This window comes from Lethenteron reissneri, chromosome 71, assembly GCF_015708825.2.
Source record: "Lethenteron reissneri isolate LAM-NWPU_2019-01 chromosome 71, ASM1570882v1, whole genome shotgun sequence".
NCBI classification, from domain to species: domain Eukaryota; kingdom Metazoa; phylum Chordata; class Hyperoartia; order Petromyzontiformes; family Petromyzontidae; genus Lethenteron; species Lethenteron reissneri.
This window is the reverse complement of record NC_083849.1, coordinates 3,535,824-3,777,978: the sequence shown is the minus strand read 5'-3', so window position 1 is coordinate 3,777,978 and position 242,155 is coordinate 3,535,824. Positions and strand designations below refer to the sequence as shown.

The following is a 242,155-nucleotide window of genomic DNA, read 5'->3' as shown; positions in this document are numbered from 1 at the left end:
GAAGTTATTTTCCCCCAATTACATTCCTTAAATAATTATCAAATAGAGCAAGGCAAGATCTATAAGTATCTTGGGGTAATTCTTGATTCAAAACTGAAATTTGAAGATCACATTGATTATATTGGTAAAAAGACAAAAAATTAAATTGGTTTTCTGTATCGACACAAGCACTGCTTCCCCCCATATGTTCCGTTTGGAATTGATAAAAGCTACCATACTGCCTCTACTTGATTACTGTGACATCGTGTATAAATCAGCCCCAAGTACTTTACTGAAGAAGCTTGACTCAATGTATCACTCGGCCTTAAGATTTGCATTGAACTGCCCATATAGGACTCACCACTGTGATCTCTACATTGGGTCAAACTTAACATCTCTCAATGTTCGACGGCTTGTGCATCAGATCTTATTTATACATGATGTACTTACAAAAAAATCCGCAATTACCTGCTGGATCTCCTCTCTGTTTCAAAGAACAAATTTGACCTAAGGTCTTCACTCATTTACCAGCTTCACATTCCCTATTGTCGTACAAATACTGGAGGAAGGGCCTTTGCTATTGATGCCCCCAGGGTCTGGAATGCTATTGCCAATAAACTGCAACTTAAATCACTACCTATGAGATCTTCACTCAAAACTGCTCTAGAGGAGTTGTACACCCCTAGCTGCCACTGCAATTTAGTGGCCTAAAATACAATGTTTTGCTCCGGATGATCGCTGCAAAGTATGAAAAGTATGCAAAGTATGATTTGTGTTTTGATTTAGTGTGCTGATCTTAAAGGTGCATTGAAAAATGTTGATACTCCGACTGATGCTCCTACTGTTGTGGAGTGACTCATGCAGCCAGCTATGGCTGTAGAGTTTGGTAGAACATGTTGTTTACGTCGTTTATTGTGAAAATTCGGTCACAGTTCCTATGACCACTGTTTCATTGCTTTTATGGATTTATTTTGGTGATTTTCGAAAAGTTTTTTGGTTTGGCCATGTTTGTTTGTTGTAGTACAGAGTTAAACTGATGGCTTTAATCTAGGTTGTCTTGTGGTTGTTGTTGTTTGACTTGCATCCCACTGGGATATTTGCACAAGGTTGTGTACGGTGATTTTTCTGCAATATTTTGCTGTATTTTCTTGGATTTTCTGTTTGTACATAGTCACTTTAAGATGTTTTCTTGTTCATGTTTTTGTTTTTTGTTCGTTGCGGTTACACCCGATTCAAGAGCCGAATGGCTTACAGGACTATACCTAATAAATGAACTTTGAACTTTGAACGCATACGCGTTTGTGTGAAAATGAGTGCGTGGGGAGTGGTTGTGTAGCGGTTAGCGCTACGCTAAGCTCTGAACCCGACAACCCGCGTTCGATTCCCGCTCACGACCAACACCAGTGACGATTAACTGCACCGGTCCTGAGCCTTCCTAGGTCGACTCAGCCTCAAATGAGTACCTGGTGCAGTGTGTGAACATCGCCACTTGGGAGATGAAGGTGGCCGGGCGTGGTGCTGGTCACCGACCCCCTTGTGTGCTGTGCCGCCGACCTTCATAGGTGCTCGCTCTAACAACACTGACCATAACAGCCTAAGGGGCTGTCCATAAATGACGTCACGCACCTAGGGGGGGGGTCAGACATTTGCGACGATGTATGACGAGGGGGGGGGGTTGATAAATGTGACGTCACATAAAAATGCGCAACTTTAAATAAATATAGACAATACGTTCCACTTAATGAAATATACTTTTTGATAAATGTTTTCTCCTACAACATAATAGTGCAGCAGCACATTAAATACGCACTACAATGACAATAGTTTAAAGCGATTTGAAGCATGTTTTTTTTGCGGGGGGGGGAGGGGGCAGAGCTTTGTGACGTCATATTTGAGGGGGGGATCTGACATTTTGTGACGACGTGTGACGAGTGGGGGGGGGGGGATTTATGGACGGCCCCCCAATGGGGAGACAAAGGCGTCTGGGCCTGGTGCTGGCCAGCCAGCCCCTCATCGGTGTTCGCTAACAGCACTTGCCCCAACAGTCTGTTAAGGCTATATGGGGATCTTTGTATGTGTGTGTGTCTGTGTATATGTGTTAGCTGATGAAAGTTGCAAGCGAGAATTTCATCATCGCTTTCAGCTGGGGTTGGCATCGTCCCCCACTCCTCCTAATGTCGAGGGTAAATGGGCGAGGTTTAGGACTGTGACTCATGCAGCGGCAATGGCTGCTTTGGGTACGCGGTCCAGACCTCCCCAGAAACCCTGGCTGACAGAGGAGGTGTTCAGGTTAGTTGAGAAAAGCGACAGGCCCACTCTCATCGGCTACAGCATCCCACGTCAGAGAATGAGGAGGTTTACCGCAGCCTTCGTTCGGAGGTTCGGAGAGCCGTAAGGCGCTGCAAGGATGGGTGGTGGTCGCGGGTTTCTGAGGAGATAGAGTCTACCTCAGTGGCCCGCGATCACAAATCACTATTTAATTCCATCAAAAAGTAACCTGCAGCGCCACACCTTTACCATCATTAGCGGAAAAAACGGTGATCAAATCTCCGACCCCCAGGAACAGGTTTGCAGATTTGCTGAGCATTTCCGTGAGGTCCTGGAGGAGGGGAAATCCCTCAGCCAGGAAAACATCATGGCACAAAGTGGGGATAACCCTGCTGAGGCTGCGGTGCCTCAAATATTGGAAGAGGTCACCCCCTGTGAGTGGCTGGCTGAGGTACCATCTGTTGAGGAAGTACTGAAGGCGATCCAGAGTCTGAGACTAGGAAAGGCACTGGGCAGAGATGATCTCCCAAGCGAAATGCTCAGGGAGGGTGGCGTTTGTGCACAGACTGCCGTACATGACATCATAACAACAGTCTGGACCACTGGACAGGTTCCGCAGGATTGGAAGGATGCTCTGGTGGTCCCCCTCTTTAAGAAGGGGGACCGCACAGACTGTAACAACTACAGGGGCAGGCATCTCACTCTTCAGTGTGGTGGGAAAGGTCCTGGCAAGGATTATTCAACATCGCCTTGCTAGGCACGCTGAGGAGGGGCTTGCGGAGCCCCAATGCGGTTTCAGGAAAGGACGGTCCTGCACAGATGCCATATTTTCTGTCCGTCTGCTACAGCAGAGATGTAGGGAATTCCAACAAGACCTACATCTCTGCTTTATTGACCTGGTCAAGGCCTATGATACCATCAGTAGGCCTGGGCTCTGGGTTGTTCTTCATGCTTTCGGAGTCCCTGACCCTCTGCTCACGATCATTAAGGACCTTCATGATGGTGAGCGGGCCCGGGTAAAACTACGTGGCCGGGAGTCAAAGCCTTTCCCTGTACACCTTGGGGTGCGGCAGGGATGTCCTCTGGCTCCCACATTATTTAACATCTATTTTGACCGCGTAGTTCGTGAAGCCTTCAATAGCTGTACCGGGAGAATTTCCATTTGGTACAGATATAATGGGAGGCTGATCGATGCCCGGGTGCGATCAAGGGATGGCTCCCTATTGGTCAACCACATTATGTATGCCGATGATTTGGTAATAGCTGCTCATTCAGAGGAGGAGTTGGAGACGCTGCTGCTGAGACTGGAGCGTGCCACTAAGAGGTGGGGCCTTACCATCAGCCCCACCAAAACTAAGCACCTGCCGGGGTATTTTGTACCATCGGACACGCCACCCCCACAACTCCCAAACAGTGATGGGGCAGTAGTGGAGAGAGTGGAGAGTTCCCATACCTGGGCAGTTTGTTTATGACTGGCTCCAGTTTAACAGCAGATGTCTCACTCCGAATCAGTCGAGCAGCAATATCTTTTCATCGGTTGCGTAACGCTGTGTGTAAGCTACCTGATCTGTCGCTCCGCACGAAGCTTCAGGTCTTCTCGGCAACAGTCATTCCATCCCTTCTCTACGCTTGCGAAACGTGGACCCCCCTAATGGAGCATCTTCGCCGGTTGGAAACATTTAGGCTGGCCTGCCTATGATCCATCCTGGGTTTAACCAGGCTGGATTGTGTGAGGAGCTCACAAATCATTGAAGGATCTGGGCAAAGTCCCATCCGTGAGCTCCTCTGGCAGGCAAGGCTGCGTTGGCTGGGTTATGTAGCCCGCATGCCCAGCCACCGCATGCCTAAACAGCTTTTGTTCGGCCGGATCGAGGGCGCTAAACGGGCGCGGCACGGGCTAGAGAAGAGATGGAGTGATGTGGTACAGGAGGACGTGGAGCTGAGTGGACTTGCCAATGACTGGCACCAGCGGTGTCAAGATCGGCCTCCGTGGAGGAGGCTCGTGAAGGACGCTACTGGGCAGTTGGAGGCAGTCACCCTCCAACAACAACGGAGGGCAGAGGAGCGACGCTCACAACAACGAGCGGAGCACCGGGTGGCTAAAGCACAGCAAGTTGGTACAGTAGGGGGCACAGGTGGTGCATCAGCCAGTCATCTTGGTCATCTCGGTCAGTCGACCCGTGGCACCTGGGTCTGCCCCGTGACCTACTACCAGCGGGCGTTAGACACTTCACGTGGCCTCAAGGTGCACTTGGCCTGGCACAAGCGTTGTGGTGACGTCACCGCCACTTGGTGGCGAATGGCGGTTGTTGTTGTGTGTGCGTCTGGGTTGGAGATTGGCTGAGTATTTCTGTGAAGTCCTGGGGGAGGACGAATCCCTCAGCCTGGAAAACATCATAGGACAAAGTGGGGATGACCCTGCCTCAAATATTGGAGGAGGAAGTCACCCCCTATGAGTGGCTGGCTAAGGTGCCATCCGTTGAGGAAGTACTGAAGGCGATCCAGAGTCTGAGACCAGGAAAGGCACCGGACAGAGATGATCTCCCAAGCGAAATGCTGAGAGAGGGTGGTGTTTGGTCATAGACTGCCCTAAATGACATCACTGGAAGGGTACCGCAGGATTTGAAGGATTCTCTGGTCGTCCCCATCTTAAAAAGGGAGATCCACACAGACTGTAACAGCTACATAGGCATCTCACTCTTCCATGTGCCGGGTAAGGTTTTGGCAAGGATTATTCAACATCGCCTTGCTAGGCATGCTGAGGAGAGGCTTGTGGAGCCCCAATGTGGTTTTAGGAAAGGGCGGTCCTGCACAGATGCCATATTTTCTTTAGATCTGCTAGAGCATTGGTGTAGGGAATTCCAACAAGACCGAGATCTCTGCTTTATTGACCTAGTCAAGGCCTATGATACCATCAGTAGGCCTGGGCTCTGGGTTTTTCTTCGTGCTTTTGGAGTCCCTGACTCTCTGCTCACAATCATTAAGGACCTTCATGATGGTGAGTGTGCCTAGGTAAAACGTGGCCAGGAGTCGGAGCCATTCCCTGTTCACCTTGGGGTGCAATAGGGATGGCCTCTGGCTCCTACTTTATTTAACATCTATTTCGACCACGTAGTTCGTCAAGCCTTTGATGGCTGTACCGGAGGAATTTCCATCTGGTACAGATACAATTGGAGGCTGATCGATGCCCAGGTGCAGTCAAGGGATGGCTCCCTTTTGGTTAACCATGTTATGTATGCCGATGATCTGGTAATTGCTGCTCACTCAGAGGAGGAGTCGGAGGTGCTGCTGCTGAACCTGGAGCTTGCCACTAAGAGGTGGGGCCTTACCATCAGCCCCACCAAAACTAAGCTCCTGCCTGGGTATTTTGTACCATCAGACACTCGACCCCCACAACTCCAAATTGGTGATGGGGCAGTTGTGGGGAGAGTGGAGAGTTTCCCATACCTGGACAGTGTGCTCATGACCAGCTCCGGTTTGACATCAAAGATCTCACTCCGAATCAGTCGAGCGGCATTATATTTTCATTGGTTGCGTAATGCTGTGTGGAAGCAACCTGGTCTGTCGCTCCATACGAAGCTTCAGGTCTTCTCAGCCACAGTCATGCCCTCCCTTCTCTTCGCTTGTAAAACGTGGACCCCGATAATGGAAGTGTGGTGCCACGACCGCGGAGCAGCTCCGCAAATGCTGCAATGGTCCACTATACTCTGCCCTGAACGCACACACATGCACACACACGTAAGGTCCCGGTGGGGGATCGCCTGACACCGTGGGTTTTTATCCGAAGGGCCCCTCGCGGGGATGTCCCACGGTTTCCCGGTGTCAGGAGATTGGACGACACCCCTAGGCCAAATTACATTGTGGCCCCCCTTAAATCGGCTTAAAATTATATGGGTGCACAGAAACTCAGCTCACAGCACGGGAGGAGGGGCCAGGGGGGAAATATCATGAAATAAAGATAGGAGCCCCGAGACGATTAGTTCAGTTGTCTTCAACCGCTGGGCCGTCAAGACCCACTCCCTGCTATCCTACCACTTCGCGCCACTCACAACATCAGTGGGATGCCAGTGAGTGCTGCTGCGAGACAGTGATAGGTCAAGTCTTATTCTTGTCTTTCTCCCTCCAACTCTCCCAGTGTCCGTGGGACGCCGTGAGTCCAGCTTCGAGGTACGTGGTAGGACGTTTGAGTAACTGGGTTCGTAGGCAGAGTTAGGCTAACCCCTTCTTGCGAAACATTCCCCTCCAGGTAGTGTGTATTTGCGCCATTAATACACTTTAGTCCAGAGTATCGGTGCAGTGTGATTTCTGTGTGTGTGGGTAGAACCTCGGCGCTGTGTTGGTAATTTGAGCGTGTGTGTGAGGCGCGCGTGTATTAAACATCCACAGCCGCCGACGCTCGCGCGTGTTTATGCGCGCGTGTGTGAAAAACGAGCGCCTGCAGTGTGCCGCGTGAGTAATTAGGGCAGAGGCGGGGTGCGATAAACTTGCTTGGCGGCACTCTCACGTGTTTACACAACCACAATAGCATCAACGGCGAGGCTCGCGCAAATTCGCGCAGCCCTTTAACGCGAGCCTTGGTGATCAGCGGATTAGGGCTTAACCACCGGGGGGACGCGCACATATTTCATACCGCCGCCGTTTATTTTTGTTTTGCACTAGCTTTTGTGTAAAGCAAGCGCTTGCAGAGGCGCACGTGGGGGAGGGGTAAAATTAAAACCGCTCGCGTGTGTGCGAAATAAGCGCCTGTAGGGGTACGCGTGGTTACGCGCGTGTGGGAAATATGCGCCTGCAGGGGCGCGTGCGTGCACGCCTCAGCGTTTGCTTTTGTGGTGGTGTACGTGGACGTGTGTAGGGATAATCCTGGGCGGTGGTGAGCCAGCCAATTAGCTATGTCCCTCAGAGAGGGCGCTGGCGCAGGGGGAGATCACCCGATCGGTGGGGGCCCGGCGAGGGGATGCCGACGAGGAGGAAGAAGGATTGGAGGGGGTGGACGTCGCGCCCCGCCCACTCACAGGGAGCGGGGAGGCGGACGTCGGTCCCCACAGAAGATCTTCGCTGGTTAGAAACATTTAGGCTGGCCTGCCTACGATCCATCCTGGGTTTAACCATGGGATTGTGTGAAGAGCTCACAAATCCTTGAAAGATCTGGACAAAGTCCCATCGGTGAGCTCCTCTGGCAAGCAAGGCTGCGTTGGCTGGGTCATGTAGCCCGCATGTCCAGCCACTACATGCTTAAACAGCTTTTGTTCGGCCGGATAGAGGGGACTAAATGGGTGCACCACAGGCTAGAGAAGAGATGGAGTGATGTGGTACAAGAGGACGTGGAGCTGAGTGGACTTGCCGTTGACTGGTACCAGCGGTGTCAAGATCGGTCTCTGTGGAGGATGTTCGTGGAGGATGCTACTGGGCAGTTGGAGTCAGTCGCCCTCCAACAACAACGAAGGGCAGATGAGCGACGCTCACAACAACGAGCGGAGTGCCGGGTGTCTAAAGCACAGCAAGTCGGCACAGTAGGGGGCACAGGTGGTGCATCAGCCAATCATCTCGGTCATCTCAGTCAGTTGACCCGTGGCACCTGGGTCTGCCCCGTGACCTCCTGCCAGCGGGCGTTTGACACTTCAAGTGGCCTCAAGGTGCACATGGCCTGGCACAAGCGTCGTGGTGACGTCACCGCCACTTAGTGTCGAATGGCGGTTGTTGTGTTGTGTGTCTGTGTGTGTGTCTGTGCGTGTGCAATTGTGGGGTCTTATTGTGCCCCATCGGACAAGCAATCCAGCATCGGCACTCAAGGTAAATAAAAATAAAACAGATTTTTCTTTCTATTTCTGTTACTTTATTTTATGTTCTATTAACTATACAATATTTATTACGGTATTACGTGCACACGTATAATATTTATTATTTATGAGTTTAAGATTGCTTCCCTTTTTTTGTCGAACCAAAACAATTTATAACACTAACCGTATATGCATTTAAATACAGTACATACTTGTATTCCGACTTACGAATGGACCCGGGAATGGAATCTGTTCGTAAGTCGAAGATTACTCGCACATAGAAACACACAAAAGCTGGCACGCAGGCGAGCACGTTCATGTGAAGGGGGATGCTGGTCAACAGGGGAGTGTGAACACCACCACCTCACCCTGTGTGAGGTGGTGGTGAGGTGGTGAGGTGCTGAGCATAACCCGTGCATGCAATCATGAGCTGGGCTGGCACTCCACAGCAGCCAGAGGGGTACCCCCATGGGGATCCTCCAATCGGGACTGGTATGGTTCAGGGTTACCCCTCCACCCCTAGCTGTCCACTGTGCCCCATGCCAGGGCTGATGGGGGTTGGGGGTTTATTAGCCAAGTCCTTAGGTAGTTAGGGTGAGTCAGAGGCGTAAGGAGGGTGAGTCAGAGGCGTAGGGATAGTGAGTCAGAGGGGGGCCTGACAACGGGGTGCCTCCCTCTCGTGTGAGTGGGAGCAGGTCGCCGTCCGTCCGGCCTCCAAGGCTGGAGACGATTCCGCACGCTTTGGCGGGAAAGGGATGCTTTCATTTCAGGAGAAGGAGACGTGGACGGGGATTCACAGGCGTGGACTGGCGACGACTGGGGTGGAGATGGAAGCTACCTCAGGCCAGTCCCCACCGCTCCGGCGAGACCCCGGCTGAACGATTTTCCTACCCTGCTCGCGTACGCTTTGCGTCGAATGGCACCACGGGCAGACCTTACTTGTGATTATGTCATAAAGGGAAGTCTGCACACAATCGCCACTCTCTCAGCAGTTTGTTTGAGAGGTCATCTCTCCCCGACACTTTACCTGGTTTCAAACTCCGGATCACCCCTTCAGTTGGCACATCAGCCATCCACTCACAAGGAGCAGCTACTTCCTTCAATATTTGAGGCACAGCAGCACCAGCAGGGCCAAACCCACCTTGCCCTATCATGTTATTTGGGCTGAGAAGTTTCGCCTCCACCAATACCGCACAGAAATGCTCAGCAGACCTGGGAACCTGTTCTTGGGGGTTGGAGATCGGATTACTGTGCTTTTCCGTTAGGATGGTGATAGATGTGGTGCTGCAAATTAGTTATTTGATGGTGTTAAAACGTTATTTGTTATCCCGTGCTACTGAGGCAGTTTCCATTTCCTCAACAATTTGTGACCACCACTCATTATTGCAGCGCCCCACGGCTATCCGAACTTCCGAGTGAACGCTGCAGTAAGCCTCCTCGTTCTTGGACGTGGGATGTTGTAGACTGTGGGAATGGGCCTGCCGCTTACTTTCAACTAGCCGCAACACGCCCTCCGTTAACCAGGGTTTCTGCGAAGATCTGAACTGAGTACCCGATGCAGCCATATCAGCTTAATTCGTTGCTGTCTTGAAACTCACCCATGTCTCCTTGGCGTCAGGAGAAGGGGAGGACGATGTCAACCCCAGTTGCAAGTGATGATGAATGTTCTGCTTGCAACCTTCATCAGCTAGACGAGACAGGCTATTGTGCAAACCCACACACACAAGTGGGGTCCTTGATGGATGATTGCCACCACAGTGAGAGGATGGTAGGTGCATCTTACGGATAACAAACCAATGGTCAGTAGGTAGGTCCTCTTGTGAAGGACATGGGCCCACATTCGCTGTTCTATAAATAACCCTTTCACTACACCAACCCCTACCCCTACCAATATCCATACCCCTACCACTACACCAACCCCTAACCCTATCACTACACCAACCCCTACCACTATCCATATCCTTACCACTATACCAAGCCCTAACCCTATCACTACTCCTACCACTACACCAACCCCTAACTCTATCACTACACCAACCCCTCACCCTATCACTACCCCTACCACTATCCATAGCCCCCATCACTACACCAACCCCAACCCCTACCACTACCCCAACCCCTCCTTAACCATTGTCACCTGTCCACTTAACTTAACTCTCACCATAATTACACCGCCACTTTTAATAATTATAATAATCCCACTCGTTATTTTAACCACCATCTATATATATAAAATCGTGAATGTCTGTCTGTCTGTGTGTGTGTGTGTGGATTTCGGCCCATACGCACTTTCATTGGACGACGGTTGCCCCTGGCAACGGCTAGCCACGCCTTCGCCGCTTTCATTGGACCTGGCAACGGCTAGCGACGCCTTCGCCAAGGGCTGCAGTTTCATTGGACGGCGGTTGCCCCTGCCAACGGCTAGCCACGCCTTCGCCACTTTCATAAGCTCCGTATTTAATTAAATAATAGCCATTACACAGTATTGTTGGAGCGCTGAGGGGGGGGGGGGGGGGGAAGGCACGCCACCCGTACCCTGCCTCTTCCAAGCCGACAATTTTAGGCGAGGCCGCAGGCTTTGCACGCTACTAGGCCTCGACACCCACCACGCCACTCTGAGGTAAATTCATCAAAGTTTTTCCTACTCTTCACTACACCCCCACCACAATGTGTGCTATTAATATTACTTTTAAACCCAACGCGCCAACAATCGATTACTTTAATGTTCACTGTACAAATACTCATTAAGCTGGGTGAGCGTACTGCCAGTCTATCATGTACACTGTAGCCTGCTTATTAAGCTCGGTGAGCGTACTGCCACTCTATCATGTACACTCTAGCCTGCTTATGAAGCTGAGTGCGTGTACTGGCAGTCTATAATGTGGACTCTTGCCTGGTTATTATAATCTATTCTTTATATGTTCTTTGTACAAACAGTCATTAAGCTGCTTGAGCGACCCCAGTTCGATTCCAACTCACGCCCACCACCGCTGACGATTATTTGAAACGGACCTGGCCCTCCCCTAGGTCCACTCAGCCTCAAACGCGTAACTGCTGTCGTGTGTGAACATCGTCACTGGGGAGACAAAGACGGCCGGGCATCGTGGATCCAAGTCCCGGGCGAAGCCGGGTCATGTGTATGTGTGTTTATGTGTATGTCTGTGTGTCTCTATGTATGCGTGTATGTATGTGTATGTATGTGTTTGTGTGTATGTGTGTGTGTATGTATGTGGGTTTTTTTGTATGTCTTTATGTGTATGTCTGCGTGTCTCTATGTATGTGTGTATGTACGTGTGTGCATGTGTTTGTGTGTATGTATGTGTGTGTGTATATGTGTGTATGTGTGTGTATGTGTTTGTGTGTATGTGTGTGTATGTATGTGTTTGTATGTGTTTGTGTGTTTATGCTCGCATTACACAAATGTGTTGCAGGTCTAAGGCGTTCCTCGCGCAGCATTGCCGCTTTATTATTGCAGTCGTTTACTGCCGTGCGCACCCTGAAAGTCGTGTGTGTCTGCAGCAAGCGCGTGTATGTGTTCCTATGGACGCGCGCGCGTGTGTTGTGTTGGGGGAACGGTAGTGTAGTGCTTAGCGTGCTGTCTGTGTCTGTGTGTGTGTGTCTGTGTGTGTGTCTGTGTGTGTGCGTGTGTGGTGTGTGGGGAGCGATAGTGTAGTGCTTAGCGTGCTGTCTGTGTGTCTGTGTGTGTCTGTCTGTGTCTGTCTGTGTGTGTCTGCGTGTGTCTGTGTGTGTGTCTGTGTGTGTGTCTGTGCGTGTGTGGTGTGTGAGGAGCGGTGGGTGTAGTGCTTAACGCTACGCTGCGCTACCAACCCGGCGAACCCAGTTCGATTCCCGCTCACGGCCACCACCGGTGACGATTATTTGAACCTCCCCTAGGTCGACTCTGCCTCAAACGAGTAACTGCTGTAGCGTATTAACATCGCCACTGGGGAGACAAAGGCGGCCGGCCGTGGTAGATACAAGTCCCGGGCGAAGCCGGGTAGTACAGCTAGTCTTATGTACAATTTTATCATTGCTGTAAAGCACCTTGGATAAAGACGATGTCCACATCTACCGGGACCGCTATTGTTGTTGTTTTTTCTGAGTTGCCCGAGTTTGCCTTTCTCTTTACTTGATACCACCTGAAGACAGAAGCTTGTGTTGCCTCCGAAATGTCATGATTTTTTTTATTTAACTTTTATTAATTTTAATTTTATTTTTTACCTACGTGACTTTACCGAAAGCTTGAAATCTAGAATTTGCCTTTATTGTTTAAAAATCGGCAGGAATATATTATATACTTTAGCAATTGCTATTTCTACATATTAGGGGCCGTTCATAAATGACGTCACGCGATTTTGGACGATTTTTGACCCCCCCCCCCTTCGTCACACAGCGTCACAAAAAGTCAGACCCCCCTCAAATATGACGTCACAAAGCTCTACCCCCCCCTCACCCAAAAAATAAAACATGCTTCAAATCGCTTAAAGCTATTGTTATTGTAGTGCGTATTTAATGTGACGCTGCACTCTGATGTTGTATAGGAGACAACATTTATTAAAAAGTTGATTTAATTAAGTAGAACGTGTTGTGTATATTTATTTATAGTTGCGCATTTTGATGTGATGTCACATTTCTCAAACCCCCCTCGTCATATTCTTGGTTCTTTCGGTAAAGTCACGTAGAAGGGAAACAATACAATAATAAAAATATAAAACAATAAAATTATCACGACGTTTCGACTGCAACACAAGCATCATCATCAGGTGTGAAAAAATTGTTAGTCACACATCGTCACAAATGTCTGACCCCCCCCCCCCCCCAGGTGCGTGACGTAATTTATGGACGGCCCATTATTTTTATTGCTTACCTTCCCTATACTTTGCACTCCAATGGTTTATATATATGTCGGTTGTGGTTTTAACTTTGTGACCCACCGCTACTGGACATCTGCTGACAAAGAGCTTCATAGCTCATCGGATTCCTGCAGTCAAAGATTCTAAATAAATTATGAACTCTACGACTCGGAAATCGATTCCATATCGATTCGTTCTTCTTCGCAATTCCCTGCGGGGAAACCCGAGGTCGCGCGAGTTGATTCAAACACAACCTTCCCGAGAGGTATCGATCCGCAGATGCGCGATGCCAGCCTCAACGCTTAGAGAATCGATTCGTTCCTTGTTAGGCGAATCCGCCTCCACCGAAACTGATTCTTGCGCGTGTGGTATACAGCTCGTTATTTTTCAATTTTTCGCGAATCTTAGCCCCCTTTTAACGTTGATTTTTGTTTGTAACCTAATCCGCAGGGTTTTTTGTCACGCCTTCGCACGCGCCACAGTAGCCCGCGGGTCGTGGCGCTGTCCGGGTTTCCCTCGCTCTCGTTATCGAGAGAGACCGAGGAGTGGAGGCCCAAGCCTCGGTGTTGTCTGAATTCTCCCCCGGGCAGGGGGCGCCTGAACCCGGCTGGGAGCGTGATTAGAATTCACAGTGCAGATAACACTGTAACCATTTTTTTGTTTCTGGGTAGTGTTATTTCCTAATTGCTTATGCCTCGAAAGTACAGAAAATGTATATTATTCCCCACAAACTTTGCTTTTGTGACCAGGACAGTGATATTTAGAAATTTATCTATTTTCCTGAACATTCAAGATAGATTCTGTGCTGAGTATACTTGGAGTAACTTCTAGAATATTCTAGAACTTTCCAGTAATATAAATAATATAAATGCAGGGGTCTTAAGCCCACCAGTTCAGTTTAGTTCCAGCTGCCTAAGTGGATACATATCTGCATTTTTCTGAGATGGCATCAAGAGGCTGCAAGCATCCGGCAGACGCATTTTGCTATGTCTGCGGCCAATTTATCAAGACAAGAGCGAGAAAGTACTCTGTGGAAGCATCTGCTAGGATGTGTGAGGCCTACAAGGCATATTTCGGCATGCCTGTCGGGGATCAAGACAAACCTTGGGCACCTCATTTCACCTGCGAACAATGCAAAAAAACTCTGGAAGGTAAGATGTACAATTGTTGCTAGGAATTTTACGTTATAAAATGTATTCTTGGTTCTTTCGGTAAAGTCACGTTGAAGGGAAACCATGAAATAATAAAAATATAAAACAATACAATTATCACGACGTTTCGATTGCAACACAAGCAATCATCATCAGGTGTGAAAACCACAGCAATATATTTTTTTATTGTGTCCCTTCTAACTGACTACCGAAAGAACCAAGAATATGAATCCCTGCAGTCACGAAAGCTTTAAATCAAAAGTTATAAAATGTGTTAAATTTTTTTAAATTGTCTTTTTTTTATGTTTTACAATTTTCAATGTTATTGAAAAATGTTGCGAGAATCTCTTACACATTAGTCATGGGGGAAATACATGTATTTTTGTAGGATGGTACAGAGGGGAAAAGAGAGCCATGAAGTTCGCTATCCCAAGAATTTGGCGGGAACCCACTGACCACTCAAGCAACTGCTACTTCTGCATGGTGGACCCTTCCAAACGTCGGACTGGCAAGAATGCACCTGCCATCACGTATCCGGACCTTCCTTCATCCATCGCCCCGGTGTCACACTGCCATGAGCTTCCTGTACCCACTCCTCCGGAGAGAGAGCGGCCGTCTTTAGAAGAGAGCAGCAAGTCAGAGAGCGAGGAAGACGTAGATCCAGATGACAATTTAAGAGGTGGAGCTGAGGAGAGAAACCCATACTACCCCAACCAAAAAGACCTCAACGACTTGATCAGAGATCTTGGTCTCAGTAAGTCCAATGCCGAGCTTTTGACATCTAGGCTCAAGCAATGGAACTTGTTGTATTAAAGGAAGCGTCACCAACCTTTTTGCAGCTTCTTCACCTGTCGAGATGGGCTCTGCTGCCACAATGTGACCAATCTGTTCGAGGCAATCGGAATCGCCTGTAACCAGAATGAGTGGTGCCTCTTCATTGACAGCTCATCCAGGAGCCTCAAAGCCGTGCTGCTCCATAATGGTAACAAGTACCCATTTCTTCCCCTGGCTCACTCGGTGCACCTCAAAGAGGATTACAACAGCATCAAGACCTTGCTGGATGCCTTAAAGTAGGATGAGTACGGCTGAGAGGTCATCAGAGATTTCAAAATGGTGGCATTCCTGATGGGTCTCAAAGGCGGTTTTACCAAGTTTCCCTGCTATCTTTGGCTTTGGGACAGCAGGGACACCAAGGCGCACTACCACAGGCGGGACTGGCCACAGCGGACCGAGTTCTTTGTGGGGAGGAACAACGTCAAGTGGGAGCCACTGGTGGACCCCCAGAAGGTGCTTGATGCCACCACTCACACATCAAATTGGGCGTTATGAAACAATTTGTCAGAGCTGTAGATAAGGAGTCGGCAGTCTTCAAGTTCCTTCAAGACTTCTTCCCTAAGCTGTCTGAGGCCAAGGTCAAAGCCGGTGTCTTTGTCGGACCATAGATGAAGATCCTGGAGTGCAATGAATTCCCCAAGAAGCTCACTAGTAAGGAGAAAGTGTTGTAACAGTTTTGTTGCAGTGGTTCGTGGCTTCCTGGGCAGTCATAAGGTCGAAAACTATGCAGAGCTGGTTGAGACTCTGGTGAAGAACTACAGCATAATGGGCTGTATGATGCCCCTCAAAGTCCATATCCTTGATGCTCATCTTGATAAATTTAAGGAGAACATGGGAGTGTACTCGGAGCAGCAAGGTGAGCACTTCCACCTGGATATACTGGACTTTGAACACCGCTACCAAGGACAGTAGAACGAGAACATGATGGGAGACTACATTTGGGGGCTGATTCGTGAAAGTGATTTACAGTACAGGGTGTTTCAAAAGATGGGCCCGATTTGAAATCGCGATATCTCTGCAACCATGAACCGCCCATGAATGAAACTACCACTTGAAAGGGCAGGGCATATAGTTTAAAATAATTACCCCTTGATGCCTCTCCCAGCGCACAAATAGCCCCTAGCCTCAGTCATTCGCAAGATGGTGACCCCGCAACACAAGGCGTTTTGTGTTCTGCAGTTCAGCAAGACTGAATCCGTAATTGCGGTGCAGCGTGCGTTTCAACGGTGTTTTGGCATTGATCCGCCAATGTCAAAGAGCATTCGTCGTTGGTACCGACAATTTGAGGAAACAGGCTGTTTATGTAAGGGGAAGAGCACAGGGTGACCACGCACCTCAGAGGAAAACGTGAGAAGAGAGGCGTTTGGGACGAATTCAACTATTGTCTCGATGTTGTCCGTACAGCAGGTGGAGGGCACATAGAGCATTTATAAAATGGTTAGTAAAACTTTATAACTCATTGAGCCGTTTGGTTTGCAACTTTTTGTGTTATTGTAACATGTTGCCATCGTGAAATATACTGCTTTGAAATTGGGTCCATCTTTTTTAAACACCCTGTATTATCGTAAATCTCGAAAAGCTACTCACTTCTAAATCTTTTGTTATTTATGTATTACTTTAGTATAAATACATGTTAATTTTGAATCATATCTTCTTGGTTCTTTCGGTAAAGTTACGTAGAAGGGAAATAAATAATAAAAATAAAACATTAAATTATTCTCACGACGTTTCGGCCACAACGCAAGCACCCATCCTCAGGTGAAGACCAGGTCTGTCGGGGAGTGAGTTTTACTTGTGATCACTTTTTCGCATTGAACAATTCAAAATACCGGTGGCATATTTGGCAAGTGGTCCTTCAAAGCGCAGCACACAACAAGACTTGGAGTAAGTGCTGTTAGCGAGCAGCACCTATGTAGGCCGGCACGGTACACGAGGGGGTGGGGTGGCCAGCACCACGCCTGACTGCCTTTGTCTCCCCAGTGGCAATGTTTTAAACACCACACCAGGTACTCATTTTAGATTGAGTCGACCTAGAGGAGGCCCAGGACAGAGAGGTGGTTTATTGAATATGCAGTATGCGTGTCGCTCCTTATGATATTACATTTACAAAACTTCAAATTAAGATTGATATTACATTTGTTCAGGATTACATTTTTGTTAAGTGCATTGTTTGCCACCGGACAATTGCCCATTATAGGCGGAATAATCAAACGAAACTAACAACGAGCAGAACACCGGTCAAAGTTGGCAGAGTGGGGAGCACAGGTGATGCATCTGTAGGGGTGTTACGGGAGGGCAAACAAACACACAAGGGGTGGTTACGTCCGCACGCGGAAGGGTGCTTACATCCACGTCCGCATCGGTTAGCCCTGGGGGGCTGTAACGGCGCTGTGATCCACCACGGCCCTACCCCTCGGGGGGGAGTTGCTATATAAGGCGGTGAGCCGGTGGGCTCGGGGTTCAGTATTCAGCTTAACCAGTGAAGAGTGAAGACCGGCTACATAGGCCCTGGGACTCCCCTGGCTCGCTGTCCTTCTAAGGACCGACCAGGGCAAGCCAGTGGTGTGGCCCCGAGAGCCCAGAGCCAATGCTCTTGTAAGAGCCGGTCTGGTTGGTGATCCTAGCTTGGCCAGAGCTGGATCAGCTAGCCTCCCCTAGATCTCGAGTGGAGGACCTGGGAGCAGGCTAGACAGGCTAGTGTTAGTGGGGTCTCCCTGTTAGACAGGTGAAGGGGCTGTTACCCCTTCAAGTGTTGTATACATTGGCCTGTGTTGAGTGTAAAGTATAATAAATAAGTGTGCCTCCGACTACGTCGTCTACGTCTCATCGAACTCACTACACATCTGCCAGTCGTCTCGGTCAACCCCATGGCACCTGGGGTCTGTCCCGTGCCCTGCCCTCGAGCCTTCGTCACTTCACGTGGCCCTCACTGTGCACCTTGCCTGGCACAAGCACTGTGCTGTTAATCGCACCTGTTGTTCAGCTCTTCTGGAGGTGAGGGTTGGTGGATCATCTATATATAGTAAAGGGAAATTTGTGAATGTGTGTTTGAAATGTTTAGCATAATTCCCAAAATGTAACAAACTTTAAATTTGGCATGTGGGTAGCTTCCAGACTGTACACAATGCAAAAAGTATAAAATAGGCTTGTATTTTGGGTATGTTTTGCACGGCAAGTGAGCGGGGACGTCACATCTGTGATGTCACCCGCATGCGGCAGCGTTACCAGCGTTACACAGTGTGCCTGCTGACGTCATGCACCCCCTCCCCCACCCTCCGCGTAGGCCGTGTATTAATCCAAGACAATAATCCAAGTCCCGGGCGAAGCCGGGTAGTAAAGCTACTACAAATATAAAACATAGATGTGAAACTCTCAACAGGATTTCCTGGAGAAGGCTGTGCAGGAAAGTGTGGACTTTGTTGCATCTGTATGGAATTGTAATGTAGCCCCCTCGCGTGTGTGTGGGATTTCTCCGTGTGCTCCGGATTCCTATCCCATGCATCAACATTAATTGTCTGTGAGAGGATCGCAGAGCTTTAGCAATTGGCTGGCTGGCCTGCCTTTCTGTTTGTGGTTTCCTGCGCCTTTGAATAATAGCAAAGAATCCGTGCACATTACAAATGTGTGTATTTTTTGTGGTGACATCGCCAATTTTCTGCTCTTATTGTAAGTGAGCGTTTGGTTAAAGAGTTTGTGATGTGTATGCATATCATCGTGCGATATTTCTTAAGGATCCCGCGCTCGGTCTCTGCAATGTTGACGCTTTTGTTGCTGTGCTCATGCACCATGGATCTCCCTTGTAAAATAGTGTGCGTTGTGTCTCTCTCCGTGGTCGTTTTTCTCCGGATCCTCCAGGTTTCCCTCCGTTTAGAATCGACATCACACGATTAGAGTATTTGGCTGCTATAGATTTCCACGTGATGATAAGCCACTTCGTTGAGTTATCATTTGTGGCCAGGTCACTTCTCAAAAAGAGCTGTACAGCTCAGTGGGCCTTACCTGGTGAAATAAAATAGTTCAGTTTCAATTTTTAAATAGCTGGGCAACTTTCTAAACGGGATCATCCATGCAACAAATCAAAATAACCTAAACTATTGTATGTGTGTGTAATTGAGATTGTGTAATGTTTGTGCTTTCTCAATATTGCGTGACTATGCTCTGAGTGAGATTGTAATGTGTAGACTTCGGTATTAGTGTACTTTGAGTATTAGTATAGTGCAGAACACTATCATTGTGGTGCCAGTTCTAATGTGTGCTCGACAGTATCAACACTTAAAGGTGGAGGTGACTTATTGGATGATCTTTTTATTTTGTGTTTGTGTGTGCATGCATGTATGCCATATGTAGAGTTGTTCAATAAGCAAACAGTACTCGGGCAACATGCTCATCCTAGTCCTTATGTTTATAATTCACCATGTGAGAAAACATAGTCGATGGAGTCTGATTAAATTTCTTAACCATACCAACCGTTTGGGATGATATGGTGATGTATGAATCTTACGTGTGCCATTATTGTGTGCAAACGGCTTTCAGTCATGTATATTAAAAATGAGCACCCTAGTCATTTAACAGTTTTTCTGGGTGGCCCTGATCTAAAACATAACCATTAAGAAATACGTCCACAATGGTCGTGGCATTTTTGGTATATTAGGGGCTATGCTACTGGCCACCTTGTAAGATATTTCATTGCTCCGAGTAAATACTGATTTCTGTTCTTGGTTTTAGGTAAGGGTCCCAATATGTCCGTTGTGATTACTTCATTTACTCTTGATACTGAAATAGATTTCAACGGAACCTGTCTGGGTTTTGGAGGTTGGTTTTTTGGCTACATTTATTACACAGTGCAGCCCATTCTACATCTTTCTACATACCAGGCCATGAATAATATCTATTTATGTGACCATATGTACGATGTACCCCATGATACTCTGCATAAATATGGTTGTGTCCATGATACAACACACATTTACGCAGTACCTCCGGTAGAACAATGTCTACCTTTTGTCAATGGATTGATATACATTGTCAGTCCCTGCCACTCCACGTATCTCATAAGTCGAAATTTGCTCTTAATTTTCCTATGTCTACATCTTGTTCTTGATAGTGAACCCAATTTATCTATGGTAGTCCTAAATCACATGGTAAGGTCGTCCCTTGCTGAATAGTCATTACCGTTGATGGCGGAGGTGAAGCAGATCGTACTCGTCCAGTCAAACATGCAAATGGAGCCAGATGGTCGTTGGTGTCTGCATGCGGTAGTTTAGATAAGGCATCAACGTTGGTACGTTGTATTCCTGCTCGATGAACTATCATAAAATTCCTGTAAATGCTCTACCCAACGAGTCATTTTACGAGAGTGCATACTCTAAACCAGTGGTTCTTAACCTTGTTGGAGGTACTGAACCCCACCAGTTTCATATGCGCATTCACTGAACCCTTCTTAATTGGAAAAATAAAATATGATTTTTTTCAAATTCAAAACATAGGTATATGTTTTACTGGTGCACAAAATGAACCGTGCATCAACATCACTGTTCAAAGAACAAAACCAGCAAAACATGATTTTCACACAAAAACAAAAACATAATAATGAATACTTACTGCAAATCAGTGTGACTTCTGCTGTTGCCTTTCAGAGACCAGTTCAGAAATGTGCGGCTTCACCTTGGCAAGTGCCACTCATGTCATTTTCGCAACAAAGTCTGTTCCTTTTCTTCGTTTTTAAGTGCCGCATCCTCGAAAAGGATTGCTCGCAAAGATATGTTGTAACAAACGGTATGAAAATCTCCAGGGCTTTCTTAGCAATAACAGGGTACGTTATCATTTGTTGACACCAAAAGTTGAGAGCGTTGTTGTTCTGAAGAGTTGCTGTTGAACCTGGCTCTGCTGAATTTCAATGATTTCGTCGAGGTATTCTTCATTGACATCTGCTGTCTCAACACTAAACGTGAACTGCTGTCTCACCCATGCTGGATATGACTCTCTTGTAGGGAAGTATCCGTCAAGAGACTTTGCAAGCTCATCTAAGTGCGTGGCAATTGCTTGCTTCAGTTCCGCGGGTACAGAAATGTCTCCGATTCCAGATACATCTTCGATCTTACTTACATAGTCGTCCAGCAGGGGAAAGTTTGCGAAGTTATCGTTCTCTGTTCGTCGTTTCCATAACGGTAGCTTTTTTTTAAAAGCCTTCAGGTTTTCTTCCGCTTCAATGATGTTGACTCCACCGTCCTCCATCTGCTGATTGAGATGATTGAGAGCTGCGAAGATATCAGCCATGTACGCTAAAATGAGAATGAACTCAGAATTTTTTAAGCAATCTGCATGACAATGTTGGTGCTCTTGCAAAAACAGGGCTAATTCCACACGCATGGCAAAAACATGATTCAGCACCTGTCCACGAAATAACCACCGAACGTTAGAATGGTACAGAAGTACCTCAAATTCAGAGCCCATTTCTTTACACACCTCACTAAAGATGCGGTGCCTCAGAGCACTATTTCGCACATAGTTCACGCATTCCACTACAATTTTTAATACTTTTGTCAGTTTTGGAGGCAAGGTTTTTGTTGCCAACGCATGCCTGTGCAGAATACAATGCGTAACAATGATGTGTGGTGCATCGTCACTAGCGCACCAAAACCAGACTTTCTTCCCAGCATGACTAGAGCTCTGTCCGAACAAACTGCAGAAACCATATCCCACGAAAGATTGTCGTCATTGAAGAAGTCATCCGCAAGTTTCTTCACATCGGCTGCCTTAGTTGTTGTTGCAAGCAGCTTACAAAATTAAACATCTTCTTTTATCACGTCGTCTTTCACATAGCGCTCGAATACAGCAAGCTGGCTTAGATTGGAAACGTCTGTGGTCTCGTCGAGTTGGAGGCTGAATTTTGCCGGGCTTGAAATCAGATCTGCAACTACTTGAGCCAAGATGTCTTTGCTCATGTCCTCTATTCTGTCGCTGATGGTGTCATTTGAAAGAGGAATTTGGGATAACTTAACTTCAGCCGCTTTTACCAGCATGATATTCGCCATCTTCAACACAACTGGATTTATGAGTGTTTCACCAATGGTGTGTGGTTTGCCCTACTTTGCGATCAGGTAAGCAACTTCGTACGATGCTGTGAGGATCGGTTTGTTGATGGGTACAAAGCCGAGAACAGGCAGAGTAGCCTTTTCATCGAATGTGGCTCTCTTCACCTTGAATTCAGCGAGCGGTGTGTTCTTGTATTCCCCATCTCCATGCAGCTTAAGGAAGTGTTCCCCTTAGTTTTGCCGGTGCTAGACTAGAATTGCTCAACTTGGCATTGCAAATCATGCAGTTAAAACGCTGACTCCCATCACGTTCCGTTATACATGTGAATCCATATTGTACATATTCGTCCGACCACTTTCTTTTTTTGCTCGACATAGTATGAAGGGATTAAAATATTAAGAAAGAAATCACACGACGTACCATCACGACAGTCACAAGTCGACTACCGAGCGCACCAAATTCCCTGCAGCACAGATAGACCAAGCGATGTAGCGTGATCACTTGCAGCCAATGATGGCCAAGCCGAACGTGTCATCACGAATCATATGAGTCGGGTGTGTGTCTTAACCTCTGCCGAACCCCTGAGACTGACTCACCGAACCCCTGGGGTTCGATCGAACCCAGGTTAAGAACCACTGCTCTAAACGAAGAGCATACTGTAATGCTGCGTGGTCTGTGCATACTAAGAATGGTCTACCATACAAATATCGTCTGAAAAGTCTAATAAAATCCACTAATGCTAATAATAGATTTCTGGTTAGGATCCGTAAATGTTCTGCTACCACAGGCCACTAATTACTTAATTACCTCCTTTTGAATTAGAAAACATTTATTTTGATTTCATTGTAGGTTCAACTCCCTCAAACTTTTAAAAAATGCCTGTTGTAATCGGATCAAATGTTCATACGATATGTGACTAAAATGATATCAAGACTCCAATAGAAGTCCAGTTAACACTCCTTTCATCAGCAGGAGCATTATGCAACCCCATAGGCATAGCTTTAAATTCATATAAGCCGACTAGAGTCACAATTTAAATAAGCAACAACCACATCGATTATTTTTTGATAATAGGGAGCAAAATATGAGGGATTTTAATACAGAAATAAAATGCTTTAAATGTGCTTGAAAAAAGGGGATTTGCCAGAATCAAAAGGGAACGATTTAGGGGCGCCCCGTCACTGCATTACATCATTGCTTGTGAACATGGCAGTTTAACTAAGACTTGAGTCAGGTATATATCACCTGCTTGGTGGATTGTTAGTCGCCTTCCCCACTCTCTAGTGTATGTACTGCAGGAATCAGGTTAGATTAAATGTAGTCGTTTATAGCTACTTAGTAGTTTATATAGTAGTATATAGTAGTGTAGTAGTTTATAGTAGTGTATTGTAGTGTATTGCAACATAGATGCGTAGAAGGCGGGTGATTCAGGCAAGAGGCAGGCTTTGCGACTTACGGGCCACTCAACTAGCCAGCAACTAGCCAGCCAGCAACTAGCCAGCCAGCAACTAGCCAGCCAGCAACTAGCCAGCCAGCAACTAGCCAGCCAGTAACTAGCCAGCCAGCAACTAGCCAGCCAGCAACTAGCCAGCCAGCAACTAGCCAGCCAGCAACTAGCCAGCCAGCAACTAGCCAGCCAGCAACTAGCCAGCCAGCAACTAGCCAGCCAGCAACTAGCCAGCCAGCAACTAGCCAGCCAGCAACTAGCCAGCCAGCAAGAGGCGTCGAGGTGGGCGAATCAGGCAAGAGGCAGGCTTCGCGAAATTAATGGGAAAGATCGGCGGGGCCTAGTAGAGAGTTGTGAAATTAGTTTATAAACACTCACTAAGATGAGTAGCTTAGAGAGTACACAGTAGTTTATATAGTACTTAGTTTATATGGTAGTGTAGTATTTTATAGTAGTGTATAGCACTACAACCTTCTATGACCGTCCTGATTAAGAAAGGGTTTCGCGACGCAAGGGCGAGAGAGAGCGGACCGGCCACCTCAGGGTGCTCCAAACCCCACAGGTGATCTAGGCAAGACCTTTTTTCCCCGTGAAGCGAGGTAGGCCGCTACGATAAATACAATACAATGATACAAAAAAAGTCGCTAAATTTAGAACGCCACCACTGTCATCCCCACCAGCATCATCATCGCCGGACTTTATTTTAAGAAAATTTTAAATCAGTAAATAAAATTACAAAACCCTTCAAGTTTCACCTCACCACGTATTTTTTTTTAACGACGCTATCATTAGAACGTCACAACCATGACAAGTATCAACGATCGGCGGACTTTTCTTGAACTCTTTTTTTACCTCAAAATTATAAAAGTCTTCAGGTTTAACCTCACCTCGTTAAAGATTCCAAAAACGACACGTTTTAGCGGGCCTGGAACACACTCAAGTCTATCTAGCTGCTCACATTTCTGAGTGGAACGCCTCGTAAACGCCGAGCAAATGAGTTGTCGAGACTGCTCCTTCTCCCCGGGGTTCCACGAGCGTAAGACGTTCTCCCTGACCTCGCTGGAGAGGAGACGAAGCAGGTGCTGGATCTGAGCATCCCTGAGTTCTGCCTTCCTAAGTTCAAGTAGCTGTTCGGCATCAGCCGGTGGCGACGGCTGTGATAGTGATCTCACCCCAGCTACCGAGACCGCTCCTTCTCCCTGGGGTTTCACGAGCGTGAGATGTTCTCTTTGACCTCGCTGGAGGTCGGCAGCTTAACCCAGCCCTCATACCTGCCCCTACGCCTGCGGCGTGTGCAGCAAGAAGTTCAACTGCACGTGGTCGCTCAAGTTCCATAAACTCAAGAACACGGGCGAGAAGCCATACTAGATTTGAAGCTTTCGTGACTGCAAGGATTCATATTCTTAGGTTTTTTCGGTAAAGTCACGTAGGTACATAACGTAGGTACTACATAACAAAGGCTCAGTCCTTTGTTATGTATACTAGCTGTAGTTTCAAGCCGCACCTTACCATAATAATAAAAAGGGGGCCTGTACTGGCTCATCCCCCCCTCAACCAGCATATATACGGGGTAGTATCTCTTGGAATTTCTCATTTACTTGATACAGCAAGCGTGCTGTGACGGTTCCACCTGAAGATGGAAGCTTGTGTTGCCTCCGAAACGTGATTTTTTAAAATTTTACTTTTATTAATTTTAATTTTTTACCTACGGGACATTACCGAAAAAACCTAAGAATATGAGAAGCCATACAAGTGCGACGAGTGCGGCAAGACGTTTCTCGCACTCGGCCTACCTGTACGTTTTCACTTGTGTGTTTAACTGTGTGGGCCTTTGTTATTTTAAAGATGGCAGTTCTACTGTGTATCCTACTGTTATCCCTCCCGGTCATATCTAGTGCCACACTCAACTCTACCTCTGGAAACCCTCGTTATTTCTCGTCCGTACATGATGCTCCATTTGCCACTACACCTGCTAGTGAAACAGCTTATAGCCACTTCTACACTCCATCATTGTATCCTTTTAAACCCTATCTCTGTCCCATTACTTCACCAGCACTCCTTACAAACTTCATTCTGCTCTTAGAAGTGTCGCCTGCGAGCTGCTGCTATTCGTCCAAGGTTCGCCGCTCTTCATCCTTTCACAGAAAATACCTGTGCAAATTATTAATTCTACTTTTCTTATTTCTGGGAGGTATTGAGCTTCACCCTGGCCCAAATGTAAAAACTCGTAATTATGTAGATTTTTCAGGCAGAAAAAGTGTTGGTGTTCTCCACGTCAACATCAGAGGGCTTGTGATTAAATTAAGTCAACTAAAACTATAAGTGGCAAATCTGGACCCAGACATTTTTTGCCTTACAGAAACATTTCTCACTCCGGCCGTCAATGACTTGCAGATTACGATTGAAAACTATAACCTTTTTCGGCTTGACTGAGGGTCTAAAGGAGGTGGAATTGCCATCTATGTTCGGAGTACTATTGTATGTTCACCAGCTCATTCCTTGGTAAAAAAAAAAATGTTGCTTTAAAGGTCTTAGGCCGCTGTCGGTAGCCTAAAAGAGGCCTAAAAATAGGGTTTTGTTCCACCAAGTGGGGTACTACCTACTTTTTTAATATTTAACATACAAAATATATAGAGATTCCTTAGGAAAAAGTTCTCCGCACACAACCTTGCAGTTTTTGAGAAAAATGATGCTAAAGGTGCCCATTTTGAAAAAAGGGAAACCATAGATAATTTTGCACTTTTAAACTTGTTTATCATATGAACCCAAAAATGCAGAATTACCACTTGAAGTACAAAATAAACCAGTTTGAAATGTGTGATATACCTGAAGTTGCTATCTATGCACAGTAAACATGATAAGATTATCAAGAAAACTTCTGCTGTAGCATTAACATCCCAATTACTTCTCATTATGTTGTTCCAATTGAAAGGTAATATTTGAGGTAAAATCTGAATAACAAATAGAATTAAGCCAAAATATAATATATAAAAAAGCACTTTTCAAAATAACACGTTTAATGGTGAATTGTCAATTCGCATACATTAGCAGCAACTGCACTACATGTACATATTCACAGCAATGATTATTGTAAACAAGATTGAATTTTGATTGATTTATATTAAATATATATGTCCTATATTAATTTTATTATCATATACACATCACTAAATATCAAGATCACTGTCCTCACTATCAGATTCACATGAAACAATATCCTCAGTTAATCTCACATTGTCACAATGAACACATTTACATAGGTCAGTGCAGACCAGGTCAGCCTTGTGGCATGAGCACCTTCCACCTGTACAAGTACGAGACTTACACCCACAGTGGAGTGACCCCAAAATCTGTTGAGAAGCTGGATCTTTAGTCATCCATGATATGATGAGATCACCATCCTTGACAATCCATCCAAAGCCGTCTGGACTGGGAGCATTTATTAAAGGATCCAATGCTCTCCTGTGGATTGCAGCTAGGTAGTTAGCACGCTTGAAGTGCTCTGTAAGTGCATCTTTTGTTGGAGGTAATGCCTGTTCGGAAGAGGCCTGGACACAGAACCTATTGTATCTGGCCAAATTAACATCTGATACCTTTTCTCCATACAGCTCACACACAAAACGTTCTATGGTCACAAATGTGGTGCTGTCCATTTCAAATTGCCTCCCAAGAGCAACAAATGCACGGATGTACTCTGCATTTCCAGACACTATATTTAGTGGTTTCTCTTTTCCTTTCCCATAAAAGGAACTAGTTGAGTCACAGCCAGTGAATGTGTGTAGTCCTATCAGTGCCTCTGTTAGTGAAGGACCCAAAGCAGAACCAATAGCCTGGAGATCTAACATTCTTTGCCTGTCTTTTGTTCCTGTCAGAAAGTACATCTTTGCTGAGGGAAGCTTAGCCATTATTTAAAGTGAAATGATAGCAACATTAGTGGCAGGACTCTGGATGATTATCTTATTATAAAGTTCACTCCAGGCATGTTTTGCATGAAGTAGGAGCCTCGTGTCAGCTTCTTCATGGTCACAAGTCAAAGATTCTACCTCTTTGACAGACATAATGCCATCTTTAAGAGTGAGTTGATGACATACATTTCTGTGTGCCACAAGATAGCTATGTCTTTTCCAGCTGCTTGTAAAGACACAGTTCTCCGTGTCTCAAAGAGAAAGTATGTCAAGACTTTTTTATTTTCACCACTGGCTAGAAACTTGGTCCACTGACTTGGAGTCTTCTGCTTGATGCTGTATATTTGCAGTAATTGTTGTCCAGCAACAGCACGTCTTGATCGTTCAGCATTTTTGATGCTCACTGCCGGGTAGCGATCAATGACAAAATCGACCCTTGGACAACTGAACTTTCTACCCATCTTAATCATAAGTTGAAGAAGATCATCAGCAAGCTCACCGAATGTGTTGAGACTCCTGATCAATGCCATGCCATCTATTAGTAGGGCACCATTATCACCAACAGTCTTGTTCACATGACAGTCCTTGTTCTTTGATTCTAAACAAGCTAGAAAAGCAGCCTTATTTGTTTTGGCTAATGAACCATCAGTGCTTGCTAGCGGGGATGAGATATTGCCAAGTGAATATGTCAGAATCTCTTTCAAGTTTACAGACAGGGATTGACTTATCACTAACAGTCGTGCAAAGAGTCTCCTGTCATTTTTTAGAATGACTTGATTTCCATCTTTTGTCTCGCGCGCGCCCCGCGCACGCTCCCTCTCGCGTGCAGCGCACGCTCTCTCTCTCTCGCATGCTACACACGCTCTCGCCCTCCGCACCCCGCTGGCCGACGGCGTGCTGAGGTCCTTCGGCCACGTGGCCGATGGCACGGCTCTTTCCTCACCACCCAACGTGGCTCAGCCTCTTAACTTCCCCGACTGCCCCGATCTCTTCCGGGCTCCCACTTATATCCATTCCCCCCACGTGACCCTGACTCCCGCCTCGTCAGATGCGGCCTTCCCATACTACCCCGCTGCGTCCGCCCCCATTCACCTCGCCTCCTATTGGAGCCGAGGTGAATGGTGGCCCCTCCCGCACGCCCGCAGACCAGGCTCCGCCCCCCAATGCCCCGGGCCGCGTGATTGGACCAGAGGCCAGCAACCCCATTTACGCTCGCATTACACTTGTGTAGTGCGCTAATTCACAGACACTAGTATGAGGTACTTTCTATTTTATTCCGGCCTAACTACATACCGGGTCGGGACAGCCAACATTCTGCCAGAGCCACATCTTGAAGAGGGCGAAGATCACGATGACGACGGCACGGCGAGTTCCATTCCAGATCGCAGCAGCCCTGACTGAGTCAGAGCTTGCCTTGCAAACTCTGCAAACCTACTGGCTACCTTCAGAGATTTGTTCATGAAGCCATCCAGATATACACGGACACAACTTCAACCGAGAGTATGGGTACAAACTGAGCAATCATTGGAAGGACGTTATTAACCAGGTAAAGTCTTAACTGACTGTGATGTTTCCATCCAACCTGCATATATCAGCTGTTATTTCGACTCTCTGTCTCTCTTTATGCCTCTCTCTTAGATCTCTCATGCTCACATGTCCGTTGCATTGCACTCTCATGCCTTCGGATTCCACTCTCATGCTCGCATGTCTTTTGGATTGCACTCTCATTACTCACAGGCCCTTCGGATTACACCCGTTGGGTTGCACTCCCTCGTCTAGGAGGCTGCTCTTTTTCTCCTTTTCTACAGTTACATGCTAATTTCTCACAGTAACATCATGCTAATACCTCACATTAACATAGCCACTTCCGTGTCCTCGTCTAGGAGGCCGCTCTCCTAGCTTACTTTTACATGCTAATTTCTCGCATTAACATCATGCTAATCCCTCGCATTAACATAGCCACTTCCGTGCCCTCGTCGAGGAGGCCGTTCTCCTATCTTACAGTTACATGCTAATTTCTCACATTACCATCACTAGTCCCGGCCACTTCTTTATAACCCTTGAGCTACACCCATTTCAAACCTTTTAAAACAGTCTGCCTCAGCAGCAGACCATGCTTTCCCACCTGATGATGGACGCTTGTGTTGCGCCCGAAACGTCATGATTTATTTTATTTTCTACCTACGTGACGATACTGAAATATTTAGATTTAAAGCTTTCGTGACTGCAGGGATTCATCTTCTTGGTTTTTTCGGTAAAGTCACGTAGAAGGGAAATAATAAAATAATAAAAAATAAAACATAAAATAATTATCACGACGTTTCGGCTACAACGCAAGCAGCCATCCACAGGTAAAGAATGAAACACCACCAAGCTTGGAGCGTATATTTAAGCTGGGTTGGAGGGAGAAGAGGAGCGCCTTGACAAAATAATTTGCATATCATTAGGAATTTAGCATATTTATGGGAAATGCGTAGGAGGTGGGTGGGGGGTTTCAAAGTCATATTATGCCCATGCATTATGCAGGATTAGCAGCATCAAAGGGAGGGGATAAGGGGTAGCATTAACAAAGGGAAGGAATGTTAATAGTATGTAGCTGCAGTTGCTGAACCACCGCGTAAAAAACGAAAGTATAAACTACATAGTATCATCAGTATACTAAATATACTCTCCAATAAGCTGAGCTACTAACAGTAAGTAATATATTACAATTCTATGTCGCAAAAAATATAATATGCTTCCAGCTAAACTTTTTTCCTTACATCACACGGGTCTACCCGTACTATATACTACCATAGACAACCCCAACATTAAATTATATACTGTATTACTATACATACTCTATACCTTTGACTATAATATTACCCTAAGGATTATTCTACCCACCCTACTGTATACCACACTGCTGTATATTCACTATACAATTACGATACTGTATATTACCTTATACATTGTATTAAACATTACAATTTTATACTGTTTATACAATCTGCTACACACTGTACCATTGACGGTCGCGTGAAAGATACTTAGAGGAAGCAATGAAATATGTCAATGGGAGAGTGGTTGTAGGAGACTTGCAGCGGAGCAAAGAATCCATTCCCTGTGGAGAAAACAAGATATATAGTCAATGCCAGTGAGTGGACTGCGGTCTGAAAGTCACCGTAAACGTGAACACAATCAGTTAAGATCCGAAATGTTTATTACGTCCTTCCAATGATTGCTGAGCCAGAATCCATCCTCTCGGTTGAAATTGTCTCTGTGTTTGTATCTGTGGATCGCCTCATGAACAAATCTCTCATGGTAGCTAGATGGCTTGCAGAGAACCTCTGTCTTGGAGAAGTCAATGTCATGTGAGCCCACTGAATTGTAACAGTGATCTGCAACGGCTGAGGTGTTTGTCCTACCGTGTTTCAGGTCTGCTTTATGTTCACGGATGCGGTCCGAGACATGTCGTTTGGTTTCTCCAATGTAACTGCTACCACAGTGGCGACTTAGTTTGTAGACGCCAGGGTACTGTATGTCTGGAACCACATCTTTTACAGACGGTACCAGATCACGGATTTTATGTACTGTGTTGAATCGGACCTGGATCTTGTGTTTAATCAGGGTTTTGGAGATATTTTTTGTGACCCCAGCAATGTCGGGTAAGGTGATGGTTTTTAAAGGCTCCTCAACAGGATCCTTCTTGATGGTTGAAGTGATGGCTTTGCGGATTGTGTAGTCGGAGTAACCATTGGCCTTATGAGCTTGGCGTACGTGTTTGAGTTCACTGGCAATGTGTTCCTGGTCGGAGATGCATTGGGCTCTATGGTATAGAGTCTTGATGAGGGAGTTCTTCTGGGATGGATGGTGGTGGGAATCTGGTTTTAGGTAAGTAGACAAAATGGCTCATTGAACCATCAGGTCTCCTTTTAATTAGTACATCCAAAAAGGGTATATTGCCATCTTTTTCAACTTCCATGGTGAATCTGATGGCTGGGTGTATGGAATTGATGTGGTCGAGGAATTGGTCTAGAGCAGGCCGGCCATGTGGCCAGATGACAAAAGTGTCATCTACGTACCTCTTCCATAAGGTCGGGCGTAGAGTGGCAGTCTGGATGATGTCAGTCTCAAATTTCTCCATGAAAACGTTGGCTACAACCGGAGATAGGGGGGAACCCATTGGGGTGCCCTCAGTTTGTTTGTAAAAAGTTCCATTCCAGGTGAAGTATGTATTGGTTAAGCAGTGTCTCACCAGGGGGGTACCCCAGATTTCAGTCCTTAATGAACCAAGTCTTCAATGATTGCGATGGTGTCAGGTACAGGAACTTTATTGAATAAGGAAACCACATCAAAACTGACAAGCAGGTTGTCTGGGGACAGGGAAATTCTCTTGATTGTCGATACCAGGTCAGTAGAGTTTAGTACCGCAGAGGAGGTTTTTCCAGTGAAAGGCCGCAGGATTTCAGACTAAAAAAACGAGCCAGTTTGTAGGTGGGGGAGTTGATAGTAGAGACAATGGGACGAAGAGGTGTATCTTATTTAAGTATTTTTGGCAGGCCATATAATCTTGGTGGCCTGGCTGCAGAAGGTTTCAACGAGAACTGTTTGGTTTGATCAATTAATGCGGTTGAATCAGAAATGATTTTGTTGGTTTTAATGACGAGGCTGTTGGTGGGGTCTCTTTTTATTTTTGTATTGCTGCCATCGTTGAGTAGTTCTTGAATTTTGTTGTTGTATTCTATTTTGTCCATGATGACAGTGGCATTGCCTTTTTCGGCTGAGAGGATGACAATGTCATCCCTCTTTTTTAATTGAGCTAATTAAAAACGCTCATCTTTGCTGATGTTACTAGCTGGTATCTTAGCGTTTTTGAGGGTAGCAGCGATTTCAGATCTTGCTACGTCTGCATCGATGTGACCCAGGCCCTTGAGAGCCACATCTGCTCGGGCAATGATATCATTAACTGGTATGTGTCTAGGTGTGACTGCAAAGTTTAGTCCTTTAGCTAAAACGGATTTCAGACCATCAGAAATAGAACTGTTACTGCGATTAATTACGACTTTGTTAACGTCTAGCTTTTCAGTGTGTGGGTCCGGTCTCTTATTTGAGAGGCGGTTGAATTTGGAAATCAAGTTGTCCTTACATTTGGTCGACATAGCGGCAGCTGAAGAGGCAGTCATATTGTCTACATGTTCCCAATCCGATGTGGACATTGTTGCAGTCAAAGATAAGTGTGATTTGTAGAGTGTCTTGTCTAACTGATCTAGTTCGGTGCGCGTAAGTCTGATTTTCTCTGAGATAAGATCTAAGCTAGTTCTAGACAGAATTCGTTTAGCATTAGAAGAAGTTACAGCAGCAGAGGTTAGTTGCGTTGTGTGCACCCTGGTGGTGTAGGCGAACAGAGCGTAGGGGAGGTGCTCGTCCCAATCCTGCTGATTGGCGGCCGCCATACGTTTGAGCTTCCCGGCTAAGGTTTGGTTCATGTATAATAAAGACCGTTGAGACAACGTCTGGAATTCAGTATTCTTTATTAAGTTTCTTCCACAGCTCTCACTATATCCGTTCCTCTACTCTATGGCTCCTTCACGCTGTTGGCAGACAGCGTGACAGGGAGAGAGAGAGAGGGAGAGAGAGACTGCCGCGGCCCGCCACGTGGCAGGCTCCGGACCACGGCACCAGCGTGGCTTCCACCTTCGTTCCTCCAAGCTCTGACCCCGTGCTGTCCGTCTCTGCCCCTTTTAATCCCTGGCTCACGTGATGCCCCGCAAGCCAATCCTCAGCCACATCCCTGGAACTTTCCAGAGCCCACTGTACGGCCCCAGGGCCACGCCCCTAACTCGACTCCCCGTTGGTTGCGGGCTGAAGCCAGCAGAGCCAATCATCATCCTCCAGGTGTAACCTTCGCATTACATCAGGGCCACGCCCCTGGCTCGACTCCCCATTGGTTGTGGGCTGAGGCCGGTAGAGTCCATCATTATCATCCAGGTGTAACCAATGAATCATCCAGGTGTAACCCATTTATCATCCAGGTGTAACCTCACATTACACATGCACTCCACCATACCATTTGCCTGGGGGTGGTATCCCGTGGTTCGGTCCTTCTGGATTCCGAACTCCCTGCACAGCGATAGCTCTGCCTCAAACTCACTACCCTAATCAGTAATGACTCATTCTGGGATCCCATGTTTAAGCACATAATGTTCCATAAATGCCCGGGCGGCCACAAGGGCCATCTTATCGGGGATGGCCACTGCCACTGGATAGCGCGTGAAATACTCTACCGCTATGAGAATATACTGGTTGACTCGGTGGGATCGCGAGAATGGCCCCTGTAGGTCGACCCCAACGAGCTGGTTCACCCAACTAAACTGGAATGGCCTCAAGGGCACCTAATACCGCGCCAGTTTCATGCCCACATTGTTGACAATCGCGGCAGCCCTGTACCCAGGTGGGCACATCTTGCGTCATTTTGGGCCAGAGATATTGGCGACGCAGGGTCTCCCGAGTGCGCCTTTCCCCATCATGGCCCCCGAGTGGGTGTTCATGCACCAGCCATAGCAGCTGGGGCCGCACCTGCGTGGGAACACAGATGCCCCCTGGCTGCCCGGCCTCGGTTAATTCCCACACCACCCCATTCTTTACACACAACCGGGCGTCCAAACCACTCCAGGGTCCCTGTATGGCGACCTTTTCCTCCCGCAGGGCCGCCTTCACTGCCACCAGGTCCAGGTCCTGCTGCTGGGCCTGTCGCAGCTGCTTGTCGTCCAGGCCTGGGAACGCACAGCCGATGTCCTCTTAGATCCGTCGGGCTCCTGGGAGCGGGCTCCGTGCCCACCTGGCGGCCCACCGGGCCCCCGGCTCCTTCCGCAGGGACCTTTGTGGCACAATTGGCACTCTCTCTCAATGGAGGGGGTTAGTCTCAGGGCATTCCAGGGGGGCCCTTGCCTGTTGGCAGCGTGCCCCCGTGAAATACGGGCAGTCCTCCTCCACCCGCGTCTCGCCACACACTGCTGGTCGCCTTGATAATGCGTCTTATTTGTGTGCGTCTGTCTGGCCCTGTACTCGATCTGCAGGTTATACTCCTGCAGCTGCATCAGCCACTGGGCCATCTGACTCCGCAGTTCCTTGAATGTGAGCAGAAACTGCAGAGCATAATGGTCAGTGCACACGCGACATTTCTTGCCGTACAGATACAGCCGGAACTGCGTACATGCAAAAATCATGACATACAGTTCCTAACGGGTCCGGCTAATGTATGTGATGATCCTCTCCATCCCATCCTGCACCTGTGACAACACAGTGCCCAGCCTACTGCTGCAGGCGTCGGTGTCCAGGATAAAATCTGTGGAGAAGTTAGGGAAAGCCAGGGTTGGGATATGGGTGAGGTGGTCCTTGAGGGTGGTGAAGGCCGTCTGGCGTGCAATTTCGCTGAATCTCTTCAAAAATCGATGATAGTAAGTGGCTAGCCCCAAAAATGACCTGATCTCGGTCAGATTCCTATGGTGAGTACCTTTTCCAGGTCGGTGCACACCCCTGCCTTGCTGATACGGTGTCCGTGGTACCCAACCTCGCGCTGCGCAATATGACACTTACGCAACTTGAACTTGAGATGGGCTGCTCGCAGTCGTTGGAACACCTCCCATAACCTGGACCAGTGCTCAGACAGGGACCTACTGAACACTATCATATCATCCAGATAAATTAGGCACTGTTCCCATTGCAAGCCCCGCATCACCAACTCCATCAACCGCTGGAACATCGCAGGCGCATTAGTGAGTCCGAACGGAAGTACTCGGAACTCGAACAGTCCCATCGGGGTGGTAAATGCGGTCTTTGGCCGATCCTCCTCCACCATTTCCACCTGCCAGTACCCAGATGCTAGATCGAGGGTGTAAAAATACCGCGCCCCCGCGAGGCTGTCAAAGGTGTCGTCGATGCGGGGGAAGGGGAAGGTGTCGCCGAGGGTAACCGCATTCAGCTTTCAATAATCGACACAAAACCGGGTCGACCCATCCTTTTTCGTCACCAGTACAACCGGGGCAGACCAGGGGCTCATTGAGGGCTGGATTAAGTTATCGCAGAGCATATCTGCGACCGCCTCTTTATTCTGGGCCCGTTCGGGTGTGCCCACTTGGTATGTGGGGAGTTTCATGGGACGGGTGGCACCTGTGTCAATGTGATGCTTAATGAGGTCTGTCCGGCCCACATCCGAATCATGCTCACTAAACACGTCAGCGTACTCCCGCAGTAACCCTCGCAGTTGATCAGCCTCCCCTTTGGGTAGATCTGTCCAGGGTACCTGTAGCGCAGGGGTCCTCAAACTACGGCCCGCGGGCCACATGCGGCCTGCCGAGGACATTTATCCGGCCCATGGTCACTAATTGGGCTGCGCTTGTGAGCACTAATTGGGCTGCGGTGGTGGGCACTAATTGGGCTGTGCTGGTGAGCACTAATTGGGCTGCGCTGGTGAGCACTCATTGGGCTGCGGTGGTGGGCACTGATTGGGCTGCGGTGGCGAGCACTGATTTGGCTGCGCTGGTGAGTACTGATTGAGCTGCGCTTGTGAGAACTGATTGGGCTGCAGTGGCGAGCACTGATTTGGCTGCGCTGGTGAGCACTAATTGGGCTGCGCTTGTGAGCACTAATTGGGCTGCGCTGGTGAGCACTAATTGGGCTGCGCTGGTGAGCACTCATTGGGCTGCGGTGGTGGGCACTGATTGGGCTGCGGTGGCGAGCACTGATTTGGCTGCGCTGGTGAGCACTGATTGAGCTGCGGCGGTGAGCACTCATTGGGCTGCGCTGGTGAATGGTTCAATGGGCCAATTGACTGGACTTGCCCCCCAGGCCTAAGGCTGCCAGCCCTCCCCTGGCTGCGCTTGACTGGCTCTCCCTCCCTCAGCTCCCTCACTTGCCCCTCGGCTCCACTCCCAGTGATATTCCTGTGTGCTGGGGATGTACTGCGATCTGTGAACAAAACTGCAGGTGTAATTAACTTTTTAATGGCACCCGCACCAGTGTGAGCCTGGGGTAAAAGCGGAGTTCGCCCAATCAGACTGCATTGATGGGCAGTGCAGTCTGTATGTCTCTGTGTGGGCAAAGTTATTGCTGGTATATTGTTTTTGTAGCGCTGTATATATATTGGTATTTTACTAATAGCAATTTTGACTCCCTAGGAAACAATGATGTCAAGAAAGAGAAAAATTGACTCGGAGTGTAGGATATTCAAAGAACAGTGGACTTATGATTACTTTTTCATGCAGTACAAGGAAAGAGCTGTGTGTCTGATATGCCAGAATATAGTGTCTGTGTTCAAAGAATACAATTTACGTCGACACTATGAAACTCAACATAAAGATAAATATGATTGTTTGGTCGGAGAAGTGAGAAAAGATAAAATAATAAAACTGAAAAATGCATTAACAACTCAGCAAAATACTTTTGTGAAGCAGAAGCAGCTAAATATTTCATCACTGCGAGCAAGTTTTCAAGTTGCCAAGCTAATAGCGTGCACTGGCAGACCATTTGTGGAGGGAGAATTTGTTAAAGAATGCCTTCTTTCTGTTGCCAAAGAGATGTGTCCAGAGAAGGCCGATTTATTTAGTACAGTGAGTCTTTCAGGAGGATTGAAGAAATGGGGAGACAATTTGCATCAGCATTTGCAAAACTCCACAAAAAAACTTTCCTATTTTTCCTTGGCACTCGACGAAAGCAATGATGTTCGTGATTCTGCACAACTTCTAATTTTTATTCGTCAGACGAATGACTATTTTGAAGTCACAGAAGAGCTTGCTGCACTGCAAAGCATCAAATGAACAACTACAGGAGAGGATATCTATGAAAAAGTTTGCCAAACTGTGAATGGTTTGGAGCTGAACTGGGCTAAACTAGCCAGTGTGACAACTGATGGTGCTCCTAGCATGGTGGGGTCTAAGAAAGGAGTAATTGCTCGCATTAACCAAGAGATGGGCAAACATAACCATTCTCATCCAATAGCCATACACTGCCTCATCCACCAACAAGCGTTGTGTAGTAAATCACTGAAGTGGGACTCTGTTATGAAAATTGTGGAATCTTGTGTTAACTTCATTAGAGCTCATGCACTAAACCACAGACAATTTCAGGAATTTCTGTCTGAACTAAATGTTGACTATGAAGATGTTCTGTACCACACAGAAGTCCGTTGGCTGAGTCGAGGGAGAGTTTTGAAACGTTTCTATGACTTCCACAGATTACAGCTTTTCTGCTTTCAAAAAACAAAGAAGTACCAGAGCTCAATGATGCAGAATGGAAATGGCACCTTGCCTTTCTGACAGATGTAACAGAGCTACTCAACAGTTTCAATGTGCAACTTCAAGGAAAGGGGAAGCTCATCTGTGATATGCAATCACATGTCAAAGCATTTGAAGTAAAATTAGGCCTCCTCATCAAACAAGTTAAGGAGGAAAACTTCTGCCATCTTCCCACAACTCAAAATCTGTTAGCGGAAAAACCATTGGTTGCAATTCCCAAACAAAACATGTGTGGATTCACTGGAAAAATTGCAAAAGGAGTTCCAATTTAGATTTAAAGAGCTTCATCTCCATGAACAGGACATACAGCTTTTCCGTAACCCATTTTCTATTGACATTGAAAATGTGGATACAATTTACCAAATGGAACTGGCTGAACTGCAGAATTGTGACTCTCTGAAAGACGCATTCAAGTCAAGCAGCCTTCATAATTTTTATGCATCTCTCCCCTCTGAGACATATCCTCATCTCAGGAACCATGCACTCAAAATGGCAACCATCTTTTTCCAGAATGAAACATTTGAAATCTCCAACCAGATCTAGACTAACGGATGCACATTTGCATCACTTGTTACGACTAGCAGTGACAAATATGGAACCGGACATTGACCATCTCATTAGCCAAAAGCAGGCCCATAGTTCCCATTGAAATACTGGCAAGTTTGCTGATTTAACTTTACTTGTTCTTCATTTTAAATATTGTATTTGTTCCCGTTTTGTTTTTTCACTTCAAAATAAGATATATGCAGTGTGCATAGGAATTTGTTCATAGTTTTTTTTAAACTATAGTCCGGCCCTCCAACGGTCTGAGGGACAGTGAACTGGCCCCCTGTTTAAAAAGTTTGAGGACCCCTGCTGTAGCACATCAAGCAGGGGGACGACCTCCACCCTGGGGGTCGGGCCGACCCACCACGCCAGGTCCTGGTTGTCATCGGGGGTCCTCAGCCCAAAGGGCCTGTAGGTGGCCCATGTCAACCCCAACCACGCTGCAGTGTGTTGCGCTCACGAGTGAGGCTACCGCCCCTATGTCCAGCACTTGCCCTTCTACCAGCGACGTGGCCTCCGTGATTCCTGCCACCAGCTCGCGCAGCCAGTCGCCCGAAGTCGCCGCGTTCTTGGGTGTTGTTGCCGGCATCTGCATGGGGGTCACTCGCTCGCCATTATCATTACAGTTTATTTGTGTTGGGACCACGTCGATTGCACCCCTCGGTGGTCCCCTCTCTAGAGAGGCATTGGTGTTTAACCCTGGCGCTTGTCTAGCGCGGGCGATCTGGGGGCAGTCTCTCACAAGATGCCCCCGTTGGTCGCATATATAACACGCATGGGGAAGGGCGGTGGCTCCATGAGAGGCCCCTTGCTCCCTTCCCCTCCCAGTACACATTTGTTCGAGTTCTGCCTCTAGTTAGGACACTCGCCCGGTTATCCCCCCTACCTCGGCCTAGACTGTCTCGACTATAGACCCCAGCTTGTCCATACTTTGGTTCGCCTCCCCGCGTACTTGGGTCACCTCTTCGTGCAAATGGGTCACATGGCCAGCGATATCCCCTATGCCAGTCTGTAGCCCTACCACCCATCCTGGGGCTGCCTCTCTGGGTCCCGGAGGTTCCCTTGCCCCCCCCCTCACCGTCCAGGCGAGCTCCTCCTCCTCTGGAAGAAGGCTCGCAATTTCGATTTAAAGTTTTCGTGACTGCAGGGATTCATCTTCTTGGTTCTTTTGGTAAAGTCGCAATGGTGCACTCCCATCCCAGCCCTCGAACTGAGAGCGCTCGTTAGCGAGTCCCTCGCATACACGTGCGCGCTCAACAAGGGCGTTAAATGGGAGGTGCGCTCAGCTCACATCTGGCTGCCACCACGAGGTGCCAGTCAGATATCGCTGGACCTTCTCGGCGGCGAGGTCCTCAATGATTTCCGCAGCATACCCCGGGTATGCGCTCTGGGTTAGCGAGCGCACGTCCTCGGCATAGTTGCGGAGGTCCTGGCCGGGCTGGCGGCAGCACACATTTAATGCTGCCTTTGCCTCCTCACGGTCATACGCACAGAAGCATTGGCCGAAGCGGTGCATTACCTCTCCTCAATGTACTTGTGGGTAACGTTTCCACAAAGTCGGCTGCCCACCCATCTAAATTAATATTTAGCTGCTGCAGGGCTTGCGCGTCCGTCCAGCCGTTAATATATTTGGCGTACGTGAGGTTGCAGGCAAACGACTTTCATGACGGAATCCATTGCCCGGTGAATACACATCTTACCTTCGCTTGGGGTGGGGCGCCTCTCTCCCTTGGAGGCGTGGGGGGTCGTACCACTTCTGACACCATTCTGTGAGGGCCGATGCCCGCCTCTCCGCTCCCTGTGAGCGGGCGGGGCACGACGTCCACCCCCTCCATTCCCCCCTTCTCCTCGTCACCCGCCTCTCGCCAGGCCCCCGCTGATCGGTTGATTGGCCCCCCCGTGCCAGCCCCCTCTCTGAGGGACATAGTTAAGTGGCTGGCTCACCACCGTCTGTGGTTATGTCGCACACGCCTCTGTACACTACCACTAATACGAAGTCAGCTGCATGCACGCACGCGCCCCTGAAGGCGCTGGTTTTACACAAAGGCTAGCGCAAAAAACGGCGGTATGAATATGCGCGCGCACCTCCGGGTGGTTAAGCCCTAATCCGCCTGCACACAAAGGCTAGCGCTAAAGGGCTGCGTGAATCTGCGCACGCACCTTGCCATCAATGCTATTGTTTCTAGTGTGAACACGCGCGAGCGTCGGCGAGCAGGTATAACGCACCCCGCCCCTGCTCTAATACTCGCGCGGCACAGCTGCTTGGACACGGGCACATCGGCGGCCATCTATGTTTTAATACACGCGCGCGCCTCACCCACACACTCAAATTACCAACACCACACCGACGCTGCAGCCCTGCGCTCGCTCTCTCGCGCACACCATCTCGTCGCGCAGTCGCACCACATACAAATAGAAGACACCACGCCGATGTTCTACCCACACACACATAAATCACACTGCACCAATACTCTATACTAAAGTTTATTAACGGCGCAAATTAACACTACCTGGAGGGGGAATATTTCGCAAGCTTAGCCTGACTGCCTACGAACCCAGTCACTCAAGCATCCTACCACGTACCTCGAAGCTGGGCTCACGGCCATTGCACGGACACTGTGAAAGTCGGAGGGAGAAGGACGGGAGAAAACTTTACCTATCACTGCCTCGTAGCAGCACTTGCTGGCATCACACGGATGGCTGCGAGCGGCTCGAGGAGACAGAACAGCAGGGAGTGGGTCTTGACGGCCCGGAGGTTGAAGACAACTGACTCAAATCGTCCTGGGCTACTCTTTTTATTTTCTTAACTTCAAAGGCCCGGGGTGCCATTGTACCGCGCGGCCAATCATGCGCTTACCTGCGGTTACCGCCCCCCGTTACCGTGTCCTCCCTCCAGTGCTGCGTGGCGGCTGCAGGCGACGGCGGCCACCCATGGTCACTTTGTCTGGAAGGGCTCTCGCGCTTTTGCCTGCTTAATATTCCGTGCTCTGTCCTCCCCCCAATGTTGTAATTCCTTGCGGTTGGCCCAGGGAACCTTTCCTTTCTGCGCCCATACACGTTTAAGCCAATTTTAGCGGCACCACAATATAATCTGTCCTGCAAGGGTCGGCTAATCTCTGGGCACCGGGAAACTGTGGGACTTCCCTTCTAGAGACCCTTCGGATTAAAACCCTCGCCAGCACACTACATGTGTGCACTGCGTGCGGGTGTGTGTTTAGTGCAGGGGCCGGGAGGGAATTGCGACGCTTGCTGAGTTGCTCCGCGGTCATGGCACCACAGGATGACTATCCCAAGGGGCCATTTTAGCTTGCACTTGAGACAGAGATTATTATAGAAGGCATCTTACTCATGGGCCTTGTCTGCATCTCTCCAGTGATGTTTGATTTCGGTGTGGGCATAAGCAACCAGCACCACCATTCCTCGTCCCTCTTGTTGATGGGGACGCGAGTCCACAGCAGCTTGGGACTCGCAGCTTCTTACACCTCGCATCCACGATCCCACACCCCTTTCATTATTTTGTTTAAATGCAATGCCACTCTCTGTTGTTTGGAAGTTTCCTACCCGAGTGGAGAACTGTCCACTCCTCATGATGACTGGAGCCAGAACCTGCCCACAAAACTCCCTGTTTTCCACGGAGGGCCATTCCTGACAGAGGAATGGCAGCCTGTCCCCTGCAACAAGAGTTTGAACATCACATCGTCTTCTATTCCTGGAGGAACCCCGAGAAAATGTGTGGGGGGAGATGGAGTTTGGCCAGAAGGTGTCACTAACGCCTGTCCCCTGCGGCCTCCAGTACGAGCTTATTTTGGTGTTTCCACCGTGGTGTTTGGAAAAAAGAAGTGCCAGGTGGAGGGGTTACCAGGCGCTCTCACACACTAATCACATACACTCCCCCCACTCATACACCATCACGGCCCACACACACATGTAGCCTGCACCACACACACACATTTTTCAGTTTCATTTATTAGGTACGAGGGGGTGGGTGACAGCACCACGCCCGGCCGCCTTTGTTTCCCCAGTGGCGATGTTCACACACCACACCAGTTACTCGTTTGAAGCTGAGTCGACCTAGGGGAGGCCCAGGACCAGTTCAAATAATCGTCACCGGTGGTGGCCGTGAGCGGGAATCGAACTCGGGTCGCCGGGTTCGTAGCGTGGCGCGCTAACCACTACACTAAAATGCGTTACGCTTCCACATGCCCAGGTCACATGACAGATTTGACGTCACAACTCACTTGCCGTGCAAAAAATATATGCATTATTGAGCCCCCCCCCCCCCCGCCAAAAAAACTAAAGTGTATTTTCATAATTTGTGCATGGTGTACAGTCTGGAAAGTACCCACATGGCAAATTTCAGTTTGTTGCATGTCGGGAAGTACGCTAAACATATTCTTGAATCCCTGCAGTCACGAAAGCTTTAAATACAAATTTACGCTAAACATTTTGAACAGACACACATTCACAACTTTGACTTTTATATATATGGAGATAACCCTATGAGCCATGCGGCTCTTGACTCGGGTACAACCGCAACAAAAACATGAACAAGAAACATCTTAAAGTGACTACACGCAACAGAAAAAAATCCTGGAAAAAACAGCAAAGTCTTCCAGAAAAAAAACATCGCATTTCAACGCTGTGTGCAAAAAATCCCAGTGGGATGCAAGTCAAGCCTGTACCACACACACACAGTATGCGCCTCACTATACACACTGTAGTATACCAAACACTATGCTATACAAGCTACAGTACACCAAACACTACAGTACACCACATGCTACAGTATACCACACACTACAATACACCACGCTATTGAACACTATATAGTAAGTCACACCACACTACTGCACACTCCTGCAGGGTCCAGTACAATACATAAAAGACATAAAAACGCACATGTAACCATACACAGGCACACACACACACATACAGATACACAAAACACACAGACACAAAGCCACGTAAAATACACAAACACATGTGTTAGCTCACATCCACAAAGACAGGGCATAAAGAACAACAACCGCCATTCGCCACTAAGTGGCGGTGACGTCACTACGACGCTTGTGCCAGGCCAGGGCATAAATAAATACACATATACATTGCTGTCGGGTGTATAGGAGGGCTCTCATCGGATCATAGGGTGACCAGAATAAACGGTTCTATAATACTGTATAGGATTAGTATGGAAAGGTGCACCGCGCACTCTAGTGGTGGTGCCATACTCTTTAATCCCGATGGCAGCCAGCCCAGCAGCACTAAAACATCGAGTGAGATATTCAGTCCTGGATGCAGTACATCTGTGTCTCGCTCTACATCACGGCGTGTCTCTCTCTCTCGCATTGTCTCTGTATATCTGTCTGCATAAAGCCTCCCACGCTGTTGCTGCCGCAGACAACTATCCAGCACCGGAGCATGGAGGAGCAGGAGGAGCATTGAACTCCCCCTTCCTTCTTTTGAATCGTGTGTGACGGCCAACTCCACACTGCCGCTCGTCCCCGACTCGTCACAGCCATGCCTCTCGTCCCGATCGAAATGGTAGAAATTATTTCTCAGGAAATCTCCGAAGGTAAATCCACATGCGGATACACACAGATACGCGCACAGATGAACACATGCAGTAACCACAGAGATACAGACAGCTGTACACACAGATGCACGCATCATGTCTCATCTCAATGCAATTCGAAGGGCATCCCCAATGGCAGCTGTGCCTGTGCGGCACAATGTGACTACCTGGCGCCTGTCTGGTAAGTTGACATTAATCTACCAGTATAAGACAATGATTGCTGCCATGTGTAATCCCAATTGAGTAATTTGCAGTGTCATTTTCAACTTCTGTTACATTTGAACCGTTGGGAATATAATACAATAAGCCATCATGTTGATCTTCGTCCAGAAAGAAGTGGCTACATCATGATGATGACGATGCATGCTTGTAATTTCGACAGATTGAGGAACACACGGATGAGAGAACACACGTGCATTAGTCTCGTGAGATCATCACTTTCAATGTTAAAATCATATGCTCTAAAGAAGGGCCAATGCTCAAAAGTTGACTATTGTATATTGTTCCTTTCCAGACCGCGCGCACACACACACAAATGGTGTTATCGATTAATGTTTTGAGTTTCGTGTTTTTTGTCCTTTTCTCACCATTTCCAACGTCAGCCGCCACAGCATCACCAAACGATTTGTTAAGAGAAGTGAGCAGGGCCTGGGCAGGACGAATCACAGCGAGAAGGGGCGAGGGCCGCCAGCTGCACGCAAAACCTGCGTCTCTTATCTCTGTATGTCCACGTCTCTCTCTCTGTCACAGGTGACGGCTCCATCAACACCTCGTCAACACCTCGTCAACACCTCGTCAACACCTCGTCAACACCTCGTCAACACCTCGTCAACACCTCGTCATCGCAGGCCAGGTCCTCGGGGGTGGACTCCATGGAAGCTTGGTCAACACAGGTGGACTTCAGGTCCTCACGGGTGAACCCCGGGTCATTACGGGTGGACTCTGGGTCGTCACAGGTGGACTCCGGGTCGTCACAGGTGGACTTTGGGTCCTCACTGGTGGACTTTGTGCAAGCCGGGTCCTGACGGGTGGACTCCGGTGTACTGAGCTGGTAACGCATTGGCATGTTTTATTTACGCGACGAACCTTACTAATTGTTTGTGTTTGGTAATGGTGGGGTCAACGACGCATTTATGTTAACGCGATCCAACTAAAAAAACCTCAATTATGAAGTTAAGGGGCTTCTCGTAAAATGTTGAGTTGGGATGATGTTGCGTTGTTAAAATTGTCAGAGATGGATTAGTTATTTTCTCTTCTCTATTTTGCTCTCTCTCTCTTCATCTTCCTCTTTTGTTGTGAAATACGGGCTTATCAGGGGAGGATGCACATGGCTTAGTGTCGCGTTGTGCGGTTTTATCCTCATCTTCATGTGCCTGGTATTTGTTTCCCTTGCGTTCGTGTTAGGTCAAAACAAAGTATACATTCGAGGGGCATTACACTCCATCAAACTAAAACTAAACTTTTTTTATCACCAGGTAAGCCCCAGTGAGCCTGTATCGCTGTTTTTGGCTGGATATCACAAATGATAGCTAAACAAAGTGGCTTATCACATGGAAATGTATAGCGGCCAAATACTTCAAACGCACGTTAATTTTAAAGGTGAAGGGAAGAACCGGAGGACCCGGGTAAAAAAAATCCACGCGACCACGGGGAGACACACAAACTACAAATATACAACAAGGGTCAGGATCGGGTCAAACCCACATCTCGCCATCGAGGCGCCCCTAACTCCCATGGGAGTTAGAGCAGCATAGACTGAGAAAGCTAGAGACGGCGTATGGAGGGAGGGGGTGATATAGGGTTGTGCGAGACACGCCAGGATTGAAGTAAAGTGTAAGGCAGTAGTTATTCTCAACCTTGTTTGGCTGCTACTGTACCCCCCCCCCCCCCCCACCGTGAATTTAGTTTCACCCGAGTACCCCCTTTGCCAACATGGTTCTGAGAAATAAACGTATGAGTAATGAACATCAATATGTTCATCTTCTCCAAATTGAACCTTATGGCGGGACCCTGAGGTCCCATAAGCCCCCGGCTCTTGCGTACAATGCGTTGCGACGTAATTTTATGTCTGTTGAAGGCAAACAATACGGAAATATATTCCTCTGTTTATGACTACGGCAAATTTGGCAACGACGGGTGCTCGGTGAAGAACGAGAGGATTGATTTCCGGTGGGTCGCGGCGTTTATGTGCGTGGTGGGACAGAGTCGCCAAAAATAAATATATTAATTACAATTTTTACTTCCGTTTATTCTTGACCCCGAGGTCCCACCATAAGGTTTCTTTGTCCATTTTTTGTGGTGTATCCTAACTCGTTTGTAACCGCAAGCAAATAACAAAAAATACAATGGACGCTCTGCACGTAATCTTGTAAACCACGTGGTTTACGATTATTGAGTTTCGAAAGGTCTTCTATATATTGTTCTAGGTTACCGTATGGATTTAAATGTTCTCGTAGTTATTTTATATTTGGCATATTCATACACTCGTGATTATTTACCCGATGACTCTCACGCATAATATTATTTAACACGTTTATATTGCCCACCTAGCGCCATGGTGTCCGCTTACCGCACCCTGACATCTGCTGCGGGACTATCAGGGCCCACGCCCAGAAGAAAAAAAAACCCATGACAGAAAGATGACTGAAAGAAAGGCGTGAAATGGGGCGGGGATACATGTTGCACAGGAAAGAAGTGTTATGAGGTCGGTCAGCTAAGAGCTCTCCAGAGCGACAACAGCAGATTAATGGTTCACCACCATCATCATCAAAGCATGTATTTAAAATAATAAAAAATAATATAAACAGACAAGACGGCAAGTTCAATAAAGGTGTGTAAAAACGTCGCGATAAAATCCGCTAAACCGCAGCATGGAGCCCAGCCAGCAACACGCAGAGCGCTCAGCCAGCCCCTGCCGCCCCATTCAGGGGGCAGGGGTCCCATTTTAAACTCCTCTGGATCTATTGTTAGTTTAACACAACCAATATACATAATATTCTTAGGTTTTTTTCGGTAAAGTCACGTAGGTAAAAAATTTAAATTAATAAAAGTAAAATAAAAATAAAATAACCAAACGTCCCTCTATAAAACCATCGGCGGCAAGACCTCCCAGACTCTATGGTCTTCCCAAGATCCATAAAGAAGGCACCCGGCTACGACCCATCGTGTCGACAATAAACTCTCCTACCTACAAACTAGCCCGGTTTCTATTAGATACTCTGCTTCCCTTCACAGGCAAGACCTCTTCGGCAGTACTCAACTCAACCCAATTAGTCTCTATGGTTAAGGACATGGTACTATCTCCTGATGACATCCTCGTCAGTTTTGATGTAGTATCTCTGTTTACCAAAGTCCCAGTACCGGACACCCTAACAATAATTGAGGACTTGGTCCAACATGGATTGAATTCTGATGTACCTGCGCTGGTTAGGCATTGCCTCACCAACACCTATTTTACCTGGAATGGCACCTTCTACAAACAGAATGAGGGTACCCCTATGGGCTCCCCCTTGTCACCAGTGATAGCCAACATGTTCATGGAAAAGTTTGAATCAGACGCCATCCAGACATCCACCCTGCGTCCTTCCCTGTGGAAGAGGTATGTGGATGACACTTTCGTCATTTGGCCACATGGCCTCCCAGCATTGAACCACTTATTGGACCACATCAATTCCAGACACCCATCCATCATATTCACCATGGAAATGGAGAAAGATGGTAAACTACCATTCTTAGATATTCTGTTTGAGAGGAGACCTGACGGATCCTTGGAACATTCTGTCTACAGGAAAGCCACCCACACAGATTCCTACTTGAATCCGGATTCCCACCACCACCCATCTCAAAATAATTCTCTCATCAAAACGCTATACCACAGAGCTCATGGCATTTCTGACCAACACCACCTGGCCGGTGAATTAAGACATGTACATCGTGCCCTCAGGATGAACGGATACTCTGACCGCACCATCCGCCAAGCTGTTTCTCCCACCATACAGAAACAGCCACATGAAACTCCGACCAAAACTATCACGTTACCATACATAGCAGGCGTGACCAAAAAGATCTCCAAAATTCTAAACAAACATAAGATCCAAGTCCGATTCAGTACAGTGCATAAAATCCGTGATCTGATTCCATCTGTGAAGGATGTCGTTCCTGACTTACAGTATCCGGGAGTCTACAAACTGAGTTACAGTTGCGGTGATTGCTACATTGGAGAAACGAAACGTCATGTCTCTGATCGTATCCGCGAGCACAAGTCAGATCTGAAACATGGCAGAACTGATTCTTCGGCAGTTGCCGATCATTGCTACAACTATGTGGGCTCTCATGAAATTGTCTTTTCCGAGACCAAGGTGCTCTGCAAACCTCCTGGCTACCATCAAAGGTTTGTACACGAAGCCCTACAAATATACAAACACAGACATAATTTCAACCGTGATGATGGTTACAAACTGAGTAATCATTGGAAAGATGTGATTAACCATGCAAAAAAGATTTAACTACACTTATTTGGACCATCTTATTTGACAGACAACTATTCTTGAGTTACTGTACAGGTTACTGATAGACAGCCAGTTTTGTTTTACCAGGTTTAGCTTCTTTTTTCACACTGGTTTCCTGCTATAAGTTTTACCCACCAAACAACATAGCAGGAGGCTGTTTCTTCCTGACCTGCTTTTGTGCTTTTACCATCTACATGGCAGAGGCTCGGTCTCATTTGCAGCATTTTGTTATGTAGGCTAGCCGTAGTCTCAAGCCGCACCTCTCCATAATAACGGCTCAGTCATTTGTTATGTAGTCTAGCCGTAGTCTCAAGCCACACCTTACCATAATGAGAAAAAGTGGGCCGTTCCTGGCCCTTCCCCCCCCTCAACCATTATATATACGGAGTGGTATCTTGTAATCTCAAATTTACTTGATACAGATGTCGTGCTGTGACGGTTCCACTTGAAGACGGAAGCTTGTGTTGCCTCCCAAACGTCGTGATTTTTATTTTATTTTTATTTTACTTTTATTAATTTTAATTTTTTAGCTACGTGACTTTACCGAAAAAACCTAAGAATATGAATCCTTGCAGTCACGAAAGCTTCAAATCTAGAATCAATATCCATAATATACATATATAAAAGACAAAAATTGTCTGTTTGTGGGTTTATTTGTGGGTTTGTGTCTGTTCGCGCGCTTGTGAACGATTTGCCTCTCCAACGGTGGGATTTAAGTAAAACAACAAATAGGTATCAAGCGTTATGCCCCGTGGTGAGCAAGCGCTGTTCCTTTTTCAAATTAAAATTGGTTTAATTAGCGATTTAGTGCGATTTTTGTGTGCTTAGCATTTACTTATTTATTTATGACGCATGAATGACCATACCAACTCATGCGACTTTGGTGGGGGGGATGGCCCATGCCAAGTCGCACGCCTTCGGTGGGAGTGAGGGGGACATTTTCTTTCGCGTTAAAAATGCTATAAAAATACACTAAACGCTGATGTTAATTCTTCACTGTGTGAGGTCCCCCCACCCCGATGCGTGCAGTTATTACTACTATACAGTCGCTAGATGCTACCACTATAGGCCGTAGATATTACTGTAGAGCGGCCGGGGAGATCGTGATGGTTGGGGAGGGGTCAGAGGTAGCAGCCCAGCCCCAGCCTGCCACGGTGCCACCTCGGCCGGCTGGACAACCTAGGCGAGGCCGGAGGCTTTGCATGGGACTAGGCCTCACCACGCCACTCTGTCAGGTGAGTACTTTGTGCTATAGAGTCGATAAATACTGCTATAGATTCAGCATGTATTACTGTAGTGATAGCAGGTACCACCACAGTCGGTATACACTGCTGTAATTATAGCAGGTACCACCACAGTATGCACTGCTGCAGTGAAAGCAGGTGCCACCACTGCTGTAATCATAGCTGGTACTACCACAGTCAGTATGCACTGCTGTAATCATAGCAGGCACTACCACAGTCAGTATGCACTGCTGTAATCATAGCAGGTACCACCGCAGTATGCACTGCTGCAGTGAAAGCAGGGACCACCACAGTATGCACTGCTGTAATCATAGCAGGTACCACAATAGTTTGCACTGCTGTAATCATAGCAGGTACCACCACAGTCAGTACGCACTGCTGTTAGATCTTCTAAGAGTAGTTTTAAAATATTTTGATAACCCGGGCTACGGCGGGTACTTCCCGCTCGTAAAATATACATAGAGTATGGATTCCTGCAGTCATGAAAGCTTCAAATCAAGATTAAATATAAATAGGTTAGATCGTATGAATATGAATTTGTCATTACACCTGCCACTACCCAACACAGCCAATTAGTACGGTTCGTCACGTAAAAGAATATGCCAATCTATTGTTATATGGATCTATTGTTTTATTAATTGAACAACCTCAGGTGGTTCTACTCCAATGGGAGCGGCACCCTGTGTGTTCCTCATTACCCGCTGCTATGTTCTATTGTTAGGGCCTGGGCTCAATGAGGCCGGTGGTCAATAGGCTAGGACCCTGAGGATCCCTCAACTCGACGTCCTTCTCAGGGCTGGGTCTGGATGGGCTAGGGTCCTGACTTGCACCTTGGCTGGGTCGAGTCAGCCTCCCCCAGTTCCCGCTAGCCGGAGGGCTACAGGAGCAGTTAGCCCCAGTGGCTCGGGTACGTTAGCCCAGAGGCTGTACCTCCCTAGGTTGTGTGTCTCTCTGCTTGTGTGTCTGCCTATGTATCTCCATGTCTGTGTTTTGTCTCTCTCTCAAATTTAGCAATCTTTGGAAGAACGTATTCAACCAGGTAGGGTGTTGACTGTTGTGCTCGACGACTCTCTGTGTTGTATTGCATTATATTTCTAAGTTTACCATGTTTGTTTTCTCATTAATTCTTACCTGATGATGGTTGCTTGTGTTGCAATCGAAACGTCGTATTCTATTATTATTTAATTTATTTTCTTTCTACGTGACTTTACCGAAAGAACCAAAGAGTAAAATAGCAGTTCTAAAGAAATTAGTTTTAAATTTAGCATCGTCGTGTCGTGTATCGTAGTAAAGAGTTCATAGTAGTGTAGAGAGTAGTATATAGTAATGTACAGTGTTGTATATAGTAGCGTTTAGAATAATGAGTGTATATTGTTTAATACAGTAGTGTATAAAGTAGTGTATAGTGTAGTATGTTACACTTCTTTGGCACTGTACATAGCCAACGGTGTTAATCGGAGGTGCGGGGCGAAGGACAAAATGAACAAACCAAAAAGCAGTTCTAAAGAAATTAGTTTTCAATCTCCATTGAAACGATTGTAAACCTCGACAATGGCCAGCGTCCGTGCCACGTGTCACTGCCGAGGCCGCTGGAGGATGACGGAGGGGGGGGGGAGTGACGCGGTAGAACGCGTGGATCTAATTGGCTGCCTGGAGGTGGCCCACTAGAAGGCGGTGACCCCCGAGCTGCTCCCGAGTTGCTGGAGAAAACTTCCCGATGTCACTTATGGCGTTGGCGGCGGGTGTCGGCGGGCGCCTGAGGCTGCGAGCGCAGAGGAGTCGGTCGCGGGGAGCGGGGTTCGTGTCCATGCGGCTGTCGGGTGGCGAGAGATGACGGCGTGTGGTGAGTTCATGGTGTCGTGGGGTGTGAGCGAGCGCCTAAGAAGGGAGGGCAATGGGTGATGTGGTCCGTGTAGCCTGCGGGAGTCCACACGGGCGATTTTTCATGTTGTGTACATAAATGTCTGTGTGTGGTGCAGTAATGATGCCCAGGGCGTATGGAAGTGGAGCAGTTGCGCGATACTTGGCGCGCTGCACTACAAACACATGGCCTAAAATCGGTGGCGAGCAATAAATAATTAAATCAACCAGTCTTGCCCCTCACAAACCCGCACTGGCCAGCGAGGTGGTTACTCAAAACCCCCCGATCAACTACCGATAAGGCATGGGAAGGCCTTTTAGCAGCAAGATTGTACATTATTATCACATCCAGGTCTGTTTTGTCGATTGGATTTATATAGTTGTCTCTTTGTTGAATCTTGCACGAGATGTTTTCTGCTTTAATCAGGCGCATTTACATATATGGCACGGTTGGATCCACACCTCGGATTAGCGCAGTTGGCTACGTACGGTGTGAAAGAAGTTAAACTTACATACACATAGTACATTTATTCTAACGTCCACTGGATTTGCTGTTTGCCATGCGAGTTTAATCTGACGCTATCTTGGTACAGCATACTTGGTATCTTTACTTCCCTTTATATCACTGTATTCTTATCAGAGGATGTTATGGTTGTTCACATTGGGATGATGCATTTATTTGGAATGCTAACGTACAGGCAATTGGAATTTACCAGGAAATTGTGCCTATCCAAAATTAACGCTTTTTGCGATTGAAAAATTAGCTACGTAGGCTCCTATACCTCCCTTTTCGCAGAGGTCGTCAACAGAGGCTGAGCTCTGATACTCACACCCCCAGTCAGTGAGGTGAGGGAGCGAGTGCCACCACTTCCCCCTTTGCACCGTGGTGAAGGAGGCGGTTCATTCCCACTCAGAAGTCTTCGTCAAGTGGAGTGGAACCTACCTCGCTTTAACTGTTTTTATTATTGTTTTAATTAAACTAAACTGTTTTTTTAACCAGATAAGGCCCACTGAGCTAGCTATACTGTATAGCTCTTTTTCAGAAACGAACCTGGCTATCACAAATTATAGCTCAACAAAGTGGCTTATCGCGTGGAAATGTATAGCAGCCACATACTCTAAACGCGTGATGTTGATTCTAAATGTGGAGGGAAAACTCGGAGGGCCCAGAGAAAAATCCATGCGACCACGGGGAGAGAGACACACAAACTACAAATATACAGCCGTCAGGGTCGAACCCACGACCTCCTGTATATGAGGTGAGGTAGTTAACATCTCACCACTGTAACACCCGAAAATTTAATATAAAGTGCCACTTCAGGGAGTGTGGTGCCATGTAACTGGGAGTATTTTTCATGATCCTCATTTCTACCTTTATGTTCGTTGGTAAAGCTGTGGTCTTGTTTATGATCCCTCCACTGACTCCCGATTAATTAGTGGATCAAGTACATGATCACCCTCGCTGTCTTTAAGATCCTCCATGGACTCGTTCCTGCCTTCAGCTCCCCTCTCGTTTCACTCCCCCTCCACCAACCCAGTACTCTCTTTGATCCCCCATCTCATCTCTCTACTCCCCTCCACTCGCTCAACGCCCAGCAATACGTCGAAAGTACAACAATACCCCAATTTACGTCTCTACCCCCCCCCCGCCTTTTGCGTCATTTCGAAAATACGTCGTCACTTTGTTCTTAACATCGCTACCCAATTTGCGTCGCCTCAAGCCCACACACTTAGGTCGCTGATGGCATCGTTCGTCCTTTCTTGTTATCTGTCGCCTCTCAGCCTTCACCTCCACCTGCTACTAACCCTGCATGCGAACTATTTAGCGTCGCGCGTAAATAAATGCACTCTGCTGTACAGAGTACAATATATTATTTATGTACTGCATTTTGTCATTTTTTTAAATATTGTACTGTATCTTATTGTACCCTGTATAATTTGTGTCAAAATGTCCTATTGTACACTCTTGTTGAGTACAGTATTTTTTGTAATTTAATGTGACGTTGTGGGTACGTGGAGATCTCTAGAATGAAGATGCACGCATAAATACACAGTGTCACTATACCCTCTGTTGTTTTTGTTTAGTTCTTATGAAAAAAAATGCTTTGATTTACATTCATTCGATATTCGTCATCGCGCCTTTCAGGAACGCATCCCTGACATCATAAACTGGGGAATTGCCCTACGTAAACAGAATAATTTTTGGGCAGAGTGTAACGTGGTAGATAACCTACTACTAGTGGTAGTACTACTAGAGATGCGATGGTGGATCGTAGCATGGTATAGAACCTGCTACTAGTAGTAGTACTACTAAAGATGGGATGGTGGATCGTAGCGTGATACATAACTTATTACTAGTAGTAGTACTACTAGAGATGGGATGGTGGATCGTAACGTGGTACAGCACCTACAACTAGTAGTAGTGTAGTGTCAATGAATCGGAGACGAGGTTTGTAAGAGGCACCTTTTTTATTTAGAACATTCACAGTCTCGCTTGCACACTCTCTACAGTTGCTTAGCCTAGCCTATACACAATGCTAGCCATCTAACGCTGACGGCGCTGACTGAGACAGCCAACAAATATCTGGCAGCGCAATATTGAGCGACGATTGCAGTGACGACGGCGACGAGACGACAGCGACGACGAGACGAATCAAATCCCAGAACCGGCGGCCTCGAGCTCCTGCTCTCAGCTCCTATCCTATTAGCGCGGCCTAACTCCGCCCTGGCCGCGCCTCCCTTCTCGATCCCACTAGCAGTTTCCTGGGGCTTCCAGACAGGGTCCTCCGTGACCCTTGCCCCAGTTTCTCCGCCCTGCCAACACACGGTGCACACGCTCACCGGCGTGTGCACTATCCGTCCACCATAGTTGCCGCTGTTGTCCACCAGCCTGTGCTATTACACTACACTAGTACGACTAGAGATTGGATGGTGGATCGTAACGTGGTACAGAACCTACTACTAGTAGTAGTACTACTAGAGATGGGATGGTGAATCCAAACATAGTACAGAACTTACTACTAGTAGTACTACTAGAGATGGGATGGTGGATCGTAACATGGTATAGAACCTACTACTAGTGTAGAGGTGTTACAGAGGGCTTAACAAACACACTGGGCGTGGTTATGCCCGTACGCCGAGAGGCGCTTACATTGACGTCCGCACCGTTCAGCCTGGGGGGCTAACGCGGAGCCGGGATCCCCCACGGCCCCACCCCTCAGTGGGGGAGTTGATATATAAGGCGGTGAGCCGGAGGGCTCGGGGTTCAGTGTTCAGCCTTAACCAGTGAAGCAAGAAGACCTGCTAGATAGGCCCTGGGACTCTCCTGGATCGCTGTCCTTCTCAGGACCGACTAGGGCAAGCCAGTGGCGTGGCCCCGAGAGCCCAGAGCCGATGCCTAAACAGCTTTTGTTCGGCCGGATCGAGGGGGCGAAATGGCCGCAGCACGGGCTCGAGAAGAGATGGAGTGATGTGGTACAGGAGGATGTGGAGCTGAGTGGACTTGCCAATGACTGGTACCAGCGGTGTCAAGATTGGCCTCTGTGGAGGAGGCTCGTGAAGGATGTTACTGGGCAGTTGGAGGCAGTCACCCTTCAACAACAACTGAGGGCGGAGGAGCGACACTCACAACAACGAGCAGAGCACCGGGTGGCTAAAGCACAGTAAGGGGCACAAGTGGTGCATCAGCCAGTCGTTTCAGTCATTCGACCCGTGGCATCTGGGTCTGCCCAGTGACCTCCTGCTAGCGGGCGTTCGACACTTCACATGGCCTCAAGGTGCACATAGCCCGGCACAAGCGTCGTGGTGACGTCACTGCCACTTAGTGGTGAATGGCGGTTGTTGTTGTTGTGTGCGTGCGCACACACGTGGGGAGCGGCAGCGCAATGGTTAGCACGCTGTGCTAATAAACCTGATGAGCCGAGTTCGATTCCCACTCACGACCAACACCAGTGACGATTATCTGGGTCCTGGGCCTCCCCTAGGTGAGGTAGTTAACATCTCCTAGCCACCGTAGGGCCCCTGCACCCGCTTGTCTGGCTGCTTCAGCACAAACTCGCCTCGCATGTACGTTGAACTTCTTTCACACCGTGCTAATTGTAGGTGCGACATAAGTTATTTACCAGTCCTCTTTGTTGAAGCCAGTGGGTAGACAGAAACGCTGTACACCTCGAGTGAATGTGGCTGTACCACATTCCATGTTCTGAAACAGACGGCGGGAGGGGTGGAGGGTGAGAAAGAGTGGCGACTGCGGGTGCAATAAACATTGCAAGAGAATCTAATCCATGCAGCTGCTGCTGCTATGAGTTCACAGAGATGTCTGGAGTTATAGAGTCACGAGTGGGTTTCACTCCCGTGTATGTGTTTTCTTTTTAGCTGGACCCTTCTCTGTCTCTGGATCCTGTGACTCTATGGGATCCTGAAGCTTTGGAGCATTGCCTCTGAAGTGGAGGAGCCGCTCGTAAAGCACTGAAGAAGTGACGGGGAGGGCACGGCTGAGTGTAGAGACGCTTCAGGTGAGCGGCGAGAACGCGGCTCAAGGTTTGGGAATTGCTTAGCTCTTATCAGTATCAGGGTGTTTTATCTTCATTTAGGTTGTGAAAACGAGTTTCATAGATCATCAGATTCCAAGAGCAAGAAAACACGTCGTACTCGGATTGTAAATGTTGTGGCTGGTCTCTCCAACACACTGGTTAGTGCTGTACTAGTGACGAATTGGCACGTTCTGTTTACGTGACAACTCTTATTTGTTGGCTGTGTCGGGTGGTTGTGGGTTTTAACGACACATTTATATATTTACGCGATCTAACCCAAAAAACCTCTTATGGATGATATTGGTCACGAAAGCCTGCTACGTGTTAAAAAGAAAAAGCAAATGACAGGAGAATCGACATCTGTTAGTAATGCCCACCACCATCAATAGACAAATACTGAACGCACGTGGCGTGACCAACTCGCAAAGAGCAGCAGACACGTTCACAGCAGGTTGGTCTCGATCAGTGGTTATTCTCAACCTTATTTGGCAACTGCTGTACCCCCCTGGTTGAATGGTGTTTCAATCGAGTACCCCCTTTGCCTGACCCAACATGGTTCTGAGAAATTAACGTGTAAATGAACCTTATGGCGGGATCCCGGGGTCCCATAAGCCTCCGGCTCTCGCATGAACTGCGTTGCGACGTCCTTTTATGTCTGTTGAAGGCGAACGATACGGCAATCTATTTCTCTTGACGTGCTCTACACGATGCGCTAATCAAAGTGCTTGCAGGCACCTGGCATTTATGTTGTTCGAAGGGTAGTAGATGATGTTCGTTTTGGACCATGCAGAACCGCCGGTTCAAATATCACTCGCCACTGGTGTTAATCGTGGCTGGGAATAGAACCAGGGTTGCTGGGTTCATAGCCACGATGCGGGGATGCCGAGATGATGTGCCACTTCCTGTACTCATTGTCTGCAATTAATTAGCGCCGCCACCCACCCCCTAACCACCCACCCACCCCTCCACATACACACTCTGAGTAGGAGATGCTACTTCCATTCCACGTTCACCTTAGGCAGGGATGTCTTCTGGCACCTACATTATGGAACATCTTTTTCGACCACGCAGTTCAAGATGCCTTCCATGAGAGTACCGGAGGAATCTCCATCTGGTAAAGATACAATGGGAGGCTGATCAATGCCTGGGTGCAGTCGAGGAATTGCTTTCTTTTGGTCAACCATGTTATGTATGCTGATGGTGATTGCTGTTCACTCAGAGAAGGAGTTGGAGGCACTGCTGCTGAACCTGGAGCAAAAACAAAGAACATACCTGGGTATTTTACATCATCGAATGCTCCCGTTCTTCCACACTCCATGAGTGATGAGGATGAGAGTGGAGACGTTTCCATACCTGGGTAGTGTGCTTATGACCAGCTCTGGTTCGGCAGTGGAGGTCTCACTTCGAATTAATCGAGCAGTATAATTTTTTCATTGACTGTGTAGTGCTGTGTGGAAGCTAACTGGTATATCGTTCCACACAAAGCTCCGGGTATTCTCGGCCACAGTTATGCTCTCCCTTCTCTATGCTTGTGAAATGTTGAGCCCCCTAAAAGGAACATCTTCGCTGGTTTGAAACATTCAGGCTGACCTGCCTACAAACAATCGTGGGTTTAATCAGACTGGATTGTGTGCGGAGCTTACATATCCTTAAAAAATCTGGACAGTCTCATCGGCGAGCTCCTTCAGCAGGTGATGCTGTGTTGGCGCCGCTGGCCCCCGAGGCCTCTCCCTTCTGGGCGCCGGCTGCAGGGGTCCCACCATCTCCCGATCCCTCGCTGGTGTGCGAACAGCTGCTGCCGCCGTTGGGCTCATCGCTCGCGGGATAAGGGCTGTCGCCCGATGGCTCCCCTCCTTGGGTCGCACCCCCACAAGTTCGCGAGAGGGGCATGGCTCGTCACCGGCTCACGGTCGCCTGTAAACACTTCGTTGCCTCTCCGCCAATCAAACTCGACGCCTCCCCTCATACAGCCCCGCGCAGCAATCACACGCTCTGAACGGGGGGTCAGGGGTCGGAGGGCGAATGACGTTGCTCGCGTCTGCATTGCCGATTGGGGTTTTCGTTACGGGGGGTTTAAAGGGCTGTGAGATGGGCGTTCGCAAGGGGGGTTAGTCCGTACGCGGTGCGGGGGTCCGCAGCGGCAAGAGGAAGCGCACACCCGTGGAGCACTGACTACACACGCTGTGAGCGTACGTACACACAGCACCTCGCGCTTTCACACGCTCGTCGAAACCACACGAGGCTGCGATTAGTTATTAATGATTTATTACCGGCTGACTGTGATTCGCTGTTGGGTCAGTAGGAATCGGCAAGGCAGGCCTACACCATCGCCCGAGGGTCTGTACCCGATTTTTCTAATTTGATGGGCTCTAAGCGGTTTTGGTTTCTCTAGACTCAATCCCAATACTCTCTTTCCTCTTACTCACAGTTCGATGCGTACAGCGCTCCGGTGGTCTCGTCCTCGCTGCACACTTCGACGCATCGCACGGACGTTCGAGTGGCCGAACTGGGGACCGTCCTGGGAGCAAGAGAGCTTCTACCTTTCTGCGCCCCCCTTTTATGGCTAACCCACATGAAAGAAAGCCGCCGCTGATCCGAGGGCCTTCTCGGCCAATCAGATCGCTGTGCTTGCTCAGCCGCACTCGTGCTCTGCATCGCCGTCCACCGCCCGGTTTCCATAACAAAGGGCCCGCCGCTGACTGCGGCGCCAGCGGCGGTCCACAAGCACATTTGCTATGCTAATCAGCCACCCACCCTGGTTTCCTCGCCGTTCGTGGCTGCGCCCCCCTACCTGCCTGCCGATCCGTGTGTGGGGGTGCGTTTTAACCGTGGTGGCTGGATAGCCCCCGCCGTGACCATGTAATATCAACCCAGGTCACAGCGCCGCGGTGTGAGTTAGCATCGGGGGAGATCTTCCAATTCCCTGGACGCAGGAAACCGTGAAAATTATCCCTATGAGAGGGCTTCCGTGTGAAAACCTGTCGGCCAGGTGACCTCCCCTCGGAGCTCTATGGGGGGAAATGTGTGTGTTTATGTGGGGGGCAGTGAGGGGGAAGCAGTGTCGGCCCCGTCGCTTGGTGGTGGCGAGGTTGTAGATGGGGCGCCCGCAGAGCGGCTTCGCGGCGGCGGCATCACAGCTGCCTTGGTTGGGTCATGTAGCCCGCATGCCCAGGCACCACATGCCCAACAGCATCTCTTGCTGGATAGAGGAGACTAAGCGGGAGTGGTATGGGCTACAAAAATGAACTGATGTGGTACAGAAGGATGTTGAGCTGATTGGTCTTGCCGATGACTGGTACCGGCATTGTCGAGAAGATTTGTGAAGGAAGCTTCTTGGCAGTTGGAGGCAGTCACCCTCCAGCAACATCGGAGTGTGGCGGAGCGACGCTCACAACAAAAAGTGCTCAGCGGCTAACATGCAGCAAGTTGGCATAGTGGGCAGCACAGGTGGTACATCTGCCAGTCATCACCGTCAACCCATGGCACCTGGGTCTCTTCCATGACTTGTCAGCGAGCCTTCAAAGTGCACCTCGCCTGGCACAAGCGCTGTGGCGACATCACTGCCACTTGTGACGAACCGCGGTTGTTTTTGTGTAAATGTTTTATAGCATCTGTGTGTTTGTTTATGTGTGTGCACATGTGCGTGTTCATCCACATGACACCTTTCTTTGGTTGTTTCAGGGCTAGGTAGGGTGTAGGACACACAATGTTAATGTAATCGCGCAATCGGATCACAAAAAAGATTGCGTCATCTATACAGAATCTAAACAAAAATTGTAATATTAATTGAGAATTTCTCAATGTGTTTTCATTTAGGAGATGCTCATCTGATTACCATGGCCTCAAATGAAGGTCCCATGTGGAAAATTATTCAAAAGCACCGAGTATATTTTGAAGACCACCTTTACCCATTCGCGGCAGATGTTCTTAGCCATTCAGATCAAGGCGACATAATTCGGCGCAGAGAATACACAAAACTCATGATAGAAAAGGATCCCATTAACCAAATCAGAAGCCTCATTGACCTGGTGCTCGACAAGGGGGAAGAAAGCTGCACCCAGTTCCTGCAGGAGGTGCTTCTGCCACTTGGGTCCAAGATCCCCCAACTGAGGGAGTGGGTCGCGTGCAATGAGGAGCTGCTGTGCAGACTGAGCCTGACGCTTGGCAGAGATGGCGACAAGGTCATCTACGAAGCGGCCTTCTGTGAGTGAACATGACTGAACGCGTGGCCTGTGCACATTGATCACACTTAGACAGATCACTTTTCGCAGATATGCTTGTACAGTATGGGATATGAAAACATGGTAAAATGTCACTAAATGTGATAATTGGTTTTCGATTTAAAGCTTTCGTGACTGCAGGGATTCATCTTCTTGGTTCTTTCGGTAAAGTAATGTAGAAGGAAAATAATAAAATAATAATAATAAAACATAATAAAATGATTCTCACGACGTTTCAGCCACAACGCAAGCAGCCGTCCTCAGGTGGATAACAGGTCTGTCAAGTCTGAATGGCATGCCCCAGGCTTGGAGCGACTATTTATGTTGGGATGGAGGGGCGAAGAGCGTCTTGACAAAATAATTTGCATATCAAGAGGAATTTAGCATATTTATGGCAAATGCAAATATGCGATTAGTACTACTTGTGAAATGCGTAGGAGGTTTGGCGAGGGGTTTAAAGTCATTATGCCCATGCATTATCAGTCCCTCCAGAAAAACGCGGAGTTTTTTGGTGATTGTTGCGGGCAAAAATCGTTGATTATGCGGCACGTTTTCTTAAAAATGCGATGGAATATGCGGGATATTTATGCAATTTTATGCGATTAAATTGCGGGAACTTGCAAAAATTGCGGGAACTTGCAAAAACTGCGGTTTGATGAAAAAGAGAAAAAAAAGTGATTCCCACAACACCCTATTCACTAGGCTACTACTTTAATGTAAAGAGTCATTTCTTATTACTTCCTATGATAAGCAAGCATACTACATCACAGAAAGTGCTGGGAATATTTAAGTTCTCATCTTGTTTTATTTCAGACCTTAACAAACAGATGGCTCAAACTTACAAAACATTGAGTCGAACAAGTTCTGTAGCTTTACAAAATGAATATGCTACAACTTCTGTAAAAATGAATAAATAAAATATTAAAAAATAAAATGTGTGCTTCCTGTTTTACAGAGGTAGCTATACAAAACAGACATCTTCTGTTAAAATAAGTGTTTTCAGTGCACAGTAACGTAAGCAATACAGTAACAGTACAGTCTTACAGTAATGTAAATTTACATACTACTAACAAAAAAGTGCAATCTTACAACTGTAAAGTTGCATAAACTCCTGAATAAAACTAACTACGTAGCCTCTAACACTTCATAACGTTCCCATGGCAACAGGGGAAATGGCTGCGCTTGTGTGAAGTAAACGCAACATTTTTCAACTTTCTGCTAAGATATATGTGACTTTTTGCAACGAAAATGCGGGGATTATGAAATCATGCAAGCCCGCATATTTTGCGCGCGGAAATCTGCAATTTATGCGGCGAAAGTGCGGCGTATTTGAAAAAACGCGCCCCCCGCATAAATATGCGGACTTTGGCTGATTTTGCGTGGAATCTTGCGATCGCATAATCGCGTTTTTCTGGAGGGACTGCATTATGCAGGATTAGCAGTATCAAAGGGAGGGAGTAAGGTTAAAATTAATAAAGGGAAGGAATGTTAATAATATGGCGCCGCAGCAACTAATATGCTTATAGACTATACATTGTAATATTACACTATGTTTTATTCTACCCACCCAACTGTATACCACACTGCTATATATTCACTATAAAATTACGATACTCTATATTACCTTATACATTGTATTAAACATTACACTTTAATACTATTTATTATTATACAATATGCTATACACTATACCATTGACCGTCGCGTGAAAGGTACTAAGAGGAAGCAACGAAATATGTCAATGGGAGAGTGGTGGTAGGAAGCTTGCAGCGGAGCAAAGAATCCATTCCCTGCGGAGTGCATATCAAGAGGAATTTAGCATATTTATGGGAAATGCAGATATGCGATTAGTACTACTTGTGAAATGCGTAGGAGGTTTGGCGAGGGGTTTAAAGTCATTATGCCCATGCATTATGCAGGATTAGCAGGATCAAAGGGAGGGAGTAAGGTTAGAATTAATAAAGGGAAGGAATGTTAATAATATGGCGCCGCAGCAACTAATAACAAAATCATTTCTGATTCAACCGCATTAATTGATCAGACCAAACAGTTCTCGTTGAAACCTTCTGCAGCCAGGCCACCAAGATTATACGGCTTGCTAAAGATACATAAAGAAGATACACCTCTTCGTCCCATTGTCTCTACTATCAACTCCCCCACCTACAAACTGGCTCGTTTTTTGTCTGAAATCCTACGGCCTTTCACTGGAAAAACCACCTCTGCGGTACTAAACTCTACTGACCTGGTATCGACAATCAAGGGGATTTCCCTGTCCCCAGACGACCTGCTTGTCAGTTTTGATGTGGTTTCCTTATTCCCCAAAGTTCCTGTACCTGACACCATCGCAATCATTGAAGACTTGGTTCATGAAGGACTGAATACTGGGGTACCCCCCCTGGTGAGACACTGCTTAACCAATACATACTTCACCTGGAATGGAACTTTCTACAAGCAAACTGAGGGCACCCCAATGGGCTCCCCCCTATCTCTGGTTGTAGCCAACGTTTTCATGGAGAAATTTGAGACTGACGCCATCCAGACTGCCACTCTACGCCCGACCTTATGGAAGAGGTACGTAGATGACACTTTTGTGTTCTGGCCACATGGCCGGCCTGCTCTAGACCAATTTCTCGACCACATCAATTACATACACCCAGCCATCAGATTCACCATGGAAGTCGAAAAAGATGGCAAGCTACCCTTTTTGGATGTCCTAATTAAAAGGAGACCTGATGGTTCTATGAGCCACTCTGTCTACAGGAAAGCCACCCATACGGATGCTTACCTAAAACCGGATTCCCACCACCATCTATCCCAGAAGAATTCCCTCATCAAGACTCTATACCATAGAGCCCAATGCATATCCGACCGGGAACACATTGCCAGTGAACTCAAACACGTACGCCAAGCTCTTAAGGCTAATGGTTACTCCGACTACACAATCCGCAAAGCCATCACTCCAACCATCAAGAAGGATCCTACATTGCTGGGGTCACAAAAAAGATCTCCAAAATCCTGATAAAACACAAGATCCAGGTCCGATTCAACACAGTACATAAAATCCGTGATCTGGTCCCGTCTGTAAAAGATGTGGTTCCAGACATACAGTACCCTGGCGTCTAAAAACTAAGTTGCCTCTGTGGTAGCAGTTACATTGGAGAAACCAAACGACATGTCTCGGACCGCATCCGTGAACATTAAGCAGACTTGAAACACGGTAGGACAAACACCTCAGCCGTGGCAGATCACTGTTGCAATTCAGTGGGCTCACATGATATTGACTTCTCCAAGACAGAGGTTCTCTGCAAGCCATCTGGCTACCATGAGAGATTCGTTCATGAGGCGATCCACATATACAAACAGAGACAATTTCAACCGAGAAGATGGATTCTGGCTTAGCAATCATTGGAAGGACGTAATAAACCATTTCGGATCTTAACTGATTGTGTTCACGTTTACGGTGACTTTCAGACCGCGTTCCACTCACTGGCATTGTATTCTCCGCAGGGAATGGATTCTTTGCTCCGCTGCAAGTTTCCCATCACTACTCTCCCATTGACATATTTCGTTGCTTCCTCTTAGTATCTTTCACACGACGGTCAATGGTACAGTGTATAATAACAAATAGTATAAAATTTATATGCTTAATTCAATGTACAAAGTAATATATAGTATCGTAATTGTATAGTGAATATACAGCAGTGTTATATACATTAGGGTGGGTAGAATAATACATAGTGTAATATTGCAATGTATAAGGTTTAGGGTGGTTTATAGCAATACAGTATATCATTTAATGTTGGGTTTGTCTATGGCAGTATATAGTACGGTGTAGCCTCGTGTGATGTAAGAGAATACAGTTTAGATGGAAGCATATTATATTTTTTACGATGTAGAATTGTAATGTATTACTTACTGTTAGTAACTCAGCTTATTGTAGAGTATATTTAGTATACTGATGATACTATGTAGTTTATACTTTAGTTGTTTACGTGGTGGTTTTAGTTACTGCAGCTACATACTATTAACACTCCTTCCCTTTATTAATGCTACCCCTATCCCCTCCCTTTGATGCTGCTAATCCTGCATAATGCACGGGCATAAGTAGTACTAATCACATACCTGCATTTCCCATATCCCCCTCCCTTTGATGCTGCTAATCCTGCATAATGCACGGGCATAAGTAGTACTAATCACATACCTGCATTTCCCATATCCCCTCCCTTTTGATGCTGCTAATCCTGCGTAATGCACGGGCATAAGTAGTTCTAATCAGATACCTGCATTTTCCATAAATATGCTAAATTTCTCTTGATATGCAAATTATTTTGTCAAGGCGCCCTTTCCCCCCCCCCCTTCCAACCGAGCTTAAATATATGCTCCAAGCATGGTGCTGTTTCATTCAGACGCTGTCGCCTCGACAGACCTGGTTTTCACCTGAGGACGGCTGCTTGCGTTGTGGCCGAAACGTCGTGAGAATTATTTTATTATGTTTTATTTTTATTATTTTATTACTTCCCTTCTACGTGACTTTACCAAAAGAACCAAGAAGAAAAATGGAGAGTGTTGTGTATAAATGCTTGACGGTTAAACCGTTTCAATGATAATTTTATAATGATTTCATAAGGTGTTATATATATTTTTTGTTTACTGAATGCCAAAGATATTGACGTGGTCACTGAGATCGATACCTAAGAATCCAACTTTTTAACATTTACTGGGTGAATTTGTTCATAGGATGTCAAGTAGGGACGAGCCACCTGAGTAATTTTATATAAACTGCACCCCTACGACACGGAACTGTTGACATTAGTGGCAGGGTATTGGAATCTGCAGGTGAAATTGTGAAGAGCACGGGAATCTGCCACCTCTACGCCCTACTCACTGTGGCCCCTATGTTGCATTGGTCTCGCCCCACGTGGTCCCTTTCACCTAATAGGGGAACCTACCTCTGATCAGCAATTTTGAGGTTTGTGCTGGTGGATCATGCAGATTTGTGAAGCTTACCAACATTAAATACTGGATCAAGACATTTCTGCATTAGTTTGTCCTATCACAAACCTACCTTGGAAAAGCCCTCGAAATATGAATCTTCTTCCACCACTTCACACACCTCTCCCACAATGGTCTCCACGACAATCTGGTTTCCACCAAGGCCAGTCTACCGAACTGACGTTCTGCAGCTGCATTAATGGTGACACCTGGCGTAAATGAGCTCATGCATACACGTGGTATAAAGAAATCTACGTTGCACATGCCGGCGTCTGAGTGCGAGTGGGCTCATGTATTTGTGTAGGATCAGTCGAATGCTTTAGTGGGTGGAAGTTTAACTACATTGGTTGAAGATGAAAGTGCTTGCTAAACATTAAGATATTAAGCAGGGCAATATACACACCGTTGTTGTTATTGTTGTTGTGCACAAACAAGTATCATGCACATGAATCAAGTTATAATGCCATGCCAGTGCTTAAATAATGCACAAATGGGAATTTGAAAATAACCTGTAGTTTGTTTAACACGTAGGATGTTTATTCCTCTTTAGATGACTCCAGGGCATTGGTGGTGATGGAAGCAAACGGTCCTGCATATCAGATAATTAAATCCAACAAAGTGAAACTACAAACATACCTCCAAGTGAAGTACTCAGACGCACTTGACCATTCACTTCAAGCAGACATAGTGGATGATCAAGAATACAGGTCCCTTAAAAGTGAGACTAACCCTGTTGAAAGAACACGGGGCCTGTTTGACCTGGTGCTCGTCAAGGGAAACAGAGTCTGCATGAAGTTCCTGCAGGCTGTGCTGGTGGTGATGAGAATCGTGATACCTCTTTTGGATCAGTGGATATCAGAGAATGAACAGCACATAAAGGAGATGGGCATCGATCTGAGCAGGGGCGGGGACACAGTCATCCCTGGAGCAACATCATCCCCCACTCCACACATTTCTGGAGCAGATTCCCGTGAGTGATGCCTCTTTTCAGCCCAACTGTTTCCATGTCTTACGTGTCTTTAGGCAATGGCTTTGAACTGGGATTCATTGGGATGTGATGTTTGCAAACTGCAACACTACCACACAGCAGTATTGACATCATTAAGCGGGTATTAACATGCCACCAGAACACATACCGGGGATCAGCAATTTGGAAAAAAGGTCTAGTGGGTCATGTATATTTGCGAAATTACCAGAAATCTACTCTTCCCCAGATATTTTTCTGTCAAATTCTTGCCTATGTTAGAGTCTAGACTCAATACTTTTTTTATTTGTCTATGACGGACTGCTTCTCTATATTAAATAAGATGCAGTGCACATAGTCACCATATAAATCCTGATTTTATTGCATTGTAAAATGAGAGGCTTGTGTAATGAGTCCAACTTAGTCGCAGACGTTATCTTAGGAGCAACACAACAGTACGTAACATAACACAATCGACACTCGGGTCTCGAATGACCATCTAACCACGCTACGGCAGAACTAGACACGGTTTGCTATCCCGGTCCGGACCACAAACAGGGTCCCAGACAGCGTGGCTAGAGGCTTCTTCTCCCCGACGTGGATCTTTGTAACACCAACATACGAAGAACCTCGAGCTTCTCACGGGGCCTTCGTTATATGCCCCCGGGCTGGGGCTGGCTCCGCCCTTCACCCCGCCCACCTTCCAGGTCTCTCGGGCTCCTTCTTGAAGGTTCCCGAGAGCTCCTTTGGACCACATGACTATTCACGGCCCCTGTCCACCGGTGGCCCCCCTCCAATATCATCCGTTCACGTGACAGCAGGTCAACCAGCGTATCATGCCCCAAGGTAACCCTGGCTGGCTGATGCTCCCTCTCGTTCCCTGATCAGGAGCCCGCTCCGTACACTGCTCACGGTGCCTCCGTGCTAACCAGTGCTTACCCAAGCCCCGCTCGGGCTGGTACTACATCCCGTAACCCGGGCTGCCCATAATGACAACACATTACCCACCGTGGCTTTGTAAGCCCTGACACCATACAGTGACAAGCACATTCACTACATCACCCCCTCCCCCCCCCCCCTTCGTAGGTTATAGGCATCCTGGCTGTCAACTCCCCCCCAAGTAAGCAACCAACGTATAGTCAACATAACATAACAACAAGTGTGCTCCAACAACATAACAAAGCAATAAATTACCCAACCCAACTTTACAATATATATACACAAATAAAAAAAAAACGAACGGTCAAACCAACAATCGCGGCGCACGAAATCCCCACAATCAACATCTCCCACCTACAACGTGTAACAACACCCGTGAGCTCGATGGCGAGCAGGATCAGCCAAATACTCACCACGACTCGCGCGAACGCGATAGCCCATGACGGTGTGGGAGTTACGCAAATCGAGTCTTTGAACAAGTCTGTGACGCCGGTCCTCCAGACGGGTTGGGCTCGACCACCTTGGTAGGGCAGGGGGGGCAATAAATCGACCCGATGAAGCCGGCTCCTCACGGAGAGCAGTAGGCCGGGTCGTCGGGTCCTCAGTGTTCTCAGTGTTCTGAGCACGCGAGGCCGACACGAGCGGCCACGTACAAGGCATCAGTCACGCGGGGGCGGAACAGAATCCCACGTTGGCAGACGCACGCCCCATCTCATCGGGCACACCCGACACTCGGCCCTTTCGATATGGAGATGAAACAAACTCACACGGCGTGATAAACGGTTTAAGGCGAGAGGGGTGTACAAACCAGCTCCGCTTACCAAACCGAACCTGGACACACTGTGGCCACACAAACCGAACCACATCAACTGGTCCTCTCCAAGGTTGCAGCAATTTAGGTGATGTGCCCACTGGCACCTGCGGACAATGCAACCAGGCCCTGTCCCCCGGCGACCAATCCCATTGACACCTTTGAGCCGCTCGTTGGCCAGCTGCCTGGCCCGAGAGTTAACACTGGCGGCTTTCCAAACCTCTTAAAGTTTCCCCATCATGAACCGAATTGTGTCAGAATTTTTTTTACACATTTGGGGCAGGCGCAGCCTGCAACTGAACATCGATGGGAGGATCATACTCTCTCCCATACATCAAAAAGAAGGGAGAGTAGCCGGTGGACGTGTGAGGGGTCATCCTATAAGGGGCAAGAACCGCAGGGATATGCAAATCCCAATTGACCTCTGACTCACTGACCAAGTGACTCAACATGAAGGTCGGAGTCCGGTGTAGGCGTTCGACCATGCCATCCGTTTGCAGGTGATTGTTGTATCTATGCCCCTTTTCTCAAAAAATAATATTAAGAATAATTAGGCCAAAATTTTTTTTTTTTATATATATATTTTTTTATTAAATAATGAAAACAGCCCCTATTCCTCACAAGCACACCAGGAATCTGTGAAACGGGGAGGGCCATTAAACGGTAAGACTTCGGAGCACAGAGAGGTCAGAGACATTCAGATGGAAAAAAGGTCGATGGCCTAACCTTCCCAAGACGTCTGGAGATGCACGGATAACGTGCAGAGCAGAGAAAAACAACTGTTGCAACTCGTGTTTTCTTTAACGTTTTCCTTAACGAAAAGTAGAAACTTAGCAAAAGAATCAACCAACGGTATAAGACTGCAGCCTACAATAGGGGCTTTTTTTACTAGTAATTCCCTTATTTTACTCGTATTCACCGCATATATATTATTTTGTATTGTATGTTTCTATCTACATGACCTTACCAAAAACTAAAGAATACGAATTCCAGCTGTCAAAAAAGCTTAAGTGGAAACTTAGTTACACTTAACCTCAGGACATTAAAATATAACTCGAGTAAAACAGTGCAATCCCTGAATACAGATAGACAACAAACGTCAAAATCTCCTCAGCCACCTTTGTCTCCAACGGTCCGGCACAAACAGATGGCACCATAAATACTTAGGGGATTAGAAAGGGTCGCGAGGAGGGGTCGGGAGGGTGTCTGTTTTTTTCGGTTCGTTGTTTCTCTCGCAAGAGATGCGCAGAGGGGAGTCACGTTTTTGAGTTTAAGCACAAACGCGCAGAAGTCTGTGTGCAGTCTGGTTCGAGTCGCGCTCAGTCTTGCAACTCGGCTTGCGACGCGGCATTGCGACGGGGCATCGCAAGGGAGCTGGGGCGAGTCGTGCCTCGAGAAGAGATGGAACGAGGAGGGGTCGTTCGAGTCGCAGAAGTCTGAGTTCAGCCTAGGTCGAGGCTGGGTTTCAGCTGTGCTCCGGCTGGCGGAGCGTCGTGAGGGAACAAACACCGATACCGATGGCCAGTGTCGCTTCTCGCAGCACAAAGTGGTGAGGTGTGGTTAAATGCGAGTGAAGCTTGCGAAATTCCAGCTATCATTCTCGTGAGAGAACCTGAACCAACAAAACCCCTGAAGTGAGGACGGGAGAGGCATCAGCGAGTACCCGCGTGAAACTGGTAGCTGCACGCCAAGGGAGAAAGAGTGTCAGCACGGACGACCTGCGGATGAGCTGTGAGCGCTATTGGGCACCGCCGAAGGCGAGCATCGTGCCGACTCAACAATCATCCAGCAGTGGAGAAGACTGGAGCTGCCACCAAGAGAGAGAGAGAGCGCCATCGAATGCGCCGTGTGTTTGATACACACACACACCGACCAACACCCAGTGAGAACAGACAAGACGTCCAGCAGCGACGACGGAATCATCGCGCACCACGACGGCGAGCGTCGTGCCGACTCGTCATCCAGCGGTGGAGGAGCTGCACGCTATCCGACGACGGAATCATCGCGCACCACGACGGTGAGCGTCGTGCCGACGCCACTCATCAAGCAGTGGAGAGAGAGAGTGCACGGGCAGCACACCCGGGCGTCACCGAGCGTCGTGCCGACTCGTCATCCAGCTGCGGAGGAACGGTGCTATCCGACGGCGAAGTCATCGCGCGCCACGACGGTGAGCGTCGTACCGACGCCGCTCAATCTAGCAGTGAAGAGAGAAAGCAGGACGGGCTCGCTGCGGCCACGCCCAAGCGAGAAGTAACCTCTGAAGAGCGGGTTGTATCCCCTCCCCCACCCCACAAGCTCTGACACAGCACCCTGCCTCTGCTTAAAATATTAATTTTACAAGGGGACAACGCACACACAACACGCACACGAATAAGACTTTCAAAAAGTTATCTTTGTGTTTCAAAAATGGTTGCCATTTCAAGGTGATGCGTTCAATATCAACTGATCGTGCAAAGCAGTTGCTGCCGTCGAGTTACATGAATAGGAAATGTTTGAGTAATTTATTTTCGTTATTTGCATAATCTTGCCGATGAATCTATTGACGTATACTTTTGCCTTTGCATACTAGAGTGTCATATGTTTGTTTAGAATTAAAATTGCTTAACACCAAGTGTTCGAGTGCTTATTTCCCAGTCCATGCAAAACTGTCTTATTCATAAGAACTGTAACCTGCGATGAGATATGAATTTGGAGACCTAACATAACATAAACACACTAAGATAATCAATAAATGTTTAATCAAAGATAATCGGTTATCCTGATTGATACAACTCTGGATAACGAAGATACGCCTAATTATCATAACTGCATACATTAACATAATCGCAAGCTTTTGCATACATTAATACGATTATATCAGTAATTGTCATAATGTATGCATATAATTACATACATTAACATAATTTATGCGAATTACGCATTTTTAAAAAAATTCATAATCCGGCATATACAACATAATGGGTGGCTCGCCGGGATCTCTCGCAGACAGTGTTTTGCATGTGTAATGCGGGCGTAAACGACCTCCCGGAGGTGACGTCATGAGGGGAGGAGTTAAGTCACGTGGGGGAGAAGGGTCAGGTCTATAGGGAGAGAAACCGGAAGAGGAGGGGGAGTGACGGGAGACTAGGAACGAGTGAGGCCACGTAGGGCGAGAGCGGGAGAGTGGCGAGATCGCCACGTACACGGGGAACGAGGTTCGGCACCGTAGGCCAACGGTGACCGACCCGGAGCAGCGAGGAGGCTGCAGGTGGCAGCGGGGGTCTGCATACGGAGTTGGCAGCGGGGGTCTGCATACGGAGTTGGCAGCGGGGGTCTGCACACGGAGTTGGCAGCGGGGGACTGCACACGGAGTTAGCAGCGAGTCTGCAAGGAGAGGAAGGAGGCTACAATAGTGATAGCAGCCTGGGGCTGCAAGCAGAGTGTCTCTAAGAGAGTGCCGTGAGGGAAAAGACAAGAACCCAAATAAAGGACACGGAGTCAGAGAGAAGCGTCCGAGTCTTTTATTACACATGGATAAAGAAACGAATCACTACGTGTTAACCAGAGTATTGTGATCCCACATTGCCGGCCATGGCCTCCACAACGTCGGAGGCCATGGCCGGCCAATAAAAATCCACTCCGAGGTACAACAGCTATCTATGCACAGCCCACACAACCCCGCCCCGCATGGCGGTAGGGACAACAATAGCGTAACGGCGCAATCCTCTGTCCCTATACATGAGCAATCCTCCCCACAGCATAAACGAATTAACATCCCGTGGAGCCATACCATCTGCGCAACTTAGGGAGGGACGCGTCCTCTGCCTGCCGGCGTCCCCGTACAACTTTGGGTCCAGACCCAAAGATGCATTTTTAGTAAATCTAAATTTGATATCGGTCGGACATCTCTGTTGAGCCACCTTTCGGCAAAATCCTTAACCCCTGAGTCCGGCCAAAAAGGATCACCAGCCCACAGGGGATTATTGTGTCTGTCCGTCCGTCCGTCGTGCATCCAAAAAGGGGAGGGGTGGGACTGGGTGGAGAAGGGAGGGTGGGGAGGGGCTGGGTGGGGAGGGGCTGGTCATAACCTACTCACGCCGGCTCACAGTTGGCCATATTTGCGGAATACACCACGCTGCCATTGACCCTGGCCATTGACCGAGCAACCCAACGTTCCTACCAGCTCCCTCCGCAGGAATGTGTTGAGGTTCTGCAGCTGCATTAATGGTGACACCTGGAGTGAGTGATCTCATGCATACACGTGGTATAATCAAGTCTACATGCCGGCTGCTGAGTGCGAGTGGGTTCATGTATTTCTGTAGTATCAGTCGAATGCTTTGGTGGGTGGTAGTTTAACTACATTGGTTAAAATATGAAAGTGCTTGCTAACCATTAAGATACGAAGCAGGGCAATATACACACTGTTGTTATTGTTGTTGTGCGCAGACAAGTATCATGCACATAAATCAAGTTATAATGCCATGCCAGTGCTTAAATAATACACAAAGGGGAAATTGAAAAGAACCTGTGGTTTGTTTAACAAGTAGGATTTGTATTCCTCTTTAGATGACTTCGGAGCATTGGTGGTGATGGAAGCAAACGGTCCTGCATATCAGATAATTAAATCCAACAAAGTGAAACTACAAACATACCTCCAAGCGAAGAACTCAGACGCACTTGACCATTCGCTTCAAGCAGATATAGTGGATGATCAAGAATACAGGTCCCTTAAAAGTGAGACTAACCCTGTTGAAAGAACACGGGGCCTGTTTGACCTGGTGCTCGGCAAGGGAAACGGAGTCTGCATGAAGTTTTTGCAGGCTGTGCTGGTGGTGATGAGAATCGTGATACCTCTTTTGGATCAGTGGATATCAGAGAATGAACAGCACATAAAGGAGATTGGCATCGACCTGAACAGGGGCGGGGACACAGCCATCCCTGGAGCAGCATCATCCCCACTCCACACATTTCTGGAGCAGATTTCCGTGAGTGATGCCTCTTTTCAGCCCAACTGTTTCCATGTCTTACGTGTCTTTCGGTAATGAACTGAGATTCATTGAGATGTGATATTTGCAAACTGCACCACTACCACACGTGAGTATCGACATCATTAAGTCGATATTAACATGCTACCAGGACACGTACATGGGCTCAGCAATTTGGACAAAAAGTCTGGTGGGTCGTGTAGATTTGCGAAATTACCAGAAATCCACTCTTCCCCAGATATTTTGCTGTCGAATTCCTGCCTATGATAGAGTCCAGGCTGAAGAAATTTATTACTTTGTCTATGACGGACTGCTTCTTTATATGAATTAAGATGCAGTTGCACATATTCACCATATAAACCGATATTGTATTGCATTGTAAGATGAGAGGCTTGCAAGAGATGGTAGTCTAAACCACACGACACATCTGGCCGGTTACTTGTTATTCTGTCATATGTGTGGCATTTCACAGAGCATTTGCATTTCCTTCCACTTGCAAATCTTATTTTCATGAAAGAACTGGTAAAAATTCCAGTCCAGGACCCTCATAAAAATAAATGTTTACTCAATTAAATGTCGCTAAAAATATGTCAATTATCTTGACAGTGTTGTGTAGTTGTATATGTGCATCTGTAACTAAATTACTGCAAACTATTGCACCTTTATTCACAAATGCCATATTTTCAGTAAGTGCCCTTTCGCACAACAGACTGATTGACTCATAGTTGGACATCAAAATTTACAATACGGGGCTTTGGAAAATCACCACATAATGTTTTCGGTTTTGAATTGACATTTGTGTAGCTTACTTCTGCTAGAGCCTGATGTCAAACAACGTCTTCAAAAATCAAAGTAAATGTACACTAATTAAAGTTAAAACTTAAATGGTCAAATTCCCCTGTGTCAAAGTGCAGTGGATATTGTTATTGTGAAATGTATGTGCACATGATGAAGCCTTATCTCAGTAGAGATCACTGCCATTATTAGTATTAAGTTCAAAAACACCAGTTTGGGAAGTTCGTAAAGGTTAAAATGTAAAAATAAATGCTTTCACAATGTCATCCAAGCTGGTCCTAGCAGTGTCCCCATGCCACGTGATGAAGGCTGGAGGAGAGGCTCCCGCACCCCTGCATCTGTGGAAACCCGAACAGAGCTCTTACAGCGCTGTGGTGCAACTCAAGCCATCCCTGAGGGAAGAAAGGGGGGAAATGCTGCAGAATAGCAGGGGTCAGGAGGTGTACAGGGAAAAACAGCCCCAACGCAAGTGAAAGATAACCAAGAAACAACATTCCGCAACATGCTAACCAACAAACAAAAATACATTGTAGGAGTAGTCGGCAGTACATTTTATGCGCACATGATGCCATGATAAATGATGACGGGCAAGCAGAAGAGGAGCATAGAGCAAGCGTATCCACAGGGTGGCTCGGACAGTCAACTCTGAAGGGTAAAAGTCAAGATGATCATGGGACTATTCCCACTCAGGGAATACGGAATACGTTTGTATAATGCATCGTAATGCTGCACGTGTTGACACTCTTTTTACAGGTACAACAAAGAATCCAAGTACTTGGAAGAAATTTGTCAAAAGAAAAAAAAAATCCGAAGGTACAGTGATTGTTACATTTGCATATACAGCAATCCCTCGCGGACTCGCCTACTGCGGATTCATGTATACACGGTTCACTATTTTTATACCAATGTAACAACCGTGGTCTGAAAATTTGAGTCTCCACGGGTAAGCACGGGTCCACAACACGCACTTACAAATTTGGTAGGGCAGCGATTCTCCTCTGTGCCCATTCCGATGATGTGTACACTTGCTCATTCATATGTCATTGGTGTCCCAGAAGACGAGGGGGGGGGCATGATCTTTTTAACCACCCATTCCCCCATCATCTCATTGTCATCATCATCGTTCATATTAAAGGTATGTAAAGTTAATGTAATGTTTATTTGTATTATGTTGTGTAATATACTACATTTTATTTGGTGTTTAGTTAATAGGCAACTTGGCTATGACGAGTCTGACCATGGCCGTGGTTCCCCGACCCCCTATTTCCCATTAACCCTGTACGTTACCAACCATGGATTTGCCTACTGCGGCCTTTTCCAGGTTTTCCAGGAACCTAACCTCTCTAGTTGGTGAGGGATTGCCGTACATATATATGTAGAAAACGACGGACACACTTCCTCACACAATAATCAGTGATGTACGTGGTCAACAAACTCAATGTGCTTATCATTTGTTTTTAGTTTAAACATAGTCTTCTGCTATAGGTATGTTTAATATTGTTACATGTGTTTTATTTCGATTAACCAGGTGATAACTACACAGAATCGTTATTGAAGCTGACGTCATTAACACGAGATTACAACGCACGACCTGGAGAAGCTGCAGTGTTTTTGCTGGAGAGGTTGGTGAAGCCGATTCTGGTTCTTTACTACCACGATTTAATGGCGAAAGGCAAAAGGCACGAGGAGATGATGGAGAGAGCTGAGAGAGAAGGGATGACTTACAAGAAGCTATTTGATCTCATTGGCCCAATGGGGAAGAAAACACACCCCCGATTGGTTGTTGTAGTTGGGACTCCAGGCAGCGGTAAAACCATGTTGAGCAAATTCATTGTGCACAGCCTGCTGTTAGGTCGGAGGGTGTTTGCATGACGATTCAAGCACATTGTCCTCATAGCATTCAGGCAGGTAAATAATCTTGGAGAGACATCACTTGCAGAGATGTTTTCTCTTCTGCACTCGTGCTTGGGAGAGAGGGCTGATGAGGTATTCGCAAACCAAGAGAGAGCCCTCTTCGTGATGGATGGGTTGGATGAGTTTGGAAAGCGCCTTGACTATGCCACGGCATGCACTGATCCACATGAGACCACAACCGTAGAAGCCATCATCGCTAGTCTAGTGAATGGAAACCTCTTGCCTAAAGCGTCTGTCTTGATGACGACCAGACCCATTACAATGGAGCAGCTGAGTGAAGCGAATGTTGATCGAGCTGTTGAAATCACCGGGTTTTCCCAAGAAGATAAAATAGAATTCTTCAACAAATTTTACAAAGACAAGAGTCTCACAGAAAGAGCACTCAAGCTATTGCAGCAAAGTGAAACGGTGAATATATTGTGCCATAACCCCTCATTCTGTCAGATAACAGCCATTACACTGATGGAACATTTACAAAAGCATCCAAACTCTGACATTAGTCTAAAATCAACGACTGATCTTTTCACACAGTACCTGTGTGGGCTCATAGAACACCATGGACGTAGCAGGAGTGACGCCAAGGAAGTCGTATCGGCTCTTGCTAACATGGCTTTGAAGGGGGTTCAACAAAACGTCCAGATGTTCAGCGAAAGAGATCTAGAAGAGTTTGGTGTTAGTTCTTCTGAACTAGGCAGTACATTCCTCAACAAAGTGTTCACATGTGAGGGAATTAGAAAAGGGAGTTGTTATTCGTTTTCACACTTGACAATACAGGAATTCTTCGCAGCCATAGCTATGCATCTGTCACATCCTACACGGTCAGTGAGTGACATCATAAAGGCGATTGAAGACAGCAAAGATGGGAGGTTTGATGTGTTTCAGAGGTTTCTTTGTGGGCTGGCATCAAATGCTCCCTGGAAGATCTTTGAGGGTATCCTGGATCCTCCATCTGGGAATTCTCCAAAAGAGATCGTTGAGTGGCTCAAGCACAGAGTGGATGCTCAGAATACAAACAAAGACAGGCTCATTAGTCTCCTGCACTCCCTGCACGAGCTGCAGGATCACAAGGCCGTGAGTGATATTACTCGACCCATGACCGAGATAGACCTGTCATACACAAAGCTGTCCCTGCAAGACTGCGCTGTCCTCTCCTGGATCCTGCAGCATCGAGAGGAACCTATTGAGAAACTCAACCTGCAGAGCTGCGGCATTGGCACTGAGGAAATGAAGAGACTCCAGCCTGCACTGCAGAAATGTAAAGAGCTATGGTAAGAGTCGCATACCTAAAGTTCACTACTTCACAATTGGTGCATGTGTAAGTGAGAGAGAGAAAACTGTATATAGCATAAGCTCTCTTATCTGGCACTTAACCATCTGTAATGCTCTATTAACCAGCATCTGTCATAGACAGCAATACAAATCTTCCTTCACATATCTGGAAAAATTCCAACAGCCATCAGGCATCTTGCCGTGTGCTTATCATATACTAGCAGAAGTACCCGGCGTTGCCCGGGTGAAAAATATATTTCATAATAACCTTACATATATACACAGATGGGCTGCTACCCCTGCCCCCCCCCCCCCCCCCAGCCACGATCTCCTCGGCCGCTGTGCAGTAATATGTACGGCCTATAGTGTGGTGGGGTGTCGAGGCCTAGTACCGTGCAGAGCCTCCGGCCTCGCCTACATTGCCCACCCGGCTGAGGCTGGGTACTGGGGCCGTTAACCCCCCCCCCCCCCCCCCCGCGCTACAATAATACTGTCTAATCGCTATAATTTTATTATCTACCGACCCTATAATAGTAATTGCACACATTGGGGTGGGGGGGGGGGGGAGTGAAGAGGACGTGAAACTTTGATGAATTTACCTCAGAGTCGCGTGTTAATGCGTGCGCATATTTTTTACGGGAATTAAAAATGGCGTCCACCCCGCAGCGAATGCGTCGCTACCCGTTGCCATGGGCAACCGCCGTGGAAAACCAAACGGACCAATCGCGTCTCGCAAATCCCTCACATTTCGTCCAATGAAACTGCATATGGTCCGGCGACACACAGACAAGCAGACACACACACAGACAGACAGACAGACAAACAGACAGACAGATTTGCGATTTTATATATATAGATGTTGTTTACCGAAGATTCAGGGCACTACCGATTGGTGGCGCTAGCCAGAGTCTGTACATACAGTACTGTATACTGTATTCTAAACGGATACACTACTCTACAATCAACTTAGAGTGCTCTACAATTGAGTAGTGAATACCTCTGTACAAGAGTTTATTATTTCTTATACCATAGTTAAAATGTAGGCTTAGTTTTTTCTTAGAAAGTTTATGTGCTTGGAAAATGTGTTGAACCATAAGTATGACTCTCAGGTAACCGCCGCGGTGGCAAAATGTCATCTCCCTCGCCTGGTATGTGGGAGGTCGTGGGTTTGATCCTGACCCTGATGCCTGTATATTTGGTGTGTGCATCTTCTGCCTGTGGCCCATTCCCCAACCTCTTCATCTTTCCCATTGGTTCCCATTTATCTATTATGTTACCCTCAGGTGCTCCATGCTATATGTCTCGAAATCCCGTTCTTTTCCCTTAAACTTATAACGAAGGTGCTCCATCGCAGCCACAGTAGATAATGATATACAGTGAGGGAAAAAAGTATTTGATCCCCTGCTGATTGTGTACGTTTGCCCACTGACAAAGAAATGATCAGTCTATAATTTTAATGGTAGGTTTATTTGAACAGTGAGAGACAGAATAATAACAAAAAAATCCAGAAAAACGAATGTCAAAAATGTAAAAAATTTATTGGCATTTTAATGAGGGAAATAAGTATTTGACCCCCCTGCATAACATGACTTAGTACTTGGTGGCAAAAACCTTTTTGGCAATCACAGAGGTCAGATGTTTCTTGTAGTTGGCCACCAGGTTTGCACACATCTCAGGAGGGATTTTGTCCCACTCCTCTTTGCAGATCTTCTCCAAGTCATTAAGGTTTCGAGGCTGACGTTTGGCAACTCGAAGCTTCAGCTCCCTCCACAGATTTTCTATGGGATTAAGGTCTGGAGACTGGCAAGGCCAATCCAGCACCTTAATGTGCTTCTTCTTGAGCCACTCTTTTGTTGCCTTGGCCGTGTGTTTTGGGTCATGCTGGAATACCCTTCCACAACCCATTTTCAATGCCCTGGCTGAGGGAAGGAGGTTCTCACCCAATATTGACGGTACATGGCCCCGTCCATCGTCCCTTTGATGCAGTGAAGTTGTCCTGTCCCCTTAGCAGAAAAACACCCCCAAAGCATAATGTTTCCACCTCCATGTTTGACGCTGGGGATGGTGTTCTTGGCGTCATAGGCGGCATTCCTCCTCCTCCAAACACGGCGAGTTGAGTTGATGCCAAAGAGCTCCATTTTGGTCTCATCTGACCACAACACTTTCACCCAGTTGTCCTCTGAATCATTCAGATGTTCATTGGCAAACTTCAGACGGGCATGTATATGTGCTTTCTTGAGCAGGGGGACCTTGCGGGCTCTGCAGGATTTCAGTCCGTCACGGCGTAGTGTGTTACCAACTGTTTTCTTTGTGACTATGGTCCCAGCTGCCTTGAGATCATTGAGAAGATCCTTCCGTGTAGTTTTGGGCTGATTCCTCACCGTTTTCATGATCATTGCAACTCCACGAGGTGAGATCTTGCATGGAGCCCCAGGCCGAGGGAGATTGACAGTTCTTTTGTGTTTCTTCCATTTGCGAATAATCGCACCAACTGTTGTCACCTTCTCACCAAGCTGCTTGGCGATGGTCTTGTAGCCCATTCCAGCCTTGTGCAGGTCTACAATCTTGTCCCTGACATCCTTGGAAAGCTCTTTGGTCTTGGCCATGGTGGAGAGTTTGGAATCTGATTGATTGATTTCTTCTATGAGCAGGTGTCTTTAATACAGGTAACAAGCTGAGATTAGGAGCACTACCTTTAAGAGTGTGCTCCTAATCTAAGCTCGTTACCGGTAAGAAAGACACCTGGGAGCCAGAAATATTTCTGATTGAGAGGACGTCAAATACTTATTTCCCTTATTAAATTGTAAATCAATTAATAACATTTTAACATGCGTTTTTCTGGATTTTGTTGTTGTTATTCTGTCTCTCACTGTTCAAATAAACCTACCATTAAAATTATAGACTGATCATTTCTTTGTCAGTGGGCAAACGCACAAAATCAGCAGGGGATCAAATTTTTTTCCCTCACTGTATTGCAGGGTCTCCCAGAAGGGGGTTCGTGGTCCTTTCAATTGCCTAAGATACTTTTCCTCACCATGATGTTGAAGGCTTGGAGTAACGTGTTCTGGTGCTTGGATACCCCTGTGGGTTTCAAGCCCCATAGGGATGAATCTACTGAGAGCCTAACATGTGTGTCATATATAGAATTAAAGTACTTGGCAATGTCCTCCTAGAATTCGGTGATATCTGGGCACAGCCAGAAGGCATGTGCAGTGGTCCCCCGTGGGCACCTCAGGCTATCTGGGGTAGAATAAGAAAATGTTGCCTTCTCGTTATTCAGGTAAGTTCCATGCATACGAGTAATCTGAGGCCAGCTACCGGGGCTCAGCTGGGTCATGACATGCGATGGGATGTCATGACCCATCAGCGTTTCCCAAAAATGTTTAAATTTTTATATGAATCGTTACTCGCAAGATTTGAGATGATATGCCTCTGCTCGTTTATACGTCTCCTTTCCTCCCAATAATGAGTCTATTATGGGGCCTGTCTTGGGGTGAAGCAGAGAAAGCTGCTAAAGACCGTCCAGCATGGTGTGGGCTTGTTGCGGCCTTATGCCCCATAGGGAGCGAAGGGGAGTAAGTATGGAGTGGGTATTGATAGCAACGTATTTCTTTTTGGTATTGGCATCCCTGAATGAGTAAATTGTCTCATCTTAAATCAGTAAGTCCCCTTTCTTGTCAATGATAGCCAATATCTATGTCGGCCTTTTACTACCTTTGCTCTCTATTTTAAGGAATGGATATCGCCATATAGAGGATTGTGGAAAAAGGGGGAATCGGGATCTGCCTGTCTCTGTAAATTCCCAGAGTGTAAGAGACCGTCCATAGTGGTTTAAGACCCCATGGTCTATCTTTAGTAGGGGCTAAAGTAATCCCTGCGAGAGTCCAGTGACTGACGGAACTTTTTTTTACCATTTCTTCCATTACCCCCTAATTTCTGAGTTCATCTGGTGTTTAATATTGAGGAGGGCAACTGATCAGTGATATTTAAGGAAATCGGGGAGGGCCAAGCCCCCCTCCTTCTTGGTGAGTGAAAGTGAGTGAAAGTCAATTCTCGCTATCTTGTGGTTCCATATGAATGAAGCAAAACGTGAATGGAGAAAAAAAACGTTAGGAATGTGGGTATAGAGCAGTCGTAGGTGGTATAGGAGGAAGGATAACAATTTTCATCAAACTGTTAGGTTTTTTCGGTAAAGTCACGTAGGTAAAACATTAAAATTAATAAAAGTAAAATAAAATAAAAATCACGACGTTTCGGAGGCAACACAAGCTTCCGTCTTCAGGTGGAACAGTCACAGCCACGACAGCTGTATCAAGTAAATGAGAGATTGCAGGAGCTACCATTCCGTTTATATAATGGTTGGAGAGGGGGGGGACTGGGCAAGTACAGCACACTTTTAATTCATATGGTAAGGTGAGGCTTAAGAGGGTGAGCCTTTGTTATGGAGAGGTACGGTTTGTGACTCAACCTGTGAAAACAACTGAACATGGTAAACTTGTAATAGTTGTCTGTCAAATAATATTGGCCAAATAAGTGTAGTTAAATCTTTTTTCAAGTTCAAGTTCAAGTTCATTTATTAGGTATAGCCCTGTGAGCCATTCAGCTCTTGAATCGGGTGCAACCGCAACAAACAAAAAACAAAAACATGAACAAAAAAACATCTTAAAGTGAATATGTGACTAAGTGCAAACAGAAAATCCAAGAAAAGACAGCAAAAAATATTGCAGAAAAAACACCGTACACCAACGCTGTGTGCAAAAATCCCAGTGGGATGCAAGTCAAACAACAACAACAGCCACAAGACAACTTAGATTAAGGCCATCAGTCTAACTCTGTACTACAACAACACAAACATGGCTAAACCAATACACTTTTCGAAATCACCAAAATAAAGCCATGAAGGCAATAAAAAAGCAATCATAGGAACTGACGGAATTTTCACAATAAATGGCATAAACAACATGTACTACCAAAACCCTGCAGCCATAGCTGGCTGCATGAGTCACTCCACAACAGCAGGAGCATCAATCCGAGTATTGTAATTTTTCAATGCACCTTTAAGATCAGCACACTAAATCAAAACACAGGTCATACTTTGTAGCGATCATCCGGAGCGAAACATTTTATTTTAGGTCACTGAATAGCACTGGCAGCTAGGGGTGTACAACTCCTCTAAAGCAGTTTTGAGCGAAGATCTCATAGGTAGTGACTCAAGTTTCAATTTATTTGCAACAGCATTCCAGACCCTGGGGGCATCAATAGCAAAGGCCCTTCCTCCAGTATATGTACGGCAATAGGGAATATTAAGCTGGTAAATGAGTGTAGACCTTAGGTCAAATTTGTTCTTTGAAACAGAGACGAGATCCAGCAGGTAATCTGCAAATTTTTTTGCAAGTACATCATGAATAAATAAGATCTGGTGCACAAGCCGTCGAACATTCAGAGATGTTAAGTTTGACCCAATGTAGAGATCACAGTGGTGAGTCCTATATGGGCAGTTCAATGCAAATCTTAAGGCCGAGTGATACATTGAGTCAAGCTTCTTCAGTACAGTACTTGGGGCTGATTTATACACAATGTCACAGTAATCAAGTAGAGGCAGTACGGTAGCTTTAATCAATTCCAAACGGAACATAGGAGGGAAGCAGTGCTTGTGTCGATATAGAAAACCAATTTTAATTTTTGTCTTTTTCCCAATATAATCAATGTGATCTTCAAAATTCAGTTTTGAATCCAGGATGACCCCAAGATACTTATAGATCTTGACTTGCTCTATTTGATCATTATTTAAGGTATGTAATTGGGGAAAAATAACTTCCCGCTTTAGTCCTGGTGAGAAGCATAGCACCTTGGTTTTGGCAGGATTTAGGACTAGTTTAAGAGCAACTAGCTGATGTTGTAGTTTGTTGAAATCACTCTGGAGCTTAGCAATCACGTCATCCGGAGAGCGGCCAGCAGTAATTAGTACCGTGTCATCTGCATGGTTGCATGGTTAATCACATCTTTCCAATGATTACTCAGTTTGTAACCATCATCACGGTTGAAATTATGTCCGTGTTTGTATATTTGTATGGCTTCGTGTACAAACCTTTGATGGTAGCCAGGAGGTTTGCAGAGAACCTTGGTCTCGGAAAAGACAATTTCATGAGAGCCCACCGAGTTGTAGCAATGATCGGCAACGGCTGAAGAATCAGTTCTGCCGTGTTTTAGATCTGACTTGTGCTCGCGGACACAATCAGAAACATGACGTTTCGTTTCTCCAATGTAGCAATCAGCACAAATTTTCATCAAGTGGGCTCGATTAGAAAGGGAGAGAGGTATGTCTTCCAGACCTCAGGTGATGTCACTGTCTCTTGAAGCAGGGTTGGGGCATTTCTATGGAAGAGATATGCGAGTGAAGAAGCTATTGTAACCCATACTCTTTGGTTCTTTCGGTAAAGTCACGTAGGTAGAAAAATAAAAAATAAATCACGACGTTTCGATCGCAACACAAGCAATTGTCATCAGGTGGAAAGATACAGCAGTAGAACTGCTGAACAGGAAAGGCTGCTGCAACAAGAGGTTATATATATAGGTTTGAGGTGGGTGTCACCCAAGGGTAAGTAGACGGGGTCAGAGATGGAAAGGAGTCCTGTCGCCATACGCACACACAACAGCTGCGTTAAAGGGAGAGATTGGCACGTTAATGTAAACGAGTGTAATGGGAAATGAGCCCCGTCGTTGCACACGAGCAACGTCGCTGCACGCACAGCAGCAGCTGCGTTAAAGTGAGAGATTGGTATGTTAACGTAAACGAGTTTAATGGGAATATATTGTAACCCCTGAGGTATTTAATTTTTTCGGGCACCATCTGAGTGGTGAAAGTCCTTCTGGGGGTTTAAATAAGACAGGGGAGAGGGACATTAGCTCAAATCTTGTTGAATTTAACTCATAGCCTGAGGCTTATCCGTATTCTGTGATCAGAGATAAGACAGTACGGATATAGGTCATTTGCTCTATTAATGTAACTAAGATGTCATCAGCATATAGATTAATTTTTTTCTTGCTTGCCCCCTTGCATACTCCCTTCACATTCTCGTTGCTTCTAATACTTTATGCAAGTTATTTTATTGCCAATTTAAAGAGAGATGAGAGGGGGACATCCTTGCTTGGTGCCTCTGACTAGAGGAAAGCCTGGAGATAGTAGTCCGTTGGTTATTACTGTAGCAGATGGGTTGGCGTAATGGAACTTGCATTTGTTCGTCAAGTGTTAAAGGGTATGCAATGAATTTATCTCTGGTAGCGATATTTATCATAATTACCCAGGTCCTGATATTATCTGCCAAGTAAATTTTAACAAAGCCTTGTTGTATATGTAGTGACTGTGATTGTCACTGTGTGGTGCCGGGCTTACGAAGCCACGGCGGATAATGTGTTGGCAGTATGTGTAGCCCGCTTACTGGGCATAGACCCAGCCCTGGCGGGGCTTGGGTGAGCGCTGGTCAGTGCGGAGGCACCACGTACAGTGTGCGGTGCGGGCTCCCGGTGAGGGAGCGAGAGGGAGTGTCAGCCAGCCAGGGTTATGTTGGGGCATGATACGCTGGTTGACCTGCCGACACGTGACCAGATGAGATTGGAGGGGGCCACCAGTGGACGGGGGCCGGTGGGCGGTCACGTGGTATAAAAGAGCTCTCGGCGAGCCTTCGGGAAAGAGCTCGAGAGATGTAGAAGGTGGGCGGGGCGAGGGGTGGAACCAGCCCCAGCCCAGGCCGATATAATGGGAGCTCCGTGAGGGGCTCGGGGGTTCTTCGTGTTGCTGGTGATGAAGATCCACGTTGGATAAAAGAAGCCTATAGCCACGTGGTCCGGGACCCAGCTTGTGGTCTGGGCCGGGATAGGGAACCGTGTCTAATTCTGCCGTAGCGTGGCTAGATGAGCATTCAACACCCAAGTGTAGGTTGTATTATGTTATGTTGATTTATTGAATAAATAGTGTTGCTCCCAAGACAACGTCTGCGACTCACTACATATATATTAGGTCTTGAAAATTAATAGAAATGTAATTTTACTGAATTATGCAAACACATTTAAGTATGCTAATTATGCATTTATGCTAATTAGGTTCTTCCTAATGTCTAGGGGTATTATCAATCGTGATCATAAAATGAAGGTGTAAATGTATGACGTTATGCAAGTGCAGTAATTATGCTAATTAGGTGCGGCTTCATTGTCTAGGGTTGTATTCTCAATTGTATTATAATAATACAATGATTCTCGATTTAACTTTTACTGATTATGTGTTAGTGTTTTATGTCAGGTCTCAGAATTCAGATCTCACCGCAGGATACAGTTCTTATAATTAATATTATTACGCATGAACTTAGGAAGGGACACTCAGACTCTTCTGTGTTAAGAAACTTTAATATTGAAAAACAAAACACTCTAATATGCTAACACTTATGTATATGTGGACAGAGGTTCTCTGCAAGCCATCTGGCTACCATGAGAGATTCGTTTATGAGGCGATCCACATATACAAACACAGAGACAATTTCAACCGAGAAGATGGATTCTGGCTTAGCAATCATTGGAAGGGCGTAATAAACCATTTCGGATCTTAACTGATTGTGTTCACGTTTACGGTGACTTTCAGACCGCGTTCCACTCACTGGCATTGTATTCTCCGCAGGGAAAGGATTTTTTGCTCCGCTGCAAGTTTCCTTCCATTACTCTCCCATTGACATTTCGTTGCTTCCTCTTAGTATCTTTCACACGACGGTCAATGGTACAGTGTATAATAACAAATAGTATAACATTTATATGCTTAATACAATGTACAAAGAAATATATAGTATCTTAATTGTATAGTGAATATACAGCAGTGTGATATACATTAGGGTGGGTAGAATAATACATAGTGTAATATTACAATGTATAAGGTGGTTTATAGCAATACAGTATATAATTTAATGTTGGGTTTGTCTATGGAAGTATATAGTACGGTGTAGACTCGTGTGATGTAAGAGAATAAAATTTAGATGGAAGCATATTATATATTTTTTTACGACGTAGAATTGTAATGTATTACTTACTGTTAGTAACTCAGCTTATTGTAGAGTATATTTAGTATACTGATGATACTATGTAGTTTATACTTTAGTTGTTTACGTGGTGGTTTTAGTTAATGCTAATCCTGCATAATGCACGGGCATAAGTAGTACTAATCACATACCTGCATTTCCCATATCCCATCTCTTTGATGCTGCTTTCCTGCATAGTGCACGGGCATAAGTAGTACTAATCACATACCTGCATTTTCCATAAATATGCTAAATTCCTCTTGATATGCAAATTATTTTGTCAAGGCGCCCTTTCCCCCCTTCCAACCCAGGCATAAGTAGTACTAATCACATACCTGCATTTCCCATAAATATGCTAAATTTCTCTAGATATGCAAATTCGTTTGTCAAGGCGCCCTTTCCCCCCCTTCCAACCAAGCTTGTATATATGCTCCAAGCACGTGTGCTGTTTCATTCAGACGCTGTCGCCTCGACAGACCTGGTTTTCACCTGAGGACGGCTGCTTGCGTTGTGGCCGAAACGTCGTGAGAATTATTTTATTATGTTTTATTTTTATTATTTTATTACTTCCCTTCTACGTAACTTTACCGAAAGAACCAAGAAGATGAATCCCTGCAGTCACGAAAGCTTTAAATCGAAATTTAACTGCTAGGTGATTGTTGAGTCGGCGCAATGCTCGCCTTCAGTGGTGCCCGATAGCGCTTGCAGCTCGTCCGCTGGTCGCTAGCGCCGACACTCTTTCTCGGTTGCGTCGGTCACGCCCTCTCCCTTGCACCAGGCACGGTTGATCCTCGTAGACTCGACCTTTGCAGGAGTGTGCTCGGCTTCTGAGTCCGGATGCTCGTGGTTAGTCGTTAGCCGCTACTGCTGCTGGTCCTGTGCGATGCTCGCTTGGTCGATGTTTGGCGCATTCCGCCCTTTCTCCAGGTTGATTGCTTGTCGTTGCTTGTCACTCTTTCTCTCTTGCTGTAGCTGCTGGTGGAAGCTGGCACTCAATGTAGAATAAAACTGTTAGCGATACTTCGTCTGTCAGCACCGAACTCACACTCGGCGACACGTCGCTCCTCTGCAAGCCTTGTCCTCCATAGTAGATTGCGGGGCCCACCCCTGGTGCTCGCCGCAGCAAGACTGAAGTGCGTGGTTTCTGCTCGTCATTATATTCTAAAATCTCCCACCTCGGCTCGCCTCCTCACAAAGGGCAGCTGTTTGTCCGGGTGTGTGTGTGTCTGTTCTAATTTATTGAAGTAATCTGTTAAGTCACATCAAGGCCTGGTTCCTGTCCCCTTCCTCCAGCCATCTCGCCATCTGTGGAAACAGATTCTTTTAATTGCCCCTAAGTGTGTTTTACTAGTTTTTCAACTTTCTGAAGTTTTGACTCTGCAAGTGGCTCAAGGTATGTATTGAGCGATGTTTACAGCCCTTCCGTTGTGGTTTGGAATTTCTTCATGGTGTTTGCTATCTCAAGGGGAGGCGCCCTCCCTTCATACGTGTTTACTGTTCGTCGCCCAGCTTGACGAACTGTGATCGACCATGTAGGTTTCCACCCCAGTGCTGTACCTGATACACCGAACCTTGACCTTTGCTGCCCAATGAGTATATCATAGTCAATAATGTCAAAGGCAGATCAGAGATCGAGGCCAACTAATGTTGTGGTGCACCAGTCATCCATGATCTTATAGAGGTCATCAGTGATCTTTTGTAGAGCTGTCTAAGTGTTGTGGAACTTCCAGTACGCCAACTGCAATGGGTTGAATCTTCCCATTGAAGCGACGTTGGGAAATAATTGCTTCAGAAAAAGGTGCTCTATGACCTTTGAAATAGCACTCAGGTTTGAGATTGGGCAATAGTTTGCAGGGTTACTGGCTCAAGCGAACTTTTTTAGGAGCGGTGTTACCTGCGCCATTTTTAGCTGGTCTGGAAAACAGCCTTCGTTGAATGAAAGATTTGCCAGGTGGACAATCGACAGCACAAGCGCTATTTGAGCATGATCTGAGAATCGCCGTGTGGATGGAGTCGAACGGCGATGTCTTATTTGTGTGGCCATGCTTTGACCATCAACACCTCTGCCACTGATGCTGGTACCAGGATCTCGAGTTTTAAAGTGGTTCCCAGTTGATCAACTCAGATGGCAGACCGAGAGAATGCGTTGCCTTCAATTTATACATTTCCAACAATGAGTCGGTTAGCAGATCTGCAGGCTGCTCTGTAAGCAAGTCGGACAGTCTCGAAACCAGTTTTGTTCCAAAGACATTCCAGCCTCCTCTGCTTCTGCTTTGCAGTAATTGCATCCGGTGACAGCAAGTTATCGCGCGCTTTTCCTGCTCTTTTTGTGCTTTTTAAGTGGCGACGATTTCATCAAAGAAAAGCAGTGACGTCATTTTATAATGGAGCTGCAAATAAATAGACCGTTGATGCAGGATTGATGATCAGGTCATCTGATGGAAAGCATCATGGTCCAGTTGTTTTCAGTCTCTGTATGGTATTGTGATGGGTGAGCAAATACTTAATTCTAGATTTGAAGCTTTCGTGACTGCAAGGATTCATACTCTTAGGTATTTTCGGTAAAGTCACGTAGGTAAAAATATTTACATTAATAAAAGTAAAATAAAACAAATTAAAAAAAATCACCGTCACAGCCAGGAGCTGTCGTGGCTGTGACGGTTCCACCTGAAGACGGAAGCTTGTGTTGCTTCCGAAGCGTCGTGAATTTTTTAATTTGTTTTATTTTACTTTTATTAATTTAAAATTTTTACCTACGTGACTTTACCGAAAAAACCTAAGAGTATAAATACTTAATTGTTCATGCCACTTTGCATGTCACAAGACTGTGATCTTAAATACTCATGTCTTTGATAACAACGTTGTTTATAGTTATGGTGTCGGCGGATGTGAAAATGTAATCCAGCACATTTCCCGAATGACATGATGCACCGCTGATGTGCGTGGTTAAACTGTGACTGTCGATTATCTCGGCGAGATCACTATTGATTTTACTACAAGAACCAGTCAATCTGGAACAGTTTAGGTCACCACAGATGACATAGCGAGAGCCAAGTGACCGACAGTCCAGCAGACCGGAAAACTCAAGAAATTATTCTGACAGCGGGTGAAGACAGCAGTTGATAGATGACAGCGATTGTAAACTCCCGCATGATATTAGATCTGACGTTTGTGTGATGATAAGCTGATGGTCAACTATACGGTGTCAGCAAATGTTAGTTTAACACGTAGGCAGATATTATTTATTTGACCCAGCATGCATCCATAATGTCATGTGGATGTGCCAGTGTTGGAACATGGGCTGCACAGAAGTCGTGATATTCAGTGTCTCAGGATTTTTCACGTAGATGTCTCCACGGTATATCAGTGTGATCCCACCACCATGTGGGCTGTCAGTGCCAGGCTTCCTGCGACGTTGCTGATGTACAATAGTGTATCCCTTAGGGTGCAGTCTCATGCTAACTGACATCCGGTGAGTAATCATATACCCAGGTTTTGGGAACAACCAATATCTCGAGTCCCCAATTGTTGATCAGATCCTTTATCAGTGCTGTCTTCTTGACTATGGAGAGTGCATTGATTAATCCGAAGTTGAGGAGCCCTGCTCCAGGGTTTGGGTCAATACCCGACATCAGCAGAAAAATGGCGATGAAGGCACTCTTCTGTGATCGTGTGGTTATAGGGAGGAATGAATAACTGACCAGATCTGCAGCACAACCATTTGGGAGGCATTGCAGCAAGTGACATGCATGGTCGGGTCAGGGTCAGCATTTCCACAGCAGATTGTAGCACAGTGTTGTGCAGAACTCGTAGGATGAACCGCTGGATGCTGCGCCTAGTTTACTGGTGAGTCCCACAGCTGCATTGATGACGTTTGTGTGATGATAAGCTGATGGTCAACTCTACGGTGTCAGCAAATGTTAGTTCAACACGTAGGCAGATATTATTTATTTGACCTAGCATGCATCCATAATGTCATGTGGATGTGCCAGTGTTGGAACATGGGCTGCACAGAAGTCTCTCCTGGCTTCACCAAATGGGGTTTGGTCCCTGCACAAGCTTAGTATCGTGTTACAACATGGTTATGGATACATTTGATGAAGATGTAGGGGTTACCAGCCTCTCACATGTCCTGGTAAAAGTGTTGAGCTGGCGACGACTCATTCGGAGACGGAGGTGAGGTTAAGAGCTTCCGCCGTTTATTAAAGGGCTACACAACACACGGGAGGGGTGAACCACTTCCCAGGGGTTAGGGGTCCCGGGCTAGGTCCCACTGGGTCCCAACACAGTCGGCTGCCCTGTGCTGTCTTCGCTGCGCTGGCCGTGGGATCATCCAACACGGCCGACTGAGGAGCACAGCCACGTCCAGCCCTGGAGCTGTGCTATCTCCACTGTCCCTACCCTCTTGACCCTGGCTCCCCATTTCACACTCTCTCGACCCGTGACTCCAGCTACGACCCCGCTTACGTCACGGGGTCCCCCTTTTAACATCGAGGAGCTGTGTCGTCATGTGCACTGTCCAGCGCGCGTGACCCCACGTCCCGTGACGTCATCGCACCGGACAGCGCACACGACGCCACTACTCTCCTCTACTCCTCTACAAAAGCATGCACAGCATACGAGAAGAAGAAAAAACGACTCAAAGTACACACATAAATGCATAAAATAAACTGCCATACACAGCCTTACATATAGTTACATAAACTAAAACACTTCCACGCACATAAGGGCTGTCATCTGCAAAAAGGTTAATGTCACAGTGCAGATTGGAGATGTCTAGGTAGTTAGGAAATATAGGGTCCATAGATAATGGGCCCCATATTGTGATAGTTGGGACCCTAGATATGGTTATCCAGAGAAAGACTTTGCAGCAGTGAGCATTGGTGTATAGTTGTGCTGATGAGTCCTACTAAGGATGAAACTTGCACACAATGGTCTATCAACAGCATTACTCCTGCTGCTCTCAGTCACATTCACTCAAATTGTTTTTAATGGTGATGTTACTACTTCATAATTTTTTTCTCGACCACAGGTGTGACCTGTTCTGTCTGACTGCAACATGGCACAGGCAGGATTACTTTTACCTGCTGAACCAATTAGCCAGCTCTGATTATTATTAAAGGCTCATTCTTCTGGTCAAGGTGGCAGCCTCACTGTCATCTATTGTCCTGATTTAAATTTGACCCCTGACATACTCCGGTTTCTAATTCCTTTGAGTGCTTGGCCCTGAAGGTAACGTGCACAGTGCCTTTCAGCTTTATTTTAACTTTATTGCCCAACAAAGTCTAAAGCCATATTTTTTATAGAGTTTTTCAACTTATTGTAATTTTTATATCCTACTTACAATCGGATATTACTTTTAGGTCATTTTAATTTTTACGTCAATTCTCCGAACTATTCCTCTGCATGGATCAAATGTTTTGCCCTTCTGAATTGTGTTCATATCTCCCAGCATGTAAATTTTCCCACTCACAATCTTCGTTCTACGCTTGATCTAGTTATTACGTCTGGCTTGGCCATATCACATTTAATTTTGTGCAATGTTGCTGTATTTGAATACTTTGCATTATTTTTTACTTGATTTGCCACTTTTCTTTATTGAAATCAAACGTACCATCAAGTATGGAACTTTTTAATTTTTAAATACAACTAAGTTTGCTTAGTCAAACTTTCAGTTTATTTCTTTGGAGGATAAGGTTCTTTCTTGATTTGAAGCTTTCGTGACTGCAGGAATCCATACTCTTTGTTTTTTTCGGTAAAGTCACGTAGGTAGAAAAAATAATAAATCACGACGTTTCGATCGCCACACAAGCAATCGTCTTCAGGTGAAGACGTCGTGATCTATATTTTATTGTACTTACATGACTTTACCGAAAGAACCATAAGGTTCTTCTTTATAATTCAACATTTTCCAATACTCTTGACTTTTTGGTGCCAATTAAATCACATCTTGTTTCCTACAATCGGAAATCTCCTTTGTATACTGATCGTCTGCGCTCCTTAAAAATATCTGGGAGAGAGCTTGAGCATAGATGGAAGGATACAGATCTGGAGATTCATTTTCAGATCTGGAAGCAACATCAGTGTATATGTCGTGACTAACTCGGAGGCAGTAAGACTTGGAGCCACTTCTTTTATTTAACGAGCACCATCGGGATAATACACACCCTACGTGGGTACACACTATTATTGTTGCTAGCCTATACACAACACTAACCGTCTAACACTGACGGCGCTGAATGGAGACAGCCAATAACTATCTAGCAGCGCAATATTTAGCGAAGATGGCAGCGACGATGGTGACGAGACGAGAGCAACGATGGCGACGACGAGATGGTAACGATGATCTTGAACAGCACGACGGGGAGCCTACTTCCAGTAACAGCCACGAGGTTCCTCACAGGGGCCTTTCTTATACTCTCAGCGTGGCCTCGCTCCGCCCTGGCCACGCCCCCTCTCTGGAACTAGCGGGTTCCCAAGGCTTCCCGGTGGGCCCCCCTCTGTGACCTTTCCCTTACATGTCCCCCTCTCGTGTCTATCGTGGCCTGCTGACGTGGGTACTGCCATACACTGCAGTTACCCTTTTCGCCAGCAGCAAGCGCTATGCCACTGCATATATAGGGACGCATTAAATTCCGCAAGGCCCCCATTTTTCTCTATGCTCATTCAAGGTGGCTATAGAACACAAGAACACTTTTGTCTACAATTGATCAAATGTTAAAATGAAATTCGAAACGAATCTTACCTGGTTCCATCACCACATGTAATAAGTTTCTTGAATGTTTTCATTCCAAAATTGATACCATTATGAAAAACATTAATTGCCCCTCCACTCCTGAGTCACGTGTATACAATCTTCTATTTTTTCTGATATTCCTTTGACTGCATTCACCATGCTACCCCCATAATACTTTTTAGACCTTGCCTCCAAAGTAAAACCTGCAACTTATTCCCTAGATCCCATACGAACTGCTCTGGTTGTTATCAGTTTTTCATGTCACTTTGTCCCCTGGTCAATGTCTATAATGAGTGAATCACTTAGCACCAGTGTGGTACCTAATGCTGTTTCCTGATTGGATTACTGTGTAATTGATATTTTTTCGCTTTTATCATAGTTTTATTCTTAATTGTTATTGCATTTCGATTGTAGTTGTCATTGATATTGTTATTATCAGCTTTCTAATTCGCCTATATTTTATCTATACGTGTGAGTGTAGTTAAATATTCTTTCTATGGATAGATAGTACTTTGATATATTTCGATATGACAGGTGCTTTATAAAATAGAGGTTATTATTATAACCTAAGACAAGAGGACCACGTAGGAATTTTGATGGTTTTTATATTTGTACATTTCCCATCCCAGTGCATTAAAAGACCCTGGAACAACCCCCACGAGTCAACGTTCGCCACCCCCTGACCAGCCCCCCCGACGCGACGGCGCAGAGCGAGGAGGGAGGTGTCCTCCATTTGGAGGCGTCCCCATTCCGCGACCGACAACCCCAGCAACGAATCCCTCCCTTCTTGCTCGATAGGACCCGAAGCTGAAGGCGCATCGGTAGCGGCCACGAGGACCGAATCGGTGGTGACGTTCGGGGGCCTACAACGCCCCGAACCCAAGAGGCATGCGCACTCCGAAGTGGGTGGCAATCGTGACAGGGCGTCAGCGTTCGTGTGGCGGACACCCTTACGATATGTGGTGACAAAGTCATAGTCTTGGAGAATCTCCAACCATCGAGACAACTGGCCCGATGGTTGTTGAACCCGCAGGGCGTACTGTAGTGCCGCATGATCTGTACGGACGGTGAATCGCCGACCGTACAGATACGGGCGGTACTGCTGAATAAAATAAACAATCGCCAATAATTCCCGACGGGTAATGCAGTACCGCTGTTCGGCTGGAGACAGTACCCGACTACCGTAAGCCACCACATGCTCTACGCCCCCAATGAGCTGGGACAGCACGCCCCCGATGCCCGTGTTACTCGCATCAGTATCGAGCAAGAAGGGTTGGGAAAAATCGGGGTAATTCAATGGCGGAGCCTCCACCAAAGCATTCCGGAGGGCGCGAAAAGCAGCCTCCTCCTCCGGCCCCCAATGAAACCTGACTCCCTTGGACGTCAAGGCATGTAATGGTTTCGCAATCGTAGCGAAGTCAGCCACAAATCGTCGATAATACGATGCGAACCCAATGAAACTCCTGACCTCTCCCACCGAGGTGGGAGTCGGCCAGGAGCTGACGCATTCCGTTTTGGCGGGATCAGTGGATATCCCCGAGCGCCCAACAATGTGACCCAAATATCGCACCGATTCGCGGAGTAAATGGCACTTCTGCGGTTTAAATTTCAAATTGGCAGCCCGCATTTTGAGAAAAACAGCACGCAACCTCTGGAGGTGTTCCTCGAAGGATTTGCTAAAGACGATGACATCGTCTAAGTAAATCAAACACGAATCCCATTGCAAACCTGCCAAGACCAATTCCATTAACCGCTGAAAAGTTGCCGGCGCAGAATGTAAACCCATCGGCAAGCGGTTAAATTGGAAGAGACCTTGCGGCGTACGAAAAGCAGTCTTAGGCTTTGATTCGTCATCCAGAGGAAGCTGCCAGAATCCAGATAGCAAATCGAGGGTGGAAAAGAATCGCGCCCCCGCCAAGGCATCGAGCGACTCATCCATTCGAGGAAGCGGGTACGCATCTGCCACAGAGATTTTGTTCAGACGGCGAAAGTCGACACAAAACCGCAGTGAGCCGTCATGTTTTTTCACCAAAACGATCGGCGCGCCCCACGGACTGTTGGAAGGGGAAATGATATCGGCGGCTAGCATGTCATCAACAGCCGATTTGACATGATCCTTTTCGGCGGGACTCAACCGAAAGGGATTTTGGCGGATTGGCGCGCTGTCACCCGTGTCAATATGGTGTCGCAGCAATTTGGTACAACCAATATCAAATTTGTGTTGACTAAAAACGTCAGCAAATTCGCTCAGGAGAACTCGCAGCTGCGCGCGCTGCGAGTCGGACAGGTCCACTGAACCCGCGCAAAGCGCATCCAGCCATCCGTCATCACAGTCCGAATGCGGTCGCGACGGAGGATCGGTGGATACCTGACCCACGAGTGGTTCCTCATAGGGTACCGGCGTTGCGTGTGCAAGCACGGTCCCTTGAGGAACCACGGCCGTTCGCGATCCCACATTAAGGACTGCAATGAAGGGGTCCCCATCCCCTCTCACCATGGTCTGAGCCGCGAGCAAATCGGGTCCATTGACCCCGGCCCGAGATGGTCCCAACAAGACCCCCCTATCCGCAACCCCTTCATTAAACGGCCGACGCAACCTAAGAAGGACGAGCATCTGAGCCCCCGGAGGTACGCGCACAGTTTTTGTCACGAGCGCCTGCACGGTGGCAAACGCCCGACGCTCCGTGGTGGGGGAAGACAAAAAAGTAACGCGTCGGCCCAATGGGAGCTCAATGCACCCCTGGTCAATCAGGATACGGATGGGCATTTTGGCCAAGAAATCCGTCCCCAACAGGCACGGAACCGCGAGTGAGGAGGAAACCAAAACAGGGCCGGATAATTTAATGTCTCCGATGCAGATAGTGGCGCGGATTTGCCCAATAATGCCCAGCGAGCCCCCGTTAGCCGCATAGCATGGCACGTCAACAGGGAGCAAGGGACGACTTTGAACGGGAAGGATGTTATAAATCAAATCAGATATAATGGTCGCCGATGCCCCTGTGTCAATTAAAATCCGCACCTCTACCCCATCAATGTGACCGACCACAACCGATGATCCCGCCGACGCAGCAACAACACGATGGGCGAGCTCCGACCACTGACCTGGTTGGAGCGCTCGCCGCATTACCGAACAATCGCGCGCGACGGACGGGGAATTTGGAGCCCTGTTTAGTTGAGCGCGTGAGTGTGTGTCGGATGTATGTGTGGGCCAAACGTGTGAGGTGCTGCGACTCGCCGTATTTCTCTGCTGGAGCTTGGGAGGAGACGGCGTGGCGTCCTGGCGAGGTGTCGCCCCGCGCTGACGGGGAGCCCGGCATCCTGACGCAACGTGGCCTTGCAGGCCACAGTTGTAGCAGCGTGTGAGCGCCCCAGATGTCCTGGGCTGCTCCTGGCGGCTCGGTCCATTCCGAGCCTGTGGCGCCGCCGATCTCCATTCCCCTCGCCGCTCCACCCCGCAGACCTCCTCCGACGGGAGGGCGGTGGCCGCCATGGCATGGCCGGCCGCTCCCTTTGCCGCCTTCCGACGTAGGGACCGCAAGCCCCCGTGTATGTGGCGCGCGATCAGCAGGGACGACATCTCCGCGTCGTCTTGAGCCAGGACGTTGACGTCCAGCTCATCAGCGAGTAGCAGCAGCTTCTCAGCTACCATGGCATCCACTCCTTCCTCGTCCATCCTTGGAAAAGCAGCCTTTGCCAGGGCTAGGAGAGCCGTCCGGAAGGCCAGGGGCGATTCGTTAGCGCCCCGATGCCGATCGTGGAACAGCTGCCTGCAGTCCGAAGGCGGCCCATAGACGGCCGACAGCAGCTGCAACGCCAGGTGTAGAGTGGCGCGCTTTTCCCTAGGCGCCGAGGTGAGGGTAGCCAGAGCGTCGTTGTCCAGCATCGCCGGCAGCGCGCGTAGAGCCTCGGCGTCCGTCCAGTTCGCCATCTCTTGATGGGCGATGAACCGCCTCTTGAAGCCCCCCCAGTCTCCGTCTGCGCCTACGAATTCTTTCAGAGGCGGCAGACGCTGCTGCAAGGCGACGTCCGTGGCTGTAGATCGCTCTCCGTCGCTCCCCGCCGATGATACAGTGTGGGCGGGCTGTGCGCATGGCATCGCCGGTCGCTCCGATGTTGACGCGCCGGCCGGTGTTGATGATGTCACGGCTTGTGCTTGGCGCTCAGCAGTCACGTGACGCGGGCCGGCCCCGCCGTCCGCTCGCACTGTAGAGATGGCGGGAAATTTAACCGCCAGCCGCGTCGGGGTGGCGGGAAACGTCGCCGCGCGCCGACTGCTGTCGTCGACCCGCGCTGCCCCTCCAGCCCCCAGCCGCGTGATCTCCTCCAACGCGGCGGCCGCGGCGTAGAGCAGTTCCGCCAGGCGGGAGTGGGCCAGCCGGAGTCCTTCAGCCGACGCATCCCCCCTCTTGTCGTAGCGGCGCGGGCGTACTCGGCCCCGGCTGCTCCGATCCGACCCCGGCCGTCTCTGGTGTTGATTCGGCCGCGGCGTCTTCCATCTCCGACTCCTTGGTACGTGTCGTCCCTCGTGTGTCCATCGTTTGGACGTTTTACTTCTGACACCAGATGTAGTAAGTATATGGAGGCTTGACGACAGGATCGGAGGCACACTTATTTATTACACCAACACAGTTATTACAGGTCACTGGGCTACAGGGATTTCTCGACAGCTAACCCCTCTAACCTATACCAATTCCTCCACTACGGGACTAGGGGAGGCTATCTGTCCCAGCTTGGTTAAGCTGGGATCCCGGCTCCCTGAGTCACCAGACCAGCTTCGTCTGGGCTCTCGGGGCCACGCCACCGGCTTGCCTGGTCGGCCCTTATAAGGACAGCGAGCCAGGGGAGCTCTGGGGCCTACACTAGCAGGTCTTCCGTCTTCTCTGGTTAAAGCTGAGTCCCGACCTCGAGCCCTCGAGCTCATCACCTTTTATAGGACTCCCCCCGAGGGGGGGCCCGTGGGGGATGCACATTCGGACGTCGGTGCGAGCGCCACCCTTGTGTACGGCCGTAACCCCGCCCCTTGTGTTTGTTGGCCATCCGTGGCCATGCATAATCACACCTCAACATTCGTAACCATGCGCAATTACACCTCTACACAGACATGATACGCATATATAGTAATCCCTCGAAAAGGCCGTGGTAGGCAAATCCATGGTTGGTAAAGTATAGGCGGTTAGGGAAATCAGGGCCATGGTGAAACTTGTCATAGCTTAACTAACTTGCCTGTTTATTAACTAAACACCAAATGAAATACAGTACATTATACAATAACATAATAAAATCTAACTAAACATTACATTAACTTGGTTTAACATGTAGGCTTTCGCAACCAATATCATCCATAATACATATGGATGACACATTGGTGGTCTGACCACACGGCAAAGATACATTTCGATTTAAAGCTTTCGTGACTGCAGGGATTCATCTTCTTGGTTCTTTCGGTAAAGTCACGTAGAAGGGAAGTAATAAAATAATAAAAATAAAACATAATAAAACAATTCTCACGACGTTTCGGCCACAACGCAAGTGGCCGTCCTCAGGTGAAAACCAGGTCTGTCGAGGCGACAGCGTCTGAATGAAACAGCACACGTGCTTGGAGCATGTATATAAGCTGGCTTGGATTGGGGGGGGAAAGGGGCCCTTTCCAACCCAGCTTATATACATGCTCCAAGCACGTGTGCTGTTTCATTCAGACGCTGTCGCCTCGACAGACCTGGTTTTCACCTGAGGACGGCTACTTGCGTTGTGGCCGAAACGTCGTGAGAATTGTTTTATTATGTTTTATTTTTATTATTTTATTACTTCCCTTCTACGTGACTTTACCGAAAGAACCAAGAAGGCAAAGATACACTTAACGAATTTCTAAATAATTTCAACTCGCAAAACCCATCCACCTAGTTCACCATGGAAGTGGAAGCTGACATAACGCTGCCATTTCTGGATATTCTGCTCGGGTGCGGTCGAAATAGCAAAATAACACAGCATTTACCGAAATAAAACACACACTGACGCCTATCTGAATGCAGTCGCACCATTACCCCACCCAGAAATCCTCTCTCATCAAGACGCTCATACAGTGGGATAAGAAAGTGTCAGATGGTGATAGTCTGAGAAGTTAAATTAAACATGTTAAAGAAGCGCTGCAATTGAACGGTTACAATTGTAATGCGAACGTAAGCGAGGTTTCGCCGCTCAGCTCTGGGCCAATCAGACGGCCCGGAGTATTGGGGGCGGGGCCCAGTAAGGTGGGCATATGGAGAGGTCCGCCGCCCACCTCCGGTCCAATCGGATGCCCGGATGATCAGGGGCGGAGCCTAGGGGCGGAGCCGGGGGGGGCGCTAAGTGAAGGGCGTGATCTGGAAGGTTCGGAAGGGGCGTGGTGGAAGGTGGAGACAGGATGACGTCAGAGGGGACTATAAGGGGGATCCGGAAGAGGCTCGAGGCAGGTTGGGATAGACACGAAGTGGGACCACGTTGAGCCGTGGGAGGTCTCAGGCGCCATTGGCCACGTGGCTGGAGACGACTCCAAGCACACTGTCAGCCAACAGTGTGCGGGAGGAGAGGGGAGTGCAACTGACAGAAAGCGCGCGGGGCGCGCCAGTAGAACAGCCGGTCCACGGTCGGGACCGGCGGAGTGTGAGCGGCATAACAAGAATAAAGACAGAGACGGAGACCAAGCTGTGTGTTGTCAACACCCTTTATTGCACAATGATGCACAAATCAACAGGGCACTGCATGCCAAAACCTAATCAAATAACACGAGCGTTGAAACTGACCAAATAATGAAAACTAATAAACTGGCCAGATATTTGAAAAAACAAAACATCCAAGTCAGATTTGGCACAGTACAAAAAATACAGACGTTAATATCTGGTACAAAATATGTATTTATCGAAGCGATCAACAAGGTTTGTACCGGATTAATTGCTCTTGTGGAAAAAAATGATGTTTGGCAGACAGGACGAATGATCAGCACGGGACTAAAAGAACACCAAAGGAATATGAAATACTCCCAAATACAACTGTTGGCAGTGGCAGAATAAGCGTGCCAACAAGGACACTCAATTGATTTTGATAATGTTGAAGTTCTGTGCAAAACAGTTACTACTGGCCAAAACTAATAAGATAATCTATAGAAATATTTTTTTAACTATTCGGATAGCTACAGGCTTAGTGCTGCTTGGAAGCGAATCATCAAATAATACATTGTTTAAATGCATGCCTATACAGGTCACCATACTTCAATGGGGATTACCGTTGAACAGAAAATAACAGGTACTGCTATTTTAGTGCACACAATCGACAGGAGGTACAAGAACAATGGGCTTGCATAATGCACATGTATAAATTACGTTGATTAGCAAAAAATAACCCACTGGCAATTGATACCCATTGTTATTTGTATGCATTCATGAATCCCCCCCCCCCCCCCCCACTTCGCTCAAGAAGGGCTCACAAGTGATGTCATCACATCTACCCCTCTATTTAAGGAATGAAACAGGAGGATTTCTACACAAATCTGGCTGTCACCTTATAAAGCTAGTTGTAATTACTGGCGAAACGTTGTAATCGGATGGTCAATGTTGTGGCTTTGCTGTCCAACACAACCGATGTGCTAGTAACGAATTCGCTGCGTTCTGTTACGTGACAAATCTTACTAATTGGTTGTGTCGGGTGGTGGTGGGTTTAACGACACATTGATATATTTATGCGATCTAACCCAAAAAAACTGTACGTATTATGGATTACAGTATATTTTTATTCCATTAATGTTAACCATGATAATGACAATGACAATGAAATGGGTGGTAAGAAAGAGGAGGGGCTCAGCCCACCTTCCCCCTCTTCAGATGAGTAGGCAAAATGATAACTATATTTCAAGGGGTCACTTTAACTCACACCTATGACACATGCTCACAAAATGCATGGAAACATAAACAGTTAAAACTGACACACTTAAAAAAAACCTGTTAATTGTTAACTAAAGCTATTTGTCTAAGAAACAACAACAACCGCCATTCGCCACTAAGTGGTGGTGCCATCACCCAACGATGATTGTGCCAGGCTATGTGCACCTTGAGGCCACGTGAAGTGTTGAACACCCACTGGCAGGAGGTCACAGGGCAGACCCAGATGCCACAGGTCGACCTACTGATTCGACTGGCTGATGCACCACCTGTGCCCCCTACTGTGCCAACTTGCTGTGCTTTAGCCACCCGGCGCTCCGCTCGTTGTTGTGAGCATCGCTCCTCCGCCCTCCATTGTTGTTGGAGGGCGACTGCCTCCAACTGCCCAGTAGCGTCCTTCACGAGCCTCCTCCACAGAGGCCGATCTTGACACCGATGGTACCAGTCATCGGCAAGTCCACTCAGCTCGACATCCTCCTGTACCACATCACTCCATTTCTTCACTAGCCCGTGCTGCGCCCGTTTAGCCTCCTTGATCCGGCTGAACAGGCTATTTAGGCATGCGGTGGCTAGGCATGCGGGCTACATGGCCCAGCCAACGCAGCCTTGCCTGCCGTAGAAGCTCACCGATGGGACCTTGTCCAGATCTTTCAAAGATTTGTGAGCTCACACAATCCAGCCTGGTTAAACCCAGGATGGATCATAGGCAGGCCAGCCTAAATGTTTCCAACCGGCGAAGACGCTCAATTAGGAGGATCCACGTTTCGCAAGCATAGAGAAGAGAGGGAATTACTGTGGACGAGAAGACCTGAAGCTTCGTGCAGAGCGAGAGACCAGGTAGATTCCACACAGCATTACGCAACTGATGAAAAGATAATGCCGCTCGACTGATTCGGATTAAGACCTCTGCTGTTAAACCGGAGCCGGTCATGAGCACACTGCCCAGGTATGGGAAACTCTCCACTCTCTCCACAACTGCCCCATCACCAATTGGGAGTTGTGGTGGTGAAGTACCCGATGGTACAAATACCCAAGCAGGTGCTTGGTTTTGGTGAGGCTGATGGTAAGGCCCCACCTCTTCGTGGCAAGCTCCAGGTTCAGCAGCAGCGCCTCCAACTTCTCCTCTGAGTGAGCCGCAATTATCAGATCATCGGTATATGGTTGAGCAATAGGGAGCCATCCCTTGACCGCACCCGGGCATCGATCAGCCTCCCACTGTATCTGTGTCATGCGAGCGTACGCTGATGGTCGCCGAATGGTGGGATAAGCTTCGGCACTTCAGCCTCTAAGCCAATCGGGTGACAGGTAGTATCTGGGCTAGAGTTCAAGGGCGGAGCCCGAGGGTGCTAGTGGGGTACCATCTAGAAGGTTCGTAAGGGGGTGTGGCTAGAGGTGGGGCTTGGTGACGCGGGAGCGGGTTATAAGGGGAAGCCGGAAGGGACTCGGGGTCAGTGTGGGAAGTCTAGAAGCGGGACCACGTCTCGCGCCTCCGGGACGCCATCGGCCACGTGGCGGTCCAGAGACGGTCGCCCTGTGCGCCGTCTGCCAGCGGTGCATGGGAGCGAAAGAGTGAGCGAGCGTGCGCAAAGGATACCAACTCACGCTGCGTCACGCAGAGCGACGGAGATAGTGTGGAAGAATGCGGAGCTGTCCAGCGGCGATAAATAAATAAGACACAGTCAATTGTCGTCGAAGTGTTTTATCATGTCTGTACCAGATGGAAATTCCTCCGTTACAGCTATTGAAGGCTTCACAAACTACGTGGTCATAAATAGATGTTAAATAATGTGGGGGCCAGAGGACATCCATGTCGCACCTCAAGGTGTATAGGGAATGGATCTGACTCCCGGCCATGTAGTTTCACCCGTGCCCGCTCACCATCATGAATGTCCCTTAATGATCGTGAGCAGAGGGTCAGGGACTCCGAAAGCATGAAGATCAACCCAGAGCCCAGGCCGACTGATGGTATCATAGGCCTTGACCAGGTCAATAAAGCAGAGATGTCAGTACAATTGGAATTCTCTACACCTCTGCTGTAGCAGACGGACAGAACATATGGCATCTGTGCAGGACCGCCCTTTCCTAAAACCTCACTGGGGCTGCACAAGCCGCTCCTCAGTGTGCCTAGCAAGGCGATGTTGAATAATCCTCGCCAGGACCTTTCCCGGCACACTGAGGAGTGAAATGCCCCTGTAGTTGTTACAGTCTGTGCGGTCCCCCTTCTTACAGAGGGGGACTACCAGGGCATCCTTCCAATCCTGTGGGACCCGGCCAGTGGTCCAGAATGTTTTTATGATGTCATGTCGGGCAGTCTGTGCACAAATGCCACCCTCCCTCAGCATTTCGCTTGGGAAATCATCTCTGCCCCGTGCCTTTCCTGGTCTCAGACTCTGGATCGCCTTCAGTACTTCCTCCACAGTTGGCACCTCAGCCAGCCACTCAGAGGGGGTGACTTCTTCTTCCAATATTTGAGGCACCGCAGCCACGGCAGGGTCATCCCCACTTTGTCCCACGTTGCTTTCCTGGCTGAGGGATTTCCCCTCCCCCAGGACCTCACAGAAATGCTCAGCAAATCAGCAAACCTGTTCTTGGGGGTCGGAGATTGGATCACCGTTCTTTCCTCTAATGATGGTAATAGGTGTGGCACTGAAGGTTACTTTTTATGGAATTAAAGAGCGATATGTGATTGCGGGCCATTGAGGCAGACTCCATCTTCTCAGCAACCCGCGACCACCACCCAACCACCACCCATCCTTGCAGCACCTCACGGCTCTCCGAACCTCCGAGCGAAGGCTGCGGTAAGCTAGCTGAGACCATGCCACTAAGGGTTCGAATGGAGTCCTGGGTGTACACACACCACCGGAGTGGAAGAATGGCAGACGCATCTTACACATGACAAGTCGATGGTCTCTTTGGTTCTTTCGGTAAAGTCACGTATAAAGATAAATAATAAATTAAATAATAACATACTACGACGTTTCGATTACAACACAAGCAATCATCATCAGGTATAAAAGAAAGAAATAGCAACAAAAATCTAACCAGAAAACTATAGACAGACATATAAGCAGACAGATATCACAAAGATACACAGAGAGAGGACACGCATCGGCACAAAGAGAGAGATCGTCTCTGTGACGGGGCCTTAAATAGAGAGAGGGGGGGCGGGGTCGGAGAGAGGGAGGGGGAAGAGGAAAAATTAGCATGTCAATGAGTAGGGCGACGTGTGGTACGGTACGCAAGCTTGAAAATTAGGAGATTCCAAAGAACACAGGATGAGATGTTACTATCCTTTGTGCAAGCACTTCCAAGAGTTCATGAACAGTGAGCCTGGTGAAATTTGGGGAGCGCATCGTCAGTAGTGAACCTTTGGGTCCTAGGGTGTTTCGGCCTTTCATACTATACACCCTCCCCAAAGGCGGCCAGCGACAGGGTGATCAATCCTACACTTGCGTCCCATTCCCAATTAGTCATAGGAGTTGCCTTGTTGTTGATAGCCAACATCCCATGGGACTATGCATGGCAGGGGCGTCCTCCTCCCTGAGTCAAGCATTATTGACTGCATACCTCCTGGCCCTCTCACTTTGGGGCCCAGCTGGGGTCTTTCCTCTTCATCCAGAGCCACTGACTGCTGCCTTCTGCCGCCTCCGATACAGCTCTGATTGCCGAACGCTGGCTCTGGCCCTTAATTCCCAGGTCTCTAAGCAGTCTGGTTGTAGATGTTGCCACAAAACCTCTGCAGCCCACCTCCACTGGTCGGACTTCTATGTTCCAGCCATGATGCCGTGCTTCGGCAGCTAGATCGGCATAGCGCAGATGTTTTCGCTCATAAGCCTCATCTACTGGGTCCTCCCAGGGTACTGTGAGCTCAATGATGAAGACCTTCTTGAGCGAACGGGACCAGAGCACCATGTCAGGTCTTAGGGTGGTGGTTGCAATCTCCGGAGGAAACACAAGTTGCCGGCCAATGTCAGATAGCATTTTCCAGTCGCGGGCCAAGCGCAGCTGGTCTCGCTCTATTGGTGTAGAGCCGCTCTTTGGTGGTTTAGCCCCTTCGCGGACAAAGGTCATCCGTAAGGGGTGTGATGCTGCTGGGGGTGGTAGGGAGTTGGTGGCAGCTCGCTTGTCCTCCAGGGCGGACTCAATGTTTTTAAGGACTTGGTTGTGACGCCAAGTGTAGCGTCCTTGGGTGAGGCTTGTTTTACACCCTGTGAGAATGTGCCTGAGGTTGGCTGGCATGGAACAGAGGGCACAGTCCGGATCTTCACCATACCATTGGTGAAGATTAACTGGTGTTGGAAGGACGTCATATGTTGCTCTGATGGAAAAGCTCAACCGCCTCGCTTCCATGGCCCACAGATCCTTCCAGCTGATCTTCCTCTTCTCCACACTGTCCCATCGAGTCCACTGTCCCTGTTTGGCAAGAGAGACTGCCTTGGCCCACCTTGCAGCCTCCTCCTGATGGCGTACTTCCTGCACTACCATCTTCCGCCGCTCTGGTGCAGTGGCCTTACTCCAAGCAGCACGGCTAGTTAGCCCAAGGCCTCCTCTCCCTTGCTGAACATGACCCACAATGTCAGCATGTCTGAGGGCTGCTGTTGCCTCCTGGACTGCTTTTCCTGGCCTCCATTTGCGCCCAGTTGCCAAGGTCGGCGCGTTGTTGCTCACCACTGGGTCTCGAGATTCATTCAGTGTCATCTGGAGCCTGGTTTTTGCACACTTGAATTCCTCGGTTAGACTGGTGAGGGGCAGCTTGAGGACACCATCTCCATAGAGGCCTATGGTGGTAAGGCATCGTGGAACTCCGAGCCACTTCTTTAAGTAGCTCGTGACTCCTCTTTCCATCTTCTCCACTGTTGAGATTGGAACCTCATACACTGCTAGGGGCCACAACACCCGGGGTAGGAGACCAAACTGCAGACACCAGGCCTTTAACTTTCCAGGTAGCTGGGTGTTGTCGATGGACTGTAGGCTACTACTGATGTCTTTGCGCAGCTGTTGCACCTGGTCTTTGTCCTTCAGGCTTGCATCATACCACCTTCCAAGGCTTTTTACCGGCTGCTCAGAAACTGTTGGGATTTGGTCATCTCCGATGAAGAATTTCAGGTCACAGAGTACTCCCTTCACAATCGAGATGCTGCGTGACTTGGATGGTTTAATCTTCATACGGGCCCAGCTGATGTTCTCCTCGAGTTTTCTGAGCAGTCTCCTGGTACATGGGACAGTGGTGGTCAATGTTGTAATGTCGTCCATGTAGGCTCTGAGTGGAGGGAGGCGAAAACCAGAGTCGACTCGCTGTCCACCAGCAACCCATTTTGAGGATCTGATGATAACCTCCATTGCCATTATGAATGCCAATGGAGAAATGGTACATCCCGCCATTATACCTACATTCAGGCATTGCCATGAGGTGGTGAACTCTGAGGTGGTGAAGCAGAACTGCAGATCCTGAAAGTACGACTTCACCAGGGTTGTGATGGTGTCTGGTATGTGGAAAAAATTGAAGGCAGACCACAGGAGTTCATGGGGCACAGAGCCAAATGTATTGGCGAGGTCGAGGAAGACTACATGGAGGTCCCTTTTCTCCACCTTGGCCATTTGGATCTGGTGCCAGATTATGCTGGAATGTTCCAAGCAGCCAGAGAACGCTGATATTCCTGCCTTCTGTACAGATGTATCGACGTACGCATTCCTTTGCAGGTACTCGGCCATCCTCTGGGCAATGACCCTAAAGAAGATTTTACCCTCGACATTCAGTAAGGAGATTGGGCGGAATTGGCTGTTGTTCACTGCATCCTTCTCCTTAGGGATCAGGACCCCGCCTGCCCTACGCCACACTTTGGGTATTATCTTTTTTTGCCAAGCTGTTCCCATAAGCCTCCAGAGGAACCTCAGGACGTCTGGTGTGTTCTTATACACTTTGTACGGGACTCCATTTGGCCCCGGGGCTGATGCTGTTCTTGCCCTTCGAACTGTGTTTTCCACCTCTTTCCATGTCGGAGGGCTGGTCTCAATATGATGTTCCAGGGGTTCAATGGGTGGGATATCTGATGGGATGGCCAGATGTTCATGTCGCTTTGAGTCAAAGTTTGTTGTTCTCAGGTGCTCTTCTAGGTCTTTCTTTGTTGTTTTGAGAACTCCACTTTTTTCCTTCGTGAAGAGACTTTTAAGGAACTTAAAGGGATCTTTATAGAATCGAGTTCTAGTTTGTTCTTTCTTCCTTCTGCGTTTCCATAGGTTCTCTGCTCTACGGAGGGATGCCAACCGGATTTTGATGTCGGCCTGAAGTGCTTCTATGCCCTCCTTTTCCACTTCCGAGGCTTTCTTCCACTGTTTCTTAAGCTGTCTCCTTTCTTGAACGAGGCGCTTGATTTCTTGTTGCCTCCTGGAAACTGGTGGGGTTGGAACCTTTCTCCCGCCTTTTGCCTCTTGCACTCCAAAGCTTTCTGCCCCGTACTCATAGATGATGTCCCCCATCCTCTCCAACTTCTTCTCCACTGTGCCTCGAAGTTTCTCGAGGGTCAAGGTAAGGTCAGTATTCACTGTTTCCCACAACTTCTTGTCACTGGCGCCAGGCCACTTCACATACAGTCTGTGCCCTGGTAGTCTCCTCTCGACTGCAGGTCTGGGAGGCTGGGTGAGTTCCACTCCTGTTGTTGGTTCCACCTCAGTTGTTACTTCGGTGCTTGAGTTTACGTCCTCCATGACAGTGGTACTGATGCACTGCAAACTATGGTTTGCGTCCAGTTTCTGTGCTTCATTCGACTGATTTGATCGCTTTCACAGAAAGTAATCAATGCGAGGCCTCTGTCTCTCTTTACCCAAACACCCCTTCTTCCCCTGGTGGATCCTCAACCCATGGTGTGATGTAACTTTCCTCCAACCACAGACACATACCTGCATCTGTTTGTGGCCTGCTGTTGCAGCGGAACTTGTGACAGTTGCTGTGGTGTTCTCTTGTGCTGTGCTCTCATTACTCGTAGTCATTTCCGGTCCAGTCGTTACCATGTTGTCAGTCGATGAGTCATCTTCCGCCCCCGCTCTCACAGACTCTAGGGGTATTCTCGTATGTTGACTTTCTGTAGCTAAAGCGGGTGTTTCCAACATACTGTAAAGCATGGGAAACTACAGAAATGGGAAGCTAACCCATGACTGTCCCAGTGGGGTCTATTTCCTCCTGTTAGCCGTCTCTCTGTGCCGCCACAAGGACTTTCCCCTGTTGTCAGCTGATCTTTCTCAGCAGTCACTGGACAAGTCCAGATATTCAGATTTTAAAGAACACAGGATGAGATGTTACTATCCTCTGTGCAAGCACTTCCAAGAGTTCATGAACAGTGAGCCTGGTGAAATTTGGGGAGCGCATCGTCAGTAGTGAACCTTTGGGTCCTAGGGTGTTTCGGCCTTTCATACTATACACCCTCCCCAAAGGCGGCCAGCGACAGGGTGATCAATCCTACGCTTGCGTCCCATTTCCAATTAGTCATAGGAGTTGCCTTGTTGTTGATAGCCAACATCCCATGGGACTATGCATGGCAGGGGCATCCTCCTCCCTGAGTCAAACATTGTTGACTGCATACCTCCTGGCCCTCTCACTTTGGGGCCCAACTGGGGTCTTTCCTCTTCATCCAGAGCCACTGACTGCTGCCTTCTGCCGCCTCCGATACAGCTCTGATTGCCGAACGCTGGCTCTGGCCCTTAATTACCAGGTCTCTCTCTGTCTGTGTCCTCTCTTTGGAATTTTCACACTTAAATTCTAACTTAGCAATCTTTGAAATACGTAATCGACCAGGCTATGCGTTAATTGTGTGTTGACCGACTCTCTGTATTGCATTACATTACATTTCGATATTTTGCTAGGCTATTTAATTTTAGTGTGTCTTTCTCCCTTTCTCCTAATTTTCAAGCTTGCGTACCGTACCACACGTCGCCCTACTCATTGACATGCTATTTTTTCCTCTGCCCCCTCCCTCTCTCCGACCCCGCCCCCCCTCTCTCTATTTAAGTCCCCGTCACAGAGACGATCTCTCTCTTTGTGCCGATGCGTGTCCTCTCTCTGTGTATCTTTGTGATATCTGTCTGCTTATATGTCTGTCGATTGTTTTCTGGTTAGGTTTTTGTTGCTACTTCTTTCTTTTATACCTGATGATGATTGCTTGTGTTGCAATCGAAACGTCGTAGTATGCTATTATTTAATTTATTATTTTATCTTTATACGTGACTTTACCGAAAGAACCAAAGAGTAATTCCTGCAGTCACGAAAGCTCCAAATTAAGATTGAAGTCGATGGTCAGTGGGCAGATCAGCTCCACGGTAGGTCCTGGTATAAAGGACATGGGCCCGCATCCGCTGTTCCGTCACTATGTAGTCCAGCAGATGTTCTTGCTTGGACCCGGCATGCATCTATGATGTGGTGTGGATGTGCCAATGCCGGAACAGCGTGTTGGTAATTACATGCCCATGGGCTGCACAAAAATCTAGCAGCCTCCTGCCGTTGTTATTGAGCTGATCTGGCCCATGCCTTCCAGTTACTCCAGACTAGATGCCAGCATCATGACCAACTCGGGCATTGAAGTCACCCAACAAGATGACTCTATCCCGAGGGGCTAGCACCTGTGACAGGAGGTCATAGAAGGCATCTGACTCATCGGCTTTGCCTGCATCCCTCCACGGATGTTCGTCTTCAGTGGGGGCATAAGTAACCATGACCACCACTCTTCGCATTTTCTCACACCTCACCGCCACGCTCCCACGCCCCCTGCATTACTTTTTCAGAAGAAGATCCACACCCTGTTGTTAGGCAGTCGCTTGCCCCGAGTAGAGGACTGTCCACCCCTCATGGTGGCATGAGCCAGAGCCGGTCCACCGGACCTCATGAATACCACAGAGATCCAGGCAGTACCGGTCCAACTCCCGACAGAGGAGTGGCAGCTTCTCCTCTGCAGTGAGCGTTTGAACATTCCACGTGGCCACACAAAGTGTTTTTTTGTTGTTTCTGGAGGAGCCCCGAGGGTAAGGATTCAGTCTCCTGGCTCCACCAAATGGGGTTTGGCCAGGAGACGTCATAGACGCCTGTCCCCCCGGGGCCTCCAGCACAAGCTTATTTATAAAATGTTGTCGTCGTGGTTTAGTGGTAATTCATTGAAGGTGGAGGGGTTTCCAGCCCCTCGCACCCATCCAGAGCCCCCATTTGGCCGCTGGGGTGGTTACAAACGCCATGAGGGGAAAGGCCAATCGGAATTGGCCCTCCACCACAGTACTGTCCACGACAGCGTGAGCCCGTCCGGCACCACGAGGAAGTAGGGGGTTGTTTTGCCGGACTATACTACACTACTACATACACACACACATTTGTGTACACACACATACACAATACAATTTAACCCCATGAATCTAAACAGTGGTTGCTGTTTGTCAGCTGTTAAAGTGGGCATGGGTTTAATAGTTACTCACAAGCAGTCTCCACAAACACACCCCTCAACCACACTCCCCTGACCCACCACTACCCCTCACCACCCATCACCACCCTCCCCTTCGCCCCCATTGACCGTCTCATCTCTCCCCGCAGTCTGCAGTGCTGCTCACTCACGGACAAGTCGAGCTCTTCTTTCACAGACATTCTCAAGGCCAACACAGGATTGAAGAGGCTGGTGTAAGCTCTGCCGTTCGTTTCTCACATGCGCTCGTTGGGCACAATGTGCTTATTTTTGGTGCAACACGGTGTCATGTAAATATTGAAATATGAACGCAATATAATTGACAATGATCAAATCGCCTAGAATGCACTGCTCACTTGACTGTTTTATTTATTTACCAGGTAAAGCCAACTGAGATATTAGCTCTTTTTCAAGAGGCGACCTATCCACACATAGAGATAAATATGGAGGGGAAAACCGGAGAACCCGAAGAAAAATCTACATGACCACTGAGAGAGAATGTGCAAACTCTTAATATACAGGCGTCAGGGTGGGATAGGTTGAGGGAGATTATTCGCCACCGTGACGCCCTGGATGGATGATCACAATGTAGTAACACAGCGTTATAGGCGACAGGGGCATTTTGCGAGCTCGGGAAGCAATATCCAGTGCTATATTTTATCTCTCTGATCTCGAAAGTCCAACACTTGATAAACATTGACATCTCGATTTCATAGACGTCATTCGCATTGAGGTATTTTATTTTATATACTTGATTAAGATATCTTACATTTCCTACACTTCAATAGCATAGAGATATCCAATTTCCAATCTTGATTAGCATATTTTTTAAATATAATTTCCCACTCTTGATTACCATCGATTCATGTTGGTTCGGTCCAAGATGGATGCTCTTCTTTCACTCTGCCTGCTCTCTGAACTAGACTCAGAGTTCAAGCTACCCCTGTACATTGTTTACATTGATTTGAAGGTGGCATTTGACTCTGGCCAAGACATACATCTTGGGAAGACTCTGGGGAGGCATATCCAATTTTTAAAATCTGAATCAGGTATTTATTTTTCAGAGGCTTTCTGGCTTACCAGAATTCCCACTTACTCGATTCCACTATCAAGATGTTTTACTGTCATGTTCACATTTATTTTAGCTATCTTAAAATTCACCATATAGTGATAGCAGATGCATTCATCATAAACACCTCTCGAAGCCACTGATGCAACATTGTGTTCATATAAACGCACCCTCTTCCAAATTATTAAGGTACAGTGCAGTAAAATACAAATGATTGTGAGGAGAATGAAGCTTGTGAATGTTGCCTGTTCAATATTAAATTATTAACAAATAAGTAGTTGTCCCATGAACGTGCGTGTGTGCGTGTTGGTCATGTTCACCTCGAGTGTAAGTGTCCATCACTCGCCACGTATCCATCACGTGGGCTCATTGCATCAAGGCTGTCTCTTCTCCTGTCCACATGGGTTTAGGCTGAGTGGCAACAAGATAAGAGACAGCGGCATCCAACATCTGGCGGACGGGATGGCGGGGAGAAAAGTGCATTTGGAGGAGTTGGAGTGAGTGATGTCCTGATGCACACACACATCATCATCATCATCAACAATAATGAACAGCCATTTTCCACTCAGTCGTGGTGACGTCACCTTAGGGCTTGTCCCAAGTGATGTGCACTTTGAGGACACATGAAGCGTCGAAGGTACACTGAAAGGAGTTCACAGGATAGACCTAGATGGCATTGGTTGACTGATTGAGATGGATAGCAGATGCACCCCCGTGTTTCCAATTTTGCCAAATTACTACATTTTAGCGACCGGCGCTCCACTCATTACGGTGAGCATCAGTCCTCTGCCATCCGTTGTTGTTGGAGGGCAACTGACTCCAATCGGCCCTGTAGCGTCCTTCACGAGCCTCCTCCAAGAGGCCAAATCTGAAAACGACTGGTACCAGTATTTGGTAAGTCCACTAATCTCCACATTCTTTTGTACCACATCCATTATTTTGTCTAACCCGTGCTGTGCCCATTTAACCCCCTCCATCTGGACCAAACAGAAGTTGCTTGAGCATGCAGTGGTTAGACATGCAGGCTACATAACCGAGTTTTGCCTGCTGGAGGAGCTCTTTGGTGGGATTTTTCAAGGATCTGTGAGCTCACACAATCTAGCCTAGTTAAACCGAGAATGGATTATAGGTAGGCCATCCTAAATGTTTCAAAGAAGCACAGATGTCCTACTAGAGGGGTCCATGTTTCACAAGCATAAAGAAGGGAGGGCATAACTGGCTGATAAGACCCGAAACTTCATGTGGAACGACAGTCCAGGCAGCTTCCACAGAGTGTTCCACAGCTGATGAAAATATGGTGCTGCTCAATTGATTTGGCACGAGACCTTTGCTGCCAAACCAGACATGTTCATGAGCATATTTTCCAGGTCTGGAATGTTCTCCACACTCATCGCAACTATATTTCCCCTTAAACTAATTTTTTTATCTGATTGCTCCAATTTCCTCTATGACTCCTATTCCATAAAACTTGTTCCATTCCCTCTCTAAATCCTCCCACTCTTAGTGGTGAATGACATTTGTAATAGCGCACTGCCCTACACCACCAGAGACACAATTTTGATTCCTGCCCATAACCAATATCTGTGGCAAATATTTGAACCAGTCCTAGGCTTATATTAAGGCCCCATCTCTAAATGGCATGCTCCAGGTTCAGCAGCAGATTCTCCAACCCCTCTAAGAGTGAGCGGCAATTATCAGATCATCCGCATACATAACGTCGTTGAGCAATAGGGACCCATCCCTTCACTGCACCCAGGCATCAATCAACCTCCCATTATATCTGTACCAGATGGATATCCTTCTGATACAGCCATGAAAATGTCCTCAAAAACCACATTGGGGCTCCACAAATCAATCCTCAGCGTACCTGGTAAGGTGATATTAAATACGCCTTGCCAGGGCCTTTCCCAGCACATTGAGGATATTCCGCAGTAGATGTTACAATTGATGTAACACCTCTGATTAGCATGGTTGGCTACGTACTGTGTGAAAGAAGTTCAATATACATACATAGTGCGGTACCCCCTCTGAAAGAGGGGAGCTACCATTGTGTCCTTCTTATCCTGCAGAACCCATTCAGTGGTGCAGTGTTATAATGATATCAAACAGGGCAGTCTGCACACATGTGTCACCTTCCCTCAGTAGTTTTCTTGGGAGATCATCTCTGCCCAGCCCTTTTCCTGGTCTCAGACTTTGGATCACCTTTCTTACTTCCACAACAGATGGCACCTCAATCAACCACTCATAGTAGGGGGTAACTACTTCATCCCTACCATGCCCCATGATGTTTCCTTGGCTGAGGTATTTCCTCTCCCCCAAGATCTCACAGAAATGCTCAACAAACCTGCAAACATGTTCCTGGGAGTCAGTAATCGGATCACCTTTATTTCCGCAGAAGATGCTGTTTGGTGTGGCACTGCAAGTTACGCTTTATGTAAAAGTAGTGATTTGTTATCGAAGGCTACTGAGGCAGACTTCATCTCCTCAGCAACCCGCAACCACCACTCATCCTTGTAGCATCGCATGACCGTCCGAACTTCGGAGCAAAGGCTGCGGAAACCTCCTCATTCTCTGACGTAGGATGCTGTAGACCAGGGGTCGGCAACCTGCGGCTCCGGAGCCGCATGCGGCTCTTTTGAACCTTGACCGCGACTCCGGGGCGGATGCTAGCGAGGGGAGGAGGCGCACTGTGACACCTGCTCTGGCGTTGCCGCTGCTGACAGGTCGCCGCTCCGCTCCACACTGCCCGCCCGGTGACAGGCAATAACGTTGCCGTTGCTAGGTAACGCAAAACATGGCTGCCTCCATCAGCTCCGCTCCTCATGGACAGAATCATTCGCATTCTCTACTGACGAGACTGGTTTACCAGTATGCTTAATATGTGGTGAGAAATTTGCAAACAACAAAAAGTCGAATATTGCAAGACATTTCCAGAATAAACACACAGCCTTTGCTGAAAAATATCCAGATGGAGATGAGAGACGAAAAGCCATTGCAGAACTTATGAGGAAGGTTAATATGAGCAAAAATAATTTCAAGAAGTGGGTGAAGACTGAAAATTCCACAACATATGCTAGTTTTGTGGCCGCTCAGGAAATAGTCAAGCACGGGAAGCCCTTCACAGATGGAGAGTATATAAAAGAAGCATTCATTAATATTTCGGAACATCTATACATGGACTTCAAAAACAAGAATGAAATTGTGCAGAAAATCAAAGACATGCCTCTCTCTGCGAAGACTGTCAAAGACAGAACCCTAAAAATGGCAGAAAACATTAGCAAACAGCAAATTCAAGACATCAATTCAGCTGTGGCGTACTCCATCGCCTGTGATGAGTCCAAAGATAAAGGTGATATTGAACAAATAGCGCTGTTCTGCCGATATGTGAACTCTTTTGGGCCACAGGAAGAACTGATTGAGCTGATACCACTAAAAGACCAAACAAGGGGTGAGGATATATGTAAGGCTGTCCTGGACTTTTTAAGTGCTAAAAAAATAAACACCAACCACCTGGTCTCAGTGGCTACTGATGGGGCACCGAGCATGAGAGGAGCACAGAAGGGATTTGTGGCTCTACTGCAGAAGGCGCTGGGTAGAACGCTGCTGTCATTTCATTGCATCCTGCACCAAGAGGCATTGTGTGCTCAAACATTTCCCCCGGAATGCACAAAAGTGATGGATGTGGTCATTCAGATTGTTAATAAGATAATGGCAAAGGGTTTAAACCACCGCCAGTTCCGTTTGCTATTGGATGAGGTGGAAAGCATATATTCTGACCTCCTGCTCCACAACAAGGTCCGGTGGCTGTCCAGAGGCGAGGTGCTAAAACGCTTTGTCACATGTTTGGAAGAAATAAAAACCTTCCTGGGCAGCAAAGAGCTCACCTTTGCTCAGCTGGAACAGCCAGAGTGGCTGGAAAAATTACATTTTATGGTAGACATGACAGCACATCTAAACACGCTAAATACAACCTTTCAGGGGAAAGGAGGCACAGCCCTGCACATGCTGGAGGAGGTTTTGGCATTCGAGCGCAAGTTGACAGTGTTTGTCAAAGATTTACAGAGAGGTACACTGTCTCACTTTCCCTCTTTGAGAGAGTTCAAACAAAGTCATGATACGATAAATTTGGAATATTTCAAGTCTGCAATCACCACAATGCAAAGTTTGTTTGGGAAACGATTCTGTGAGTTCAGAGAGGAAAAAACGACATTATCCTTCCCTGTCACTCCCCTGGCGATCGATCCATCCCTATTGAATATGACTGCATTTGCAGGTGTAAGTCAACCTGATCTTGAGATGGAACTGGCCGATATAGCCGACAAAGATATATGGGTGTCCAAGTTCAAATGCTTGACCGCTACTCTTGAGGATGTTGCCCGTCAGAAGGCCATTCTGGCTCAGAATCATAAATGGAGTGATATTGAAAACCTTCCCAAACAGGACAAACTTGTATTCGAAACATGGAATGCCATCCCCAACACTTATATAAACATGAAAAAGTATGCATTTGGAGTCCTGTCGATCTTCGGCTCCACATATGTATGTGAGCAGGTCTTCTCCAACATGAACTATATTAAAAACAAACATCGATCACGCCTCACAGATGACAGCTTGCAAGCCTGTGTGAAAATGAAGGTGACGTCTTACAGCCCTGATGTGCAGACACTGTGCACTGAGGTTCAGGAGCAAAAATCCCATTAACCAGGTAATTTAGCTATTAATTTGCAAAAATATATTTTACATTGTTAAGTGAAAAAGTCCTTTTTTTATTCAGATTGACAGCTGACTGCACGATCCTGTATATAGCAATAAGGTAAGAAACAATATATGCATTTTTGTTTTAAATGTCGCAATGGTTTTGCGGCTCCCAGTTTATTTTTTCCTTCGGAAACGGGTCCAAGTGGCTCTTTATGTCTTAAAGGTTGCAGACCCCTGCTGTAGACGATGGGAGTGGGCCTGTCTTTTTTCTCAGCCAGCTGGAACACCTCTGCCAGCAAGGGTCTCTGGTAAAGTCTGGACCTCGTACCCAAAGCACCCATTACAGCTGCATGACCCACAGTCTTAAATCTCACCCATTTCCCCTCGGCATCAGGAGGAGGGGGACAATGCCAACCCCAGCTGCAATCGATGATAAAAGTGGCCTGGTCTCAGCTATTTGAGACCAGGCGACTTTAGGTTTGAATGGGGTCCTGGGTGTACACCCACCACCAGAGTGGAAGAATGGCACGTGTATTTTACAGATCACAAGACGATCGTAAGTCAGCAGGACATGGGCCCGCATATGCTGTTCCATTACTATATAGTCCAGCAGATGTTCATGCTTGGACCCGGAAAACGTTCATAATGTTGTGTGGATGCACCGATGCTGGAACAGCGTGTTGGTAATTACAAACTAATAGGCTCCACAGAAGTCTAGCTGCCTTCTATCGTTGTTATTGAGCTGATCTGGCCAATGCCTTTTAATCACTCCAGGCCAGGTGCCTGTGCCATGACCATCTCGGGTTTCCTAAAAGGATGGCTGTATCCCGAGGGGCCACTTTAGCTAGCACCTGTGACAGGAGGCCACAGAAGGCATCTGGCTCATCGACCTTGCCTGCATTCTTCCACAACATTTTGACCTTCGGTGGGAGTATAAGCCACCACCACCATATACAGTGAGGGGATAAAGTATTTGATCCCCTGCTGATTTTGTACGTTTGCCCACTGACAAATAAATGATCAGTCTATAATTTTAATGGTAGGTTTATTTGAACAGTGAGAGACAGAATATCAACAAAAAAATCCTGAAAAACGCATGGTAAAAATGTTCTAAATTGATTGGCATTTTAATGAGGGAAATAAGTATTTGACCCCTCTGCAAAACATGACTTAGTACTTGGTGGCAAAACCCTTGTTGGCAATCACAGAGGTCAGACGTTTCTTATAGTTGGCCACCAGGTTTGCACACATCTCAGGAGGGATTTTGTCCCACTCCTCTTTGCAGATCTTCTCCAAGTCATTAAGGTTTCGAGGCTGACGTTTGGCAACTCGAACCTTCAGCTCCCTCCACAGATATTATATGGGATTAAGGTCTGGAGACTGGCTAGGCCACTCCAGGACCTTAATGTGCTTCTTCTTGAGCGACTCCTTTGTTGCCTTGGCCGTGTGTTTTGGGTCATGTCATGCTGGAATACCCATATACGACCCATTTTCAATGCCCTGGCTGAGGGAAGGAGGTTCTCACCCAATATTTGACGGTACATGGCCCCGTCCATCGTCCCTTTGATGCGGTGAAGTTGTCCTGTCCCCTTAGCAGAAAAAACACCCCAAAGCATAATGTTTCCACCTCCATGTTTGACGGTGGGGATGGTGTTCTTGGCGTCATAGGCGGCATTCCTCCTCCTCCAAACACGGCGAGTTGAGTTGATGCCAAAGAGCTCCATTTTGGTCTCATCTGACCACAACACTTTCACCTAGTTGTCCTCTGAATCATTCAGATGTTCATTGGCAAACTTCAGACGGGTATGTATATGTGCTTTCTTGAACAGGGGGGCCTTGCGGGCGCTGCAGGATTTCAGTCCTTCATGGCGTAGTGTGTTACCAACTGTTTTCTTGGTGACTTTGGTCCCAGCTGCCTTGAGATCATTGACAAGATCCTCTCGTGTAGTTCTGGGCTGATTCCTCACCGTTCGCGTGCTCATTGAGTTAGGGTCACGTGGGGGAGAGGATTTAGGGAGAGAACCGGAAGGGGATCGGGGAGTTAAGACGGAGTGAAAACGGGAGGAGGCCACGCTGGGCAGTACTGGGAGGGTGGCGCGATCGCCACGTGTTGGGAGACCTCGGCACCGTCGGTCATCGGTGTCTGGGCGCAGGGGGCTAGCGAGCTGTGGAAGGCTGGCTGCAGAGCAGAGCAGCAGTGTGGCTGCAGAGCAGAGCAGCAGTGTGGCTACAGAGCGGAGCAGCAGGGTGGCTACAGAGCGGAGCAGCAGGGTGGCTGCAGGCCGGAGCAGCAGTGTGGCTGCGGAGAGCTCGACAGAGGAGACGCGGGCCTGAGCGAGGACGCCGTGGGAGCGAGCTTTACACGAACCCAAATAAAGGACAACGGAGATCGACACTGTGGAAGAGTCCTTTATTACACAGGTAACAAGCTGAGATTAGGAGCACACCCTTTAAGAGTGTGCTCCTAATCTCAGCTCGTTACCTGTATAAAAACACCTGGGAGCCAGAAATCTTTCTGATTGAGAGGGGGTCAACTACTTATTTCCCTCATTAAAATGCTAATCAATTTATAACATTTTTGACATGCGTTTTTCTGGATTTTGTTGTTATTATTCTGTCTCTCACTGTTCAAATAAACCTACCATTAAAATTATAGACTGATCATTTCTTTGTCAGCAGGCAAACGTACAAAATCAGAAGGGGATCAAATACTTTTTTCCCTCACTGTACATGTTTGTTGCTCAAGGGAATTAATAAAATAAAATAAATTAAACATAATAAAATTATTTTTATTACTTTATTATTTCCCTTCTACGTGACTTTACCGAAAGACGGTCAATGGTACAGTGTATAATAACAAATAGTATAACATTTATATGCTTAATACAATGTACGAAGTAATATATAGTATCGTAATTGTATAGTGAATGTATAGCAGTGTGCTATACATTAGGGTGGGTAGAATAATACATAGTGTAATATAACAATGTATAAGGTGGTTTATAGCAATACAGTATATAATTTAATGTTGGGTTTGTCTATGGCAGCATATAGTACGGGGTAGACCTGTTTGATGTAAAGGAAAAAAGTTTAGGTGGAAGCATATATTTTTTGCGACATAGAATTGTAATGTATTACTTACTGTTAGTAGCTCAGCTTATTGGAGAGTATATTTAGTATACTGATGATACTATGAAGTTTATACTTTAGTTTTTTACGTGGTTGTTTGGTTGCTGCAGCTGCATACTATTCACATTCCTTCCCTTTGTTGGTGCTGCCCCTGCCCCCTCCATTTGATGCTGCTAATCCTGCATAATGCATGGGCATAATATGACTTTGAAAACCCCCCGCCCACCTCCCACGCATTTCACAATTACCACTATTCGCATTCCTGCATTTCCCATAAATATGCTAAATTCCTCTTCAAATGCAAATTCTTTTGTCAAGGCGCTCTTCCTCCTCCCTCACAGCTTAAATAGACACTCCAAGCCTAAGACGTGTCATTTAGACTCTGTCTTATCGACAGACATGTTCTTCACCTGAGGACGGCTGCTTGCGTTGTGGCCGAAACGTCGTGAGAATTATTTTATTATTTTTTATTTTTATTATTTTATTACTTCCCTTCTACGTGACTTTACAGAAAGAACCAAGAAGATAAACAGCGATTGCCATTTGCGAGCTGCTATTAAAGTGGGCATGCCTTTAATAGGTCCTCACAAACTGTCTCCACAAATATGCTGATAATCCACCACCAGCCCTCACGATCCCCCACTCTCTGTCCACAATCCCCTCCCTCCCTGGCTCCCTCCCTGCCTGACTCCCTCCCTCCCCCGCTCACCATCTCTTCTTTCCCGGTAGACTGGATCGGTGCTCACTCACGTTCAAGTCGGGTTCTTCTCTCAGTGTCATCCTCAAGGCCAACACAGGAATGAAGTGGCTCGAGTAAGCTCTGCTGCTCGTTTCTCACACGCGCTTTGTGTGTGCACACTGTGCATATAATTGGTGCAACACGTTGTGATGTAACATTTAAACATCAGCACAGCAATATTAATTTCTATGTTACATGTATGAACAATATTATAGACAACTAGCTGTACTACCCGGCTTCGCCCGGGACTTGTATCTACCACGGCCGGCCGCCTTTGTCTCCCCAGTGGCGATGTTAATACGCTACAGCAGTTACTCGTTTGAGGCAGAGTCGACCTAGGGGAGGTTCAAATAATCGTCACCGGTGGTGGCCGTGAGCGGGAATCGAACTGGGTTCGCCGGGTTGGTAGCGCAGCGTAGCGTTAAGCACTACACCCACCGCTCCTCACACACCACACACGCACAGACACACACACAGACACACACACAGACACACGCAGACACACACAGACAGAGACACACAGACACACAGACAGCACGCTAACCACTACACTACCGCTCCCCACACACCACACACGCACACACACAGACACAGACACACACACAGACACACACACACAGACACACACACACAGACACAGGCAGCACGCTAAGCACTACACTACCGTTCCCCCTACACAACACACGCGCGCGCGTCCATAGGTACACATACACGCGCTTGCTGCAGACACACACGACTTTCAGGGTGCGTACGGCAGTAAACGACTGAAATAATAAAGCGGCAATGCTGTGTAAGGAACGCCTTAGACCCGCATTACACTATTTGTGTAATGCGAGCGTAAACACACAAACACACACAAACACATACACAATACACACACACATACATGCAGACACACAGACAGACACATAACACACATACATACACACACATACAAACACAGAAACACATACACACACATACATAGACACACACATACATACACACAAACACATCCACAGACGTACATACACACATACAAACAGGCACGCAGACATACACATAAACACATACAAAAAAACCCACATACATACACACACACATACATACACACAAACACATGCACACACATACATACACACATGCATACAGACACACAGACATACACATAAACACATACACACATACACATGACCCGGCTTCGCCCGGGACTTGGATCCACCACGCCCGGCCGCCTTTGTCTCCCCAGTGCCGATGTTAATACGCAACACCAGTTACTCGTTTGAGGCTGAGTGGACCTAGGGGAGGTTCAAATAATCGTCACCGGTGGTGGCCGTGAGCGGGAATCGAACTCGGTTCGCCGGGTTGGTAGCGCAGCGTAGCGTTAAGCACTACACCCACCGCTCCTCACACACCACACACGCACAGACACACACACAGACACACACACAGACACACGCAGACACACACAGACAGACACAGACAGACACACACACACACAGACACACAGACAGCACGCTAAGCACTACACTATCGCTCCCCACACACCACACACGCACACACACAGACACACACACAGACACACACACACAGACACAGACAGCACGCTAAGCACTACACTACCGTTCCCCCTACACAACACACGCGCGCGCGTCCATAGGAACACATACACGCGCTTGCTGCAGACACACACGACTTTCAGCGTGCGCACGGCAGTAAACGACTGCAATAATAAAGCGGCAATGCTGCGCGAGGAACGCCTTAGACCTGCAATACATTTGTGTAATGCGAGCATAAACACACAAACACATACAAACACATACATACACACACATACACACAAACACATACACACACATACACACATATACACACACACAGACATACACATACACACAAACACACACATACATGCACACAAACACATACACAATACACACACACATACATGCAGACACACAGACAGACACATAACACACATACATACACACACATACATACACAGAAACACATACACACACATACATACACACACACATACATACACACAAACACATGCACACACATACATAGAGACACGCAGACATACACATAAAGACATACAAAAAAACCCACATACATACACACACACATACACACAAACACATACATACACATACATACACGCATACATAGAGACACACAGACATACACATAAACACACATACACATGACCCGGCTTCGCCCGGGACTTGGATCCACGATGCCCGGCCGCCTTTGTCTCCCCAGTGACGATGTTCACACACGACAGCAGTTACGCGTTTGAGGCTGAGTGGACCTAGGGGAGGGCCAGGTCCGTTTCAAATAATCGTCAGCGGTGGTGGGCGTGAGTTGGAATCGAACTGGGGTCGCTCAAGCAGCTTAATGACTGTTTGTACAAAGAACATATAAAGAATCGATTATAATAACCAGGCAAGAGTCCACATTATAGACTGCCAGTACACGCACTCAGCTTCATAAGCAGGCTAGAGTGTACATGATAGAGTGGCAGTACGCTCACCGAGCTTAATAAGCAGGCTACAGTGTACATGATAGACTGGCAGTACGCTCACCCAGCTTAATGAGTATTTGTACAGTGAACATTAAAGTAATCGATTGTTGGCGCGTTGGGTTTAAAAGTAATATTAATAGCACACATTGTGGTGGGGGTGTAGTGAAGAGTAGGAAAAACTTTGATGAATTTACCTCAGAGTGGCGTGGTGGGTGTCGAGGCCTAGTAGCGTGCAAAGCCTGCGGCCTCGCCTAAAATTGTCGGCTTGGAAGAGGCAGGGTACGGGTGGCGTGCCTTCCCCCCCCCCCCCTCAGCGCTCCAACAATACTGTGTAATGGCTATTATTTAATTAAATACGGAGCTTATGAAAGTGGCGAAGGCGTGGCTAGCCGTTGGCAGGGGCAACCGCCGTCCAATGAAACTGCAGCCCTTGGCGAAGGCGTCGCTAGCCGTTGCCAGGTCCAATGAAAGCGGCGAAGGCGTGGCTAGCCGTTGCCAGGGGCAACCGTCGTCCAATGAAAGTGCGTATGGGCCGAAATCCACACACACACACACAGACAGACAGACATTCACGATTTTATATATATAGATGATCACGTCATTAAGAATGCACATCCCGGAACTGAATCAAAATTGTCCGGATAGGCTAAAGGGAAACTCTGTGGGTGCTTGAGGGCAGGGAATCAAAGTTGAGAGAGTTATTTTGTAATTCTGTCAAGAACAGGGATACATTTAATTTACTAAACTTGACATTCACAATATCCTACACTTGATTACCACAGTTAGCACACATTTACTAGACATGATTGGCATATATATCTCACATTTTCTACATTGTATTCGCAGATGTATACAAATTATTACACTTGATTAGCACAGATATCTGTAATTTCCTACACTTTGTAAGCATGGAGAGCTTATACTTCCTGCACTTTGTTAACATAGAGATTGCATACTTTTTCTACACTTTATTAATTTAGAGATCTCCCATGCCCTAGAGTTGATTGGCACAACGAATGCTGCAAACTACCTTGCACAGCTTGATGCACATGTGAACAGTTTTCTACTGAGATGTTTTTGGGTAAAAAGTTTTTTGCATAATGTGTTATTTATTTTCGGGAGGCTTCTGACTTACCCTCAATTCCTGCTTACCAGAGTCAAACTTCAGAAGGTTTCACCATCACCCTTATGTAATGTTAAAGCAGTCTGTAAATTCACAACTGGTTGATCGCAGAAGCATTTATTTTATTCGTGTATAAAAGTCCATGTATTCTTGGATGCAAAATAACTTCACATTGTATTCATACAAACGCAAACCCTTCCAGATTATAATGGTACAGTGCCATATAAGATTACAAATGATTGTGAGGATCGTGATATCTTTGATGGTCACCTGTTATATATCAAATGCATAACAATTGCATAAACAATTAGCAGCTAGCTCATGAACGTGTGTGGGCGGGTCATGTCCACCAGGATTTTGAATGTCCACTCACCGCATGTTTGACCCCGCGGTTCACGTGGAGGCTCAGGGGCTGTCCCTTTCTCCCGTCCACGTGGGTTTAGGCTGAGTGACAACAAGATTACAGACCGTGGCCTTCAACTTTTGGTGGATGGGATGGTTGGACGAGAATGGAGCTTGGAGCAATTAGAGTGAGTCATGTCCTGATGCAAAACACCCGCACACAAACCACATATATGTTTTTGTGCATAATACAATTTGCACTTGCGTACATACAAGCCACTTACACATATACACATATCTTGTTTATAGCCTTGACAGGCAAGTGCTGTGGGCGAGCACGTAATATGGCCGGCATGACACACGGGGGAATGGGTGACCAGCACCATCTACAGCCATGTTATTCTCCCCTGTGCTGATGTTTACACACTGCACCAGTTATCGTTTAAGCCTAAATCGACCTAGATGAGGTCCAAGACCAGTTCATATATTCATCACCGATATTGGCCGTGAGCGGTGACCGATTTTGGGTCGCCGGGTTTGTAGCTCCATGCGCCAATCACTACACCACCATTCCTTCTGCACATGCATGCACACCCGTACGCAGATAAATAGGAATTAGGAAACGGGAGGCATTAGAGAGAGAATTTGAAATTGGAAGCGTTGCAGAGGAAATGGCCATATGCAAAGTTATCTTGTGCCCAGAGGGACAACTCCACTGGGGGTTCCTTTTCAACCGTGTTGAGAAGATGTGATGTAAAGCACATATCGGAGACTGCTTCATAGTGAAATGTGCTAAGCGCTGTGCCAAGTGCACACAGCCACAAGACAAAGATGCCCCGTATAGCTTTAGACTTTTGCAGTAAGTGCTGTTAGCGAGTAGCAACGAGGAAGTGGGTGGCCTGCACCACGCCCAACCACTTTTGTCTCCCAAGTGGTGATATTCACACGTCGTACCAGGTACTCATTGGAGGATGGGTCGACCTAGGGAAGGTCCAGGACCGGTTCAGATAACCGCCACTGGTGTTGACCCTAAGCAGGAATTAATCTCGGGTCGCCAGATTATTAGGGCGGTGTGATAACCACTACTGATCCCCACGTACACACGTACATAAAAAAACACATGCAGATTCACGATTCACAAACATGAATGTGCTCATATCTGTACACACATACACACACAAATGTCAGATTTGAACCCATTGTACCTATTTCATGCACACAAAAACACATAAAAAACTAATATAGACACACTTACACACACATGTACTTTAGCTAATTAGGTCGACTCAGCCGTATATATTCACACACACACACACATGCAGATTCACACAGTTGTCAACAAAATGAACAACAAAAACAAAGGCACAGATCATTATTAAACCCCTTAAACACGAACAGTAATTGCTGTTTTGCAAGTACCATTTAAAGCAAACATGCAGTGATCACCCACAAAGACAAATATTTCCCGTGTAGCCTTAACAGACTGTTGGGGCAAGTACTGGCACAGCACACGAAGAGGTGAGAGGCCAACACCACGCCCGGCCACCTTTGTCTCCCCAATGGCGATGTTTACACATCGCACCAGGTACTCATTTGAGGCTGAGTCACTAGGGGGGGGGGCAGAACTGATTCTCTTGGGCATGAGAAAGGTATCGAACTCGGGTCGCCTGGTCCGTAGCACAGCAGGCTAACCGTTGCACTACTGCTCCCCGCATAGGTGCTGACATACAAACACACACAAAGACGTGAGTCTTCTACTGTTTTTACTACCAGGCCCCTCACCCACTCACCCCTTTCCACCACCACCACTCACCCCTCTTCACACCTCATCATCCCCTACTCTCTGCCCACAACCCCCATCCCTCCTCTTAACCCCCCAGTCAGCATCTCTTCTCTATTTGTAGCTTGGTGAGATGCTCACTGACGGAGAAGTCGGTCTTTTCGCTCAGCCTCATCCTCGTGGCCAACACAGGATTGAAGAATCTCGCGTAAGCTTTGCTGCTCGTTTCTCACACGTGCCCTGTGTGCACACCGTGGTTATGATTGGTGCAACACGTTCAGAAGTAAACATTGAAATATGAATGCAGCAATCCTGCTGCCTCTACATGACAAAGCTGAGTAAAATCATTGACAATGACCTAATCGCCTAGAATACACCAATCGCTTCAGATTCAGAACTGAATTCGGAGTGAATCTGGATAGAGCCTGGATACTGGACTGTTTTATTTATTTATCGAGTAAAGCCAACTGAGATATTAGCTCTTTTGCAGATAATAGCTCATCGAAGTGGCTTATCATATATTGGCATTTATAGCAGCCAATTAATATAAACGCATGTTTCTAAATCTGGAAAGCAAAAACCGGAAAACCTGAACAATATTATTAACTCAGAACAAATCGCATCTCTTGAGATCCCTGAACTGAATCAGAATTGTGCCTTCATATAGCTTGGATGGGTGACCACCATGCATAACAAGGTTTTATAGGCACTAGAGGCAAGGGCAGCGAAATCCATTGTGGTATTGTACTTCTTTGATGAATACATTTGATTATCATAGAGATATAACACTTCCGACGCTTTACTCACATAGAGATCTCCAGTTTCCTTCACTTGATTAGCATACAAGTCTCACATTTCAACACTTTATTTTGCATAGAAATCTCAAATTTCCTCCACTTGATCAACGTATAGCAACGTATAGATGAGATAATTCCACATGCCTGTAATCCAGCACTGTGGAGGGGGGTGGAGGCGAGGGTTTAGAAGATCGGGCAAAATGACATGTTGTGAAACTCACCATGGTCATCGAGGAGGCATATCCTGGGGTTGCCAACAGAAAGAGGTACAACAGAGTTCGCAGACGAATATCCTTTGTCTCTTTTGTATAGGATAGAATGTTCAACTCTCGCATGCGTAGGTTTTTTTGTCCCCCAAGTACCCTGGTTCCCTCCAACATGTATACACACTCTCTATATGGGTGAAAACATCTTAACGTATAAGTCAAATAAAATGTTTTACAAACTCTCTACAGTAAAAAAGTGCGTGCCTTTCTGGCACAAATCTGTCACTCAGAAGCACAATTACGTGAAACTCAAACTCAGCATCAATTATAAAGATTCTAAACAATAAGAATATATGTATACAAACTATCTACAGTAAAAAAATCAAGTTGTGAGTTCGTTTTTGTATGCAAGTGCACAGAGATGGATTTTGAGTTGTTACTTAAATGTAGTGATGTAGTCGAGTGTGTGGATTGCTTCGGGGAGGTTGTTCCAGAGGTGTGGTGCTGCAAATGAGAAAGATCCATCTAAACTCGTGTTTTTTTAATGGGTTTAGGTGGTTGCAGGAGTGTTTGGATTGAAGAGCAAAGTGATCTGTTGTTTTGCTTGATCTGTATGTTTCTAATGCAAGGTGGAACTTGGTTGTGTATTGATTAGTATGTTATTAGTATGATTTTCCTATCCATGTGGTTTTAGGCTGAGTGACAACAAGATTACAGACAGCGGCCTCAAATTTTTGGCAGACGGAATGGTGGGGAGAGAAGGAAGTTTGGAAACGTTAGAGTGAGTATTGCTTTGATGCACTCACACACGTACTTATGAAACAACCACCAGTCGCCATTCATTACTAAGTTGGGGTAATGTTGCCACATCGTTTGTGAGGTGTTGAAGGATTGCTGAGAGGAGATCACTGGACAGACGTCACGCTGGCAAGATGTTAACTACCTTGTCTGTTATACAGAAGGTTGTGGGTTCGATACTGACCCTGACGCCTACTTTACTTTACCAAGTGTTAACATCCCCAGTGTTTAACAGTACTGTACTCTCTTTATTTCTCAGCCAGCACTGGTATAAACATGGGCATTTTCGTTATTTTCTATCATGTGTATCAACAGGTGCTTGTACATACACATGTCCACGTACACTTGCACCCCACACTCTCTTTTGGCCTCCCCTCCCCCTCTCCGTCCAATACGTTGGCGTGTGCAACAATAGTTGCTTGCGCACAACCACGTCCACGTCGCCGACTCTCGTGTACCACGTCGTGCATTCTTTTGGCCCCGCCCCCCTCCCCCTCCCGATATGTTCTACGTAGCACTTCGTGCCTTCTTTTAGCCCCGCCCCCCTCCCTCCCGATACGTTCCATTCATTGGCTACCACATTCTGATGAGCCCCCCCCCCTCTCCTCCCCCCTCAACTTGCATTTAAGGGATTACATCTTGAATCCTTGCCTCACTTGATGCAGCAAATCTGGCTGTGACGGTCCCACCTGATGACGGAGACTTGTGTTACCTCCGAAACGTGATTTTTATTGTTTTATTTTTTATTAATTTCATTTTTTACCTACGTGACTTTACCGAAAGAACTAAGAGTATGAATCCTTGCAGTCACGAAAGCTTCAAATCTAGAATATATATTTGGAGTTTGCATGTTTTCTCCATGGTCGTGTGGGTTGTTTTTCCAGGTTCTCCATTTTTTTTACAGTTTCTCCGTTTTTTTCCTCCACATTTAGAATCAACATTATGCATTTAGAATGGTTGGCTGCTATATATTTGCACGTAATAAGCCACTTCGTTCAGTGATCGTTTGTGGCTAGGTCACTTCTGAAAAAGAGCTACATAGGACAGTAGGCCTTTCCTTGTAAAAAGAAATAGTTGAGTTTTAATAGACCCAGGTTTTATGGTTTGACGTATCGAGATGGATGGCAATTGCACCTCCATGCCATCTCGCTGCGTTATAGCTGGCCGCCAATCAGATTATTTTTGTGAGCATCGATTTATGTGCCCTCCATTTTTTTCGGAGGGAAACTGCTTTCAACTGTCCTGTAGCAGCCTACACCAGCCTATGACATAGAGGCAGATCTTGACACCACTGGTACTATCCATCAGCAAGTCCACACAGCTTCACATCCTCCTGTACCACATCAGCTCATCTCTTCTCTAGCCAGTGCAGTAGCTGTTTTTCCCCATGTATTTGGCCAACAAAAACGTATTGCACATGCAGTGGGTGTGTATGCAGGTTACATAACATAGCCAACGCAGCCTTGCCTGCCAGAATAGCTCACCGATGAGACTGTGTCCAGATCTTTTAAGAATATGCGAGTTCCTCGCACAATCCAGCCTAATTAAACACAGGATGGATTGTTGGGAGGCTGGCCTGAATGTGTCAAACCAGTGCAGATGTTCCCTCAGACGGGTCCAGATTTAGCAAGCATGGAGAAGGAGGGGCATAACTGGAGCTGAGAAGACTGGAGCTTTGTGTGGAGCGTCAGGCCAGGCAGCTTCGACGCAGCATGATGCAAATGATAAAAAGATAACGCCGCTCGACTGATTTGTATTGAACCCTCTGCTGCCAAACTGGAAATAGTTATGAGCACACTGTCCAAGTATGAGAACTCCTGCATTATCTCCTCAACTGCTTCACCGCTCTTGAGGAGTTGAGGGGATGGAGTGTTCAATTGACACAATACCCAGGGAGGTGCTTTTTTGTGTGGCTAATGGTGAGGCTCCATCTCTCAGTGGCACAAGATTTAGCAGCAGATTTTCCAACTCCTCAAAGTCAACAGCAATTTAAAGGTCAACATACATAACGCGGTTGACCATTGTATGTGTAACGGGTTCCGGAGACACTTGTAGATGTAACTTCTTTATTACAATACAACACTCCAACAGTCCTGATACTCTGTTACAGCCTAGGTACACAGCCTAGCTACGCAGCCTAGATACTCTAGATACTCTACTCTGGCTACGCTCGCCCTCACAAGGTCGTAGCGTCGGGACTTCCAGAGTCCCAGCGCTGGCTCTCACAGCATCCCAGGGTCTTCAGATGGCTGGTCGTGGGTCTTGCGTCTTGAGTTACAACTGGGCCCCGATCGTCCAGGGAGCTCTCCTTTTATGCCTGGTCCGACGAGGGGTGGGGCCGTGTGCACCACCAGACATCCCACAAAGCACACACAGCCCCCCCCCCCCCCCCCCCGTTGGCGGCGCCAAAAAGGCTTAAGCGCCTGGGAACCCAACGCCTGGCGCCCAAAGGCTTAAAAGCGTCTGGACCCCCTGGGAACCCAGTGCCTGGCGCCCAGAGGCTTACGCGTCTGGACCCACCTGGGAACCCAGAGCCTACAGCAGCCCCTCCCTTCTTATGTCACTACATTACCCCCCTCTACGTAGCCTCCAGCCGACCCGGCTGTCAAAAAAAAATACAATTGTACAAGAAATTATTTGTTAACCATCAGAATGAGTGTGTGACAATCAAGAAAAAAAAATGAGAAGAAAGCGCCTCTCCCCCTCCTGTGGTCACCGATGCAGAACAACACTGTATAAACACATATATGCAGGATGAACGCACGCCCCAATCGCCCACTATACATGATGGCAAGGTGAGTGGCGTCGCGTTGGGACGAGAGTTCGTGGGCGGGGGTCATGAAAATTGTTTGAGTTTTGAGCGAGTCCGAGTGGCAGGTCCATCGGTCGCGACGGAGGCGGGAGGGGACCGACGACCCGCTGTTGCGCTTGTGTCCTGGGTCGCTGATCCCGCGGGCAAGCTTGTTCCCGCTTGGTCGGCCGAGGCAGATTTCATTCCCAAGGCACCTGAGGGCGGGACAGCGGGACCTGCCCGAGAGTTAGAAGCAGCATCATCGCGGCGCGGCTCGTCAGACATGTCGCGCTCTCGGCCCCAGAGAAGTGAAGGAGGTGTGTAGGTTTGAATGTAAGGTTTTAGACGTGACGGGTGCACGAACCAACGTCGCTTGTCATGCTGGATCCTGACACACTGCGGGCGGAGAACGCGAATAATAACAACCGGGCCTCTCCAAGGCTTAAGCAATTTTGAGGAAGTAGCCAATGGTACCTGCGGGCAGTGGAGCCAGGCGCGGTCCCCTTCCACCCAAACGTGGCGGGATGTGCGGAGATTCCGCAACCGCTCGTTGGCAAGCTGACGGGCTTCTGAGTTATTTTGAGCAGCCTCCCGGGCATCCATGAGACGACGCACATTAGCACGGATGTGGTCGGCAATCTTAGCCTTAGGTGCGGGCTGTTTAATGTGCAATTGTACGTCGATTGGGGGGCAAACCTCCCTACCATACATAAGATAGAATGGCGAGTACCCCGTGGCAGCATGGGGCGCCATTCTATAGGCGGCCAAGACACCAGGTAATATGGAGATCCCAATCAGTCTGTGACTCAGACACCTGGTGGCTTAGCATGGAGGTAAGTGTCCTATGTAATCGCTCGACCATACCATCAGTCTGGGGGTGATATGGCGAGGTGCGAATTTTGTGTGTCCCTAGCAGGTTGCACACATCCCGCAACAGCGTGGAAGAGAAATTTTTCCCTTGGTCGGTCAGCAGGCGTTCGGGAGCACCCTTGTCCAGGACGTAGCCCTGGAAAAAGGCCTCCGTAATGGCTGCTGCAGACTGGTTGGGGAGTGGCCAGGCCATGGCCCATCGGGTAAAATATTCGACCCCAACCAAAAGGTACTTACTACCCTGAGGAGTAGCGGGAAACGGACCCAAAATATCCAATGCGACGATCTCATTGACCCGGGAAACTTTAATGGATTGGAGCGGCGGGCAGGACGGCCTAGCAGGTGGTTTCCGCCGTGCACATTCTGTGCAACCTTGCACAAGGTCAGCCACATCGTTTGCCATGCCCGGCCAGAAAAATTCCAATTGGATTTTAGCTAGTGTTTTCTGAACACCCAAGTGCAAGAGGCGACTGTGGGTTTCCCACACAAGTCGCCCCCGCAGGGAGATGGGCACCACCAATGTGTGGGATTGGGACCCCCCATCCCAATGCATGAGGACGCCTTCCCGGATGACATATGATACGGGGCCCCCCTGCCCCCTGTGACCCTCGGCATCCCTAGCGCGGCGTCTCAATTTGAGGAGGGAGACGTCTTCCATCTGAAGACGTCCCCAGTCATCCAACCCGAGGCCCAGCAATGCGTCCTGCGGAACTTGCGTGGAGGGAGCCCCGTGGGCCCCGACCCCATCCCCGGCCGCGGCCGCAAGGGATGGGGGCGGTACCCCGTCAGGCTGCCTACAACGCCCCGCACCCAAAAAACAAGCACAGCGCCCATTGTTCGGCAGTCGCGACAACCCGTCGGCGTTCCCGTGTTGAATCCCCTTGCGGTAAATGACAGTGAACGCAAAATCCTGGAGGATCTCGAGCCAACGCGAGAGCTGTCCAGATGGTTGGTCCACTCGCAAGGCGTATTGTAGCACCGCATGGTCGGAGCGTACTGTGAAATGCCTGCCATACACGTATGGCCTGTACTGCTTTATGAAAAAAACGATAGCAAGCAATTCGCGGCGCGTCACGCAGTAACGTTGCTCCGCGGGCGACAGCACCCTGCTGCCATAGGCGATGACGCGCTCCACTCCATTGACAATTTGCAACAGCACCCCTCCAATTCCGGTGTTGCTGGCGTCTGTATCCAGAATGAACGGAGTGGTAAAATCTGGATAAGACAGGGTAGGAGCATCGACCAGTGCTTTTCGGACGGCATTGAAAGATGCCTGTTCTAACTCTCCCCAGCGGAATTTGACCCCTTTGGCCGTTAATGCGTGGAGGGGCTTCGCGATGGATGCGAATCCCGCAACAAATCGTCGATAATATGAGGCGAAGCCGATAAAACTCCGCACCTCCCCAACAGAGGTAGGAGTTGGCCATGAGCGCACGCAATTTGTCTTTTCGGGGTCCGTGGCAATTCCCGAGCGGCTGACAATATGGCCCAAATAACGAACCGAATCCCTCATGAGGTGGCACTTTTGTAGTTTGAATTTGAGGTTAGCCGTTCGCATTTTAAGGAAAACTGCCTTCAATCGCGTGAGGTGTTCATCAAAAGTTTTGCTGAACACGATTACATCGTCGAGGTAGATTAGGCAAGAATCCCACTGGAGCCCAGCGAGGACCAGCTCCATCAGGCGCTGGAACGTCGCCGGGGCCGAGTGAAGACCCATGGGAAGTCTGTTGAATTGGAACAGTCCCTGCGGCGTGCAAAAGGCCGTCTTTGGTTTGGATGCGTCATCAAGGGGTAGCTGCCAAAACCCCGAGAGGAGATCCAAGGTGGAGAAGTAATGCGCACCTGCTAAGGCATCGAGCGACTCGTCCATCCTGGGAAGCGGGTAGGCGTCGGTCACAGAAATCTTATTAAGTTTCCTGAAGTCAACACAAAAGCGGAGGCTCCCGTCGTGCTTCTTAACAAGAACGATCGGCGCCCCCCATGGGCTATTTGATGGCGCAATGACATCGGCCGCCAACATATCGTTGACGGCCACCCGTACATGTTCCTTTTCGGCCGGGCTCAACCGGAATGGGTTTTGACGAATTGGAGCGGCATCACCCGTGTCGATGTGGTGGCTTAGCAATTTAGTGCAGCCAATGTCGAATTTGTTTTGACTGAAAACGTCGGCGAAATCGCTCAGCAGCGTGCGTAATTTAGCATGCTGTAATGGTGACAAATCGGCAGAAGTGGAGCAAAGCGCGTCGAGCCATCCTGTGTCAGGACCTGGCTTGGCAACGGAAGAGAACTCGCCCCCTACGTGACCCACGATCACATCTTCTGGCGGGGCTGGCGTCGCGTGAGCAAGCACCATTCCCTGACAGATAACGGCCGTTTCCCATCCCGCGTTAAGGACCTGGATAAAGGGGTCGTGGTCGCTTCGCACGAGCGTTTGTGCACACACGAGGTCCGGCACCCGCTCAGCTGAACGCGAAGGCCCGATCACAGCACCCCCCATGAACGCGTCGTAATCAAGAGGTTTACGAAACCGGAGGGGAACTAACATCTGAGAGCCAGGAGGAATGTGAATTGTGCACGCCACCAACGCCTGCACCGTCGTAGATGCGGAGTGCAACCGAGTGGGTGTGGGTAGGAAGGCCATGCGTCGGCCGGAGGGGAGCTCAATACACCCTTTGTTAATGAGAATTTTAATGGGCATCTTCCCCAAGAAATCTGTTCCGAGGAGGCACGGAACGGCGAGGGTTGATGAGACCAAAATGGGCCCAACTAATTGGACGTCAGCAATGCGGATCTGAGCATTGATCCGTCCGGTGATGCCCAACGAACCCCCATTTGCGGCATAGCATGGCACATCAACTGGCTGCAAGGGACGGCATGTATCGGGCAAAATGTTATAAATTATGTCTGAAATGATGGTCGCCGACGCACCCGTATCGATCAACATACGAACATCAACGCCCTCGATGGAACCCACTACGGCAGAGGACCCTGCCGCAGCGGCAACGACCCTATGGGCCAACTCGGACCATTGACCCGGTCCGAGCGCCCGGTTGTTCAATGATGGGCCCGAATCCCCCTCCTCCGAAGCATGACCCCCCTGTGTGGTGTGAGGGTGCGTGCTTGTTGTAAATGGGGGCCGAGAGTGCGAGGTGTCGTGACTCGCCTGGGTATGCCGAGGATAAGGTGGTGGCCGAGGCGCCGGAGGTCCTGAAGTCTGGCGTCGGGGGACCCGGCAGCCGGACGCCACATGGCCCCGAAGGCCACAGTTGTGGCAGACGATGGACGCTCCGTCCTGGCGTGAGGTTGGCCGGTCCCGCTGGTGGTGATCTCGCTGGGATCGCCAGTTGGACGATCCGCGATTTTCTGTTGCTGCGAAGGCCTGATGAGGCCCCGAATGCACGTCATAGGCTTGTGCATCAGGTGGGCCTGCGCAGGCGGCGATGGTCGTGTCCTCATCGCAATGTAGGTGTGCTTGGATGCACCTGGCAGCACGTAGCGACGTGAAGTCGTCGTCGTCGTCGGCTGTCGGCATGGCAACTCGAAGCTGGCGGGCCAAGCTCATGAGCTTCTGCAGCACGAGTGACTCCACAGCGTCTTCATCCATGCGATGGTAGGCAACCTTCGCCATGGCCAGCAGCGCGCTGCGGTACCCCATCGCCGACTCGGAGGCCTTCTTCCTCCTCGCATCGAAGCGGTGACGTGCTTCGGATGGGGGTCCATAAATCAGCCGCATCTGATGAAGGGCATCCGTGAGCGTGGCACATTTCGCGCGTGGCACAGCAAGGAGTGCTGCGAGGGAGTCGTCGTCGAGCATGGCCGGGAGGCCCTGGAGCGCTTCATACTCCGACCAGCCGGACGTCTCTATAAGAGAGACGAACCGGCGTTCGAACGCTGCCCACTCACCCCCCTCTGAAGAAAATGCCTTGAGTGCTGGCAGGCGTTGCTGGACGTGAGCCAAGCTTCCGTTGCCTGGCAACCCGGCTGAAGCTGGCTGCACGTTCGCAGCGCTCTCACTCGGCGGTTGCCAACAGCTGTCACTGGGCGGTGAGGGACGCAGCGCTGATGACGCGGCGTTGCTGGGTCGCAAACAGCTGTCAGCCGGCGGTGAGGGACGCAGCGCTGATGACGCGGCGTTGCTAGGATGCCAACAGCTGTCACCCGGCGGTGAGGGACGCAGCGCTGATGACGCGGCGTCATCGGGATGGCCCACGCTGGGCCCGGAAGTGACGTCGCTCCCAGCGGTCACTGCTCCCCCCGCAGAAGTGACGACACACCCGGATGTGTTTGTGTTGGAGCCGGCGGGATGGCGCGGTCGCTGCGCCGCCTCTCTCCCTGCTGCCTCCGCCTGTGAGCGACGCATCTCGCCCAGGATGGAGACGGTGGCGTGGAGCAGCTCGGTGAGGCGAAGCAGCGTTTCCTCCATTGTTGCTCCCGACGCTGGAGGAGGATCGGCAGGTGTGGTGGATGCCTGCTCAGCCGGCGGTGCGGCGTCGTTGTCGGCCCGAGTTGGCTGCCCCGTCGCCGCTTGCTCCTCAACATCGCCGTCAGGACTGAAGGTACGTGGCTTACTTCTTGTCTCCATTGCCACCTCTGACGCCAAATGTAACGGGTTCCGGAGACACTTGTAGATGTAACTTCTTTATTACAATACAACACTCCAACAGTCCTGATACTCTGTTACAGCCTAGGTACACAGCCTAGCTACGCAGCCTAGATACTCTAGATACTCTACTCTGGCTACGCTCGCCCTCACAAGGTCGTAGCGTCGGGACTTCCAGAGTCCCAGCGCTGGCTCTCACAGCATCCCAGGGTCTTCAGATGGCTGGTCGTGGGTCTTGCGTCTTGAGTTACAACTGGGCCCCGATCGTCCAGGGAGCTCTCCTTTTATGCCTGGTCCGACGAGGGGTGGGGCCGTGTGCGCCACCAGACATCCCACAGAGCACACACAGCCCCCCCCCCCCCCGTTGGCGGCGCCAAAAAGGCTTAAGCGCCTGGGAACCCAACGCCTGGCGCCCAAAGGCTTAAAAGCGTCTGGACCCCCTGGGAACCCAGTGCCTGGCGCCCAGAGGCTTATGCGTCTGGACCCACCTGGGAACCCAGAGCCTACAGCAGCCCCTCCCTTCTTATGTCACTACATATGTATAACAGATGGAAATTCCCTAAGATCTATGTGATCAAAAATATGTGAAATAATGTAGGAGCCAGAGAACATTCCTGTTACACCCCAATGTGAAGAGGAAATGGCTCTGACTCCTGGCTACGAAGCTTTATCCAGGCCTGCCCACCATCACGAAGGTCCTTATTGAGTCTGAGCAGAGAGTCAGGTACCCCAAAACCACGAAGAATAACCCAGAGCCCAGGCCTATTGATGGTCATCTTCTTTAGTATGGCTGATGTAGATGCACAGCAACAACTGCAAATGCAGGTGGTCAAGCAAGCAGAGTGTATCGCTGTGATATCTCCTTCGTATTTGTGGATCAGGGCATTACATCATTACACGTTGAACAGACTGTTCTGGATGACCACAGTCACACACTGGAAAGTTTATAATTTTCCAGTTGTGCATCAGGTATCCACATCTGCCATGATCTGTGCAGTGGATGCGGTTTAGGGTGGACCATGAGCTTCGTGGAAGATCAAACCCTGGGATCTTCTGCGTTGGGTCTTTCACAAGGTGTTTGTTTGTGAGTTCTTTTGAACTCTATTCAGCTCGCCAAGCTTCATCAGGATTGAATTCGCATTATGTCAGGTTAAGCGCATGTGGTCCAAAAGGGCTTGGCATGACTTCAAGTGCTGACGAGGGACGGTATTGAGGCGACTGTTTTCCTCAATTCGAGTGTTGCAGCGTTGCGGTGGATGGGTGGGGGAGAGATGGTATCATATTGATGGTATCATATTGATGGTATCATCATATTGATGGTATCATAGGCCTTGTCCAGGTCAATAAAGCAGCGATGTAGGTCCTGCTGAAATTCCCTACACTCCTGCTGGACAGCCCCGTTCTAAAACCACATTGGGGCTCCGCAAACCTCTCCTCAGCATGTTTGGCAAAGTGATATGTCCCAGCAGTTGTTGCAATTAATACAGTCCCTCTTTTTAAACATGCAGTCCACCAGGGCTACCTTCCAGTCCTGCAGAACCCATCCTGTGGGTTCTGGGTGGTGATAGGTATGGCACTACCATTGACTTGTTTTATTCAATTAAATAATTATTAGTGATCACGGGCTACTGAGGCAGATGTCATCTGCCACAGAGATCGAGGCAGTACCGGTCCAGCTCCCGACACAGGAGTGTCAGCCCCTCCTCCACAGTGAATGTTCACACATTCCACTTGGCCACTAGTCGTGGCTTTTTGTGGCCAGCATCATGCCCGGCTGCCGTTTTCTCCCTCATGGCAATGTTTACACATCGCACCAGTTACTCATTTGAAGCTGAGTCGACCTAGCGGATGCCCATGACCGATTCAGATACTCATCACTGGTGTTGAGCAGGAATCGAACTCGGATCGCCGGGTTTGTAGTGCAGCACGCTAACTGCTAAACGGTATATAACAACAACCGCCATTCGCCACTAAGTGGTGGTGACATCACCATGACGCTTGTGCCAGGCTAGGTGCACCTTGAGGCCACATGAAGCGTCGAACGCCCGCTGGCAGGAGGGCAGACCCAGGTGCCACGGGTCGACTGACTGAGAAATATACACACATACACATGTAATGTGAGGATATATCCGGGTGGTTGATGGATCACGCCTCGTTACGATGATTGGCTCTACCAGTCCTGGCCCATAGTCAATGGGGGGAAGTCTAGGGACGTGGCCCTGACGTAATGGGAAGGTGACATCTGTAAGTAGAGGATTGGATCTGCTGGCTTTAGCCACAGCCAATGGGGGGACGAGTCAGGGACGCGGTCCTGGGATCGTACGATGGAGTCTAGAAGATTCCATGGAGGTTAACCAGGATTGGTGGAAAGGTACCACGTGACCCGGGTATTAAAAGGGGTGGAGACGGACAACACGTGATCAGATCTGGAACGAACGGAGGGTGAGGTTACGCTGGAGCGGGGTCCAGGCTGCCACGTGGCCGCGCGTGTCTCTCTCTTTCTCCCTCTCTCGCTGTCTGTTAGCAGCGTGAAGGAGTAAGACAGGAGTGTTGTGAACGAAAGACAAATAAAGACCCGATTCCAGAAGTCGCTTCCACGACCTTTATTACACACACATTCACACATACAAATGCAGATTCACACAGTTGTCAAGAAACATGAACACACGTATACAAATATCACAGTTTAACCCCATTAACCTCAACAGCAATTAGCTCTTTTAAAGCTGGCCCTTTTAAAGCTGGCATGCGGTGATCACACACAGTAGGTAATGACACACACGAATCTTCCACATTTTTACACAACCAAGCCCCTCACACGCTCACCCCTCCCCCACCCCCCCCCCCACTCTCGATTCACAACCCTCACTACTTCTCTCAGCCCCCACTCAACGTCTCTTCTCTTCCCTCTAGTCTGCAGCGTTGTTCACTGACGGACAAATCGATCCCGGCCCTCCGTGCCATCATCAGCACCAACAAATCATTGAGGAGTCTTTGGTAAGCTCTGCTGCTCATATCTCGCACATGTTTTGTGTAAGTGTAATAACGACTTGACACACTTCCCTTGAGATGGCACTTGTCTTATTGAAGACACTTGACATCAGGTGGAGACCCCACTGCAACAGCCCCGAGTCTCCTGCACATCTCTCTTATATACCAACCGAGGCCACGCCCCCCTTCTCGATCATTCTTGCTCACTCTGGACGCTCGCTCCACCGGCAGACTCTTCCGTCACCTGACCACGCTCCCTTATCGATCATTCCCGTAGCCACCAGTCCCTTCGCACCAGTGGCGGCTCCTGCAAAATCTCTCAGGGGGGGAAAATGTCTGGATGATTGATAAGGATAAGGTCCACCCATGTAATGGATAAATTAACAGCTTAAGCATGTAAAGGCAACTTCACTTCTTTAATATTAATGAAAAATAAAGTGACTCTTACAATACATCTTGTTTGTTTATATACTCACTATTAAAACAAACCACTCAAGTTTATTTTATTAAAGATTCCACTAGGTAGCGATAAATTATATTGTTGGATGAAACGTGCTTACGTATGATGACGTAAGCACGTATGATGACGTAAGCACGTATGATGACGTAAGCACGTTGGGGCTTGCCCTCCCGGAGCCATAGATAATGCATTGGAGCGCCCCCGTTCGAAAAAAAACATCTTTGAATGTAAGTCTATGGGGCCACTCGGGGCGATTCTCAGCCGGAGTGAAATCGCCCCAAAAGAGGCGGTACTCCACAGAACGTGACATGACGCTGATTGGACTATATCCAGAGGCTGCAGTGACGGCTAGCGTGACTGTGGTTGAATGACATTGGTGGTGCGTCGCCCAATCGCCCTAATGAAGAAACCGCCCCTTCTTCGCACTCACAACTGATACCCCTGTCATTACCTCCCGTGGCCACTAGTGCATTCGCACTGTCGGCTGACTCCCTTGTCATTACCTCCCATGGCCACTAGTTCACTAACGGCGCATATAGGCTCTAATGCACTGTTATTATTATTCATTATTACTACTCCTAAAAACAAATGGCCCGTCTTCATAGCACGTTTGTTTGCTATAAAGAAGGGCCATTGCCTGAAGTGGGAGTCGTAGTGGAGTATATCCCAGTGCATTTAATATTCATCATATCAGACCCAGCCACGTGACAAAACCACTTTAAATGCACCCAATCTCATCCAAACTGGAAGATAACCAGGATTGTCCCTGGATAATGTTTGGATGGGCGACTACTGAGCATTAAAAAACAGGTGTTATAGGTTGCAATGCTACACTGTGGGCAACAAAGTGCAATTTACAGTACAGTACACCATTGTACTGTACTATGGTGCCAAATCTGTGGCCCCTGCCATCACCGACCTGCATTGTCCCACGGGGTGAAATATGGCAAAGCAGCTCCAATAGCGTGGGGAGACCTTCATCGAGTGTGGTTGTTGTTGAGGTTGCGCTGGTTACAAGCTGTGAGGGGATGCCTGAGGCTCCGCGTGAACCCTGCGTCAGCGTGAGCCTCTCTCTTTGTGCTGCAGGATCATAGAGAATGGCTTCAGTGAGAAGAAGATGAATGAGATGAAGTTAAAATGGACTCACAGAAGAGACCTGGATATTTAGATTTAAGCTGAGAGGCGACGCTGACGCTGCAGCAGACGGAGCTGCCCTACACGCGACTCACACAGCAGTCCGGCTCATTTCACTCCCGGGGCTCTGATCGCCGAAAGACGAGCGGGAGCCCTGTGAGCTCCACATGGAGCCGAGGGTGAATGTGGCTTCATGATACTGGACATTATGGTGATGATGATGACTATGATGATGTGTACGTTTGTTTATGAATATGTGATATAGGGGAGCAGTGTTGGGGGATATAGGGGAGGAGTTGAAGGGGGATGTAGGGGAGGGGTGATGGGGGAGGTAGGAGGAGGTGGAGGGAGGATGGATTTTAAAAGCTCTGGCAGCTCGCCCTGGTTTCACTCCGAGTCCGAATGTTTTGCATGGATGTGTGTACACAGGGGGTGTATACACATAGTCGTACACATTTCCTTGTCTCTTTATGTATAAGTCCAATTAGCCACCCTATATCTGTTTTATATTTATGTATTTTTATATCCGTTATTGCGCTATGATTGGTCTAAAAATAATCTGTTCAGGCCAAGTTGCGCTACAGGAAATGTATTAATGAATATGTTTGTGCAATGCTGTCGATTTCTCGCATGTAAGTTTTGCTCTTGATTTATCTTTGCTTCGTTGCTCTAATGTATGTTTTGCTTTTGTAATTTTGGTATCCCAGGTCACGCTGCAAATGAGGCTATCCAAGTCACCTTAAAAAAACCTTGTTAAATCAATAAACTTGCTATATCTGTCTTTATGTATACATATCTATATGAACGTATTGGCGGCACAGCGGTACACGGTATAAAAAAGCACATTTTTCGCAATATTTATTTTATTTGCGGGGTGATGGTGCATCAAAATCAGTTATCGTGATGTCGAAGCAGTCAGAAGACGAATGTTATGAGCAGCTGAACACGAAGTTTCCCAGTTTGTTGTCGTTTCACACCCAACCTGATGACGATTGGCTCCATGTTTTGACTTGTGCCTTCCACAGATTTGACTCGTGCCCTTAACTTGCTCGGATGATTAGGATTAGGTTATGGTTAGAGAAATAGGAACTCTGACCTTTCATGAACCATTCTGCCTATATTGGAAAATCTTGTTCTTAAATAGCATTTGGTTGTTCACGACATTTTTATATTTACCCTCATTTATTGTTGCCATTACAATTGTAATAAACGACTTCTACCACTTGTTGTGACTTGCGTCTTTCTTTTTTAGTTGCGACTGCTCGGCTTCACACCCTCTTCCCAGATGGTCTCTCTCTCTTTTTCACACCGTGGCACGCGCTCGCTGCTTCTCTCACCCTCAAGTTCCCCGCACCCCACTTCGTGGTGGTGTCGGAGACCACTCGCCCACTGTCCGCGAGGCTGCCACATGGTGATGGTTGACGAGGCAGAGGAGACGCAGTCCGAACCCTGAGTCCCCCCTCTCGCCTCCCCTGATCTCTCTCCCGGCGGAGCGAAGCCCCACCTCTAACCACGCCCCCTCAGAACCTCCCCGATGGTTCCCGCATACCCCCGCGAGCTCCGCCCGTGAACTTCCGCCCAGATGGAACCCAGAGCCCTGATTTGCTATCGCCGATGAGGCAACGCCTATGCAGCCTTCTGTCACCCGTCGGTGTGCTCTCTCATTACACAATAACCATAACGCTAACGATCTCAAAGCTCTACTTTCCATACTATCCATCAGCGGTTCAAGACGACGACGAAGACGATGCTCCAGTGCCACCCCAGGCTCGTAAGGCAACGCAATGAAGCTGCTGTTGCTCCAGGTGCTCGCCCTCCTGGTCGGCCCAACAAAATTGCGTGCCCCGGACCCAAATCAATGGTAAAGATTGACCTTTTTGTTACAAGTCTCAGTGGACTGAATACACCTTCGAATCGCATCAAACTTGACAACAGGGTCAATTAACGACCGATAAAATAGATTTGCTGATTAAAATATAGATTTCAGACTTATTAGGATCGATGTGTTATGCCGTGCACCGCCAATATGTCCATATACAGAATGTACTCATTTTACAACACTTGCCTTAATTGCCTGTTATTGCTGTTATGTGGATATTTGAATATATTCAGCCTTCAATGGTTACCCGTTGCTGTATGTAAACATAGACATTGGGGAGACAAAGTTGGCTGAGCATCTTCCTGGCCATTTCACACTCTCGTGTGCCTTGTCAGCCTGATTAGGTGCTCATGACCTGTATTTTCCCCAACAGCCTCTGTGGGCTACATCGGGGGATCTGTGTATGTTTGCCTTGTGTGTGGTTTTTGCGTTCATGGGAGAATTATGTTGTACTCATGTGTGGGGGACAACCGTGTTGTATGTGGTGATGGTATGATAAAATGCGGGAATACAGAAGAAAGAGACTCACTCCCAATGTCTCCTACTCTTCCGCCTCCCATAATCGAACGTGCTGAGTGGTTGTCTCAAATCACTCACTGCTCTTGCTTGGCATGCATTCGAAAGTCTCACATGGACTACGTACTGAAGAATACAATTTCAGTGTAACTCACAAGATGAAGTCTCCTGGTTACTCATGCGGCGTTGCTTTGTACATTTTAAAACATTAAATGTTTTTGTCATTGTACTCAATGCTATCAGCGATTGTGCTAACGGCATCACGAGACTGATAAATATAATTAATCTGTTTGGAAATCTTACGGAGCAGCGTGATCTTTTTTGATAATCATTGGCCCACACAAATGCCTTCAAGTTACATTAAGGCCCAGGCACAGACCCATAAACTCTTACAGGGACAGACTAACGGAGATACAGACTCACACTCATCTAGTCGTACAGGTGTAGTGGGCTGAATTGAGGTGCACGCTCAAACCTGGAGGCAGCACATTTATTCCGGACCCAACGGGGTAACGACACGGGATTTTGATAAAGGTTGGTGACCACCACAGTTAACTACATAACCACACACGGGATGCTGATGAAGGGTGGTGACCACCACATAACCACACACGGGAATACTATATAATCGGCCAGGTCAGCTAACAATGCTGCCTGGCTCCCGATGGCGTGTCCGATGCCCGAAGATCGAAGACCGAAGACTTGGCTGGCGGATTCCATTCTCAAGGACAGCCGCACCTGCTTTCCCGCACCGGGTCACGTGCCCTCTCGGGTTCACCAAAAGCGCCATGTCCTTGCCCGCCCTATCTCTCACCATTGCCAGGGCTATGCCCCCTAGAGAGCCCTTCCATGGCATCCACACCCTTGGTGCTAGAGAGAGGCTCCGCCCCTACACTCAGAGGTGTAAAAAGTACTCAAAAATGTTACTCAAGTGAAAGTAAAAGTATATGGCTTGAATCTTATATGAGTAAAAGTAAAAAAGTACCACATTAAAATTGTACTTGAGTATTAAAAAAGTAAAAGTAACAGCAAGAATGAAAACTAGAGATTCTTGTGTAAGCTTTTAATCTCACAAAACATTAAATGAAATGCATACAATGTTTTATCCTGCTTTAGAACTGTTTGTATTTAATTATCAAACTATAAGTCTATCTAATGCCAGTATGCAACATGCTACTCAAAGTTGTAAAACCTCAGATTTAACTTAAGCAGAAGCTGATTTTCAAAATTGTGAGTGTCAAGCCTAGCTCTTTTGGGGCTGAAAAGCAATCCTGCAGTGCTGAAAAGCCTCTCACAGGCAGCCGATGCAGGAAGATGTGTATTAGTCTTGATAGAGAGGCTGCAAATAGCAGGGAACGTGAGCAGAGACTCCCTGGTGTCTGAAACACAGGCCAGATATCCATCCAACTCTTTGCTGGCTTCATGTGTTGTCGGTTTCAAAGAAGCGAAAAAATCTTCATCATCAGATGAACTGTTGGCCAATTCTTTATTGTGGTCCAAAGGCTCCAGATGCACTCTGATGTAGTCCATGCCCCAAGCAGAGTGAGCAGACACAAAGAAAGGTTTGGTTGAGGGGCTTCTGACTGGGAACAAATTTTATGGATTTTGTCATTAACTACATTTATGTGCAGTCATCTACATCTAAATGTCTAAAATCATGAAAATCCCTTATTTTAGCATAAATTCTAACAGCATTTCCAAGCCACATGATACGAGAGTTTTGTTTCAAGAAATACTGACGGATAACTACAACCTGCTGCAAGAATACTATACATCAATATTCATATTGAGATCACAGCCAAGGATCGGATCATAATATTCCTAAAAAGTGCAAAAAAATAAAAAATAAAAAATATTGGTATGGCTCAAATGTTGCCCAGATTAGAATTCGTCAAGTGTATGTTGCTTGCATTCATTTACCTCGTTTTATGATGGTTCCATCATTTGTCCAAGAGGTCCGAAATTTAGGGAGAAGGATGGCAGCTGCGATGATCTCAGGATCTTCAAACATATGCTTGAATCGTGTTTTGATTCCTTGTTGTAGGGCATCCACAAGTGGGTCACAGTACCTGAGAGAATGGTGGAGTCGCTGAAGTTTCAAGCTTAACTGATGGACACTAGGCAGCAGCCACCCCAGCTGTGTATTCGTTTCCGCTTGCAAGATGTCGAGTACTTTTGCAACTGGACGCATTGTGTTGGCCCACTCTGTCAAGAACAGCATTTCTGCTGGATTAAACATACAGGAGAAATCGGCATAATCAAAGAGTATACAACTACAACAACCCACATTTGTTTACATCAATAGAGGGGAAAAACACTTACATTGAAACCTCAAGAGAGGTGCATATATTCCTAAGTGCGCCTTCTCCTGCTTCTTTGCAAATTTGAAGAATTCTGTCAACAGCCATAAAAGTTAAATTCCACCGCATTTGGTTTGGCCTGCTTTCTGCTTTAACAGCTTCAGCTGCTAGAGCTGATCGGCTGCTTTTATTCCATGAAGCTTGGCATTTGCCAAAGACAGTTCTGTAGAGTTTCTTGTAGTGTTTATTTGAGAGAGCTTTTTGGGCATCAACGCTTGAGACTAGGTTAAGTAAGTGACAGGCACACTTTTGATGTTTTGGTAGCTGGAATTCGAAGCCATCGTCTTGGTCCAGGACTCGAGAGGCATCTTGGAATTCCACACCATCACTTCCCTCACCACAGCCTTCAGAATCAGTGTCATCACTTTCACACCTTCTTGCCTCAGTCTCGATATCATTGTTTTCCACACCAAAAACTCTGAAAGCCTTCAGAAAGTTGGAACCACTGTCTGTGGTTGTGCAAACAACCTTGTCACGTATTTCATACTCTGAGTGGATATCATTCATAGCACTATCCAGTACCTCAAAAGTATGAGAGCCCATTAATCTTTTGCAGGCAAGTGCAGCGGAATGTCTTTCAAGACTTTCAGGGTTGATCCAGTGAGCAGTTACACCAATGAATGACTTTCTACGTGCAGTCCAACAATCCGTTGTGGTTGCAATCCATTCAACTTCACTCATGGCAGCAGTCACTTTCTGTTTCATGATCAGAGCAGCTTCAGCTATCTTGGAGCGTAAAGTAGGCCTTGTAATGACAGAAATGCCAGGCTGCAGTGTACTAATCAGCTCTTTAAATGATGGCAGATCAACAGTGCTGAAAGGATGAAGTCCTTGAATGATGTACCTTAATATAGCTTTGTTCACAGTGACTGGAGACACATGTTTGACTGGGAAAACTGAGTCAACTTTCAGTTGCTTACTGCTGGAAGCATGGGTGGAGGTCCCGATCTTTCTCTTCTGTGCTGTCAATTTAGAGTAGTTTTTGAGGTGATTTGGGTGCATTCTCTGTAAAAACAACAAATATTTATATTCAATATAAATGTAACAATTACACATGCACTCTCTGATTACAGCATTAATAAAACTGACATTTGCATCCAATTGCACACTTTATAATGTTAAATACTTGTTGATTTTAGAAATACAGTAGCATTTAGTGACTATCAAACATTAATTTTATTTCTGATTATATTGACAAAAACACAGGACTGTAAGGCTGACATGACAGGGTGAATTGATTTCATTACATTAGTTTTGACGGTAACACTTTACAATAAGGTTCGTTAGTTAACTACATTAGTTAACATGAACTAATAATGAACTGCACGTATACAGCATTTATTAATCTTTGTTCATGTTAATTTCAACATTTACTAATACTTTATTAAAATCTTGTTAACATTAGTTCATGCACTGTGAACTAACATGAACAAACAATGAACAGCTGTATTTCTATTAACTAACGTTAACAAATATTAACAGATACAGTAACAAATGTATTGCTCATGGTTAGTTAATGTTAGTTAATACATTAACTAATGAACCTTATTGTAAAGTGTTACCGTTTTGACAATACAACATGATGTTTGGTAATTATTAAAAAATAAAAATTTCTCGCTTGGTTTTCTTGTGTTGTGCATGAATTCAAACACAATGAGAGCACGGAACGATAATGATGATTCAAAGCAATATTGCTATAGGCGCCAAATTTCCCGTGGACCTAACGTTACCATAGCAAATAATTTACAATTACAAATGCATTTTAGCATTTTATTACGTGAGCCTTATATTGTCAATCGCATGCATTAGTGAAAATAGGCCTACTACACATATAAAAGGTGCGCCGTCAAGGTCAAAACATGCACACGCAAAAAAAACTATCAGTAAAACAAAATACTTAACGCACTTACCTCAATATGCTTCCTTAAGTTTGATGGCGGACTTTTGAAGGCCGATATTTCCCTATTAAGCGGGAGACAAAGGACACATTTCATCTTGAATGAATCCTTATTAATACCACTAAAAGAAAATAATTCGCTAAGATACGGCCACGGGTGCTCTTGATCCTGTGGCTGATTTTGGACTGTGCTCGCAGCTGACTCACGTTCTTCCTCCATTTTCTTCCACTGATTGACTGTTATAATTTTTCTAATTTCCAGGTCAAGGTGCTGTGCATTGTGGTAATAGATGTGACATGACGTCACTTCCAAAGGACCAATGAACATGTCTGACCAATTTCATGTACTTAGGTTTTTTCGGTAAAGTCACGTAGGTAAAACATTAAAATGAATAAAAGTAAAATAAAATAAAAATCACGACGTTTCGGAGACAACACAAGCTTCCGTCTTCAGGTGGAACCGTCACAGCCACGACAGCTGTATCAAGTAGTCACAAACCGTATCTCTCCATAACAAAGGCTCACCCTCTTAAGCCTCACCTTACCATATGAATAAATAGTGTGCCGTACTTGGCCCTTCCCCCCTCTCCAACCATTATATATACGGAGTGGTAGCTCTTGCAATCTCTCATTTACTTGATACAGCTGTCGTGGCTGTGACGGTTCCACCTGACGACGGAAGCTTGTGTTGCCTCCGAAACGTGACTTTTATTTTATTTTACTTTTATTAATTTTAATGTTTTACCTACGTGACTTTACCTGAAAAAACCTAAGAAAATGAATCCTTGCAGTCACGAAAACTTCAAATCTAGAATCAATTTCAGTAATGTGAAAACGATTTTCATAGGCAGAATAAATAACATTTAAATTAAACTGGGCATCAGCGCAATTCAATTGGTTTGTTAATAGCAAGGGAAAATAGAATGAAGTGATCTCCAAAAAATAAGTACTTTTTGACTGTAAATAAAATTGTAAGGAGTAAAAAGTACTTTTTTTTCTAAAAAAATGTAATTAAGTAAAAGTATTGATTTTTATTCGTACTCAAGTAGAGTAAAAATCCCCAAAAATAATACTTAAGTACAGTAATCAAGTAAAATTACTCAAGTACTTTACACCTCTGCCTACACTACCATTCTTCACTTGGTACTGTTGCTGCCCTATAGTGATGCCTTTTATGTCAATACACAGGGATGCTGAGACGACTCACAAAGAGACTCCTAGAATAACACAGAGCCACAAAATTAAAAAGGCACCCAGAGACTCACACAGAGCCACTCCTGCACTAGCCCCGCCGACTCTACCACCAGCGACGTCCACTCTCCCGTTAGCCCGCCCACTTCTGCAATCGCCATGTCCACTTCGCCACAAGCCCCGCCCACCCCCACGAGGCCTGCCTACTTTTTCAGTAACTCTGCCCACTTCACCACCTAGCCATGCCCACTTTGCAACGAGCCCCGCCCATTCCACCACGAGCCATGCCTACTCCCAACATTAGCCCCACTCACTCTACCACTTGTCCCGCCCACTCCTCCAGTAGCCCCACTCCTGATTCATGCTCTGATCTTTATCCCTCTGGGATACTGTAATTTTCTTCTTACTGGTCTCCCTACCTCTGCCCTCAATCCCCTCCAACAAAATCAAATTGCTTCTGAACGAGTTATTTTCTATCTCCCCTTTAAGTTTCACACTTCGCCTGTACTTCAACTCCACTGGGTTCCTGTTTACTACCGCTGTCTTTTCAAATACCTGAAGCTCGTCTTTAAATCTCTCCATGACTTTGCCCAACCTTATCTCGGCTCTAATTTCCATTAATGTCCCCTCTTGCCCTCTTCAATTCCAATGTTCTCTCTGTCTCTCTCAGTCACTCCTCCCTGTGTCCAATCCTGTTTACGGTCCTTCTCCCTCGCACTGGAATCAACTTTCCTTCCATTCCTCTCTTAAAACCTCCCCTCTTCTCTATTGGCCATTCTCTTCATCTTCCCTCCCCTCCTTCCAGTCCTGTGATCCCTAAGTACCCTATATAGCTCTAACTCATTTCGCAATCCTTGCATGGCCCTGCCATCGATATAATTAAATTTTGTCACTGCAATGTTTGAGCAATTGCAACTGCCATGAATGTAGGCACTTTATACACATGTAGTGACATAAAATGGGCCACTAGGGCCCGTAGCGCTGATTACTTGCAGAGAGGGGGATTTGTGGGAGTAGCAGCCCGGTCTGCCAGCGGGGCACGTGATAGGCCGGGGAAAGAGATGTAGGGTAAAAGTGACGAAAGAGACACGTGAGGTGAAGCCGGGAACCTTCTGGTAAGTTCCAGAAGGGGGCGTGGCCGAGGGCGGAACCAGGCCACGCTGGGGGGATAAAAAGGAGGCCCCAACTCAGGGTCGGGGCTGTCTTCTGGAATAGAACCCGTCGTGCTACGCAAGTCTTCATTCTCGTCTTCACCTTCTTGGCGTTGTTGGTGAGGCAGTGTGCCAGCTGTCCTGACCTGAGTATAGATATCCCCTGTTTCCTATGATGGCTAGAATAAATGAGAGGGCCTCCTCCTATTAGTGTCTCTGAACTGATTCACTACAAATATAAATTAGATACATTTTCGAATGTGAGAGTGTGATTGAGATAGTGTTTTATCGTGAGAGTCAGTGTGTGAGTGACATTTTAAGAGTAACATTAAGTTTATCGAGTATAGAAAACACAGACTTCACGTGTAAGTCAATGGGCCTTGTGACGCCAGCGCACCGAATAAGGGCCATTGCAATCTGCAGCCGATAGAGGGTTCAGGGGGATAGAGTGAAAGTGCAGCGAGTGTAACAATGTGCAGCTGGACCTGGAGGTAAAGGAGAGTGTTGACTATTCACAAGGTGCATTTGGAATGAGACGCGTGGCCTTTGACACGGTTATCATCACTCCTCGACTCGCCAACCTTCATCCCCACTCACCATTGTCGTCAACTAATTCTCCCCCCCCCCGTCTCTCCCACTCTGCCCCCTCTGCCGCGAAATGGTGCCTGATCCAGGTGTAGAGGTGATACGCGCTGGGATTAGGGATCGTATGCCAGCGAGTAATGATTGGCTGTGTATGTGGTGATGCGCGCTGACGGTGGAGGATCAGGGGTCAGCGCGGGGTCGTGGGTTACGGGGTAATGATTGGCTGTGGGCCGGTGACGCGCTGAGAGGGAGTGACCGGGTGGCAGCGCGGTGTGATTGGCGGAGTAGCGTTAACACGCGCTGGGGAAAACGGATCGTAGAGAGAGTGCGTCGTGATTGGTTCACTAAGGAGCGATGCTCACGTCGACGTACGCATCAGCTCCGTCTCTCGTGAGCAGGGGCTATAAAAGGGGATGCACACAGGCGTGAGGGCAGTGTGTAACCAGCGAAGAATAAAGACGGGGATGAAGACCTAGGGCCCTGCGGTACCTAGTCCCGCTGTCCTAACGGGACCGGGACTCTGTGTAACCCAGAGGCGAGTGTAGTGTGTGTAGCCATAGGCATAAGGTCTACACGAGCCGAATGCATTGTGTGTAGCCAGGGACATAGGGTCTACACGAGTCGAGTGTATTGTGTAGCCAGAGGCATAGGGTCTACACGAGTGAAGGGTATCGTGTGTAGCCAGAGGCCTAGAGTTTACACGAGATTAGTGGAGTGTGAAGTCGGAAGAAAGGAGACCACACGTTGTATTTTGACACGTAAAGATTTAATAAAAAGTGTGTTCCCGTCAAGAAGTTCCTGCCGTCAATTCCCATACTTCAACTGGCGTCAGAAGTGAAACGGTCTTCCAAGCATGGATACAAGGAGGAGCCGTCGGACCCACGGGATTGACCACGGGGACAACCTCGACGACGCGGGCCAGCTGGCATCGGGGGGTGAGGAAGAGGAGTTGCCCACGGGGCAGGATCCGCCGACGGCGCCGGACGAGCGACGGGGGACTGACGCCGTGCTTCGCGAAGCGCACTCCCGTCTGGCGGAGCTGCTGCTCGCCGCCGCGTCCATCCTGGCGGAGATCAGCTCGTCGGGAGGAGCGGGGACGGCGGCCGACGTTCTACAGGGTCGCCCTGCAGATTCCCGCCAAAACGATTTGGCGATTCCCGCCATTTCATCTGCACCGACTTTTGGCGGGAACGGCCATCACCACGTGGCAGCGGTTCTCCATGCGCGCCCGCTGACGTCACCAACGCGCGCGGCGGACCGCCATCACACACCCGCCGCTGGGGCCGCCATCTTACACACCGACGGGGCGGCAGAGAGGAAGCACGAGGAGGAGGACGACTTCATCTTTCAGCAGCGCCTTCCCACGTTGTCAGCCTTCAAGGCGGAAGGCGGGGATTGGAGCCAATTTCAGCGCAGATTTTTGGCGCATCAGGAGATGTCCGCCTGGTCCGACGCTACGGCACTGCGGGCACTGCCTGCCATGCTGGACGACAACGCGCTCGCGGCCTTCACGTCCGCACGCAGGTCGGACCGCTCCACGCTCAAGGATGCGCTGGCTCTCATGGCCAAGGTCTATGGTCCTCCCTCGGCGTGCCGCCATCATTTTTATGCAAGACGGAAGGCGGACACGGAGACCGTGCTCGCCTACCGCACGGCGTTGCTTGCTCTCGCCGACGCCGCGTTCCCTCGTATGGACGAGGAGGGCCAAGATGCCATGGTTTTGGAGCAGCTGCTCAAGTTGGCGCAGGACCTGGGGGTCCCCATCAACACGGCCGATGAGACCGATATTTCGTCCTTACGGGTCGCCACAAGCATACAAGCGCACGAGGTCCTTCAACGTAAACAGGGAGTCGTCTGCAACGCTGCCGTGGCCTCAACTCCGGGCCCAGTTGTCACCGTGCCCCAAGTCGTCAGCCCACGAGAGGAGGCGTTCATCGCGGGACGACCGGGGGACTGGAGGTCGGGGGGTCGTTCGCCTCTGCGAGCGGCCCGCAAGCTGGAGCAACCGAGATCTCCGACGACTGTCATCACCTGCTATAACTGCGGCCTCCGGGGCCACGTGGCCTCCGGTTGCCGCGCCCCACGTCAGCGCGCCATGGGACCTCGGCTGGACGACGACCAAGGCCCCAAGTCGTCCCTGCAAACCCCGGCAAGTCGCGGCACCTCACATGCTTGGCCCGCATACTCGACACATATGGGTCGTCGCGTTGCGGCGGGGGAGAGCCGAGTAGAGTTCGGGGATTCGGTTCGGAGAGGGGGATTCGGCCGGGACCGGGGAGACATTAAATGGTCGGAGTTGGGGCACAGAATAGTGGCTGCCTCAGCGGGTTCATCCGTCGTTACCGGATCTATTGATGGGGTCGAGGTCAGGGTGTTAGCGGACACGGGGGCATCGGCGACTATTATATCGGATCTCATTTATAATATTCTCCCTGTACAATGTCGTCCGCTTCTTCCGGTGGATGTGCCATTTTACGCCGCTAACGGGGGATCGTTGGGCATTATCGGTCAGATTAGGGCGTCCATTTGCATTGGTGATATCAAATTGTCGGGACCCGTTTTCGTTTCGTCCTCCCTGGCGGTCCCTTGTCTATTGGGCACTGATTTTTTGGCAAAAATGCCCATCAAAATTCTCATTGATCAGCGTTGCATTGAACTACCATCGGGTCGCCGTATTTCATTTTTGACGAGCCCTAATGAAATTCGGACGGCGTGCGCTACCATACAGGCGTTAGCGACACAGACCGTGCACGTGCCCCCGGGTTCACAAATGTTAATTCCCCTCCGGTTGCGGAAGCCATGGGTGAAGGAGGCCTCGGAACAGGGCATGCTTTTGGGTCCTTCTAATAGGGCTGTTGGAGGTCTCGATTTGTCGGTGGCTCACACTTTGGTGGGGGCTGACAGGGATCCGTTTGTGATGGTTTTAAACGCTGGGGCGCGGCCGGCCGTCATTCAGCAGGGCACCGTGCTAGCTCACGCAGGCGCGGGTCCCTGCGGAGGAGAGGCTGGTTGCGCAGGCTGATCCGAGTCCCGCGAAAAACGTAACATTGAAGGAGGACCTCGATTGGGTTGATTCGCTGTGCGCGGACTCTGACGATTTGTCAGCGGTACAGTTGGGTGCGCTGCGCGGGTTGCTGATTGAATTTTCGGATGTCTTCAGTAAACATAAGTATGACATTGGGTGCACGGACCTGCTACGCCACCACATTGAAACGGGCGATGCGGCACCGGTCAGGCAAAATCCCTTCCGACTGAGTCCTGCTGAGAAGGAACATGTTCAGTCGGCAGTTAACGATATGCTAGAAGCCGACATTATTTCGCCTTCCTCCAGTCCTTGGGGAGCACCTATTGTGCTCGTTAAAAAGCAGGACGGGTCCCTGCGATTTTGCGTCGATTTCCGTCGCCTGAATAAGATCTCTGTGGCCGACGCGTATCCGCTCCCCAGGATGGACGAGTCTCTCGACGCATTGTCTGGTGCGCGATACTTTTCGACTCTTGATTTATTATCCGGATTCTGGCAGTTGCCACTCGACGAAGAGTCTAAGCCTAAGACTGCATTTCGGACTCCAGTGGGCCTGTTTCAGTTTAACCGGTTACCCATGGGACTTCACTCCTCTCCGGCGACGTTTCAGCGTCTTATGGAATTGGTTTTGTCGGGCTTGCAGTGGGATACGTGCCTCATTTACCTTGACGATGTCATTGTTTTCGGTAAAACGTTCGAAGAACACCTCCAGCGATTGAGAGGGGTGTTCTTGCGAATGCGATCGGCTAAATTAAAGTTTAAACCGGCCAAATGCCACCTTTTTCGTAAATCCGTGAGGTACTTGGGTCACATTGTCGACTCTTCGGGGATTTCTACCGATCCTGCGAAGACGGACTGTGTCAGTTCGTGGCCGACGCCCACGTCAGTGTCAGACGTGCGCAGTTTCATCGGTTTTGCTTCGTATTATCGCCGATTCGTTGAGCACTTCGCCACCATTGCAAAACCCTTGCACGCTCTAACGGCGAAAGGAGTGAAGTTCCGATGGGGACCGGAGGAGGAGGCTGCATTCTGCTCCCTCCGGGACGCCTTGGTTAGGGCCCCACCCTTGCGCTATCCGGACTTTGCGAGTCCCTTCTTGCTAGACACGGATGCTAGCAACACGGGCATTGGGGGAGTGCTGTCCCAAGTCGTTGGAGGGGTCGAACGAGTGGTCGCCTATGGTAGCAGGGTGTTGTCGCCGGCAGAGCAGCGCTACTGCGTCACCCGTCGCGAACTGCTTGCCATTGTTTTTTTTGTACAACAATTCAGGCCATATCTCTATGGTCGCCATTTCACGGTCCGGACGGACCACGCGGCGCTCCAGTATTCATTGCGGGTCGCCCAGCCCTCGGGCCAATTGTCGCGGTGGTTGGAAGTCCTCCAGGACTATCAGTTCACGACTACGTACCGTAAAGGGTTGCGACACACAAATGCCGATGCCCTGTCGCGGTTGTTGCCTTGTCACAAATGTGCGTGCTTATCGGGATCGGCGCGCTGTAAACCGCCGGTTACGGAAGGTAGGGAGGCGTTGGTTGCGACCGCGAGCACACCAATTGGGGAGGGTCCCGCTACACCTGGGGGTCAGGACTCGCTGCTCTCACTGTCATTGATTGAGTGGGGCCGTCTCCAAATGGCGGACAGCTCCCTGCTGGCATTGCGCCGCAAGACGGGGGGTTCCGAAGGTAACCACGACCGAACTGGCTCCTACGAGCTTAAGCAAGGCCTGTTGATGAGATGGGACAGTTTGTCCCGGCGGCATGCGATTGTGGTGCCTTCTGCTGTGAGGGGGAAGGTTGTCTTGGCCGCACACGAACGCCTCTTGCATTTGGGAGTTAACAAAACGCTTGCCCTGCTTCAGCGTGACTATTATTGGCCGGGAATGGGGGGTGACGTGGTGAATATTCTGAAGGGTTGTGTTGAGTGCGCCAGACGGAAACCACCGCCCGTGGCAGCTAATCCACCGCTGCAATCCATTCAGGTCTCGCGCACTAACGAGCTCGTTGCACTCGATATTCTGGGGCCTTTTCCGGTCACGTCTAGGGGTAATAAGTACCTGTTGGTGGGGGTCGAATATTTTACCCGGTGGCCTATGGCGTGGCCACTCGCCAACCAGTCGGCGGCGGCTGTGACGGACGCCTTTGTCCAGGGCTACGTCCTGGACAAGGGGGCTCCCGAACGCTTGCTGACTGACCAAGGGAAAAATTTTTCGAGTAAATTACTGCAAGAGGTGTGCGACCTGTTGGGTACCAAGAAGGTGCGTACCTCCCCGTACCACCCGCAGACGGACGGGATGGTGGAGAGGCTTAACAGGACATTGACTTCTATGTTGTGCCAGCAGGTGTGTGAGGCACATGTTGATTGGGACCTGCAGGTGCCTGGGGTCCTCGCCGCGTATAGAATGGCCCCCCATGCAGCTACAGGATTTTCCCCGTTTTATCTGATGTACGGTCGGGAAGCCGACCCGCCCATGGAAACGCAGCTGGGTCTGCCCGCACCACGAACTAATTCGAAATTGGCAGAGCATATTAAATTTAATATTCATAAGCTGACAGAGGCAAGGGAGGCCGCACGGCTTAATTCGCGGGCTCGCCAAATTGCAAACGAGCGGTTGCGGGCACGGAAGGTGTCCGTGCACAATTGGGAACCAGGTGACAGGGCCTGGCTGCATTGCCCTCAGGCACCTTTGGCTACGTCGCCTAAATTGTTGAAGCCGTGGCGGGGACCCGTGGAGGTCGTGCGGGTTGCACGCCCCCAGTACGTTCAGATAAAATGGGGAAAACGCCGTTGGTACGTCCACCCCTCCCGACTGAAACCGTTCTCGCCTCCGTATGGCCTCCCCTTGTGTCATGAGGGCCGAGCATGTGACGTGACCGGCGACCCTGAGGGGGAATTGTCTTTGCCTGCTCCTCACATGTCTCCGCCTGACCCGCTCCCAGGTGTCTCGGAACTGACAGCTGCCGACCACCGGCGGCCGGATCTTGAGAGGCCGGCGCCACCGGACGGTCGCCAACGTCCCGTCCCATACGACGGACCGGCCAGACGGACTCGCGCTAGGTCGCGCTACTTTGTGTGACCTACCACGTGAGGAGTCGAGGCAGCCGGAGCGCCTCGGCACTGCGTTTAGTCGGAGTGACACTTGGCGTGTTCGTTTTACGGTGTTCGCTTTTACTGTATTGTTCGTCGGGCTGTATATTGCTTCTTATTTAAGTGTTGTTGTTGTGTTGTTGTTGTTGCGTTACGGGGCACACTGGGGGGGTGGGGTTTCTTTATTACTGCGTTGACGTTAGGTTGTGTTGTTGGTTAACAGCCGGGCCGGCTGCAAGCTATGTGGGAGGGGGTGATGTAGAGGTGATACGCGCTGGGATTAGGGATCGTATGCCAGCGAGTAATAATTGGCTGTGTATGTGGTGATGCGCGCTGACGGTGGAGGATCAGGGGTCAGCGCGGGGTCGTGGGTTACGGGGTAATGATTGGCTGTGGGCCGGTGACGCGCTGAGAGGGAGTGACCGGGTGGCAGCGCGGTGTGATTGGCGGAGTAGCGTTAACACGCGCTGGGGAAAACGGATCGTAGAGAGAGTGCGTCGTGATTGGTTCACTAAGGAGCGATGCTCACGTCGACGTACGCATCAGCTCCGTCTCTCGTGAGCAGGGGCTATAAAAGGGGATGCACACAGGCGTGAGGGCAGTGTGTAACCAGCGAAGAATGAAGACGGGGATGAAGACCTAGGGCCCTGCGGTACCTAGTCCCGCTGTCCTAACGGGACCGGGACTCTGTGTAACCCAGAGGCGAGTGTAGTGTGTGTAGCCATAGGCATAAGGTCTACACGAGCCGAATGCATTGTGTGTAGCCAGGGACATAGGGTCTACACGAGTCGAGTGTATTGTGTAGCCAGAGGCATAGGGTCTACACGAGTGAAGGGTATATCGTGTGTAGCCAGAGGCCTAGAGTTTACACGAGATTAGTGGAGTGTGAAGTCGGAAGAAAGGAGACCACACGTTGTATTTTGACACGTAAAGATTTAATAAAAAGTGTGTTCCCGTCAAGAAGTTCCTGCCGTCAATTCCCATACTTCACAGGGAACCAGGAGCTCCTACTGGGGGTCCCTATCCCTGGACCAAACAATCTCCTCCTAGCTCTTCACTCACCACGTCCACGCACTATCCTCCTTCATCTCCCCTCTCTCCTCACCACTCACCACCTCCACACACTCTCCTTTTGGCTCTCCCCTCTCACCTCACCACTTACCATCTCCAGCACTCTTATCCTAGCTTCCCTTCACAACTCACCAATCACCACGTCCACGCACTCTCCTCCTAGCTCTCCCCTCACGACTCATTACTCACCACCTCCATGCACTCTCCTCCTTGCTCTCCCCTAACCACTCACCACCTACACCCACTCTTCTCCTAGCTCTCCCCTCACCATCTCCTGCACGCTACTCATAGCTCTCCACTTTCAACTCACCACTCACCACCTCCACTCACTATTCTCCTATCTCTCCCCTCGCCCCTCACCACCCACCACCTCCACTTACTCACCTATCTCTTCCCTCACCACTCACCACCTCCACGCACACTCCTTCTCCCCTCTCAACTCACCAACTCACCACCTTCATGCAATCTCCTCCTAGCTTTACCCTGTTACTTCACCACTCACCACCTCCACCCACTCTCCTCCTGGCTCTCCCCTCACCACTCACCACTCAGCAACTCAACCACTATCCTCCTTGCTCTCACCTCACCACTCACCACCTCCATGCACTCTCCCCTTGCTCTCCATTCTCACTTCACCATTTCCACTCACTCTACTAATAGCTCTCCCCTCACCAATCAACAACTCACCACTCCTTCTAAATCTCTCCTTCACCTCACCACTCACCACCTCCACGCACACTCCTCCTAGCTCTCCACTCACCACCTCCACGCACACTCCTTCTCCCCTCTCAACTCACCGACTCACCACCTTCATGCAATCTCCTCCTAGCTTTACCCTGTTACCTCACCACTCACCACCTCCACCCACTCTCCTCCTGGCTCTCCCCTCACCACTCACCACTCAGCAACTCAACCACTCTCCTCCTTGCTCTCACCTCACCACTCACCACCTCCATGCACTCTCCCCTTGCTCTCCCTTCTCACTTCACCATTTCCACTCACTCTACTAATAGCTCTCCCCTCACCAAATCAACAACTCACCACTCCTCCTAAATCTCTCCTTCACCTCACCACTCACCACCTCCACGCACACTCTCCTCCGAGCTCTCCACTCACCACCTTCATGCAATCTCCTCCTTGCTCTCACCTCACCACTCACCACCTCCACCCACTCCCCTCACCACTCACCATCTTCTACCACTCTACTCCTAGCTCTCCCCTCTCACCTCACCACTCACCACCTCCACGTACTCTACTCCTACCTCTCCAGGCTATGTGCACGTCAAGGCGACGTGAAGTGTCAAATGCCAACTTGCTGTCCTTTAGCTACCCTGCGTTCTGCTCTTCGTGATCGTTGATCCTCTGCCCTCTGTCATTGCTGGAGGGCGACTGCCTCCAACTGCCCACTATCAGCATCATTACTGAGCCTCATCCACAGAGGCCGATCTTGATATCGCTGGTAGGAGTTATTGGTAAGTCCACTCAGCTCCCACCTCCTCTTGTACCACATAACTCCATCTCTTCTCTAGCCCGTTCCGCACCCATTTAGCGCCCTCTCTCTGGCCGAACAAAAACTGTTTCGGCATGCGATGGCTGGGCATGCAGACTACATGACTCAGCCTCACTCACTCACCCACCTACTAATTAATCCACCCACTCACTAATCCACAAAAGCAACCGCCTTTCACCACTAAGTGGCTGGCACAAGGTTGCTGAACAGACCCAGCAGGTGCCACAGGTTAACTGACTGAGATGACTGACAGATGGACAAACTTGTGCTCCCGGAGACACGGGGACAGACGGAGACACGGGGAGACGTGGAGACAAACGGGGACACATTGAGATCAGGGGACACATGGGTACACACGGGGACATGTGAGTACACACCCAGGGACATAGAGCCTTGATACAGTGGTTGTGTAGTTGGTGTTAGTGTCAACATTAATGTGTTGTGGTGATTAACGTTATGTTTGTTGTGGTGGTTAAGTTGTGGTGTATGTGGTGGTTGTGGTTATAGTTGTGGTGTATGTGGGTGTGGTGGTTATAGTTGTGGTGTATTTGGTTGTGGTGGTTATAGTTATGGTGTATGTGGCTGTAGTGGTTATAGTTGTGGTGTATGTGGTAGTTGTGGTTATAGTTGTGACTCAATAAAAGGGTCCACCGCGGAGACTGCGGGGATGGGAATTCCATTCCGCTCATCATCCTGCTCGATGCGGCTTCTGTTTCAGTTTCATTTAGTTTCATTTACGAGGATTTACCCTGTGAGCCATTCGGCTCTTGATTTGGGTGCAACCGCAACAAACAATAAAATTACAAGATGCACCTAAAATTAATTGTACACTACTGTGCTGGAGACGTGAGACTGCCAACCACGGGGAAACCCCTCCTCGTCTACGGCCAGGGTGTCCGCCGTGTTGGTGGGTCAGCACCGCAACCATCGCCTTGGAGTCCAGGCTGGGGGTGATGACCACATGCTGGCCGGTGGGCGCGATCGACCGTGGTTCTGCAGTGGACGGCTGGTCCATTCACCAGTGGGTCATCTCCGCAACCATCATTTTTAGAGCCAGGGGTGGAGCACCATGGGGAACCACCTGCTGCTGCTGCTGTGAAGGTATTGCTTTGTGAGGACTGTGTGCGGGGAGGAAGGGAGGTGATCCTCTGAGGTGGTGTTTGGAACATTTTGTTTAGTCCGTTCCAGAGCCGGGTGATATTTCGTGCGTAACTTCGGGGATTGCTCGGCAGCTTTCTCCCACCAGCATTCGTGGTGGAGGAAATCTGTGAAGCCGTGACCGTCGGGTTGTTGTGTGACTGTTGTGCTGTTGCACGGGCCATTTGGGTTGGTATAATTGCTCGTGATGTGTGCACTCCTCCGGAGAAGTAGCAGGCATGTTTCCATTTGACAATTTAAAACTTATAAAAAAGTTAAATTCTAAGAAAACACTATAAATCTGGAGAATACCGGCAGTGATCTTTTTTTAAATCCTGTATATTAAGTTCGCTTGCTTGCATGTGTAGTGGTGGTATTGACGTGCGCCGACAGTGATGGATCACGGGGCGCGGGGTTGGGCACGCGATGTGGGCGTGGTATGGACGCGCGCGCCGGTGGTAAGGCGCGCTGACACAAGCTGGGAAAAGAGGATCGTAGCGAGTGCGCAGTGATTGGTCAGATAAGTGGGCGCTCTCAGCGACGTCCGCAGGAGGGGTATAAAGGGAGACGCGCGAGAGCACTCGTGGTCAGTGTTAACCAGTTGAAGACCGAAGACGGGGTGGAGGAGGTAGTGGCCCGAGACCCCTAGTCCCGCCGTCCTTGTGAGGACCGGGGCCCTGTGTGGCTCGGAGCCGAGACTGGGGGACCCGTAGTCCGACGCCCGTGTGGGTCGGGACGGTGGTACCCAGAGCCGAGACGGGCACCCCCGGCGGGGTGTGTCCCGGAAGGCTACGGGGCGTAAGAGCCCGTGTCAGTATAGCTGAGTGGGTGTTTGTCACCCGTGTAGCTGAGTGGGTGTTAGTCACCCGTGTAGCTGAGTGGGTGTGAGTCACCCGAGTAGCTAAGTGGGTGTTAGTCACCCGTGTAACGAAGTGGGTGTTAGTCACCCGTGTAGCTGAGTGGGTGTGAGTCACCCGAGTAGCTAAGTGGGTGTTAGTCACCCGTGTAATGAAGTGCGTGTTAGTCATCCGTGTAACTACAAGTTGGTGAAAATAAAGAGTGTGCTACCCGTCAAGTCGTCTCCTGCCGAGTTACTACTTTACACATGCTTAAGACCGTGTAAATCTTTCGGTCTTTTTTAACTCACTTCCCGTGGTCCAATCGAGCTGACATTTTCCACACAGACTCGTTGTGCGTGACAATTAATGTTCGTGAAAATTTTTTTCCAAAATTTTACACTTTTTAGGACAAATATATTATATTTCATTACCAATTGCTTAATGGTGCAATGCAATCATCTGACCCATAGGTGGCAGCCATCTCAAGCCAGAGGACGAGAGGACTCTAGCCGCCACGCATATAAAAGATTTATAGTGAAAAACTTTGTTTTTACGGGTTATACTTGTTTATATTCCGCACATGGGCATTTGGGGCATCGTGTGAAACAGGAGCCCCACCATAATCTAAACTACAGCGATGCTAGCTAGGGTTTCGGGTATAGACCGAAACCCTCTAAAGCATGTCCCAAAATGACGCACCGTTGCAGCCCAGCGTCTATACTTATTCATATATATTCATGATATAGTGAAAGACATTCCCAAATTCATCCCATGAGCTTTTAAGGCACACAATGAGAGGGCAAATGGTCATAAATATGCCTGGACGCTCTAGTATCTTCAAGATGAATGTTTACCCAAAACTCCAAGCATACATACTCTTTGGTTTTTTCGGTAAAGTCACGTAGGTAAAAAATAAAATAAAATAAATTAAATGAAAACAACTAAATTAAATAATTTATTTTATTTTTACCAACGTGACTTTACTGAAAAAAACAGTATGAATCCTTGCAGTCATGAAAGCTTCAAATCTAGAATCCAAGCATACAATTTCAGCCTTCTAGCTACGAAAGGAATATGTGTAAAACAAAAAATCAGCTAGAAAATAATACGATTTGTATTATGCAGAAATGTATAAATTCATGTTCAATCGCAGCTTAGAGCTGTGCATATGTGTGGTGTTAATTTCCTATCTGTTTCTATTCTGATACAAACATTTCCAAAGAATAACAATAAATATTATGATATAACCTCCGTGTTCAAGAGAGTTAATATATTTTACAGCAAATGCAAACTTTATACGGTCGCACATTGGCATGGTAAAAAGGTGGTGGTGTGTCCAGAACCATGCCATGCTGCCTTAATCTGCTCAGTATTAATTCTTCCTCACTTCACTATGTAATTAATTGAGGATCAATCAACATAGCAGAGGCCCACAATAAGTTAAGTTTTCACCTATTAATCATTTTTGCTGTCAGCAATAATCAAACTGTAAATGTTGAGTTCATAATATAGTGAAATAACTATGTCACCGCTCCCCACATAGATAAACTCTTACATGTAAATACATTTCAAATGGACAAGCAACAGATATAAACAAAAATCACCATCACTAATTGGAAGCAACCTCGTCACAGTGCTCCTGCATTAATAGGTGCTCATGCAATTGTAACGGGTTCCGGAGACACTTGTAGATGTAACTTCTTTATTACAATACAACACTCCAACAGTCCTGATACTCTGTTACAGCCTAGGTACACAGCCTAGGTACACAGCCTAGATACTCTAGATACTCTACTCTGGCTACGCTCGCCCTCACAAGGTCGTAGAGTCGGGAGTTCCAGAGTCCCACCACTGGCTCTCACAGCATCCCAGGGTCTTCAGATGGCTGGTCGTGGGTCTTGGGTCTTGAGTTACAACTGGGCCCCGATCGTCCAGGGAGCTCTCCTTTTATGCCTGATCCAACGAGGGGTGGGGCCGTGTGCGCCACCAGACATCCCACAGAGCACACACAGCCCCCCCCCCCCCGTTGGCGGCGCCCAGGGGATTAAGCGCCTGGGAACTCAACGCCTGGCGCCCAGAGGCTTAAGCGTCTGGACCCCCTGGGAACCCAGCGCCTGGCGCCCAGAGGCTTAAGCGTCTGGACTCGCCTGGGATCCCAGAGCCCCCAGCAGCCCCTCCCTTCTTATGTCACTACATTACCCCCCTCTACGTAGCCTCCAGCCGTCCCGGCTGTCAATAATTAGAAAGTTTAAATTAACGAAAGGGAGAGAGAGAAAAAAAATATGCGAGCCTCAACAGGAAAAGAAAAGAGAATAAGAAAGCAACCATAAAAACCATAACCAACCTATACAACTCTACACTATATACAAGCATCAATCAACAAAAAGGTGAAGCAATAACACGTGAACAAACGACCCGCCGCACACCTAGCCCTCCTCGGGATCCGCATAGAAAACGGGGAATTAACAACAACAAATATACAGATTCCGACGCGTTGGATGCACAACCAACACCGGTAATCGAACCGAAATCACATAACCACCGCATGGATGGCAGGGATCCACACCACTCTGCCAGCCTCCCATCCGTCAGGTGGTGAGAAGGCGAAGACCAACATGTCGAGCATCCCTCTACACACACTTATCCGGACGTCTGTCTACGTCCCGGGTCGAGAAGTCGTACTTCAGGGCCGACCCATGTACTGGGCAAAGAAGTCGCACTTCAGGGCTGCTCCAGTATCTACATTTTTAAATATATATATAAATTTACACGACAACCAAAATAAATCTGCCTGCTCCTGTCCATAAATGGTGGCCGCACGCGCGAACCGCATCTCCAAGGCATCCCGTGCTTGCGACCCAGCAGCCCTCAATGAGGACCACCACCGACATTACATGTCAACCGTTTGCACCCCCGCCTTTCCAACGTGGCGTCTCCATCCTAAAACCGCGCACGTCGGCCATATCGGGGGGGACTTCAACCCAGTCTCTCTCCAAGACTCGCATCGCAGCATATAGCTGTACCGACCGATCTGAGACCCAACCTCTCTCCAAGAGTCGCATCGCAGCATATAGCTGTACCGACCGATCTGAGACCCAATCTCTCTCCAAGACTCGCATCGCAGCATATAGCTGTACCGACCGATCTGAGACCCAACCTCTCTCCAAGACTCGCATCGCAGCATATAGCTGTACCGACCGATCTGAGACCCAACCTCTCTCCAAGACTCGCATCGCAGCATATAGCTGTACCGACCGATCTGAGACCCAACCTCTCTCCAAGACTCGCATCGCAGCATATAGCTGTACCGACCGATGTGAGACCCAACCTCTCTCCAAGACTCGCATCGCAGCATATAGCTGTACCGACCGATCTGAGACCCAACCTCTCTCCAAGACTCGCATCGCAGCATATAGCTGTACCGACCGATCTGAGACAACCCATTGTTCACTCCCTGCACAACATGCACCCTAACAACTGAGGGATACAGTCCCAACGTAACGGGACAACTACACCTGAACACCACGAATCTCCAGCCCACTGTTTCAACGCGCCTCGGAGTGTTTCAATCTCCGGGCCGTCAGGTCAAGCCGTCAGCTATTCCATGACGGGACCACACTCTCCGAGCCCTGTGAGCGCACAGCCCACTAGGCCAGACATGCCACGGAGTGTTTCAATCTCCGGGCTGTCAGGTCAAGGCGTCAGCCATAGCATGACGGGACCACAACTCTCGTGTTAGACACGCAACACCCGCTGGGCCATCCTGGTCAGGATCTGCACCCCAAGATATTTGAGAACCAGCATGACAATTCCAAATCCTTGGCAGCATGTCACCATCTCAAGATAAATGCCCCATACAGTATATACATCGTTAACAATGACAGCACAAGCTATACATTAACAATCACGAACAAAGCTCAATATAAACCATACATTGTTAACAATCACAAACAAAGTTTCGCACACACATTGACAACACTCACGGGCGAAGCTCCACACAGTTTACCCAACAACAGTCACGACTCCCCGACGACAACGAAGAAAATATCAACAAAAAAATCATTAATCCGGAGCGCGTAAAATGTACGAAGTGTCAGGGGCCTGGTCTCCCGACCTCCAACCTTTGGCCAGAGCAGCAAAGGCGGCAACCAGCGTGTCGGTCCATGTGCCGGCCCCGGCGCTGGTTACAGTAAGAATGGCGCCCTCACTGTCCGGTCGCAGCGCTGATGACGCGGTGTGCTAGGTTGAAGCCAGCTGTCACCCGGCGGTGAGGGACGCAGCGCTTGATGACGCGGCGTCGTCGGGTTGGCACACGCTGGGCCCGGAAGTGACATCGCTCCCAGCGGTCACTGCTCCTCTGGTGGAAGTGACGACACACCCGGAAGCATCTCCCACATCCGTGGGGGGAATGGCGGCGGCGGGCTCGGGGGAGCGCCGCGCCTCCTCTCTCCCTCCCGACATCGGCCGCGAGCACCGCAGCTCGCCCAGGAGGGATGCGGTGGCGCAGAGCAGCTCTGCGAGGCGAAGCAGCGCCTCCTCCATCTCTGCTCCCGACGCTGGAAAGGGGACGGTCGGCGGAGCAGACAGCTGCTCAGCCGGCGGTGCGGCGTTGTTGTCGGCCGGCGGTGCAGCGTCGTTGTCGGCCGGCGTTGGCTGCCCCATCGCTGCCTGCTCCTCTTCATCGCCGTCAGGACTGAAGGTACGTGGCTTACTTCTTGTCTCCATAGCCACTTCTAACACCAAATGCAACGGGTTCCGGAGACACTTGTAGATGTAACTTCTTTATTACAATACAACACTCCAACAGTCCTGATACTCTGTTACAGCCTAGGTACACAGCCTAGGTACACAGCCTAGATACTCTAGATACTCTACTCTGGCTACGCTCGCCCTCACAAGGTCGTAGAGTCGGGAGTTCCAGAGTCCCACCACTGGCTCTCACAGCATCCCAGGGTCTTCAGATGGCTGGTCGTGGGTCTTGGGTCTTGAGTTACAACTGGGCCCCGATCGTCCAGGGAGCTCTCCTTTTATGCCTGATCCAACGAGGGGTGGGGCCGTGTGCGCCACCAGACATCCCACAGAGCACACACAGCCCCCCCCCCCCCGTTGGCGGCGCCCAGGGGATTAAGCGCCTGGGAACTCAACGCCTGGCGCCCAGAGGCTTAAGCGTCTGGACCCCCTGGGAACCCAGCGCCTGGCGCCCAGAGGCTTAAGCGTCTGGACTCGCCTGGGATCCCAGAGCCCCCAGCAGCCCCTCCCTTCTTATGTCACTACATTACCCCCCTCTACGTAGCCTCCAGCCGTCCCGGCTGTCAATAATTAGAAAGTTTAAATTAACGAAAGGGAGAGAGAGAAAAAAAATATGCGAGCCTCAACAGGAAAAGAAAAGAGAATAAGAAAGCAACCATAAAAACCATAACCAACCTATACAACTCTACACTATATACAAGCATCAATCAACAAAAAGGTGAAGCAATAACACGTGAACAAACGACCCGCCGCACACCTAGCCCTCCTCGGGATCCGCATAGAAAACGGGGAATTAACAACAACAAATATACAGATTCCGACGCGTTGGATGCACAACCAACACCGGTAATTGAACCGAAATCACATAACCACCGCATGGATGGCAGGGATCCACACCACTCTGCCAGCCTCCCATCCGTCAGGTGGTGAGAAGGCGAAGACCAACATGTCGAGCATCCCTCTACACACACTTATCCGGACGTCTGTCTACGTCCCGGGTCGAGAAGTCGTACTTCAGGGCCGACCCATGTACTGGGCAAAGAAGTCGCACTTCAGGGCTGCTCCAGTATCTACATTTTTAAATATATATATAAAATTTACACGACAACCAAAATAAATCTGCCTGCTCCTGTCCATAAATGGTGGCCGCACGCGCGAACCGCATCTCCAAGGCATCCCGTGCTTGCGACCCAGCAGCCCTCAATGAGGACCACCACCGACATTACATGTCAACCGTTTGCACCCCCGCCTTTCCAACGTGGCGTCTCCATCCTAAAACCGCGCACGTCGGCCATATCGGGGGGGACTTCAACCCAGTCTCTCTCCAAGACTCGCATCGCAGCATATAGCTGTACCGACCGATCTGAGACCCAACCTCTCTCCAAGAGTCGCATCGCAGCATATAGCTGTACCGACCGATCTGAGACCCAATCTCTCTCCAAGACTCGCATCGCAGCATATAGCTGTACCGACCGATCTGAGACCCAACCTCTCTCCAAGACTCGCATCGCAGCATATAGCTGTACCGACCGATCTGAGACCCAACCTCTCTCCAAGACTCGCATCGCAGCATATAGCTGTACCGACCGATCTGAGACCCAACCTCTCTCCAAGACTCGCATCGCAGCATATAGCTGTACCGACCGATGTGAGACCCAACCTCTCTCCAAGACTCGCATCGCAGCATATAGCTGTACCGACCGATCTGAGACCCAACCTCTCTCCAAGACTCGCATCGCAGCATATAGCTGTACCGACCGATCTGAGACAACCCATTGTTCACTCCCTGCACAACATGCACCCTAACAACTGAGGGATACAGTCCCAACGTAACGGGACAACTACACCTGAACACCACGAATCTCCAGCCCACTGTTTCAACGCGCCTCGGAGTGTTTCAATCTCCGGGCCGTCAGGTCAAGCCGTCAGCTATTCCATGACGGGACCACACTCTCCGAGCCCTGTGAGCGCACAGACCACTAGGCCAGACATGCCACGGAGTGTTTCAATCTCCGGGCTGTCAGGTCAAGCCGTCAGCCATAGCATGACGGGACCACAACTCTCGTGTTAGACACGCAACACCCGCTGGGCCATCCTGGTCAGGATCTGCACCCCAAGATATTTGAGAACCAGCATGACAATTCCAAATCCTTGGCAGCATGTCACCATCTCAAGATAAATGCCCCATACAGTATATACATCGTTAACAATGACAGCACAAGCTATACATTAACAATCACGAACAAAGCTCAATATAAACCATACATTGTTAACAATCACAAACAAAGTTTCGCACACACATTGACAACACTCACGGGCGAAGCTCCACACAGTTTACCCAACAACAGTCACGACTCCCCGACGACAACGAAGAAAATATCAACAAAAAAATCATTAATCCGGAGCGCGTAAAATGTACGAAGTGTCAGGGGCCTGGTCTCCCGACCTCCAACCTTTGGCCAGAGCAGCAAAGGCGGCAACCAGCGTGTCGGTCCATGTGCCGGCCCCGGCGCTGGTTACAGTAAGAATGGCGCCCTCACTGTCCGGTCGCAGCGCTGATGACGCGGTGTGCTAGGTTGAAGCCAGCTGTCACCCGACGGTGAGGGACGCAGCGCTTGATGACGCGGCGTCGTCGGGTTGGCACACGCTGGGCCCGGAAGTGACGTCGCTCCCAGCGGTCACTGCTCCTCTGGTGGAAGTGACGACACACCCGGAAGCATCTCCCACATCCGTGGGGGGAATGGCGGCGGCGGGCTCGGGGGAGCGCCGCGCCTCCTCTCTCCCACCCGCAATCGGCCGCGAGCACCGCAGCTCGCCCAGGAGGGATGCGGTGGCGCAGAGCAGCTCTGCGAGGCGAAGCAGCGCCTCCTCCATCTCTGCTCCCGACGCTGGAAAGGGGACGGTCGGCGGAGCAGACAGCTGCTCAGCCGGCGGTGCGGCGTTGTTGTCGGCCGGCGGTGCAGCGTCGTTGTCGGCCGGCGTTGGCTGCCCCATCGCTGCCTGCTCCTCTTTATCGCCGTCAGGACTGAAGGTACGTGGCTTACTTCTTGTCTCCATAGCCACTTCTAACACCAAATGCAACGGGTTCTGGAGACACTTGTAGATGTAACTTCTTTATTACAATACAACACTCCAACAGTCCTGATACTCTGTTACAGCCTAGGTACACAGCCTAGGTACACAGCCTAGATACTCTAGATACTCTACTCTGGCTACGCTCGCCCTCACAAGGTCGTAGAGTCGGGAGTTCCAGAGTCCCACCACTGGCTCTCACAGCATCCCAGGGTCTTCAGATGGCTGGTCGTGGGTCTTGGGTCTTGAGTTACAACTGGGCCCCGATCGTCCAGGGAGCTCTCCTTTTATGCCTGATCCAACGAGGGGTGGGGCCGTGTGCGCCACCAGACATCCCACAGAGCACACACAGCCCCCCCCCCCCCCCGTTGGCGGCGCCCAGGGGATTAAGCGCCTGGGAACTCAACGCCTGGCGCCCAGAGGCTTAAGCGTCTGGACCCCCTGGGAACCCAGCGCCTGGCGCCCAGAGGCTTAAGCGTCTGGACTCGCCTGGGATCCCAGAGCCCCCAGCAGCCCCTCCCTTCTTATGTCACTACACAATGATAGGTGCAATTTGAGGCCATGTAAGTGTGATCACGTGTCAGCAGGTCATGGGAATGATCCAGGTGTCAAGCCAAGACTGACAGCTGCACCAGCTGTGCTCCCCACTATCTTGCTGGGTTTTAGGAACCCAGCATTCCACCCAATCACGTGAGCGTCACTCTTCTGACCTCATCGTTGTTGCGCAGCAAATGCCTCCAACTGCCCTGCAGCATACCTCATGGGCCTCCACAGAGGCCAATCTTGACACTCCTGGTACCAGTCATCGACAGGTCCGGTCACCTCCACATCCTCCAATCTCTTCTCTAGCCAATGCCATACCTGTTAACTCATAATATATGGACTAACAGAAACTGCTTGAGCATGCGGTGTCTGGGAATGTAGGATTCATGACCCAACCAATGCAGCCTTGCCTGCCAAAGAGACTCACTGATTATATTCTATATTGATATCTTAAGGATCTGTAAGCTTAAACTATAATATAGTCTTGATTAATAGAGGATGGATCATAGGCAGGCCAGCCTTCATTGTGTAACGACTCCGGACTCGAGCTTTATAGGTTTATTTTATTGCACTTAATGTAGCTTAGGAACACGTCGTCATGAGATAATGCCGACTTGGAGATCGTATGACCGAGCAGACAGTGACGACGTGAAGACGTGAAGACAGCGACGATGGCCCGAGTCCCTCGCAACAGCCCCGAACATGCCTTCTTGCCCGGCTTTTATCCTCGTGGATTCTCTGGGGGAATTTACCCAGCTGTCTATTTTGGACACTCTGGAGAATTTACCAACCAAGGACCTCTGGGGGAATTTCCCAACCATGATCCTCCAGTCTTGCTGGCGGCTTGTCTTTTCATCCAGCCTCGCTGACACCCTGTCTTCACATCGAGACTTGCTGAGAGTTTTTTCATCACCCCCCCCCCTTAAAAACAGTATCCGTCTCGGTTAATAACCATTTTTAGCGGAACCGTGCGTTAGGGCAGAACTTCACTAAGGAATTTTGTAATCGGACTGTGACGATCACGAGCTCAACAGCCTATTTTAAGGGGTAAGTAGTGTGACTCCACTCACCCAATAACAACCCATTTAACAACAAACCATCCGCACGTAGCTCAAGGGGGGGGGGGTCTTGAATGTCCTTGGATTGGTTTTGGGCCTACTAACGCACTTTGAGTGGGTTCTCGATGCCGGTCCCTTGTCTTTTCCAGAATTTTGTGCCGTCCCGGGCGTTAAAGGGTTCACCCAACTCCCTTAAGGGATGTGGGCTCATCCCCGGCCTCCCTTGACGAACTCGAGCGGGCTCCCGAGTTCGGTTCCTTGCCATGTGACGGATTCTTGGGACACCCCGGGCTTTGGAGGCGTAGAAACTGTGGGCGGCACAACAACTTCCTTCTGGAGTGCAGTTTCCGTAGCCAAGCGCCCCAGCACGTCGGACATATTCATATGAGTATATGAATAAGTACAGACGTGTAAGTCATGTGTGACTGTATATATATAACTTGATACTGACATATATGATGTTGATATTTTTTTCTGTCTGCAGCTGATGCTTCCCCTGCCACTGTGCTCTGCAGAATTGGTCTGATGCAGCAAAGGCACTCAACCCAGCTCGGTACAAAAAAATCAACGATACGACCAGCACGGATCATACTGGAAATTTGACAGCACCAGAGAACTCGCACAGGAGAGAAACCATTAAAGTGCACTGTGTGAGAATACATTTGCACGGTCATCAGTTCTTCAGAACCACCAGAGAACACACACGGGAGAGAAACCCTTCAAGTGCAGTGTGAGGGAAGGAATTTTCAGAACATCCCCAAGGAGCGGAGTCTGAAATCGGCTTGTGAAAGTCAAAGTGCTGCAAGGCGCCCATCCTTAATGATAAAATAAAATCCTAGCTTAGACAATTTAAAAGGTATCAAGGTGAAATATGAAGAGGCGAAGGTGAAATGTGAAGAAGTGGCAGTTAAGAGCGAAGAAGTGAAGGTAAAATGTGAAGATGAAGCTTCAACTCCAAAATCAGACCTTCACATCGATGGAGGCAATGTGAAACAAGCGCAGAATTATGACTGAGGCAGAGCCAGGCAACTCCCACCAGTTTGTGTAGGTGGACGTGTGGCTGGACTTATTAGACAATACAAAGTCAAATGGAGACCCGGTAGACGTGTAAGCTTGAGACAATGAAGCTCCAATAGATTCACCTTTGTCACAAACCTTTAATGAAACAATGTGAAGTTGAACACTCAATTCCTAAGTTCAACCTGCAGAGTAAGAGCAGCCAGTATTTGTGGACCTGTGGGTTGGATAGATCTCTAACCAGGAGCCAGGGCCAATAAGCTCCCAATCATTCACTATGTTATGATAATAATCTTTGCATTTATATGGTGCTTAATTGCCCATAATAGAGGTTTTTTGGGGGTTAGATCGCATAAATATAAATGTTTGGTGAAACCTGCCACCACGCGATTTGTTCTCCAACACACCGGTGTGCTGTACTAGTGTAGTGTAATAATGCTGACTGTTGTCCAGCAACGGCAACTGCAGCGACAAACAGTGCACACGCCAGTGAGCATTTACACGGGTGTGTCGGCAGGGCAGAAGACCTGGGGCAAGGGTCACGAAGACCCCATCTGGAAGCCCCTGGAACCTGCTAGTGGGTTCGAGAAGGGAGGCGCGGCCAGGGCAGAGCCAGGTTTCGCTGGGTAGCATAAAAACAGAGAGCTGGAGCTTAGGCCTGTCGGTTCTGGGAGTGGGCTCGTATCGTCGTTGCTGTCATCTTTGCTGCCTTCATCGCTGCCGTCTTCGCAAGATATTGCGCGGCCGGATAATTGGCTCTTTTGGTCAGCACCATCGGTGTTACATGGTCAGGGTTGTTTTTAGACTCGGCTAGACGACTAGAGAGAGCGCATTTATAATTATGTGATCTAACCCAAAAAACCTCTGGATGATTTTGGTTGCGAAAGCCTACGTGTTAAACTTGCTTAATTGCCTCAGCAATTAGGAGTTTTGTATCATATCTCATCACAAACACTCGAAGAGCACCCCTAAGTGGCAGCTGCCTCTGTGTGGCATAAGGTGGCCCAGCACCAGCCTGCATGTGGGCATGAGTCTGTCAGTAGGGGGCTAAAATTGATGTGTAATCTCAGTTGTGTTCTGGATAATATTTGGAATTACCCAAATTTTGACAATGACACCAACATGCAAAGACCTTTGTGTTTTGAAGGACACAATAGTCAGTTTTACATCCATCGGTTAAGCAGACAGTGCATATTTTGGTTAATGTAACTGGAGTAGCCAGGGGTGCCTGTCGGATTTGTACCTTGAACCTCTGCAATAAATAGAGAGTGCGCTACCACTTGGCTTCCCTCAATCTGAGTGTAGCAAGGCCGTAGCCATGGAGTCAACATTGGGGGGACCAAATCTTCCAGGGGGTCTGGGGTCCTCCATCCCCCAGAAAAAAAAATCTAAATTTGAAAACGACTTTCCTGCCTAAAATATTTAAAAATTCACTAAGACATAGGATGGACTTTTTATTTATTTCTTACAATAATGTCTAATAGTATATTGTATGACATTGCTCTGTTTTTTCATTTTTACATTTTCTTGTTTCATTGTATGTAAAGAGATTAGGGATTAATAAAGTACAACCATAACCACAATCATATGAACATAAATCTATTTTATAGCAATATATATGGGGGGGGGGGGGGTGTGCCCCCCCCCCCCCATATATATATAATTACGGCCTTGGAGTGTAGGCATACCAGCCTGTGTTTCTAACCAGCGCAGATGTTCCATTTAGAGGGTTCCACGTTTCACATGCCTAGAGAAGGGAGGCATGACTGTGGCCGAGAAGACCCGAAGCTTCATACGGAGCGACAGACCAGGTAGCTTCCACACAGCATTACAGGAGCTGATGAAAAGATAATGCCGCCCGACTGATTCAGACCACCCACACACTGTTCAAACATATGCAGTGTAGACGTATTGTGTACACACAGAAAAAGACACACACAGTCTGCACATACACTGTATACACAAACACACTTTAACAAGAACGACCGCCATTCGCCACTAAGTGGCGGTGACGTCACCACGGCGCTTGTGCCAGGTTGTATGCACGTTAAGGCCACGTGAAGTGTTGGTCGCCCGCCGTCAGGTCACAGGCCAGACTCAGGTGCCATGGGTCGACTGAGATGACTGGCCGGTGCACCACCTATGACACCTACTGTGCCAACAGTGTACACACACAGTGTATACACACACAATAATGTTCACGTTGTTGTCGTTGAGCTCACGCACCCAAGGGGTCAATGTTCAAGAGAGGGAGCAATGGAATAGGAATCTTAATAAACTACACTCGTTCGCTGACGTCACCAAAGCATTACCTCATCAGTGAGACGCGAGGGGGAGGTGTACCCCGCTAGTGACGTCATGTCACCTCGTGCTGCCGCGTGACGTCACGAGATACCAGAAAGCTGCCGATTCGCGCGCGCGCTCACTGCGATCCGAGGTGAGAAGTTCACATCGTGGTGGTTGTTGTTGTTTACCCAGGTAGAGCCTCGCTCCTCTCTCTCATAGGGACATCAATTGAGTAGCAGTGAGTATGGAATCAATGTCCAAGTTGGAACATTACAACGCGGAGCCTAGCCATGCGGGGCCTTGCCTCCTGCCGTCGCCTGATTGCATTTGCTTTAATTCTCTGCTTAAGTTGAATTTGTCTTAACCTGGCTCACTACTTTAAACTTTGTTTCCTTTAAATGTATATACAGTTTTTTGTATTTTACCAGGCCAATCCCACTTGAGCTATACCGCTCTTTTTCAGAAGCAACCTGCCCACAACAAAGTGGCTTATCAACGTGTGGAAATGTATGTCGGTCAAATACTTTAAACGCGTGGTGATGTTGCCTCTAAATGTGGAGGGAAAAAACGGAGGATCCGGAAGAAATTCCACGCGACCACGGGGAAAGAGACGCGCAAACTCCAAATATATATCCGTAATACAGGTTTGTGTTAGATCGCGTAAATATATAAAGGTGTCGTTAAACCCGCCACCACCCGACACAGCCAACTCGTAAGGGTTGTCACATGAATAGAACGTGGCCAATTCGTCACTAGTACAGCACACCGGTTGTGTGTTGGAGAGCCAAGCCACAACATTTACCATCAGAATACGGCGTTCGCCAGTAATTACAACCAGCTTCATCAGGCGACAGCCAAATGTTGTGGCTTGGCTCTGTGGGAATATAAATCATGTCGCTGGGTTTATAGCGCAGCACGCTAACCATTGCACTACCGCTCCCCACTCATGCACAAGCATTATCATTGAAAGTATAGTATTCAGTAATAACTAAGTTACCCGGCTTCGCACAGGTCTCAGTAATCAAACATTAAGAGTAATGTCTTGCAATGCTGGCTTTATTAGAATGATTTAAGTATGTCAATGAAGTCTGTAAATGTGTGTATATTGCCACGGGTTATTGGTTGTGTTATACAATCGTAGGGCTTGTTTGTTCATAATGAGGACAGCTTTTAAATTCGTTGCACTTGGAGAGCTTAAGGATAGACAATGTTGGATGTTTTGCCATCTGGTGGATTTAATCGAATGAAGCTTCAATTTTGGCATACATGTCGACAGCAGTTTGGCGAGGTGGGAAATTGTAGCCATCATCACCTTGCCAGAAAATCAGTAGACATTGAAGAGCACCATAGGATCAGAGTGTTTCATTTCTGTGTAGGGTATTGGTACTCATTTGCAAGGCAATGCCTTGAGTAACATGTTCTTCAGCAGTCAGAAAGACGGCAACTTAAGATGTTGTGAATGCATTTAAGTGGTACTCATGTTGACCATGTGGAGTTTAGTCAGCATGAATGACAACATTGTATTCTGAAGTCATCTTCTCCATAGCACACTTGAAACTTTGAACATAAGAGTTTTCCTTATAGACCATGTCTTGCCACAATAGACCTTGCATCTTGGTGTTGATGACATTTTTGCGGTGCGGTTGAGCCTGTCTAGCTAGTATTGTCAGACATGCAAATAGATATGTGGTAGGTAGGTCATTAGCAAGTGGCAGCAGACAGCCAATGCGATATTACCTGTACCTGCAATTTAAATGTGGGCATGTAGCCAGATGTCGTGATGAGATAGTTGGTGCCAAAACATATAACTTATACTTTGGAATTGGCTTGCATATGTGTCGTGTTGGCTGGTATCAATACATGAATAGGCTCGGGATGGTCATTAATTGTAGGCAGCTGTACCATGGGACAGTTGCAGCATAGCCCTGGAGGGTCTCCTTTCCATGTCATTGCATGGCAGTAGCTGCAAGAAGTAGACATGGAACCAATGGCAGGAAATTATTTAGCTGTAGGTGCAGCCATCGCAGCACTGGGAGCATGCCGTCTTGCTTCTTGGTTGTTCAGGAGTGTCATCAATAAGTGCAGCCATCGCAGCCCTGGCAACATGCTCTTCTTAATGTTCGGGAGATTCATGAGCTGCAGGTGCAGCACAGGCAGCATGCTGTCTAACTTTGTGTTAAGGAGTTTCATTAGCTCTAGGTGCAGCCATTGCAGAACTTATACGAATGGCATCAATGATTGTAATCGGCTTTGAAGAGAAGCGCACGTTTTCCGCGAGGAACATAGGCGGAGGTTAAAGTTAATAAGCATGAAGAGTAAATAGTGAGTGTGTGAGTGAATGCTATAGAGTGTTAAGGAAATTATAGTTGAATATGCAATCGTTGTAGGAATGTGAAGACATAGCCGCAAATGAACGAAGTAATTGTTAATAGTGCTTGATGTGGTTATTACTAGTGTGTGTGTGTGTACATGTATTACATTTTAACGCGAATGCATGTATTTTCAGGCAATGTAGGCTTGATGTATTTAGTCGTAGCTGTTGTATAGCATCTATGTTGTGTAGAAGGTCGGTAGTGTCGGTACGTAGATGTAAATATTTTAGAATAGTACATGTTTTTTTAAAATAAATATTGCAGTGTGTGTTAGAGGTGAGCCGTGCATGTGCAGAGAGGACAGTAAGGAGCTGGAAGTGGATGCATGTGGCGGCAAAAACGCAGGGCTGATAATTGGGAAGGATAACGTGGTAAATATGAGAACAATTTAGCAGTGCAGTGGAGACACTTATGTTATGGTGAGTGTGTGGAACTGTAGTTTCTGAAATGTCAATGTGTTTGCATGTGTGGCAAACCGGAAGTAGTGAGAATGCCCCGGGCTTTAACACAGGACAAGAGAAAGAGAGGAGGGGAGGTGAGGAGCAGGGGGGGGGGGGGGTACAGGTGTTGAAGATGAGCAGGTAAGCAAAAAATTGCGTGAAAAACACACCAACGTTTGGGGTGTGTTGGTGCAATTTGGTTCACAAAAAAATCTACACAAGCCAAAGGCTGCTTTATATTTATAGTTTAATCCTATTTTTTCTCTTGAAATAGTTTTTGTATACAGTTTCTCCGTGTTTACTTCAATTGTTTAGTTTATTTGGACTATATTACTGTACTTATTTCAAGTGTGATGTTGTGAATTTTAGTTGACGTTTACCTACCGCCATTACTTAGGTAAAGTTTAAGTATTGAATATCGCGATTTTAGCTTTTGCAATTAAAAAGAATGTGTAGTATACTAATTCACAGACACTAGTAGGAGGTTCTCTTTCTTTTATTCCGGGCTTCACAGCCATAGGGGATAACTACATACCGGGTCTGGACAGTCAACATGCTTCCAGACCCACAGCTTGAAGAGGGCGAAGATCACGACGACGGCAGCACGACGATTTCACTCCAGATCGCAGCAGCCCCGACTAAGTTGGAGCTCTCCTTTTATCTTCCCCAGCGTGGCAAGGCTCCTCCTTCGGCCCTGCACCCCTCTGGATCCCCCAGAAGGCTCTGTGCCTTGCCCACAGGTCCAACTGGTAGTACGGGCTGCTACCCCAATCCCATTGTCTACCAATCTCCCAGCGGCACGCGCTACAGTGACTCATTCAATGTCACTATTAACTATAGCAGAGGCGTACGGATTTTCAACAGAAACTAGATCTTCATCATGAGGCCTCCTTTGCCAGTACCAAAATATACTGATAGGGTTTTTCCCCTTTTTTCTGGAAACAAAACTGACACCTTTTTCAAGGAATCATGTTTACATTAACCACAATACTTGCAGTAAAAATGCAACAAAAAAACAATACTCTGATCATTTATGCATTGTCCTTGAAACTCATTGGTCCACACCAGAGACAGCTTTTCTTAGAGCCTAGTCCAGACATGGGCAAAGTACGGCCCGTTGGGCTTTTTAATCCGGCCCGCCAAACTTGTCCAAATAGTATTATTATTAAATTACATTTTACATTCCTCCTGTAATTCCCCCATTCCCCCATTAGATGTCGCACTTAGACTGGGAGTGTGGTGTACAGTAGAACCTCTGGTCACGACCATAATTCGTTTCATAACTTTGGTCGCAACCCGATTTGGTCGTGACTCGAACCTAATTTCCCCATTGATTTGTATGTAAATACGATTAATCCAGTCTAGACTCCTACAAATTGTATATAAATATTGTTTTTACTGGTAGGAACGAAGTGGACCAGCCTACAATAGATTATATTGTCCGTTCGCCCGTCCGTGTAGCAACATCGCCCCCTACTGCAAACACTTGGCATGACCCTACAAAAACCTTTAGACTCTGTGAGGCTTTCCTGGCTAAACAAGTGTAACATTCCCTTATAATTCCCTCAGATAGCTTTTAATTAAAACATTTAAATTAATTAGCCTTTCCTGGCTAAACACGTGTAACATTCCCTTATAATTCCCTGAGATAGCTTTTATTAAAACTTTGAAATTAAATAAAAACTCACAGCGCCCTAAAGCCTACAGCTAGGCCTAAAGCCTAGAACTAGGCCTCAAAGTCTCCCTTCGTATCGTACCCCCGCGTGTGTGAAAGGGAGTTAATGTTTAACAATGTTACATTCCCTGATGTTTTAAAATAAAAACATTTACATTGAAAGCGTTTACATTAATAATTAAAACATTTAAATTATACATTAATAATTAAACATTTAAATTAAAAATTAACTCACAGCGCCCTAAAGCCTAGACCTAGGCCTCAAAATCTCCCTTCGGATCGTCCGATTAGGTGTAGCAACATCGCCCCCTACTGCAAACACTTGGCAGGACCCTACAAAAACCTTTAGACTCAGTGAGGCTTTCCTGGCTAAACAAGTGTAACATTCCCTTATAATTCCCTGAGATAGTTTTTAAGTAAAACATTTCAATTACAAATGTACTCGCAGCGGCCAAAAGCCTACAGCCTAGAAATAGGCCTCAAACTCTCCCTTCGTATCGTACCCCCCCCCCCCCCGCGTGTGTGAAAGGGAGTTAATGTTTAATAATGTTACATTCCCTGATGTTTTTAAATAGAAACATTTAAATTTACAGCTTTTACATAAAAATAAACTCCCTACCCCCCCGTCGTCGGCGGGTCTCCAGCCTAGAGCCAGGCCTGGGAATCTCTCCCCCGCTAGGGGTGTATTGGGCGGGGCTACAGCGGTAGGGGGCGGGGCTACGCAGGGCTGGGCGGGGCTACTGCGGCAGGGGGCATGGCCACGAGGTGCAGGGCGGAGCTACGTGGGGTTACGGCGGTAAGGGGCGGGGCCACAAGCTGGGGGCGGGGACACCGAGATGGGGCGGGGCCACGGGTGGCCGGGGCGGGGTTACGCGGGTGGAGGGTGGGGCACATGGGGCATCCACTTATTGGCGGCCATTTTTTGCCATTTCATTTTATTATAACCATTCAATTGTTCGTTCCTACCAGCCCACCCCGCAGGGTCCTGTTTTAAGATTATTAAGCACAAAAATAGTTAATTATGCCATAGAATTCAGTGTAATAGTAAACTAAATGTAAAAACATTGAATAACACTGAGAAAACCTTGAACAACAGAGAAAACTAACATTGCCGCATCAAGATTTAGAATCGTTCAACAAGATGATTGTTTCATCTGCTACATCAGTCGGTCAATTCTGAGAGAGAGAGAATAATCGTATGAGCAATTCATGTTTTTATTGAAAGTAAGTTAACAGTAATATTTGGGTACAGTATTGTTTTTGGAAGCATTCACCGCAATATCGTATGAACGTTTACTTCACCGCATCATCGTATGAATGATGCGAGAAGAGATTAACGGGTTCTTATGTTAGCGATTTATGTACTCGGCGCTTTCGCTCTCTAAATTACGGCTTGAATGAGGGGGAGGTGTATGACTACACTCACAATTAATATCTTACTAGGAATTTTATATAACAAAAATTATATACATAACTGTTACGCTTTGTGTAATTCAACAAAACAAACAAAACTTAACTCCGAGTTCTCTCCGAATTTCACGAGTCCGTTCTAGACCCCACAGTTTTTTACAGAGTTTTAAGCACAGAAAACAATTAAAGTTTGAAAAATCATTAATTATACAAACTTTTCAATAATTTCCTTCACTTCGATTTAAATTTTCTTTAAAACCTTCTCACCAACATTACCACTCTTCACTTGATTAGAGGCCATTACTTATTGCAAAATTAATGCAAATATACACAAAGTACTGCAAAGAGTTGACAGTGAATGAGCGCACGTCTGACCGAGACCGATTACTAAGCGAGACTGACTGAGCACGTGGCCACACGTGGCGCTTACAAACAAAAATGGCGTGGAACGGGAAATTGGCCGCGGCTGTGTTTGATCGCCACCCGAGTTTGTGTTCGTGACCAGATTCCACATTTTTGTGAATTTTTTGGTCGGAACCCGATTTGGCCGTGGTCAGAAGCGTTCGTGACCAGAAGTTCTACTGTATAGGGCTTGAAAGGGCACATGATCTCGCAATGCATTGTGGGCCGTCAGCGCCATTTTCAGGGTTTGTTTACATTGCTGAGTTAGATTCAGTGCTCCCTTCACTTTTTTGCTTTGCCCTGTGAGCCCTTCTGTAAAATGAGCGGATCAAGGAAACGAAAAGTGGACATTGAGTGCCGAGTGTTTAACACGGAGTGGACAACAAAATGCTTTTTCACTGAAGTCCAATTGAAGGCTGTATGCCTGATAGGCCGAGAAACTGTTGCAGTTTTCAAGGAGTACAACATCAGCCGTCACTTTGCTACGAAGCATGCTAACTATGCTAGCAAGCAGTCAACGCAAGAACGGGCGGCTACGGCTCAGAGGTTGGCGGCTAATTTACAAACTCAGCAACATTTTTTTCACCGACAAACTGCGATTCAAGAGTCAACTACCTAGGCAAGTTTTTTGGTGGCATTCGAAATAGCAAAGGCTAGCAAGCCTTTCTCCGAAGGCAAGTTTGTAAAAGAATGGTACAGACAGCAGACATCTTGTGTCCGGAGATCAAAAGCAAATTTGAAAAAGTCAGTTTATCACGCAGGACTGTGACTCGCTGGCTGCTTGCGTTGTGGCCGAAACGTCGTGATAATTATGTTATTATGTTTTATTTTTATTTTATTACTTCCCTTCTATGTGACTTTACCGAAAGAATCAATAAGTTGGGAGAGGACTTGTATAACCAGGTATCTGCTGTCATCGAAAGAATGACGCTACCTTGGAGTAAACTTGTCAATGTCACAACGGATGGATCGCCAAATTTAACTGGTAAAAAATGTTGGGCTGCTGAAAAGAATCCAGGATAAAGTGAAAGAGGAAAACCCTGTCCAGGATCTTATTTTCCTTCACCGCATCATCCATCAGGAATCCCTGTGTAAGTCTGTATTGCAGCTTAATCATGTAGTGAATCCAGTCGTAAAACTTGTGAACTTTATATGAGCAAGGGGACTTCAGCACCGTCAGTTTATTACGTTCCTTGAGGAAACGGATGCGGATCATCAGGACTTGCTGTACCACTCTCGTGTCCGCTGGTTAAGTTTGGGGAAAGTGTTACAACGAGTGTGGGAGCTGAAAGAGGACATCATCGCATTTTTGGAGTTGATGGGGAAATCTGACGAATTCCCTGAGCTAAGCGACAAGAACTGGCTTGGTGACTTTGCGTTTGCTGTGGACATATTTTGTTCACAACATGTACAAACATGATAATAGTTTTTTTTACCCTTCTATCTGGCAACAAAACTGACACCTTTTTACAAGGAGTCATGTTTGCATAGACCGCAATACCTGCAGTCATAATACAAACAAAAGACATAACTCTGATAATGTGCACTGTCCTTAAAGTTAATTGGTCCACACCCGAGACAGCTTTCCTTAGAGCTTAGTCTCACTTGGGTTGGACCAGATGACGCCAAAATGCGCCTTTTGTTCTCCGGACAAATTGCGAACAGATCTTTTGCTCATTTCCCCACACTTGCCATGCTGGAAGAGGCACCGCGAAACGCAAAAAAATACAGCAAATCACTTGAGGACCTGCACGGAGAATTCTGCCGTAGGTTCTCTGATTTCAAAAACATTGAACAGTCACTTCAGCTGGTGCCCTGTCACAAGACCCTGAAACAGCACCACAGGAGCTGCAGTTGGAACTGATAGATCTTCAGTCTGACTCTGTCCTAAAGGAGAAGTTCAACACTGTTAAACTGAATGACTTTTATGCTTCACTTAACAGAGCCACGTTTCCAAACCTCCAGAGGACTGCACAGAAGATACTGACTTTGTTTGGCTCGACTTATGTGTGTGAGCAGACATGCGGCATCATGAACGCCAGCAAAGCCCATCACAGATCAAAGTTAACGGATCAGCACCTCAGATCTATCCTGAGAATTGCCACAACCAAAATAACTCCAGACTTGGATGCACTGGCAAAAAATGGGAGATCAACAACACTGTTCCCACTGAAACTGATGTTGTGTTGCTGCAGGGAGGTTGGAGCCAAATATCCGACACACAGCCTGCGTGGCTGCTCTAACCTGTTAATGTAGATGTAGTGGTGGTATTGACGTGCGCCGGCAGTGATGGATCACGGGGCGCGGGGTTGGGCACGCGGTGTGGGCGTGGCATGGACGCGCGCGCCGGTGGTGAGGCGCGTTCACACAAGCTGGGAAAAGAGGATCGTAGCGAGTGCGCAGTGATTGGTCAGATAAGTGAGTACTCTCAGCGACGTCCGCAGGAGGGGTATAAAGGGGGACGCGCGAGAGCACTCGTGGTCAGTGTTAACCAGTTGAAGACCGAAGACGGGGTGGAGGAGGTAGGGGCCCTGTGTGGCTCGGAGCCGAGACTGGGGGGACCGTAGTCCGACGCCCGTGTGGGTCGGGACGGTGGTACCCAGAGCCGAGACGGGCACCCCGGCTGGGTGTGTCCCGGAAGGCTACGGGGCGTAAGAGCCCGTGTCAGTACAGCTGAGTGGGTGTTGGTCACCCGTGTAGCTGAGTGGGTGTTAGTCACCCGTGTAGCTGAGTGGGTGTTGGTCACCCGTGTAGCTGAGTGGGTGTTAGTCACCCGTGTAGCTGAGTGGGTGTTGGTCACCCGTGTAGCTGAGTGGGTGTTAGTCACCCGTGTAGCTGAGTGGGTGTTGGTCACCCGTGTAGCTAAGTGGGTGTTGGTCACCCGTGTAACGAAGTTGTAGCTGAGTGGGTGTCCGTCACCCGTGTAGCTAAGTGGGTGTTGGTCACCCGTGTAACGAAGTAGGGTGTTAGTCATCCGTGTAACTACAAGTTGGTGAAAATAAAGAGTGTGCTACCCGTGAAGTCGTCTCCTGCCGAGTTACTACTTTACAACTGGCGTCAGAAGTAAACCTGTCTTCAAGGAGAATGGACACAAGGAAGACTTCTCGTTCCCACGTGCAAGACCGGGGAGACGACGACGTACCGGTGACACCACCCTCGGGAGGAGAGGACGAGGAGTTGCCGCCGATGCAGCACTTCGCGGAAATGGCCGATGCTCCGCCCCCCTCCGACACCGGCCTGCAGGACGCACACTCCCGCCTGGCGGAGTTGCTGCTCGCCGCCGCTGCGATCTTGGCGGAGATCTCCGTTCCAGCGGCCGGTGGAACGCCTGCGGGGTTGGAAGAGGCGGCGCGGCTGGAGGGTTCCCGCCATAAGGCGTTTCGCGCCAAAAGTTTGGGAGTTGGCGCCATTTTTGAGGGTCCGCCTCCGGTTGGCGGGAAACGCGGACACCACGTGGCCAGAGGTCTCCACACAGCGCAGCCCGCGTCATCGGCGAGCGCCGGAGCTCTCCATTTTGCGCCTGCAGAGGGAGCCGACATTTTCTACAACCACAGCGGCGCGCGGGAAAATCGTTCCAACGACGACGACGACGATCGAGTTCTCCAGCAACGATTGCCCGCGCTGTCGGTGTTCAAGGCGGACGGGGGCGACTGGGGAGCCTTCCAGCGACGGTTCATCGCGCATCAAGAAATGTCGGGGTGGTCCGACACCACTGCCCTGCGCGCGCTGCCAGCGATGCTCGACGACGACGCGCTTGCGGCCTTCACGTCTGCCCCGAGGTCGTCCCGCTCAACGCTCCAGGCCGCGCTGCACCTGTTGGCCAAGGTGTTCGGGCCGCCCTCGACCTGTCGCCACCAGTTCTACGATCGGCGGAAGGTGGTTGGAGAAACAACGCTCGCCTATCGCACGGCGCTGCTCGCCCTGGCGGATTCAGCTTTTCCCCGCATGGACAAGGAGGGGAAGGACGCCATGGTGACGGAGCAGCTGCTGGCGCTGGCTCACGGATTGGGAGTTCCCATTAATACGGCGGACGAGATGGACATCTGCTCCCTGGGGATTGCCACGAGTATCCACGCTTACGAGGTCCTACAGCGGAAGCCGACGGTCGTCTGCGCATCGGTGGAGAACGGGGCACCGGCCGCCACGATCATCGGACCTCAGCCTGCTGTGCCTCGGGAGGAGGCCTTCGCTGGTTCGAGGCCGGGGGAGTGGAGAACGGGAGGTCGTTCGCCCACACGCTCCTCCCGCAAGCTGGAGCAACCGAAACCTACGACGTCCCTCGTCGTCTGCTACAACTGCGGCCTTCGGGGCCACGTCGCGTCCGGGTGCCGGGCCCCGCGTCAACGCACCGCGGGACCACGTCCGGACGACGACCAGGGACTCAAGACATCCCAACTGAACCCGGCAAGTCGCGGCACCTCACACGTTCGGTCCACACGCACGGCACGTTCGGGTCGCCGCTTAGCGGTGGGGGGACCGTGTATGGGCGCCGGGGGTTCGGTTCGGCGAGAGGGGTCCGCGTACGGCCCGAAGGCAGTCGAGTGGTCCGAATTGGCCCACAGGATTGTGGCTGCGTCGGCCGGGTCGTCCGTGGTAACGGGGTACATTGACGGGGTTGAGGTCCGGGTGCTCGTGGACACGGGTGCGTCGGCCACTATTATTTCGGACCTTATTTATAATATTCTTCCCGTACAATGTCGACCACTTCTGCCGGTGGACGTACCATTTTACGCGGCAAACGGGGGATCTTTGGGAATCATCGGCCAGATTCGGGCGAATATTTGTATTGGCGACATTAAATTGGCGGGTCCTATTTTTGTATCATCATCGTTGGCCGTTCCTTGTTTACTAGGCACGGACTTTCTGTCTAAAATGCCCATAAAAATTCTCATAGACCAGGCCTGCATTGAGCTTCCGTCGGGTCGGCGGGTTGAGTTTTTGAAGAGTCCAAATAAGATACGCACGGCTTGTGCGACGGTGCAGGCGCTGGCAACCCGGACTGTACGGGTGCCCCCGGGATCGCAAATGTTGGTACCCCTTCGGTTGAGAAAACCCCTTGGGGCGGATGCGGGGGCGCAGGGAGTTCTATTGGGGCCGTCTAACAGGGCTAAAGGGGACCTCGACTTAGCGGTGGCCCAGACCATGGTGAGGGGGGACAGTGAGCCGTTCGTTGTGGTCCTGAATACGGGGTCGCGGCCGGCCGTGATTACGCAGGGAACGGTGCTCGCTCACGCCGCGCCGCTACCCGTCGAGGAACAGCTCGTTGCTCACGCCGATTCGCATGTCGATACGCATCCCCAAAGTGAGGAGGGGACGGAGTGGTTGGACTCGTTGTGTGCCGGGTCCAGTACCTTGTCCAGTGTGCAGTTGGGTGCATTGAGGGGCTTGCTGCTCGAGTTCGCTGACGTGTTTAGCAGGCACAAGTACGACATTGGCTGCACAGACCTGTTGCGCCACCACATAGAGACTGGGGACGCGGCCCCTATTCGACAGAATCCCTTCCGGCTCAGTCCAGCCGAGAAGGAGCATGTGCAGTCGGCAGTAAATGACATGTTGGCGGCCGACATCATTGCGCCCTCTTCCAGTCCGTGGGGTGCTCCTATCGTCTTGGTTAAAAAACAGGATGGATCCCTGCGGTTCTGTGTTGATTTCCGCCGCCTAAACAAAATATCAATGGCCGATGCGTATCCGCTCCCCAGGATGGATGAGTCGCTGGATGCCTTGGCAGGAGCACAGTTTTTTTCGACGCTCGATTTGCTTTCGGGATTTTGGCAATTGCCCCTCGATGACGAATCAAAACCTAAAACCGCTTTCCGGACACCGGGAGGCCTATTTGAGTTCAACCGATTGCCCATGGGTTTACATTCCGCTCCTGCCACGTTCCAGAGGCTCATGGAATTGGTTTTGTCAGGCCTTCAATGGGACACCTGTTTGATTTACCTCGATGATATCATCGTTTTCAGCCGAACTTTTGAGGAGCACCTCCAGCGACTGAGGGCAGTGTTTCTCAGGATGCGTTCCACGAAGCTTAAATTTAAACCGGCTAAATGTTTTCTGCTTCGGGAATCGGTCAGGTATTTGGGCCATATCGTTAGCCGTTCGGGGATCTCGACGGACCCTGCTAAGACGCAATGCGTCGGCTCATGGCCAACACCGACCTCTGTTACTGAAGTCCGCAGCTTCATAGGATTTGCCTCCTATTACCGTCGTTTTGTCAAACAGTTTGCCACCATAGCCAGGCCCCTGCACGCCTTGACGGCTAAAGGGGTGCGGTTTCACTGGGGGCCGGAGGAGGAGGCCGCGTTCTGCTCCCTTCGTGACGCCTTGGTGCAGGCTCCCCCCTTGTGTTACCCCGATTTCACGCAACCGTTTGTGCTCGACACGGATGCCAGTAACACGGGTATCGGGGGAGTGCTCTCACAGGTGGTCGGGGGGGTCGAACGGGTGGTCGCCTACGGTAGCAGGGTTCTGTCCCCCGCGGAACAACGCTACTGCGTGACACGGCGTGAATTGCTGGCGATTGTGTTTTTTATACAGCAATTCAGGCCGTATCTGTATGGCCGTCACTTTACGGTTCGCACGGACCATGCGGCTCTCCAATACGCTATGCGGGTGGCGCAGCCATCCGGCCAATTGTCCCGATGGTTGGAGGTCCTTCAGGACTACCAATTCACGACGATTTACCGCAAGGGGTTGCGCCACTCGAATGCGGATGCATTGTCACGGTTGCCGACGCGTACGGAATGCGCATGTCAGTTGGGATCGGCGCGGTGTAAACCTTCTGTCGATGTCCCCGCGGAAGTGGTGCTAGCCGCCACGGATACTACGGGGGTCGACGCCCCCACGGGGAGGGACTCGCTGTTAGCATTGCCTCTCATCGAGTGGGGCCGTCTGCAAATGGCCGACAGCTCCCTACTCGCGCTACGTCGGAAGGTTAACGTTCCCGAGGGCGGGGAAACGCGGGTCGGTTCCTGGGTGTGCAGACAGGGCCTCTTGATGAAGTGGGACTCCATGTCCCGGCGTCACATGCTTGTGGTGCCGGTTGCTGTACGGGGTAAGGTCGTCCTGGCTGCCCATGAACGACTCATGCATCTGGGGTTTCACAAAACGCTCGCCCTCATTCAGCGAGACTACTATTGGCCTGGGATGGGCAGTGACGTGGCGAACATTCTTAAGGGGTGTGTAGGGTGCGCTAAAAGAAAACCGCCACCAATAGCGGCTAATCCACCGCTTCAATCCATTCAAGTTTCGCGCACGAACGAATTGGTCGCGCTAGACATCTTGGGGCCCTTTCCCACTACACCTCGGGGAAATAAGTTCCTGCTGGTTGGCGTAGAGTACTTCACCCGCTGGCCCATGGCGTGGCCACTCGCCAACCAGTCGGCTGCGGCAGTGGCGGACGCCTTTGTCCAAGGTTACGTTTTGGACAAAGGCGCCCCCGAACGCTTGCTGACGGATCAAGGGAAAAACTTTTCGAGTGTTTTGTTGCGCGAGGTGTGCGACCTGTTGGGTACAAAGAAAGTACGTACCTCCCCGTACCACCCGCAGACTGACGGTATGGTTGAACGTCTGAACAGGACGATTACGTCTATGCTGTGCCAACAGGTATGCGACGACCAGGTGGATTGGGACTTACAGGTACCGGGGGTACTAGCGGCCTATCGGATGGCACCCCATGCGGCGACGGGGTTTTCTCCATTTTTTCTGATGTATGGGCGGGAGGCTGATCCGGCCATGGACGTCCAACTGGGGATTTCACAGCCACGTGCGAAATCTAAATTGGCAGACCACATTAAGTTTAACATCGCCAAATTGGCTGAGGCGCGAGAGGCTGCGAGATTGAATTCATGCTCTCGGCAGATCGCGAACGAGCGATTGCATGAACGGAAGGTGCATACGCACAATTGGGAACCGGGCGATAAGGCCTGGCTGCATTGTCCACACGCACCGTTGGCTACGTCCCCCAAACTGTTGAGACCATGGAGGGGACCGGTGGAAATTGTGCGGGTTGCACGACCCCAGAGTATACAGATTAAATGGGGAAAACGCCGTTGGTACGTGCACTCCTCCCGACTGAAACCCTACGCGGCGCCGCGTGACCCCGGGTTGTGCCGTGACGACCGAGCGTGTGATGTGACCGTCGACTCGGGGAGGGATGTGTCGCAGGCTGATCCTCACGTGTCTCCACCTGACCCACCCCCAGGTGTCTCGGACCTGACGGCTGTTGACCGTCGGGAACCGGAACCCCGCGGCTCGCACGGAGCCCCGATGCCTGGCCCATGCCTTCCTGAACTGCCGGCGCTGCCGGATGGCCAACTGCGTCCTGTGCCGTACGACGGTCCGGCAAGGCGGACTCGGTCAAGGACGCAACACTTTTCATGAAAAAAAAAGAAAAAAAATTCTTTTTTTGTTAAAGCCCGACTTCGTTGCCGGCTTCCCCCTCTGCCGGGGTAATGTCCCGTTCAAGGGACGCTCGGACATTGGGACGCTGCATGAGTCGGAGAGAAAAGAAGAGAAAATGATTAAATTTTTTTTTTTTATTGTTACTCTTTCCGCATACACAGTATCGTTGCCACTCGCTGGATTGTGCATGTTGTTCTTGTTGCGGGTGTGGCGGTTGCTGGGTTTTGCGGATTGCGGTGTTCATGTTGTGTTGTTAGGGTTTGTGTTATGTTACGGGGCACACATGGGAGTGAAGGGGTGTTGTATGTTTTATTAGCAGCCGGGTCGGCTGCGAGCTATGTGGTAGGGGGTGATGTAGTGGTGGTATTGACGTGCGCCGGCAGTGATGGATCACGGGGCGCGGGGTTGGGCACGCGGTGTGGGCGTGGCATGGACGCGCGCGCCGGTGGTGAGGCGCGCTCACACAAGCTGGGAAAAGAGGATCGTAGCGAGTGCGCAGTGATTGGTCAGATAAGTGAGTACTCTCAGCGACGTCCGCAGGAGGGGTATAAAGGGGGACGCGCGAGAGCACTCGTGGTCAGTGTTAACCAGTTGAAGACCGAAGACGGGGTGGAGGAGGTAGGGGCCCTGTGTGGCTCGGAGCCGAGACTGGGGGGACCGTAGTCCGACGCCCGTGTGGGTCGGGACGGTGGTACCCAGAGCCGAGACGGGCACCCCGGCTGGGTGTGTCCCGGAAGGCTACGGGGCGTAAGAGCCCGTGTCAGTACAGCTGAGTGGGTGTTGGTCACCCGTGTAGCTGAGTGGGTGTTAGTCACCCGTGTAGCTGAGTGGGTGTTGGTCACCCGTGTAGCTGAGTGGGTGTTAGTCACCCGTGTAGCTGAGTGGGTGTTGGTCACCCGTGTAGCTGAGTGGGTGTTAGTCACCCGTGTAGCTGAGTGGGTGTTGGTCACCCGTGTAGCTAAGTGGGTGTTGGTCACCCGTGTAACGAAGTTGTAGCTGAGTGGGTGTCCGTCACCCGTGTAGCTAAGTGGGTGTTGGTCACCCGTGTAACGAAGTAGGGTGTTAGTCATCCGTGTAACTACAAGTTGGTGAAAATAAAGAGTGTGCTACCCGTGAAGTCGTCTCCTGCCGAGTTACTACTTTACATAGATAATAAAGAAGTTCAAGTGAGGTAATTGGTTTGGCGCAGGCCTCAGATGTTTTCACGATGTTTGATCAGTCATGTTACGACATGTTTTTGTATTGTTCATGTTCGTGCAATTTGTTAAATTGCCTTGCAAATAAATGCTTTGCTACCTGTTAAAGGCCAAATCCTTTCATGTAATGATTTTTACATGTCATTTATATTAGTTCACACAAACACTCCATCCACCTGTTCCTGGCCCGGCCCCTCTGTCAAATTTTAGAACCCATTGTGGCCCGCGAGTTAAAAAGTTTGCCCACCCCTGGCCTAGTCTCATATGGTGTTCGACCAGATGATGCCAAAAGGCGCAGTTCAAAGACAACTCGCTATCCGAGTAATGAGAGCTCGGGGTAAGCATCTACATCATGAGGCCTCCTTTGCCAGTACCAAAATATACTAATAGGGTTTTTCCCCTTTTTCAAAATTGACTGCAAGTATTGTGGTTAATGTAAACAGGATTCCTTGCAAAAGGTGTCAGTTTTGTTGCCAGAAAAAGGGGAAAACCCCTATTAATTAGAAACTAAATCTCTGCATTCTTAATTAATGCATATAGTGCCATAAAGAGGCTTGGGGCTTTGGGTTGTTAATTGATTAAATAATCAATGCCTCTGCTCACATTATTTGAGGATTTGTATGATTTTGGGCAGCCCTGTCTAAAGCTGTGTGACCAGGAGTCGGAGCAATTTCCTGTTCAACTTGGCTTATAACATAAATTCACCCTGGCCCCATGCATTACATTACATAGCATCTTCAATAACTATGTAGTTTGATAAGCACCCAATAGTCGTTTCAAAACCATTGCATTCGTTAGGGTTACAATGATACACGAATCGATGCCTGGTTATAGTTGAAGGATCATTCCCTGTTGGTCAACCATGTTACATCTGCTGTAAGTTAGTTAATTTAGTGTGTCTCTCTCCCTGCCTCCTAATTTTTTCAAGCTTTCGTACCGTACCACTCATCGTGCTACTCATTGACATGCTAATTTCTCTAACCCCTCTCTCTCCGCCCCTGCCCCCCTCTCTCAAGCTTTTTACACCTTGCCACTCACCGTTTCCACTCATGGACATGCTAATTTCTCTAACCCCTCCCACTCTCCCCGCCCCCGCCCCTTTCTCTATTTAAGGCCTCGACACAGAGGCATAGTTTCTTTTTGTGCCTATGTTTGCTCTCTCTCTATGTATCTCTGTGATATCTGTCTGCTTATATGTCTGTCTATGTTTCCGGTTCTGTGTTTAATCTCTCTTTCAAATTTAGCATTCTCAGGAAGAACGTAATCAACCAGATAGGGTGTTGACTGTTATGTTATCCGACTCTCTGTTGTATTACACTACATTTCTAAGTATACTAGATTTGTGTTTCTATTTAATTTATACCTAATGATGATTGCTTGTGTTGCAATCGAAACATCATATGCTAGTTGTTGTGTCTATACCCTTTTTTAAAATTAATATTAAGAATAATTCTGCCAACATATATAATATTTTTTTTAATAGACACAGGGCAACTGGAAGCGAACAAAGACGAGCAAAAACCCGTTCCCCCACTTCCACAGATGCGTGCACACCTCGCTTCAAAGGCCAGAAGGCAGGAAAGAGACAGCCATCAAATGTCATAAAACCTCCCAGAATTTCACACAAAAGAGGGGGAGGGGGGAGTTGCAAGCGGGAGTTAGGATAACACCCATTCTTCAAAAGGCCCTTTTACAATACAAAAAAACCAGGCGCCACGAAATATATATAAAATGATATTCTTAACAAAAAATAGCATTGACAACAAGAAAACAAGACGGGTTTTGAACCATGTTAAGTTAAACAAAGTTACCAACTTAGCCATGAAGATTAAGCAAACATTATCTATCCTCGCTCCAATTGGAAACCAGACTACAGTCTGCACCAGGGTCGTGAATCCTCATTTGTTAATTCAATACTGACATTATTTACCGTTAATAATTTTCTACGAATACGGGCCGAAGCATTAAAGAATAATTATGGCAGTCAGGGCCGCTCAAAAAAAAAAAACATTCCCTAGCCCCGGGATATCAGATTAAATAATAAGAAGTCAAATAATAAGTACGAAATTAGAGTGGGTCTCCTAGGAGAGTTAAGGGCGGAGAAGTCTATCATAATTAACCAACACGCAACACTCCAGGGGAAGCGAGCAGCTCACAGCCGTCTTTGTCTTCCCGAGAGGAACGACCACAGAGCAGGCACACAGCCAGGAAATGGCCCTCATAAAAGTTTGTGGCGAGCGGGCGATGGCTCGAGAAAGGAATTAACAGAAGCAGATGCTCTTAAAAAAATAAACACGCGCAGGGTGCTCCAACGACGGAGCACAGCCGTCTTTGTCTCCCCGTAGCACGGACAGCAAGATTTGTGCACGCGAGCAAATAACATTTCCCCATAGGGAGATCAAACCACGATGAAATACCGTGAACACGGTTACTTACAATCAAATCACAATAATACTAAGCAGCAAAGTGAGTCGTTTTAACTTCCAAACCAAACGAAGCGGTGTGAGACAGGGATAAACGCCCAGAGCGGGGGAGGGGATTTTAGAGCTCGCTTAACGCGTAGGCTTTCGCGACCAATATTATTCATAATCAAAAACGTGGATTATGATTTTGCCACCTCGGTGCGAACGCGAATCTCGGTCTGGTTTAGTTTGATGACTCATGTGACGCCGGTTCGCGAGGAAGCCCCCACCCCTCCTTCCAGAATTATTGCGGGCAGCTGGGTCTTGGAAGCACACTCAACACACACGGACAGACACACACACGGCACACGGACGCAGATGTGTCCACCCCCACAACGAAAAAGTTATATGGTCTGGCCTTTGAACAACTCGGAAAAACTGAGTGGATTTTCTCAATATAAGCCGAGGCAAAATCCATTCAACACAGATCTCTCCGGGGCTCCGGCCCCCACAGATCACCGGGGCTCAGGGCCCCCATCTCTCACCAGGGCTCCGGACTCATCTCATCTTAACGCTGACAACGAAGAAGCTCTTCCGTCATCCAGAATGACGATGTTCGCGGGGTAGCGACGTACATCGACAAGCTGAGGTCTGCACCACCTAAGAAGAATCGCTACCCTGAGTCACCGAGCTGCGAGTGAAGCTGACGGAGATTCCAGCTATAATTCTCATGAGAGAACTTAAACAACGAAGCCCCTGAAGTGAGGGCGGGAGAGGCATCAGCGAGTGCCCGTATGAAGCTGGCAGCTGCACGAACAAAGGAAAGCACGGAGAAGAGAAAGTGACAAGTGAAAACAAGCAATCAACCTGTAGAAAGGGTGGAAATTGCCAAGCGTCGACCAAGCGAGCATCTAAAAGGACGAGCAGCAGCGGATAAGCAACAAGAGCCATCTTCCATCGCCAGAGCGCTCCAAGCCGGTGAGCGCGCACAGCCGTGTCGTCCAGAGCCTGAGCCAACACAGCCTGAAGTAAGGGCGAGTGTCCGTGTGAAGTTGGCAGCGATCAAGGAGAGAGCGACAGCAGCACGCCGACCCGGGCGTCAACGAGCGTCGTGCCGAATCAACAATCATCCAGCAGTGGAGAAGCCTGGAGCTGCCACCAAGAGAGAGAGAGAGCGCCATCGAATGCGCCGTGTGTTTGATGCACACACCGACCAACACCTAGTGAGAACAGACAAGACGTCCAGCAGCGACGACGGAATCATCGCGCACCACGTCGGCAAGCGTCGTGCCAACTCAATCGAGCAGTGGAGAGAGGGAGCAGCACGGGCTCGCTGCGGCCACGCCCAAGCGAGAGGAGCTTCTCTGGCTGCTGGTTGTATCTTCCTCCACCCCACAAGCTAACGACACAACTCCCGGCTCTAAGAAAATTGTAATTAATTTTACAAGGGGACAACGCACATACAACACGCACACGAATAAGACTTTCAAAAAGTTATCTTTGCGTTTCAAAAAGGGTTGTCATTTCAAGGTGGTGCGTTCAATATCAACTGATCGTGCAAAGCAGTTGCTGCCGTCGAGTTACTTGAATAAGTGTTTTAGTCATTCATTTTCGTTAATTGCATAATCTTGCTCATGAATTTATTGACGTATGCTTTCGCCTGTGCATGTTAGAATATCACAGGTTTGTTTAGAATAAAATTGTTAACACAGAAGTATCTCGAGTGTTTCTTTCCAAATCCATGCAAAACTGTCTTATTCATAAGAACTGTATCCTGCGATGAGATATGAAATTGGAGACCTAACGTAACATAAACACACTAAGATAATCAGTAAATGTTTAATCAATGATAATCGTGTTATCCTGATTGATACAACTCTGGATAAACGAAACTAAGCTTAATTATCATAACTGCATATATTAACATAATCGCAAGCATTCGCATAAATTACTACGATTATCTCTGATTATCATAATTTGTGCATATAATCACACATTAACATAATTTATGCAATTTGCACATTTTTCGAAATTTCATTACTTATTATTATTTTTATAAAAAATTCATAATCCAACATATACAACAAGTATTTAATTTAATTTATTATTTTATCTTTATACGTGACTTTACCGAAAGAACCAAAGAATAATTCCTGTAGTCACGAAAGCTCCAAATTAAGTTTGAACCACTTCTACGGGGAAGTTTAAAGTTAGTTTTTTCTCTCTCTTTCTCTGGGTTTTTTCGTTGTCTCTCTCTGCTTGTGTATCGGTCTTCGTGACTGTGTTTTTTCAAATTTCACACTTAACTTCTAATTTAGCAATCTTTGGAAGAACGTAATCAACCAGGCTATGCGTTAATTGTGTGTTGACGACCCTCTGTGTTGCATTGCATTACATTTCGAAATTTTTGCTAGGTTAGTTAATTTAGTGTGTCTCCCTGCCTCCTAATTTTTTCAAGCTTTCGTACCGTACCACTCATCGTGCTACTCATTGACATGCTAATTTCTCTAACCCCTCTCTCTCCGCCCCTGCCCCCCTCTCTCAAGCTTTTTACACCTTGCCACTCACCCTTTCCACTCATGGACATGCTAATTTCTCTAACCCCTCCCTCTCTCCCCGCCCCCGCCCCCCCTTTCTCTATGTAAGGCCTCGACACAGAGGCGTAGTTTCTTTTTGTGCCTATGTTTGCTCTCTATGTATCTCTGTGATATCTGTCTGCTTATATGTCTGTCTATGTTTCTGGTTCTGTGTTTAATCTCTCTCTCAAATTTAGCATTCTCAGGAAGAACGTAATCAACCAGATAGGGTGTTGACTGTTATGTTATCCGACTCTCTGTTGTATTACATTACATTTCTAAGTATACTAGATTTGTGTTTCTATTTAATTTATACCTGATGATGATTGCTTGTGTTGCAATGGAAATGTCGTATGCTAGTATTTAATTTAATTTATTGTTTTATCTTTATACGTGACTTTACCGAAAGAACCAAAGAATAATTCCTGCAGTCACGAAAGCTCCAAATTAAGTTTGAACCACTTCTACGGGGAAGTTTAAAGTTAGTTTTTTCTCTCTCTTTCTCTGGGTTTTTTCGTTGTCTCTCTCTGCTTGTGTATCGGTCTTCGTGACTGTGTTTTTTCAAATTTCACACTTAACTTCTAATTTAGCAATCTTTGGAAGAACGTAATCAACCAGGCTATGTGTTAATTGTGTGTTGACCGACCCTCTGTGTTGCATTGCATTACATTTCGAAATTTTTGCTAGGTTAGTTAGTTTAGTGTGTCTCTCTCCCTGCCTCCTAATTTTTTCAAGCTTTCGTACCGTACCACTCATCGTGCTACTCATTGACATGCTAATTTCTCTAACCCCTCTCTCTCCGCCCCTGCCCCCCTCTCTCAAGCTTTTTACACCTTGCCACTCACCCTTTCCACTCATGGACATGCTAATTTCTCTAACCCCTCCCTCTCTCCCCGCCCCCGCCCCCCGTTTCTCTATTTAAGGCCTCGACACAGAGGCATAGTTTCTTTTTGTGCCAATGTTTGCTCTCTATGTATCTCTGTGATATCTGTCTGCTTATATGTCTGTCTATGTTTCTGGTTCTGTGTTTAATCTCTCTTTCAAATTTAGCATTCTCAGGAAGAACGTAATCAACCAGATAGGGTGTTGACTGTTATGTTATCCGACTCTCTGTTGTATTACACTACATTTCTAAGTATACTAGATTTGTGTTTCTATTTAATTTATACCTGATGATGATTGCTTGTGTTGCAATCGAAACGTCGTATGCTAGTATTTAATTTATTATTTTATATTTATACGTGACTTTACCGAAAGAACCAAAGAATAATTCCTGCAGTCACAAAAGCTCCAAATTAAGTTTGAACCACTTCTACGGGGAAGTTTAAAGTTAGTTTTTTCTCTCTCTTTCTCTGGGTTTTTTCGTTGTCTCTCTCTGCTTGTGTATCGGTCTTCGTGACTGTGTTTTTTCAAATTTCACACTTAACTTCTAATTTAGCAATCTTTGGAAGAACGTAATCAACCAGGCTATGCGTTAATTGTGTGTTGACAACAATTTGAGTACTCAAATTGTAAATGTTGTGGCTTCAACACACCGGTGGGCTAGAGCAGTGAACTATTTGTCTTTGTCAACGTGACACATTTTTACTGATTGGCCGTGTTGGGTGGTGGAGGGTTACGACACATTTATAAATTAACGCGATCTAAACCCAAAAACGTTGATTATGAATAACATTGGTCGCGAAAGCCTACGTGTTAAAGTGCTACTCATTGACATGCTAATTTCTATAACCCCTCTCTCTCCGCCCCTGCCCCCCTCTCTCAAGCTTTTTACACCTTGCCACTCACCCTTTCCACTCATGGACATGCTAATTTCTCTAACCCCTCCCTCTCTCCCCGCCCCCGCCCCCCCTTTCTCTATTTAAGGCCTCGACACAGAGGCGTAGTTTCTTTTTGTGCCAATGTTTGCTCTCTATGTATCTCTGTGATATCTGTCTGCTTATATGTCTGTCTATGTTTCTGGTTCTGTGTTTAATCTCTCTTTCAAATTTAGCATTCTCAGGAAGAACGTAATCAACCAGACAGGGTGTTGACTGTTATGTTATCCGACTCTCTGTTGTATTACATTACATTTCTAAGTATACTAGATTTGTGTTTCTATTTAATTTATACCTGATGATGATTGCTTGTGTTGCAATCGAAACGTCGTATGCTAGTATTTAATTTAATTTATTATTTTATCTTTATACGTGACTTTACCGAAAGAACCAAAGAATAATTCCTGCAGTCACGAAAGCTCCAAATTGAATCTGAACACCTGTTTTGTTGCCAGAAAACCCTATTATCATGTGTGGAAGGTGTCTAGACTCTGCAAAGCAGAGTGTCCATCGCCAAGGTCTAGTCCAGGGGTCGGCAACCTACGGCTCCGGAGCCGCATGCGGCTCTTTATGGGCTGCTTCTTGACGATATGTACGTGAGTACAGTATGTACTCAGATGCATTGCGGCTCTTGAAATACTGAATTTTGTACCGAATTGGAAAGAAATGGCTCTTCTTGTTATTTTGGTTGCCGACCCCTGGTCTAGTCCATATGAGACAAATTTAAGGCCACAACTTTGCCATTACCCCACGCACAATTCTAGTGGATGAGATCATTGATGAGGTAGAATCCGCAGTAAGATTCCTTCCACATGAGACAGAGATGACTACACACAAGGTTGCCAAAATAATTGAGAATAGGAAAGTACCAAAAGTAAATATTAGCTCGAACACGGCATAAGCCTTAAGAGAGCTCCGTTTAAATATAGATCCTGACAGCTGATAAAGGCCGCACTACTTTAGTGATGTCACTAGCCGATTATGATAATACAATTAAAGATGTATTAGAGGAAAGTACCTACATTAAAATTAAACAAGATCCAACTAATACTTTGGAACGTAAGACTACTGCAATCATTGCAAATTCATTAATCCCTTAGAATGAGCAATTCCTAATTAAGCCAAGGGCTTCAAAACCACCTAGACTGTATGGGCTACCAAAGATTCATAAAATCGACATCCCATTACGACCCATAGTACAATTGGCTCTGCCACATATAAATTAGCAAAATATATAAATAAACAAATACAGCCCTACATCTGTAGGACATCTTCATCCATAAGAAATTCAGAACATCTTGTGAATGTGATTAAATATATAAAACTTAACCCTAATGATATTTTGGTGAAATTTCGATTTAAAGCTTTCGTGACTGCAGGGATTCATCATCTTGGTTCTTTCGGTAAAGTCACGTAGAAGGGAAGTAATAAAATAATAAAAATAAAACATAATAAAATAATTCTCACGACGTTTCGGCCACAACGCAAGCAGCCGTCCTCAGGTGAAGAATGAGACAATGCCAAGCTAGGAGCTTATATATAAGCTGCGTTGGAGGTGGAAGAGAGAGCGCCTTAACAAAAGAATGTGCATATGAAGAGGAATTTAGCATATACATGGAAAATGCGTAGGAGGTGGGCGGGGGGGGTTTCAAAGTCATATTATGCCCATGCATTATGCAGGATCAACAGCACCAAGGGGGGGTGCAGGGATTAGCAGTAACAGAGGAAAGGAATGTTAATGATATGTAGCTGCAGTTACTCAACAACCACGTAGAAAACTAAAGTATAAACTACATAAAAAACTAAAGTATAAATTGCATAGCACCATCAGTATACTTACTATACTCTACACTAAGCTGAGTTACTAACAGCAAGTAATACATTACAATTCTACGTCGTAAAAATTATATAATATGCTTCCATCTAAACTTTATTCTATTGTATCACACGAGCATATACCGTACTATATACTGCCAACATTAAATTATATACTGTATTGCTGTAAACCAACCTATACCTTATACATTTAATATAACACTATGTATTATTCTACCCACCCTAATGTGTGTCGAAATGGTTTATTACGTCCTTCCAATGATTGCTAAGCCAGAATCCATCTTCTCGGTTAAAATTGTCTCTGTGTTTGTATATGTGGATCGCCTCATGAACGAATCTCTCATGATAGCCAGATGGCTTGCAGAGAACCTCTGTCTTGGAGAAGTCAATATCATGTGAGCCCACTGAGTTGTATATTAAATGTATAAGGTATAGGTTGGTTTACAGCAATACAGTATATAATTTAATGTTGGCAGTATATAGTACGGTATATGCTCGTGTGATATAATAGAATAAAGTTTAGATGGAAGCATATTATATAATTTTTACGATGTAGAATTGTAATGTATTACTTGCTGTTAGTAACTCAGCTTAGTGTAGAGTATAGTAAGTATACTGATGGTGCTATGCAATTTATACTTTAGTTTTTTATGTAGTTTATACTTTAGTTTTCTACGTGGTTGTTGAGTAACTGCAGCTACATATCATTAACATTCCTTTCCTCTGTTACTGCTAATCCCTGCACCCCCCCTTGGTGCTGTTGATCCTGCATAATGCATGGGCATAATATGACTTTGAAACCCCCCCGCCCACCTCCTACGCATTTTCCATGTATATGCTAAATTCCTCTTCATATGCACATTCTTTTGTTAAGGCGCTCTCTCTTCCACCTCCAACGCAGCTTATATATAAGCTCCTAGCTTGGCATTGTCTCATTCTTCACCTAAGGACGGCTGCTTGCGTTGTGGCCGAAACGTCGTGAGAATTATTTTATTATGTTTTATTTTTATTATTTTATTACTTCCCTTCTACGTGACTTTACCGAAAGAACCAAGATGATATTTTGGTGAGTTTTGATGTGATTTCGATATTCACTAAGGTTCCAGTGAGCGAGTCGCTTAAATTACTTGATACACTGTTAAAGAATACAGGTTTACCAAAAGATTTCGAAACTCACTGACCATTGTTTAAATAACACTTCTTATGGAGAGGCGATTTCTTTAAACAAAGGGAAGGAGCAACAATGGGCTCTCCTTTATCACCTGCTATAGCAAATCTGTACATGGAAAACTTTGAAACAAGAGCACTTACCGAGCACATTAAAACCATCCTTTTGGTTGAGATATGTGGATGACACTTTGGTTGTCTAGCCACATGGTAAAGATACACTTAAAGATTTTCTAAACCATCTCAATGCACAAAACCCAGCCATCCAGTTCACCATGGAAATGGAGGTGAATTACACACTCCCGTTCCTGGATATTTAACTTGGACATGGCCTAAATGGTAAAAGAACACAGCGTTTACAGAAAGCAAACGCACACTGATGCCTATCTGAATGCAGATTCGCATCATCACCCAGCTCAGAAATCCTCTCTTATCAAGACGCTCATACATCGGGCTAAAACAGTGTCAGATTGTGAAAGTCTAGTGAGAGATTAAACATGTTAAAGAAGCACTAAGACAGAATGGGTACAATAATGCTCAAATTAACAGCACTAAATGCCAAATCACGATCGCAAAGCAACACTGCTGAAAGCAATAAGATTGTTAAAACAATTAAAATACCATATATCTCAGGAGTAACTGACAAATTAGCCCGTGTTTTGCAAAAGCAAAACATTACAGTAATATTTGGTACAGTACACAAAATTCTAAAACTAGTAACTTGCACTAAAGACGAATTACCTAAATTATCAACAGAAGGTGTATATCGGATTAAATGTTTATGTGGCAGATGCTATATTGAACAGATGGGGCGTAACATTAGTATAAGACTAAAAGAACACCAAATAAATATTAAACTATCTCAAACACAACTGTTGGCAGTGGCATAACATGCTTGCCAACAGGGACACTCAATTGATTTTGATAACGTTGAAGTGTTGTGTAAAACGAATTACTACTGGCACAAAACTAATTAAAAATCCATTGAAATTGAGAGAAACAGAAATAACTTTAACCGCTCAGAGAGTTACAGGCTTAGTGCGGCCTGGAAGCGTATTATTAAATAATACATATTACAATTCCTTATAGGGGAAACAAATACTAATTAATGGATTACTAACGTAGCATATAATTACCATAACACATTACAACTGATTACTAATCTACAACTCACATCGTAACAATCGCCTGATTACCCCCCCACCTCAAATCGTTGCACCTGATGAGTTAAATTATGGCGTCACCCTGCTGCTGCTCTATTTAAGACCGGGAGCAAGAGCAGAGCCTCACCATTCTGGCGAATTGCCCGATGATGCTGGATGCAATTACCAGCGAAACGTCGTACTCAAAATTTTTAAATGTGCTGTCACTCTTCAACACACCAGTGGGCTAAAGTAGTGAACTATTTGTCTTTTGTCAACGTGACACTTTTTTGCTGATTGGCCGTGTCGAGTGGTGGAGGGTTACGACACAATTATAAATAACGCGATCTGACCCAAAAACCTATATTATGAATAATATTGGTTGCGAAAGCCTACATGGCTTTACCGAAAGGCCCAAAGAATATTAATTTATGCATTTTTGCAAAATACAAGTAGTATTATTTTCAACACCCTTTGCTACGTTAGCTGAATTTTTCTTAAATAAATATTCCTTTCGTAGCTAGACAGCCTAAATTGTGTGCTTGGAGTTTTGGGTAAACATTCACTTTGAAGATACTAGGGCTTCCGGGCATGTTTCTGACAACTTGCCCTCATTGTGTGCCTTAACAGCCCATGTGATGAATTGGGGAATATTATGAATATATTAATACGTCTAGACGTGTAATTCACATGTGACTGTGTATGTATTCATTCCTCTGCCTCGATACTGACGTAGATGGTGTGGATATTTTTTTCTGTCTGCAGCTGACGCTTCCTCTGTCGCTTCCTCTGCAAAATTGGTCTGATGGAGCAAAGGCACTCGGCGCAGCTCGATGCAAAAAGGCAACAATGCGACCAGCGTGCATACAGCACGGATCATTCTGGACATTTGACACAGCACCAGAGAACTCACACAGGAGAGAAACCCTTCAAGTGCACTGTGTGTGGGAAGGCGTTTTCACATTCATCTCCTCTTATAACACACCAGAGAACACACACAGGAGAGAAACCCTTCAAGTGCAGTGTGTGTGGGAAGGCGTTTGCACGTTCATCTGCTCTTGTAGAACACCAGAGAACTCACACAGGAGAGAAACCCTTCAAGTGCACTGTGTGCGGGAAGGCATTTTCATGGCCATCAGCTCTTCAGACTCACCAGAGATCACACACAGGAGAGAAACCTTTCAAGTGCAGTTTGTGTGAGAAGGCATTTTCAAGTTCATTTTATCTTAAAATGCACCAGAGAACACACACAGGAGAGAAACCCTTCAAGTGTAGTGTGTGTGGGAGGGAATTTTCAGTTTCATTTTATCTTAAAATGCACCAGAGAACACACACAGGAGAGAAACCCTTCAGGTGCACTCTGTGCGGGAAGGCGTTTGCACAGTCATCTACTCTTCAGACCCACCAGAGAACACACACGAGAGAGAAACCTTTCAAGTGCAGTGTGTGTGGGAAGGAATTTTCAGGTTCATCACAGCTTGAAAGACACCAGAGAACACACACAGGAGAGAAACCCTTCAAGTGCACTGCGTGTGAGAAGGCATTTGATTGGCCATCAGTTCTTCATAGACACCAGAGGACACACACGCATCAGAAGATCCCCAAGGAGTGTAGTCTGCAATCGACTTGTGAAAGTCAAAGTGCTGCAATGAGCCCATCCCTCCTGAAAAAAGAACCAGAAGTAAATTCCAGCTTGGACACTATGAAATGTATCGAGGTGAAATTTGAAGAGACGAAGGTGAAATGTGAAGAAGTGATGGTGACGAGCAAAGAAGTGAAGGTGAAATGTGAAGAAGTGATGGTGAAGAGTGAAGAAGTGACGATAAAATGTGAAAATGAAGATTCAACTCCAAAATCAGACCTTCACATCGATGGAGGCAACGTGAAGCAGGAGGAGAATTCTGACTGTGAAGCAGAGCGTGGCAACTCCCAGCAGTTTGTGGAAGTTGAGGTGTGGGTGGACTTCTTAGACAATACAGTCAAATAGAGTCCAGGTAGATGTGTAATCTTGAGACAATTAAGTCCTTTTAATGAAAAGAATGTGAAGTTGAACACTCAATTTCTAGGTTCAAACCTGCAAAGTAAGAGCGGCCAGTATTTGCGGACCTGGGGGTTGGGTAGATCTCTATCCAGGAGTCACAGCCAATAAGCTCCCAAGTATTCACAATGTTTTCATAATAATATTAGCATTTATCTGGTGCTTGCTTAATTGCCTCAGCAACTCGGAGTTTTGTATCACATCTCATCACAAACACTTGAACAGCATGTTGTATATACAGGTAGTCCTCTACTTACGATAGAGATGCGTTAGGATGACCTCATCATAAGTTAAAAATATTGTAAGTCGAAGATGGCCTAGCCTACCCAGGAGTCTTAAAGAATGGTGATAATTTAGCAAAATAGAGCAATTTACAGTACCGTACTGTATAAACTATATACTGTACGTTTTTATTAATTACAATACTATGCTTGGTTCTTTCGGTAAAGTCACGTAGAAGGGAAATAATAATAAAAGAACATAAATTTTATTTATTTTATTATTTCCCTTCTACGTGACTTTACCGAAAGAACCAAGAATATGAATCCCTGCAGTCACGAAAGCTTTAAATCGAAAAATAACAATACTGTATTGCACAGTAAAATGTAAAATAAAAAACAAGGTAAATTCTTAGCCTACCTATATGAACTGCAATTTCATAGAAAGTTTTTTCACGAAAAATCCTATCTGCTATAAACATTCCTTCGGAGTGGGCAGGTAGGAACTTGGTTGGAGAGTGCATTCGTGCGATCCTTGTCACGCGGCGCAAGCTGCGTGGGGCGGTGCGTCACGTGGTGCTGAGCCCGCCCGAAGCGCTCCATGAAATACAAATCGAGGGCGTGGCTATGCACGACAAACAGACGAACGAATAATCCCTGGTGGGCAGTGTGGAACTGTTCCTACCTGTAAAACTTTTAACATGCATTGAACGTATGTATCGTATCATGGTAACCCTAAAATGAAATCGCTAAAGCTATGTATCATACATGTGTTGAGTAGTTCCAATGGACGTACTCGGAGACGGAGGTAAATTAAGGGCTTTCGCCAGGGTTTATTAAAGCTGTTACAATATTACACAGGGTACACAACTCCCAGGGGCTAGGGGTGCTACTCTGAGTCCGGGTCCCTGCCGGCTAGCTCCGGTCTCTCTCTCGTGTCGGATCGTGGACTCTGCCGACTCCACCGACCGGAGAGAGAAGCACCTCTACGGCTACCACCGGCTTCTCCCCAGACTCCCTATTCGATCCCTCTCTCTATCCCTGGTTCCCTCTTCACCCTGTTTACTCTACCCGTTCCCACAGTGACCCCGCTTACGTCACGGGGTATCCCTTAAGTACCCTAGGAGACGTGACGTCATGTGCACTGTCCAGCGCGCGTGACCCCATGTCCCTTGACGTCATCGCACTGGACAGCGCACACGACGCCACTACTCTCTACTCCTCTACACATGCATTGAACGTATCGTAACGTATATTGTACTGTACTCGTCAAGATTCTGTCCGTCTGCATACTTGAACGATGTTCGGTTGTTGATGGCTACATTAACTTCGTTGTCGGAAGAGGATGGCGATGATAAAGTACAGTATCGTACCTCGTACGCTGCAGCGTTTGCCTGCCGCGCAAAATGTAAAATATTTAACAATTTTGTTGTATCCCCATCGTAAGATCGAAATATCGCAAGTCGTACCATCGTAACTGTAGGCCTTTTCCAAAAATTTATATTAAGAGTGATTCTGCCTATTTTGTAATAATTTTGATCGGGATGTAGCACTGGGGCACGGAAAGGGTGAGTCCCCCCCCCACTGCCTCCTCCCTTGCCACACAAGACAGCTAGAGGATAATTACTCACAAGCCTGCTGGGGAAGTCATAAAATGTAATAAAAAAACCGGCAAACCCAAGGGGGGCTAATGAGATTCTGCAGGTAATCCCCGGTTGACTTCAAGAGAAGGTCGCCATAAAGGAAACAACCCATAATAAAACAAACATAAGACGGAAACAGCAGGGGTCAAGAACCTCCCTTGGACTGTGAAATCCACCGAAGTGCAGTTAATCATTATGAGCTGATTGGGTTTTTTTAAATACAACAGTAAGGTTTGAAGCTTAGTTATATATTCAACCTCAGGAGGGGCCTCCCCCTAATATATCAAATACTACTCAAGAATTCCAAACCGTGACGTGAGTGCTGTGAACTCTGCTCAAAACGTACTTTGAGTCACTTGCAGAGTCAAAACTGCAGAAAGTGGTACGTTTCCAAGCTATAAGTATACTTTTTTTACTTTCAACCCGTGATGAGAGGATGAAAAACATGGCGAGAGCAAACACACCAGTGCACAATAGGTCATGACTTCAAAGTCAGTGCCCCTTTTTGAGAGACCGCAAGTCTGATGCGAAAAAAATTTAACGCTTCCAACCCATGATGGGAGCATGGGGAACGCTACCCAAAATGTGAATGGAAACATGGCGGTAATATAGACATCCGGACAACAAACAGCCCAAGTGACTTCAAAAGGCAAACAGCTACCCCTTTGTGAAGAAAAAGCCTGAGGTGGAAAAATTCAGATAAGCAACAACATTAATCAGTACTGCTCAAAGAATCACCTAACTGCTACTGTGGAGAAATCCAAACCATCGAGCACATGACCGATGAATGCTCCATCCATGCACATCCTGGCGGTATCGCCGAAATCCACACTGTCAACCACATCATAGGACTGGATGAGGAACCTTTGCATTCATTTATGACGATCATTAAAAATAAAACTGTTGCTTTCCACAATGCCATACGAAAGATGAAGTACTGTGAGCGGCAGGCTCCTGGGATTGCCCTCGTGACTGGAAAATTCATAGGGAGCCCTGCATCGGCAGAAGCCACGCATCACGGAGAGTATTTTTTTGCATCATTGAGAGAGGCTGCCAGCCAAGGCTGGTGCTTGCAGTATTACAATACAAACGTGGGGAAGAGTGCCGTAGCATTACTATTCCCGGTGGCGAGGTCGCTGTGTACAGTCAACACGATCATAGTGACAATCGTTCCGATTATGCTCCGATCAAAGTCAACCCTTCGAGGGAAAACTGGTGCAACCACTATTCATGAGAGTGCCCCTTTAAATCGCAACCCACAGGCGAAGTTTAGTTGATCTGTAGCGTATCTTCTGCAGCACGAGTCGTACAGACAACTGGAAGAGGACTCTCTTGAAGAGGGGGGGGGGGGGAGACGACAGGTGCTGTCTCTCCAAGTCGCTCCAAAATCTACAAGGATCAACAGTGTCTGGTGCCAAGGGGGGTGACATGCGGCAACCAGCGGACGAGCTGAGAGCGGTGTCTGGTGACGAGATAATCGCGCACATCGACGCAGACCGAGCCGGACCCATCATTCCTGCCCGCACGGGCACCGCCGATATTGTGGCCAGCGTGCCGACTCGGCAACCACCCCAGCAGTGGAGAGAGACTGACGAAGCAGTCAAGAGCGCCTTGTGTTTGACACACTTAGACCCAGCGCCACTTCTGAGGACCTGAGGTATTTTAGGTACAAGAAACGCAGCACTTTGGAAGCTGGTTACTCAACAGTTAGCAAGAACACACACACACACAACGCACATATTGGTACTAATAATGTTGCTCCAAGATGTTACCTTTGTGTTTTGGAAAGGGTTGCCATCCCAAGGTGGTGCATTTACTATTAGCTGATCATGAAAAGCATTGTTCTGTCCCTTGAGTTCTATGAATACGGTCGTTTAGAAGTAGTTGGCAGTCGTTTTTGTTAATTGCATAACCATACCAATGAGTTCATTGATGACACTAAACATAAGCATCTCACAGGAATACTATTGTGTTTTGATCACAGAATCTTGCCTGCGAATTCATTGATGTTCCATTAGCCAATTGATAAGCACTCACACTATTGTTTCAAGACATTTAGTTAATTGCATAATCTTACCAATGAATTCATTGATGTCTATTTTTGCCATTGGGCACATGTTTCTTTAGCACGTTTCGTATGAATATTGTACTTTTTTGTCAAGGACTTTTCCTATCGCCGTGTATGATCGCGGTGCTCTGAGGAGTTAACCTATTGTTCTGTTACTCAGTTTTAACAAACGTAACCATTGAGGGTTAATTGTAAGGATCAATGAGTAGAATATCTTCAGAAGTATGGTGTTGACAATTCCGACCATAAGTGTGTTCACATATTAGAGTGTTTTTAGATATTAAAGTTGCTAAACATAGAGTCTGAGTGGTTCCTCCTAAGTTCTGCATAATAATCGTAATTATATTATAATAACTATCCCTTTTGTGAGATCTGAATTCTGAGACCTGATAGAATTGCACTAAAACAAAATCAGTTAAAGTTTAAGCGAGAATCATTGTATTATCACGATTGGTAATACACCTGAGGTGACGAAGCCGAGCCTTATTTGCATACATTTACAGAATTCCATAAATTTGCATAATTTTCTTAAAATACACATTTTTGTTATTGTGTAGTGGGTTCAGCTGAGTCGCAGGCGTACTCTTTGGAGGCAACACATGGGTTAATTGCCCCTTAACAGGATAACCTATGGTGGTGGACCACCAGGCTAACTGCACTCATTACACGGTAACTTGCTACACTGGACCAGACCCCAGCTTGGGTCCCGGACCACGTGTTGGAGACTCTGTAGGACGTAGAACGTACAGAACAATAGGCAACAAGGGAAGAGAACTAAACGCAGTAACACGTGAACGCTCGGAACCCCCTCCATCACCAACATCTCCCACCCTCACCGTGTAACAACACCCGCAAGCACAACAAAGGCCAGAAGTGTCGGTGCATGGGGATCACGAAAACCGAATAGTTTTTGATCGAGTCCTTGTGGCCGGACCCCCAGGGGAGGTGGACTCGCTCTCCCTGGAGGTCCAAGGGGGAACATGCAAATGTCCCGTCGAAGCTGGCTCCTCACGAAGAGCAGTCGGCCGGGCGTATAGGCTGTACTCTCTCGAATACAGTGGAGACAGCGCAGGCGGCGGCTCGGGGGACGTTAAACGCACGGCACCTGAGGACAGGATCACATGACTCAGCAGAGGACCAACCTCAGTGGGCACACACCTCAGCTAGCCGGACACATCTGACACTCGGCCTCTGCGGTGTGGAGATGGAACGAACTCACGCGGAGCGATGAAAGGCTTGAGGTGTGAGGGATGTACAAACCAACTTTGCTGACCCAAGTGAATCTGAACACACTGGTCGAACGACCAGAATCGCATCAACCGGCCCCCTCCAGGGTTTAAACAATTTGGGCGACGTACCCACCGGTTCCTGTGGAACAGTGCAACCAGGCTTTGTCCCCTGGCACCCACTCATGTGCGGAAGTACGCGAACCCCTTAGCCGCTCATTTTCCAATTGACGCGAATTGGAATTTACTCTGGAAGCCTCCCACGATTCGGAAAGCTTCTAAAGGGTAAAGCGCACGGAGTCAGAATTTTTTTATTTAGCCTTGTTTGATCGTGTTCCCTCCCGTACATAAAAAAAACGGTGAGTATCCATTGGATGTGTGACCTGATGGCTCAACATGGAGGTCAGAGTCTTGTGCAGCCAGCTCAACCATGCCATCCGTCTGCGGGTGGTATGGTGACGTGCGTACTTTGTTCTCAACAAATTGCACACCTCGTGCAGCAATTTCGAAGAAAAATGTTTGCCCTCCATCGGTCAACAGACGTTCGGGAGCACCCTTGTCCATTACGTAGCCATTGAGGAATGCCTCAATGATCGTTGCCGCCAACTGGTTGGGGAGCGACCAGGCCACTGGCCATTGTGAAAAATATCAGGCTCCCACTAGCAAATACTTATTCCCACGAGGGGTAGTGGGAAATGGACCAAGGATGTCCAGAGCAACCAGTTCATTTACGCAGGAGACCTGAATCGATTGCAATGGTGTACAACAGGGTTTTGACTGCGGTTTCTGCCTCACGCACTGTCCACACCCTTTCAACAAATTAGCGACATCTGCTATGCCAGGCTAGAAGAAGTCTAACTTTAGTGTGGCCAACGTCTTATGCACACCCAGGTGCAACAGTCACTCGTGTACCGCCCACATGACCTTACCCCGCAGGGCAGTGGGCACAACAATGTTATAACAGCGCAACCCTTCATCCCAATGCATGAGTAATCTGCCTCCAACAATGACAGAGGCAACACCCCATCGATCCTCGCCCCCATCAGCCTCCTTGACACGGCGTCGCAATTTAAGCAGGGAAGAGTCCTCTACCTGGAGGCACCCCCATTCTTCGTGGTCCAGCCCAATGACGGCATCACGTGCCACCGGACCATCGGCTACCTCAGGTTCCAACCTCGGCCGACGCTGCAAGAGGAGGGGGCGAGTGCTCGGTTGGGTGGCTGACAGTGCCCAGAACCCAAAAAACACGCGCACCCATCGCTCTTTGGTAATCACGACAGGATGTCAGCGTTCGTGTGCCGGGAGCCTTTGCGATAAGTAACATCAAATGAATAGTCCTGGAGGACTTCCAACCAACTTTAAAGTTGGACGGATGGCTGTTCAATACGCAGCGCATATTTTAGCGCTGCATGGTCAGAGCGCACCTCAAAGCGTCTACCATACAAACAAATGCGGCCTTAGCCATCAAGGCGTGGAGAGGTTTGGCAATCGTGGCAAACCCGGCGACAAAACGGCGGTAAAAGGACGCAAATCCAATTAAGCTCCACACCTCCCCCACCGCCGTGGGTGTCAGCCAAGAATGCACACACGCGGTTTTGTCCGGGTCCATCGCTATCCCTGATTTACTATGTGGCCCAGATACCGAACAGATTTTTGGAGGAGGTGACACTTCTGCGGTTTAAATTTGAGGTTCGCTGCACGCATTTTAAGTAAGACAGCACACAGCCGTTTCAGCTGCGCTTTGAACGGACAGCTGAAATCGATTACATCGTCAAGATATATCAGAGACGAATCCCACTGGAGACCAGCCAGAACCAGTTACATCAATCGCTGGAACGTAGCCGGTGTGGAGTGACAACCCATCGGAATCTGATTAAATTCGAGTAAGCCTTGTGGTGTATGAAAGGCTGTTTTGGGTTTGGAGGCTTCATCTCGTGGCAAATGCAAAAATCCAGAAAGGAGGTCAAGACTCAAAATTGCTAGAGCGTCTAGGGAATCGTCCATCCGAGGAAGAGGGTACGCGTCAGCGACAGAGATCTTTTTAAACTTCGGGGCCCCCCACAGGCTAGTGGACGGCGAGATGATATCGGCGGCCAAAATCTCATCAACCGCCAGCCGCACGTGTTATTTTTCCTTAGGACTCAAATGGTAGGGCTTCTGCCAGATGGGAGCGGCGTCACCCATATCAATGTGATGACTCAAGAACATAGTGCGGCCGATGTCAAATTTGCCCCTGCTAAAAACATTTTAATATTCACGCAAGAGTGCCTTCAACTCCCCTCTCTGGGACTGGGACAAATCCGAATTTTCTGAACAAAGTGTATCCATCCACTTCTCATCAGAATCCTTTATCGGCCGCGTATTAGACTCGGCCTCCATAATGCCAACGATGCTTCCTAAGCACAGGCAACGCATGAGCTAGCACGGTGCCTTCCTGAACAACCGACGTGTCTAACCTTGCATTAAGGACCTGAATGAACGGTTCCTGATCGTTGGATACCAGAGTCTGGGCCCCTACCAACGTCAACCGGCGAATAGCTTTATTTGAGGGTCCCAAGAGGATTCCTCACGCAGTCGCCTCCTTGTTCAGTGGCTTGTGCAATCGTAAGGGAACCCACATTTGCACACCCGGGGGAATCTTTACGGTCTTACTCGCAAGTGCCTGCATAGTAGCGTTGGCTGTGCACAATCGAGTGGGAGATGGCAACATTTTCAGGGGCATTTTCCATAAAAAATAATTCCCAAGCAAGCAAGGAATAGCAAAGAACATCTATACAAGAACCGGTCCCGTCAATTTGATATCTGCGATGCACACCTCCGCTGTAATTTTTTAAATGATGCCCAATGAGCCGCCATTTGTGACAAAATACGGAACTTTGACAGGACATATGGTTCGACATTTAGGGGGCAAGATGTTATTAAGCAACTCTGAAATGATGGTCGCCTACGCACCGGTGTCAACGAGCAGCCTGATCTCAACCCCCTCTATCAAGCCGATAACAGCGGACGAGCCTATAGTCGCGACAACCATTTTATGGGCCAGCTCCGACCACCGACCCGGTCGGAGCGGCCGATCGGCCCGATCAAAATCAGAACCCTCCCGCACCAATGCACGATGGCCACGTAAACCAAACGAACAAAATGGGTGAGATGGATTCAGCGGCCGAGTGTGTGATGTGTCGCGACTCGCCTTAGGCCTTGCTGATGATGCCAATGTGGAGGGAGATGGAGTCCCGTCGAAGACGCCAGGGACGTTGCAGCAGCCCCCCGCAAAGTGGCTGGGCTGGCCACAGCGAAATAACTTGGTGGGTGCTGGCCCCTGTTGTATTTATGCCCCTTTTTCCAAAAATTCATATTAAAAATAATTAGGACAATTTTTTTTATATATATTTTATTTTATACAGAGACATAACTTCAACCGAGAAGATGGATTCAAATTAACCATGTTAAACCTCAACCGTCACTCTCCCCCGCTCTGCGTCTCCTCCTCCACCATCCGTGATGCCGTCTTTTAGTACCACCTTCACCTTCCTGGCTCCACCCACACCCCAACCCCCCCCCCCCCATCCTGCACCCGTCCCCCTTGGCTCCTCCCCCCTCCTCTTCTTACCTATAAACGTCACTTTTTGTCTGTCTGTCTGTCCGTCTGTCTTGTCTGTCCGTCTGTGTACGCTCGCTTGCGATTTTTACTACTGCCGACCGGCACGTGACGAAGCACGCCGTTGCGCATGCGCGAGTGGTGATTGGCGCGACTGGTGATTGGTGAGGGTGTGATTGGTGAGGATGAGTGGTGAGTAGTGAGGGTGAGTGGGGAGGGTGAGTGGTGAGGGTGAGTGGTTGTTGTGAGGGTGAGTGGTGAGGGTGAGTGGTGAGGGTGAGTGGTGAGAGTGAGTGGCGGTTGTGAGTGGTGATTTGTGAGTGGTGAGGGTGAGTGGTGAGGGTGAGTGGTGAAGCTGAATGGTGAGGGTGGATGGTGAGTGGTGAGGTAGAGTGGGGAGTGGTGAGGGTGAGTGGTGAGGGTGATTGGTGAGAGTGAGTTGTGAGTGGTTAATAGTGAGGGTGAGTGGTGAGTACAGTCAATATGCACTGCTGTAATCATAGCAGGTACCACCACCACAGTATGTACTGCTCTCATCAGAGCAGGTACCACCAAAGTATGTACTGCTGTCGTCATAGCAGGTGCCACCACACTCGGTATGTACTGCTGTCATCATAGCAGGTACCACCACCGCAATATATCCTCTTCTCATCATAGCAGGTACCACCACAATATGCACTGCTGTAATCATAGCAGGTACCACCACAGCAGTATACACTGCTATAATCATAGCAGGTACCACCATAGCAGTATTCACTGCTGCAATCATAGAAGCTACCATCACAGTCAGTATGCACTGCTGTAATCATAGCAGGTATCACCACAGCAATATGCACTGCTGTCATCGTAGCAGGTTCCACCACAATATGCACTGCTGTCATCATAACAGGTACCAACACAGCAGTATGCACTGCTGTAATCATAGCAGGTACCACCAAAGTCGGTATGCACTGCTGTAGTCATAGCAGGTGCCATCACTGTCAATATGCACTGCTGTAGTGATAGCAGGTACCACCTCAGTCGGTATGCACTGCTGTAGTGATAGTAGATACTGCTATCGAGTTGGTAGATCATGCTATATTGAGTTAGTAGATACTAAAACAGACAGTATATACCACTACAGTCAGTCAATACTGCTACAGTCAGTATATACTACTATACAGTCAGTACATACTACTACGGTGAGTAGCTACTAGAGTCAGCAGATACTACTATACAGTTAGTCGTTACTACTATATAGTCGGTAGATACTACTGTAGGCCCAGTAAATACTACTATGGTCAGTAGTTACTACAGTCACTAAATACTACTACACAGTAGCTACTACGGTACAGTCAGTAGATACTACTAGAGTCAATAGATACTACTTCCTCTGTTGTATGTAAGGTGTGTAGGTATATATACCTACGAGGGGTAAAGATATTTTTTGAGGGGGGGGGTCCACAATTTTCGGAATGTACAAACGGCCCACCTGGTTTTGACAATACCTTCGTATCTGTGTATATATATCGAAGGTTAAATTTCGATTTAAAGCTTTCGTGACTGGAGGGATTCATCCTCTTGGTTCTTTCGGTAAAGTCACGTCTCCCCGATAGACCTGGTCTTCACCTGAGGACGGCTGCTTGCGTTGTGGCCGAAACGTGAGAATGATTTTATTATGTTTTATTTTTATTATTTTATTATTTCCCTTCTACATGACTTTACCGAAAGAACCAAGAAGATATATGGAAGGTTTTTAAGAAATATATTTTTCACCCGGGCAACGCCGGGTACTTCTGCTAGTACCTAATAAATGAACTTTAACTTGAACCACACAGTGCATTACGGCTCTTGAAAGAGTGTTTTTTTACCGAATAAAAAATGTATCTCGTTATTTTCGTTACCGTCCTCTGGTCTAGGGCAATATCTTGGTCAAGGACCCCATGGCTGGGACGTGCGGGTAACAGACTTTGGTTGCAGCTTCCATGAGACTTCTCAAACTAAGTGACCTCAACGGCATGCATGAGTATATGTGTGCGCTATGAACCTGGCGACCCGAGTTCAATTCTCGCTCATGAGCAACACCATTCGCAGCCGTTTCCTGTTCATCTTGGGGTGCGACAGCATCTCATCTGGCTCCTGCATTGTTTACATCATGTTCGACCATGTAATTCGAGAAGCCTTCTATGGCTGTACCTGTGGAATTTTAATATGGTACAGATACAATGGGAGGCTGATCCTCCTGGTCAACCATGTTATGCACAGTGATGATCTGGTGGTTGCTGCCCACTGATGAGTTGAAGGTTCTGCTGCTGAACCTGCAGCGTGCCACTAAGAGATAGGCCTTTCTATCAGCTTCACCAAATTAAGCACCTGCTCATGTATTTTGTATAATCCAATACTCCACTGAGTCAACTCCCTACCGTGATGGTGCAGTTGTGGAAAGAGTAGAGAAGTGTCCATACCTGGGCTTTGTGCTCATGACCAACTCCAGATTGGCAGCAGAGCTCTTACTCCGGATCAGTCGAGCGGCATTATATTTTGATCAGCTGCTTAATGCTGGTGTGGAAGCTACCTGGTCTGTCACTCGACACAAAGATCCCGGTATTTTCGGAAACAGTCTTGCTCTTCTCTTTGCTTGCGGAATGTGGACCCCTCTCATAGAATATCTGCACCGGTTCGAAATTTTCAGGTTGGCCTGCCTATGATCCATTTTGTCAATCTAGATTTGAAGTTTTCGTGACTGCAGGGATCCATACTCTTTGGTTCTTTCGGTAAAGTCGCGTAGGTATAAAATAAAATTAATTAAATCACGACGTTTCGGGCGTAATACAAGAGTCCGTCATCAGGTGGGACAACCACAGCAAGAAACAATTGCTGAAGTGGCCCCCTTCAACCCGATAGCCTAAGGGAGGTACACGCTCCCTTCTAGCGCGTCCCACACACTCCAGGCGACTCTACACACCGGTCCCTTGCCACGGCGGCTAAGGGAAGATTGGACCGACCCGTTCCAGGCAGGGTACGGGGCTCACCCCTGGTCCGCTCCACTGCAGCTCTGACCAGAGCCTCGGGGAGGGTCCCAGGGTGTCCGAGCTACCTCGGGTCCGCCACAACCCGGCTCTAACGAGAGCCTCGGTTGAGGGTTCCCGGGTGCTGGTCCAGTCTTCAGGTCTTCAGATGTCTTCAAGCTTGAGTTGGCGAACACTGCTGGAACCGTTCAGAGGGTCGGCTTTTTATCCCCAGGTTGGGCTTACCCCTCCCCTCATGACCCCCCCCCTCCAGAACCTTCTGGAAGGTCTTAGAGGGTCTTAAATCTTAAGGGGTCTTAGGAAGGGGTGGGGGGAGCCCATCCCCCTCAGCCCCCAGTCCCTGGGGGGTCTGGGGTGTCAACCTCCGGTCACGGGCCTCCCACCTCGCTCTCTCTCGGCTGCCCCCTGTCGGCCCGTGAGCGTGGTGGCAGATAAGCTCCTTACAGCGCCTTGTTATGGCGCAACACCTACATGACTTTACCGAAAGAAAGAAAGAACCAAAGATCCATTTTGTGTTTAACCAGGCTGAATTGTGTGAGGAGAACATAAATCCTTCAAAGATCTGAACACATTCCCATCAGTGAACTCCTCCGATGGGCAATGCTGCATTGGTTGTGTCATGTCACCCCGCATGCCCAGCCACCACATGCCCAGCCAGTTTCTGTTTCGCTGGATAGAGGGAACTAAACAGACGCGGTACGGCCTGGAGAAGAGATGGACTGTTGCAATATGGGAAGGATGTGGAGCTCAGTGGACTTGCTCAAGACTCACAAATGTCATGAAGAACGCAGTTACCCTCCAACAACAGAGGGCAGAAGAGCGACGCTCATGACAATGAGCAGAGTGTCGAATCGCTAAAATGCAGCAAGTTGCAGTAGTCAGCCAACCCAACACCACGGTGGCGAGATTTTAACTACCTCCCCTGGTATACAGGGGGGGCTGTGGGTACGATCCTGATCCTGACGCTTTGCCTTTCTCCCCGTGGTCACATGGATTTTTCTCTGGGTCCTCAAGTCTTTCCCTCTAAATTTAGAAACATGCTTTTAGAGTACTTGGCTGCGATACATTTGCACGTGATAAGCAGCTTCACTGAGCTATCATTTGTAGTCAGATCGCTTCTGAAAAATAGCTAAATAGCTCAGTGGGCCTTACCTGGTTAAATAAAAAAAATGTATTCTGTCCTGTGACCTGTCAGCGAGCCTTTGGCACTTTACGTGGCCTCGGAGTGCACCTAGCCTGGCACAACCACCCTGGTGATGTCACCGCCGGTGACGAATGGCGGCTGTTGTTGCTGTGTGTGCCTATGCAAGCATGTGTGTGGGAAGCGGTCGTGTAGCAGTTATTGCGCTGTGCTATGAAACCATCAGTTCGATTCCCGCTCACGTTCAACACCAGTGACGATTATCGGAACCGGTGATGGGCCTCCGCGAGCTCCACTCAGCCTTAAATGAATACCTGATGTGATGCATTAACATTGCCATGAGGGAGACAAAGGTGGCCAGGTGCGGTGTTGGCCACCCACCACTTCATGCGCCTTTCTGGCCTTTATAGGTACTTGCAAACAGCATTTGCCCTAACAGTCTGTTAAAGGCTATATGGGGGATCTTTTTCTTTTGTATACTTGATGACGCTGTGGGTGGTGATACTGTGTGATGTTATTAAAGGCAATACGTGAACATGTGGGCACTGCTGTGTGGTGGTAGAGATAGCCTTGGGAAAGCTCCTCTTCAAGGTCTTCAACTTCAACGACCTGTTCCCGTGCTATGTAGAGGTATGACACACTGCAGTTCACTTGTGGTTCGCCACCGATTTTTGGGTCAGACTCACGTAATGATCTGGCGCATAGCGGTCATTTTACATTGTGTGTAATATGTGTACGATACGTATTCGCAACAGACACGTTGTGAGCAATTGTAAGGCTGGGCCCACGCCAGAGCAATCAGTCGAGCAACCGTAATGCTCTTAAAGTTGCGCAACTCGCCCCTGACCGCTTTGTCCATATTTGAGCGAGTAGTTGTCCAATAAGGATATCAAATGGCGCTTTCAGGATCATCGGAACCAATCACAGTTCTGAATATGATCACGTCACGAGCTACTTCACTCCCAATCACTGAGCGTATTGCTTGGGAGTGTGATGCCACCGCCGCAAAAGCCGCTCAGCGGGCACCCCATCTACGACCTCGCCACCACTAAGCGATGGGGCCCACCCCACTTCCCCCTCACCACCCCCCACATAAACACACCCTCACACATTTCACCCCCATAGAGCTCCGAGGGGAGGTCACCTGGCCAACAGGTTTTCACCCAGAAGCCCTCATAGGGATAATCTTCATGGTTTCCTGTGGCCAGGGAATTGGGCAATCTCCCCCGATGCTAATTCGCACCGCGGCGCTGTGACCTGGGTTGAGATTACATGGTCACGGCGGGGGCTATCCAGCCATGACGGTTAAAACGCATCCCCCCACACACGGATCGGCAAGGCAGGCAGGGGGGCCGCAGCCACGAACCTAGGGAGAAGCCAGGGCGGGCGGCTGATTAGCATAGCAGGTGTGCTCGTGGACCGCCGCCGCGCAAACGCCAGCGGCGAGCCCTTTGTTACGGAAACCGCGGCTGATTAGCATAGCAAAGGCGCACGTGGACCGCTGCCGGCGCCGCAGTCACCGGCGGACCCGTTGTTAGGGAAACCGGGAGTGCGGCTGGGCAAGCACAGCGACCTGATTGGCCGGGAAGACCCTCGGGTCGGCTTCCTTTGATGTGGGTTAGTCATAAAAGGGGGGCGCAGAAAGGTAGAGGCTCCCTTGCTCCTGAAGTCAGTGCCCGAGACGGTCCCCAGTTCGGCCACTCGAACGTCCGTGCGACGCGTCGGAGTGTGCGGAGAGGACGAAACCGTGAGTAAGAGGAAAGAGAGTATTGGGATTGAGGCTAGAAAAACCAAAACCTCTTAGAGCCTATCAAATTAGATCAATCGGGTACAGACCCTTGGGCGATAGTGTAGGCCTGCCTTGCCGATCCATACTGACCCAACAGTGAATCACAGTCGCCCGATAATAAATCATTAATAACCCATAGCAGCCTCGTGTGGTTCGGACGAGCAGGTGAAAGCGTGTGTTGCTGTGTGTGTGTGTGCTCGTAACGTGGGTGGTCGGTGTTTCCACGGGTGCACGCTCCGTTCTGTCGCCGTGGAGACTTGTGCTGTGTGAGGGCTCACACCCACCGTAAACACCTGTTCCACGGCCCCTTTAAACGAGCGTTATCACCCGCTCGCGGCGGCCGCGCGTGTGCGAGCAATGTCATTCGCCCTCTGACCCCTGACCCCCCGTTCAGAGCGTGTGATTGCTGCGCGGGGCTGTGTGGGGGGAGGCGTTGTGTTTGATTGGCGGAGAGGCAACGCAGTGTTTACAGGCCTCCGGGAGCCGGCGACGAGCCATGCCTCTCTCGCGAACTCGCGGGGGTGCGACCCAGGGAGGGGAGCCGTCGGGCGACAGCCCTTATCCCATGAGCGATGAGCCCAGCGGCGGCAGCAGCTGTTCGCACACCAGCGAGGGGTCGGGAAACGGCGGGGCCCCTGCAGTCGGCGCCCAGGAGAGACCTCGGGGGCCAGCGGCCTCAACAGGAGTACAGGCTGCTGCTTACTCTACGCAACTGGTTGTGCAACTGATTGTGGGGACATCCACATGAGCGATTTAGTCGCTTAGTTAACTTGGTGCCTCGGTTGCGCAGCCAGTATTATTGGTAAGCTGAAACACAATCCATACAACCAGATTTAACAGTGAAATATATGCAACGCATCGCTTTAAATGGCATCAAGCATCTGTAGGACAAGTTGCAGGAAGTCAGCATGACCCTGTCACGTTGCCCGGATTCGAAAACAGCTGTCATGACTCCACAGGAACAACGAATGAGAATCAAAGCAATGTATCATATTGGCTGTGCAAACCTACTTGCTAAATACAGCAATCCCTTGCCAACCCAGGGGGGTTAGGTTCCTGGAAAATGCCATGGTCGGCAAATCCGCAGTTGGTAAAGTCCAGGGCCTATGGGAAATAGGTGGTTAGAGGAACCACGGCCACGGTCAGACTCATCATAGCTTAACTAAGCTCTCTGCTTATTAACTGACACAATAACATAATAAACCTTAAATAAACGTGAAATTAACTTTACATGCCTTTAATGTTGACGATGACAATGAGATGATGGGGGAAGGGCTGGTTAGAAGGAGGAGGGGCAGAGGCTCCTACCCTCTTCCTCAAAGCCACAGACGCAACTCTCTCAACTTCACCGTTTGTGACCACGCTCCGGGTCCATGATTAAGGGCAAAATAAACACTTTCCCGGACTCGAAAAAAAATATGAATTAAAAAAACCCTATCGATACACAGTACGTCCATGATGTTATGCTGTGATGCAATGTCGTAATACCCGTGGATTTCTCAAATTTCGAAAGCCGCTGTTGGTAAGCAGGTGTAGTGTTGACAAAGTAGGCAGAGGCTTCCCTTTGTAGGCAACACCGTTTATTCGCTCTAACGACTAAGAGCTTACTTAACACGGAGAAGTAACGGCCTCTCCCACCCGATAACCTAGAGCAGGGGTCCTCAAACTTTTTAAACAGGGGGCCAGTTCACTGTCCCTCAGACCGTTGGAGGGCTGGACTATAGTTAAAAAAAACTATGAACAAATTCCTATGCACACTGCATATATCTTATTTTGAAGTGAAGAAACAAAAAGGGAACAAATACAATATTTAAAATGAAGAACAAGTAAAGTTAAATCAACAAACTTGCCAGTATTTCAATGGGAACTATGGGCCTGCTTTTGGCTAATGAGATGGTCAATGTCCGGTTCCATATTTGTCACTGATAGTCGTAACAAGGGATGCAAGTGTGCATCCGTTAGTCTAGATCTGGTTGGAGATTTCAAATGTTTTATTCTGGAAAAAGTATGTTCACAGACATAAGTGCTGCCAAAGATGGTTGCCATTTTGAGTGCATGGTTCCTGAGATGAGGATATGTCTCAGAGGGGAGAGATGCATAGAAATTATGAAGGCTGCTTGACTTGAATGCGTCTTTGAGAGAGTCACAATTCTGCAGTTCAGCCAGTTCCATTTGGTAAATTGTATCCACATTTTTAATGTCAATAGAAAATGGGTTACGGAAAAGCTGTATGTCCTGTTCATGGAGATGAAGCTCTTTAAATCTAAATTGGAACTCCTTTTGCAATTTTTCCAGTGAATCCACACATGTTTTGTTTGGGAATTGCAACCAATGGTTTTTCCACTAACAGATTTTGAGTTGTGGGGAGATGGCAGAAGTTTTCCTCCTTAACTTGTTTGATGAGGAGGCCTAATTTTGCTACAAATGCTTTGACATGTGATTGCATATCACAGAGGAGCTTCCCCTTTCCTTGAAGTTGCACATTGAAACTGTTGAGTAGCTCTGTTACATCTGTCAGAAAGGCAAGGTGCCATTTCCATTCTGCATCATTGAGCTCTTGTACTTTTTGTTTTTTGAAAGCAGAAAAGCTGTAATCTGTGGAAGTCATAGAAACGTTTCAAAACTCTCCCTCGACTCAGCCAACGGACTTCTGTGTGGTACAGAACATCTTCATAGTCAACATTTAGTTCAGACAGAAATTCCTGAAATTGTCTGTGGTTTAGTGCATGAGCTCGAATGAAGTTAACACAAGATACCACAATTTTCATAACAGAGTCCCACTTCAGTGATTTACTACACAGCGCTTGTTGGTGGATGAGGCAGTGTATGGCTATTGGATGAGAATGGTTATGTTTGCCCATCTCTTGGTTAATGCGAGCAATTACTCCTTTCTTAGACCCCACCATGCTAGGAGCACCATCAGTTGTCACACTGGCTCGTTTAGCCCAATTCAGCTCCAAACCATTCACAGTTTGGCAAACCTTTTCATAGATATCCTCTCCTGTAGTTGTTCCTTTGATGCTTTGCAGTGCAGCAAGCTCTTCTGTGACTTTGAAATAGTCATTCGTCCCACGAATAAAAATTAGAAGTTGTGCAGAATCACGAACATCATTGCTTTCGTCGAGTGCCAAGGAAAAATAGGAAAGTTTTTTTGTGGAGTTTTGCAAATACTGATGCAAATTGTCTCCCATTTCTTCAATCCTCCGTGTAATTGTAGGTCCTGAAAGACTCACTGTACTAAATAAATCGGCCTTCTCTGGACACATCTCTTTGGCAACAGAAAGAAGACATTCTTTAACAAATTCTCCCTCCACAAATGGTCTGCCAGTGCACGCTATTAGCTTGGCAACTTGAAAACTTGCTCGCAGTGATGAAATATTTAGCTGCTTCTGCTTCACACAAGTATTTTGCTGAGTTGTTAATGTATTTTTCAGTTTTTATATTTTATCTTTTCTCACTTCGACCAAACAATCATTTATCTTTATGTTGAGTTTCATAGTGTCAACGTAAATTGTATTCTTTGAACACAGACACTATATTCTGGCATATCAGACACACAGCTCTTTCCTTGTACTGCATGAAAAAGTAATCATAAGTCCACTGTTCTTTGAATATCCTACACTCCGAGTCAATTTTTCTCTTTCTTGACATCATTGTTTCCTAGGGAGTCAAAATTGATATTAGTAAAATACCAATATATATACAGCGCTACAAAAACAATATACCAGCAATAACTTTGCCCACACAGAGACATACAGACTGCACTGCCCATCAATGCAGTCTGATTGGGGGAACTCCGCTTTTACCCCAGGCTCACACTGGTGCGGGTGCCATTAAAAAGTTAATTACACCTGCAGTTTTGTTGACAGATCGCAGTACATCCCCAGCACACAGGAATATCACTGGGAGTGGAGCCGAGGGGCAAGTGAGGGAGCTGAGGGAGGGAGAGCCAGTCAAGCGCAGCTAGGGGAGGGCTGGCAGCCTTAGGCCTGGGGGGCAAGTCCAGTCAATTGGCCCATTAAACCATTCACCAGCGCAGCCCAATGAGTGCCCACCGCCGCAGCTCAATCAGTGCCCACCGCCGCAGCTCAATCAGTACTCACCAGCGCAGCCAAATCAGTGCTCGCCACCACAGCCCAATCAGTGCCCACCACCGCAGCCCAATGAGTGCTCACCAGCGCAGCCCAATTAGTGCTCACCAGCGCAGCCCAATTAGTGCTCACAAGCGCAGCCCAATTAGTGACCATGGGCTGGATAAATGTCCTCGGCAGGCCGCATGTGGCCCGCGGGCCGTAGTTTGAGGACCCCTGGCCTAGAGGATACGTCCTCACACTTGGTGTGCCCTCACACTATACTCTGCTATCGGGAATTCTTCCGCTAAGGGACCTAGGGGAGCCTATGCTCACCCGACCTTGCCAGGGTAACGGGTGCTGCCACTGGGCCATTCAGACCTGGCCCTGACAAGGGCCAGGGGTTGGAAGTCCCACGGCGCTATCTAGATGTCTTCGGGTCTTGAGGTGAGTGCGGACTGACTCACGCTGGGAGAGCTGCCCTTTTTATACTACTCTCTCCCAACCGCGTTCTCTCGAGTGGGTCTGGGTCTGACCGTTGGCCCCCCCAGCCCCCTCCCTCAACGGTTATTGTAGTCGTGGGTCGTACACCCGTCACTCAACAGCCTCCTTGGCTGTTCTGCGCCCCCTACACACAGGGCGCCACTAGAGGTGAGTGTACGTGACTCATACAATACTGCTACGCTGGTAAGTATACATGTTGCGCGTAACAATGCCGCTACACAGGTCTACAGAAATAAATCCGCATATACTCAAACTTCCCAGTTGCTAAATTCACGATTTTACGGTTGGCCAGGGATTGCTGCAATCACTCGTGTTTGTTTTTTTCGATACGTATTTGGTTTTCAGAAAGCACTGTTTACGCTGAGCGTCTCAGAGCACTTGGCATGCAATGACTTTCACCACATCTTTTGTCGAGCAGCTGATTGGGCACGCCCAGAGGCAACTGTTCCTGTATGGCACAATACGAGCCAGAAGTTAGCCTACAAAAGGGCGTCAGCCTGCCAGTTTAAAGCAATGATTGCTGCGGCTGCAGCTGTGTAACCAGTTTATTAATTTGCGAGTAACTTGGTGAATTTTGGCTGTGACGCGGGATGACAATCGCTAACTAATTTCCAGTGACATCATGGGGTCTCCAACAACCCGTGCTGTGAATGAAATAGTGCAGAGTATTTTACAGTTAATAATACAAATCCTAGAATCATCCAGGACAGCCACCAGATTATAACCGCTGAAATTCATGGCGAATGGCCTGAGGTCGGACCGTGCCATTAACGCTGCTTGTGCCTAATACGTGGGGAATGGTAGCGTAGTGATCACTGCACGACCCAAGTTCCATTTCCACTGACTATCAACGTCAGTTACGATTATCTTAACCAGACCTGGGTCTCCCCAAGATTGACGCAGCCTGAAACGAGTACCTAATGTGGTGATTGCTAATAGCAATTTCTGCAAAAATCTGTTAAGGCTTTATGGGGGACCTTTGTCTGCCTCGTGTGTAGGTCCTGGGGTGCCTCCTGGGTTTGTGTGGGATACTGCTCCCTGCAAGGATCAATACTTTGGTGAGTTGCAGCGGAGGGTGATAACTGATCATGTTTGTGTCCTTAGGACCATCTGCCACCCGAAAAGCCAAAACAAATTCAATGGCCACATGCACAAGCTTTGAAACGAAACACCAATTATGGTCGTTTAAGCTCAACCACTGGGACACGTTGAAGAGAAATCCTCACAACAACCAAATTTGCCAACGAGATAATGACGCTTCGCTCGACACTGCATCAAACATTCAGAAGACGAGATCATAAGTCAGAACAAAATCCAGGAAGCCGCCATCAAACGCTTATACAACACGTCATGACCATTTGTTTTGTTTGGCTGCGTAGGATGGTGGAGGGTATTACGATACAAAATTGGACAGATCTTGGCCCGACGAAAAAAATATTAATAGATCATGAATTATTTCCGACCAACCATGATTCACGTTGGTTGTCGGGGCTATAGGTTTCAAACGGTAAATATGAATTGTGAATTAAAATTAAAGTTAATAAAACCCATGTATTGATCCTATAGGGTTTAACATAATCTAACCTATATAATTCATTTTTTGTCTGTCCGTCCGTCTGCGTACGCTCCCTTCCGGGGGATTTAGCTCTCGGACCGTGGGGTTCGCCGAGATTAAATTTTGCAGGTGGGCACGCCCCCGGCCCGCGGTAAACTTAGGTATTTCCGATTTTTCGTCTTTAAACTTTAAATCGGACCGATTATCGATTTAGTGCGATTTCTCTTTATTTATTTATTTACTATTGCCGACTGGCATGCGGGAAGGCGGTTGCCCCTGGCAACGGGCGGTTGGCAGCAACGCCGTCGCTGCGGGGTGGACGCCATTTTTAATTCCCGTAAAAAATATGCGCACGCATTAACACGCGACGCTGAGGTAAATTCATCAAAGTTTCACGTCCTCTTTACTCCCCCCCCACCCCAATGTGTGCAATTACTATCATAGGGTCGGTAGATAATAAAATAATAGCGATTAGACAGTATTATTGTAGCGGGGGGGGGGGGGGTGGGGCGGGTGACGGCCACAGCACCCAGCCTCGGCCGGGTGTGTAATCTAGGCGAGGCCGGAGGCTCTGCACGGTACTAGGCCTCGACACCCCACACATCTGAGGCGACGACTTCGTGGTATAAACTCGATATACCCAGCGTTGCCCGGGGGAAAAATACATTTAAAATCTTCTGAAAACTTTAAAACATAACATTCCAATAAAAATACAACTGTGTAATTAAAATTCTAAACCCGACCGCGCCAAGAATCGATTCTCTGAATCGCGAAAAGGAATCGAACGTTGTAGATTCATTTAGAATCGCCTTATTTCCGTTTAATATAAGTTGGTTATAGAGTTGATATAAACTGCTATGAATGGGAAATATCCGGCATTGACCGGGGCTAAAATATAATTAAAAACTCCTGAAAACTTTAAAACATAACATACCAATGAAAATAAAACTCTGTAATTAAAAATGGAAACCTATCATCGAAGGTTGTAGATTCCTTTAGGATCGCCCTTAACATTTCCGACACACACATTCACACATTTAGCTTTTACATTTAACATACAAAACGTTAGCATGTACTGCTGTCATAGGCAAAAAATGTATACACCCTCAACACTCTCCCTCACCACTCTCCCTCACTCATCATCAACACTCACCCTCTCGACTCACTATCACTCACTATCACTCACCACTCACTATCACTGACCACTCACCACTCACCCTCACCACTTACCCTCACAACTCACCCTCACCACTATTCTTCACTACTTACCCTCACCACTCTCCCTCACCAATCACCAATCACCCTCAAGCATACTTGGCGACACGTAAGTAAGTTTTTTAAACGGGAATAGGGTGAGTGGTGGTGGTGAGGGTGAGTGTTGAGGGTGAGTGGTGAGTGGTTAGGGTGAGTAGTGAGGGTGAGTGGTGAGCGTGAGTGGTGAGTGGTGAGCGTGACTGGTGAGGGTGAGTGGTGAGGGAGAGTGGTGAGGGAGAGTGGTGAGGGAGAGTGGTGAGTGGTGAGGGTGAGTGGTAAGTGGTGAGGGTGAGTGGTGATTGGTGAGGGTGAGTAGTGAGGGTGAGTGGGGAGGGTGAGTGGCGGTTGTTAGTGGTGATTAGTGAGGGGTGAGTGGTGAGGGTGAGTGTGAGTGGTGAGGGTGAGTGGTGAGCAGTGAGGGTGAGTGGTGATTGGTGAGGGTGTGATTGGTGAGGATGAGTGGTGAGGGTGAATAGTGAGGGTGAGTGGTTGTGAGGGTGAGTGGTTGTGAGGGTGAGTGGTAAGAGTGAGTGGTGAGGGTGAGTGACGGTTGTGAGAGTGATTAGTGAGGGTGAGTGGTGAGGGTTAGTGGTGAGCATGAGTGGTGAGGGTGAGTGTTGAGCGTGAGTGGTGAGGATGAGTGGTGAGTAGTGAGGGTAAGTGGTGAGGGTGAGTGGTGAGGGTGAGTGGCGGTTGTGAGTGGTGATTAGTGAGGGGTGAGTGGTGAGGGTGAGCGTGAGTGGTGAGGGAGAGTGGTGAGGGTGAGCGGTGAGGGTGAGCAGTGAGGGTGAGTGGTGATTGGTGAGGGTGTGATGGGTGAGGATGAGTGGTGAGTGGTCAGGGTGAGTGGTGAGGGAGAGTGGTGAGGGAAAGTGGTGAGGGTGAATGGTGAGGGTGAGTGGTGAGGGTGAATGGTGAGTGTTGAGGGTGAGCGGTGAGTGTTGAGGGTGAGTGGTGAGTAGTGAGGGTGAGTGGTGAGCGTGACTGGTGAGTGGTGAGGGTGAGTGGTGAGGGAGAGTGGTGAGGGAAAGTGGTGAGGGTGAGTGTTGAGGGTGAGTGGTGAGTGGTGAGGGTGAGTGGCGGTTATGAGTGGTGATTAGTGAGGGGTGAGTGGTGAGGGTGAGCGTGAGTGGTGAGGGTGAGCAGTGCGGGTGAGTGGTGATTGGTGATTGGTGAGGGTGTGATTGGTGAGGATGAGTGGTGAGTGGTCAGGGTGAGTGGTGAGGGTGAGTGGTGAGCGGTGAGTGGTTGTTGTGAGGGTGAGTGGTGAGGATGAGTGGTAAGGGTGAGTGGCGGTTGTGAGTGGTGATGGGTGAGTGGTGAGCGGTGAGGGGTGAGTGGTGAGGGTGAGTGGTGAGGGTGAGTGGTGAGGGTGAGTGGTGAGGGTGAGTGGTGAGGCTGAATGGTGAGGGTGAATGGTGAGAGTGAGTGGTGAGTGGTGAGGGAGAGTGGTGAGTGAGAGTGGTGAGGGTTAGTGGTGAGGGTGAGTGGTGAGGGTGAGTGGTGAGTGGTGAGGGAGATTGGTGAGGGGTGAGTGGTGAGGGTGAGTGTGAGTGGTGAGGGTGAGTGGTGAGCAGTGAGGGTGAGTGGTGATTGGTGAGGGTGTGATTGGTGAGGATGAGTGGTGAGGGTGAATAGTGAGGGTGAGTGGTTGTGAGGGTGAGTGGTTGTGAGGGTGAGTGGTAAGAGTGAGTGGTGAGGGTGAGTGACGGTTGTGAGAGTGATTAGTGAGGGTGAGTGGTGAGGGTTAGTGGTGAGCATGAGTGGTGAGGGTGAGTGTTGAGCGTGAGTGGTGAGGATGAGTGGTGAGTAGTGAGGGTAAGTGGTGAGGGTGAGTGGTGAGGGTGAGTGGCGGTTGTGAGTGGTGATTAGTGAGGGGTGAGTGGTGAGGGTGAGCGTGAGTGGTGAGGGTGAGTGGTGAGGGTGAGCGGTGAGGGTGAGCAGTGAGGGTGAGTGGTGATTGGTGAGGGTGTGATGGGTGAGGATGAGTGGTGAGTGGTCAGGGTGAGTGGTGAGGGAGAGTGGTGAGGGAAAGTGGTGAGGGTGAATGGTGAGGGTGAGTGGTGAGGGTGAATGGTGAGGGTGAGTGTTGAGGGTGAGCGGTGAGTGTTGAGGGTGAGTGGTGAGTAGTGAGGGTGAGTGGTGAGCGTGACTGGTGAGGGTGAGTGGTGAGGGAGAGTGGTGAGGGAAAGTGGTGAGGGTGAGTGTTGAGGGTGAGTGGTGAGTGGTGAGGGTGAGTGGCGGTTATGAGTGGTGATTAGTGAGGGGTGAGTGGTGAGGGTGAGCGTGAGTGGTGAGGGTGAGCAGTGCGGGTGAGTGGTGATTGGTGATTGGTGAGGGTGTGATTGGTGAGGATGAGTGGTGAGTGGTCAGGGTGAGTGGTGAGGGTGAGTGGTGAGCGGTGAGTGGTTGTTGTGAGGGTGAGTGGTGAGGATGAGTGGTGAGGGTGAGTGGCGGTTGTGAGTGGTGATGGGTGAGTGGTGAGCGGTGAGGGGTGAGTGGTGAGCGTGAGTGGTGAGGGTGAGTGGTGAGGGTGAGTGGTGAGGGTGAGTGGTGAGGCTGAATGGTGAGGGTGAATGGTGAGAGTGAGTGGTGAGTGGTGAGGGAGAGTGGTGAGTGAGAGTGGTGAGGGTTAGTGGTGAGGGTGAGTGGTGAGGGTGAGTGGTGAGTGGTGAGGGAGATTGGTGAGGGAGGTTGGTGAGTGGTGAGTTGTGAGGGTGAATGGTGAATAGTGAGTGGGAGTGGTGAGTGGTGAGGATGAGTGGTAAGGGTGAGTTGTGAGTGGTGAATGGTGAGGGTGAATGATGAGTACAGTCAATATCCACTGCTGTCATCATACCAGGTACCACCACCACAATATGTACTCCTCTCATCATACAGATACCACCACAGCAGTATGCACTGCTGTAATCATAGCAGGTACCAACACAGCAGTATGCACTGCTGTAATCATAGCAGGTACCAACACAGCAGTATGCACTGCTGTAGTGATAGCAGGTACGACCTCAGTCGGTATACACTGCTGTAGTGATAGTAGATACTGCTATCGAGTTGGTAGATACCGCTATAGTAAATACTAAAACAGTCAGTATATACCACTACAGTCAGTCAATAGTGCTACAGTCAATATATACTATTATACAGTCAGTACATACTACCACGGTGAGTAGCTACTAGAGTCAGTAGATACTATTATAGAGTGAGTAGATACTGCTATAGATTTTGTAGTTACTACTATAGTCAGTGGATACAACTATAGAGTCAGCAGATACTATACAGTTAGTCGTTACGAGTATATAGTCGGTAGATACTACTGTAGGCCCAGTAAATACTACTATGGTCAGTAGTTATTACAGTCACTAAATACTACTACACAGTCAGTAGCTACTACTGGCTCAGTAGATACTACGGTACAGTCAGTAGATACTACTACAGAGTCAATAGATACCACTTCCTCTGTTGTATGTGAAGTACCGGTGAAGACACTTGACGCCGAGGTGGAGGCACACGGATATTTATTCAACACAGCTCGTATGTGACATACAGCACTGGAGGGGGTATCGGCCCCCTCACCCGACTAGCTAAGGATGCACTTCCTATCTAAGTCCTAGCCTGCCTCACAGTCCTCCACTTCTGGGCTAGGGGAGGCTACTTGGCCCGACACTGGTAAGTCGGGCCGGTACCCGGAGTCCCAGACCAGCTCTTAGAAGAGCACCGGCTCTGGCTTTCGGGACCACGCCGCTGGCTCGGTCCTGTTCGGCCCTGACAAGGACATCGGACGAGGGGAGTCCAGGGCTCTATCTAAGACGTCTTCAGTCTTCTTAGTTAACTATAACATAACTGCTCCCGAGCCCATATAACGTCCCCTTTTTTTATACCCAACCCTCCTTGAGGGGTGGGGCCCCGGGGGATCATAACGCCAAACCAGCCCCCCCCCAGGGTGTCTGGCTCGGACGTCGCAGAGGGCATCTCCCTGTGCACACACGTAGCCCCGCCCACTGTGTTTCTTTCCCATAGACTGCCATACATAACGGCCCTCTCTCTAACATCCCTACATCACTCCCCCCTACATAGCTCGCAGCCGTCCCGGCTGCCAACATACAGAATGACAATAAAAATGAATTTTTACCGTAACCGCGCGTGTGCCTCACTAATTTTCAACAATAACAAGAACGGCAACAACACAAAAAAAAATGCAACAGCAAGAAGAGAAAACAACCCGACGCACCCCCCCTTTGATAAATACGAATTCCGTAAAAAAAACAAGCTATATACAATTTGCAGGAAACCCACCATACACACAACACACAATGAACACAACCTATATACATGAAAACTGGCTAACCCACTCGAACTTTACGAATCTCTAGCTCACTGTTTCAACGCGCCTCAGAGGGTCTCAACCTCCGAGCCGTCAGGTCAAGCCGTCAGCCATAGCATGACGGGACCACCCTCCCTGAGCCATGTGAGCGCACAGCCCACAAGGCTAGACATACCACGGAGTGTTTTAATCTCCGGGGCTGTCAGGTCAAGCCGTCAGACACAGCATGACGGGACCACACTCCCTGAGCCACGTGAGCACACAGCCCACTAGGCTAGACATACCACGGAGTGTTTTAATCTCCGGGCTGTCAGGTCGAGCCGTCAGCCATAGCATGACGGGACCACACTCCCTGAGCCACGTGAGCACACAGCCCACTAGGCTAGACATACCACGGAGTGTTTTAATCTCCGGGCTGTCAGGTCAAGCCGTCAGACACAGCATGACGGGACCACACTCCCTGAGCCACGTGAGCACACAGCCCACTAGGCTAGACATACCACGGAGTGTTTTAATCTCCGGGCTGTCAGGTCAAGCCGTCAGACACAGCATGACGGGACCACGCTCCCTGAGCCACGTGAGCACACAGCCCACTAGGCTAGACATACCACGGAGTGTTTTAATCTCCGGGCTGTCAGGTCAAGCCGTCAGCCATAGCATGACGGGACCACCCTCCCTGAGCCATGTGAGCGCACAGCCCACAAGGCTAGACATACCACGGAGTGTTTTAATCTCCGGGCTGTCAGGTCAAGCCGTCAGCCATTGCATGACGGGACCACAACGCTCATGTTAAACACGCAACACTCACAGGGCCATCCTGGTCAGGATCTGCGCCCCAAGATAAGTGACAGCCAGCACCACAATTCCAAATCCCTGGCAGCATGTCACCATCGCAATTTAACACCATCACAACACATACACCTCACATCCCGTATCCGTACCCCTCATCTCCGAGACTCGCATTGCAGCAATGCAGCTGTACCAACCGAGTGGAGAGAGCAACGCAATTAACGGAAACGCACCCCCGATCCATGTAGAACACGAGGAGCATTCCCGCACAAAAGACATCCTACCATCACAACACATACACCTCACTTCCCGCATCCGTACACCATATCTCCGAGACTCGCATTGCAGCAATGCAGCTGTACCAACCGAGTGGAGAGAGCAACGCAATTAACGGAAACGCACCCCCGATCCATGTAGAACACGAGGAGCATTCCCGCACAAAAGACACCCTCTGTGCAACAACGGACAGGAACCAACCAGTGGGTTTGAAACAACCCGAACCTGTAATTTCAAAATCTCCTTCAACATTAACCAAATAACACTCGCACAAGCCAAAATGCAAAAAGAACAGAGGGAAAAACCGTCCGCGAGGAACACAAAACCGGAGAGTCAAGGTGAAAAAGTCCCTCCCAGCAGTGTCTCCATAGTCGGAAGCCTCTCTTCAATCACGGACCCCTCTCGCTCTCACCACCGATGCCCTCCCCCTCTCTTCTTACTTCAATGGGGGGAGGGAGGCCCGTAATCACAGGGCTGCAGTGGTACGCCGCCAGGCCGGCACACAAGGCCCACAAGGCCGGCACACAAGGCGCAAAGCACACAAGGCGCAAAAGGCGGGAACGCCGGCACGTTGAAGTGGCGTGAAACGCCGGCATGGTGCAAATGGCGGGAACGCCGACACCGCCGAAACGGCGCGAACGCCACAGCCAATTTCGCCATCACTCACCAACACCCGGCCACTCCCTTGCCACCAGCAGCTGGTCGAGTTGACGGGCGACGTTGTTCCAACTCGCCGTCGATGGCGAGCAGCCCGGGCCCGCAGCCTCTGATGGAGTGCAGCGGTTGTTGTAGATTCCTGCGGGCAGATGTCACCTCCACTCGGCTGTGCGTCGGTGCGAGCGGCCGATGGGATCGCCCGTCGCAGTGGTGATGACGTCGCAGCCTCAGCGACGGCGATGCCGGAGTGGATGTGTAGGCTGGCCACGCCCCGAACAGCTGCAGCGTCGATGGCGGGAGATTCAAACTCGGGCCGCTCCGAAATGGCGGGAAGGCGCCCTGGTCGCCGGCCCGCCTCAGCCCGTGTTGAACCACCGGCCCCCAGCCGCGCGATGGTCTCCAGCGCGGCGGCAGCGGCACACAGCAGCCCCGCCAGCCTCCCGTGAGCCAGCCGCAACGCGTCCGGCCGTGGTCCTTCCTCACTCAGATGCCCCGGTAAGGAGACATCAGGCCCCGGCTGCACCATGGCTTGTGTAGCCGTCTCGGGCTAGACGATCTCGGCAGTATCTTCCTCTTTCGGTACTTTGGGCCGCGCTGTCTTCCGCGTGTCCATGTTCGAGTTTTACTTCTGACACCAGTTGAAGTACCGGTGAAGACACTTGACGCCGAGGTGGAGGCACACGGATATTTATTCAACACAGCTCGTATGTGACATACAGCACTGGAGGGGGTATCGGCCCCCTCACCCGACTAGCTAAGGATGCACTTCCTATCTAAGTCCTAGCCTGCCTCACAGTCCTCCACTTCTGGGCTAGGGGAGGCTACTTGGCCCGACACTGGTAAGTCGGGCCGGTACCCGGAGTCCCAGACCAGCTCTTAGAAGAGCACCGGCTCTGGCTTTCGGGACCACGCCGCTGGCTCGGTCCTGTTCGGCCCTGACAAGGACATCGAACGAGGGGAGTCCAGGGCTCTATCTAAGACGTCTTCAGTCTTCTTAGTTAACTATAACATAACTGCTCCCGAGCCCATATAACGTCCCCTTTTTTATACCCAACCCTCCTTGAGGGGTGGGGCCCCGGGGGATCATAACGCCAAACCAGCCCCCCCCCAGGGTGTCTGGCTCGGACGTCGCAGAGGGCATCTCCCTGTGCACACACGTAGCCCCGCCCACTGTGTTTCTTTCCCATAGACTGCCATACATAACGGCCCTCTCTCTAACATCCCTACATATGTAAGGTGTTGTTAGTATATATACCTACGAGGGGTAAAGATATTTTTTGAGGGGGGGGGGAGACCACAATTTTCGGAAACATTTTGACATCAACTATTTACCCCACACTTTCTACAACTTTTTGGACTTGTGAAAGCCTCATATATTTGTTGGTGGAGAAATGTACAAACAGCCCACCGGGCTTTGACAATACCTTAGTATCTGTGTATATATATGTAAGGTTTTTAAGAAATATATTTTTCACCCGGGCAAAGCCGGGTACTTCCGCTAGTAGTTAATAAAAATGTAGCGTATTTAGTATGTGCATTTTTCTGAAAGTTTACAGCTATATATGTACGTTTAGTTTATTTCGCACCATACAAAACCAACAGTGCTAATCGGAGGTTTGGGAAATCACAGACGACGTCCGAAGTAATTGCACGTCAGGGTTAATGTCGCCATGTCTCGTCCCAATTAAGTCATTGGCAGTGTAAATTTTCAAATTCGGACCATGACGTTGGCACACAACGGTCTACTCCTTTGGAATGATGTTACGGGGGTATTTAACTGGCACTTGCAAATCAAACGGCTCAATATTTCACGGTAAAAATTAATACCGCAGTCAAAACCCAGGGTGGTGTGGCGGATCCCAACCCCACGCCGAGTCATCGTGCTAAATTTTTTGCATTTCTGCACTGGCGGCTGTGCGAGGCCGACGTGGTTTGTGACAGTGTTCCTCCTGTATCTCGTCATTCCCACAGACGGCTCGGGGATGCCTTGGAATGAGAGAATATTCTCAGGGAGCTACCTGCTCCACGAGGCGGTCGCCACTCACGACCCCACCTTGGTAGACTTCGTCTCTAGCTGCCTACGGTAAGAACCCCCCCTGCTCTTGTCACTCTCCTCCAAGAGACACCCATAGAGTCACGAAGATTTACATAGAGATCCATAGTCACAACAATAACAACAACCGCCATTCGCCACTAAGTGGCGGTGACGTCACCACGACGCTTGTGCCAGACCATGTGCACCTTGAGGCCACGTGAAGTGTCGAACGCCCGCTGGCAGGTCACGGGGCAGACCCAGGTGCCACGGGTCGACTGACTGAGATGACCGAGATGACTGGCTGATGCACCACCTGTGCCCCCTACTGTGCCAACTTGCTGTGCTTTAGCCACCCTGCGCTCCGCTCGTTGGTGTGAGCGTCGCTCCTCCGCGCTCCGTTGTTGCTGGAGGGCGACTGCCTCCAACTGCCCAGTAGCGTCTTTCACGAGCCTCCTCCACAGAGGCCGATCTTGACACTGCTGGTACCGGTCTTCAGCAAGTCCACTCAGCTCCACATCCTCCAGTCCTGCATCAGTCCATCTCTACTCCAGCCCATTTCTTGCCCTTTTAGCCCTCTAACTGAACAAACAGAAGCAGCTTGGGCATGTGGTGGTGGGGCATGAGGGCTACATGACCCAGCAAATGCAGCGTTGCCTGCTGGAGGAGCTAATTGATGGGACTGTGTCCAGATCTTTCAAGGATTTGTGAGCCCCTCACACAAGGATGGATTGTAGAGAGGCCAGCCTAAATGTTTCTAACCAGCGCAGATGTTCCATGACAGGGGTCCACATTTCACAAGTATAGACAGCCGATTAATATATAATGCTGCCTGACTGATTTAGAGTGAGACCTCTGCTGTCAAACCGGAGCTGATCATAAGCACACTGCCCAGATCTAGAAAACTCTCCACTTTCCACTCTCTACACTCCATTGTATATACACACTTGCACACACTTGCACACTTGTAGCCTACACAGAATATGAGGTCAAGTGCGCACCTATGAAGAACGACACTGCACACAAGGGAGGTGGTGTGACCAGAGCCATGGCCGGCCGCCTTCGTCTCCCTCGTGCTGACGTTCACTACATGCCACACCAGGTTCTCGTATTCATCTGAATCTAAGTAAGTTGGTACATTTGTAAATGCGCAACTATTTATAAGCTAGGTGATCACGAGAAGCGCACAGGAAGATGGAAAATCGGTTCTGATGTTTGCTGTTGTCATTCTTAACCGTGAGATTGACTCGAACTCGGCTCGCCAGGTCCGGAACGTGGTGTGCTTTCCGCTATGTGAGCGCCAATGCCTCATAAGTTTTTTCTGTCGCAGTTGTTGCCCCTGCTGCTCGCATCCATCGCCCTCATCATCGTCGTTGTTGCCGCGCAGCAACCCGGCGTCTCGTCTGGCGGCCGCCCGCAGCGGACATCCCCATACTTCCAGACCCTCGCCGTGGCCGACTTGCAGTGCCAGCGCCCCGAGCCGGCCTCCCTGAGCTCGCGGGAGGATCTCGACCACTGGTAAAATGGTCACGGCCAGCCCAAGTTCGAGTGCGCGGCCTCCCTTCTTACAGTTGGCCCAACTCCGAATTGGAGCTGGAGCAAACATCCCCAAGTCAGCAACCTCTCACCACCAGTGTGACAGTTCAGAACTGGTTTCTACTGCATTGCACACAATACCTGCTTGACGACTCGATGTGCGATCACGGCCACGATGCACCACTCTGCTACTCTTTACGCAATCATCTGGCTCGATCACCTCTATCCAATCAGAGCAGTCTACATCGGCCGCTTGTACTGCCATCCATGCGCCCACTGCTCGCTCTGCCTGTCGATTGCCTTCAACCCAATGGCTTTGAATACACCACACAATCTCATTGACTCTGGGAGAGTAAGCAGGCTTAGTGCTTAGATGGGAGAATCCCTGGGAATACCGGGTGTTGTGGGCTTAGGCCACCAGATGACTAGTCGAAGGCGTGCATCGATGGATTCTTGATTCCATCTATCCGTATCATTGAGGTGCATCCTTGTCATATGCATGGCGTTCTACTTGGTACCGTTTCCTCCCACACGCACCACTCCATTCAATTGGCCAAACATTCCAATGTAGCGGGAGCCTCCTGATAATGTCTTAAGACTCAGTAGGGCTCTCCTGGGTAAACAGAAGGCAGCTTTCACATTTTGTTACTATCGGTCACCCTTTAACCCTTGTCTCTACACACCAACCTGCAACATGTTCAGAACTCATCCAGCTGACTGTTCATCAACCCACCCTGGCCACCTGCTTCCCATCAGCTGTTCCCTCACTTGGCCATTCGTCCGAATGGAGGCAAGGGTTGGTCACTGGGGAGACAGCGTGAGCCGGGCCTAGTTCTGGCCACCCACTCCGTGCTGGCCACTTCATCCCCTCATGTGCTGTCCCGGCCTTAGCAGATGTTCGCTCGCAACATTTGCCCCGGCGGTCTCTTGAGGCGATGGGAGGGATCTCTGTCCTCTTGAGTTGGTGACCGAGCAATTGTTTGAGTGACGCGGCTCTCTGCCCACATGTCGCCCAGGACTCGGGCGAGCTCAGCCTCATGGTCGCGCATGGGGAGCCAGAAGGAAACCCCAATGAGAACGTGGAACGTATCGGTGATGTCCTCTTTGGAACAAAAGCCCTCCACCTCCACTCCCATCACTTCTCAGTTTCCTCATTCCGAGTGTGGCAATATCTGACAACCCCTGTGTTTTCACTGTCCCCAATTAGACTGTCAAGAAACTCTCGGCATCCTCTTGAGCGAGTGGAAGCAGCCCATGAGATGTGGTCTTGGTCGTGAAGTCTGTTGCGCTGACTCCTGCAACTGCAGTTGGGTCGGCTGCAGCTGCTACAGCAGCTACAACAACAACAACAGCAGCTACAACAACAACAACAGCAGCTGCAACAACAGCAGCTGCAGCAACAGCAGCAGCTGCAGCAGCAACAGCAGCAGCTGCAGCAACAGCAGCAGCAGCAGCAACAACAGCAGCAGCAGCTGCAGCAACAACAGCAGCTGCAGCAACAACAGCAGCAGCAGCTGCAGCAACAACAGCAGCTGCTGCAGCAGCAACAACAGCAGCAGCTACAACAACAACAGCAGCTGCAACAACAGCAGCAGCAGCTGCAGCAACAACAGCAGCTGCAGCAACAACAGCAGCAGCTGCAGCAGCAACAGCAGCAGCAGCTGCAGCAACAACAGCAGCAGCTGCAGAAACAACAGCAGCTGCAGCAACAACAGCAGCAGCTGCAGCAACAGCAGCAGCTGCAGCAGCAACAGCAGCAGCTGCAGCTGCAGCAACAGCAGCAGCTGCAGCAACAACAGCAGCAGCTGCAGCAACAACAGCAGCTGCAGCAACAACAGCAGCGGCAGCAGCAGCAACAGCAGCAGCTGCAGCAGCAACAGCAGCAGCTGCAGCAACAACAGCAGCAGCTGCAGCAACAACAGCAGCAGCTGCAGCAGCAACAGCAGCAGCTGCAGCAACAGCAACAACAGCAGCAGCTGCAGCAACAACAGCAGCAGCTGCAGCAACAACAGCAGCTGCAGCAGCAGCAGCTGCAGCAACAGCAGCAGCTGCAGCAACAACAGCAGCAGCTGCAGCAACAACAGCAGCTGCAGCAACAACAGCAGCAGCTGCAGCAACAACAGCAGCAGCTGCAGCAACAACAGCAGCAGCTGCAGCAACAGCAGCAGCTGCAGCAACAGCAGCAGCTGCAGCAACAACAGCAGCAGCTGCAGCAACAACAGCAGCAGCTGCAGCAACAACAGCAGCTGCAGCAACAACAGCAGCAGCTGCAGCAACAACAGCAGCTGCAGCAACAACAGCAGCTGCAGCAACAACAGCAGCAGCTGCAGCAGCAACAGCAGCAGCTGCAACAACAACAGCAGCAGCAGCTGCAGCAACAACAGCAGCTGCAACAACAACAGCAGCTGCAACAACAACAGCAGCAAGATGGCGGCGGCGTGTGCGGCCACGTGTGCGTTGTGCTGCATGGGTGTGGGCTGTGCGTGAGAGTGGGTGAGGGTGAGCTGCGTGTGAGTGAGCTGTGTGTGTGTTTAAATTTAGTGTTTTAAAGATGTCAATTCACCTGCTGTGTATCTTACTACTGTCCCTCCCGGCCATATCTAGTGCCACACTCAACTCTACAAATGGCTACCCGCGTAACTTCGCGTCAATACTTATTGCTAAATTTGCAACTACACCTGCTAATGAAACAACTTATAGACACTTCTACACTCCATCATTATATCCTTTTAAACCCTATCTTTGTCCCATTACTTCACCAGCACTCCTTCCAAACTTCATTCTGCTCTTAAAAATAACACCATCTGCGAGCTGCTGCTATTCGTCCAAGGTTCGTCGCTCTTCATCCTTTCACAGAAAATACCTGTGCAAACTATTAATTCTACTTTTCTTATTTCTGGGTGGTATTGAGCTTCATCCTGGACCAAATGTAAAGAACTCATATAATTCTGTAGATTTTTCTGGCAGAAAAGGTGTTGGTGTTCTACATGTCAACATCAGAGGGCTTTTGATTAAATTAAGTCAACTAAAACTAGAAGTAGCAAATCTTGACCCGGACATATTTTGCCTAACAGAAACATTTCTCACTCCTGCCGTCAATGACTTGCAGATTACGATTGACAACTACAATATTTTCCGGCTTGACCGAGGATCTAAAGGAGGTGGAATTGCCATCTATGTTCGTAATACTATTGCATGTTCACCAGCTCACTCCTTGTTTAAAAAATGTTGCTTTGAAGGTCTGGCTCTCAGAATAACTCTCCCTAATAATCAACACATATTGGTAGTGTGCTGCTATATACCGCCTAGTGGGAAGGATGTTGAAGCTGCATCTGCACTGAGAGAGCTTCTTGGGGGCCTCCCTAAAGGTGAAATAGTTTTAGTGGGTGATCTAAATTGGAATTGGCTAAACCCGCCGGCCGTGGCCACAAATTTTGCAGATGAATTTAACCTGTTTCAATTAATAAATGTCCCCACAAGACCCAACCTAAAAAATCCGGGACAGTCATCTCTGCTTGACGTCCTATTGACAAATGCCCCTCACAATTTCGCACTGACTGGTGTTCTAGGTAATAACCTTAGTGATCACTCCTTCATTTTTGGGGTGAGATCATCAGCCAGACCCAAAGCCCCCCTAAATTGGTTGAGAAGCACTCCATGAGACACTTCAGCACTCAGGCATTTACTAATGATGTGCTTCACTCGGATATTGACAAGGTCTGTGATATTCCAAACCTGACTACGGCTTGGGAGACCTTCAGGTACACGTTTCTCCAAATTCTTAACAAACATGCTCCGTTGGTTAAATTTAAAACTAAAGGCAACCGTCCACCATGGTTTGATCCTGTGATTACAAAGCTCATGAAAACTAGGGACAAGGCTTGGGCATGTGCTCAGAAAAGTAATTTGGTCAATGACTGGCTAGAATACAGGATTTTAAGGAAGAGATGCGTCAAAAAAATACGGCATGCAAAAAATAACTACTTCTCTTCCACTCTCCTTGAATCTCATGGAAATGCCAGGATTTTCTGGAAAACAATCAAATGTATCGAAAAGGCATCCAAAACAGATCATCTGCCCGTTCAGCTTAACCGAAATGGGGAATATTTTTCAGATCCCCAAAAAATAGTTGACAATTTTAACCTTCATTTTTCTGAAGCTGGTACCCTATTTGATAATGTATTGGGAGTCACCCCTGCTCATGCAAATTCCTACACTCCTGTCCAAACATTAAGCGAATTTAGTTTTCAGCCAATCCACGAAAGTAATGTTCTGAAACAACTGTCCTACCTCAAAGGGTCCTCCTCTACCGGAGCAGATAGTATTCCCGTCTTTGCTCTACTAACTGTTGGTCATCTAATATACAAACCTATAGCCCATATTTTCAACCTGTCCATCAAAGAAGCATCAGCTTCCTCTAGAATGGAAACATTCCTATGTTCGTCCACTTCACAAAGGGGGCCCTAAAGATGATCCAAATAACTACCGACCTATCTCAATTTTGTCCCCGTTGATGAAAATTTTTGAAAAATTATTGACCTACCAAATTAGCAGTTTCCTGTCCGCCAACAATCTATTACATCTAAAACAATCTGGGTTCCGAAAAAAATACAGCACCACATCTGCTGCATTAGACTCTCTGAATCACATTTACAGTAGCCTTGATAATAAGCAGTACTGCGCCTGTCTTTTTCTTGACTTGTCCAAAGCTTTTGATACAGTAGACCACAACATCCTGCTTAGTAAAATAAGTTGCCTCGGTTTTTCCGAAAACACAGTAAAATGGTTAAAAAATTACCTCTTTTCTCGCACCCAAACTGTATTCACAGATGGTTGGAGGTCAAACAGTGTTAAGATAACAAAAGGGGTTCCACAGGGTTCCATTCTCGGCCCCCTCTTGTTCTCTCTTTATGTAAATGACTTGGGCACTGAACTGGATTATTCCAGGGTAAATCTTTTTGCAGATGACACGGTACTAATTACTGCTGGCCGCTCTCCGGATGACGTGATTGCTAAGCTCCAGAGTGATTTCAACAAACTACAACATCAGCTAGTTGCTCTTAAACTAGTCCTAAATCCTGCCAAAACCAAGGTGCTATGCTTCTCACCAGGACTAAAGCGGGAAGTTATTTTTCCCCAATTACATACCTTAAATAATGATCAAATAGAGCAAGTCAAGATCTATAAGTATCTTGGGGTCATCTTGGATTCAAAACTGAATTTTGAAGATCACATTGATTATATTGGGAAAAAGACAAAAATTAAAATTGGTTTTCTATATCGACACAAGCACTGCTTCCCTCCTATGTTCCGTTTGGAATTGATTAAAGCTACCGTACTGCCTCTACTTGATTACTGTGACATTGTGTATAAATCAGCCCCAAGTACTGTACTGAAGAAGCTTGACTCAATGTATCACTCGGCCTTAAGATTTGCATTGAACTGCCCATATAGGACTCACCACTGTGATCTCTACATTGGGTCAAACTTAACATCTCTGAATGTTCGACGGCTTGTGCACCAGATCTTATTTATTCATGATGTACTTGCAAAAAAATCTGCAGATTACCTGCTGGATCTCGTCTCTGTTTCAAAGAACAAATTTGACCTAAGGTCTACACTCATTTACCAGCTTAATATTCCCTATTGCCGTACATATACTGGAGGAAGGGCCTTTGCTATTGATGCCCCCAGGGTCTGGAATGCTGTTGCAAATAAATTGAAACTTGAGTCACTACCTATGAGATCTTCACTCAAAACTGCTTTAGAGGAGTTGTACACCCCTAGCTGCCAGTGCTATTCAGTGACCTAAAATAAAATGTTTCGCTCCGGATGATCGCTACAAAGTATGACCTGTGTTTTGATTTAGTGTGCTGATCTTAAAGGTGCATTGAAAAATTACAATACTCCGATTGATGCTCCTGCTGTTGTGGAGTGACTCATGCAGCCAGCTATGGCTGCAGGGTTTTGGTAGTACATGTTGTTTATGCCATTTATTGTGAAAATTCCGTCAGTTCCTATGATTGCTTTTTCATTGCCTTCATGGCTTTATTTTGGTGATTTCGAAAAGTGTATTGGTTTAGCCATGTTTGTGTTGTTGTAGTACAGAGTTAGACTGATGGCCTTAATCTAAGTTGTCTTGTGGTTGTTGTTGTTGTTTGACTTGCATCCCACTGGCATTTTTGCACACAGCGTTGGTGTACGGTGTTTTTTCTGCAATATTTTTGCTGTCTTTTCTTGGATTTTCTGTTTGCACTTAGTCACATATTCACTTTAAGATGTTTTTTTTTGTTCATGTTTTTGTTTTTTGTTTGTTGCGGTTGCACCCGATTCAAGAGCTGAATGGCTCACAGGGCTATACCTAATAAATGAACTTGAACTTGAACTTGACGGCAGTATCGTGCTTTTATTCTGCCCTCGGCTTCTTGTGGTGCTCACAAGGGGCCGGCATTCCACCCCCCTCCCTCCCCAGCAACTCAACTACTCTCATTGCGAGGCCACTATTCGATTCCTGATCAGATAATTTGTATGGTCTTGTTATCATTCGTATTGTTTCTCAATTAGTCTCCGTTTAATGATGAAATGTAATAACTTATTACGTTTTGTGTGCTCTGTTAGCTGCGGTCTCGCGTGGTAGGGGTGGCTCGCAAACCAACCTGCCACATCGGTGTCACATTGACCATCACCACCATGGGCCTAAATGTCAAATATATTAAACGATTGGAAATAATAACTTCTCACGCATGCAACTTGGTGCTTTTATCAGGTGTGTATCGCGTGGCGTGATTAACAATCGTGCAGTTAGGGTCGAATCTAGTTTTGTTTTGGTTATTGGTCTGGTCGGCCCAAGTGCGTGTCGAGTCCGGGCTCTGCTCGGTTCAGGGTACTGCTGGTGCCACCACGCTTGTGACGCTGGCACTGGTGTCTCTCCGCAGCTTGAGCGAGCGCTACGGGGAGGAGATGGCAGTGCGAGCCGAGGCTCTAGTCAACTCCGGCAGGCGGCTGGTACAGAGGTACGAGCAGGAGAAGAGCCGTCTCGCCGACGGGCTGCTCCACCCACGCTTGCACGGATGGCCGGATGACGTCGCGGCCACCGAACGGCCAAACCACCAACCCGACGGACGACCCCCACCTGACCGCCAGCCCATGGGTACCCCCATCGAGTAAATGACCCAACACGCATCATCCTGACACACTGACCAAATAACTTACAGACCGATAATTCGCCACCCCATCCTATGACCCAATAAAATACTTTCGCAACTATATATATGAACACGACACCCGACTTGCCCACCCTCTGACTCTATAAGACACCGAGCCCAATACAATACACCGACTTGGTGAAACTCTGACCCATCAATCGACCTATTTTACTTCGAGCCTATCCACCGGATCACCAGCTGACCTACTGATCCAATAAACACTCTAACCTGGTAACTTACTGCCAAAATACTGATCCACCAAATGACCCTATAACCTTGCCAGCTAGGCTGATCTAATAATCCAAAAACCCACTGTCCCACCAGGCTATCCCCGCTATGAAGGAGGGACCGGTATTATAAATTAATGTTGTGTTTTTGTTCCGCGTTTAGGCACCACTGCCATTACTTGGCCATAAACGTGTTTAAGCCCAGGAGTGTCTGTGCACTCATCTTTCCCAAATGGAAGCTGCTCGTGGTGGAGGCAACATGTCACGTCTGGCAACGCAAAACTAGTTTAGCACCAATGGATTTGACTTAAACCACTCGTGCACAAGACCAGTTGAAAAATTATCCTGACATTTTTATAAATTAATACACACCGTGAGGAGGGTAGTTCCTTAAACAGCATGCTCGAAGTGGTCGAGTGACACGGACGTATGTTCTCCTGTACGTGCATTACACGTAGTTATGTTCTCCTGTAAACGAGGACTACTCCTAAGAAAATGTGCACAACGCACGCTGCGCTCCCACGGTTTCATCTTTACAATGAACTGCGCTTTCCATGTCACAGCGATCTACAGGTTCTGCGCTTGTTTAGCTTGAGGCTGTAGTCATCGCCGCGATGCCGCGAGGGAGTCTGCTGAGTGAGCTCCTGCGCCCCATTATCAATCGAAGGCTCGCGTTGCCGAGCCACGTGTCGCCAGGCTCGTTCGGAACACGACGGTGGCTGAGAGGGCTCGGCGGGTTGTTTAAAGTTCTTGGGAGACACCGCAATGGGGGATCAATGTAGGCTCGGAATGAACTTACCAAAATTATATCACTTGAGAGAGAAGGCTGCAGATGTGTGCGTTGTTGTCTCGTACCAGCTTTTGTTGAACACTTGGGTGTCACGTAGTGCATTTTATCATTCTCGCGACAGACTGCAAAGGCTGAAGTGGAATTCCTCACACATCCGACACGACAATATACGCACAGACACACGTAAACTTTACCCCCTGTATTTCCAATATTTCTATAACCGTGCTCGATTCAAGACACTTATTATCTCTTAATCGGTGACACCTTTAATAGTCATGTTTTTTGCTGGCTGTTTTGTGTGTGTGGGTCTTTGGGGCTGTCTGATGAACAAAAATAAAATTAGTTCCTTGAGTGTTATCCCCTCCATATACGTAGTCTTTGTTCGGGCACTCCAGTTTTCTGCCACACACGACGACCAATTCAGCTCCTGCCCTCAGGACCCTCTTGGAAATGCAGCTTGAGACAACCAATCACTGCACTGCCACTCCCCAAATGCAGGATACTGCAGCATGCGTCAAAAATAAAATCCATTCCAGTCATTCTCAGCACAACAACGGATGAAGGCCCTTCCCGTACG

General features: G+C 48.2%; 2 protein-coding genes and 1 pseudogene across 7 annotated transcripts; all 3 read left to right on the top strand.

Moving 5' to 3' along the window:
* The first annotated feature begins 13,213 nt into the window (after positions 1-13,213).
* Positions 13,214-48,824, top strand: LOC133361124 (uncharacterized). 5 transcript variants are annotated; one of them, XM_061579985.1, is made up of 4 exons: positions 13,214-14,028; positions 34,308-34,365; positions 43,467-43,641; positions 44,392-48,824. In XM_061579985.1, exon 4 carries the CDS (start codon positions 46,920-46,922, stop codon positions 48,144-48,146), a length of 1,227 nt encoding a protein of 408 aa, XP_061435969.1. In that variant the 5' UTR covers positions 13,214-14,028; positions 34,308-34,365; positions 43,467-43,641; positions 44,392-46,919; the 3' UTR covers positions 48,147-48,824. The 5 variants fall into 5 exon arrangements, 4 of the variants coding, with proteins under 4 accessions (XP_061435969.1, XP_061435968.1, XP_061435967.1 ...); XM_061579984.1 differs by having other exon boundaries at positions 34,308-34,391; XM_061579983.1 differs by having other exon boundaries at positions 34,308-34,391; positions 43,443-43,641.
* Positions 48,825-49,611: 787 nt separating this feature from the next.
* On the top strand, positions 49,612-140,115 carry LOC133361109 (NACHT, LRR and PYD domains-containing protein 3-like; annotated as a pseudogene).
* Positions 140,116-172,889: 32,774 nt separating this feature from the next.
* Positions 172,890-202,128, top strand: LOC133361126 (zinc finger protein 239-like). 2 transcript variants are annotated; one of them, XM_061579992.1, is made up of 3 exons: positions 172,914-172,946; positions 191,610-192,526; positions 200,399-202,128. In XM_061579992.1, the coding sequence occupies exon 3, from the start codon at positions 200,439-200,441 to the stop codon at positions 201,618-201,620; it is 1,182 nt and encodes a 393-aa protein (XP_061435976.1). In that variant the 5' UTR covers positions 172,914-172,946; positions 191,610-192,526; positions 200,399-200,438; the 3' UTR covers positions 201,621-202,128. The 2 variants fall into 2 exon arrangements, with proteins under 2 accessions (XP_061435975.1, XP_061435976.1); XM_061579991.1 differs by lacking the exon at positions 191,610-192,526 and having other exon boundaries at positions 172,890-172,946.
* The last annotated feature ends 40,027 nt before the right edge of the window (positions 202,129-242,155 follow it).

What these genes read in the sequence shown, in the direction of transcription:
- LOC133361124 (XM_061579982.1), top strand. Translation starts at nt 46,920, where the DNA reads ATGGTTAAGGACATGGTACTATCTCCTGATGACATCCTCGTCAGTTTT.
- LOC133361126 (XM_061579991.1), top strand. Translation starts at nt 200,439, where the DNA reads ATGGAGCAAAGGCACTCGGCGCAGCTCGATGCAAAAAGGCAACAATGC.